The following is a 216,782-nucleotide window of genomic DNA, read 5'->3' on the forward strand; positions in this document are numbered from 1 at the left end:
AGTAACCCTATATGGTAGGAGCTGCCAAAATTTCTATTTTACAGATGTGGCAGCTGAAGCCCCTCTGGGGAGGCTGATGCCTTGCTAGTAGCTGGTATTTAAACCCAGACAGCTGAGCTCCATCCCTCAGTAACGGGCATTGCCTTCTACTGATTTAAGCAGAACAAAAAGCACGGACTTAAAGACTAACTATTAAGGAAACAAAGGACAATAGATATTTAACATGCTGTGAAAACCACAAAAGAATGGTACTAACTTAGGGCTAAAAGAGTAGACATACACACGGAAGTAGGTGAAGAGACATTAGAAGATGAAAGATAAACAACAAGCACGTGGAACCACTTATTAAAGTTCTGAAATAACCTCAGTTGTACATAGATCTGTGCATAACTTGAAATGTTTATTCTCAGTCTCCAACTTTTAGATATACTAGTGGTTATTTTCATTTTCTTTCAGATAAAGTGGTTGAGATTTGATGATGAGGTCTCATTATTCATGCTGTTATTATTATCTAGAGGATGATGACTACATGCCGGGCAACATGTTACATATTCCATTTTATTATTAAAACCACCTGATAGGAAAAGTTTATGATTTTCATTGTACAATGGGAAAACTGAGGCAGAAAGAAGTTACACAAATGACCTTTGTTCTCAGATGAACATAGTTGGCAGTGCTGGGATTCAAGTTAGGCAGGGGTTGTAGCTCAGGGGTAAAGCATTTTCCGGCTTATGAGAGGCCGAGTTCCCCAGCATCACATCACAACAAAACAAAACAAAAACCTGAGATCTGCTTGGCTTTCAAAGTCTCGGTGCACCTAACCTGGGCATCTGTCTGCTGAAGGAGCCATGGCCACATACACAGCCCAGGAATTCCATGCTATTGTAGGGCACCCCCATGCCTGGAGGTCATGACCTAAATTCTCTAAACCTACACGAAGCTCAATAGTCTCATGTGTGAAATGACAAGAATTGTATCACTTCCCTAGATTACTGTAGGAATGGATCAAAATCTGAAAAAGTCCTAGAGAATTCTTCAGTAGGGGTCTTGAAATAGCTAATATTATGGGTCAACTTGGCCTGGCTATGATGCCTAGTTGTTTCATCAAAGACCAGTCTAGTTATTGCTGGAAAGTTCTTTTATAGATGTAAATAACATGTAAATCCATTAACCACGAGTAAAGTAGATGACCCTCTATAATATGGAAGGCCTTGAGAATGAAGACTGAGCTTGCTCAAAGAGAAAGAATTGTAGCCTCAAGACTGAAATATCAACATTTACCTGAGTCTCCATTGTGTTGGCCAGGTTCAGACTTGACTTGCCAGCCCTTTATGATCTCTCCTCTCTCTCTCTCTCTCTCTCCCTCCCTCTCTCCTTCATCCCTCTCCCCCCATAAATTATAGTAGTTCCCCTTATCTGTGAGAAATATGTTCCATATGTTCCATGACCCCCAGTGGATGCCTGAAATCACAGATAGTACCAAACCCAATGTATACAATGTTTTTTCCATATGCCCTGAGGTGCTGCCACATAGTCCTAGGTACTTCTGCATTTTATGCTCTGAAGCCTCCTTTGCATCATTTCTTTGATTTATAAAATAAGGATCATTTGAACACTAGCACTATGATCCTGCAACTCTCTGATAATGGGGATTGGTTACTATATGACAGCATATAAATGTGGACCCACTGGAAGAAGAGATGATTTACATCCCCATACAGTGCAGGACGGCGAGAGACTTCATTGCCCTACTCAGAACAGTGCACAATTTAAAACCGATCAATTGTGCCTTTCTGCAACTCCCCATTTACTATTTTCTAACCGTGGTAACAAGCTGTGGAAAATGAAACCATGGGTGAGGGGGGACTACGTACTGTAAGTCCTATTGGTTCTGTTTTCCTGGGTGATGCGTCTGGAAAACCTCCCAAAAGAAGATCCTGCTGAACAGGCCTCCTCCCAAAGTACACGTGCACTGTCAGAGATATCTAACAGGATTTGAGCACCGATGATGCTAAGGATGCAATAAAATGTCATGAAGGCTGCAATCTTCTCTCTGGTGAGTGGCAGGAAGCAAGTTCTGCAGCCACATCAATTGAGTTGTGCTGGGATTGGCTGGGAGCCAGGGGTGTGCTGGTGTGCTGGTGCTGAGTGTGTGGGGAAATGTGGGGGTGTTTGGAGCAGCTGGAGCGGTGGTGGAAGACCCAGAAGGAAGCAGAGGCACGTTAGAGCTGAGGTGCCTTACCTAGGCAGGGCCTGGTTCCCTTCATCGTAGCCTGGACCTCTACTGGCCACCATACTCCAGTCCAGACATCTTCCCATTCACTTGCCAAAAAAAATCCCAACTTGGCTTTAGTCCCCTCGTCCCTCAGGCTATCATAATCTGTCAGATGCCCGTCCTCTCCAGAACACACCTATTCACACCCTACGTCCATGCTACCCTGCTGCCTTGGCCCTCTCCTTGGCCCTGATAATGCCAGTGCCTGGACGCGGACCTCTCTCACTCAGTGCTCCTCCTCTGAGTTTCCCCTGTTGCCTGGCAGTTCCTTCTGAAACTCACTCTTAGAGTGCCACCCCTCACCTCCTGCACAAGCCAGTTCAAGTTTCCTGGCCCATCCATTGAGGCCCATCACAACCTGGCCCTGCCCAGCTTTCATCTTACTCCGAACAACATGCCCTCCCATGGGACCTTTGCACGAACCACGCTGTCCCTCGGATTTCTCCTAAAATACACCAAGAACTTTCCCACACATGGGAAGCTACTTGCAGTGGGCTCTCTGCTTAGAAAGTCAGCCTTGCTCTTTTGTTCCAGGCTGTTCAAGGGTATTCCATCTTAAAGGCTCAGTCTACACATACATCTTGACCCATCCCCAGTGGAAATAGATATCTCTTCATCTTTCTTCCCTCTAGTCCTTAGGATAATGTGTTTATTTTCAGCACTTGTGAATGAGATTCTTGGGCTCCTGGTGCCTAGTATTGCACATAGTATTCAGGAGATACTTAATATATATTGGTTGTGTTAAACGGACCCGGAAAGGATTGGCTTAGGTTGCTGAGGTGTTTAATGAATCATAGCTGTGATTGTATCACTGTTAAGTGGCTGGCCTGAGACTCAAATTTAAGTTTTTAGCTCCCAATTCAAACTCTTCATACTACTGCATAGCTGATACATGTCCTAGGATTCTGAGGTGCCTGGAACAATCCCTAATTTCAGAGGAGGTGGTGGCAGAAATTTAACAGCTCTAGAGTCAGTGGGGACCATCTTCCTAGAGCCCACCCTTAACCAAAAGTTGAACACAGAATTCTCATTTGCTGAAAAGGAGGTTCAGGGACAGAAGACTGGTGAAATGAGGGTGACTGCACTCACAGTAAGGGACATATTTCACCTCAGGCCCACTTGCCTGTGAAGAGGAATTACTGATGATGCCAACCTTCACTGCCTCCACTGTATCCTGATGTCCCCTCTTCTGACTCGGGCTAGTTCATCTCATTCTGGTGAAACCTCACTAAATTTATTTCAGGTCAGCCTAATAGGATGAGTCTTATGGTCAGAAAACTACTAGTGGTGATGTGAAATGACACAGTGGGAAAATTCAAATGGGCACAAACAAGACGCCCCTTCTCTCTGTCCATAGCTTCCTCTTGCTCCTTTGCCATCCCACTCTCTTCCTCTTTTGGTGCCAAGGCCTTTGGTTTCAGCCTGTCCTCTTATGCGTGCCTTCCTGTCATATAAACACTTTCTCCCTTTCTCTCGTAAATGCTAATCATAATTTTAACCTACTAGAAATGTTACTTATACAATAAGCCTAACATTGTGTACTATTATATAATCAAAAAACCCAAAAGAAGCTCTATTTCCCTTCTGCTTTAATATTTTCAGAAAACAGAAAGTCCAGTGACTCAGTGTTGGCCATTATTCCGGCCTGACTAGCCTGAGGCCTAGCTGGGCGTCACCTTGGCTGGCCTGCAGGAGTGCACAGGTTAACTTAAATCCTAGCCATCCCTCTGGGTCTCTGAGCCCCTTGTATTCTCAGTCACGAATCATTTTACCCTTTTGTCCAGTATAACATTCAAATCCTCATTCTGTTGCTGAGTTCATAGATGGGGTTTACATTCCACCATGGCTAGTCACTATCCCTGATTCACAAAGTCCTCTCTTATGTGGCACACTGAGTAGAGCCTTTCCTGGTAGAGATACTCATGGAAACCATGAATAATAAACAAGCAGCTCTCATAAAATTAATAGTGACTCCTCTGCTGTACCACCCCCACGTCCCCTCCCTGCCTTCCCCAAGCTATCCAGATTTCTGTGTACACACACCCAGGGCTGGAACAGTAGGCTCTTGTTGATGTTCTTTCACTTCTTTGGTTGGTCCATGAAGCCTTATGTACCCAACCATCCTGTGTATGTAGGCACAAAACAAAAGTGAAGCCATTTGCTTTCAGACATTCTCATCTCTCTTGCCAACTTCTCCCTCTGACTTGAAGCCTCTACCTCATCATATTAGACGTCGCAGTATAACACACTTGTCATGTGTGCCGTGCTGCTTCTGGTCAGAAGCTTCCTCAGGAATCCTGGAAGCAGCGTAACTAGGCCACAGAGCTGTGGTTGATTGATTTCGTCTAAGGTTGTAAGATAGGTAGCGCAGGCACAAAGTTGTAGTGTGCGTGAAGGGCTGTGCCCTGGAGACTTGCTCTCTACTGTGGCAGAGTTGAGGTGGTGGAGCTGGCCTGGTGGAAGATGACCAGCTCACTGAGGGCACTGCCCTCTGGTTCTCATGGGACTCTGCTTACTTCTTGTGGAGAGGAGGAATAAAAACAGCAAGTCTGGAGCTGGGGATTTAGCTCAGTGGTTCTGCTGCCTGCCTCAAAAGCACAAGGTCCCAAGTTTGATCTCTTGTACTAAAAAAAAGAAGGCCTGGGGATTTAGCTCAATGGCACCATGCCTGCCTGTCAAGCACAAGGTCCTGAGTTCAATCCCCAGTACAAAAAACAACAACAACAACAAAACCCAGCAAGTCTGGCCCCCGAGTCTCTGGCTTGTGATCCTCCCCTCTCACCCACACTCCCACCACCATGCCATCTACCATAATGTGATCCAGGCAGAGGCCTCAGCAGAGCTAAATGGAGCTGCTGGACCTTGGAGCTTTACCTTCTCAAACTATGAATGAAATAAACTTTTCTTCTTTAAAAAGGATTCAGCCTCAGGTATTTTGATACAGCAACAGAAACCAGACTAATATATCCAGTCTATTTGTTTTCAGTTGTATGGACATTTCTAGTATATTGTGATATATGCATTTCTGAAAAACCAAAACCCAACTGAAAACAAACCAAATAAAATACCTTGTTCTGTACATTTGTGCACAAAAGATAACAGGGCTCTGGGGAGAAGCAGAACTCAGGCAGACTCCTCAGAGCCTCACAATTTTATTGCCAGAGCCCTAGTGTGATAGTAGTGATCCTAGTCAAAAGATTTACAGTTAGAAAGCATGTGTGATTCCTAGTTAAAAAACAAAACAAAACATGAAACAAAACATAGGACTTTATTTTTTAAAAGGTAGGTAGCCATATGATTCAGCCATTCTAGGTATATACCAAAAAGAATTGAAGGCAAAATCTTGAGCAGATATTTGTACATATGTGCTTGTAGCAGTATTATTCACAATAGCCAAAAACTGGAAGCAACCCAGTGTCCATCAATAGATGAATGAATAAAGAAAATGTGGTCTATGTATGGTGGAATATTACTCAACCTTAAAAAGGAAGAAAATCCAATATGTTCTTCAACATGGATGAACTTTGAGAATACTATGCTAATTGAAATAAGCCAGTCACAAAAGACAAACATTACATGATTCCACTGAGAGGAGCTATTTAGCAAACTCATAGAGAAAGAACAGGTAATAGTGGTTATGGGGGACTAGAGAGAGGGGGAAATGGGGAAATGAAAAAGTTCTGGAGAGGGGTGCTGATGATGGTTGTACAAAACGATGAATGTATTTATGTGCTTAAAAAGGATTAACATGCAAATTCCCTAGGATGAGTGTTATCATTATGTATGCCTGAAATGCACCAATAAATGTTTTACTATAAAAAAGAAAACCAACAAAGTAGAAAGGCAATCTAAAAAAAAAAAAAGGATTAAGAGGATCTGGGTGTGATGGCATACTCCTGTGTTCCTACCACTCTGGGAGGCTGAAGCAGGAGAATCACTAATTCAAGCTCAGTCCAGGCAATTTAGCAAGACTCTGCCTCAAAATATCAAAAGGATTGGGAATGTAGCTCAGTGAAGGATCTGGGTTCAATCCCCAGTACCACACACACACACACACACACACACACACACAAGGTTAAGATGGCAAATTTTGTTATGTGTAGTTTACCACAATTTTTAAAAGGTGGTATGGGTAATTTCACGGAAGAAGTTGGGCAGTCTCAGGGCAGACACTGCTGAGTTGTGTGGATAGGATAACGTATACATAACCAGAGAGCTGTGCAGTCCTCACTTCCGGTAAAGGCAGTGAGCACAGGAAGTCAGCGAAGGGGCGTTGCCACCAGAGGCGTGGCTTTCACTGGGCCCAGCACTCCTGCTGCTGCACCGGTGGGGCTCCTCTGGAACACATCACATTACATCCTCTCTATATGATAGTCATCATGAATTTAATCACTTCACAGAAACACACCATTAGCAAAGCAGACAGGTGCCAAGTTACTCAGTAGTCATCATTCTGTCTCCTGTCCAGCTTCATGCCAGTTAATCAGAGCAGTCTTCTTGAAGCATTGTTTTTGTCTTTGGCAAGTGGAAAAAAGATTCTCCTTTTTGTTTGTTTTGTGGTACTGGAGACTGAACGTAGGGCCTTTACACTGAGCTGTGCCCCTAGACCTTTTTACTTTTTATTTTGAGATAGGGTCTTGCTAGGTCACTAAGTTGCCCCTGCTGGGCTTGAACTTTTATTCCTCCTACTTCAGCCCCCCAGAGTGCTGGGATTACAGGCATGCAACATAATGCTGGGCTTGTCTTATTCATTTTTAATCTTACTAAGGATAGGTAGACAACAAATTACACTGCTTAGTTATGCATTGCCTTAGCAGTTTTAGTTATCATTTCCTATCCTTAAATTGAGATCAACCGTTTTTTGTAGGCCCACTGACAGGGAAGCAAGAGACTATCACAAGGGTGTTTGGTGGAGCACTTGTGTCACATCTGGGTTCAGTCGCCAGCATCGCAGAAAACATAAACCAGATCTGATGGTCCATTCCGCATGGGGAGGATCTTGCCAAGGGGATGGGGCGCATACACTCGGTAGGCTTTAGTCCCTTGCAGTCTTCTTTGAATTGGGGCTGGCTTTGCCAATGAAATCAAGATGCCCGGAGTGAGCCACTGAAGATGTTCCCTATCCCAAACCAAACACGGAGAGGTGCTGCCTAACCCACCTCTTCTCCCATGTGCCACCCTCCTCTTTAATCAACAGACCTTTCCACAGCCAAATTATTCTTCCTAGTTTTCAAGGCTTTCCGTAAAGCAGGTGAACAATTTGGTGCCCTGTAACTCATGCAAACCAGTGTCCCCTCACCACCCTTGCCTTTGCTTTCCGAGTACCTTCTTCCCCCTTTGAAGGGCCTCCTCTGCCCTCCCAGCCCCAGCCTACCTCCAGCTCCTCCTGAAAGCCTGGCTAGTACCATCCCTGAAGCTTCGACCTCCTTTGTCTTCTCCTGTCCTTCCAGCAACACCGTCAGTTTGGCATTTGGCTGTTCCCTTTTCTTCGGCCTGCATTGGCTTTCTACTTTCGCCAAGCTGCCCCTCCCCAAAGGCTAACAAATATCACCACCGTAGCTACTAATACCTTTACTTCCCAAACTGTAAATTGAGAATTATGAGAGAAAGAATTTCCCAGTCTGTCCTTTGTTCTAATCCAGCTACACAAAGGCTGTTGTTCAGGTCCCCATCTCCTCTCTGACTCTTCTTACCGAGGCTGGGGATTATATTCACATCTGTTAACAGTCTGCTGGGTTCTGTCCTTTCATACTCAAATGAACCGAGAATCACAGGAGGGACCTACCCGGAGGATGCTACTGTCCCTTGCTTTGAACACATTCCTTCTCTTCTGAAAGGACATAGTTTAAACCTTGTTTAAAGACCCTGCAAAGTCCCTGTTTGGCTGGAATCCCCTGGCTATTTCACAAGGTCACAAATGTTCAAAAACAACCCTGATTAATACCTTTATAGGAAAAAAGGAGTTAGATCACCACCAGTTATCCCTTAGCTGGTATTTTGTGGCCATGGTAAACAATCTGTTTTCCCCAAGGTGGCAGGATTTGTGTATCTTAATCAAGTAACCTATCTGTGTGTGGCTTTCTGTCTTCCTGATGTATAAAGTGATGGCAGTGAGCCCAGGAGTTGTGCAGACAGGGTTGGAAGGAGTTCTCCGTGATGTGCTTGCTTTTCAGAAATAGTGGGTCATTCTGATTAATTTCCTCTAACCTTGTACCCTAATTGTATTCTCAGTGTTCCTTTTCCTTTCCCCTTCCTACCATCTCATACCTGCCCCAGAGACTTCAGTTGTCTCATCTTCCCTGTGATACAAATTTAGGAAGGAACGAACGGTTTCTCAGAGCAGGTCAGCACCTTTCATCCAGAGAGGAGAGCTCTGAGGAAGAACTGGGAGCCCAAAGCAAAGAGGGCGACAGCTAGGCAGGTGCCCGGATCAGTGTAGCATCTGCATGCTGTGCACTCTGACGCCCCGCAAGCCAGCGCCCTGCTCTCTGCCTCAGACACAGAGCACCTGCTCAGACAGGCTGGTCAGGGCCTCTGCAGCCAACCAACGTGCTGCAGCCAGGACGGTGCTGAGGAAGGTGTGTGGCTGCAGAGACTGAAGAATGTGCTAAGGGTGGCATCAGTTGACCCAAAATATAGACGAGCATATTCTTTTTAATTTCACATAGTTTTATTGGTACATTTTAGGTATACAATATAATGACATTCATCATTGGAAATTTGCACCTTTACATAGTCTCTCTTGGTTCTTAATTTTCCCCCTTCCCAGCTCTCCCTTCAACCCCTCCATCCCTCCCTATTTGCAAAGACTTTGTTTCCATTTTTTCATTTTCTCATATTGATTCCATTCCCTTCTTTCCTTTCCCCTACCCCTCCCACTTCCCCCTCCCCTTTGCCCCTTTTCTTCCTATTTCACATTATCTATTTTACCATTTAATCCTTATTTACACTTTCAGTTTCTCACACCAGAGAAACTATTTGGTATTTACACATATGTGTCCAGTTTATTAGAAGAGCATATTAATAACATGAATAACAGTGTCTGAGGATTTTCACCAATGTAAAACCTTTTTTGTGACACACACACCCCCATCCCACTCCTACCCCTTGGGATTTTTTTTTAAGTAATGGAGACAATGGGAAGTGTAAAACAAGAAGAGGAAGGAAAGGCGGAAAGAACAACATTGGCACCCTTGCATGTCTCAGAGCATTTCTCTCCTCCCACCCCCCCGCCGGTACTGGGGCTCCAACTCAGGATCTTGCATTTGCAAGGCTGGCACGGTGCCACTGAGCTAAAGCCCTAGCCCTTGTGTGTCTCAGAGTACTTGCAGTCACTTTAAGCACCAATGGCATTTCAAACTTTCTCCTGGAACCTGTGGCTCCACCTGGAGGCACTGTCTGGTCTGGAACAGGCCAGGATGCCACAAAGTGAAGGTGCTGGGCAAGCCCTCACCCAGGACAGAGGACATGTTCTTATCCTCTTTGTGCTCATCCTCTTTCCTCTCCTGGCTGTCCCCTGCAGGTGAGTCCTGGGATCCCCTCCCAGATCCAGCACAGCCTCAAATCATTGTTTCAGGGTGCACAGCGACTCTACCTAGGAAGCCACTGGCAACCAAGCAAAGGCCAGGGCTTGGAAGGAGAGCTGCTCCAGCCCAGGAAGAGAAGGCCCCCAGTTGATGATGCCAGCTGTCTTCTCAGATTCACATGAGGAAGGGCAATGAATGTTCTTCCAAGGGAATCTTGAATCAGGATTTCAAATGCTAAGTCTTTGAAGTATTGTCTTAGTCTGTTTTCTGTTGCTAAACAAAGTGCTTGAGGCTGCAAAGTTTATAAGGAAAAGAGGTTCATTTAGCTTATCATTTGGAGGCTGCAAGTCCAGAATCAGCAGCCCTATCTGTTGCCTGTGGTCAGGTACATGGTGTGGGAAATGCTTTCGCAGTGGCACAGGCATGTGTGAGAGGGACAGAGCACACGGGAAGACAGGAAGCCACAGCAATTCAGGGACCAAGATTGCTCTTTTTTATAACCCACTCTTGTGGGAACTAACTGCGGTCTCAAGAGAACTACATTATTCCTTCCCAAGAACAGCAAATGACCCAATGACCAGCCACCAGTGACCTAATCAATGACCTTACTGCCACCCACCAGGCTCCATCTCTTAAAGGTCTCACCACCTCTTACTACCACCACATTGGGGAACCAAGCTTCCAGCACATGAGCCTTGGGGGGAAACTTCAACCCATATCCAAACCATAGCAGCAATCTACCAAATTCCTGAGAAATACAGAGAACAGAAAATGCCAAAAGAGGAAGATTATTTCTGATAAGGCAAGATTCAACACTCACACAAAAAGTAAAGAATTTCTGTGCACTGAGAAGGGAGGGATCTGTCTTGTGTGGTGTGTAATCCTCACACACATTGCCTCCATCCTCAATCTAAACAGGGAAACCACTGGACAAACAGAAATTGAGGAAGTAACTGGCACATGCTCTCTAGGAGTACTAAGGTCGTGAAAGACAAAGTAAAACGACTGTGTGGGGAAAGAGTTAGTTTGACAACTTTGTAAGTGTAACGTGAGGCCTTGGATTATATCATGAGCCAGAAAAGAGACAGTAGCGGGGTAATTGGTAAATTCTGAATAAGGCTTGTAGATTAGTAATATGTCTTGTGGACATTAATACCCTGGTTTTGATCACTGTGGTGTGGTATTTTCAGATGTTGATATTAAGGGGAGGATATACAGGAAACTTATGTCCATTTGTATATTTTCATAAATGTAAAATTTTAATTCATTAATTATTAATTTAATGGTCTGAGGATGGACCACGAAATAAATAAATAAGTTTTGTGCATGCTAGGGAAGTGCTATACTACTGAACTGAATCCTTATGCTGAAAAAGAGACTTTCACTAGACTTCCTCAGAGAACCAAATAATTATTAAGGTCTCCTCACCACTCTCTTTCAAGATTATATAACACAAGGAAGCTATACTAGTTTTAATGTTAAAAACATGGCCAACATTCACCAAAGAAATGAATCCTGGTGTTCATCACTAATGAAGTTAGAAAAGGAACCCAGAACTGTGCGCTCACCAAATTATTTTGTCATTCTCAGCTCTTTCATGTCAAGGAGCTCCAGAGGTTCACAAACAAGACCTGGCTTCATTTTGTTTCCATTCATTGAGTAAGCCATGGCCAGTTTCAGGACACACACAGAAACAGTAGTTCATGTGGAACCAAACTTGTAAACAGGAGCACTTGACCTCCGTAGGCAGTGTGGGCTCCTGATTCAGAGTTCTGCCCTTCCATCTGACCCTTGATTTTGGGCTCAGGACTGTCTTACCCAGGACCTCATAGATCCCTTGTTTCTAAAGGACTTTGAGGATCAAAACACTGTAGCCATCCCTAGCTCCACTGTAACTAACATCAATGGATCTTTTATACTTTGAAAATATCCTCTCATCCTGTAGGGAGAACAGGCTATGGATTGATATGCTGACTGCCAGCATCTGTCTGAGCTCTTGACCTTCTCTGAGGCCAACATGGTATTCATGGCTCACAATGGTATAAGTATAAATTAAGTTTAACCTACACTCCTAGGCTGTGTTTACTAAAAACACAATCGAAGAACAATTTACCCCTACAAACATACCCATGAAAATGGGAGCAAATAGGTTTTGCTTATCATGGTATATGTGGTCACTGGTGATTAGAACCAAAAGGAGCACACTAGGCATGTACCTGTAATCCCAGCTACTCAGAAGGCTGAGGCAGGAGGATCACAAGTATGAGGCCAGCCTGGACAACTTAGAGACCTGGTCTTGAAAAAAATGAAAAAGGCTGGAGATGTAGCTCCAAGGTGAACCCTTTTCCAGTAAAACACACACACACACACACGAAGAATAAAAAAGAGCCTTAGAGGTGTCTAGGCCCAGCATATCCCAAATTTTGAAATAAGAACAGATACTTATGTCATTAGGCAAATTGTTCTCGATCATGTAGCTACACATTGTTAGAACCAGAGAAAAACTCAGCAGCTGACCCAATGAAGATGAGCTTTCTATCTTTCCAGACTGTCAAAGGTTAGGTGGTCACTAACTAGTATTCTGAAATCTTAAGTAATTTATGTTTTAAAAACCCAAATAGCTGAGCATTTGGAGAGTATTGTTTTCTGCAGTACCTTTATGTGACACATGGTAATTAACCTACACAGATTTTCCTCTGATATTATGTCACTCACCTGTCAGTCACCTGTCAGTGGTCTGTTCCTTCCCTACAGAACCTCTGAATCCTATTTTCTGTGAGCTGAATGGTGGCCTCCCCCTAAAGTGTCAGTGGGAGTCCTAAACCTTGTGAATGGAATCTTATTTGGAAACAGAGTCATTGCGGATATAGTCAAGCTAAGATGAAGTCACACAATCCAACTGGTGTCTTTACAAGAAGAGGGAGATTTGGACACCCAGACAACTGCATGAGGACAGAGACAGAGAGTAGAAGGATGTGCCCACAGCACTGTGGGTGCCTGGCAACCACTGAAGCCAGAAGCAGGGAGGAAGGGTGCCCCCCAGAGCCTTCCAGGAGAGCACAGCTCTGACGCCTGGAGCCTTCCAGGAGAGCCAGGTCTGACACCTGGACTTCAGACTTCTTGTCTCCAAAACTTCGACGGAGTAAATATATGTTCTTTGAGTCCTCAGTTTATGATCACCTGTTACAGCAATCCTAGAACAAGTATGTTATTAAATGAGATGTTAAAATCCAATAATGCTCCAACAGATAAAGGATGTAAAAAAGATATTTTATTACCATCAAAAATTTATAATTATTAAACAACCAAAGGATAAATAGAGTCACCCTTGATAATTATTAAAGAAATGTACATTACAACACGAGTATTTTTTTTTAATTAAAGAAGTAAAAACTAATATCATGACAGTAGTCAGTGCAGGTTCTGTTGTAGGAAAACAGACTAACACCTCAATGAAGGAAGTAAAGAGTGGGTTCAAGCCCCCTGAGAGGCAATTTGCGAACACATATTCAGTATCACTTGCCTTGAACTTGTGATCCTCCTGCCCCAGCCTCTGAATAGTTGGGTGTACAGGCATGCACCACAGAGCCCTGTGCACAATACTTCTTAATAATGCTTTTTTCTTGATATCACTTCTTGATTATACTTAAGCTGAACTTAAAGAAGCTTGTATTATATATATTTAAAATTTTTCTGTGTATCATGATGTTTTAACATCTTCCAAAACCTTCCTGAGTGGGAAAGACTGCCTTTCCCTGAACTAGGAAATTCTTAGACAGAGCAGGTTTTTGATATTGCAAAGCTGAGTGATGCAGAGCTAGACCTCTTTTCTCTGGCCTGTGCACCCCAGGCAAAAATAATCCTCCAGCTCAACCATGCCAGGGCCCGGTGCCAGATAACCAGGAGCTACCCCTAAGGCTCAGAACCTACTGGAGTTATTCAAACCAGCCAGCCCTCCCCTCTATCCTGCTCTGCCTTGTCTTTCTCTCAGAAGCCCCACTAAAGGGCATGGCTTTCTCCACCTATGTCTTATGCCTCCTGGCCACCCCAATGTCTTTCCCATGTGGCTCTGTGCCACAGCTTGGATCGTGAATGTTCCCTAAAGGTCACCAGTGTGTGACACTATTGGGAGACAGTGGAACCTTCAAGGGGCGGAGCCTAGCGGGAGAAAGTGAGGTCCTTAGGGGCATACCCTTGAAGGGGATGTGGGGCACCACTCTCTTCAGCTCTCCTTCTTGGATGCCCCGAGATGAGCAGTTTCCTCTGCCAGGCACTTGTGCCACTCACCACAGGTCCAAAGCATCAGCACCAAACAGCCATGGACTGGAACCTCTGAGACTATGAGCCAAAATAAACATTTTCCTCCTAATATGTTGTTGCTCTCCAGGATTTTGTCACAGTGATGGAAAGCTGACCAATATAGCAAGTTCTATTTTCCCAGTTTTACAGAAGAGGAAGCTGGGGCTCAGAAAAGCAGCTTAAGCTAATTATTGGAAACCCTAGGCCTAGTATCCATGTCTTATTTCAGTTCAGTGTCCTTTCATTCTGGCTTTGTACTGACCTTTTCAAAGGTGGAGAAGGATTAAACCCAAGGAGATGGAATGATTTTACCAAGTTCACAAGTCAATCACCAGATTCCACACCTGTCTGACCCACGTGACCACATCTCTCCCTGTCTGACCCACGTGACCACATCTCTCTCACAAAAACAATGGGCATATTTAATTAATTTCCATCTGCTTCCTAAATTTGTTGCACCCAGATCCATTTATTTGTCACTCCTTAAATACTTCTTGTGTGCCTTGTACTAGATCCTATTTGTCGAAGCCTGGTAGGCTCAGAGAATCTATCACAATGGTGGACATGTGGCCCTGAAAGCTGAGCCCCTTGACTTAGCTTTGGGAAGTGTAGAATTAGAGCTTACTTAAAACTTTTTTCCGAAGTTTCCTAGTTGTTTTCATCAATTATTATTTACTTAAAAATAAGGAGTTTTGATGGCCTGGCAATGACAGACTTTTGAGAAACTCAGACAAATAATTTCCTTTTACTAATCTTCTTAGAAAAACTTGTCTCCCACATACCAGCCCCACTGACCTTAAAACTGTCTGAGCTACTTCTGAGGCAGGCTGCTGTCTAAGGAAAACAAGGACTTCTTAATTTGGTTCAGGAAAGTGAACACTTTGTTTTCCAGAGATCAAAAGACTGTTCTAACAAGAAGTATCCCAACCCCCTTCCCTTCTTTTTTTCTACCTCATGGTAGATCTGCAAACTTTTGTAAAACTAATATGCACGCTTCAAGTCTGCCAAATAAATCACTCCAGAGGATGTTAAGCTTGTGAGTATTTACTCTCAGCAAATACCATTAGCATTTCATTACAGTTCCCCTCATCCAGCAGTCATTCCAAGGATTAGCAGAAAGCTTATAGTTGGAGAAAACCAACTTTATCTAAAAATACTATTAAAGCGTAAAAGTGAAGCACATTGTATAATTTTCAATCTTTGAATGGTGTAGGGTTTTTTTAATGAATAGACCTTCTAATAGATTATTTTAATCTTGAGAAAATATGATTTTATAGGACATCATCAAATTTCCATTCAAATACATATATGTTTTAAATTGCTGTACTGTCCTTTATCTCATTATTGCAAATCTGGGGAGTTTTTTATAAGTATTTTTGCTTGTTAGTGCTGCCTTAACAAAGTATCACACATTGGCTGGCTTAAACAGCAGATATTTATTGTTGCACAGTTTCGGAGGTTGGAAGTCTGAGATCAAGGTGTTAGCAGGGTTGGGCTGTGAGGGAGAAGCTGTTCCACGTTTGTGTTTGGCTTGCAGATGGCTGTTTTCTCCCTGTGTTTCTTTACTTTATTCCCCCACCATTCATGTCTGTGTGTCCAAATGTGCCTTTTTTTTTTAATAAGGAAACCAGTCATATGGGACTAGGGTACCACTCTAACACAGCCCAACCTTATCTTAACTAATTGCATCTGCAATGACCCTCTTTTCAATAGGTCACATCTTGAGGGTTTGGGAATTAGTATTTCAACACGTAAGGTTGTAGAGGGGCACATTCAGCCCACACCAAGTGAAGCCATCCTCAGGCCCTAAAGTAACTAAATGGAGGCCTCCTATTTTATAGGATCAGGGAGTAGTATTGGCACATTAATGATTAGAACAGTGGGTTACAACTAGGAAATAGAGAATTTTCCCCCTCAGCCTTACAAAGGATCAAGCTGGGGACTGAGGGAAAGGCTACTGGGCTCAGAAAGACGAAGTCTTTTGTTTGTTTGTTTTCTGTGGTGCTGGAGATTGAACCCAGGGCCTTGTGAATGCCAGGCAAGAGCTCTACTACTGACTTATACCCCCAGCCCTCAAACGGAGAGAAGCAACTTAATCTCAGTGATCACTGCAATGGAGCATCAATTGATCCATTGTCAAATGGGCTGATTGACCTATGTTCCATAATCTTGTTGGTTTTATGTAGGAAATTCCAATTGCAGATTGCACAACTGTGGAGTCAATATATAATATAGAGTGTGCTAAGGAATTTGAAGTTAAAGAATATATATATATATTTTTCTTTTTTTTGGTGCTAGGGATTGAATATAGGGCCTTGTGCCTATGAGGCAAGCACTCAGCTGCTGAGCTGTATAAGATCGAGTCTTGTTCTTGCAGGCCAGGAGCTAGCAGAACACCTAGATGATAGAATTTATATTTCACACAGTACATCACATTTTACCAAGAGTGTGACTTTCACCCATGTCATCTCAGTGAAACCTTACAAGGACCTACTAGATGAGAGAGTAGCTCCCTTTTGGGGTGTGAAAATTGAGACCCACAGCAGTCAGATGACCTGCCAATGTCTCTGAGTGACCAAATCCCAGAGTTGACACCCTGATTGACCCCTGGCCTTCCATGGCTGACTTGTGTGGTTGGGTTTTCCACTCCAACTCACTGGCCCCAGTTTCCTAAACATTGCAAAGGCTTTCAAGCTCAAAATGTAATGTCACATCTAACTTCTCATTAACCTGGGATAAACCGAGCAATTGTTCTGGCCCTTTTGTTATACTGGCAATGGGAAAACGAGGCTGAAAAGTGTAGACTCACTGTCTTGCTGAACAACACTGCTCTTCGATCTAGCAAAGATCCTTCCCAGACTGCTCCTGGTCCCCTTGAAATGCATGCAGACGATGAGTATAGTAGTTATATGCTTTTCTTAAGGAAGATGGCTGCTGGGGTCTCATCATCTGCTCCTAAAAGTTGGTGGCCCTTAAGTTAGTAAGAGCCTCTGACTCTCAGAACGGCAGGTCCAGGGTCCCCATAGTGATCCTTTGCCCCATCCCTTTACAAATGATCCCTTCTCTTCTTGTCTATAAGTATTTCTTAAGGGTGCCTTCTTACAGACCCAGGCTACCCTAAAGGGCAACAGTGATGTCGAACCTTTTACAGACAAGCAAAACTGCAACCCACAGCCCACTTATTTAATCACAAAGTGCCAACACTGCAGTTAAACCTGAACACTGAGGTCCCATTTTAGAAAAAACAACGCACATGTTAACATCTTTTGTCTCGAAAAGAAAAACGAATAACACACGATGCGCCATAGGTTTGCCATGACTGTGCTAAGCGATGCGCTGCTCCGGGAATCCAGGCTACATCTACACAGACAGCACTTCTGCCCTGCCATCGGCCTCCAGGATATACAGGACCAAGAAGTTACCACAAGCTTTTCCAACCCCTGAGCAGTGTACCAGGCTCTCCAGGAGTTCCAGAACAGAACTATCCACTGGGAAGAGGACTGGGGCATGTGATTTCATGGTGGGTTTTAGGTAATTGGAAAGACCCCAGTGTCTAGCTTATCAACACCATCAGGTCTTGACTGTGGTTATAGCAGCCTCCCCTTATCTACAGTTTCACTTTCCATGGTTCACTTACTAGAGATCAACTGCAGTGCAAAAATATTAAATGGAAAATTCTAGAAATAGTGCATATATATATATCTATCTATCTTTCATTACAGTATATTTTTAGAAGTGTTCTACTTTATTAATAGTGGTTAATGTCTTACTGAGCCTAATATGTAAATTAAACTTCATGATAGATATGTGAGTATAGGGAAAATTGTTTATCAAGAGTCCAGCATTATCTGCAGTTCTGGGCTTCCACTGAGGGTGTTGCGATGCATTCCCCACCATCAGGATCGGGATACGCCCACACTCATTCTTTGCATAGACTCAGTAAGACCCTAATGTCAGGGAGGAAATTCACTAGGCCAAAACCCACAATGGATAACACAGCCTTTGATGTTTTCTTGGCTGATTTTGCCTGGCAGGGTCCTACGAAGGCACCACTCCAGCTCACTCCTTCATTTGGACCATGTGATATCTCTCCCCACCCCCTCCATCCACGTATATCACATGTCCCTGGAAACAGCCTCTTGCCAGGTACCAGAGTCAATTCTTCCCCAGGCCAGAATGCTTTAAGAAGTTCTTGTGAAATACCCACTCAACTGTCCAATAGTTTCATGCTGGGCTGTGACTTCAGGATCCCATCTCTGAAGACTAGCTCCTGTGCCTATGCCCCCTACTTGATCATTTGCTGTTCCCTTCCCCCTTTGGGCCCTAACTGGGTTCTTTTGCTCTTTTCCTTTGTGTGGGCCTGGTCTTGCTGTCTGCCCGTGTCTGAGCTCTGTGGGTGGGGCTGGTCTCCCCACCCAGGCATCTGCCCATCACTCCAGAGCCACCCACCCACCCGTTACACAATCAACTCTCCTACACAGTTTGGCCTACCTACCACATGTTACATGTCCCTGCCTATTGTATTTTACCTGCATGACCAGCTTTTCTTCCCTCACCTTTAGGGATCACTAGCACCTGCTCTGACTCAGATGGAATATTGAGTTCCACATTTGACTCCCTCTGTCTTCTCTGTGCTCACTGACATTAACCTTTCTGTAGCTATGGGTACATGTGTTGACATTTACACACAAAGTCGAGGCTATACAGATGCAGTCATCCCTCGGTATGCAAGGTAGATGGGTTCCAAGAGCACCATGGATGCCAAAACCTGTTGATGCTCAAGTTATAATATGGCATAGAATCTGCACACATCTTCCTGTATACTATGAATCATCTCCTGTAATGACAAGAAAAGGTCTATACTTGTTCAGTACCGATGTAGTTTTCTCCCTAAATGTTTTAGTGTGTTGTTGGTTGAGTTCATGGATGTGAAACCCATAGTGATGAATATATTTAACTTTGTTTTCTACAATTGATCTCATATATCCCAAGACTGCCTTTTCTTCTTGAAGGTTAAAAAAACGTAACATAGTTATTGTGGGTTTAATCAATCTTTAACAAGTTAATGTCATCTCTGGGGTAAACAGGCTTTCAAATCTTCACAGTCTTCTCCAGCTGAGTCTTTGTGGGATCAACATCTCTCGGTTTCCGCTGTTGGGCCATCTGCCACAAGGAATGGCAGAATCCATTGCTAATGATGGCTCCCTCTGAGTTTCAGCTGTGACATGCACATATGTGACATCCTTCTTGTCCCAATACCAAGTATGTTTAAGGTATGGTAGCTTTCTAAGCCCTCTGCATGCATTTTTTCTGCTTAAATGCTTTTATTGGTACATTTTAGGTATACAATACATTTATCATTGGGTGCTTGTACCTGTACATGATGTATCTTGGTTCTTATTTTTTCCCCATTACCTGTGAGCCCTCCCCCCCTTCCCTATTTACATAAAGTTTGTTTCCATTTTTTTCTTTTCTCATAATTTTTCCTTTCCCTTTTTTCCTTTCCCCTTCCCCTCCCATTTCCCTTACCCTGTTGGACATTTTCTTCCTATTTCAAATTATCAATTATTTGTTTTAATCTTTATTTACACTTTCAGTTTTTCATACTAGAGAAACTGTTCGGTATTTACACATATGTGTCCTATTTATTTCACTTAAAAGTATGGCCTCATGCTTTTATGTGGCAGGCAGACTTTCGACATCCCCTCCCTCCACCACTGTTTACAGAGCTTGGGAATCTGCACACAGCACAAGGGAAGCCATCAACTGCTGCCTCTGCCTTGAGACAACCATGCAAAGAACTGGACCAGAGCTCATTCTGCTTTGTAGATCCCCTTCCAAGCTATTCGATGTTCCTAAATATCATCTCCTCAAACCAAAGATAAACAGAGAATCTGGGGCTCAAAAAGGGGCAGGTAGGCCACAGGGGACTCCTGGAGTTGGAAATATTCTTAGATTTAGGAGTGTCAGCCATACTGTAAGGGTACCTGCCACCAGGCTGGGGACCAGGAGCAGGTTTCTGGCTAACAAGGACTGTCGTTCTTGGCTGATTGTCAACACAAGTGCATAGGTATGAGGATCTATTTCATAAAACTAGAGTTCATGTGAATGTTGGGTCTCACACTGAAGGCAGAAGCTCTGCCCCTCAAATGGAGGCCTAACAACAGGCCAGAGGAACAAAGAGCATGATGTGGTCCATCAGTGACTTTTTCTACATCTCAGCATCCAAACCAACCTATAGTCTGTCCTGACAAAAGATGATCATTCATATAATTCATATACTCTATCTTCTACCAAACACAGCACTATAAATGAATCCAGGTGCAAATGTTAATACATTATTTGCCTTCTGAGCTTTCTATACCTTCTCTAGTTTCTGGACACCCCTTTGTCAGGTTTGATTTCTGGAATGTCACTTTCTTTACACTCTGTCCTGGTCAGATCCAATCTATGCTCTTCAGCCGGCTTTCAGGTTTACAGTCGCTTCTTTCTCCCCCTCTATCCCTCTCATTGCCCCAGGATTTGCTGTCATGGTGACTCATTTCCATCAGGAAAGTACTGCTTACCTATTTATGTACCTGCTTTCAAGTGAAACAAATGTGATTTACACCTAGTTTGTGACAGGTACATAGCTACAATGCAGGGAATAAAAGTAAATGCAATTCTAGACCTGAATTCTAAGAAATTTCCTTTTTTGGAAATCTTTTGAATTTTCCTCTCCTTAACATTAAATTGTAAATACCACAGTTTCATAATGTTTCTCTGACATGTGGCCTTGCTCAGTTAATCCCTTCCTTTCTATATTAACTTTGAATACTTTCAAACAATATTTCAACCTAGCCTGTGAGATGGTCAAGACAATTACTCAACTCAAAATCTTACATATAAAGAAATGAGACTCAGGGGTCCTGGGCAATTTGCCTGAGATCATATACCAATAAATAAAGATGAGAGTCAGACTAGGACTCGGGTCTTTTGGCCTAGAATCCATTCTATCACAGTTAGGAGATTGAAGGTAAGCCATTTGTCTCAGTACATTTTGTGGTGCTATAATATAATACCTGTGGTTGGGTAATGTATAAAGTAAAGAAGTTTATTTAGCTCATGAGTCTGGAGGCTGTACATCAAAGACCAGGGAGACACATCTGGTGAGGGCATTATTCTATGCCATAAGATTGTGCAAAGGGGGTTAGGGTTAGGGTAGGGCAAGGGGATGGATGTGGAAGACAAACCATGAGGGGCAGCCTCAAATTCTAACAATCTGCTCTCATGGTAACTAGTCCAGTCCTGTGAGAAAGGCATTAACCTCTCATAATGACCTAATCACCTCTCAACACTGTTAGACTGGGGACTAAATTTCACCATGAGTTTCAGAGGGGCCAAACCGTTCAAGCATACCACCACCCAAGACTGACGTGGCAGCTCTATAGTGCAATAGGGTTCCAGGTTCTTTCTATGTCTCTGTTCTGTTACATTGAACATGTGGGTTTCATCCTTATGGCAAAAATGATGGCTCTCTAGGTACTGGCTTTGTGTCCAAGAAGAAGAGAGAAAGGTAAAGGAAAAAACCAAAATATGTCACATATTTTTTCTTTGAGAAGCTCTCCCAAAGCTCTGCCCAGTGACTATACCACACCTTATTGGCTGAACTATGTCATGTGGTCAACCCTACTCGTAAAGGAGTCAGGGAAGCTGGGTGTTTTAAGCTGGGCACATTGGAATTATGAGGGAAATGGGGAGAACGGATGATTGGTTATGTTTACCACAGCTATCCATCTTGCTAATCTGCTTTCCCTTATTTAATATTGCTGTAACACTCCAGTATTGTTATTTTCTCATCTTCTCTCCCCAATTCCCTCCCCCAAAATGTTACAATTTCCTGATATAGATGTAAAAGCAATAATCTAGTAATTTATATAATGCTATGAAAGCTGTGTTCATCCTGGATTTTCTGTTTTCACTTCACATACATGATTCTATTGTTCCATAAGCTACTGGATCATTTTATAAATCCCAACAATGCAGTGTCTAAATTTTACCTCCTGGACATATGGAAGTAACACTAAATCCTTTTACCTGACATGTCTTGATTTTTAGGTATTTCCAGAGCCTGAGGATACTGAGATGAATGAGTTGAGGCAGTCCAGTGACATATGAGGTCACAAAGCAAGGGGTACACTGCCTTCTGTGTAAGCCCAGCGTACATCGGGGGAAGAGGATTATTCCATAGGGTCAGGGTATGCACACTCACAATATAATAGGAATTCTCACCCATAACTTGATGGAATTCATTTTTTTCACTGTAAACAAATGCACAAGAACTTAAAAACCCAAATAAACCTTGATGTCTTCAAAACAGTAACTTAATAAGGGTTGATTTTAATAGTACAGCTTATGTTTAAAGAATTTTTACTATCCCTTTCCTGGATTACTTTCAATCTTATATGAAAAATCTTTTGAATTTTCTCACCAAAATATCCTTGTCTTTTAGGGTAGGTTTTATTTCTGAAAACTAGGGACGCAGATGGAGAGAGGTGAGTGAATGAAGGCGAAGCAAGACAGCTCTGTTGCTAAGCACTGTGTCTCATTCTTCCAGAGCTCACCAGAGCTTTCTTTTAAGCAGCTTTGCCTGTTGAGGTTCCCGGCTCCTTGGCTTACATATGTAAAGCTTATAGAGAGAAAAATAAAGACTTTAAAACAGCATTCAAGATTGAATGACGTTCATTTAAGTCCAAGATAATAGCGTGCTGATAGGTTCTGTTGATTTCTGTGTGTTCAGTCAGAGAATAAATAGTTACTTCTTCACATGTGGTCTGTAATTTATTCTGCCAAACTATTAAATCTTCAGCATGCTTCTAGCACAAGTTACTATTCACTTTTCCACTGAGGGTATGTGGATGTGGAATGATTCACTGTGTAAAGCTGGCTACCTTTAAACTTCTAATAGTGTCTGATAAACACCCTGTTCTTGTGACACTAAGTAAGGAGTAAAATGTAGTCAGTAAATTAGAATATTTACTATTCCTCCCATGTACTTTTAAAATTCTCAACTTCACTTTGGCTTTTGCCTCTGACTTCTCCCTATTTTTCCTCTTCTGTGGCTTGTTTTGTCTCCTACCAGCTGGATGCAGGGAATGTGGTTTGACTCATGTTGGCCTAGCAGCTTCCTTTTTACCCATTTAGAGGTAGGCACCCACACTGGCTCACACTGGCAACTGGAAGAAGTTCTTCAGCTCTAGGAAGTCAAAGCCCTGCTCCTTCGTCACACGGCCCTTAGCCTGTTTGTCCAAGGCTATCAGCCACTGCTACAGCTGTGTGATTTCCTTGGCCTGGTTTCTTTACGCACGGTGCTGGGCACACAAGAGGAACAGTACAAACCTGCCTCCAGCAAAGACAGGCCCTGAAACAGGGAAGGAGGTCAGCCTGGATGTGCTGTCAGCTCTGGTCAGAGAGAAAACATCCTGAAGAGAGGGGTGGGTTGGGGTAGCCTCCAGGCCACCTTACTCCTTCTCTGCACTTCTCTAAAATGCTGAGGCATTGGAGGTGCAAAGATGACAAGGATCAGGCAGCAGGACAGGTGGCCACGGGCCAGGAGCACTCAGGGACGGGACAAAAATTCTTTACTTAGGCAAACTTCAGTCAGGCTTCTAAACCTTCTCCTGGGTGCATCTGCGCACTTCTCTGTGAGAGTCACCTCCAGCAAAGGAACCGGGCTAGGTCAGCTCAACCGGAACCCTGTCCTCCATATCTGCTTGGCTCCTTCATCCTCCTCATCCTCACGCTCCTCACCCCCAAGTCTTCATCACGAATCCCGTTTGGTCAGCTTAGCCAGAAGCTCCCTGTACCCTCTCCACCCACTGACCTGCAGCCCTGTTCCTTGGCTATTCAAATCCCAGTTGCCTACACTGCATTCAGTGTTGAGCCTAAATCTCCCTCCACCCGCTGCCAGACCCTGTGGCACTGGTCCCTATTACCATTCTCAGTGGTCCCGAATAAAGTCCCCCTCCCTTTCTGGTGCTGAGAGTTAAACCCAGAGCCTCATAAACACTGGGCAAGCACCCTGCCACTGGGCCACACCCCACCCCAAACAAAGGAAACCAGCCCTAAGTCTTGCTTACTTGAACAAGTGTCTTTGAATAATTTTTCTTCTCCACAGGGGAAGGCCTGGTTCATATGGGCCTGGTTTAATTCCTAGAACTCCGGGCCAACTCTAGGACTTCTGCCCCACAAAACTGTGTTTGTCTTAAGTCCTGAATGGTAAATATGTATTCATCACACAGTCCTTGGGCAAACTAAGTAGATAAAGCCTAAACAGAGATCCTGGCCATGAATCAGAAGCCACCAGCTCTTCCTTCGATTCCATACACAGAGGGGCCCTCCTACTTAATCTTACTCCAGGCAAATATCAGGTAAGGCTGCTAAGTCTCAGAACAAATCCAGTTTCAGGCTTAGGTCTCCAGCAAGCTTCAGATCTGTAGTCTCCCCCACCTCAACCTTTCCTGTCACATCCTTAGCACTTCTGAGGACCAGCCACATCTGCGGCTGATAGAAAAAGTTCTATCCTAAAACACAAAGGTTAAATAGATTGACCATGGGAACGTAATGATTAAAGTTAAGAGTTGAGATTCCCATTGCTTCCCACCCACACACGACAGATTTCCCCCTCCTTTGATTGCTGAGTGTCCCTCTGACCTTGGCATTTTAGCTCGGGCTGTGGGAAGCAGACCTGCATCCTGGCACGGGTGTCCAGACAATTCCTCTTTTCAGCTGCAATGCCTGGACTCTGGATTTAAGGCCCATTATGCCAAAGTCACCTCTCTAACATGTATGCTTATTAGAAGCCTGTATATCAGAGGAGCTCAGTGCTGCTGAGTGACAACCAGAGAGAAAGGTCCCAGGTGCAAAGTTTGGCACAGAAATTGCAGTGATCAGATCAGATCAGATTGGTTGTTCTATTAAGACTTTAATGTGGGCCGGGATTTAGCTCAGTGGTGCCGAGCCTGCCTTGCAAGTGCAAGGTCCTGAGTTTGATCCCTGGTACTCCCTGCCCCCCACAAAAGAAAAAAAAAAGACTTTAATGTAAGCGACTATTATTTGATTTTGAATGGTAGGGAGGAAAAGCAAAAAAGTTTTTATTTTACTTGCTTTCTTACCGAGGTTTTAAAGATCAACTAGTAGAAGATGTCATTTTACAAAAAATGTTAAGAATGACCTTATTATTCCAGAAATAAGGTAAGTACAAGTAGCTCACCTGGAGTTCATATTTTAATGAGAAGTAAGCAGTTTCTTATAACATGAAGCAGGAAATAATATGAACATTTATGCTCACATTATTCTAAAATATATATCTTGGTTGCCTTGATCTCAGGAATCCTGTTTGTAAAACAAGGCTGGGTGTCCACATCAGTGGAAGCTTTACAATCCAGATTCCTGGGCCCTGGCACAGTGTGGTTTGGCAGCCTTAGTCTGAGGCGCTGAGGGCTGAGAATCTGTGCAGAAAGCTACCTACAGCCCGAGCAGCATGATTTAGCCCCGTGGATTTTACTGCTGGATCTGCCGCACCAGTTACTCATCTCTCAGTTTTAACCTTCTCTTCAAACAGCTAACCAGAAGCCAGGAAAATTTGATCTGCGTTGGGATCTGAACAATTTGATACTGCAGAATGTCTTGATGCCTTCACAGAGCAGGTCAGGCAAGTCCCAGAGCGTTTCTGGGGTGGCAGCCACTTTGTCATCTCTTCCTCAAGGCCTGACAGGTTCTCATGCGCAGGTTGCCCCTCAGTACCCAGGCAAACAGAACAGGCTACTACAGTGCTGCCTGTGAAAGGCGCTTTATTCTTCTAGATAAAGGCCAGGACCCTAGGATTTATGACCAATATGTTAGAGGTTGTATCCACCCAGCCCTTTCACCCCCACAAGCAAAAAGCTTGTGTACTCACTTCAAAGAAAGTTGCAGACATCAAGAGACCATTGCATGGCACTTGGGTGAGATTACAAAGCAATTTACTGTCATTTCCTTGTAAATGTCGTTAGCTCACAACCCTGCCGTTCTGTCAGTATAAGAATATGTAGATGCAAGCTCAGTTCAGAGGAAAAGCTAGAAATGAAGGTAGCTGTCACAGGCCTGATGCTTTCCCTGTCTAGTACAATTTCAATGGCTAACACCATGGTCTGAACATACGGGACCTTAAGTTTACAGTGGATTCAAATGTTCGGCTTGCTACCAAGTCAATATTTTGTGTCCTTTGCAGAATCCAGTTATTGTTCAGCAACCAGTGACTGGCATATACTATTTGCTTTGTGGGCAAAGAATCTTGTTCTCAAGAAGCATTCAAGTATGGGCCAGGAAGCTGCTGAACTGAACTTGAAGTGTCTTATCACAGTAGCTCTCATTTCCAGAGCCCTTCCTGTGATGCTATTCTCTTGTCTCCTACTTGGCTCACCTTCTATTCACCTTTTTCACCTGTGTCCCCAGAACTACCCTCAAAGGGCCATACCCAGGTGCCCTGTGCCCCATGACATTGGCAGAGGACTAGGAAGGAGGAGGGAAGGAAGGGAATGAGGTTCTGCTCTCAACCGTCCTGCTGACGCTGGTGCCGCTGCAGGCTGGCTGTGTTCCTTGACTAAAGGTCACAAGGCACCTGCTAGGCAGCCCTCTCTGTCTCCAGTTTCTGGCCATACCCTTTGTCAGCCCTTTCAGATTTAGAGAGACTGACCCTACTGTTAGCAGCCTGGGGCAGGAACAATCCCTGTGGCTTCCTACACCCTGGCCACTTTTGTAAATGTCGGGGCTCAGAAAACGATACTCAAAATATGGCAGTGTGGCACGTCAAGTGCTTTGAACTGAAATACTAAACTGGAAGGCCTTAGAAATAACCTCTGTTTCTGACTTTCAACTGCCCTTTTTTTCCCTCTTACTGCCCTTTCTCTCCTGAGGGAAGCCAAAGAAACTAGAATTCCTTTTCTCCAAGGTGGTCACAAAAAACAGAACAAAGCAAAGGCCAAAAGCCCCCCAAACAAGCCATAAAGCCTGAGAACTCTCTCCTGCCTTTGTGTCTTGCAGCTATCCTTAAAGAAATCCTCTGACCTTGTCTGACAGTAGATCATAAGACCTTCTTCATTCTGAAAGTGGTCCTGTCCTGTTCCCTGGGAGGAAGGAACACTACACACACAGGCCAGGAAGAATCTGAATGGGCAGCCTCCTGGGCTTTCTCCTCAGTCTGTTAGATTAGCTTAGACCACTTTGTCCAATCACATCTCCACGTAGCAACTCATTCTTCATTTAATCTAAGCATGAAAATGGACAGCTTTCCCTGGGACTTTGGGTCTTCATTTCTCAAGGCTCCCATATCATATAATACTAATTTAAAAGATTAAATATCTTTGTCATGTTTTTCTCTTGTTAACTTGTCTTTTGTTATGAGAGTGTCATCCATGACCCTTAGGATGGGGAGGAAAGATATGCTTTACATAAATCATTCTTGCACTGAACATTCTTCCAGTTGCTGTCCCCCTTCTTGCCAGGATTGGCAGGCCTTTCCCCCTATATTCTGGAAATATCTAATTAACTCCTCAATGGTTTAATGGGGTAAGTATCATTAACTTCATTTTACAGGCTGCTGAGTTGATCTCAGAGAGAGGTGAGGGGATTTTCCTAAGACCTCAAGTTAAATACCAAATATGCCAGGAATCCCACCAATTTCTCTTGGGCATCACAAACCTGTGATTTTACTATAATCTCTAGAGGGTAAAAAGTTTTGTGATACAGATTAGCAAAGGGTTGCTAGGTTAATAATTGTCATGTAGATTTCTCCCAAGAGCCTCATGAGGTCTTGAAACTTCTGAACTATGAGCCCAAACAAACCTCTCCTCCTTTAAGTTGTGAGTGTTGGATATTTTGTGCCAGTGACACGGAAGATGACTATCACAATAATAAAGATAGTGATGCCTATTTTTGGCACTTTCTCCTATTTCTATCCAGGGAAATTCCAGGATAAACACTACCATCATTGGTTTTAAGGAAATAACACAAGTCCAAACATGTACTGAGGAGTCATCGGTCCCGTCTGTCAGTCCCACTTGTTCTGATCTGACTCTAAGCCCTCTGTTTCTCATTAGTGCTATGAAAATCAATTTCATAGTCTGCAGGCTGTACACGGTATCTAGCTAGTAGGGCTCGCCTGCTCTATCCCCACCTCTCCAAGATGCACAGGGATAGGGTTGAAGCAGAGCTGAAGGCAGTAACTTTCAATTGAGGATTCATCTGTGGGAAAAGGGAACATTTGAAGTCTGCGTTGTAGAGTGGGCTCCCTTTACCCACCAGTCATTCTTTATTTACTCTTCTTGGTAAATGGCCATGGATATTTACTGAGTACCTGTTGTTTTTATGAACAGTGCTGGGCTTTGTGTGAAGTCTACTGGCTCCTTTCCTCCAAAGTGTCCCTTTCCTTTTGGTTACCTAAAGCCCTTCTGTGCTCCTCCTCATTCCTTACCTCTAGAATGAACTCTTGCCTCCTTCCTGTTCTCAAGCAAGGAAAACTTCCACCCCTCAATGTCTGAACATCTTAGCCCAGTATGAAGAAGAAATTCCCTGGTTATTCATTCACACCAGGGGGAACGGACCACTCTCCCCAACCCTCCCTTACTGCTTAAGCCAACTGGATCACTAATGGGTGGAGTTTGGGGAAGGGCATGAAGAAGCCTGCGTAGCTCTGTGTGTGCTCTCACCAACAGATCCCTTGCATTCTGTCTGTCCTATAGGAGACATGGAAAAGGAGAAACTTGCAGTATGCAGCCCCTCTTCCTTACCTTCACTGCTCACCTGCTTCTGCTAAGAGGCAAACAGGTGTTCCTTTCATTCCTGTCTCCTCTCTGCCCATTTCTTGGGTCTAGAGCAGTGGTGGAGAACCTATGGCATGTGTGCTGCAGCTGGCATTTTATCATTGAACACTCTAAAAGGTTCACCATCACTGGCCTAGAGGCTCAGAGTCTCTTCCAATTTTCTTTTCCCAATGCCAACAAAATGATGCTCATTAAGAATGGGAGGGTAGGGGATTTAGCTCAGTGGTGCCAGCCCCTGCCTCACAAGCCCAAGGTCCTGAGTTTGATCCCCAGTACCCCCAAAAAAGAAAGAAAGAAAGAAAGAAAGAAAGAAAGAAAGAAAGAAAGAAAGAGAGGGTACTTCCTTACTCTGAGTACGGAGGGTCTTCTTTCTCCACTTCTGGTAGAGAAAGCAGCTCTCAAGTGTTCTTCTGCTGAAGAATTCAGAAGAGTGGCCCTGAGCCACCAAACCCCAGTGCCACGACCTCGCCACTATAGCCACCTCTACAGGTAAGCTTCAGATATGGGGGAACTGAAATAAGGAGCCTCGCAGAAGATGTGGCTCAGGAGGGAGGAGTAAGGAGACAAGGACCAAAGAGAAGAGGGCAGTGGAGCTGTTGGGAGGAAGACAGGGAGAGCCCTGGTTGCCACTGCATTCCCTTAGACCGCCCATGGCCCTCTACCCTTCCGCACCATGGAAATGAGTTTCAGCTTCTTTTAAGCACACACCTGGGACTTGATCTCCCAAATCTAGACAGACAAGCTGTGCTGGAAACAAAAAATAAAACAGAAACTGACAATACTCTAGAAACATGTGATCCCACTGCAAACATTTGGACCAATGTATATGAAATGTAAAATGTTTACAAAATGGGCCAACCACTGATTATGTAAAAATACAAAATAAAAATAAGATGAAAAGTTGGAGTAATTATACTAATAGAAAAAGATGAAGCTTGGAGTAATTATACTCTGTTTTGTTTATTAAAGTAGCCAGAGGTAGGATCTACACAATACAAAACCACTAAATGAGACTTGAAAAATTCTACCAAATGAATAGTTAGCTTTGAAAAAAGTTGAGTGCCCACGTCCAGTTAGATTTGTGTAGCAGCTGATGACCACACTCATCTCCAGCTTCGTTTCCAGGCAAATCAGAAGAAAGCACAGTATCTGCAACAGACTCTGCCTTCCTTTGAGAAGATCTGACATTTTGCTGCCGTCTGGGGAAAGTGTGGCTGATGTTTTTCTCCCCACTTTGTCTTTATGTTGTTTCAGTTCACGTTTGGGGCTGCAGGTCAAGATTGTGTCCTGAAAGTCACAATCAGCCTGCTCCCTGGGAACAGTAATTTAAGGTAAAGGACTGTGGCTGTTACTCTCCTAATCTTATGGATAGGGAAAGAGAGACATTCTAAAGTGATATATTAGTCCATTTTTCTATTGCTTTCATGAAGTACATGAGGTTAGATACTTTATAAGGAAAAAGAGGTTTATTTCACTCATAGTTCTGCAGGCTAGAAGTGGCTCCATCACATCACGGCAGGTAGCATCATGGAAGGAGTGTGTGGGAGGAGGATGGATCACACGCAATATAGGAAGACAGAGAGACTCAGGGGACAGGCTTGTTCTGTGACAACCTCCTGGGGAGCTAACTGCAATCCTCTGAGAACAACATTAATCCCTTCAAGGACAGGACCTCAGTGACCTTACCCCTACAGTCAGGCCCTGCCTCTTAAAGGTCCCCTGGCCTCAACACCAGCACCTGGGGCCAAGCTTGGGGCGATGAACCATTGGAGGACAAACTCAAACTATTTCCAAACTAGAGCACAGAATGTGACAAAACAGCCAAATAAAACTAACATTTAAAAACTACAAACAAACAAAATTTTAACCCATTGACCATGGGGCTGTAATCCATGTGTTTCGCTCTGGGTAACTTGTACCACTGGTGATCTAAATGGATCCAATCACTTTTATCGGTCTTTTTACTAATGAAATTAATAAACAGCCACCTGATGGGACAGTCATGCTTGTACCACTGGTAGCTCAAGCCAGCGGGAAAGTGTTAAAAACATCAGATCAGTTTTTCATCAGCTGCTTTCTGTATAAACTCAAATAACTGCCTCTGTGTTGAATTGATGAGTTCTGTTGTGCTCATGAGATTTATCTCCAAACACTTGGACAAGGGCTAAAGCGGGCTGGTTACAACTCTGGCAAATCTCATCACTGTGTGTGCGCGTGCTGTGTGGACCAACAAGTCCCGAACCACAGGTCTACCCAGCAAACCCAGGGTCACGCTGGGACACACGTGGGGCTCCCGGGACCCTGGAGTCTTACTTTCCCATGGCCAGGGTCTGCCCAGGTTATCTCAAAGAGCTGAAGCAGGAAAGGCGTTAGGGAATTAACAATGGTTATCTCTGGGTGGAGGAACTTTAAATGACTTATTTTCTGTTTTAGATATTCTTGTATATTCCCTACTGGGCTTTTGTTGATTTTGTACTTCAAGAATTAGGGGGGAAAAAGTCAACAAGCAAGGGTCAAGTCCTTCTTCCTCTTTTTTTTTGTTCCTCTTCCTCTTTATCATTTGTTATCTTGTATTTTTCTTCTCCAGACTCACTACCCGGGAGCTTTTGGCAATCTGTGCCCCCTGCCATCTCATGATAGCAGGATGCCTAACTACATTCACCTTGGTAAGTAGAACCCAGTGAGCTTTTCTTATTAAGTTGCAAGGACCTACTGGTAGGCAAAGTTCCCGAGGTACTGCTAGCCCCCCTGGCTCCTAAATGCACACAAAGTCTTTTTGTCATAGCCTTGGAGCCTTTGTAATAACCACAAGCATTTGCGGAGTGCAGTTGTCCCTGGTATCTGGCATCTCTCTGGATATCAGAAAGCACGAAAGTTCAAGTCCTTTATATAAAATGGCACAGTATTTGTATAGAATCTACACATATCCTTCCATAGTTATAAAATCACCTCTAGATGACATATTCCTAGTGGAATGTAAATAGTTGTTATACTGTTTTGTTTAAAGATTAATGACAAGAAAAAAAGTCTGTGTATGTTGAATTCAGATACATTTGGGGGAGATATTTTCAATCCATTGTTGATGGAATCATGGATGTAGACCCCAGAGCTACCGAGAGCTGACTGTATTTTATGACAAAATCTGCCTAACACTTCATCATTATCCATATTTAATCTTTGTGGACATATGGAAACAGGGTACTACTATTATCCCCATTTTTCTGGTGAGCAAACTGAGGCCAAGGGTGCTGTAGAAATTTGCCTAAGGTCACACAGTGACCAGCAGGGCTAGAGTTTGAATCTGGACAATCTGAGCACAAAGACCATGTTCTTCCCATGGAAAATGTGGAGAAATGTATTTTTACTGTGGCTCCTCCTGCTGCTGTGCATGTTAGAGACAAAGGCAAGGAAAAGACAACTTGAGCCATAAATCTTCCTCAAAGCAAAACAACAATACTGCCGAAGCCAGAAACTCAGGCGCCCGAGCACAGTGGCTCATTTACACAGACAGGAATCTTTCCTGGTCTGCACCTTCCCTCCCTGCCTCACTCCAATTTCTCAACAATCATTAACTAGGAAATTAAGCAGGAGCATAAAATCCTGATTTTTCACAGAGGAAGAAACAAAATTCCAGGAGTTTGGGGTGGGGTGGGGGCAGGAGTTCGGGACTGCCTGAAAGCCAGACACTCGTTACAGAAGGGTGAGATCCCATCGATTTTCTCACTAAAGACAGTGGAAATAAACAATCAACAGAACTCTGGCCATTTGGTGATTGTTTCTCATTGCTGTGGTGTGTGTGTGGCAGGGTGGGGCGGGGGCTAGGGGGTGATGTGGTGGTGGTTGGGTAATAAGACCTGGAAGCTATCTGAAGAAAACTTCAGCATTTGATCGCTAATGGAAAAGTAACAGGAATTTATCTAAATCCCATGCTTTTTACTATTGGGCATTCTCTCTGAGCAGCCTCCTGTCCGTAGTTACCACACAGACTGGGTTAAATCAGCTGTATCCGCCCTGCCAGGAGATTGGAGTTGTTTTGGGCTCAGTGCAGCCCCTCCTGCCTCTGGGCTTTCCCCAGGTGGCTTTCGCTGCACACTTCAACTCTCCTACAACTGTTTACAGTGAAGAAAGCAAGTAAGCATCACTTCTCTACAAGTCTACATTCTTTGCAAATAAGCGGCTCTGATTTTCTGAGCAAGCCACCAGTTGCTTTTGAGGATCCATGTTGGGTGACAGCTGCTGATTCCACCCTTCTGGGGGCAAAAGGATGTTTTCAAAGCCCTAACTAATGGCCCTGAAGGTGATTTCCTAGATGCCAGGTCCATAGGGAAATGTCTAGCAGCTACAGAGAAGAGAGTATTTGCAAAGACAAGTTTGGCCAGTTTTTCCACCTGCAATACCAATTTGAAAACTTTTCGTTTAATTTATATAGAATTTTCCTTTTCTAAAGTGTTCCCAGCTTTATTTCTGGTGAGGATTTGATAAGAAATTGAAAACGATCACCAAAAACTGCTCACTGCCCAGGGATTGTATTTTTTCCATTCAATCCCCCCCCCCCCGCCCCCCGCCACAACACCTGGCCATGTGACTTTGGGCTAATCTTTGAAACTCCATGGCTCCATTTTCCCCTGTGTAAAACAGGAATATAGATCAGAATCTGGTAAGAGTTGCATGAATTAAATGAGGTAATTCTCACAAAGTTCTTAACACAGAGGGTAACACATGATAAATAGCCAATACAAGATATTATTAGTTATTGAGGGGTAAGTATGTGTTAGGCATTACATCACGGGCTAGAGATGGAGAGACTATAACTATAATGTGTTCCCTCTGCTCGGCAACAGTCACACAGAGTGGTTCTCAAAGTATGGCCGAAGTACCACATCAAGAACCACCCCATACCCACTGAATCAGAAACTGGGAGAGGGGGTCCAGCAGTCTGCTCCTACCAGCCCCTCCAGGAGCCTCTGATGCAGGCTGCAGGGGAAGAATCATAATGGATTGAGTGGGAAACATCTGCTTTGTATTCCTTGATGATTCTAAATTTCAGTGAATTGAGACTCGTGCTTACAAATTCCTTCATTTCTGAATATATCATGTGTGACTAATCCACATATGCCAAGGATTGTCCATGTACTGTAGAATTTTTGTTATGACCATAAATGCATGAGTAGTTTTGGGCCCATGGCACTTTGCTGATGTAAATCAGAAGCAATATATTAATTAATCAGGATGTATTTATCAGGCCACTGTTAGTAAGAGATAATGATGTGAGTACTCTCAAGCCCAGAATATCCTAAAGTAGAAGAGCACAGGGCTGCTCATTTCAGTACCTGGCTTTGCTCATAGCTTGTTGGCAGTTTTACCTGGGTCTGGCTTTAATCAGAATTTCCTCATGATAATGTGTCTTTGCTTTTATGTTCTAAAGTTTTAATCAACCAGTTCATAATTTGTAATTGGTTATAATAAAAGAAACTGATAGCTGGAGAATAGAGGATTATGAAAACCTCTTTTAGTAAAAGTAATGTTAAAGTCTTTCTAAAACCATTGTTTTGGAAGATGAAATCATTTTTATAATTTGAATTTGATGGTGCAAGGTTTTTTGAAGAACTCAGTTATGACACTGAAGCAGAATAAGATATATGCCAGTAGTGCTTTTAAGGAATATGAACAAAAACTGTTTTTTACATAATGGCTTTGAACTCTAAGCTGTATGTATGCAGCCCAACCATAAATGAACAAAATAAACAGCAAAACTCTGCAGCTGCAGTCTTGGGGAGGATGACATCTTGCAAAAAGGAGTGTAGTTGTGTGATTTCTTGTTCTGTTCTTTTCTTTAAAAAAAAATATTTAGGACTGGGGATTTAGCTCAGTGACACCGCGCCTGCCTTGCAAGTGCAAGTCCTGAGTTCAATCCCTGGTACCAAAAATAAAAAGTTTTTTTATATTTAAAAAATATTTAAAGACAATTTCAGGAAGCCTCCTTCTTGGGAAACAAAGCTCAGAGAAGAATGACGTAGACCTAGAGAACTGGGAGATGAACACACCTCCTACAGTTCCATAATTCACCCCATCTGTGTAGTAAACAGGAAGCCATGACAGATACAGAACTATGGCGCACAAGGCATTGTCTAAACTGTGAGAGTTTTAAGACCAAGACTGAGAAGTATAGGTTGTGGCATAATAGTCCTTGTGTGATGCAGTTTAGGATGTGCCAGCAAAGATGAATATAACTGTATTGTGGAGCTAGAAGAGAGAAGAAAACATAGACAAGGCCAAGGTAAGGACACTGAATCCACTGTGCAATAGGCTGGGGGTTTCAGCTGTGTATTTGGAGAGAATTAAAGATTACACCAGACCACACACTCTCACTCTGCCACTAAAACTATGTTTAGCTTTCCATTATTCAGCCCCCAATATAGGTAAACAAAGACCATGTGTTGTCTTTGTAAATGTAGAAGTGAAAAGTAGAGCATGATGGATGTCTCAGTCAGCTTGGGCCACTGTAACAAAATACCATAGAGTGGGTCCCTTAAATGATAGGGATTTATTTCTCACAGGTGCAGAGGTTCAGAAGCCGAAGGTCTCGGTACTACTGGCCCATATGATTCCTGGTGAAGGCTTTCTACCTGGCCTGTAGGCGGCCACATTCATGAGGCTAACATGCTGCACGTGGATGTGAGGCATGGTCTCCACCTGTGGCTGTTTGTGCCTGTCCCCATGGTCCAAGTGTTTGAGTCTCCCCCAAAATGTGTATGTTGAAATTTTCACTCCCAAGGTGATTAGGAGGTGGGCTGTGGGAGGTGACTAGGTGACAGGGCGGAGGCCTCATGAACGGAAGCAGTGTCTTTAAAAAGAGACCCCAGCACAAGGTTCAGCCCTTGTGCTATGTGAGGACACACTGTTTGTGAGGAGAACTCTCACTGGACCCCAACCTTCTGGTCCTTTATCTAGTACTTCCCAGCATCCTGCCCTGTGAAAAATAAGTTTCTCTAGGTGTTTATAAAGCACCTAGCCTGTATTATTGTGTCATAACAGGTGGAATAGAATAAGACCTTAGTATACTTGCTTTCCACAGTGAATAGGGCTGATCTGTGACAGCAGCAGGAGCAGCAGTGCATGACTTGTGAGGTCAGGTCATGACAGATGCTGTGGTTCTCACCTTGCTCTCTTGGATCCTTTGGTCTGGCAGAGAAGTGGCTGCCACATTGAGAGAACTCAAAGGCAGTCCTGTGGAGGCCCACATGGGAGGGCCCAAGGTGGCCTGTGACAGCCAGCAGTAACCTGCAGGCACTCGGCAAGCCACCTTTGACATTGACCTCCTGTCCCAGTGGAAGGCTTCAGATAGCATCCTGACCACATCTCTAGGCCCCTTTCCCCATTTTCATTCTTTTTTTTCAGTTCATGTTTGCAACATATGATGATTGCATTCATTGTGAACAACTGGTACATATCTGTGTCACATCTTAGATTTTTAATGTCCCCCACCCCTCTGTCCATAGCTCTTTGAGGAGCCAGCTAGCAGTGTCTCCAAAAGCAATTTCAGGAGAACCACTGCTTTGCTTTGCAGCACATCTGAACTATAAAATCTTACCAATGTCTCTATTTGTCAGTCAACACTAGGTCTGCACATGCTGTACTTTCCCACTAATAAGAAGTTAAATTACTTTTCCGCATTCAGACTTGTAGAAAACATTTTCATCACTCAGCTAATCTGTGTGAAAAGTCAAACCCATTCCCACAAAGAACACTTTGCAAACTTGTAGCACATCCTCGGCACTTGAGCTGCTGTTTCTGTAATTGGCTTTATTTTCTTGTTTTATTTAAAAAGATAACATAGATTCTTTGCTAAAGTAGCTCCCTTAAACATCAAATTCAAAAAGGAATTAATGTGTCACTAAAGATGTTTTGAACCAAAATAACTTCTGCCTAAGATATTAACTAAAAACATAATGTTTTATTTTGCATGTGCAGAAATAAGCACGTGCAAAATGGTTTACAAAACTCTGTCTCCACGTGGACATTGTCCAGACAGTCTTTGTAAGTCACATTTCAGGATCGTGTTAGGGAAGAGAGCCAGGAAGTTCCTCAGTGCCAGTGTTTGTTCTAGTTCCTGGGGGATGCTATTCCTGGGAACCCAACTTCTAGGAAGCCAGACTTTCTTGTCTGTGAACCATCACAGTAAGCAGCCTCCCCTGTGAAGGGAAGTCAGTCCACATGAGCTGTAACAGTAGGGTTCTAGAAAGCTCTAACTATGATTTGGATGTGGTTGGTCTCTCAAAGTTTCAAGTGCTGGGAGCTTAGTCTCCAGTGAGATACAGTGAAGGTGGTAGGAAGTGGAGCCTGCAGAAAGGTTAGGTTATTGTGCACTCCCATTAGAAAGAATTGATATAGTTCTATGGGACTCCAACTAGTTCGCAACAGAGTGGGTTGTTTTAAGGGAGCCTGGCACCTCCCCTGAATCTCTGGGGCTTCTTGTCTCTCTCTGTGATCTCTGCCTCTTAATCTAGCTGCCTCTACAATGGGGCTACCATGCTGTGATGTAGCCAGAAGATCCAGTACCATGAATAGATGCCAGCACCATTGCTCTTGGTCTCAAGAATTGAGAACTAAATAAACCTGCTTACAAATAGCCCAGCCTGAGCAACACCAAACACACCAGTCTAGCTCTCACAGATGTCTGAACCATAGACATGAGACCTTGGCCACTAAGCAGTGTAAGTAGCATAAGAGACTAAATGCAATGGTGAGAATTGGGAGCAATACTTGCAAAGACCAAACGTACAACAACTAGACCAGTGATGGTGAAGCTTTTGGAGACCGAGTGCCAAACTGCAACCCAAAACTCATTTATTTATTGCAAAGTGCCAACAATGCAATTAAACCTGAATGCTGAGGTTTGAGTTTAGAAAAACAATTCTATATTAATATCTTTTGTCTTAAAAGAAAAACACAATAACACAGGTGCCATAGGTTCGCCACCACTGAACTAGACAGCAGCTTCTGCTTAGAGACTGGTAGTATAACAAGCTGTTTATTAAATCTGTAATGAGCTGTTTGTGTTCAACTGATCAGAACATTTAGCTCATTCATTCAAATGTTGACTACTTTTGGTGCCAGCCACAAAAAATGAGATGCAAGAATGGAAATGCATCCTTCCTAGGCATAGGAATTCTAAGGAGGAATTATAAGGCACAGTGTATAAGTAGCTCATGGTCTGCTTGGAGAAAAAACACAGTGCGATTCATTGCAACTCAGTGTAGGAAGCGCTACCAATGTGTGTGACAAGTGCTGTGAGGGAACAAGAGAAGAGCATTCAATTGATCTGCTGAGTCCAGGGGAAGTTTTCATTAGAGGTAGAAAATTTAGGTCAAATCATACAGTTCTGCTGAGATGCCAGAAGACAGAGAAGTCTGTCTTCATTGTATCCCATTGCTAGCAAGGTTTGGATCTGCAAGGATGTTAGACCAGATAGAGAAGAACACTTGCACCCTAGAGACTGAGGAATTATAGAATATCCCACAGGCCAAGTAGAGAAAATAGAGTGTAAATGCTGCTGAGAAGGAATAGAAAATATGGCCAAGGAATGACCTTCTACCAACTCTCTTAGGACAATAATCCTTAAGTACAGATGGTCCTTGGGTTGAAATGATCTAATTTATGATTTTTAACTGTACAATGGTGTGAAAGTGATATGCATCAATGGTACACTGTACTTTGGATCCTTCCCTAAGCTAATAATACATTGTTTGATCCTTTCTTTTTTTTTAAATTTTTTTTGGTACTGGGGATCGAACTCAGGTCCTTGCACTTGCACAGCAGGAGTCAAAACCACTGAGCTAAATCCCCGGCCCAGTTTGATCCTTTCATAATGCTGGGCAATGGCAGTGACTGTACCTCTCAGTCAGCTCTTGTTCACATGGAGACACAACCAACATTGTACGGCAGACTAGTACTCCACTGCTGAGCTAGGAAGGTTGAAAGTTTCAGTGCATTAAACGCATGTTCAACTACAATACTTTCAATTATGATGTGTTTATCAAATGTAACCTCATTGCAACTTAAAGAGCATCTATCATTCAAACTATCTAGAGAATGGAAAAACAGAGAGTGTGCCTCAACTGATTTGTTAGACCTAGCATAATGTTCACGTATAACTTCCAGCAAGGATAACATAAATGGGGAAAATATGAGTAGGTATGGATTTCAAATACAGAGACAAAGTAGCCCACGTAAGATATTAGCAAATAAATTCCAAAAAACACTTTTTAAAGGAGTTATCATGATCAAAGAGGAAATACAAGGATGATTTCCCATAAGGAAATAAAGGGAAAAATAGTCAATTTGATTGCATAAAAAATACAAGTAATAAAAGGAATAAAGGTCCATGTGGGAAGATGGATTCCAGGCAGCAAGATCCACATCACAAAGAAAAGATGGTCTGAGTTTAAGAAACTAGCGATAGAAATACAGAGAATGGAAGATATTACAGTTTGTCTTGTTAGAATTAGAAACATTTTCCCATAGTCTCTTTTTATTACTTTTATTAGTAGTCAAGAATATGCTGTATTCAAAGCTAATGCAAACCTGTCTCAGTCTTTAGCAGCGATCCAAAAGCCTGAGGGTGAATTCTTTATTTCATTACCTGAAGTTGGTGATTGACTGATTTGCCCTTTGTGTGTGTGTGCAATCTCTTTTATGGATTATAAAAGTATTGCTGTACTATCATCATATGTTACATATGCATTTCCTAAATACCTTGCAAGCACCTCCTCAGTAGGGGTGTGTTTGTTTCATTATTGTGTCCTCTGCATCTAACACGGTGCCTGGCACACAGTAGGTGCTCAAGAAAGTGCTGAATGAATAATAAGTGGTCATTTACTCGCCAACCTTTCTTCTTCACCTCCTTCCCTTACGTGTCAGAAAAGTTTAAGCCAAAATCAGGGGGCTAATGCAGATTCAAGGGAAGCATTTTGTCTCTACAGTAGCCAGGAGGGTCAACGGCTTTGGAGTCGACTTTGGAGCATATTTCAATATTAAGTGAATTTGGATCTAATTTCATCGATCCTGGTCTTAAAATGCAGTCCCTTCCCCAGATGGGTCCTCATTTTGTCCTTATTCCCTGTGGAATCCCCGTAAGAGGGAAATGAGGGCTGATGTAGAACCATGCTCCTTTGTCCCTTCCCCCACGCCTTGACCGCGCTGTCCCTGCGCAGAGCTGAGAGGTCCCCGCAAGAGGCAGGCTGCTCACGCGCACTTGGCCGCAGCGCACCGATTGCAGGTGCAGCCGTTTTTCTCAGCTCCTCACTTCCGATGGCCAGTGAAGGCAAAATACAGAGTGCCATTATTCCCCTTATAGCAGAGATTACTGTATATTGTTACCACTGAAGTCAGCCAGAAATTGAAATAAGATGGCACTTTTCCCTGCCGCATTTGCAAGCTTAAAAGTATAACATCTGGGGTTGGAAGAAAATTAGTACTAGCATGGCATGAGAGTGAAGACTCGAGACACCAACTATCTGTAAGGTGATTGGCAATGAGTATCAGAGGCCTTAAAAAAATATGCAGACTCTCTGAGGAGATAGATATGTTTAACCTGATTTAAACATTACACAATGTGTAGGTGTCTCAAAAGATTAAGGGGGATCCTAGTACACTTTTTAATGTGTCAGCTAAAAAAGTTTTTTAAAAATGCGTAGTCCCAGAGTGGGGATTTAGCTCAGTGGTTCCACCGCCTGCCTCGGAAGTGCAAGGTCCCAAGTTTGATCCTCGGTACCCCCCCCCCCCAAAATTGTGTAGCCCCTTGACTAAACAATTTCATTTATAGCAATGTATTCTAAGAAAACAGCCAGTGATATACTGACAAAGACATTCATTATATTATACAGACAAAGATACTCAGTGCAGATTTATTTACTACAGTAAAATTTGTAAGCAATCTCAATGCCTAGTGAATAGAGGTTGCTGGTTATTAGTGAATTAGTGTATTTATATAATGAAAGATTTAGAAAAGAAGAGAGTTGTAAAAAACACTTCAAAACATATTGCTAAGTGGGAAAAAGACTAAAAACGTGTAGTATGAACTTTTTAAGAAAAGTTTTTATGGGTTCTGATTTCTTTTCTTTCTTTCTTTCTTTTTTTTTTTTTGGTACCCGGGATTGAATTTAGGACCTTCTGCTTTTGTGAGGCAGACAACACCACCACTGAGCTAAATCCCTGGCCCCTGATTTCTATTTAATATGGCTGATTCAGACAAGGGAAAAAGCTGCTTCTATATCTATATATTCACATCCATCTCTAGCACTAACTCTATTGCCACCTGTATTTATCCATCACTATATAATCTCTGCTATATCTCCTTTCCAAGATCTCAATAAAATGACAGTACAGAAACATGAAGAAGAATGGATTACAACAATGAAGAGAAGTGGAATGGGGGTAGATATTATAAACATCCTTTGAGACAAAGCAAATGCAGTGTGTTTCCAGGCGAAACTGAGCCTGCATAGGTGACTACAGCCCTCAATGCTCATAGAGAGGCTGGGGGAAGGCAGTGGGAGTCAATCTTACCAGCAAGACCTCAGCAATGCTCTGGGCTTGAAAGCAGCAGGCTGTAACAGTGAGAGTGAACTTCAGAAGGCACAGCCTCAACTTAAACTAAAGTGAATGAAAGGAAACTATCTTGGGAGAATCCCAGCCTGTGGGGGTGAATGACTCCCTATATGCTTCCTCCACAGTCCCTGGCTTCAGTAAATACAGGGTTCCTAGTCAGGCTTCCCATTCCAGGGAAGCAGCCCTCAAATCCCAAGCATCTAGAATGGTCAACCAAGGCCTTTATTCTGAAGTATAATAGACAACACTCACACTGGGCAAGTCAGTTCCAACAATGAAGGCATAAGAAATTGAAGTTTATATTGGTATAAAAGTGTAGAGACAACCAATAGAAGAAATGCTATGCTTTGAATCTCCCATCAGTGTGTTGAAACTCAGCCCCCACTGTGATAGTATTAAGAGGTAGGACCTTTGGGAGGTGATTAAATCATGAAGGCAGAGCCTCAAAGGATGGGATTAGTGATTTCCTACATCCCAGGCCCTCTTCAGACACCAAATCTTGATCTTGGACTTCCAGGCGTGAAACTGAGAAATACATTTTTAAATTTATAAATTATCCAGTCTATGGCATTTTGTCATAGCAGCACAGACTCAGTACTAAGCAAATAAATGCAACTTTGGAGAAGGGCACAGGAGAGGAAAATGAATATCTTCATGCCTAAAACTCAAAAGATGTCACTAAAGTTAATACATCCCTATAACAACACACATGTCTTCTTCAAAGGTATGTGAGAGTGGCCACCAAAAGCCCTAAAACAGAAATGGTTAGAAGAGATTGCCTCTGGGATAGGCATGATCCTTTATTCCTCATTTTTTTTTTTTTTTTTACCATATTCTCAGTAAAAATCTAAAGGGAAGAAAAGCTTATTGTAGAGACATCATTCCACTTTTCTCTTTCCAACATGGAATTCAGAGACATATAAATGTGAGAATGTAGGAGTTAGCATTGGCAAGAAGGTAATTTTTTTCTGTGAATTTCCATAAACTCAGAATTAACATCATTTGTTTATTTAATATTTTCTGAGGGAAACAGCTTATTTATATCCAGAGCCAAATTTGTTTTTTATTCCTTCTCCAGGCCTTGGGTTGTTTTTTTTTTAATGTTTGACAACAACTTTTTTCTAGCTCCTTGGGGGATTGTGATTATGAATCCTCCTCTTTTTGGGTACAGCCCTCTTTGTGCCTAAGAATTAGGGGAATTTCACCAGCATTACCCAGATAACTGTGACTGAAGCAAACCATAGCCTTACATTTTCTTCTTTTCTTTTCCTTTTCTTCTCCCTTCTTTTCTTTTTCCTTTTTGTTAAAGGAAGATTTCAAAAGGTCGCTTGAGTACCCAGCCATTTTGTAATCATCTTGCATTACACCCTCCTCCCTTACTTAATATATCTACTTCAATTTCTAGGATTTCCTTCCCCTGATATAGTTGCAAAGGCTTTATTTATTCCCTTCACTACCTGGCAAGCATAAATTTCTTCCCTTTCCCCCCCTACTTATCATCCTTTCATGTTTGTGTTTAATCAGAAGGTTCCCAGAAATATAGTTTTCAGAGAGGAAATGCAACTAGAATCCTATCAGTCAATTCTCTCTGACTGATCAGAGAAGTCCACAGACCTGGGAGCACGGTTACCTTTTGAATTTATGATCCCATATTTGTTGAGACTCACCTGATCTGCTTTATCCGGCATCTGTAATGAATTTAGGAACAAGATTTCTTCTTTTGTTGTCGCTTTCTCTACAAGATGACTGATTATTCCCATTTCTTTCAGCAGGTTCTTGGTTTTAGAGCTGCCATGTGGGATCTCTTTAAAGTGGGCATGACCCTCACCTTGAACTTGTTTGTTAAGTTTGCTCTGGATTGAGAGCCAACTCTGTCGGCCTGGCACCAGGGGATTGCACATGGGAACAATTACTGGATTGTTGGTACCGAGACACAGGGGAACACAATGTGAGTGTTGTTCTGAATGCGACACTGGCTGACCCGCTGCTAAACCAAGAGGCTTAGTCTCTGTTGCAGTCCCTCACTGGAGTGAGGACAGGCAGGAAGCTGGTAACTGCCATGGTGGAATCGTTCACATTTTCATACACAAAAACAAATTGAGTCTAGAAAGAAGTAACTTTTGGTCACAGCAGATGAGAAATGAAAGACAAGGAGCTTTCTAATTAAGAGGACTACAGTAACAAAGTGCCACAGCCTGTGTGGCTTAAGCAACAGAAATTTATTTCCCATTCCTGGAGGCGAGAAATCCAAGGTCCAGGTCTCAGCAGGGTTGGTTTCTCCCGAGGCATCCCTCCTGGGCTTGCAGGTGGCACCCTCTCCCTATGTCCTTGATGGGATCAGCACCCACCTATCCACTCCTCTTGACTTAATTACCTCTTTGCAAGCCCCCGTCTCTACCTACAGCCACATCTCGAGGTACTAAGGCTTAGGGATTCAACATAATTCAGCTGACAGAGACAGCTGTCATGTTCTTTACATTTATCTGTCTCTACCTTTCTAAAACACATTCACTGTACTAATTTTATGCTTCTTTCATATACTGCCCATTTCTTTTTATATACATCCAACATATATTGAGTTTCCATAGTACTCCTTCCCCTTTGCGTGGTACTGGAGATCTCAAGATTCTAGCCTGCCCTGGCTAGAAACGAACATGGAAAATACTTGTAAGAGCCCAATAAGGATTGTGACAGAAGTATGGATACAGTGTGTGGGAATTCAGAAGACCAAATTATCCCTTCTACCTGGAGTGTCCGAGAGGATGACAACTAAGAAGCACTTAAAATAACAGACATGGGTTCATCAGGCAGAGAAACATTATCAGGCAGATAACATTCTAGAAAGGAAAACAAAAAGTCTAAAGTATAGAAGCACAAAAGGGTAGGGTGTCATCATTGGTTGTGAAGACCTTTATCTAATATTTTATTTGCATTGCATATGTTCTTGTCATTGTCACTATGTATGAATAATCTAAGAGTCTCAGATCTTAATCACTGTTCACACTAGATAAGAAGACTTCCTATGCATAGTGTTAGTTTATTAATATAACACCTGAGCCCATGAACTACTGGTAGGATCAGATCCTTCACTCCACTTATCCAGCTGCTTTTGCTGCTACATGAACAAAGACAGCAAAGTACAGCTGCCCCAAAAAAGAAGTACATGAAACACACACACACACACACATATGTGTGTGTGTGTGTATATATATATATATACATATATATATATAAAGCAGGGTCTATGCCTGCTTTAAGAATTTTCACATTGAAACCTATTTAAAAATCTGGTGGGCTAATCAGAGAAATGCAAATCAAAACTACTTTTTAGACTCCATCTCATCCCAGTCAGAATGACTGTCATTAAGAAAACAGAAAACAATAACTGTTGACAAAGATACAGGGAAAAAGGAGCATTTATACATTGCTGGGAATGTAAATTAGTACAGCCATTGCAAAAAGCAGGTTCCTCAAAAAACTAAAACAGAGCTGCCATTTTATCCAGCTACACCACTCTTTGGTACATTCTCCCAAAGAATTTAAGGCAGCATGTTATAGAGATACATGGTACCATGTTTATTGCAGCATAATTCACAACAACTAAACTGTGGAAACAGCCTAGATGACCATCAACAGCTAGGGAATAAGGAAAACACCACATTTATACAATGAAGTATTATTCAGCCATAAAGGAGACTGCAATCATGTCATTCGCAGGAAAATGGATAAAGCTAGAGGTCATATTATCTGTCAAAATGAGCCAGACCCAGAAAGACAAATACCATGTTTTTTCTCTTATATGTGGAATCTAGGGGAAAAAAGTGAGAGATGAGATAAAAGTAGAAAGACTATTAGAGAAGAGGAAGGGAATGGGGGAGGGGAAGGTAAGGGAGGGGAAATGTGGGGTGACCACATGGGGGGATGTTCACAGTATGCTGTGTACATGTACAAGTATGACACAATTAAACCCATCATTCTAAGAAAAAATCTGGGTGCTCATTCATGTCTTCATTTCATAGACCAGATGGAACAGGGATCCATTTAAGTTAGCATGAAGTGAGATCAACTGATCCCAAACATTCTTTCCTTAAATAAATCTATTTTTATACTATTCAACAAAACCAAACCATTCACCTCAAGCGACCTTTCCTTGCTAGCATTTTCTTGGCACTTCCATATATGGTAGACAGCCTGACATGAACTTATGGAAGCATTTAAAGCACAACACTCCTGTCTACCCCTCACCTAGGGTGCCTTGTACACAGAAAATAATAACAACAAACACTTATGGTCCACAGTGCCAAACACTTGGCATATAAGTGACTCATGTGAGTCTTAAAATAATCTTTGAAGTAGGTACCACTATTATCTTCATTTTAGCAATATGAAACTGAAGGACAGGGAAGTCAAGCAACTCACTGAAAGAGCCATGCTTTGTGGGTGGAATGGAAGCCTAGAACCTAGCTTTATTTATCATCTTTCTCTCTCTCTCTTCCCTTCCTCCTCTCTAATAATTGTCTCCCTTCTGTTTTTTTTTTTTAGAGTCCACATATTAGGGAGAACACATCATACTTGTCTTTTTAAATTCTGGCTTATTTCACCTAACATGATGATTCTCAGTTCTGTCCATTTTCCTGCAAATGACAAAATTTCATTCTTCTTTACAGCTAAATAATACTCCTTTGTGTATGTCCATACATATCACATTTTCTTTCATCCATTCGTCTGCTGATGGGCATCTAGGCTGATTCTATACCTTGGCTATCATGAATCATGCTGCAATAAACACGCGGATGCAGGTCTCCCTGTGGTGAGCTTACTTTAATTGTTTTGGGTATATACTAAGGACTGCTATAGGTCATATGGTAGTTCTATTTTTAGTTTTTTGAGAAACCCCATACTGTTTTCCACAATGGCTGTACTAATTTACATTCCAAATAGCAGCACAGAAGGACTCTGTTTTCCCTGCCTACTTGCCACCATTTTTTTTTTTTTTTTGTATTTTTGATGACAGTCATTCTGACTGGGGTAACATGGAATTTCAATGTACTATAGCTTTTTTTTTTTTTTTTTTGGTACCAGAGGTTGAATTCAGGACCTTGTGCTTCCCAGGCAGGCACGACACCACTGAGCTAAATCCCCGGCCCTCAATGTACTATAGGTTTTTCTTGGTACTGGGGATCGAACTCTGGTCCTTGTGCTTGCGAGGCAAGCGGCAGAACCACTGAGCTAAATCCCCGGCCCCAATGTACTATAGTTTTGATTTACATTTCCCTAATGGCTAAAGCTGTTGAATATTTTTTCATATATTTATTGATCATTTGTACTTCTTTTGAGAATTGTCTGTTCATTTGCCCATGTATTGATTGGGTTTTTTAATTTTTGTAGTGTTACATTTATTGAATTCTTTATACATTCTAGATATTAATTCTGTCAGAATAGTAGCTGACAAAGATTTTTTTCCCATCCTGTAGGTTGTCTTTTCACTCTGTTAGTTTTATTTTCCTTACGGTGCAGAAACTTTAAAGTTTTATGTAGCGCCATTTGTTGATTTTTGCTATTATTTTCTGTTACTGGAATCCTATCAAGAAGTCTTTGCCTGTGTATATGGCTTTGAGTGTTTCCCTGTGTTTTATTTAGCAGTTGCAAAGTTTCAGTTCTTATATGTAGGTCTTTCATTCATTTTTAGTTGATCTTTGTGCAAGCTAAGAGGGTCCATTTTCAGTGTTCTACACATGGATATCCACCTTTCTGAGAACCATTTATTAAAGAGGCTGTCTTTTGTCCAATATATATTTTTGGCTCCTTCGTTCAAAATCAGATGGTTGTAGCTTGCTGGGTTTGTTTCGATGCTCTGTGTTCTGTTCCATTGGTTTACCTGTCTGCTTTTGTGCCAGTAGCAGCATGCTGCTTTTGTTACTATGGCTTTGTAGTATAATTTGAACTTGGGTATTGTAGTGGTGCTTCTGGCCCTTTTCTTTTTTGCTTACAATTGCTTTGGTCATTCAGACATGTTTCCACGTGAATTTTAAGATTTTTGTGTAGTTCTGTGAAGAATGGAATTGGAACTTTGATGGAGATTGCATTGAATCTGTAGGTCACTTTTGGTAGTATGGTTATTTGAACAGTATTAATTTTCCCAATCTATAAATAAAGGAGGTCTATCTATTTTCTAGTGTCTTCTTCAACAATTTCTTTCTTTAGTGTTCTGTAATTTTCATTGTAGAAGTCTTTCTTTCTTTTTTTTTTTTTTGGTTGGGTTGATCTTGAAGTATTTTTAAAGGTATCATAAATGGAATTATTTTTCTGTTTTCTTTCTCAGATAGCTTCTTATTGGTATATAGAAAAGCTACTGATTTTTTAAATGTTGACTTTGTTTCTTCTGCAACTCAGCTTTAGAGCCCTAGATCTTTCTGTTCACACTGGTTAAGAAGGCTTCCTATGCACAAATAGTTTGTTAATATGTACATCGCCTGAACCAATGAGCTAGCAGGAGGAACAGGTCACCTGTTCTACTTATCCAGCAGCTTTTGCTGCTACAAAGAAAGCAGCAAACCTCTGTCTGCCCAGGCAATGCAACCCACAGCCCCATCGTGGCCCAGACCCCCAGCTCTGGCCCCAGAGTCAGTGGTCTGTGCAGGGCTAGAGCGAGGTGTAGAAATGGATAAGGTCCTGCTTTCTTCGAGCAGATCAAGCACCAAAAGGCTTTTGTTTTTATAAATATGGCTCTAAGAAAAGACAAATTGAGAATGGTACTTACAATTAAGTTTAAATTTTTCTGAACTGTGAAGGATAAATTATAGTTAATAATAACAATAATGACCAGTTATTGATCCCTTAATGCACAGCAGGACCTGGGTCAACTGAGTTGTGGCCTAGTTTCTTAATTTCTGAACAGCCCTAAGCAGTTGGAACTTTCTCCCATCCAAAGGCAGAGACATGAGGCTCGGAGAGGCACCTGCCGTGCAGCTAGGATGTGGCTTGGCCACAGGGATGGACACATGTTTGTCACAGTTTCAGAGCCATCCCTCTCCTCCTCTTTCCTCCCTTTCCATAGCCATCCTTCTTCTCAGTCTGACCTCTGACTATCTGCTTTTCTGTCTGTCCCTATAAATTCAGGTATAAGTGGCACACAGTAAAAAAGACAGTTTTTCATTGTTAATTTTGTTTAGAACAAACTAGCATTGAAGTTACATATTTTCAAAAATCCTAACCCCTCCAAAAATAAAAAATCCTAACCTCTCAGAGATGTGCTCTAAAGGATTTACAGGAAAATAGTTAATGTCTGCCTTAAAAGACTCTAGGGGAAAAAAAAAACTTTAGAGGTAGGTGTGGTTCAGTGGGAGAGTGCTTGCCTACTATGCATGAGGGGCTGGGTTTCATCTTCAACAACACATTAACTAAATAATTAAAATAAAAGTAATTTTAAGAAATGAGTATCTAGAGAAAACGCTAACAGGATACATTTTAATAATATAGCTATATCCTCAGACGTAGACTGGAGTATTTCCAGCATCCAAGGAGCCCAGCAATTGGTGGCTACATTTACTGTCTCATGGAAAGGTCATCAAGTCTTGGTGAAAAGTTACACAAAAGCAAGATCTTCTAGGTTAGAGACAGGAGTAGATCAGATGCTACCAGCAAGGATGTCTGTGACTGAGATGCAACTGAAATCAGCAAATTTGTTGCCTCAACCAGTTCATATTTAGTTTGGATGCCAGAAGCTAATTTCAATTTTTATTCCTTTTCCCAGACATGATTCAGTTTGCCTGACATCCTTTACAGGAGACCATGCATTTTAGGAAACAAGCTGCCTGTGAGGCCTACTTGCTCTGCACTGTGATGGGACTCACCACACAGGCGAGACATTCTCCTTTGAACCCCTTCCTGCTTCAGTCTGTGTCTGGAAGGAGCCAGGACATCACAGGGCTGCTGATTGTCACCTTATCACTATTATTAGTGCTGTGGTTGTTTGTGCACAAAGACTATTTTGTGTTTTTGTTTTTTATTTTACATCTTGGAACTTTCTATAAATATTAAGTAAAGTGACAGATTGTTTAACAGTGTATAGATGCTCTTCTGGGGAAAACTGTACATTTAAATTCTATCCCATTAGTTCAATGTGTCAGTTGATCAGTTAGCTGTACCAGTAAGGATAAAGGATCTTTGTGAAAGTTCTTCGGTATGGAAAGTGGCAAGCTGCTGTCACAGAATGAAGACATCAGTGATAAGCAGTAGACCTGCTGATGCAGAATTTAGCCGAGCCGGAGGCCCACTTCTGGTGTTTTTTAATGTAGGAGGATGACTTAAGAGCATTAAAATGAGAACGGGCAGAAGGAAACAAAGTGAGTAATTACTGAAAACTGCTGCAGTCAACTATACTTGGAGCAACTCCTGCTCAGTTAATAACCCAGGAAAGTGACATCTGACCCTCAGCAGCTGGATGTGAAGACAAAACTTTTGTTATCCCCCAAGAATGAAATGGAAGCTCTGGACATTGTTGCAACTCTGAACAAACATGAGGATTTTCTGCACTTGATCTTAGCCAAAAGGCCAAGAAGTGATATGATGAGGATTTTCTGTAAAGAGACAGAATTAAGTGTGGGCTTCTCTACAGGTAAACCTTTTCTCATTCCTCCTCTTATCCTTCCTCCCTCTTTTCCCTGACACTGGCATATGTCACCTTTTTCCACTTTTGTTGGAGATAGATATACATATATACAACAAACATATATACATATATACAACAAATGGGCTAGCAATGGATTTATATCCTGTTGAACTCGTGGAAAATAGAAAAGAGCAGAAGTTGAAAATGCATTTAATGTACCTAACCTACTGATGATATTTGAAAATCACCTATCTGATAAAAAACTTCTACAACTCAACAACAAAAATCAGATTTATAAAATAAGGAAAGGACTTGAATAGACATCTTTCTAAAGAAGATGAAGAAATAATCAACAAAAATACGGCGAGATGTCCAACATCATTAATCATCAGAAAAATGCAAATCAAAACATGGGGATTCAACAAAACATTAAAACTAGAAATTCCATTTGTCCCAGATATTTTCCTTCTAGGTATCTTCCCCAAAGAGTTAAAGACATCATATTACAGTGATACATGCATATCCATGTTTATAGCAGCACAATTCATGATAGCTGAATCTTGGAAGCACCCCATATGCCAATATTCTTTAATGGATAAATGTAATATTTACACACAATGGAATACTACTTGGGCATAAAGAAAGGTAATTGTGAGTCACTTGTAGGAAAATAGATGCACCTTGAGACCATAATGTTCAGTGAAATAAATCAGACATGCAAGCTTAAATACCACATGGTTTCTTTTGTGGGAGAAACCCAAATTATAAATAAAGAGCAAAACAAAATATAGATGATAGAAGGTAGGCAGACAGATTTTTCTCAAATGGGCAGGGAATCGAGATGGAGGGAGGGAAGATGAGAGAAAGGGATGAAAACTGAAATTAAGATGTGTTATGCATGTGCACCGACTCCACATAAGAAATGTAAACATCTACTGCAAATATGTACTAATGAAAAAAAATTTGCTTGGACCACGAGGACTCTTAACTTCATCAGCGGCTTAACCCACTGATGAGGCTGTATTTTGATGGCATTATCGGGAAGTAATGGCAACAGGAGATGGGGCCTCGGTGAAGGGAGTGGATGACAAGGACATGAACTTGAGAACTAAATTTGGTCTCTGGCCCCTTTCTCCTGTGCTCTTTCCCTTCCTTTCTGCTTCCTGGTGTCCACAAGGTGAGCAGCTTTCCTGCTCCACACCCTTCTAGCATGATATTTCTGCTTTGCCACAAGCCTAAAGCAATGGAGCCAAATTGACACAAAACTGACTAACCCATCCACCAGACTGCAGAGTATTACCTGCATCCCAAGTGCTAGCAAAGTTCCCTCTGACCATATTTGGCAGGTTGCTGTTACCTACACTCTGTACTCATGCACTCTAGGGTGGGCATACATCTCATTAGTAACACTGCAGTACTGTCAGCCACATGGAAGGGATGGTTTTGGTTTTTCTCCTCAAAAGAAAATCCAGTATAAATCCACTATAAAATCCAGTAAAATTTATATCAAGAGAATGCCTGAACGCATCATTGAAATTACTATCCAAACACTCAAAGACAAGAAAGAATTCCTGGGAAGTAGGGTGGGACTCTGGATGAGATGTGCAGTGAGATGAATCTTATAATAAAGGTGATAATGATAGTCATAGGTAGCACAGGAGTAAGGTGCTCAGGGTAAAAAAATCTGTATTAGTATCTGTACGGGTTTTTGAAAAGGTACAGAACCGGGGAGTTACTGAAGTTCTTTCCCTAATTTTATTCTATGGTTTTTGGGAAGCCATCCCATCTGTGGGCCTCAGTTCTTGAAAGTGAATAGTAAAAGGGATGGATTTGAATTAATCATCTTCATGTGGCTTCCAAGGAGATGTTCTGTCATTACAAGACAAAGGTGAAAGGTGACATGTTTTACAGGAAATGTGGCTGAGGGAGAGAGAGATGCAGGGGGAGGAGACAGAGAGAGACAGAGAGAGACAGAGAGAGACAGAGAGAGAGACAGAGAGAGACAGAGAGAGAGAGAGAGCAAAACAGGGAGAGTTGAGACCAAGTTCTCCACAAACGCATTTTAAAACACGTGAGCCATCAAAAAGTTAACTCATCTGGAAACCAGATGCATAAATGCTGACAGCAGGAGAGAATGGAAAGCTATTTTCTCCCCTTTTTAAAGAGCTACTCTGAGCAGGTACAGTGTAATTTTCTTCAATGTGGATACAGTGGGGAATACAGATGCCACTTAGAGAAAAGGGTTGGCAAGGAGATTTAAAGATCATAAATCATACAAATTAGCTTGTCAGAGACATAATGCCCTGATGAGATACATCCAAATTCCTTTAAAACACACCTTACTCTTTAAATTATAAAACACTGACAAAGAAAGCCATGAAAAAGAAAAAATATGTTGTACATTATGTTAAGGTGAACACTTTGTAACCAGGATTCAGATCAACAAAAGAGAACTTTGCTGGCCACATCTGAAGCCCCTCCAGGGGCCCCAGCCCTGCCCCTGCTCCAAACCATCATCCACTTTCATAACAATTACATCTTTGCATTTCCTTCTAGCTTTTTCATCCACCTGTGTGTTTGCAGACATGATTGCTTCATCTTGACAGTTTAACATTTCTGAGTTTCTCTGAAGCTGGAGGTTCCTCCGTATCCCTTTCCTTTTCTTATAACTTATTTGTTTGAAAAGCTGGGGCATTTGACAGATAGAGTTTTCCAGAATCTGGATTTTTCTGACTGCATATTTGCAACAGTGGTCAGCACATCCCTCTGTCTTCTGACCTTCCTATGAGTTGACTCAGGACTCAAAGGCTGGATCTGAGACACACCCGTGTCCTGGCTCTCCTCGGGACACCTCCTTGTTCTCTGTGATGCCAGCTGCTATTGAGGTGCAGATCCCAAATGTTCTGTAACAAAGCTTTCTACTACCAAGCAGCTGTTGATGGCTGCACTTTCCAGCAGGTGGGCCTCTGGCGCACGTGAGTTTCTAACACGTGAAATGTGGAAACTGTGACCGAGGAAACAAAGTTTTGATTTTATTTAATTTTACCTAGTTAAAATTAAAAATTTTAATGGGCTGGAGACTTCCCTGCTAGACAGCACAGGAGTTCGTTGAGATATGCAAACTGATGATGTTTTAATTCTATCTTTTTTGTTCTACTTAGAATAACGTTTTTCCCCAGCACTAGGGATTGAACACAGAGCTACATCCACAGCACCTTTTATTTTTTATTCTGGGACAGGGTCTCACTAAGTCACTAAGCTGCCTAGGTCTCAGCCTCTTAGAGTGCTGGGATTACAGGTGGGCACTGCCATGCCCAGGTTAGAATGACCTTATAAAGAGCTACTTACTTCATCCATTGTACCAGCTTTTACCATATATAGAGATAAAAAAGGAGAAATGCTTGTTTTCCCTCCATTATTCACAGATTTTCAAGATAATGAATTGATTTTTCATCATTCTCTGACAATTATCACTTAGTTTTTAAAGTATTTTTAGTATTTTTAAATATTTAAAATATATTTTAAAAACTGACGGATTCAAATATAACAGATGAATTTTAGTCAATTGTTAGTAACATTTACCACAAGGAGCTGTGTAGGCTCAGGGATAGAGCACTTGCCTAGCATGTGTGAGGCCTGGGTTTGATCTCCAGCACTGAAAAAGAAAAAGCATTCAATATTCACTGTAAAACTCAAATTATCCCATCTTTGTTCAATAGGAGCCTCTTTATATGGGCTTGTGAATACTTTTGAGGTTACCCTAGTAACCCGTGCTGTCTGCAATGGCAAAATGTTCCAGGGTTAACTTTCACGTTTCTTACCCCACCTCTGGGGTACGCACCATATATCCAAGAAACTCTGGCTTCTTTTAGAGAAAAGAAATATTTAGAGAGAAGAGATATTTCAAGGTCACACTGTGAGCCCCAAAGATGATTACTGAGTTGACCATTATTTCTAGGCCACGTTAGTGACCAGGATAAATAAATACTTTGCTTTTTAAAAAGGTTATTATTATTTTGCTGCACTGGAGATTGAGCCCAGGGTCTTTGCACTGAGCTACATCTCCAACCTTTATTTTTAATTTTGAGATAGAATCTTGCTAAGTTGCTAAATTGCTTAGGCTCAAATTTTCGATCCTCCTGCCTCAGCCTTTTAGAGTGCTGGCACTGCAGGCGTGCCCAACCAAACCTGGCCAGAAATAGTTCACTCTTTTTTTTTTTTTTTTTTGGTACCTGGGATCGAACTTGAGAGGCAGGTGGTAGAACCACTGAGCTAAATCCCCGGCCCTAAAATAGTTTACTCTTCAAAAGATAAAAGATCTCAGGAATTTATACTAATATTTGTGACTCAAATTTGGCACAGCATAGTTCTTAATCACAGCTTTGTAGTCATTTTTTAAACTTATACATTATATTTATAATTCTTTTCCACTATACCAAGAATTCTGGGTTTCAAGGATCAAGGACATGATAAAGTTAGAACATCCCATGATCAGTAATTTATCTGATCTCATATTAAACATACAACAATCTTAGAATATAAACACGAACACTCCTACAAGGTTATGATCAGTTTTTAGGCAGTGATAAGGCAATTCCATGGAGGAAAGAATAGCCTTTCCCCCAGATGGTTCTAAGACAAATGGACGTTCACAATCCCTGTGATGGATGGGTCCTTACCTCAGACTAGATAAGAAATGAGAGGAGTATTTAGTATTTCGTTTAAGTTAGTTTTGCTTTTTAACTCTTGTACTGAGATAAGAGGTTACTTATATGTGGAAAATAGGAGTTAATGAGATTCTTAATTGGAAGTTCTCAAATTTTAAGAGTGCTTAAATTCTGGTAGGGAAAAAGTCTAACTCCAATCCTAAATTTGAGTTGATTAGGCCAGGAAAGGTCTAGGTGGGTCTATTTTCTATAAGCCTACTGGAGGTTTCTTCAGTCCTATGACCCAGGCTTTGAGAAGCAGTGCTCGAACTAGTATGACCACAACTTTGTTCCTTCCCCGTCTATCAGTCCTGTATATTAAGGTTAGGACTTTCCTTTTTATTGGGGTTGGGGGGTTTGAGATAGAGTCTCACTTTGTCATTCAGCCTGGCCCTGAACTCACTATATAACCCAGGCTGGCCTTGAACTTGTGGCGATTCTTGTGCCTCAGCCTCCTGAGTGCTGGTATTACAGTCCTGTGCCACCACACCCTGCAGGACTTTATTCCTTGATTCTCAAAGCAGCCAAGCATTTCTTAAAATTGTGATGTTAAAACAAACAGAAAATACATTAAAAATTAACTTGTTTAGCAATATCCCCATAGCCACCAAGCCAAAGCTTGTTTCCCTTACCTGCCAATACCTCTCCCCACAACCGCTCCATTTAGTGGAGAAGCAAGTTGGTCAGACCGCAGCGGGGAATTTGGGCCAGATCTTTCTAGCCAACTTTGGACTATATCTGAAAGATGCCTGAACTTTGTGTCTTTATTGGAACCATTTAATCAACTTTCTACATAAGGCCCAGCTCACTTAATTTAATTTTCAGGAAGTCATTTTATTTTAAGAAATCACCAGCAGGTCTCTTAAAATTGGCAAATGGCTGTAGAATATTTGCATCTCTGGAGGCACAGAGCTGTAGAGAACAGTGGACATTGGTGACCGGAAAGAGGATTTCAGTGTTTGATGACTTTTACTCAGTTCCGTAGGAATGGACAGCTTGAGTGAACCAAAGACTTTTGTTTTCACCCTTTAAAAAACATGCTTGAAACTAGGCCCAGTCACAAAGAAATACAGCAGATCCCCACTGATGTTTCCCAGTGATGCTGATCTTTTAACCCCATGAAATGTAGGGCCTGTTTATTAGGGTCAGGTGGGAAAATGGATGGATTGTTTATTGCTTTGGATAATAATTCAAGTGAAATGTGACTTTGCTAACAAAATGTGACCACTCTTACCATTTTACAGGATGTTCTGGAAAGTAAGATTGATGATCTCACTCTGCTGTGATGCTCTCAGACTCTAAGGAGATGGGCAGCTGGATTGTTAATGAACGGATAGCAAACATTCAGAAATTCAACTTCATGTTAGCATTCCAGGCAGACTCCAACAGTCTTTAGCTCTTTCTAGCTTTTCCTTAAGCCATACAGCATTGTCTGTGGAATATAAATCATCCCCTAAAAATGCTCAAATATGTTTTCCACAGTGACTGCCTTCTGTATAAGTGACAAGGTTAAAACACATGGAAATATTAAGCTGCTAAATGTGGCAGTTTGAAAAGGGATAAATAGTACATCAATACAACAATATGTTTCCAGGAGTCAGAAGCCAGCTGAAAACTCTCCTTGGTGTAGATTGCCATGTAGTGGTATGCATGTGCCACCTCTAACAGACCCCAAATGGGTTAACTACCATTGAATAATCTTAGGTTTTGATTATTCCCCTCATAAGCTTTCTTACCCCTAATTGCTTCCCGCCTTACTTCATTATCACTGTTTTTTACAATTCTGCCTCTCACTGGCCCATCTACTTCCAAAATGAAACCGTTATCTCTTCTTATCACGCGGGTAACACCAACATCTGCAGTCATTCAGTCACTATATGCAAGAGCAAGGAAGGGATAAAAGCTTAATGGGGATGTGATAAATAATTGAACTCTATATTGAAAGCTTTTATCTGATCCCAGAGAAACTAAGCATCCACTTCCCAAAATTACCTCCCTCAGAGAGCAGGCTGGATTCTTGAAAAACTTTGTATGACAATGGCTTCCTACTTGGATTAAGGGATAACTTCTCAAGAGCACTTTTGAAAGAGCACTACTGGAGATGTACTCCCGCAACAGCAGATCAGGTACCTCAGAAACCTATGCCTCCAAAAAGCAATTTAAAAAACTGCCAAAAATGGCTCAAGCAATTCTTTCAAACATCTATCAAACTCTGGTAAATTAACCAAAATTTTGCAACAATCCTAGGAGTAGTTATTTTAAGAAATACCGAATTGTAATAATAACAGCAAGTTTTGGAGTATTTCTTCCTGCCCTGTTCCCATCCTCCTCAGCTGGCTTGTAGGTAGCCTTATACTTGTGAAGGGGGAAAACCAGTTAGCATCCTGGCAGCCATGCAAGGGGACAGGATGAGCCTGAAGCTTCTTCAAAGCCACTTCCAGGAAGCTATCTGGCTGCTCCCTGAAAAGCTGTAGATTCAGGGTTTTGTCTTTATTGACCTTAGAAAATGCTCTGTGTGGAACATCTGGACCCATGGTATTTGTCAAATACAGCAAAACTTGTTCAACAGAGCAACCTCTTGAGGTGGTGATATTAGTTGAGGCTAATAAGGGATTAACCAAAAAACTCAAAGGAAATACTGACATACTACTGAGAATCTAGAAGGCTTCACACATGTCCAAAGCAGTGTGTGGCCAAGCAAGATCCTAGAAGGGCTAGCCTCCACCTTTGGCTGACCTTGAAGCCCTTTGCAAGCCAGGAGTTAAGGAAAGGCAAAGGTATGAACTGTCTCCTGATGTACTGAAGGAATGCTTTAGTGCAGCACAGGAAGCCCTCCAGGAAAGCCTAGGGGGCTTTAGTTCAGTGCATTTGAGGAAATCTTTCTCCAAACATCAAGTAACCACTAAGCTAGCCAAGCAGAGACTTCAGATACTATCAGTGACAGAGGATGCAAAAGCTATAGAGTTAATCCAGGGAAGTCACTAAGCAAGCAAATGACAGCAACAACAGTGAATTCTAGACAAGAATCTAGAATTTATAATCAAAATGTCTAATTTTTTTATTTCTCAAGGGATATTTAATAAATGAGGCAGAAAATATGCTTGTTTAACATGTAATTTTATATTAATGCAGCTAAAACAAAATCCACCTGTTCTCTAAGTAAAAAGGACCTGCTTTCTGGGTATACACTCAGTATGACTAAAAAATACCTCAATTAGAATTCTACAACATCATGTTTGAATAGATGCCAAATGTTCTCTCCTTTTTTCGTATGGGAAAAGAAGCTTCGTTTGAAAATCATTTGAAGCTTAAGACAAAATTCCACAACTGTATTCCTCAGCCTTTGGGATTAGGATGATACAAGGGAGGCTTCAGTTGAGCCTTTTGGAGAGGACATTCCAGCTTGCACGGTCTCAGTGACTAGGAAGAAGTTGTTGGCAATCACAGTGCAGGGTGAGGCAGCTGTTTCTTCACACAATAGTTCTCCCAAAAGCCTGCTTCTGCTGCTACCATCAGCTCCCATGTGTTCAAGTCCACACTCACAAGTTGACCTGACTTGGAAAGTTCTGCTTGGATTTTAAGTACTGTTTCCTGAAGGTCAAAGCGAGGGTTCTGTGGAAGGACCTTGGGAATAATGAGCAACACATCACCCAATGCTTGGACTCCAAGTTGGGCCCTGTCCTTGACAGTGGGCTTCTGTTTCACTGGGGCTTCTGCCATCGCCACCTCTCCTGCACCAGCACATGGAATCACACAGCCACCATCCACAGTATTTTTGACAGCTCTTAAGCCATCTCTTATTGCATCTTTGAGCGGTCCTTTGGCCAATAATGTGACAGAACAGAGATTGTTGCATTTCACAATAAAGGTGAACTTCCCTTCTCCCAACATATCCTCCTACACTTGATCTTAGCCAAAAGGCCGAGAAGCAATGCCCCAATATATCCTCCTAAAGCAGTTCTGCATGTCTCAGACAGTCAGGATTCAGGTCATCGAAAGAATTCAGAGCTACTCCACCATACACAAGCCAGCCTCTCCACATTCCTTCCTCTAGGTTGACACGGAGCTGCTGTGCCTTCCTTTGCAAGAGCATTGAGGAAAAAGGGCCAATTCTCTTTTGATTAATAACAACAAATCCTTTATCTGAACCATCATAGACCTTTGCTCTCCCAGTTCTATTATGTGTAACTCTATCTGCAAAGAATTTTCCTTCAGCTTTGACTTTTCAGCTTTTTTATCTTTCTTCTGCACTCTTGTACAAAGAGCCATAATTCACTTTTTTTTCTGTATTCCAAGGAAACACTGCATGTGAGGATGTACATGTTTTCCACTCTTTTTTTTTTTTTTAATTTTGAGATGCCTTCATATCCATGATCTCAATCACGAACAGGTCAGTAGGCTCATCTGTTTTTCTAATGACCAAAACAGAGTCCACTGCAACCTCAATTAAGACATCTGCAAGTTCAGTGTGAACTTTAGTATAGAGAGATGTTTGGGGCACATCTATCAGTGTTTCCCTATCCATCTCTTTGTTACTTTGACTTGTTCCAAACATTTCAGGGCTCTTTTTTTTTTTCAGCTTCAAAACTTTTGGTTTTGAATGGGATTAAGACTCTCGTGCAGAGATTTGCCTGTTTCAGCAGCTCACCAATAATGAAGACCTTGGAAGGAGTTCTATCACCAGTTATGTCATCCTGGACTGTTGCTACTTTTTCTATTAAGGAGGCTGTTGGGTGTGGGGTTTGCATTTCATGTACTACCACATTGTCACCTTTAGTAAGCTTGATGTCCCTATCACAAAAATCAAACATCTTCATGGTGCTCTTAGGCCCCAGGTTGGTCCTCAGTATGTGCTGCAGCCTCCATGGCACATTGATGTTGACTGCCAGAGCCACCTGAGTGCACATCACTGTGGCCTTGGAGTTTCAGAAGAGGTAGAGGGGGAGGCTGGTGTTCAGTGCCCAGACTCAGCTCAGCATAAAATGTTTAATTTTCTGCCTGGGGATTTAGCTCAGTGGTTCTGCTGCCTGCCTTGCAAGCACAAAGTCCTGAGTTCGATCCCCAGTGCCAAAACAAAACCAAAAAATGTCTAATTTTTAACAAAAAAATTATAGACACACGAAGAACAGGTTTCAGTATAGGAAATAAAGAAGTCAATAGAAAATATTCTTGAGGAAGCCCAGATGTTATATTTACTAAAAAGGACTTTAAGTCAGCTACTAGAAGTATGTGCAAAGTACTAAAAAATTGCATCTAAAATTAAATCAGTTCTAATTAAAATTAGGCATGCAAATGATGTCTCACCAAATAGAGAATATTAGTAATGAGATAGACTTTATAGAACAGTCAATCAGAAATTTGAAAATTTGAGTTGAAAAGTGTGTATAGAAATGAAAAATTTACTTGAGGGTCTTTACTTGAGGGTCTCAGCAGATTTGGGGTTTTTGTTGTTGTTGTTTACGTGCATGATATCATTTATTTTTAAAATTAACTTTATCGGTACATTTTAGATACACATACTGATAGTAATTCAACTGGAGATTTAAACTGGCAGTAAAGAGATCATTATTGAATTGATCAATTGATCTTATTCAGTCTGGTGAGTAAAAAGGAAAAAAAAAAAGACTGTGGTACCCCATCAAGTATACCAACATACATATAATGGCAGCCCCAGAAGGAGGAAGGAGAGAGAAAAGTCAAAGAACATTTGAAGCAATAATGGCTGGAATTTTTGAAATTTTATTTGAGAAATATTAATCAATACACCAAGCTTGATAAACTCCAAGTAGAATGAAGAAAAAAAGATCTATATCTAGACATATCATGGTTTAGCTGTTGAAGTACAAAGAAAAAAATCTTAAAAACAGCAAGCAAAAAAATCAACTCATCACATAAAAAAGGGGATATCTCATGAGAAATCACAGAAACCAGAAGGTAGTAAAATGAAAAATCAACCAGGAATTTTTAACCAGCAAAGTTATCCTTCAAAATTAAAGTACAAATTAATATATTCCCACATAAACAAAACCTGGGAGAATTTACTGCAAGCAGACATGCTATATAAGATACACTAAGTGGAATCATCAGGGTGAAATGGAAGCACACTAGATAGTGACTTGATCCTACAAAGAGAAAGAGGATGGTAAAAATAATTAGGGTTAAATATGACAGCATAAATATATTTTTGTTTGTAACTGTATTCTTCTGTTTTCTGAATAAAATGCAACTACATAAAACATTATAAAATTATGTCATGGGCTTTTAATGTACAAATATGAAAGTTGTGTGACAATGCAGGAAGGGAGGTGAATGAAGCTAAAATGGAGCAAAGTTTTTATATACTATTGAAACTAAGTTGCTAATAATCCAAAACAGAGTGTGCTAAGATGTTAATAGAAAGTAATAGGACAAATGCTAAGAAAATAGCTTTGTAAATAGTCAAGTAAAACAAAAAACTAAAGCTATTCCATTTGATCCAGTGTTCCCCTTCTAGGTATCAACCTGAGAGAGTTAAAAGCATCATATCACAGTTATATATGTATACCCATGTTCATAGCAGCACAATTTATAATAGCTAAATCTTAGAAACAGCCCATAGGCCCAACAACAGATGAATGAATAAAGAAAACGTGGTATTTATATACAATAGAGTAATACTCTGCCATAAAGAAGGATAAACTTGAGTCATTTTTAGATAAATGGATGCACCTTGAGCCCATATTGTTAAGTGAAATAAATCAGACCCACAAGTTTAAATATTGCATGTTTCTCTTGTGTATGAAACCCAAAGGGTAGATAAGGTGCAAAATGGAAAATAGATATTGGAGAGTAGGAAGAACAGGTTCAAATGGGAAGAGGAACAAGGGAAGGGGAAACGGTAAGGGAAAGAAAAAAAAAGGGATTTTAAAAAGAGAGAATGAAAGGGAAAAATGGAAACAAATCTTTGTAAATGGGAAGGGGAAGAAGGGCTGAAGTTAGGAGAGAGGACTGGGGAAAAAAAGAAGAATTAAGATATATTACTAGGGCTGGGGATTTAGCTCAGTGGTTCCACCACCTGCCTTGCAAGTGTAAGGACCCAAGTTTGATCCCTGGTACCGAAAAAAAAAAAAAAGTTAAGATATATTATGTACCAGTACAGATTCCCTATGATGAATCATTGTGTATGGCAAATACATACTAATAAAAAATAAATTAAAAAATAAAAAGTAATATAATTACAAATTAAATTAATAGTCAAATGAAACAACGCATGAATTAAAATGTTATGCTAGAGAATATCTGTTTAACACAAAAGAAGCAATAATGGAGGAATAGAAGAACAAAACAGAAAACAAAAAATGGAAGATAAAAATCCTACCTAGTTAGTGATTACATTAAATGTAAATGGACTATACCCTTTAATCAAAAGGCAGAGACTGGCAATATGTACATATTTTTTAAAAAATGGTACAACCCCATGCTGTTTACAAGAGCCACACTGTAAATTCCCAGAGGTCAGATGAGCTACCCAGATCCATTAAATCTCGGAAATGTGGGGATGGAACATAAAGACAGGTGAGTTGGATGAAATAAGTGTCTAAGTTGATCCATGCAGTCTACTCAGCCTGGGGAATGGACCATTCTAAGGCTCTGGCAGCACAATGCAGGCTCAGAAAGATGGGATTGGGATTTGAAGAAATAAATGCCATTTGTTTCATGATGTTGCAAGGGAATGGTCCTACTTGCTGCTCCTTCATATAAAGGCCTCATCTAAGAATCTAGAAATCTCTCTTAAATAATTATTTCAGGATAAGGTTCTATGATAGTAGTGCCTACATTACTTTCCTTCTAATATTCAGACACAAGCAGGCTTCCTCATAGCCTGGGTGGATGGCTGCATCTAAGGCCTTTGAGCAGGTCACAGATAAGAACATTGAGTGCTTTTTAGATATCAAGAATGAGTAGAATATTGCTCAAGGACATCTGCCTCATTAATTCGAAGTCTTTCAAAGTTGGATAAATAGAAGTGTCCATAGTGGGACACTTTCCAGTTGGAAAATGGAGTTGTCCTTACACAGCAGTGGGGTTTTAAGATTCTCAGTAAACTGCCAGAGAGTCTTGTACTGAAAAGTCTTTGAACCCACAAGCTCTGGTTTGCTCCTTCACCCTCCTTGCCTGCTCCCACCACTGCCTTTCCTGGTCCTCAGATCTGGAAGAGCAGGTAATGTCAGAGAAGACAAATTCACTGGCCAGATATCCAACTATCAAGGCATTGGTTGAAAGTGGAAAAGGTCACAAGAATGTAGGAAAGAGTTCATAACTTAAATCCACATTAAAGTGGATGATTTCTCTGAGTCAATGAAGCAGAGTTCCATTTATGGTCTGATTGGAGATCTCTAGAACCAGGGGGCATTACACAATCAGCCTCCCTGTATGTGAGTCCTTAGGTTCTGCATGTGAGTCCAGGTGCCTCTGGACAAGGCAGTTACTGCCTTGATTTAATTGTTGAATCAAATTGGAGCACTACACTGGAAATTAGGAGATTAGGTTTTGTCTTGGCTCTGTGAAGGTCACTTTACTTTTCAGACCCACAGACACCAACGTGACCCTTTATGCTGTCTTGTCTTGGTCTACCTCTGTTTCCTGGAATACTGTGGGGTGTCCTGGTAGACTCACTCCTGGCTCCTGCCTTGACAAGCCCTCTCCACTGGGCCCTGTGCTCTTCTGCAGATCATTCCACATAGGGTAAAACCCAAACGGCTCCCATGGTTTCTCCACCTTCCTAGGTCACCTGCTTCTCCCTGCTTTACCTATACTGGCTTTTCTATCTCTCAAATTGAACCCAGGTTCCAACCTCCATGTTTTTATACTTTCTTGAAAGCAGCCTGGAGCTAATTCCTTCTCATCCTCTAGGTCTAACAATAAGACCTGTCCTTCCCCCTCAAATGATGTCTTGTTGACTTCCTTCATAACATGAATCATAGTCTAATTATTCACATTGGTTCACTTGTTTGTTTTAGGGTTCCATCTCTTGGTCATAAGGCACACAACGGTGGGCTCTTGTGTTTGGATCATGAAAGCCTGGCACAGAGCTGTGTTAATCAAGGCCTTGTGGGCCATGGTAAGGATTTTGGACTTTAAGAGAAATGAAATTCATCATCTGGCAGGGATAAACTCAAATTTGGATTATGAAATGGTCTCCTATGTGGTTGCTGGGCAAAGTGACTTACAAGGGGAGAAGCAAAGAGACAGGAAAGTGGTTTGGAAGTTCAGGAAACAGGTGATGATGGCTGTAATGGAGGGTGGATGGAGAGCAATGGCAGGGAAGGAGCCACAGTCAGTGGAGCCTGCAGGAAGTGGCTGCTGCTTGGGCAGGGAGCAAGCTGGCAAGGTCAAGGCTCAGTGGTGAGGCCATTTGGTCAGAGAAGGCCAAGAACAGGAAGATACGTTCACTAGAGGAGTTCATGGGACATCCAGGAGGAGACGACAAGTATGTGGTTAGATAAGTGGCTCTGATGGACAGAGATGTGGACTGAGACTAAAACTGTGGAAGCTCTATCGATATCAAATACGGGTCACCAGAGGCATGCACCGCAAGACCTGGCAAGAGTAGAGAGAAGCCATCACCATGTATGAGTTTAAGTGGAAAATTGACATTGGTCCATAGAGGTGTATGATATGAATACACAGAACTGGGTGGAGATCTAAATTAGAGCTGTCAGATTTAAAAAGAAAAACATAGAACATTTAGTGATATGATCTCAATGTCCCCCAAAACTAATGTTTTGAAACTTAATCATTAATGTGACAGTATTTGGAGGTGGAGCCCTCTGGAGGTTAAGTCATGAGGCTAGTGGCCTCATGTATGGGTTTAAACTATAAAAGACTTGAGGGGGGTGAGTTGTCCCAGTCATTCTTTCCACCATGTAGGACACCCTATGGATCCCCTCTTGAGACTCTGAACCTGACAGCACCTTGACCTTGGACTTCTATTCCTCCAGAATGGCAAGATACAGGATTCCTGTGGCTTGTATATTGCCCCACATCTGTGGCAGTTTGTTGTAGCAGTGCAAATGAACAAAATATTCAGTTAAAGTTGAATTCCAGGTAACAACAAACACTTTCTTTAGTATGTCTTAAGTATTGTATGGGCCACGCTTATACTAAAAATTGTTTGGTTTTCTGATGACTTGTGGTTATGTCCTAAAAGGGACATTTGTATTATACAAATTCTACCACAATGCTAAAGTGACTGTCCTAGCCCTGAGGGGCTCTGTTATAACGCTTATTGTATAGAAAGCCCACCAAATTTAGAACTGGGATACCTGTCTTTGGGTCTGAACACTTCCACATGCTAAATATGTAACAACAGGTAAATCCTTTGCCTCTCTGGGTTTCAGAGTCTACAGCAGAGAAAATGAAAAAAACAATCAATGCTCTGGATCCTTGAGTTCTACATCCTCAGATTCAACCAGTGTGGATTGAAAATATTCAAAAGAAGAAAGTGTATCTGCACTGACATGTACAAACTTTTTCTTGCACTATTCTCAACTAGTTATATAGCATTTATATTATACTAAGTATTTTATGTCACCTGGAGATGATTTAGCCCACACAGGAGGACATGCATAGATTATATGCAAATACTACACATTTTATAGAAGAGATATGAGAATCCACCCAGTTTGGTACCTGAGGTGGGAGAGTCCTAGAACCAATTTCCCAAGGATACCAAGGGGTAACTATTTATCACTTGCTTTTCTTGCCATCATGAGTTGTGAGAATCAAGTCTAAGTAATGTATGTAGAAGTCCTGTGCCAATATAAATGCTACCACTCACTTAATAAGCCGTCACTATCTGTCTTAGTTACTTTTCTCTCATTGCTGAGACAAAATACCCGACATCCAAAATTAAAGGAAAGGTTTATTAGCTCACAATTTGTAGATGTTTCAGTCCATAATTGGCTGGCTCCAAGGCAGGGTGGTATTGCAGAGGAGAACAGTTCATGGCGGGCAGAAGGTAGCAAAGCAAAAAGGGACCTTAACAGTGTCTTTCTGCCCTTTTTAAAAAGAAATCTTATCCAGACTACTTAGGGTAGGTAGCACTCACTCCCTTAATCCTAGTGCCTTTGAGCCTAGCATTCTACCGTGAATCAATTCCAGTGTCACACACGTGAGATCCAGCCACTTCTGAAAAAGCCCCACCTCTGACTGCATGAGGCTTTGGAGGGACATCTAGACACTAGCTATAACACTATCAAAACAGCACTCTATTTCAGGGAACTAAGGGGTATTAACTCCATATTGGTCCAAGGTATTCAAAGCCAGACAAAATACAAAGTGAGAGAAACAAGGTGGGTGTTGGGAACACTTTATGAGAGTGCTTCAGCTGCTCCGGCCCTGTGGAAATGTCTAAGTTGGTGGAGAGGCTGTGACCACAATGTCACAGATGGCTGCATCTGTGAAAAGGCCTACTGGAGTCATCTGGAGGCATCTTCCAAAGTTAGCCAGGACTCTTTCCACCCTCGCCGGTGTTTGTGCAGGTTTCTGTTTGTCAAAAGCACAACCAGCAGCTCTGCCCAAATCCCTTCTTCAGACGCCTACCATTTCCTCTTCATCTCCTTTTGTGCTGCCATGCAGGGACCACAAACCCAAGCACTCTCTGATCTGCCTTTCCAGCCAGGGCAGAGAATCCGGCAGGAATCGTGACACACACTGTGGTGCTCAGTGAGGAGCAGCACTCAAGCATCATTGCATTTCCATAGTCATCTGGAAGCCAGAGATTCAGAGATTTGAGTTTTCATCTCACCTTGGGAAGGAACCATTTGAAGTTAAAAAGATAGGCTTAGTATGCATATCAAAATATCACACTGTACTCCATAAATACATACAGTTGTTATGTGTCAATTGTGTGTCTCTTGTATGTCAATAAATGAAATACACAAAGGTAGGTTTATATTATATAAAAAAATGAGCATACTTGCTACCTTCTGGGAATACTATGACTCTGTTGGTCCTCTGAGCTGTAGATCCAATAATCAACCTTTGTTACTTCTGTTTCTCTGAGAGAAAAGCAGTTAATGTCCAGCTATGTGCTCATTTTCATACATATTCAACTCAAGAGGAAGAAAAACTAAAACTGAAGATGAACATTGGAGCCTGAGGTAAAGAGAGAGTGCAGAACTTGAGGTCAGATGGGTTTAGGCCCTAATCCCAATTCTAACCCTTAACAGTCATGTGACCCTGGGTAAATTCTATAACAGTCAGAGCCTCAGTTTGCTTATCTGTAATGATCCCTACTCCAAAAGCTGCAGGATTCAGTGCATCAAAGGAGCATTTGACACAGAATAGCTCCCTGTTTCCAGGAAACATGCCTCACCCCAAGCCTCCACAGGACAGTCTGCAATCTTGTGAATTGAGATCACAGAAGCAGCTATGAGATCTCAGTGCTTTAGTCTCAGGTAGGCATTCAGCACATTACAAAGGGAGATATTATAAAGTGGCCAGCCACTAAATGTGGTTGGACAAAGGCAGCTGGAAGACAGGCTTGCAGAAAGCTTGAGTTGTAGGGGCTGGTCCCATGTGAGCAGCTGAGTGCCCAGCATGACAGTGGCCAGGAGCCAGCGGCCAGACCCTGGGGGCTGTTATGGGTGGTCTCCACCTCAGCTGTGTCGCCAAATCTAGAGGAAGGGAAGGGACCCCGTGGCCTCTCAGAATACCAGCCTTGTGGGACACTTACCAAGCCCTAGCTCAAAGAGCTCTGGGTGCCGGAGGCATCCCCACACCTCCCGCAACCTAGAATATAACGTGTGAGAAGAGAAAAAATGTCACAGCAAGAGCTTTCAACAGTTCCATCTTCACTCCTGGAATGCCTCCATGTGGCCCACCCTTCTCAGATTTTGCCAGTGGATACTTCCTTATCATCCACCAGGAATTCCCCAAGCCTAAAGCTTTTTACCTGCACTGAAGTCAGGAACCTTCAGGAGCTGATTGAGTTTGCATGAATCGAGTCCGCCATATTGTGCATATCTATGGAGCACAATATCTGTCTCCCGGAGTCCTCGAGGAAGGGAGAGCCGCATGTGATCGATCATGTGTGTGTCCCTGTACTCTCCCACAGGGGAGGGAGGGCGGTGAGCTGATCAGCAGCTGGCTTGCCAGAGATGCTGTGCAGAACGTGCTGGGGGCAGGGAGCCGGGCTGCAGTCAGGGCTCAGGCCAGGGCTGAGGGACCCTTTCCCTGCTTTTTACTGTCGATCCTGGGGTGACACACATCACAGCTGGATTTTCCTTGTGATCTCTGGGGAAGAAAGAGGGACAGCCTTTCTGGGCTTGCAAGAGATCTGAGTCCACTTCACCCCACTGTGACCTCGGAGGAGGGAGCCTGTGACAGGAGCTGCACGTAACTCTCCATGTTTACTCTTTTTCCTTACTAACACCTTAAAGCAAATATTTTTCATTACTTTGAGCCACCAGGAAATTGCTTCACATCTCCGCCCTGATTGGAGACTGGAATCCGTTTCTGTCAGGCAGTAGACTTCGATGTGTTCCTGCCTCAGGCTGCTCCTCTGTTTACCTAGCTTTGCCCTGGGAAGACTTGGCCACTCTCATTTGCTTTGGCTGTCTCCGGGATGCAGGGGCCACCGAACCAAGCGTTTCAAGCCATTCTGCTCTGGAATTTAGTTGGGTATCTCCTCCTAGCTGAACCTAGCTATCTCTCATGAAAAGGTCTTCAAGAGACTCAGAATCCCACCTGCTTTCCTCTTATGTCCACCTTTCCCTGGAACTGTTTCTTCTGGAACTGTTCCCAGCCACTGGTCCTAAATCCCAAACTCATGCTCACTGCCTCCATACTTCCCTTTTTACATCTCGGTACCATCTTCCAGATGGTCTCACCCCCTTCTGCTGACTGAGACACTGAACTTGTCTCTTAAATCTATGGAGCACAGAGAACGATACCCCAAAGTATGGCAAAGTGTCCGGCTTTCCACTTGTTAACTTGGCTTTTTTTGTAGAAATGTCAGCTATGAATCTTCGTGGGGAAGAAAGGGCCACGGCCGCTACAAGTCTATCTGTGTTAATCACTTTTCCATTACTGTGACAAAATACTTGAGAAAAATAACAGAGGAAAGATTTATTTTGGCTGATGGTTTCAGTCCATGGTTGCTGGACCCCATCACTTGTGGGCTTGTGGCAGAAACATCATGGTGGAAGAGTGTGAAAAAGGAAAACGTCTCACCTTGAGGCAGCTATGAAATAGAAGGGGAGGGCTAAGAACCAGATATAGTCCCCAAGGTCATCCCCCAAGACACTCTCTCCAGTCAGGCCCTCCTGTTTCCATGACCTCCCAATAATGCCATCAAATTATGGTAACATCAACAGGTGAATGCACAGATGAAGTTACAGCCCTCAGGGTTCAACCGCTTCCCAAAGGCTCCACCTCTGCTGAACTGGGGACCAACCCTTCACCTCATGCACCAGAGCAAACCCCTCTCCTGGCAAAGGGAGCCTCTTCACATAAGAACTCAGGCTTCGAGGGCAAATTCAACATTTACAAAAGGCCCATGACTGCAGTGGGGAGAGAGCCTCCTGCTGTACTCCAGGGCCCCCAGGATTCCTTCTCTGGGCTGAACACCCGGATTGCTGCAGCTGTGCCCACTGGCAGGGCTGGTAGCACTCACTGTTCCTCCAGGCATTCTCAGGCTGATCTACCCTGCTCCTGACAAGGCAGGCACAGAGCCAGACCCCATGTGCTGCGTAACAGTCCCAAGGACCACAACAAGAACAAAAGCACTGCTTCCCCTCTTCTTGCAACCCCAAGCTTCCTAGAAGCCACATGAGGCTGAGTTCGGGACTTGTCACCTTCTCTTCTCAGGGCCTATCATTGGGTATGAGTCATCAAAACCCATCCCCAAATCTTTGTCTCATAAATTTTAGGCTAGGTTTCTTCTGACCTATACTGTACTTGAATGTTTGCGAGGAGAATTTCTACTACATGTTGCCCCCCAGGATTTCAGGTCAGCACAAAGTATCATTTGAAACCTGCCTCTACCAACTGTTAATCTGCCACTTTGTACGCCCTGAAAATCTGACCCATATGTTCCCAAAGCCCTGGGCTATTTCGCTAGAAACCTCCCTAGATACATTCTGAGGGCAGCTGTCACAAGTTCATCTCCAGCTATAAAACTAGGTGGGGTGTTTCTTCCTTTAAAAAAAACAAAAAAGCAAAGTTCACCCTGGGAAAGGAAAACCAGGCAGTGCTCAAAGGCAGGGTAAATATATGGGTCAGGACCATAAAAATCACTGAGGACCTGGAAATTCGATGGCAGGCAAATTGCATACACTGGGAGCAGAGACCAGTTCCAAGTCCCTTCCCTGGGCATCCCATGGATCGATCTTGTAGCAGCCTCACAAGTCTCGTGCCCATCACTGCGGATGCAATTTCTCTTCTTTCCTTCCTTCCTCAGAAGTAGAACTGCAGGCACAGACGCCTCCTCGCATTGTACCTGGTGCACCAGGCATAGTTCCTTCTTTCCACCCACTTCTCACCAATGAATGCAAACCCTCCTCGTTGCTCCCCCAGCATGTTGCTAAGTTACAGAAGATAATAAGGACCACCTTTGGGGGCTCATTATAATTCTAGTCACAGGGCTTTCTTTCTCTCTTTTCTTTTTTCCCCTGAGGAGGCAGGAGGGAAAATGCTCGTTAAACTGTAAAACAGAAAAACCTTCCGTTTTCTGGATGGGTAACAGAGATGCCCACCAGGATGCTTTGGCTCTTGCAAAATACACAAATGAGCATCCACTGCAGAAATCCACAAAATCCTTACTTGGATCCCTCCTTTGCTTTAAGGAAAATGTTTGAAAAGCCCCTGGCCTGCAGACGGACTGAGGAGTTAAAACTCCTCTTTCTAAAGTAGCAAAGGGAATCACTGTTATTGCCCTTTAGCTGAATGTAGCATGGCAAGCCAGACAGTACAGGCTTTATGCCTGGAAAGTGCCTCCCTTTGATTTTTCAAGCAACCCTTGCAAGGCAGATTAGAAGAAAACAAGATTTTAATCCATTCCGATTCATGTTATAGAATGGGCTCCTAGCACCTGTGATATGATTCTCTTAGCAAGTGATGGAGGAGGACAGGCTCAGAAATGCAGGGAATGTTAGGCAATTTCCAACTGGGAGAGCCAACCATCCTCCCTCCTGGGGGGCCCCAGCCTTAAGGCCACTCAAGATCCTGGTCACTTCCCATCTAACAAGAGCCCCTGAGTTCAGACCAGCCTAGCTTTCCTGTGACTCCCCCAGCTTGTTTGGGACTCATGGCTCCAGTTTTCTCACACTGAGTGAGGAGGTAGATTAGACCTGACTCCTGAACAGGGAAAACTGCTGGGCCCTGCACCCCGTGGGTACCAGGAGCTGGTATCACACACTGGCAGGCAGAAGGGGCTGCATCTTCCCTTGGGAAGATGTATTCCACTTGTATTCTGTTACCTAGGAGACCTCTGTTTGCTAGTTCAGAACTCCCTTGGTCCCCAAATTGTTTATCCAGCAGTACATATCTGTGACCTCAGTGCTACAGAGGGGAGGAGGAACTGAGGCAGAAGGATCACAAGTTCTAGCCCAGCCAGAACAATTTAGTGGCTTAGTGAGATCCTGTTAAAAAGGCGGGGGGGAGTCTAGGGATGTAGCTAAGTGGAAGGCCCTGGGTTAAATCCCCAGTACTACAATAAATAACTACATAAAAATAAAAGTTGTTTATCCATGCTGTTTTCATGAGCTTGGAAGCATCTCCAGCTTGGAGAAACGGCATCATTTCTCTCAGCATCCATAAAGAAATTTTTAATCAAGCAAATGAATTTTTATCCTTGGGTAGAGGTTATGATTTCTAGTCCACCTTGGAAGGCTTGGGCAACTCTTACCAATAAGCATTTAGGCTCACAATCTAAAGTTCAGAGGGGAAAACAATAGAGAATACCTCTCTTTTCTCCTTTTCTTTTCTCTTTCTTTTTCTTCCTTCCTTCCTTCCTTCCTTCCTTTCTTTCTTTCTTTCTTTCTTTCTCCTCCCTTTCTTTCTCTTTAAGATTGGATCTTGCTATGTAGTTCAAGCTGGCCTCTAACACTGTGTTTCCCAGACTGAGTTAGAACTTATGATCCCATTGCTTCAGCCTCCTGAGTACTAGGATTCTATAGGTATGCACCACCACACCAAGCTTCTATTCTTGTAAAATTATAAAATATAGAGTTCGTCTTTATATGGAATAATGCAAAAAGCTCTCATTAATTTCAGCTGTAGTTGAGCATAAGAATTTCCATGGTTGTCTGATCTCTCCTGTCCACTCTGGTGGACCAAACTTTCCCATGGCCCAGTCATCTACAGATGAGTTCTCTGCCAGTGACACTGCCCCTCACTGTGCATTACAGCCATGTGTGCTATTTTAATAAGGCAAAACTAGTCATTGCCAATACATGCCTTTCAGATCCCACTGAGTCCAGCACTATGACAGGGCAAATCTGACCTTTGTCATGGGATAGCTGTGTAGTTCTGAGTGAATAGCTCACTCTTTCTGAATCTCAGAATCTTCACTTGTTGAAGAGAAGTTGAGTTGTGACTTTTTTTAGATCCTACATGTAAAGTAACGCATATTGAGCTTCATAGACAGTAGATGCTCAGTAAATGCAGATGCCATGTTCATATCATTGTTAGTCTAGATTCCCACTGATACGTATGGAGAAAAGTAGGGCTGCTGAAGGAACCTATGTCCCATCAGCCCTTCCTGCTATTTACCTGCAGAGAATAACAGTGCCAGGGAACAAGGCCCAGGCAGCTTACTGTAGCATCATTTGTGGGCTGGAAGGGGGAAGGCAACCTGGGGAACATATGAAGAAATGGTGGCTGCACCTGGTGGGAACCGAAGCAGATAGAAGAATGAGCTAGTGGCTGTCAGCAGCATCCAGTCGTCTTAAAAACGTAGTGTGTAATTTTTTAAGCAGTGAGAAAGCAGAACAAAATCAATAGCATCATGCTGTGGATGTGCACTAGGAGTACTGGTACACATGTAACGACTCTATTTTCACAAGTGTACACATATCCAAGGACATATGCCATGTGTCCTAGATTAAACACTTTGGCGTTGAGGAGAAGGGCCAATGGGTGTGTAGATGATGTGGGACAAAAGAGAACGAATTAAAGTAAAACAAGACAAAGGCCTTATATTGACTACTGGTGAACTTTGTATAATTATGCCAAAACTTTACTTTATGTGAAAAAAGTGGTTTCTATTATGTATCTTGCTAATTTACTTAAAGGAATCTAATCATGGTTAGCTGGGCATGGTGGTGCATGCCTGTGATTCCGGCACTCAGGAGGCTGAGGCAAGAGGATCACTAGGAGTTTGAGGCCAGACTGGCATACATAGAGAGTTCAAGGCCAGGCTGGACTACATAATGAGACCCTGTTTCAAAAAACCAAAAAAAAAAAAGGATATAATTATGACTTTTTCAGTCCAATGACAAGGACAAGATGGAATTCCCGAAAATAATAAGTAGTGTTTTAACTTACTGTTATATCCCTAATACCTAGTAAAGCATCTAAGCATACAACAGAGAGGAGATCAATGTTGGCGTGAATGGGTAAAGCAAAACATATTTATATAAATGCAGAACTTCTCTTCCTTCACTTACTCAAGGTTGACAGAACCCTGGGAAGGACAGCAAAGTGCTGAGCACTTACTAGGAGGCAAATGTTAATGCCTCCTAATGCCTATGGTAAAATGCAAAATTAACAAGTGCCTTGGGGTTTCTGAACTCTATAGAACTAGAAAGAAGGTGACTCCTCCTCTGCTTTGTGATTTCCAGGGTAAGGTACACAGTGTGTCATGCAATAAAATTGATACTCTATGACATCAAGGTCACAGACCGAATCCCAGACCTAATTGCAAATTGAAGGGGAAATTACCTTCCGAAGTGACAGACGGCATGTCAGCGCTAATGGATTCCAGAGTCCAGCTGGGCTGGACTCAATTCCCAACTGCAAATGTGTGCATAAAGATCACGATTCGCCACTACTCTGCTCTGTATTCATAGGTGAGAATGTATCATTGGCATGTTACTCATTGTCTTTCAACTTTCATCCCTTTGTTTATTCCATCTGAGATGATCCTCCACATTTAATTAGTAAATGTTTGCTATGCATAGAAAAGAGATTCATGGCTGGTACATATGTAGTGTATTTCATTCATTTTGAAGCAATGGGGAATGTGTCAGAGGCGATTGATTTGGTTCAAGCAGCACATCAACACCCTCATTTTTAATTTCCAATAAGTAGTAGGTATCTACTTATTCTCTTCACAGTCTATTCATTCTCTGACAGGGGACTTTCTAATTAGCTGTGATATCCCCAGTTGTTTATATAGCAATAAAACTTCTTGGGGTAACCTTTAAGAATGTTTTTAGGCACTTCTGTTTTAATGTACGATCAGTTGAAGGAAACAGATGGCAGAGATGAACTGTCGGGCTAAAATGGCTTGAGATTTAGATTTGTCTGTTTTAGATAAGGAACCCAAGAAGTGAATGGTTTAGAATTCTTGATTCAGTTTCTCAAATTCTCCTTTAGTTTGGTGGTACTGACTTTTTAATATGGAATTCCTCATTTCTGCTATTACTTACTCTTTGAGATACTGGTGTTTAAAAACAACTACGAATCAATTCCTAAGTGAGACAAGCTGTTAGATCTTTCCTTGAAAGCCTTAGGACCTCTGGGGAGACACTACTTGGGGAGACAGATTGACTTTGTGACTTATTGTAAACAGCATGTGAAAGTCTCAGAGGAGCAGGATCCTCAACCAAAATCAGAAGCAGGTCCAGGGGGCAGCAGGAAGTAGGGCGCTAGGAATCAAAAGGTGAAGAGTCACATTTAAGTAAGGTGAATACATCTAAGGACATCATGGAAACCAGTCTGTGAGGACTACAATTAATAATTTACCAAGAGAGTAGATTTCAGGTACTCTTACCGCAAAACAACCAATAAATAAAAAACGAAAGAAAGAAAAAAGGAAGAAGGAAGGAAAGAAAGAAATGAGGATGACGATACCAAAAGCAAGGATGCCCAAATGTGTTACACATATAAAATGGCACAGTATTTGCACAGAATTTGCACAATCCTCCCATGTACTTTAAGTCATCTCTAAGTAAATTATAATGCCAAATAATATGTAAATGCTATGTAAATAGTTGTTAATCTGTATTATCTAGGGAATAATGATGAGAAAAAAAGTCTGTATTCAGTACAGACCTAGATTTCCCCAATTGGGGAATCTACGGTTGGGTTGGTTAAATTGAGATGACAGGTATGTTAATTTGCTTAACTGTAACACTCACTTCCCTATATATATGTGAAGTGATAAGGATATCAAAGTATCACGTTGGACACCTTAAATATATACAATTAAACAAAGAAGTAGGGCCCAGAAAAGAACTGAACACCATGGTTGAAGAACTCTCCCTAATTCACAGGAGCCCCAGCAGCAGAAATAGTAGCAGGTGGCACATCTTACCTGGTCTCATGTCAGGATTATCAGCTGAAGCTTCCAGAGAGGCTCTCTTAGAGCAACCAGCAACTATATCTACAAAGAAAGTCCAGCCAAAGTGTTTTGAATGGAAAAGTCCAGATCAGCAGTCTCTTCCTTCTCTCTGTCCCTGGCTTCTCTCCAAGGCATTGTGCAAGTCACAGTGACCGTTTTCAAAGTGTAACGTGGATCATGCCACCCCTTCCTCCACCTCACCTGGTTTATTCCTCAATAGTTTCTCAGAGTTCTTGGAATACAGATAAAGCCCCAAAAGTGATTTACATGGCGACAGGTAGGATGGGGCAGTTCCTGTTTACCTCTCCAGTCTTGTTTCATACTCAGGTAATCTGATAAACTCATTTAAAGCCCACCAGCTTTAAGTGGCTGGATCAGAACTCAAACCAAGGCATGTTTGGCTCCCACATCTTGTTTCTCTTGATCCTGTGTGGTTCAGGACTCAGGCAGCACTCAGCCACTAGTCTGAAGGGCTTTGGTGTCTGCAGAGGAGCTAGACTGGGACAGCTGGGCACCGAGAGCAGGTCAAAGCAGCAGGTGGCAGGAAGGCACAGCTCTGACACAGATGCCCAGGCAGAGATCAAGTTTTAGGAACCACAACAGAGCAGATACTGAGTGTTGGGACCAGGGAAACTCCACGGAAACTCATGGTGGAATAGTACACTAAAACTTATTTCTCCAATGTAACCTAACCAATCCTTCTCTGCCCTTTACTCTCTTCAGCCACTGGTAACCACCATTCTACTCTTAACTTCTATGCATCAACATTTTTAGATGCCACACATAAATGAGATCTTTCTGTCTAGCTTATTTCACTAATTACTTCCAGTCCTATTCATGTTGTTGCAAATGACAGGGTTTCAACTTTTTATGGCTGAATAGTATTTTGTTGTGTATCTACATGTTATGGTTTAGATCTAGAATGTCCATGAAAAGACCCATGAGCTCAGAGGTGAGGCTTTTGGAAGATGATTAGATCACTGGAACGCTATAGCAGGGCCTCATTGGAGGTGGGTCATGGAGTTTGTGGCTCCAAAGGGTGTATCTCTCTCCCCAGTCCCTCAGTTCTTACTCGGCCTCATAGATAACATGATGTGAGCAGTTTTCCTCCTCCAGACTTTTCCACTGTCCCTTTTCTGCCTTGTAGCCTGCTGACCATCATCTGAAAATGTGAGCCAAAATAAAATTCTCCTCCTTTAAGTTGTAGTTGTCAGAGACAAGAAACTGACTAAGGTATTCTACACTACGATTTTTTTAATCCATTCATCTGTTGGCGGGCACATAGGTTGATTCTATATCTTGGCTATGTTGAATAGTGCCGTAGTAAACCTGGGAGTTCATGTGCCTCTTCAGTGTGCCAACTTCATTCACTCCCTTTGGATATGTACCAAGTTCTGTTATTTTATTGTACAGTAGCATGATTATAGTGTATTGTTTATTTGAAACAAGAAAAAAGAAAGGATTTTGAATATTTTCACCACAAGGAAATCACAAATGTTTGAGATGGATATGCTTACCCTGATTTAAACATTATGCAATATACAAGGTGTGATCAAAATATACAGTGAATATATATTTTTTTGTACTGGGGATCGAACTCAGGACCTTGCACTTTTGAGGCAGGCGTGGTGCCACTGAGCTAAATCCCCAGCCCTACAGTGAACGTTTAAATTTAAAAATTTATCACAGTAACAGACACATTGCCATTAAACTTCCTCAGAATTCTCCCCTTTGCTTCAAATACACTTACCTACCATTCTTGCCACTTTCTGAAGCAGTTCTAGAGGTTCTCTTTCATGTCTTTACAGAGTACGATAAAAATACAGTGAGTGCTGCTGCTGAGTGCCTTCCAATGGAAAAGTGGTCTTGTAAAAACATTATCCTGTGCTCTCATCCACCTTATTCACCAATCTGGCACCATTCAATTTCTGGTTCCTTCCCCAAATCAAAATGACCATAAAAGATAAATGTATAAATGTTTTAAATCAATTCAGGACATCAAGGCAGCCACAACAGTGCAACTAAAGACTCTCACAAGAGAGGACTTCCAGAACTGCTTCAGAAAATGGCAAGAAAAATAGGATAAGTGTGTTCAAAGTAAGGGGGAGTATTTTGAGGGGCATTAAGGGCAATGTGTCTTTTAATGAATAAATTTAAACATTTCCCATATTTTTCAAGCATACCTTCTATACATGTATCAAAACATCACATGGTACCCAATAAATGTGTATAATTTTGTGTCAATTTAAAAAACTCAAAGTCCCAGTCTCCAGAACCAGTGCGCAGTGTTGGTGATAAAGCAACAAGCATTAATGATCTTCAGATAAAGATCAGGGTTATTCCCAAAGCCTGCAAGGTTGGAGCCTGCAGGGAGAAACAGAGAAGGAGCCATGGGGCCAGGAGCAGACAGGACCTCACCACAGTGGTGAGGCCACCCCCAGAGGCTCCAAGCCAGGGATGTCCTCCAGCAGTAGAAGAAATGTAATCCTGACCCCCAGTAATGGAGCTGGGCATGCATCTTCCTATAGAAATATGACCCTACATAGTGTTGGGGTCTACCCTAGTGTTCAAAGTACTACATTACAGTACACCCTGAATCTCTCAGGAAAAAGTCAACTTTTACTGCCTTTTTCTTTTTCCCAGTAAGAATACCTGTCTCTTCAATTCATAGATTCTTATTTTGGATTCAGAGAATGTGGCCCCTATAACTATACTTCACCTCTACTGTGAATTAAACCAGATCTTGTGGAGTGGAAGTGAGATTCTAATTCCTATGCATTTCCTGTGGGAAAATTAGCTCCAAGTTCCAAAGAAACACAGTTTGACATGGTGCTCTTTGTTGATGAAATTATACTTTCTCTTAATCCATAAGAAATGATATTCTAACAAAAACTAGTAATAGTGAGAACTGTGGCTTGACAAGGAACCAGGGTCCTTTCAATAATATGTGCATCAAAGGGAAGGAGCTAGACGCCTTCTACCTGAAAGCTCGTCTCAGCATAGCAAGGTCACAGGGCCATTTTGCCATCATGACATGTGCAAGCCCATCCGGCCAGCACATCTGGTCATCTGGGAGAACCAGAGACATCTCATCTGCACTAGCAGAAGGACCTCTCATGAACCCTGCTCTGGGGCCTGCCTGTTGCTTTGCTTCTGCTTTCTTTTTAAAATGGGGTAATTTCCTTTTGATTAAGTGTGACATTCTTATGTCTCTAGGATTTTGTCTTCAGGCAAACAGCATCCTTCCCTCTCTCCCTCTCCCCTCCCTCTCACTGTGTTACCCACTGCCTTAGCTTTTGCATTTTGCACCCACACAGCACCCCCAAACCATGGGTAACCAGAGCCACAAGGACCTCAATGCCTGTTTTCTGTCCCAGATTCTGCTGGTTTCTTGATGTCATTTTTCTTAGCTTTGTGTCACTTTTTGCATAAATGTTATCAAAACAAGAATATAGAAACAAAACGTTAAAATCTATAAATCGTTCTGTCCTTTGGAACATCTGTTTTCTTTTTCTGCTTCCTTTGGCCCTGTGCAGATGCAAACATGCCTCACTTTTGATCACAGACTGGTCCCCCTGGCCTGCTGTCACTCACTGACAGAGTACCAGGCTCAAGGCTGCAGCCCGGCACACAGTGCGACCCGCTTCCCCCAAAAAGAGTTCAGGTGGCAGAGTTTGTAATCAGCAGGGACATTATATTTTCCTCACCTCTAATGAGGATAATTAAAAGAGATCATTTCTCAGTGGGTCGTATTCCCTGTCCATGAATTAAGCAAGTTAGGTAGTTAGTTCGCTGTTTCCCTGCTTTTTAAGGACCTGAGAAACAGAATATTTCTACCCAGCGTATGATGGAAATGGATTTTGATGAACATTTCCACACTGAATTCTTAGCCCAAAGAGCCACAAAGTAAAAACCCTTATTTCTAGCATACTTGGGTCCTAATTTTCAACCTTAGTTGTGTACACACTAGTTATACACACATTCGTGGCAGTTCTTAAGTGAAGAAAACATGTAAAATGCTTTTATGATGTTTTACTTGAGGATCTCTGAGAATTTTCCTGTCAAGAATATACATCAGTGGTAGGCATTTTAATGAACTTTATAGTCAACCTTTTTTCTGTTTTATAAGTGAGAAAATGTGTTTTTGCATGGGAGGAAAAATACATGTTCAGCTTACTTTGGCCAGCTCATTTTTAAGATACTGACAAGTACAGAAGCTCTTACAGAAAAATAAATATTTCCCACCACATAGTTCCTGGTTTTAAGCATTTTTTCCCTTTCTAAACTATACTAAGTCTTCCACAGAAATTCTTTCTTTCATAGCAATTTCTCTTCTACAGAGAAAGAAATATGAAAAAGATGAGACAGCAAAGTACTAAGTGGTTTTGAAAGCTTTGTTCTCGCCTCCACCCAGATTCAACCCTGGGGGGGGCTGATGTCCAGGGCCTGGCACAGAGGGAAAAGCGCCTCCTGCCTATGTCCCCTCTGACACTCGATTTGGAAGTCAAGGTCAAAATTTTTCATTCATTTGAATTCCAGTTGAAATGGTAGACAACCTCCATATTTCTTTGAACTAAATACTTGACTTTCACAAAGCGGGATGAGCAACATCACCGTAGCCTTCCCAATTCTATACTGGAGAAACAATGCCAACGTCACAGCCAATCTAATCAGGGAGCACAGCTAGAGGGCACCAGGCTACCAGGTGGTCATTAGAGGTAAGAGACATTTAAGCCATTTTAATTAACTCTTGAGTTTATTTAAAGCCTTGGCTCTATGGAAAGATTTTCCCCACCTTATTAACACTTGTTTTATTTTTATTATTGCAAGATTCAGAGTCACCTAGACTTATTCATTATGAATTCATTCATTATTTTAGGCAAGAAATATTACTTATTCTTTGCTAAGCAGAGACCCAGGCACTGGCAATAGAGTATAAAATAACCATGATGTCTGTGCTTTCATGAAGCTTACATTTTAGTGGGAAGCTGGTTACAAACATGAGGTAAATTATACAGAAAATGTTAGGTAGTAGTGAGGGCTATGTTAAAATTTAAAATAGGTTCTATGGTTGTGAGTAACTGGACGGTCAGTAAGGCCTTTCTGAGGAAAGACAGTGACATGCAGATATAAATGGGAAGAATGAACACAATTTCTGTCAACAGGAACAGCACATTAAACAATAAAGACCAACATCTAAAGGCTTAATATTCAGACAATGTAGTGGAAAATTCACACTCAATAGCCAGACTTGGGTATTTAAACCCCAGTTCTACCATCAGGATTTAAGTTACCAGGAACAAGTTCCCCAACTTCTATAAGGGTTTTGTAATCATTTTCTCCCCATTGGTATATTAGGGATAATAATAGTTCATAATTCACAGAGATGATTAAAGGTTTGGAGAAGTTAGAATATGTTAGATAAGTGTCTGATACAAAGCAAGTGCTACTTAGGAGACAGTTATTATTAAAATTAATATTGCTGAGTATAAACACTCATATTCACAGATGATTTAGTCACAATAACCAAAAAGATAGAAACATTCTAAATGTCAATCAATGGATGAATAGATAAAGAAATACCATGGAATATTACTCTGCCTTTAAGAAGGAAAATCCTGCACATGCCACAGCATGGATGAACCTTACTGACACTATGCTGTTTGAAATAAGCCAGTTTTAAAAAGACAAATACTGTATGATTCTACTTATATGAGGTGTGCACAGTAATCAAAACTCATAGAAACAGAGAGTAGAATGCTGTTTGCTAGGGGCTAGAGAAGGGGGAACGGAGGGTTAATAAGTAAAAAGTTTTAGTTATGTAAGATGAGTCTTAGGTATTCATAGCATATCATTGTAAATGTACTTAATACTACTGAATGCATACTTAAAATGGTTAGGATATTAAATTTTATGTGTATTTGAGCATTTTGTTTTTTTGAAAGTGCTAAGGATAAAGTGACATGAGATAAGGATCAGAGGTGAACCAGAGCATCCCCTACACAGTAAGAAATGTTACTGGGGCATGTGAGGCTGCATACCCCAAATCTTTCCATTCACATTTGAGTCTGTATAATGGGCGCCCTGGAGCTGTTCAGTTCACAGCCCACCTGCATAGCCATGGTTATCCTGGATGTAATTCTTGTGCAAGGCAACTTTTCCCTCCCACACTTCTTTGATGTGTTACTCCAGTTTCTCACTGCAAGCAACAGAAACTAGCAGGAGAGAAGTTTATTTAAGGGCTGCTAGATAAGTTTGTGTGCAAGACTCAAGGCCAAACTTCCAGGAAACTGTCACTACTGTGTCATGGCACGGGCCAGCTGAGGAAACTAAGCTACCGATGTCACCAAGTGTTAAATGCTACCATGTAGGACCCAAATGAAGCACTGGTTGCTCTGGCCATCAGCACCAAAGTCATGTGTGAGGACACATTGCCACCCACAAAAGCTGCCTGCTAGTTGCCACTTAAACATGCAAAGATAAGTTCCAGGTGGCATTTCCTGTTTCAATTTTCCAGTATATATGGAAATTTCACAAAGGTGAATGTGACTGATAGTGTTAAGTTTACCCGCATGAACCCTAGCTGATAAACACATGGGTAGAATAAAGTTTTCTGGATTCATATCTTGGGGGAATAGAATTCATAAATCCAGAAATTTTTAAAAAGCAAGATCAAAATTGCAGAGCAGCCAGAACCTTGACAAAAGCCCACTCCCCTCCAACATACAGTAGTCCCTCTGTATCCATGGGGAAAACACCCTGAGACTCCTAGTGGATGTTGAAACCACAGAAAGTACCAAAACCCTATGTTTTCCTATATATCTATACCTGCGATGAGGTTTAATTTATAAATTAGGTACCATAAGAGATTAACAATAATAAAATATCACAATTATAACAATATACTGTAATAAAATTGAATGTAGCCTCTCAAAACATACAGTGTTCATCGCTTCTCGGCCTTTTGGCTAAGATTAAGTGTAGTACAGTGTTCAATCTTCTGATGATGTGAGATGAAGTGAAGTGATTGACTAGGCATAGGGACACAGCGTTTAGGCCACTTTGTGTCACTTCAACACAAGCACTCTGATACTGCAGTAGTCCATCTGATAGACAGCTCCTCCTAACCAACCAAGCAGTGGGTAGCATAGACAGATTCATCCATTAGGTGTGTTGGAGTGAGATGATGTGACATTTTATTATACTGCTGAGAATGATGTGCAATTTGAAACTTAAGGATTATTTCTTTCTGCAATTTTTAAATGAGTATTTTCAGCGGTCACTTGGCTAAAGTAACTGAAACCATGAATAGTAAAACCTTGGACATACATACACTTCTACAAGTAAACCTAACAACTATGACCACATTTAGAAAAATGACAAAAAGCTTTCACCACTGTCTTCAATGAAAAACTTGAGATAAAAATATCAACAATCCTTAAATAAATCTATAAATTCATGGAAATATGATCTAATGGGTTCAAATTTAGACAGGTTCAGTTTGAAAGCTAAAGGGAAATTCATACCCAGAGTGCAGGAGTTGATCTGGTTTGGACACAAGGGTTGACAAGTCACTTGCATGTTAGATTTAGGGTTACTTGTACAAGTCAAGGATTCAACCCTGGATGACACTGAAGACAGTGTAAAAGAAAAGGAGCCAAAAACAAATAGATGAGGAGCCACCAAAAATAAGAAGAACCAGAACAGTGATATCTATAGAGGAGAGTTTCCAAGAGCATCACAGGGGCAGAACACCAAGATGGAGAAGAAAAGCGTCTCGAATTTGGCAGACAGGTCACGGGCCATGTTCAGAACATAGCTTCAGCTGAATCATGAGAGTGGCAGCAAAATTCAGAAAACAGCTGTGCAGATCCAGGTCGGTAAGATAGGAGGCAGCAAGTCTATGCAACCATGGCCTGAAGTTCATCTCTAAAGAAAGGAGGAGAGGGCATCTTAGTCTGTTCTTCGTTGCTAATACACAATGCCATAGATTGGGTAAGCTGTGTCGAGAAGGAGCTTACTTTGTCTCATGGGTCTGGCCCATGGCTGAGGGGCTGCATCTGGTGATGACCTTGTTGGCAGAGTCTTGATGCTGCACAAGGCATCACACGGCCGGAACTGTGAAACCTACCCAAACTGGCTTTTAGAGCAGACTCACTCTGGAGATAACCCGCAAACCCATTAATCTGTTCATTACATGACTGAGTTCATCCATCCATGAAGGCAGAGCCCTAATCACTAATCACCTATTAAAAGTCCCATCTCTTAATATCTCATACCAGAGCTTAAATTTCAACATGAGTTTCAGCTGTCAACCATAACAGTGTGTGTGTGTGTGTGTGTGTGTGTGTGTGCGCGTGCATAAGCTCTGGTAAAACAAGACAACTGATGTCCAGCCCCAACATGTGCACACACTTGGAGAGCAACCCACCGTGAGTCCCACATGAAAGTTTACCACTGAGGTTCTCAGTTCATATATATGCTTAGTTTTCCATTAATCTTTCTGCAAAGTCTTCATTGGGTTTACCTGGGCATGAAAATTATAAAACCAGTTTCAATTAAGAGTTTTGTAAATGGGTACTTAAGCCCAGATGACAGGGCAAGCAATGCAAACAAATGAAAATAAATTTGCATCAGTCATTATGGATGTTTTTGTTCTGTTTTTCCGGGATTAGTTACAAGCAATTTTCTATGATTCTGAAAAAACAGTTACCCTGTGGCAGAGAACAACTTTTTTTACTCACATATTATGTGTCCAATTAAGTATTCCAAGTATTCTTGATTGGACACGTGCACCTCTTCTGTTTTCTATGAGCAAGGAGAAGAGGCCATGTGGATTGAATTGTTGATATATATTTAACAATGCCAACAAAACCAGCAATACCTTGATACGACCAGCTGCCAATCCTCGTTTAATTCTTACAGCTACTATAGCCCCCAGGGTTGGCTGTCTTAAGATGGATATAGAAAGATTTCCCTTGCTAAAAAATTCTTTAAAGCTCTGCAATGTTAAAACTTTTATTAACATAAAAAGAGAGCTTTTAAGCATCCAGACAGACAACAAAGTGGTCAACAATGTTGATCTTCTGCACTAAATGCTATCACATATAGAATGATGAAATATGTTTGCAGCATCAATACCAACAGTGAGTATGAAATGTGAGCAGACACAGGACAGGGCAGCCTGGTGCACGCATAGCTAGACACCACCAACCACTTGAACAAGTGGCACATCCCAAGGGCTGAGTCAGACCCGGCTGTACCTCCTGAGTGCTTATTTTCCTTAGTTCACCTTAGAGAAGTGATTGAAGATGTGGGGCAACATACTGAATTTCTAAGCCTCTGCATCCGCCTCTGGACACATAGACAATCAGGTACACGTCATAAGTTGTTATAAGGGTTAAAATCAATGACACAGACCCTAGATTTCTTCAATGCTTTGCACTAATAATGGTGGTGTTGTTATTCTCTTCTGTGTGTGTTCCATTCGCTGAAGTTCACAGTTGCAGGCTGGATTCCAGCTGACTCCGGCATCAGTCCAGTATGTGACTTCCTACCCTGTGCTCTTCCTGTTCTCCGTTCCAATGCATCTAATAGGAGTTCTAAGCTCCTGGGAATCTACTGACATATAGGCTTCTCTTCCAGAAGGGAACAATTTCAAGTTCAAGTCATTTAGGACTGGACTTAAGTAGTAGTTTGCTGAGCATCTCTTGTTCCCTTCATATTCTTCCTTAAACAATAAATGTGTTAGTCAGTGTCCTCCAGAGAAACAGAACCAATAGGATAGGGGTGGGTAGATAGATAGATGTAAGGAATTGGTTCCTGCAATTATGAAGGCTGGCAAGTCCCAAGATCAGCAGATGAGCTGGCAAGCTGGAGACCCAGGAGAGCTGATGGTTTAGTTCCAGGCTGAGTATGAAGACCTCAGAACCAAGAATGCAGATAATTCTGGCAAGTTCAAGACCCAGGAACAGCAGGCGTTTCAGGGTCCCTGAAGGGAAAACCCAGATATCCTAGTTTGAAGTCATTAGACAAGAATGTTTCTCTTCTTTGGGAGGATTGGGGGGTAGGGTGTCAGCTATTTTTGTTTTATTCATGTCTTCCATGGATTGGACAAGGCTTACCCAAGGTAGGGAGGAAAATCTGCTTTACTCATCTACTGATTCAAAAAATTCATGTCATCTAAAAACACCTTCACAGAAACACAGAAAATATCTGGGAGCCTTATGGCCCAGTCAAGTTGACACTTAGGTTTAACCATCACCATAAGCACAAAGTCCCCAGGCTCAAGGCCAAGCTAACCAGTAAATTTCCACTGGTTCAGAGTATAAGTGACCAACTTCTAGTGAAACAGACCAGAGAAATCCTCTGCTGTGAACCTCTGGGAAAGGACATTTCTCCTCTCCCCTCCCCTCCCCTCTTCTCTTCTTCCACATCCTCAGAAGCCTGGAAGGGCTGTCATTCTCTGTCTCTACAGATGCCAGTGTAAGGCAGGTGGGGAAGGGAGTAAGGAGAATCCCAAAGAAACAGTGTAGCCCCGAATCAAGCCAAGTGTAAGGTGTGAGAACTTCAGGATATTCTGATACCTGGACACACACACCCATCATCTTTTCTGTGCAAACCAATTTGTTTGGGTTTTCTGTAACTTGTAACATGAAGTATATCCGGCCTGCTGTGACAACAAGACCACACTTCTCAATAACTTACCCCTCGCTTCTGAATGCTGCTCCCTATAAAACATTCGGTATTTGAGACACTGTCTGAGCTCAGTGATATTCTTGGGGCTTGGTGGTATCACTCAAATATCACCTCTGACTAGTTTTACCCTTGGTCAATGAGTTAGGAGAGTCCCTCCTCCCTGCCCTCCAAATCCCAAGGAGTCAGGAGAGCCATTCCAGAGTGAATTGACCTTTGGAACAGACCTCTGGGTGCTGAGGTTGGGCAGCTGGTCACCTCTGGGGCTCAGCCTCTCACCTTTTCCATGTCCCACCTTTTTTTATTGTCACAATAGTTAGAATTATTGAATTGGTAATATTATGAGATTAACGAATGAATGAATAGAGAGTATTTGTTGACAAGTATAATTAATATCACATTGAAACAATAATAGTGTGTGTTAGGTCACATCAATACCTTATTCTATTCCAAGATTCTGTCCTCAATAGTGAAATTAGGGACAGTTGGTGAAAGAGTACAGAGCTTGCCTTCCATGTGGTTAATTCCAAAAGAAATACTAGCATCACTGCACGAGGTAATGAGTTCTTATTATCATATTGACTGTAGAGCCATGTTCTGTGAATTTATTTATATAACTTTCCTCAATCTATGTGTATTTTCACTAAACAAAGATTCAGGCTTGGTCATCAGTAGAAAAGTAGATCATGATGCTTTGCTTTGTACTGAGCCCCCAGTCTTGATACTAAGTTTAATACAAAAATTTCTCTTTCAATTAATCATAACCCTGCTCCATTTACCATCCGTGGCTGTGGTTTGTTGTAGCCCACATTTCTGAATCTGGTTGCTGCACAGGTACAGTGTCTCTTAGAGTTTGAGGGCCGGTACTGCAGTTTACACTGTCAACCTGGTCTTGGAGAAGTGGGTCTCCTTGAGCTGCTCCCTGATTTTAAACTGTGCTGAGCCAGATTCGAGGTTCTGCTCGAAAGAATGAGAAAGAGATGAGAGGAAGGGATGGAGCATGAAGGGTTAAAACAGCCCTCCCAGGCCTGCAGTAGTGATGTCAGTGGCCACTGCAGGTACAGCCAGAACTGCAGTCATGCTCTGTGTGGGAGGCACTGCTGCCTTTGAGAAATGTCTCTGCTTTGATCAGAGTTTAAAGGCCAAAGTGGCAGCCTATGTTTGGCAGCTGGCCCATTATAGCATGAGTCCTGGGGTTGAAATGGGGAAATCAAAGATTCAGCTCTGGCTGCATGATTTTGGGAAAATCACTTTAAACTCCAATTTTTGGATCTTCAAAACTGGGGAAAGAATGCTCATTCCTGAGGAACCAAGCACCAAAGATTTGAGATAAGAACTGAATGAGACCATGCACAGGCAAGACTCACATATATAATATGCCTGAACACGAATGAGCCCAGTTTAAGCCACTGTCTGTGGGTGGGGCTGGGGTGGGGGTGGACAAATGAACTTTCCAACCTGGTCCTATCCCTTCTGGTCAGACCAACTAACTCAACTATTATCCAGCTCCACTTGTAAACATTACAGGTACCTACCCTTAATAATACACCATTAATTCTAACAGACCAACCGCATTTGTTTCTTCCATACTACATACCAAGCATCATACAAAATGCTTCACATATTCTATCCCATTAAACTTTATAACAACCCTGTAAAAATCACACTGATCTCAGGTTTACCTACGACAACATGTAGGCTCAGATTGCTTAAATGGCCTGGCTTTGGTTGCAAGTGGCAGAGCTGAGATTTGAACTCAAGTATTTTGAGACCAGAGCCCACACTTTAAAACATAGAAATATATTTATAAAAAATTGGTTGAGAACGACAGAACGCACAATAATGTTGAAAGAATCATATATGGTTGACTAAACTATTAGCTTTACCATAAATATGTATAAAAAATACCCTATGGTTCTAGTGTTAATTCTATTTGCTCATCTCTAAGAAATTGTTGATATTTTCGGCCAGGCGTGGCTTAGGGTATGTATCTGCTGTGGTTTGAATTTGTTCACCAAAAGTTGATGTATTGGAAACTTAATCCTCAAAGTCACGTGTTAACAGTATTTGGGGGTGGGGCCTTTGATTAGGGTTAGATGAGCTCCTGAGGGTGGGGTGCCTGTGTGGGCATCAGTGGCTTCATATGAAGAGGAAGAGAGGACTAAGTGAACGAGCTAGGTCTGACTATCTCACTGTGATGCTCTCTGCCATGCTATAGTGCAGCAGGAAGGCCTCATCAGACATGGGGTAGATGCTGCTGCTGTGCTCATGGATATCCCAGCCCGTGGGATCAAGAACAAAGTCAACTTCTAATCTGTATAAATTACCCACTTGTCAGTATTTCATTACAATCGTATATTATTAAGTATATTCTCAAGCTAACAGAGGCGTGCCAGTTATTCATTCCACCAGTGTCTAATTAGCAGATAAGAACAGTGGGCTCCAGGGAGGTGGGGACAGGTGACCAAGGATCGTAGAGCTCCAGGAGCAGCTGAGCCCAGTGGTGCTCCCCAGCCCCTCTGCCTCAATGCCAGCAGAGCGAGCATCCCACCTGGATTTGCTGCCCTCCATTCTCTCTCCAGCCTTATCAACCTTGGCCCACACCCCTCAGCCTTTCCCTAAAAGATCCCAACCTCCTCAGATGCACACATACAGTCTGCAGTCCTGCTCAGTCCACAGAGCTTTGAGACTGGGAGAAGTGGGCATGCGACTAAGAAGCCTACAGCTCTTCACAGCATAGCATCTATGTGAAGAAACTGGAATTTGCCGAAGGTCGTGGGAAGCAATCAACATGTAACCTGTTAGGATTTTTACCTAAAAGTGAGTAAGTTTGCCTTCAGCGTGCTCTTTTGGTGGGTCATGTTGGGATCCGGTGACATTTCCATTGCTCAGAGCATCGCCAGGACTCTTCAAGATGGCAACAGCAGGGGAGATCTGGCTCTTTTCTACCTTATTTTATCTTTTATTTTTCTGGTGCTGGGGATGGAACCCAAGGCTTCATGCCTGCTGAGCACATATTCTATCACTGAGCTATATCCCCAGCCACTGAAAGGTTTTGAGTCAAAGGCACCTAAATTAAATCTTAGTTCAGAAACATGCCAGCTAGCTGTGTGACTTTGGGCAAGTTTTTCCCCTTTCTGACCCTCAGTTTCTTCAACTACATAATGGAAATAGTGATACTTAATTTACATAATAGTGGAAGGAGTGAATGAGATAATGAAAATGAAAGTTCCTATCCTGGCATATAACAGACTCAAAAACGTTTCCTGTCTTCTTCCTTGGGGATTCCTCATCAGAAATCAAAGCATTAGTTTGACTAACTTGGCAGTGACAAATCATTGTCTTTGGAAGATGAATTATACTTTTGAAAACAGCCAAAACCTACTGGATTCAAGTGTGAAAAATAAGTCAAGTGATCAAGTGGACAAGATAGGACACAGCTAAGTGTGTTAAGGAGGATGATTTTCTGAAAAGATCAGAGACACCCACCATGTCCCGAGGGCCACCCTGGGTGGCGGATACAACAGCACCCTGACCAGGCCCTTGTCCTGGGCATCTCACAGGTCAGCGTGAGCTGCAACCACATCATGACTGGAGTAGATACATGCACAGGTGTCCAAGATGAGTGATTTTCAAAGCAAGGTATGGAAAGTTTGTTTGAAAATAATTTCTGCTGTACTATAAGCTAACCAATAAACATCCAGCCCTTCAACATAAAACATACCAAAGAATAATGAGAAAATTCTTCCAAATAATTAGCTGTTCTTCACTGATCTGTTTTATCAAATTTAAAAATAAGCAATTAATAAGTTATGCAAATTTCCTAATTATTCAAGCCTTTTTCAAGCCCTGTGTTTCAAACTAAGAAAGTTAAGTTTGTGATTTTTCCCTGCTAGAATTTCTAATCAAGGGATCAGTTATTACTTTAAGTAACATGTCGCTCTTGTGATGCAAAGACAAAGCCTTACACTGTGAGCTTTCTTCTAATAGCCCCTCAAAGTAGGAAGTTCAGAGTGCTTCTGTTTTGCCTCCATTTTATCAGTTGTTAAATAGACACATCAGAATTACCTACTCAAGCCTGTGATGAGAATTAAATGAGTTGACATAAAGATGTTCTCCCATCTGAGATGCAGTCATGTCCTGATAATTCCACTATAAGCTGACAATATTATAATCGTGTTATGGTTTAGATCTGAAATGACTCTCACAGACCACACACTATAGGCTTGGTGCCCAACATGTGGCATATTGGGAGCTCACAGGAGGTAAGGACTTGAGGAAGGAAGTTAGGCCACTTGAAGGGGCCATGGGGACCCTGACCCTTCGTCTCTCTGTTTTCTGTTTGGCATGAAGTTAGCTTTTCTCCACCACATGGTTTCACCAGTGTTCTGTCTCACCACAGGTACAAAAGCAACCAAGCCATCAACCATAAATTGAAACCTCTGATACAATGAACCAAAACAAACTTTTCCTCCTTTTAAGTTGATTATCTCAGGTATTTTGTCATGGTAAATGTATTGAATACAACTAACCTATGGACAATGCTAGCTTAATCACCTGCCTTAAACTTGCTCAGAATTCTTTTCTTTGGACTTAGAGTACGTGAATTTAATTAATATTACATCAGCTTCTTGAGAACATTACAGTTGCACACACTGTATCAAAGCATATATTAATACAATTTCAATAATAAGAAGAGTGAATATGAGATGAATTGTTTCACTTAAAATGGCCACAAATTTAAATGGTTTTTTAAAATTAATTTTATTGGTACATTTTAGGTATACAATATAATGACATTCATCATTGGAAATTTGCACCTTTACATAATCACTCTTGGTTCAGAATTCTGTTATTAGCCTACAGTCAGTTAAAATCACCACAAAGCCTATTTATACCAAAGTACTGATTATCTCATGTAATTTATGAATACTTGTATCTAAAAAACACCTCTAGAAGCTGGGCACAGTTGAGCATGGCTGTAATTCCAGAACCCGGGAAGGCTAATGCAGGAGAATTTCAAGTTCATCCCCAATCTGGGCAATTTAGTGACTTAGTGAGACCCTGTCTTGAAATAAAAAATAAAAGGGCTGGGGATGTAGCTCAGTGTAAAGGCCCTGGGTTCAATTCCCAGTACTCCAACAAGCACTCCTTGGCAACACAGCACACTGGAGAGCCTCAGGGGCTGCCCTCATTTGTATGGCTGACTGTGAGCTGTCGTCCCTACCAGTATGCAGGGACGTGAGCGGATAGGTCAGCCACCCAGTGCCAGTCCAGGAAGAGATCCAAATTCAAAATTCCATCTGATTTCTCCTGACTGTGAATTGTTTTTGCACTATCATCAAGTTAAAATATGTAGCTTGCACCAGGTTAAGTTGGGGACCATCTGTAATTAAGGTGTTTAAACAGTGCTGCCATTGTGACTGTGCTATTACTATTGTTATTCTAATCTGATACCCAAACAACAATCTTAGTAGTGAGTTGATGACTGATTCCCATATTGAATCCTGCCTTCCCCTTATGGTTAAAAGGCATCACCTAAGTCAGCCTCCTGGGTTTGGCTTCACAGCCAGCAATAACTAATTTCATGTTATATCATAGTCATGTAAAGAGAAATAAATACAAAGACCACTCTGCAAAGTGGAATTAGGTGTGGAGGTCACAGAAGGGACAGATGGGAGCTCATCTTGGGAGAGGTGTATGAGGCATTAATGTCACAGTGCTGGTGATGGGGCAGTAATGCACAATAGGGGCAGTCTTTGTCCCCACTCCATGTTTTTTCTTTCCACAAAAATGTTCTGTTCCAGAAATGTAACCGTTTATGCCTCATGATGTTCCTGCCCAATGTATCAAAGTGTTCTGTAACTATTTAAGCTGCATGATGTTCCTACCAGGTGTGTGCCAGATTTTAGTAATGTTCTGTTAGTGCCACTTCCCGATGTGCGAATGCTCACCCAGCATGTGGGCCCACCCTCCTACCCTGTAGATCTCTGTATAAGGCTGCTTCCATTTCTACTCAGCACTCAGAATTTGGAGTGGACAAACTCCTCTGAGCCAGTCGGCTAATTTTCTCCATCTCTTCAAGTAACTTTTGTATTCTTAAGTCTTCAGATTGCTGTAGCTGTAAGCACTTGAGCTGTAGCACTTGGCTGTAATGGTGAGCTGTTTCATTTTGCCACAACAGTGGCGGTAGTTTGCCAAGTTTGAATTTGGCTTTGAACATTTCTTTTCTTCATTCTAAGCTCTTTGCCACAGTGTCCACGGAGTGAAGATTTCACATATGAGACTTAGGGTCATACCAAGTGCTGGGATCAAGAGGAAACCAAGGAGGCACATCTGGAGTGATCTCAGTCTGACTTCCTCTTATAGTTCTCCCTGGATCTCCCAGGGCTCTGAACCTTCTCCAAAACTCAGCTGCAGTCTTGGTTTAGAGCCACAATAATCAGAGAGGAGGGGAGAAAGTAGTGGCATAGATTAGGTGTGGAAATTCCAAAAGGCCAGGTATGCCATTTGAAGTGGTGGTTGGAGGTTAGAGATGAGAGAACAAACAAGTAGAGTTTATGCCCCAACAGGATAAATCAAATTCCCTGCTCAGGACTCGAACTCACAGTGTCCTAGTTCACAAGACACTCACGGAGAACCTCCACCAAGCACACAATCTGGGTTCTATACAAGCTGTCATCACAAAATACAGTGAATAGTTACTTAAATTTGACATGGACATCCCATTGAGGCTGTTCTGGGTACTTTTTTCTCCTCTTTACTTCTAGTTTTAACTGTCCTACTCATTCAACAAAATGACTAATTTCCTTTATTCAATTGTTTCAATATTCAAGAAATGCTGAAGGGCTCCCTCTGTCCCAACTTCCTATGACAAGAGATCAGCTAACCTCTTAGAGGGTTTTCAATAGAGAAATGTACTGCTCTGCATTATTAATAAAATTTGTTTTCCAAATCATTCAAACCATGAAATGTTAATATGTAATGTCCTTAGGTCTCCTTTCACCCCAAACATCCTCAAACTACTTTCCATAGTAGGACTCAACCCTGCAAAGGTCATTTATCTGACGTGCCACAGTCACTTAACTGAGTCAGTGTAGTAGGGAGACTAAACTCCTCAGGCAACTGAAACAAATTCCCACAGAGGCTACTTGACTTAGAATTGCAACATCCAAGAGCACAGTTGAAAAATAATTAGAGATGGTCTGCTCTGTCTTTACTATTGGACAAAAAAGGAAACTAAGGCCTGAGGAAATGGGTGACTAGTCAAAGGCACCTGGCTGATAATGCTTAGTAGCACACAAGGACTGGTATTGGGACCTAAGCCTCCAATGTTTTTCTTTCTGTTACCATCCTGGAGTCCCCACTGTGCCTGGTACACAGCAGCCATGCATTAAATAATTTTTAAATGGATGAAAGACTGACAAAGGTGTGTGCCAGGCTCTGTTCTAAGGCCTTTACATGCATTAACTCATTTGCTGCCCATAACAATCCAGTGAGGTAGGCACTTATCACCAGCTTCCCTTTACTGACATGCATGGAAATTAAGACATTTGCTTAATATAACATGGATAGAAATGGACAGGGCCTGGATTTGGACCCAGGCCTTGCCTTCTTACTGAGGCTGTGATCTCTACACAATGTTGTATTGACAACGGAAGCATGATGTTATGCTAGATGTCCCCACAAAGCCTCATACAGTCATAGGTGGGGCTTTTTCAGAGGTGGCTGGATCTAGAGTGTGTGGAGCTGGGATTGATTCATGGTGCAATGTTGAACTCAAGGGCACTAGGATTAAGGGTGTGAGTGCTACCTACTCTAAGTACCCTGAATAAGATATAAGGGATAGAGAGAGCTGTGGTCATCCCTTGTTGCTTTGCTACCTTCTGCCTACCATGAACTGTTTCTCCTCTGTGATGCCTTGTCTGCCATGCCACCCTGCCTTGAATCACCCAGCTGATCATGGACTGGAACCTCTACAAACTGTGAGCTAAATAAACCTTTCTTCTTTTAACTCTAGGTGTTGAGTATTTTGCCTCAGCAATGAGAAAAGTAAATAAGACAAGTGGGTGCACAGTAACATTTTAACACTCTGTGTATGTGGGGGGCAGGGTCTGGAGAAACAATTTGGGAACAATGACAAGATATAAACAAAAAATTATATAAATGAATAGTATTGCCACAAACAGGTGCTTTGTGATAGATACACAGAAGGCAATTTGATAACTGTGTACCTTACATAAAACATATCCCCTTCAGACAGCCAGAGACTCTAGGTTTGTGGGTCTAACCCTCAAACACTATGTAACATATGGCAAGACAAAACATTTGCTTTCTTAGCACATAAATTTAAGTAATCAGCATTATGTTGTTTATAAAAATTTGAACTATGCAGGGCTGGGGATTTATCACAGTGGTGGCATGCCTGCCTCGTAAGTGCAAGGTCCTGAGTTTGATCCCCAGTACTGGAAAAAACAGAAAAGCAAAAAAAAATGAACTATTGGTGTCAAATGATAGTCATCATAATGACCTTATGAGAGGTAGTTAGCTGAACTTGCTTTTTTTTTTTAATGCTAGCTGGTGTATTGTCACAGAAATTAGCACCATTATTACATGTTCTGTCATTGTTCTGACCTTTATGCTATCATACAACTTTCCCTAACCCTAAATTGGAAAGTTATCTTCAGGACATCTGCTATTTTTAATATCACCACCATAGCCACTTCCCATAGCGGCACAGCCACTGTTCTGGGGAAATCTCCCTTTTAAAAACTTGCTTGGACAGAATCAGTTTTGTTAAATTTGACATTCATCTATCCAAGATGATTGCAAAATGAATTTGAAGTTCTTCTTGAATCCATCCTAAACAGTTTCTTCTCTTTTCCTGGCTGGTGGTCTAGACCAATGGGTTGACCAAGATCTAACCGCATGGCTGGTGTGGGGCGTGACAGGAACACTGGGGCTTCCTGGTATTGGAATGGGGTAGCAGCCATCTTTCATGGTGTCCTTGAAGTAAACCCTTGCTGTAACTACTGGAATGTTCCCCAAAAACTCACGTGTTAAAAACAGTCCATAACCTGTCGTTATTGGAAGGTGGTAAAACCCTTAAAAAGCAGGTGTTATGAGAGATTTAGGTCATGAGGGTGTGTCCACAAAAGGGATTATAGGACCCTGGTCTCTTCCTCTTTTTTTTTTCACTTTTATCAGTGATGTGAGCAGCTTCCACACGTTCCCTCTATGATGCCCCTCAATGATGTTCTTTCTTACCTCAGGCCCAAAAGCACTGGGATCGACCAACCATGGACTGAAACCCCTGAAACTGTGAACCAAAACAGACCTTCTGTCCTTATGGGCAGATTGTTGCAGCTATATTTTTACAAGAATAGAGAGCTAGTATAGTTCTCTTCATGGACTCTTTCACCTCCTCCCCTCTGCATACTTTGAGGTGTCCCCCAGAGCACAGCGTACCTATTCAGAGTCTACATGGGCAAAGCCACACAGGAGCCTTTGCCAGACCATGGACACTGAGGGAAGCTGTGTCTGCTATTTCATTTTTAAAATGTTCACACCTTAAGTATATATGTGCACCATAATAACTCTTCCTTTGTGAGTTTACTGATGTTTGAAAAATGACACAAGAATCTATTCTTGAAAATGCAAGCAGTTTCCAAATAGGCTTCAGTCATAAAAATAACCCAAAGGGATTGTTTTGCTATTTCTTAAAATTCTTTTCTGAATCTCCATGGCTGAATCTCTAGTCCCTCATAGAACACAAACACGTAGTGGACACGATTGCATCAGCAAGTCTTAGGCGTTCCTGGGAGGACAGAAAGTAGGCCTCAGGTGTGTGCTCCAGGGACATCTAGTGGCCACAGAGAGAAGTGCCCTTCTGAACTCCCCACCCGGGGTACATCTGGCCCCTGGGGCAAGGTAGGTCTTGGAGGGGACTCAGGTATCAAGCTGCTTCACCGGCCTCATTTCCAGATAAGACAGCTGAAATCCAGGGTAAGAACGACTTCCCCAATATCAAATCTCCAGTAGGTGGTGTTGGTACTTGTTTCCCATAAATCATTTCCTCTAGACTATTAACGTACAGAACTCTTGGCAAATTACCCACCTAATGATGAGTGGTTGATAGGAAGTTCCAGTGGACTGTGGTTCACTAGTATTTGCACTTAAGGGCGGCGATTTTCCAAATGCTATTATTCATCTTTTATCAATCATGGCACTGAGGCAGTACATGTGATTTGAAATTCTGTGCTAATGTATCTCTCATTAGCCCTTTGCTGAATTTCATGACTATAAAATGCAATTAAAAATCCCATAAAATATTCTTGCTGCTTAGACACTTGATGTTTATATCTAAAATAAAAATATCAGAGAGGTAAATAACTGTTGTAGGTACTGATACAACTCTTAAAACTAAAATAAAATGCTAAAACTATTTTTTTCACCTCATAGAGCAGCAGGAAAGGAGAGAGAATTCAAGGGAATTTGGAATCAGAGTGTTAGGCAAGGTACGGGGGAAAAAATAAAAAGCCAAGGTTCTTAGTCCCAAAATATCCCTAGAGAAAGCTCAGTGGAACAATCTTCCACGGAAAACAGGAGACATGTCTTATAAATAGTGAGGTGGGCAGGGCTGGAGGTGGGACAAGAGGCCCATGGAGGAAGGCAGGGTCACTTAAATGGCCAGGCCCTTGTGCTGCCAGCAGTCATGGGGTTCAAGGCCAAGGAATTGAATATTTATACTCTGCTCATGAAATGGCTTTTATAGAGAAATGAGTGCATTCCACGGTATCCAGAGAGTTCCTTAGGGTAACATTTTTTAACATTTTCCTTCTCTCCTTGTCATCAGGCAGTGTCCACGAAGACTGATTTTTATTTGGAAATAGGGAGGAAAGAAGAGATGAAAATTCTTGGCAACCTGACTGGACCACTATAGGATGGGATAGAAAGATGGAAGGAAAGAAGGAAGGAAGGGAAGGAAGAGAGGGAGGGAGGGAGGAAGAGAAAGAAAGCAAGAATAAAGAAAAAGAAAAAAGAAAGGAATGAAGAAAGAAAGAGACACACAAAGACTGCCTTATGTCAATAGCATGGACCCTGAATGTAAGGGCTATTTTTCTTTCAATCTCTCTCTCTCTCTGTCTCTCTCTCTCTGTCTCTCTCTCTCTTTCTCTCTCTCTCTTATTTGGTACTGGGACAAACCCACGGCCACATTCATACTAGGCAAACACTCTACCACTGAGCTGTATCCCTAGCCAAAATTAGATGGATTCTTAGTGAAAACCTAGAAGTAAAGACTACACACCGAACTGTATCCCTGAGGTCCCAAGATCCTTCAGAACCACGCTTCATCCCCCATTCGTCCATTTGGAATTGCATCAAGAACAGAGCTCCAAGGCTCCCGAGTGCCCAGGATGGATGAGGTGAGGTGGTAGAAAAGAGCCAAGCGCTATGTTACAGACACCCCAACTGCTCAATAACTCAGAGGGTTCCAGTTCACACAGAGGACGAGAAGGCTGACAGGGAGCGCGGGTAGGACGGGCAAGTTGGAGACAGGCTGTTAGCACCTAGGTGAGAAGGCAGAAGCATCAAGTGCTTAGGGTAGGCCAGGAGATGAGGCGGAGGGATGGGCACTGGGAGCCCCTAGGCCCCCAGGCCGGCCACCTCTGCTTCTGTCCCCTTGCCATCCTCCCTTTTTCCTCCTGCTCCTGACAGGTTCTTCTACCCCAGGGTAAGGGTAGTGCTGCTTTTGGCCCCTGACAGCCTGTCACCTGCCTGTCCCCACACCATCATCTCTCAAGATTCAGTCATGATCTCCTCTCTGGAATCTCCTCTGAGCCCCACCTCTGCCCACCAACAAGGAGCATCCTCTCGCCTGGCTCCCTGGGGCTGGACCAGTGGGGAAATGAGAGAAAACATCCGCTTATCAGCTTCCTTCCATCCCATCCCATTGGGCACCACCTCCTCCCCAACTCCAGGTTGTACATGTGGTGCCCGAGTGCCTTTGCCGAGGCTGCCATCCTGGCAACAACCAAGGGCAGGAAGTGGGGAGCTTATGCACCTCAGGCAAAACATGGGCGATTACACCTGGTGAAACTGGTCAGAGCCTGAGCAGGTAAGTCGAGGCAGTGTGGCTGCAGTGAGATGGGCAGGGGAACTCTGAGGCAGTCTATAGGAACTGAGGAAGCTTTAGCTCCAGCCCCAGCATGATGTCATTCACCTAAATCATCAAGGCAGAGCTGGGCAGTCCTGAAGGCTGCAGGTACAGCCCATACACCAAGACTGGAAATCATTTCCTGTGGTTTATATCAGGCAGGTCGGGCAGACCCTGGGAAAGGGGCATGTGGCATGGAGCAGAGGAAAGGGAAACAGGGTCTCTGAAAGGAGTTTGGCACCACAGGATTTGTTTAGAGTTCTCATACTCGGTCCATTCTGGAGGCAGCTGGGGAAATCGAGACAAGAATAGGCTTTCCTAAGTTACACAGGACACCTGACTCATGGCCTATGGCACTCTAGAACCCAGCTTAACTGTTTTGTTCCAGCATGTTCTTACAGCTGAGTATACCAAGGTGCATTAGTACAAGTGCTGGAAAATAGCACACTTTGGGAAAATAGGTAGACCACTTATGACAGGAAAACAGCATCAAACTAGGAAACCCACTCCCCTTCACTTTAGTACGAGTTTGTAGCAACTGATGCACTTCCCTAACATGGCAGTGCATGGCTCTTGGTCCAGGGAGTCCTGCTAGGGTCCACACAGGTTAACAATACACAGATCACCATCACCAACACTATGCATAAATCCTGGATTTGAAGCCAAATAGGCAATCTGTATGTAACATCCAGGAAGTGCATGAGCACCCTTGCATTGAAACCGTTTGCTGAGACACAGCATGATGACTTCCATTCTTTTGGAGTTTTGCCCAAGGTTGAGCCCTGGCAGCTGCCACCTATGTCCTGGGAGCTGCCCTGGCTGGACACCAACTGGGAGCCCTCCTCCTCTGCTGGCTGTTGGCCTCACTCAGGGACAGTAGCCCCTGAGCAACAGTTCTTGGACGAAGCCAGCTTCCAACCCTAATGGCATAAGGCACCCAACTGGTGGGCCTGTTTTCTGTGTTCTTTTGACATCTTCTCTTTTAGGAGGATCTTGGCTTTCTTGGGAGGACTAGTCAGGCAGATAGACTTGGCTCTAGGAAGCCACCACATCAACATTATTAGATTCCAAGGAAGCAGAGTGCCCTGAAGATTTTAGCCTCTAACAGCCAACTTTTCATCTTCTAGTATCTTCTATATTTAACATTAACAGTTCCTCAAAAATTTATGGTTAATATCAATCCTACAGTTTCCACAGATGGTTCAGAAAGAGTCTTGAAATGTAAATGAAAATAATCAGATTGGCCTCTTTTGGCTTGTTTTAAAAGCTCCTGCTGATACTGAGGTAAGGGGATTTTAGGTACTTTCTCCAGAATATTTACAGTCATGGTGTAAAGGTTGCAATGATAAACAGATCCTACATCCTTTCCTCATGCATTTCATGTCTTTCGTATTCTGAAATTAGCATACTATAATACACACACACACACACACACACACACATATACATATCTAGTACAGCTGGCCCTCTGAATTCTTAGATTCTACATCCTTGGGTTAAACCAATCACGGATCAGATATATTTGAAAAAATTTCTCAGCTGGCACTCTAGCACTCTAGCTGGTACCTAGTACTCTCAGAGACTGAGGCAGGAAGGTCAGAAGTTGGAGCCCAGCCTGGGCAACTTAATGACTTAGTTGAGAGCCTGTCTTAAAATTTTAAAAAAATTTAAAAGGCGGGGGGGAGGTAGTAGAGGCTGTAGCTCAGTGCAAAGGCCCTGAGTTCGATTCCCCCTCATACTACAGTAAATAAATAAATAGATTTTAAAAAATGAAATAAATTGTACTGAATATGTACATAGACTTTTCCTTTATCATTATTTCCTGAACAATGCAACTGAAAAGGTATTAGGTATTATAAGTCACATATAGATGATTTAAAGCATATAGAAGGATGTGTGAGTTCTACACAAATAATGTGCTATTTTATGCCAGGGACTTGAGTGGCATCCAAGGGATTTTATATCTCTAGGGATCTTGAGACCAATTCTTAGAGAACACTGTATATACATACATGCAAGAGATTTCCTATATAGACTGTTTATATATAATACAACATTGCTGAAATCACACTACAACACTGTTCATTTGTAAAGCTTACACAATCATTTACACTGTCTTTTTTTCCCCCATTAACTTTATTGGTACATTCTGGTATAAAATACGGTTATATTCATCATTGGGATCTTGTACCATTACATGAGTGTCTTGGTTATTATTTTTTTCCCCATTCCCCTGCCCTCCCTTCACCCCCTCTACCCTTCCCTATTTGCAAAGACCTTGTTCCCATTTTTTTCCTTTTCTCATATTTTTTCTTTTCCCTTCTTTCCTTTCCCCTACATCTCCCACTTCCCCTGCACGTTTAGACCTTCTTCCTATTACACAATATCAATTATACATTTTTAAAATTATGATATCAATATCTAGGAGACATTACCACAGATTTTACAGAATTTAAAAAGATATGGAAAGCATATTACAAAAATCTGTTTTGAAATAAATTTGACAACTTCTAAGAAGTACTTTGGAAGACAAATTAATGAAACTAACTCCGGAGGAAATATAAAATTTGAATAGCACCTATTAAAGTAAGTATATTCCTAGCTTGAAAACCTACCTATATGATAACAGCAGGCTCATAAACATTTTAACTGATAAATTATATCAATTAAAGCAGAAAAAAGAAGGAACACTTCTCTCCTCATTTTAGGAAATCAACATTGTGCTAATATTAAAACTGGATAAAGATAATAGAAGAAAAAAGTATGAACATAGATAGAAATTTGTTTAACAAAACAAACTATTAGAAGTCAGATCTGGCAGGATGTAGAAAGTGGTTTTGTTATAGGGATGGCAGTGTTGGTTCAGCACTGGAAGATCCACCCCCAAAAGTCATCATTTTAACAGAGGAAAGGAAAAAGCCATATGATCCTGTCACTAGTTGGAGAAAAAGTATTGGACTAAATTCCACAGCTGTTCATGGTAAAAGCTATAAGGAGACTAGAAGTAGAACAGAACCTTCTCAACAGATTAAAGACATGTACTCCATACTTCCAGTGAGAATGCCTTATATGAATGGAGAAGATATAATGTTTTCTCCTTAAGGTGGGGAACAAGGGCAGATATGCTTACTCTTTATCTGTCCATTAAACTTTGAAACCTAGGCCCCACAAAAATAGTCTGGCAATAAAATGACACAATTAGGATAGGACTGGCAAGGTAGAAGCAAAATCTTTATACGTAGATGAAATGATCATCTACAGAGAAAATACTAAGAAATCTCTAGGAGCCCCTAGAACTTGTACTTGAATTTAGCAGGATTAGAAAACACAAGGTATATATAAAAATTCAGGTCTGTGTATACTTGCTATAAATGAAGAATTAGATATTGAAATTTAAAAGTTATGTAGGAGTACAAGGGATCTAGAAAAGTTAAAACAAAAAAAAGGACAAAAAACAGTGTTGGAAGACGTTTAGTACCTAATCTTAAGACTTCTAAAGGTAAAGTAATCAAGGCAGTGTGGGTGTAAGGAAAGACATATAGATCATCTGAATAAAACAGAGAATCTAGAAATAGAACTACACATATATGGTCCACTGAGTTTTGAAAGATTATTTAACATTAGCATTTTATAGAAAATAAACTCAATTCAAGAGCCGAGGAAGAGATAGTGTTTTCAGCAAATGGCACTAGAACACCTGGTATCCGTCTATAAAAAAATTAACCTCAACCCTTTATTTCCATACATGAAAATAACTTGAAGGGATCTATGAACCTAAATATGAAAGCCTAAAAGTATAAAACTTTAAGAAGAAATTATAAGGGAAAATTTGTGAATTTAGGGTAGGCAAGAACTTCCTAGGATACAAAAAACATGATGTATAAAAGAAAAAAATTGATAAATGAGATTCCATCAAAATTTAGAACTTTAAATGACATCATTAAAATGAAAAGTAGTCTTTAAACAGACCATATTTACAATGCATATAACCTATGACCAGAATATATAAAGAATTCTTAGAGCTCATTAATAGACAACCCAATTAAAATGTAGACATAAGAAGATGATAAATAGCCAGTATAGCACAAGGAAAGATGTGCAGCTCTAGAATCAGAAAAATACTAATCAGTACAATAACAAGATTGAATTATACACTCATTAGGGAGATGAAATTAAAAGTTTTAAAAGTCTTGTCATGACTTTTTCTTTTTGTTGGATTCTCCCTCTTTGCGTTTAATTTGTCACACCCAATGGATTCATTCTGCTGGGTTTCCCGGAGTTGTGATCCTCATTATCTTTTGCTAGGGTATTGTCTAAAATTTTTTGGAGTGGCGGTTTGGTATTCATGAAGTTCCTGAGGTGCTCTTTATCATGAAAGTATCTTATTTCTCCATCAATTTTGAAAGATAATTTTGCAGGGTACATCAGTCTGGGTTGGAGGCTGTTTTCCTTTAGGGTTTGAAATACATCACTCCAAGCTCTTCTTGCCTTGAGGGTTTGCGTTGAGAAGTCTGCTGTGATTCTGATGGGCTTTCCTTTGTGTGTGATTTGTTTCTTTTCTCTCACTGCTTGTAGAATTTTGTTCTTCTGTTGGATTTCTGGAATCCTAACTATTATATGCCTATTTGTAGATGTTTTCTTTTATCAAGGCTAGCTGGAGTCCTATATGCCTCACTTATCTGTATGTCAAGTTCTTTTCCCTTCCTTGGGAAGTTTTCTGTTATCACTTCTGTGAACAGTTTTTTATGTCATCTGCACTCTCTCCTCTTTCTTCATTGACTCCAATCAGTCTTATGTTATTCTTCTTTGCATTGTCTAGCAGCTGCTGGATTGATTTCTTGTGTTCCTTTACAATTTTAAAGCAATTTTTCTTTTCCTGGTCACTAATTGCAATCTTTTCTTCTGTATCTGAAATTCTATCCTCACATTGGTTCATTCTGCTGCACAGACTTTTGATGGAGTTTTTAATCTCCTGGAAATCTGTTTGCATCTGTTTTATGGATTCCATTTGTTTCCTATGTTGGGATTCCATCATGTTCCTCAGATCCTCTATTTTTTTTTATCTGTGTTCTCTCTAGATTTATTAATCATGTCTTGCACCATGAGCACAATGTGTGCTGTTATCTGAGTAATTATTTCTGATTTCATTTTTCCCAGATCCTCTTTTGTTGCCAGTTCAGAGAGTCCAGGTGGTTGAGAATCAGATTGTTCCATCTCGTTTCCCTTTGGGGTTGCTGTAGGTGATCTGGAAGTCTGTTTTTGAGGCTTGTTTACGTGTCTTCTCATTTCCACGGCTCAGGGGGGGTGTTGGTGCTTCTGGCACCTGTGTGGCTCAGCTTCTCTTCCCTAGAAGCGTGGGATGGCAGCGGGAGAGCTTCCTTCCGGGTGCTCCATTTACACTGTCTTAGCTGTTACTATTATCGTTGCTGTTTTTCGGTCCCTCATCATGGCCAGGGTTAAAATTCAGACATTTCTTAACTTTAATCCTAAATTTATCTAACCAAGGATTTAATAGCCTCTGTATCTACCTCATTAATATCAGCTTCTATCTTAATTAATTTTCTTTCTTAAGTTCTTTTGGTTATTCCAGTTTCTTGAGATAAATTCGAACTTGATTTTTAAAAATTTATTCTATAATAGATATTATATTTAAAGCTCTTTCCTCTAAATACAACATTTCCTGGATGCTATAGGTTTGCAACAAGGTCTCCTGGTTTTAATAGCTTTCTTAATAATTTATAATTTCAGTTTCAACTTCCTCTTTGTTGTAGGGAGATTTTGAAAGTCCCCTATTTTCCAAGTATTTCACCTGATCTTTATACAATCTATGTATTTGGGGGGACTTTACTGATGACTTTAAAATCTTTTTAAAGATTTTACTTTTTAAAAATAATCTGAGATGACTTCATCATCAAGAACTTAATTAAATTTTATAAATTTTGTGAATTTCAAAGGACAAAAACATAAAGAAAAATCATATATTCTCTACACGGTGCAAGTAACATATGAGCTATTGCATAAAATGAAGGATATGTTAAGATTCTACTTATCTTTGATTATTTAAAACTTACTAATTTTAACTCTTAAATAAAACTATTTAGAACTATTCATTTTATTCATGTTCTATCAAGTTCCATTTACGTTTCTGCCACTTTTTGCTTTTTATGTTTGGGTCTAGTAGTCTTGTGCATATAATGTCTTATTTTATCTAAACAATATGTTACATTAAAAATGCAACAGACCCATTAGTTATCTAGGATATGCAAATTAAAAGCATAATAGCCAAGTGATAGTGTGACAGTCAATTTACTTATCAATATGACTGGGCTAAGGGATGCCCAGGGACAGGTAGAGCACTGTTTCTGGTTGTGTTTATGAAGGTGTTTCTATAAGAGACCAGCCCTTGAATTGGTGGACTAAATAAAGATCTGCCCTCCCCAGTGTGGGTGGGTACCTCAGTCACTCTCTCATTGCTGGGACACAGTACCACTCAACAACCATAACTTAAAGGAGAGGAGGCTTAGTTTGGCTTATGGTTTTAGAGGGTCCGGTCCATGGTCAATTGGCTCTCAGGCAGGAAGGGCATGGTAGAAGGGTCTAGCAGAGGAAAGCTGCTCATGGTGACCATGAAGCAGAGAGAGAGGCACTAGGGAGGAAGATGCAGCCTTCAAGGTCACATTTCTGAGACCCACCTCTTCTGACCATGCCCCACCTCCTAACAGTACATTCAGCTATGGATTCATCAATGGTCTAACCCACTGATGAGTATAGTGACCCCATGATTCGCTTACTGTTCAAAATCCCTACTTCTCAACACATGAAGCTTTTGGTCTAAACCATAACAGGGTTATCATCTAATCCTTTGAAGGTCACATAAAACAAAAAGGGCACCAGAGCAACCTTGTGGGCAAAAACAAAACAAGAGGAGAGTAGAAGAAAAGTAATCATTGAGCTGGAACATTCATTTCCTCTTGCCCTTGGACATTGGTGCTCTTGGCTCTTGGGCCTTGGGCCTTGGACCAAGATTTATACTATCAGTTCCTCTGGCTCTCAGGCCTTTAATTTCAGACTGTAGTTATACTACCAGCCTTCCTGGTTTTCTGGCTTGTAGATGGCAGATCTAGGACGTTTCAGTCTTCACAGGGGTGTGCGCCAATCCTGCACAACAAATCTTTTTCTACATGTCTATATACATCCTGCTGGTCTTGTTTCTCTGGAGAGCCCTTATATACAAATGAGAATGCCAAAGTAAAAAAGATCATACCAAGGGTTGAAGAGGATGATGAGGAACTCCCACACTGCTTTGGGAGTATAAATTTGCACAACTACTTTTAGAAACTGTCAGGATTTCCTAATGCTGACCAATATGCATACCTTCAAATCAGCAATTATATCCTCAGTGTATATTCTATATCCCTGACCAGTAGTAATGCTTACATACATTTACTTAAAAGGCATGTGGAAGAATGTTCATAGGAGCTTGATCTATAATATTGAAATTTCAATCAGTGTGGAAAATAATAAATTTTGGTATCATAAAATGGACATCTACATGGCTCTAAGAATGAATAAACTATTGATACACAAAGATTAATCTTGCAAACATGATGTTGAATGAAAGAAGCCAGGCACACAAGGGTACACATTTAGGGCTCTACTTATGTAAAATGCAAAAGCAGGCAAAAATCATGTACAGTATTAGATGTTAGGACAGTGGGACCTTCACTGGTAGAGGAGTGAGTAAGAAGGCATAGGCGGAGGGTGTCTGGGAGATGTTTCTTAGTGTTTACTTTGAGAAAATCCAAGCAACATTAATGACTTTTCATGCACATTTCTATGCATGTGATATTCTCTGGAAAATGTTTTCTTTTTAAAAACATCTAATACAGGACTCTTTCCAGGATTCATTATGAGGTAGAAAATGCAATACTTGCCATTTATTATAAGGTAGATTCAAATTCCAGAGACAACTTATTCAGGTACCATGCAAATTCCTTCTGATCACCATAGTTAACTGTCCACCCTGCATATTCAACTGGATATTATGATCTCATTTACCACATAAGAAAATGAGGCTCCAAATGGAGGCATTTTCTCCACACATCTGCTAAGTTGCAGATAGCTTTCGCTTGAGGTCAGTGATCTTCAGTTCTGCAGGTCTTAATAAGGTTTAACAAGGTGAGGACTGCAGCCTAGCGCCCAGGACTCGAATCCAGGCTTCCATCTCACAACCTGGCTCGCTAGTAGGGCCCAGAGTCTGGAGTTACAACAAATCACAGGGACCCTGTGACCTGGCTTTTTTTCCCCATGAAGTGAAAGGTGACCTATACTTTAAAACTAATATTAGGCTGTAACATTCTTCCCTCAAACTCCTGACCTCCCCTTACATATTGATTTTATTTCACTGCCCTTTGTCATAAGCTTGGTATTGTTCATAGCGTCATTTGAGACACTAAATTTCTGCCATTACCATATTTACACTGTAGCATTTGAAATGATTAAAAAAATGTGATCCAGCTAATTCAATTTAATAATCTTATAGCTTTCCTTGGGGCATCTGATGTTTTACTTCCTAGCTGATTAAAGTAAGATACAAAAGTTTATTCAAAATGCCTATTTCCAAAAAGCTTTGGCTCATAATAAAAGGTGCAGATATGATAAAGCTGAAATCTCAATTTAAAACCTCATAGAAAGAGAAGAAATTTGTTTAGGATAATACAAAGCCCACAATTGAATATTCAAGGTAGCTCTAAGTTTTTAGAAGACAAGAAGTACATAAATCTCCTTATCTGATAAAAGGAAATAGGTCAGCTATTCAAAGAAGACAATTTTCCATATACAAATTTCCAAGGATCATGCCAAAGAAACTTACACAGTTTTGTCCAGAGGTTTGACAGTGAGTGATACATTTGATGTGTAGAGTGAAATCAGGAGTTACTCTCAAAGGAAAATCTTACAAACTCAATATCCTTGGGTTTTGTTTTTAGAGAATGAGCTCAAGGAAAAAATAAAGGAATAAAGAAAAAAGAGAGATAAGGGATTTAAAAAGAGGACTGGGTGGCAAAGCTTGGGCAGCAGGCCAGCTCTCAGGGCCTGACTCAGCTCTCAAGTCATGGCACCAGATGGGCCCTCCAGCTCCGGGCCTCAGTTTTCTTACCAGGGAAACAAAGTAATAACAATTTCCTCTGTCTGCCTCCCAATAAAGTACCCTGTGAAATGAACAATGCTGTACCAATGTAAATCCATCATTTTCTCTCTAGTAGTGCAACACGATAGAAAAATTTAAAAAAAAAAAAAAGAAAGAAAAAATTCCATGTTTCCCAAGGTTGTGATGCAGTTAAAATTTTGCCATTCACCATTCTCCTGGAAGCCCTGTCTTGAGGGTGACTTCACTTCTTCCATTTACTGTTCTTTCTAATTTTGTCAGGAAGGGTATTTATTAGAAAACTCTTCAATGTGTGGTGAATCAGCACAGAATTACAAAACATGTGCTGCAAAAATGTGACCTTTCACTATGAGCTGAGATTGTCCAATATTCTGTCCTTTCCATGTGGCGAAAGGCTACTTAAAAATCCCCGATTATGAGGCTATGAGAGATATAAAATTTGGAGACAAAGTCAACGACCACTTTATCCCCAAGCAGACAGTCATAGATTCCAACCTGGAAACTACCAGTGAATTTAAGACTCCCCCACATCCCCTCTCTCTGTGTGTGACCTGAATGTGTTTTCATGTATCTACAAATATGCAGAACTATTGAACAATCAAGGCCCCAGAATCTGGGAGATGGAGGGTTCTCTTTTCCCTGAATAGCTATGAAGTTGCCAAAACATGATTTCCTGAATCTGCCAAGCTGCAGAGAACATTGCTCCTGAGATGAGAGATGTCTGTGCAGAGTTTGATCACAAAAGCATTCATGTTAGTTTTCTGTTACCATAACGAGATCAACTTATAAAGAGAAGATGGTTATTTAGGTTCACAGTGTGGGAGATTTCAGTATGTCACCAATTTTCCCCTCTGCTTTGGGCCTGTGGTAGTACATGATGGCAGTAGCACATGGTGAAGCAATGTGTTCATCTCATGGAAAGGGATGAAAGGAAAGAGAAAGAGATCAGCTTCCTACAACTCCCCTCGAGTGCCTGTCTCTGGTGACCCGAATCTTCCCACCAGCTTCCACTCCTAGAGACTACCACCTTCCGGCAGGGCCAAACTGAGAACCAAGCCCTGACACATGCTCCACTGGCAGATGTTCCAGATCCAAATGATGGCACCTTCATCATGCAAGCACCTGCCCTCCTCTGCCCTACCTCATCCTTGGCTGCATAATCCCCGGTACAGTCGTCATTGCTGAAGCTAGCGTCTTCGGGGAAGCAGCTAAGGCAGAGGAGTAACATGCTACTAAGAGGGAACACGGAGGAAGTGCAGATAGGCCACTGACATTGCTCTGTGACACCTAACCTGAAGAAGAGAAAGTCCCTGCCAACACCAGAACCACACCCTGGAAACGAATGGACTTATGTATGTGCCATTCAAATGAGGTGGTATTGGCACTTCTTTTTTTTAACCAAAACATACCTCACCAAAGGCTTTATTACCAACTCAAACCAGTTGAGGATATATTCATACAGACCTCTGCATACATGTGCATCATGCTCTCACCTGTCAAACCATGGTGAATGTTGTTAATGCTTTGAACATATAATCTGAAAAACTTTTCTTTTGTGGGCTCCCACCCTTAGAGTGAATCTGGTAAGGTTTCCTTCTTGGTAAGGCACCAGATGACCAACTACCCATGGGCCAATTCTGAGAGGGCGAGTTCATGTACGTGTTACTTTTCCCTTTGTCTCTCATTTGGTTAGATTTTAAAATTCTCATTGAAATCAAGAGAGCTTATCCATAAGCCTTTGGGACAACTAATGGGTCCCTAATCTGCATCATCTCTCATTATTGATGCTAAGCAATTACAGCCTATGGTCCTGTAGCACACAGAACACCATGGAATTCCAGAAAATCTGCCCTGTTCCTAGAATTTGCTCCCTACCTCACATATGACACACACAGCTGTCCCTGGATCCCACACAGTCCAAGAGCAAGGGATCCCCCACTGCATTTTCTAAACAGGTTCTGTCAAGCAACATTTTCAAATAGGATGATGGAAAGGGTCAGACTGTGTCAAATACATCAAGACAGACCTTTCTGATGTGTTCTGATTCCAGTTGGCCTTTGTGATGCTGCTGGTGGTTACTGAGGCCTCTCAGTCCTTTCCTGGCCCACAAACAACCTTCCTGGCTTTCTTCCTCTTTCTCTCCTCCCTTACAGATACAGAATGAATGTGAGAAGGAGCAGGACTCCTGTCTGCACCAGGTGCCCTAACGCCAGCCCTTGCCCCACTTCCCTTGTTCTCTACACACTGATAGATGCTTTCCCTCTAGATATGGTGGTGTGAAAATAGAAGCTATGGGAACAGGAAGAATAAAAACAATAAAGAAAAGATTTTTTCAACCCCATCATGATTCCTAGACCGACTCCTCATTCATTTGCATTCCTGCCATCTTGAAACCCTTGACTGACAAGCTGTTTGACAAAATTATTAGTGACTTTTTTGGTTTGGCTTTATGTAAGATCTAGTGACACTTTGTATACCAGGGATATTTACATTGAGAGTCTGACTCAAAGCATTTAACTTGGCCATAGGCAACATCGATTATGCTACTCTGACCCTGATTAAAATTTGTCAATTGGGAAAAATGAAGGAGAGGGGAGAAATAGGAGGGAGGGAGGAAGAGAGAAAACGTTCTCCAAAATTTAGGTTGCAAACTCCTTTATTAAAAAAACCCCAAGTAATTTGCATAACATTGATTTGCCAGAAGACTCTACAGAAAGAACATGCCACTCCTATTAAAAGAAATAAGCTTCTGGGGCCGGGGATTTAGCTTAGTGGTTCTAGCACCTTCCTCGAAAGTGCAAGGTCCCGAGTTCGATCCCCCGTACCAAAAAAAAAAAGAAAAGAAAGAAAGAAAGAAAGGAATAAGGTTCTGAATTTTCTGGTATAGTTTTTGGGTTGAAACATGCTAGGTGGATAGACTGGAGACATTTCAGTCTCATTCTATGACGCTTTTCTGGGTAAGAGCTGAGGTTGGTGTTTGTATTTGGCGGTATTTGCTGTTCCAAGTAAAGCTGCTTTTGTTGCTCATGCCTGTGTGTGGCTTTACCGGTAAGATCTGCTAGCACCTTATACCTGGCCACCAGATGTTTGTGTGCTCCCCATAGGCATGCTGCTCTGCCTTTGAGGTTTCCTGGGGAACCACAACCGTAGCACCTTCGTTCCTGGTGTGGTCTCATCTAGCAAGAGCTGCTTGTGATTGGCTATTGTGGTTTGGATCTAGATGTCTTCCCAAAGCCCTGGCACTCAGAAGCAGGGCTTTTGGTAGATCATGGATTATGGGTGCTATAGCGGACTTGCAGTTAAGAGGTGGGGCCTGGTTAGAGGCAGGTTATTGGGGGCCTGAGCTAGAAGAGCACTGTACACCTCCATCCTTGGCTCTTCCCTTCTGTCTCACTTCCTGGCCACCATGGCCTAAGCAGCTTTCCTCCTCCAAGGCAGGCCCTTTTGCCAAACTCTTTCTCCATTGCAGACAATCAGCTATGGACAGGAAACCATCGAAACTGTGAGGCCAAATAAACAAGCCTCTCCTTCTTTAAGTTGTGGGTGTCAGGTATTGTGTCCCAGCAAGGAGAAAAGAAGACATTGGCTATCTATAACCCAACCTCAAAAAACAGAGAAGCATTTCATAAAGCAAGTACACCAGTGACCCCGAGGAAAGAGATTTCAAATACTAAAGGATTTAAAGGTGAAATGCCTTGGAGCCTTCTTGTTCCCTTTCTGTCGGTACAGTTTGTATTCATAACAAAGAAGTATAGTTGGATTTTCTTCAGGTAGTTTGTCTTCATTAAAACTGAGCTTTACAAACTTGGTGTTTGGCTGGCTTTGTGGTTTACCCCATCTCTTGCTGGAACAGATGGCTCTATCCATTTTTATCTTCTAGCATCATCAGGTCATGATGTTACCTTCCTCTGCAATCCTATCGTGCCTTAGGATACAAAGGTGGGGTTATACCTGGCTTTTCTTCTGGGCAGTAATATTGGTTATTGCACCAATAATCTATTACTTGGTATACTGTTAAAAAGAATATGGACAGACAGTTTGGGACTTGGTTCCAAGTCTTGATTCATCCACTTAACCACTGGGGAGGGCTTAGGACTTAACTTCTCAAAACTCTACTGGTTTGAAAAATAAGGTCTATGATATATACAGTACCTTGTTATATTAATCCTTTTTCTGTTGCTATAACAAAATTCCAAAGCTGGCTGCTTTATTTTTTTTAAAAAAGGTTCATTTCACTTACAGTTTGGGAGGCTGAGAGACTAAGATAATTCGGCCTCTACATGGTAGGTGACATCAGAGAGATAGTGCATAAGAGGTAAAATAGGAAGGCAGAGATACTCAGGAGCTAGGCTTTCTCTTTTCACAACTTACTCTTTTGGGAACCAGCTGGTCTCTACTACACTAATCTCTTCTAAGGGTGGCACCCCAATAACCCAACCAGCTTCCCCCAGGCCCTGATTCCCAGAGCCTCACCACTTCAACATTACCACAGTGGGCACCAAGCTTCCAGAATTAACCTTTGGGGAACACTTCAAATTACATCCAAACCGTAGAACTTATTCAGAGCCTGGCACATAGTGAGAATTCAGCAAAGGGTGTTTCCCTCCTCCTTGCTCCCATCAAGGACTACAGCCCTAGCATACACTCACCCAGTTTAGCTACAGTCCTGGGCACTAGCCATCTGGTTTGGCCACTTGGCATCTCAACCTTGTTTACGTGTGGGGACTTTCTGCTGAAACGGTTTTAACAAAATTATGGGAATTACTGCTGAAAATGCTAATCTGACCCAAGATGCTTGGGTCTTCGGTCTTCCATGCTTTAGGCTCCATCAGTGAAAAAGACCCTCCTCACTGTGACTTAGGAGCTGGTGACCCAAGAGGGAAATGTCAGGGCTCAGCCACTCTTGTTAAGGACAGGGCTACAGGTGACTAGAAAGATGCTTTCATAAGGCTGGCATCAAAGAGGACAGCATCAATATTTGTCCTAAAGTTAAGTTCTGGTACACAAGACACAGGATGAAAGCCAACAGTAGAATTTTTGTCCAGTCCCAATCATATGCCTGATCAGGAGAACAGATAGTGACTTAGGATAAAAACAAAAAGAAGAAATGCCGAACTTCCCAACCCCTCTAATAGAACAGCAAGAAGCTAAAGGTAGAAAGTCCAAAGCAATGACAAAGAACCAGATCACTGAGGCTCAAGGCTTCCTACTGAGAACAAAGAAGAAAAGTGCCCTTTGATAAAACCTGATAATACAAGGAAACTTAGTAAGTCAGAGCACTTGCCAAGTCCTAAATTCTGATTTATAAACTGAACTATCTAAACTCCTTCGTCTTTAGATGATCAAACTTGTGCGAGTAGTGAATCAGCTTCCTGTGGTGGTCCCCTAGGAATGACACCACTGAGTTTCTGCCTCCCACCAGGGCCTCTGATCCCACCAGGCCTCCTGCAGGACAGTCTGCTGGGAGGAGCTGCCAACATCATTTGCCAAATGAGCAGTGGTTGTGAAGGGATGACTAGCAGCTGCAGTGTCTTCTGGCTTAAAGTAAACAATCTAGAGCTTGTTTCGAGAACTCTGGAGACATCACACACCACAAACTTTTATTCACTGTCTACAGGGAACAGAGAGAGAAAGGCTCCCTAATTACCGAGAGGCAGATTATGGGCCTCAACAAGTTAACCCACAAACCCAGATTAAGGAACTTTGATTTTGTGTGTGGATGGGTTTTCTTTTTCTTTTTTTTTCTTCCTGTGGAAAAAACAAACTAAAAAAAAACAAAACTAGTTGAAGAATCTGCTTTCAATTATCTTAGTGAACAATTACCAAGCACCTACTTGGCAATTAATTGAAAAGTAACAGCATCTACTAAGTGTCAAAAAGCAGTACAGATAATAACATTATTAGAATTGAGACAGGAAGGTGGCAACGGCTTACGGAGAAGAAATGTGATTTATCTGTGATTTCAAAGAATGGCAAAATTTTGAACAAGTAGAAGGCAACAGGCAGGGATGGGCTACAGAGGACTCAGTTCTCAATCTGGTCCCTTAGCAGATGGCCTAGGAGGGGTAAACGTGAAACATCCCTAAAAGCCTGTCACCTAAAAAAGTCCAGACATTTGCTTCACATTCCACATTACAAGTAAGAAACTCTACTTGTCAAAACACAAACAAATCTACCATTACCTAAAGGCTTTTTAAGTATTTCTCTTTTTCCACTTGCACCTATCTATGTGAGGCCAGATTTTCTTCATCTATGTTAACCATGACAATCCACTGCAACAAATTCCGATTAAATGCAAGCAAAGATAGGGGAATCCCGCTGTCTTCCATTAAGCCTGACACCAGAGAGATTTGCAAAATTCCCAAAATGGTCCCATTCTTTTATTCAATGTTTTTGGCTTTGGAAAAGCTATTTTTATAAAAAGTAGAGAATTTATGTAATGGGATTATTGTGCTTTTAAACTTCTTTATTGTGCTCTTTAACCTTCTCAATTTTAATCTCTAATATCATAAGTATTAGATTTATAAACAAAGTTCTTTGGCTCCTCAATTTTTAAGAACATAAAGGAGTCCTGAGACCACTGCCTTCTATAAACTAAACACCACCCAAGAATGTGCCTCCCACTTATCCTGCTCTCTGGCTTGGTTTCTCCAAGTTTCTCATCTTTTCTAATCTCATTCAGGCTGTGTGCCAGGAACTGATAAAACCAGCCTGTCTTTGTGGCCTTTAAGGTTCTTACCATTCTGTTCCAAGTTTCCACAGTCAAAGCTAAACCAGGTGGTTTAAAAATACCTTCTAGGCCTGAGTCGCGCAGAAGACGCCGAATCAGCCCGCTGCAGACAGGCAGGTCTGCCCACACCCTCCCGACTTCCCCGGTCGCGCAGAACACACGCCGAATCAGCCCTCTGCAGACAGGGAGGTCTGTGCACGCCCAACCAAGGTCCTGAGTCACGCGGAAGACACCGAATCACCCCACTGCAGACAGGCAGCCACCTGATTCCACATTACCAAGGTGCAGAGGACACCAGACCACCAGACCAAGGGACTGAGTCCCACTGTTCCCAGCCCAGAGGTAGGGGCTTCTGAGCCGTCGTCCCACTGCTCCTGGTCCAGAGGAAGGGGCTTCCTGGCCACCATCCCTCCCGATGCTCCCAGCCCACAGGAAAGGGCTTTTGGGTGACCATCCCTACCGCTGCTCCCAGCCCCTGTCCCACCTCTCCCAGCTCAGAGGAGGTAATCTGTGCAGGCGCTAACAGCCCCCGCCCCAGTCGAAATGAGAAAACAAGTAAATAAGTCTCAAAACCAGACTTTCAGATCACCTACAGCAACCCCAAAGGGAAATGAGATGGAACACTCTGATACTCAACCACCTGGACCCACTGAACTGGCAACAAAAGGGGATCTGGAAAAAATGAAATCAGAAATAATTTCTCACATAACAGGAGAAATTGTGCCCCTAGTGGAAGACATGATTAATAAATCTAGAGAGGAACTGAGGAACATGATGGAATCCCAACATGGGAAACAAATGGAATCCATAAAACAGATGCAAATACATTTCCAGGACATGAAAAACTCCATTGAAAGTCTACACAGCAGAATGAGCCAATGTGAGGACAGAATTTCAGATATAGAAGATAAGATTGCAATTAGTGACCAGGAAAAGAAAAAATGCTTCAAAATTATAAGGGAACATGAGAAATCAATCCAGCAGCTGCTAGATGATGCAAAGAAGAATAACATAAGACTGATTGGCCTCAATGAAGAAACAGGAGAGAGTGGAGATGACATAAAAAAATCTCTTCACAGAAATAATGGCAGAAAACTTCCCAAGCAGGGGAAAAGAGCTTGACATACAGATAAGTGAGGCATATAGGACTCCAAATAGCCTTGATCAAAAAAAATCTACACATAGGCATATAATTGTTAAGATTCCAGAAACACAACAGAAGAACAAAGTTCTCCAAGCAGTCAGAAAAAAGAAACAAATCACATACAAAGGAAAGCCCATCAGAATCACAGCAGACTTCTCAACACAAACCATCAAGGCAAGAAGAGCTTGGAGTGACATATTCCAAGCCCTAAAAGAAAACAGCCTCCAACCCAGATTGATGTACCCTGCAAAACTATCTTTCAAAATTGATGGAGAAATAAGACACTTTCATGACAAAGAGCACCTTAGGAACTTTGTGAATACCAAACCAGCACTCCAAAGAATTTTACACAATATCCTAGGAACAGACATTGAGGATCACAACCCCAGGAAGCAAAGCAGAATGAACCCATATGGCATGACAAGAAATTAAATGTAAAGGGGGAGAACCCAAGAAAAAGAAAAAGTCATGGCAATGACAAGTCAATAAGTTTCAGTTATAACCATCAACATTAATGCTCTCAATTCACCAATCAAAAGAAATAGACTGGAAGAATGGGTCAAGAAGGAAAATCCAACAATATGCTGCATACAAGAAACACACTTAATTCAAAAGGAAACTCACAGATTGAAAGTTAAAGGGTGGAAAACAATACTCCATGTGACGGGAACTCCCAAAAAAAGCAGGAGTAGCTATCCTCTCTACAGATCAAGTATATTTCAAACCAACACTGATTAAGAGAGACAAAGAAGGACACTACATTCTTGTAAAGGGAAGAATCCAAGAGGAAGAGATGACAAGCATAAACATCTATGCACCAAATACTAGTGCACCCAACTATATAAAACAAATATTAACGGACATGAAAAGTCATATATGCACTAATACAGTTGTAGTGGGGGACCTCAACACCCCACTGTCACAAATAGATAGATCAACTAGACAAAAAATAAGTAATGAAATACTAGAACTCAATCGAACTCCTGACCAAATGAACTTAACAGGTGTTTACAGAGTCTTCCACTCCACAAAATCAGAATACACATTCTTCTCAGCTGCACATGGGTCATTCTCCAAAATAGAGCACATACTCACACATAGAACATGTTTAAGTAAGTGCAAAGGAATTGAAGTTATCCCCTGTATATTATCAGACCATAGTGCTATGAAATTGGAGATCCATAGCAAAAGAAACTCAAAAAATTTCATAAACACGTGGAAATTGAACAACACACTTCTGAATAACCAATGGGTCACAGAGGAAATTAAAGAAGAAATCAGACAGTTCCTTCAATTAAATGACAATGACAGTACAGCATATCAGAATCTATGGGACACAATGAAAGTAGTCTTACGAGGGATATTCATAGCAGTGAATATGCATATTAGGAAAACAGAACGAGCCCAATTAAACAACCTGATGCTGAACCTCAAGTTTCTAGAAAAAGAAGAGGAGGACAACCCGAAAGTTCATACAAGGGAGGAAATTATGCAGATCAGAGGAGAAATCAATGCAATGGAGACTAAGAGAATGATACAAAAAATCAATGAAGCCAAGAGTTAGTTCTTTGAAAGAATCAACAAAATTGACCAACCTTTAGCCAACCTTGTCAGAAAAAGGAAAGGAAAGGCCCAAATCCATGCAATTAGGAATGAAAAGGGTGAAATTACAACAGACCCAGCAGAAATCCAGAGGATCATCAATACCTACTTCCAGAACCTATACACCAATAAGATGGACAACACAGAAGAAATGGACAGATTCCTAGATACATATGAATTACCAAAGTTGAATGAAGAAGACCTACAAATTCTGAACAACCCAATATCAACAAATGAAATTGAAAAGGTAATTAAAAACTTATCAACTAAGAAAAGCCCGGACCCTGATGGCTTCACTGCTGAATTCTACAAGACATTTAGAGAGGAACTGCTGCTATTACTGTTTAAACTCTTCAGTGAAATTGAAAGGGAAGCAATACTCCCAAATTCATTCCTGGAAGCAAGCATCACCTTGATCCCCAAAGCAGAGAAAGACCCAACCGAAAAGGAGAACTATAGGCCAATCTCACTAATGAACATAGATGCAAAAATCCTTAATAAGAGAATGGCAAACAGAATGCAGAAGATCATCAAGAAGATCATACACCCTGATCAAGTGGGATTCATCCCAGGGATGCAGGGATGGTTCAATACATGAAAATCAATCAATATAATACACCATATCAATAGAGCCAAGGACAAAAACCATATGATTATCTCCATAGATGCAGAAAAAGCATTTGACAAAATCCAACATGCATTTATGATAAAAACCCTACAAAAAATTGGAATAGATGGTCTCTACCTCAAACTGATAAAAGCCATCTATGAAAAACCAACAGCCAATATCATACTAAAGGGTCAAAAACTGAAATCCTTCACACTAAAATCAGGAACAAGACAAGGATGTCCACTATCACCACTCTTGTTCAGTATAGTTGTGGAAACATTATCCACGGCAATTAGACAAGAGAAAGAAATAAAAGGAATAAAGATAGGTAATGAAGAAGTCAAATTGTCATTATTTGCAGATGACATGATACTCTATATAGAAGACCCCAAGAACTCCACCAAAAGTCTTCTAGACTTAATAACCAAATTCAGTCAAGTAGCTGGTTACAAGGTCAGCACACAAAAATCAATAGCTTTCCTCTACACCAATGACAGACTCACTGAGAGAGAAATAGGGCAAATAATTCCTTTCACAATAGCATCCAAAAAACTGAAATACCTAGGAATCAACCTCAGGAAAGAAATCAAAGACCTCTTCTCTGAAAACTATAGCACTCTGAAAAGAGAGATTGAAGATGATATCAGAAAATGGACAGATATCCCCTGCTCCTGGGTAGGATTAATATAGTGAAAATGTCCATACTTCCAAAACTGCTATATAGATTTAATGCAATTTCAATTGAGATCCAAGCATCATACTTCATAGACCTCAAGAAAACAATCCAAAAATTCATTTGGAGCAAGAAGAGGCCCAGAATAGCAAAAGCAATTCTAAGTAACAGAGACATGGCAGGGGGTATCCCAATCCCCAACCTGCAACTCTACTACAAAGCTACTGTGATAAAAACAGCATGGTACTGGCAAAGAAACAGGCTTGAGGACCAGCAGAACAGATTAGAAGATGCAGAAAGAACACCAGACACACTCAGCCATCTCATCTTCGATAAAGGAGCCAAACACCCTCACTGGAGGAAAGATAGCCTCTTTAATAAATGGTGCTGGAAAAATTGGGCTTCAACTTGCCAAAGATTAAAACTAGACCTGTATCTCTCACCATGCACTAAACTAAAATCAAAATGGATTAAAGATCTAAATATTAAAATAGAAACGCTGAACCAGTTGGAACAGAGGTTAGGTAGAACCCTTGAAGACACTGGTGTAGGAAAAGATTTTATGAACAAAACCTCAGTTGCCCGTGAACTAGCACAAACAATCAACAAGTGAGATCTCTTCTTATTAAAAGGCTTCTGCACAGCAAGAGAAACCACCAGCAGTGTGAAGAGACAACCCACAATGTGGGAAAAAATCTTCACCTGCTCTTCCTCAGACAAAGGTCTACTATCTCGAATCTATAAAGAACTTAAAAAGATCAGACCTCCCAAATTTAAAGACCCAATCCAAAAATGGGCATCTGAAATGAACAGACATTTCTCAGACAAAGAAGTAAAAATAGCAAATAAATACATGAAAAAATGTTCAACATCACCGGTCATTCGAGAGATGCAAATGAAAACAATGCTGAGATTCCACTTCACTCCAGAAAGAATGGCTGCCTTCATGAAATCCACCAATAAGAAATGCTGGCGGGGCTGTGGGGAAAGAGGAACCCTGCTCCACTGCTGGTGGGAGTGTAGACTGGTGCAAGCACTATGGAAATCAGTATGGAGATACCTCAAAGAGCTAGGACTGGAAGTCCCATTTGACCCCACTATTCCACTGCTGGGGATCTTCCCCAAAGAATTAAAAGAATCATATCACAGTGATATATGTGCGCCCATGTTCATAGCAGCGCAGTTTCTAATAGTTAAAACTTGGAAACAGCCCAAATGCCCATCAACTGGAGACTGGATAAAGAAAATGTGGTTTTTTTTATAAAATGGAGTACTACTCAGTCATAAAAAATGAGAAATTAGAGACATTTATAGCTAAGTGGATGCACATTGAGGCAATACTCTTAAGTGAAATAAATAGGACACACATGTGTAAATACCAAATAGTTTCTCTGGTGTGAGAAACTGAAAGTGTAAATAAGGACTAAATGTATAATAGGTAATGTGAAATAGGAAGACAAGGGGCAAAGGGGAAGGAAGTGGGAGGGCTAGGGGAAAGGATAGAAGGGAATGGGATTAATATGAGAAAATGGAAAAATAGGAACAAAATCTTTGTAAATAGGGAGGACTGGAGTGGTTGAAGAGAGGGCTGGGCAAGGGTGAAAAATAAGAACCAAGAGAGAATATGTAAAGGTGCAAATTTCCAATGCTGAATGTCATTATATTGTGTACCTAAAATGTACCAATGATTAGAATGAATAATTGATAATGTAAAATAGGAAGAAAAGGTCCAAAGGGGTAGGGGTAGTGGGAGGGGCAGGGGAAAGGAAAGAAGGGAAAGGAAAAATGATGAGAAATGGAAAAAATGGAAATGAAGTCTTTGGAAATAGGGAAGGGTGGAGGGCATGAAGGGAGGGCTAAGAATGGGGAAAAAATAAGAACCAAGATGCATTATGTAAAGGTACAATTCCCAATGAGAAACGTAATTGTGTTGTATACCTACAATGTACCAATAAAAGAATTTAATACAAAAAAAATATCTTTTAGGAAGTAAATAATTTGCAATAAAGAAAAGCATAGATGGTGGTGGTTCTCTTAATATTTGATTATGAATGTGGCATTATTTGCCATATAACTGCTATCTACTGAAATACACATTTAGGAAATGAAAGACATAGGAAGTTTCTTTTCCTTCCCAAATAGCCTTATAATGTGACCTAACTTTTATTTATTAACAAGAGATTGGATGGATAAAAAGATAGGCAGGATTTCTTATAACTCTCCCCATTGAGAAGAATTTATTTTCACACATCCTGAATGTAGCCTGGCCCATGACTGCTTAAGCAATAGGTTATGGCACCAGCAATACTAGGCTAGTACTTCATCCTAGGACTTTGCCTCTCAGATCCACCTGCCACACTGGGAAAGTCCTGGGCCAGGAACTGCACACAGGTGTTGTGGTCAGCGCCCAGCTGACAGGCATGTGCATGGCCATATTGGCACTCAGCCCAACAAAACCTTCAGATGACTGTGTCCCCAGGTGACAACACAGGTCTAGAGCTGCTCAAGAGCCCACGGGCAATACACAGAACTTTCAGGAATAATGAAACAGTTGCTTTAAACTATTAAGTGTTGTCTGACTTGTCATGCAGCAATATATACATATATACATATATATTCGATAATATTATTGGGGAGATATTGCTTAAATTTATGAAGAAGTGGGATAGTTCTCTGAATGACTTTATCAAGAGCTGTCAGTAGAACATAAAACATCAATTTAAGTTTTCAGTGATATTTAACTCAGAGACCTGCACCAAGTCCTTCCATGTCAGGTGAGAGAGTCAAGTCCCTGTTGGATATTAACCAACAATGACTGCTACAGACACTAAAATAAAGTAAGGATTTAGCATTCAGTGACTAAACTCAACCAATTTGATGGGGAATCTGGTCTCCTACACCACAATCGGCTTACATCACAATATCTCCTGTGTCCTTGGATTCAACCAACAAAGGACTGAATATGTTAGAAAATCACATCTGTACTGAACATGTACAGACCTTCTTTGTCATTCCCTAAACAATACAGTATGGTGATCATGTCTACAGCACTTACATTGTGTTAGTTACTATAGGCCATCTATAGATTAAAGTATGTAGGAGGATCAGGTAGGCTCTGTGTGAGTACAACAGCATTTTATAGAAGAGGCTTGAGAGTCCGTGGATATTGCTGTCACTGGGGGTCCTACAACCAAGGTTGCTGGAGGACCACTGTATAGTTAATCCTGAGCAGAAGGTACAGTAACTTTCTTCTACTCTCTTCCTCTGCCTGGCAATAACTGTCCAGGAACAGATTAGTAGGTTATGTAAGGAAGGCTCCCCTGGGTTTGAAATTTAGGTTGTTCATTTTCCTTCCCTTCAATTCCCTTCTTATCCAACACCAGAATTTCAATAATTCTCCAGCATCATTCTGGGAATCTAAATGGTCTTTTCAACAGCTGTTGAATGTTGATGAACTCATGATTCATTACAGGAATTTTTCTGTGGGTGGGGGAAGGCACAGCCCATGGATGTTAATCAAATATTGGAAATGTACTCACCACAATAAAAGGAGTAGTATAGAATCTTCACAAACTCAATGTAGATAATGGTCTTATCTTCCATAAATAAGTTGAGAGAGCAAACTTCCAATTTCTTCTTCCTTTCTGTTTAGTGAAGATTTTCATGGATAAATGCAAAAAGCAAATGGGGCATCTCTTATAATATACTATAGAGTCTCCTGATTTTCCTTTCACTGGTTTCTCCTGGCAGTTCCTACTCTGTCACACAGGCCAATCTGTGGGACTCACCCACCGCATGATCCATGGAAACTGAGCCAGGGCAGAGGTAACTTTCTTCATCATCACCATAAGCAATACCCTAAATACAGGTTCCTTTTGCTTGATGTGAGACTGGGGGAACACAGCTCCTCAGCAGAGTGTCAGGACCTCACTGCAGCTAGGCCAGCAAACCAGAGCCTTCATGAGCCTCAAGAAGCCAAAGCCTGAAACAGCCGCTGTGTGTTGATTGCCTTCTGCACATCAGGGCTGCTGGGAGTGGGCAATGTACCCATGAGTTGAAACCAGGAGGTCAGCAGAACACTTTGGTTGGGGCAGGAGCTCTGGCTTCTGGCTGCAGATCACATTAGCATAATTGTTAAGGGAAGTGAAGAATCCATCTCTGATACCATGAGGCTCTGGCCATCAGTAATACGAAGGACCTGCAGGATTCTTCTGGCCTTATCAAAAAACAAACGTGAAGGAATTGGGTGCTATATACCTTTGGTTGTTTTCTCTCTCTCTTTTTCTTTTAACAGGGCTACTTTTGGCTTCCATTTTTATTAGACTTTTGAAATTCTGTGTTCTGAGGGGTTTTGTCGAATTTGATGGCTTCTCACCAAGTATGGAGGTTATGTGAGCGGTCTTGCTCTCAAATGATACAATCAAACCCTGCAGGTCTGAGAGACATCCAGCTGTTACCTAAAGACTTGGTGCAGGTCCCTGTGTCAAATATCTTTTAAAAGTTTTCTTTCTCTCCATTAAAAATATTGCATTATGTAACCTTATTGCATTATGTAAACCTTTCCAATTTACCCAAATTGAGTAAAATAAATAAATGAGTCAAACACTCCCTAGCCAGGATTATATTAAATGCCCAGTATTCTCAGTTTGGGTGACCTAGAAAACAAAAAACTAAGTCTTAGGACTTCTCACTAACTAAACTGAATTGTCAGAATGAAAACTAGACACTCAATAAGGCTGGGCCACCCTCATGCAGTGATTACTGTTAGGTTTATGTATATTTAAAAGTTTAAATACATTTGGGGGCAAATTTAACACTGAAGTATAAAGTTATTTTGAAGTTATTCTACTGTTTTTCTCTTTAAATCAGGTAACTAAAGAGTCAAAGTATCTGAATCATGTTGTCTCCAGAGAAATGAATTCACTCAGCTTTTGTTATGGCTTGTATCTAAATGCCACCCCGCCCGAAGTCTCATGCACTCATAGGTGGGGCTTTTTGGAGGTGGGTGGATCTAGTTTGTGGGAATAAACAGATCAGTCCACTGATTAGTTTAGCATAGAGTGGTTGAATGGGTTTACTGAACACAGAAGCCTTACCCTGGGCATGGGTGGCACCAAGCAATAGGCTTGTATCCTGGATGGAATATAAAAGGAAAGGAAGGTTCACTGCTTTCTGCCTCCTGGCTGCCATGCCATGGACTGCTTCTCCTCTGTGATGCCCCTCTGCCTTGCCACCCTGCCTTGGAGCCAGCTGACTATGGACTGAAACTTCTACAAACTATGAGATAAAATAAACTTTTCTTCCTTTAACATGAGGGTGTTGTGTATCTTGTCCCAGCAATAAGAAAGTAACCAAGACAGCTTTGCCATAACATTTGTGGCCTTCATAAAGGGTCCAAGTGTATGTGAACAGTTTCTATGTGTTTTTCTTAACACAGAAAGTGAAGCTATTGTCTAGATATTGTCCTTTTCTAAAGGAGCCAACATTGTAAATTCTGGGAAATTCTAAGAAATTCTGGAAAATTCTGAAACTCAAGTTTGGTTGTAAGTCAATACAGCTGAGATTTATAACAAGAGGCAGATGAATCTTCCCTTAACGTAATTAACCCAAGTTGTTCGTATGTCAGGCCAGTCATAACTTTAGGGTCCACCATGTACTCATCAGTGCAAACACCACGGCCCACAGAATGTGCCCTTTCCCCCAACCTGAGTTGCAGAAAACATAACAGCTAAGTTCATTCCACAACACAGAGATGGTTATTTTAGCTTGAAAAAAAATATTTCTTAATTTTTAAAATTGTGGTGAAAAAAACATAACCTAAAACTTACCTTCTTAACCATTTTCAAATGTACGTTCAGTAGTGCTAAGTATACTCCTTTTGTTGTGCAAACAATCTCCAGAGCTTTCTCATCTTGGATAACTGAAACTATGTATCCATGGAACATTATTTAAAATTTTCAAAGCTACCTGTAGTACTCCAAGTAGTAGTGATTTCTATCGGAATAATTAAAAAGAAGATGGTTTTCAATAATCTTTTAAAATTTCACAAAGGCTTTATCAAGTTCAGGACAGTATAACAAATATTAAGATTTCCTAAGACCCTGCATATACTGTGATTTCAATAGATACGTGGTGAACAATGCCAAAAAATGTCAATCACCTTAAGTCAACCAGGGAAGGAAGGGGGGGTGTGTGAGAGAGAGAGAAACAGAGAGAGAGAGAGGTATCGAACTGTCTCCTCTGAGAGCTCCTTGCCCCGATTGATTGTCTATGACTTCCCACGAGGCTCCACCTCCTAACATCTCCCTCACCTCCCAGTCGCCCTCAGCTGAGGCCCAGGCCTTTCACACATGGGCCTTGGGCACATTCCAGGTCCCATCTATAGCCAGATGGGTTTGAGGCCCAAATGTATCAGAGGTCACAGAGGAAACCTCAGGTAGGAGAGGATTTGTTTCCCAGCCCTACTTCTGCATTGTGAGTTACTTATTCATTTGGCCTGATTTTGATACTTACCATAATTAGAGTAAGTCACAATCATTTTTATCCAAACTTTGCTTCCAGCAAACCACATTATTTGAAGTCCTCACACTTTAAAAATATTTATTCTGTACTCTACACTCAGCATATTTTTTGTCTTTGTCAGGCTCCCAAATTCAGCCTTCTTCAAGGCTACCTGCTCCTTGCTGTGTTTCCCTGTGCCTTTCTCTCTTTGGAGACATATTTTGTCTCTTCTTTAATGTTTCTTGTATATTATGTTCTATTTTTAATGCACATGTGCATAGATGCAGACACACATGTTTAGGAGTCACTCAAATTATTTCTTTGTATTCCTTTTAGCATAGTATCTTCCAAATACTATGCCCTCACAAGTATTCATGGAATTTAACACAGTATCTCCTTATGATCTGCATACATTTTGCACTAATGGGAATAAAAACAATACCACTGCATATTATAATGCAAGTTAAATTTTACAGGCCAGATTATTTGAACAGTTTACCCCAAGATTTAGGGTTTAAAGTCTACTAAATTTAGTTTGAGGTTCAACAGCTCCCTCTTGCGGTCTCTAAGGGAAACTGGATTTGTGAGACTCAAGTGTTAACAATCAAATCAGAATATCAATTTCTTTTAGAACCTAAATTTGAAGGGGTTCTCAATTAACTTCAGTCTTAAAGTTTTAAATCAATTACCAGTATCTGGAAAATTTTTACTTATCATAAAGATCTTATTTTCATGGTGAGCATACATATAAGCAGTTATTTGAAAATTTAGGTCAATAGTTTCTATCTCAGATGTCTGTAAACTTACTTTAAAACTATTAAATATATTCGTATGTATGTTAATAAAATATTTGGTTAGAGATAAAAAACAAGTTTCCATAAAGTCACAGGTGCCTCTCAGTGCACAGGAGCGAATGCATCTGAGAACTTGGTGCCGATAGAGAACCCTAGTGTGTTTTTTTGCTTCTTTTACCAACAGTGTTCACAACTGATGAGTTTAAAGTTCCAACATTATAATTAGAGAATCACATCCTCCTAAGTTTGAAGTGGGACAGTTTAAACAAGAAGCTAAGTAAATGCCAAAACATGAAAGCCTCAAAGCACAGATCTCTGCAGGCCTTGAAGTCACCGCACCGGCGGTTGGTAGGTCTCATGTCAGCGGGGAAAAGCTGCCGGCAGAAGCCCAGGTGCCGGCTGCAAGTGCGTCTCTTTGCCGTCAGGTGGCTTCCTAGGGTAGAAGCTCGGGTCTGCACATCACATACTGAGGGCTTAAGCGTCAATGACGAAGAAATGTCTGGATTTCAATGTGGGAACCCAGAAGTCCTCTGGCAAGAGAATCCCAGGGATGGACCACAGAAGAAAGGGATGGGCCATTCTCTCAGTGCTCGTGTGCCCCTAAAGTCGATGCCTGTGGTTGCTGATGTGGCCTTATTAATCCTGGAAGCTCTCCTTGCACATGGAATATTTCTTTCCCTTGGGTTCCTAGTGCCAAATGGAACCTCCAAGCTGCCTGGGATTCCAGAATCATTTCCAAGCAACATAATTTTTAGACAAGTTCTACAGGGTTTTTCCACTATAGTTTTACTTTAAAAATAAAATCTGACCTCGGAGAAGGACTTTCATTAATGACATTTATTTTAATTATAAAGTATGCAGGAAAGAGAGAGGGAGAGAGAGAGAGAGGGAGAGAGAGAGGGAGAGGGAGAGAGAGAGAGAGAGAATACACTGGTAACTAGCTCCTAAAGGAAAGGTGATAACCATTTAATTTATGACATTAAAAATGTTTTATAATATACAGAAACATACGGTAAGGTAATAGTTTTTAAGTAATGAGTTTATAAACAAAACCAAACCACAAAAACATACAGAAATTTTAACTAGTTCCACGGCTATCAAATTTGCAGTGATGTTAAAAAAACTCACACTGTGCTTCTCTTTTATAAATAAAAATCAGGTGACATAGCAGAACCTTCTTTGGAAACACATTCACCTTCCCAGACAATCACTCAAATTCTGATAATATTGAAATCCACCCAGCTAGGTATGCCTTAATATTTTCTTTCATTCTAAATTACACAAATATTTTTTTAAAAAGAACAACTAAGTTTCTTATACCTCATCATAATTTCTTTTTATCTAATTTAATGCTAAATGATTCTAAGATATACACATATCTGATTGATAATTCATTTGCAATGTATATAAAACTTTGACACCACATTCCATAATTTAAGTTTTTCACAGACAAATGCAAATAGTTATTTTTAAATGTGTCAATTAAGCAAAATATAAGAGATATAGCCTCCTTATTGCAGGTCAAAGAAAAATAGCAAGTGAATGTCATGTCACATAAGGCAATGGTTCACTGAATTAATGAGTAACCATCTGAATTTCATACAAGCAAGTGATTGCATCACAGTAAACCATACCTGTGTCATGGCCATTCATAGATAGACTGGATTTCTGAGCCTAAATGTAATCTCACATTGCATTTCCTAAATAATGTATTGTCTAACTCAGTTAAAGCTCTTCTTAAGCTGCTGTCCATGTTGACCAAAAAAAAAAAATGGAATAGAAAAAGATATTTCATTCATTACCTAAATGGCCTTCCTTAGATTCTTAAGCCCAACAGGTAAATCATGGCTAAAAATAATGCTAAGATGGAAACCATGGTCTTTTGCAACACTTCTCTAGGTCCATTAGAAAGAACATTTTGACCTTGAAACTGTGAAGGGATTGGTAACACAATTCAGTCTACAAGAAGACATGGATACAGTCATTCCTCAGTGTCTGTGAGAGATTGATTTCAGAACCCTAGAGGGCACCAATATTAGCAAACAATCAACTCCTAATAAAAAGAATTTAATGGTGTAGTATTTGCATAGAAATCACACATACCCTCCTGTAGACTATCATCTCTGGGTGACTTATAATACCTAATATGTCAATGCTAAGCGAATAGGTGCTGTGGTATATTTATAAAGGAATAATGACAAAATTCTGTATATGTTTTGCATAGGCACAACTTTTAAAAAACTTTTTTAGTCTTTGGTTTATTCAATCTGTGGATTTAAAATCCACCTGTACATGGCTGGCTGCAGGTCATACTTAAGTACATACATGTTAAATCATGAGCTTATGCCTGTACAATAAAACAAATCAAAACACCAATACATTCCCAGTTTTTTTAATCACTAAAAACTACTTTACAATATAAGGCTCTATGTCTGGTTTTCTATCAGTGTGAAGTGAATACATTTTACTTTTTCTAAAATATATTTGCCTACAAATGGACTGACCAAAATAGCAAAACACTTGGTGCTCGCAGTATAGATGAGTAAGATTCACATATAGCATAAAATTATGGCAAGAGACGACATAATTTCAAAACAAAAAGAAGCCAAAGAAGCCAAAGACCCAAAGAAATCCTGACAGAAAGTGCATTTTGAAATTTGAGAAAAACACAAAGCTGTCAGACTGATCATCTAGGTAGGATGTAATAAAGAGAAGGAAGAGGGAGAGAAGAGAAGCTGCTCTTACCAGGTCTGGGGCACTGGCTATTCTGCAAGACAAATCCTGGAAAGAAAGAAAAAGGTACAGCATTAGTGCACAATGTGTGGAAACTTTAGGTTACCTGAAGTTAAATCAGAAAGTCAGGCAGAGCTCTGACTCAGAAAATATGTCAAGCAAGGCCGGGGATGTAGCTCAGTGGCGCCGCACCTGCCCGGCAAGTGCAAGGTCAAGTTCAATCCCTGGTACTGGAAAAAAAATGTCAAGCAAAATATATACATTATGCATCTGTCACACACACCTCACATGGCCTTAATAGCAGGTTTTTACAGCACAGAGAATGCCTGCCATATTTGGATTTTGCATCAGCGCCACAGTTTAGGCAGTGCATTTCAGAATTACAAGCCCAGCGTTTCAAATCCATTGAATCTGGCTAAGCACAGTTTACTTGCATCCAAATTCTAGCCCACCACTTACTTGCTGTGTGACCCAGAGTAAGTGATTTAATTTCTCTGGCAGGGACAACAGAAAATTGTGAGAATTAAATGAATGAATATATTGCTGTGTTACGAGTGTGCTCCCCAAAAAGTTCATGTATTGAAAACTTAATCCTCAAAATCCTGTGTCAATGGCATGTAGAAAGAGAAGGTGACTAGGCCATGGAAGTGGACCCATGAGGGCATTCAATGCCCTCTGCCATGTTAGGATGCAGCAGGAAGGCCTCACCATATTCCAGGCAGATGCTGGTGCCAGGCTCTGAGGCTTCAAAGTCTCCAGAACCGTGAGCCAAATGAACTTCAGTTCTTCACACTGGTCTCAGATACTGTGGTATAGCAACAGAAAACAGACTACAACATGTATGTATAGAGCTAAGAAGAGTGCCTGGAACCTTGTTCATGTATATAAATGAATATTATTATTTTTGAGGTTTGTGCTCTGTGGATACAATAGGACAATTTCTCGAGAATCCTCAATCTTTTAAAGACATTTATTTGACTCTATCCCTGATTCATGGCTTGGCCCCTACCTGGGAAAGATTTCTCTTTCCTAGTACTTACTGCTTTACTTCACCCTTGGGTGCTCACTGCCATCTTTCTGTGTCCCAGAGCACACCTCCACTGAAGCTGCCTGTCTCACCTTTGCTGAGATGTGTTTCAGTGACCCTCCAGATGGCATCCATCATTCATTCTCTCATTTACCACTTTAGTATGATTTACTGAACACCAGTTATGGGCCTAAGTAGAAGCAACACTCAGAGCCAGATCCAAATTCTCTGCATCTCTGGAATTGATGGTCTGTTCTACCATGCTGTGGTCCAGGTCTGGGTGAGGGCGAACTATCTCCTCGTGGCTGGACCCAGGGCATACAGTACATCCTGGAGGATCCTCCAGGGCTTATCTCAGAACAAATACTGTCTGGGTAATTTTCTGATGTGATAACCAATTAACACATATTGAGTAATTTATAAAGAATAGAGATTTAGTTAGCATGGGTTGTGGATGCCGGAAAGTTCAAGGTCAAGATTGAGTCCTGGCAAGAGCCTTCTTGCTGGTGGAGACTCTCAGCAGTCCTGAGATGGGACAGGGCATCCAATATCAAAAGGGCTCATGAGAGATGGCTTTTATCACAGACCCACTCTTGTGACAACTAACTCATTCTATCAATTAGTTTTTAATCCATTCATAAGGCTGAACTCCCATGACCCATTCACTTCCCAAATTCCCACCTCTAAATACCATTAACATGATTTGGTATTAAGTTCCCAACACATGAATTCTTGGGAACAGATATCCAATTCATATTAAGGACGCAATAAAATTTATGGAAGAGAGAATACACAAAAGTAACAGCTCATGAAGGTGAGGAGGGAGGGCAGTGGGTAGAGGGTAACCTAGACTCATAGGCTTGCCTGAGGCTCTGAAAAACTGAGCCTCCTTGTGAAGAGTCAGCGGTATTTGAGGTCAAAGAAAATGACCTTGCTTGATTGTGAGCAGAGAGGGCAAATATAAACCCAATATCATGGGTGTAGTTTGTACTACTGTACAGCTGATGGTCTAAGTTCTTCTAGAAAGAACTCAAGAAAGTGGGAAGCCAGTTAAATACAATTGGTGTGACATCCAGGGTAATGTCTGAAATGGGAAGTTTGTATTTGGGTCCTGATAAAAACTCTAACTGCTGAGAAACAGGGAGAGCAGCAGAGTGATGAGGGACACATCCCAGAAAGAAAAGAGAGGTGCAACTATGACAGAAACTAACCCACTTCACCCTGGCTCCCACCGAACTAATGAGGAGGAACCACTCAAGAGCAGAGAAAAAGAGTAAATCGCAGATACAAGACCAAGGGCAAGGGCAAGGGACCGTAAAAGTCTGAGGAAGATGCATTGAGCTCCTGGAATCCTGCTGAGGCATCAGAGCTGAGACACAGTCCCTGTGGCTGACACCACATCACCCTTGTCCAATGCTCACACCATGTTTCCTCCAAATCTGTGGAGCTGAGGGGTAAAGGTGACATTGGAAGGACACTGACTGCTTTCAGAAGTGAAGAATAAAGGAGAACAAAACTGTGTCATTGGCTTTAATGGTAAAATCTCACTCAATGAAGAAAATATCACCAGATTTTTAATTGTGTCTACAAACTACTGACTGGTTTGATTATTTAGATTTTGTCATGATGGATACTAGGGATATTTACCAAAATGAAGTTTCCAGTCCAGGTGGAGGTGCTGGGACCAGATACCTTTGTCTGCCAAGGGGTGGGGACCAGCCCAAGGTGGGTAGGAGGAAGGGCAAGGTATGTAGGCATGGGAAGCGGTATTGTAGCTGTTTCGTAGATGCTCTTTTGGGTACAGCTGGTAGAACGATTCACTAAGACCAAGAGAAAACAACAGGCAGAGATGAGCAATAAAGCCAAGAGTAGACAGCTATTAGGAGACTTAGTTTAGAATCCATTTTCAAGGCATGACATGGATTGTGACATAGTCAGGTGTGTGCTTCTGATAAATCACCTGCTCATAGAGATTTCAGAGAAAGACATGACCTCAGAGCCAGGATTATCTCTTAGATTTTTTTTCCCATTAAGTTTACTGGTACATTTTTGGTATAAAATACAGTTACATTCATCATTGGGATCTTGTACCATTACATGAGTGTCTTGGTTCTTTTTTTTCTCCTTCCCTTGCCCTCCCTTCACCCCCTCCACCCTTCCCTATTTGCAAAGATCTTGTTTCCATTTTTTCCCTTTTCTCATATTTTTTCTTTTCCCTTTTTTTCCCTTGCCCTACCCCTCCCACTTCCCCTGCACCTTTAGACCTTTTCTTCCTGTTACACAATATCAATTATACATTTTTTAAATTATAATATCAAGATTTAGGAACCATTACCACAGATTTTACAGAATTTAAAAGAATACAGAAAGCATATTTCAAAAATCTGTTTTGAAATAAATTTGACAACTTCTAAGAAGTACCTTGGAAGACAAATTAATGAAACTAACTCTGGAGGAAATATAAAATTTGAATAGCACCTATTAAAGAAAGTATATTCCTAGCTTGAAAACCTACCTATATGACAACAGCAGGCTCATATACATTTTAACTGATAAATTATATCAAACAACTAAAGCAGAAAAAAGAAGGAACACTTCTCCCCTCATTTTAGGAACTCAACACTGTGCTAATATTAAAACTGGATAAAGATAATAGAAGAAAAAGGTATGAACATAGATAGAAATTTGTTTAACAAAACAAACTATTAGAAGTCAGATCTGGCAGGATGTAGAAAGTGGTTTTGTTATAGGGATGGCAGTGTTGGTTCAGCATTGGAAGATCCACCCCCAAAAGTCATCATTTTAACAGAGGAAAGGAAAAAGCCATACGATCCTGTCACTAGTTGGAGAAAAAGTATTGGACTAAATTCTACAGCTGTTCATGGTAAAAGCTATCAGGAGCCTAGAAGTAGAACAGAACCTTCTCAACAGATTAAAGACATGTACTCCATACTTCCAGTGAGAAAGCCTTATATGAATGGAGAAGATACAATGCTTTCTCCTTAAGGTGGGGAATAAGGGCAGATATGCTTACTCTTTATCTGTCCATTAAACTTTGAAACCTAGGCCCCACCAAAATAGTCTGGCAATAATGCAACACAATTAGAATAGAATTGGCAAGGTGGAAGCAAAATCTTTATATGTAGATGAAATGATCATCTACAGAGAAAATACTAAGAAATCTCTAGGAGTCCCTAGAACTTGTATTTGAATTTAGCAGGATTAGAAAACACAAGGTATATATAAAAATTCAGGTCTGTGTATACTTGCTATAAATGAAGAATTGGATATTGAAATTTAAAAGTTATGTAGGAGTACAAAGGACCTAGAAAAGTTAAAAAAAACAAAAAACAAAAACAGTGTTGGAAGACATTTAGTACCTAATTTTAAGACTTCTTCTAAAGCTACAGTAATCAAGGCAGTGTTGGTGTAAGGAAAGACATTTAGATCATTTGAATAAAACAGAGAATCGAGAAATAGAACCACACATATATGGTCCACTGAGTTTTGAAAGATTATTTAACATTAGCATTTTATAGAATATAAACTCAATTCAAGAGCCGAGGAAGAGATAGTGTTTTCAGCAAACGGCACTAGAACACCTGGTATCCGTATATAAAAAATTAACCTCAACCCTTTATTTCCATATATGAAAATAACTTGAAGGGATCTATGAACCTAAATATGAAAGCCTAAAAGTATAAAACTTTAAGAAGAAATTATAAGGGAAAAAGTTTATGAATTCAGGGTAGGCAAGAACTACCTAGGATACAAAAGACATGATGTATAAAAGAAAAAAATTGATAAATGAGAGTCCATCAAAATTTAGAACTTTAAATGACATCATTAAAATGAAAAGTAGTCCTTAAACAGACCATATTTACAATGCATATAACCTATGACCAGAATATATAAAGAACTCTTACAGCTCATTAATAGACAACCCAATTAAAATGTAGACATAAGAAGATGATAAATAGCCAGTATAGCACAAGGAATGGTGTGCAACTCTAGAATAAGAAAAATAGTATCAGTACAATAACAAGATTGAATTATACACTCATTAGAGAGATGAAGTTAAAAGTTTTAAAAGCCTTGTCATGACTTTCTTTTTGTTGGAGTCTCCCCCTTTGCATTTAATTTGTCACGTCTAATGGATTCATTCTGCTGCGTTTCCTGGGATTGTGATCCTCATTGTCTTTTCCTAGGGTATTGTCTAAAATTTTTTGGAGTGCCGGTTTGGTATTCATGAAGTTCCTGAGGTGCTCTTTATCATGAAAGTATCTTATTTTTCCATCAATTTTGAAAGATAGTTTTGGGTACATCAATCTGGGTTGGAGGCTGTTTTCCTTTAGGGCTTGAAATACATCACTCCAAGCTCTTCTTGCCTTGAGGGTTTGCATTGAGAAGTCTGCTGTGATTCTGATGGGCTTTCCTTTGCATGTGATTTGTTTCTTTTCTCTCACTGCTTGTAGAATTTTGTTCTTCTGTTGGGTTTCTGGAATCCCAACTATTATATGCCTATGTGTAGATTTTTTTTGATCAAGGCTAGTCGGAGCCCTATATGCCTCACTTATCTGTATGTCAAGTTCTTTTCCCCTCCTTGGGAAATTTTCTGCCATCACTTCTGTGAAGAGTTTTTTTATGTCATCTGCACTCTCTCTTCTTTCTTCATTGACTTAGATTTTGTTTTTATTGCTATATGGTTTGAAGCAAGGGTTTTCCTAAAATATACAGTCCAGCTAGTACTTCTCAGTGGAAGTAAACTGACAAGGCTTATGGACTCTGAAAGTTTTAAAACAAAGATATGTCTCTTTTAGAGTAAGCTCTTCCTTTGCTTTCAGGGCCTGTTTTGGTAAGATTTATAGACATCACTGTTTAGAAATGACAGCTTTGCTCTGCCAAGAAAACATGGCTATTACCCTAAATTTTAGAAAGTTCCTGAAATGAACCCTATGCCAGAGCTACAGAAGTCCTATGGAAACCTGAACCTGAGATGACATGAACCCTAAATACTATGTGTGAACAGGGACCCTAAATAAACATTAAAGGAAGAATTTCTTCTCACCAGTACCAGTGACCCATTTGGCTTCCTTTGTAGGTCACTAAAGAACAACAGTACATGTAGGGGAAGATATACCCAATTGTATTACTGTACAAACTAAGAAAACAGCTAAATAGAATTTTAAAATATTCTTTGATCAAAATATTGGCAAGGAGACACATTCATCATCATGAGAACACCTGAAAGAGAATTAATTTGTAAATATTTTGTATGATTGGATTTTAAACTTTGGATAGTTGGAAAAACCATAATCACAAGTAGAATCCAAGAAGACTCTATGAAACCATCATCTAGCTTCAACAATCATCACATTTTGCTACTCATTTCACTCATTCACATTTTTTGTTATCTGCATTTTTAAGCAGCAATACCAGTCATCATGATATTTCACACCTCAATCCTTAAATATCCTCTCAGAAAAGGAGGTAATTCCTTCTTTCCTCCCTCCTCTTCTTCCTTTCTTCCTCCCTCACTCCTTCCTTTCTTTTCTTTCTTTCTTGTACTGGGGACTGTACCCAGGCAGTGGGAATGCTAGGCAAGCACTGTAGAGCTAGCTACATCCCCAGCCCTTTTTATTTTTTACTTTGAGACAGGTCTCACTAAGTTGCCCAGGCTGGATTAGAACACTGATCCCCCGGCTTCCTGAGTCACTGGGATTACAGATGTGGGCCACCAGACTTGGTGATGTTTTCATACATCATTGCCACACAATTATTGCAGCACGCATTATTACAATCATTCCTAAAATCATTCTTTATTCCCATGATGTGTTTGCTACAATTCCCAAATTTACCAAAATATGTTGTTCCAGAAATCTGTGTTTAACTCTGTTTAAGCTCAGAGGTCATTCCTCAAAAACATCTATAACTGGGCCAGGGATTTAGCTCAGTGGTTTCGCTGCCTGGTGCACAAGTGCAAGGACCCGAGTTTGATCCCTGGTACCAAAAAAAAAAAAATCTGTAACTCTGTAACACCTGAAAGAGAGCAAAGTTCCACGCTAAATGGTAGGAAGTAATGCTTAATGCATGGAAGTGTTTTATAACAAGGAATAACCTGGAATAAATATCTCTGTTTGCATTGTTTTTGTCTATACTTTAAATGATTTCTTAGGATATATTTAATCTTAAGTGAAACTCAAGAATTACGATTGACTTAAGAATCTTGATTCATGCTGCTACCACAGTCTTTTCCAGAAAGTGCTGAGGATGAGGGCTTCTCTCAGCTTCCTACGCAGTGAAGTCACCTCAGCATCTTGCTAAAATGCAAATTCTGGTTCAGAACAACCATGGAGCGTCTCCCAGGTGACATCTACAAGGCCCACTTAGAGTGTATCCATGGAGGACCTGTTATGCGTTAAGCTGTGTTCCCCAAATTCATGTGTTGAAGTCCCAACCCTTAGCAATTTAGGACACAACTTCAGTAATTTAGAGTGTTGTTCCAGATGTAATCAGTTAAGATGAGGACATTAGGGTGGGCTGTGAATCTAATACGACTGTATCCTTATAGAAAGGGGAAATCCAGACGCAGACGTGAACACAGGGACATAGCTATGTGATCCTTAGGCTTGATGGGGAGTAGGGTCAGTTCTTTCCGCCCCTACAAAATCATTTGATACACTTTGCAGCCTGTAGGGGCCCTTTCTTGCTACAGCTACTGCCTAAGAGCCTCCGGCTGAGTCTTCAATGAAGTAGAAGTACATTATGGGAGTCACATGTATCCATAGATAATGATACTAAAAATAATGTTTAACAAGTCTTCCTATATATCAAGCACATATAAAATTTCATTTTACCTTCACAATGAACACATGAGGCATGCAGTGCTCCTCTTCCGAAAATCTGTTGCATATGTATGTGGTTTTTATGTATGTTTGGTGCTAGAGATGGAACCTACGCCACACTGGGTAAGTGCTCTACCACTGAGCTACATCCCAGCCCTTTCCTCCTAAGTTTAAAGAGCTTTGAGCTTTAATAACTTCTCCCAAGGTCACACAGCAAGGCATAGTTGGAATAGGATTTTGAATCCAGCCATCAGTCAGGTTACCCCCAGTGCCTCAGCCACTATCCACAGACATGGTCACCAAGCACTCTCCATGGGCAAGTACGCTCAGGAAGACACAGACCAGTAGGACCGGAGCAGGTGCTCAGCCTCCCTTTCTCTTTCATCAGGAGGGGCCTGGACAGGGCCATTTGACAAAAATGTGTTAAAAACTTGACTCTGCACAGGACACTAGGCTCAGTGCTCAGTGTCACTAGGGTACCAGAGATGGATCCTGAAAAGGCTTGATAATTGGGTAAGGCATGAACAGAAAGGACCACAACATGAGAGGGGCAGCCCAGACCCTGTAGGAAAACTCCTCAGCCAAGAGAATGTGGGGAAGGCTATACACAAGAGGTACACATAAATGAAATGTTAGAAGAAAGGTTGCCTTTGGGTTACAAAGGTGGAGGAGGGGTGTGTAAGTCAGATTCCTAACACCTGCGATATATCTGGCATCTGCAAATTAAGAGAGGAGAGATTTATTTTAGCCTATGGTTTCAGAGGGTTCAGTCCATGGTTGGTTACCTCCAAGGCACAAACATATGGCTGAAGGACTTGGTGGAGCAAAGATGCTCACCTCAAGTTGGCCAAAAGCAAAGACAGAGAGAAGGGAAGAGCCAGGGACAGGAATACACTCTTCTAGGTCACACCACCAGTGACCCAACATGAGACTTTTGGGGACATTTAGATCTAAATTATAACTGAGAAGCTAGTCCAAATGGCAATAGGAAGAGAGGTCAGGCCAGTGGTAGGCCCCTTCCACATCAAGTTTTCAAGTGTAGTGTGTGTGTGTGTGTGTGTGTGTGTGTGTGTGTGTGTGTTACTGGGGACTGAATCCAGGGCCTTTCCACTGAGCTACATCTCCAGACCTTTTTTTTTCTTTTTTGAGACAACGTCTCAGTAGTCACTACATTCTTGGGTTGGGTTCCATCTAGCAATCCTCCTCCCTCAGCCTCCTAGAATGCTGGGATTTCAGGCATGCACCACTATGACTGGCTGCTCAAGAGATTCTTTATAACAGTCACAAAGCAAGAGCACTCCTCCTTTCTCACCTTTTACTAGCTCTTGGAATGACATCCTAGCACAGCCCTCCCTCAGCGCTGGTAAGGCAGATACAACAGTGTTAGGGTTTGGGACTCTGGGTCCCCATTGCTCTCGTCACCTCCCTACTTGTAAGCCATATGACTAGAGTGTGACTCAACTCCTCAGCTGTGAAATGGGATCATGACCGTGCAGACTCCATTGACTATGGTGATGATTAAGCACACTGGTACATATATTATTGATCTCAGTGTCTCCCATGGTTATTCCTCAATAAATTGAAGCTACTGTTATAATTAATTATTACAAGGGTCTCCTAGTCTGCTTCTGCCTGGCTCTTCTGCTCCACATTGCTTCTCCCAGCCCTCTTCAGTTTGGTGAGCTACTTTCTGGCCTTTGCATTTGTCCATATACAAAAGTATGTGGCAGGAGCAAGGAGACGTTATCGTGTGACATCTGAAACTATTGTCCTCAGACATTGTTTACAGAATTTATATAATCATATTTGAAATTGAAGGAAGCTTAATGTTCTGAAATGAAGGTTCTAAATATTTTCTGTCTCAGTCACTGTTCTTGTTGCTGAGACACAATACTCAGTACTCACAACATAAAGGAGGAGAGGCTTATTTTGGTTCACGTTTTCAGTCCATAACTAGCTGGTTCTAAGGCAGAGAGGCTTGGTGGAAGGGTCTGGCAGGAAAAGGCTCCTCATGTCTTTGTGGGTAGGAAGCAAAGAGAGTGAAGGGAGGAGCTGGGAGGGGAGATACACCATTCAGGCCACTTAACGCCCAGTGGCCACTTCTTCCACCAGGACCCCACCTTCTAACAGCAAGTCTGCTGTAAGCCCCATGATCCACTCACCTTCCAAAAGCCCAGCCTATAAGCCCATGAGACTCTTGGGCGAAATCTAGATATAAGCCATGACATAACCTAAAAATAAAATTATGGATAGATACTCACAAAATTGCTGTCTTTTCTCTGCAGTTCACACTGAAAACTGAAGGAATGTCACAGGAACCTCTGGCCATGTCCAACTGCTCTGTTCCTATTCTTCTTAGGAGAAAGTCTTCGATCCAGAACAATGAGCCAAGCAGGGTAATCATGTAGCTGAACAGGTAATAATTATCCAAGAAACAGTGTACTGTCTTTAAGAAGATCAGCTTTAAAGGTCAAGGGAGTGGAAGTCTTCATAAAGGAGGGAACAATGTTAGCTATGTTGCTGTCTGCAGGAAAAGGAATCTACTCCTCCACTGGCAAAAATGCCTAGACTGCTTTTTTTTGAGGCTTGGAACTGATTTGTAAGGCGTGTTGGAAGATCTGAAAGAATGTGCATTCTTTGAGAAATGGCCCTCTCTATATTTTGTGTGACCTCAGACTCCCTTATAAGATATTTGTGAGCTATTCTTCATCACATTGAATATTTGACAAAAATTAAAATTCTTTCTGTCTCTTTCCTACCCTCTATCCCCACATCAAGAATGGTGAAAACACGTGAATTCACTCCTTCAGCAGATACAAAAGCTACATGGCTTCAGGTCTTATCAGCTATTCTATACTCCCCAAACCATTCTGGAAATTATTGTTTTTGTTTCACATCTGTAAATACACTCTCAATCCTAACTATGAGCTTGGCCTGGACCCACCCAGCCAGGTACCAGCAGAATCCACTTTTTGTGAATTGCTTTTGTGGTTTAAGGCACTGGGTAATTCCCTAGTCTACCAAAGATCTCAGATTCTTGCCTATAAACATCCATATATTTTAGGAACATGGTTCCATCCATCTGTCTGTCCATCTGTCCATCCATCCGTCCATTCATCATCCATCTATCCATCCAAATTCAGTAAATATTATAAGAATTTGTGAATTACAATCATTGCAAAATGTGAACAGTATGTGAACCGCCAAAGAACAGAATTTATTTGCAATTAAATGCCAATGTTGTTGTCCAACATTTATTTACTCCTCCCCTCACAAGTCAGAGAAGCAGAGTTCTTTCAAATAAGGACATTCAGAAAATTATTAACTTTGAGAAACTTTGAGCTTTAAAATTGAAAGTGATCCAGGTGTGGTGGCACAGGCCTGTAATCCCAGCACTCATGTGAGGCTGAGGGAGGAAAATTATTGTAGTTCAAGGCCAGCCTGAAACAGACAGCAAGACCCTTTCTCAAAGAAAACAAAAAAGTAAGTAAATAAATTGAATGTTGGCAAAATAACTTATATGTCATGAAAAAGTAGTGATATAAAAAAGAAAATAGATGCATTTTCAAATGCATATTAATTAATGTATTTGTTTTATTCTCACATCTAGTAATAATAACAGAAAACCCAAAGTCAAGAGAGGAGCTCAGTTTTTTCTGCAAATGTGATGGTGTGAAGGGGTTCTTAGTCTAATTTGGGGCTGTACAGATGATTGGCATTTTGTTATTTGTTTATGACACTTAAAAAGTTTTGGATTTTCGAACATTTCAGATTTCAGATTTTTGGATTAAGGATGCTCAACCTGTGATGAACAATGGCCCATGTATTGTGTAAAAAAAATTTTTGCACTACCAAAAAAAAGCACTGCATTTTTCACAAATTACTAATATTACTACTAATCAATATTCTATCAGTAAAATTGCTGGAAATACATTAAATATAATTCACCCTGTGTTAGATAACTACCAATCCATCATGTAAAAATCTGATTATATGAGTCTAACCCTAGGTTTTCTCAGATGCTAGTTATCATCAAAGCCCTTACATACTTCTCAAGAAAATTATGTATCACTTGATATGTAGTACAGCAGCCTACTTAATTCAGAATCCCCATGAAGATACACAGAGCTCTGTCATTCCTGTGTTCACACCATTCATTATTTAAGCTGTCAGTGTTCTTTAAAGTTCAATTGCATGGTGGAGTGAGGCCCAGTGGGAAGCCAGTGGGTAGCTGGGGATGTGCCCTTGGAGGGTAGCTCTTGGTGACCCACTGAGTTCTCCTGAAAGGGTCACCTATGCCACCTGCCAGCCCTTCCTGTTCTCTCCGCGCCTGCTTGGAGGTACATCTCTTGCTGGCTTTTGCCCCATGTGCTGCCACTGCCATCTGCACCTGCAGGAGGCAGCCAAGGGGTGGCCCTCACCAAAGAGCCTTGCTATGACACTGACACTTTGAACTCCAAACTATGAGCTAAATAACCCTCCCTTCCTCAAAAGCCTGTATTTCATTATAGTGAGTCAGAGTTAATACAGAGCTCAGCTCCAGAGCAGATGGCCAATGACTAATGAGTAAGAATACTGCATATAATGGCTCTTTGGGAACACAGATCTGTGTGGATTCCCAAGTCAATAGTGAAGCATACTTGACTGCTGGTACCAGGTAGGGGACTTGAGACCCTCAGAGAGCACAGTCATGGCCCCATGTGGAATAGTCCAGGAGTGCTGCCTATACTTCCCTTCTGTGAGGATTCCTCTTCCCCTTGGGGAGCACACAAGGCTTGTGCAGCCTTCCTCCAGGGAGACTGGGGAACTGGAAAACTGGTGGACCCCTTTACTACACCAGCCCAATGGGGAAGGTTTGGGGGATCCCAAAGAGCAGTACAACCACACCTAAGCCACTTAGGTCTGTCTTGTGCTTTCCCCGGCCTAGAATTCTTTCCTACAGAACTCATCACCAGCACCCCATGACTCCCTCCCAAGTGTGTTACTCTCTCCTCTCTTTATGGGGTACGGTGCCACTGGGACATTCAGCTCCTACTAGAATCCGCTTGCTAATATGTCAGTCTGTCACTACTCTGAATACTGTGAGAAGAGAGGAATGTTTACCTACACCTGTGTCTGCAAGCTTCAGGGAGGATTTGACAGCCACTCATCATTCAGTGGAGTCACTGCCGTATTTCTGAAGCCTCTTCAGTCACAAGCACAGTGTGAGGATGAGTTCCTGAGTGAATGGATGGGTAAATAAGTAATAAACTGTAGACCTCCCTGGTACAATGACTTCGTGAGACAGAGGGAAAAGCTGTAATTGCCTGCTTGACCTTCAGGCCTCTACCATGCCCTGATCCCTACTTTTGCCACTGCACATTGCTGACCCCCTGGTCATTCCCTCTCCGCACAAAGCATTTGTCCACCCCTGCTCCCACCATCACCTCAGATGACTTCAGGGACTCCAAGAATGATTATTCGGGCCACAAAGTGTCCTTACGTCCTTACCTCCCGCAGTCTTTTCCTTGAGTCCCATGTCACACCCTGGGCCTCAGCTTTTCCCAACTCCCTGGAGCAAGCATTGGCTGCTTTTCCACCCCTCTTGCTTGCTCAGTTGCCACCACTGCTATGTGGCCACCCTGTTACTGCTACTCTTATTGCCTCAGCCTACCCATCCCCTCCATTCTCCATTTCTCATTACGCATGGGTATCATACCAATAATACCTCAACCCACTTCCCTGCTACCTTCCCCTCACTGGGATAATTCCACACCCTGCTTTACCTACTCCTGGGACCTCTCTGAAGACACATTCATTGGGATCGAAGCGACATCATGATTCTCATCGTCAAAGAGGATATCATCTTAGTCTGTTTTCTGTTGCTCTAACAGAACACCACAGTTGGCGTGACTTATGAAGAGAATGTGTTCATTTGGCTCATGGTTCTGCAGGCTCAGAAGCCCAAAGGCCTGGCAAGAACATCTATTGAGGGCTTCATGCTGCATTGTCTCATAGCAGAAAAGCAGATGGCCAAACAACCTCCTCTGGACATGAGGGGTGGACTTGCTTTATAGCAACCTGCTCTCATGGTAACTAAGCTGCTGCCAAAGTAATGACAATCTATGCACGAGGTCTCCACCCCCATAACCCAAATATCTCTCGGGACTTGCAGCACAAGGGATCAAGCACCTGACGAGTGAACGTGGGGGACACATCCAAACCCACAGCAGACGCCAAGCTGCCCCCCAATCCCGCTGCATTCCTAGGGTGACTCACTCTCCCTGATACCCCAGCTTCCCTTCGCATCACTTGCCTCCTACTTCCCAGAGAAAATGAAAGTCATCAGACAGAAACTCCATGGATCCCTCGCTATGGGCTGCAGCTGTGCACCTACTCATGCACATATGCAAGCCCTTGGCCCGCCTGCTGCCAAAGCTGTCCCTGTCCACGTCAAAGCTCCCCCTTCCCCATGTCCTCCTCTCCCCTCAGCGACCTTACAGTTACGCTTCCCTCTCCGCCTTGGCATATCGAGTGACTTTCTCTCAACCTCACCATCCCGTCAGCAGAGACGCAGATGGAAATCCCTTCCCTCTTCCCTCATGACGTGCCTCTCTGGCTACTTGTAGGCCCCATGCCTCCCCTAAACAGCTAACACGACATTAGGTATGCCTCCATTTCTTCCCTTCTTCCTCCTCCTTCAGCTGGGTGCCTCTATCATTCCGAAACAGCCCCTGCAAAGGACATCGATGCTGGCTGTCCCGTGACTCTCAGGGGTATGTTTTTAGCCTTCCCATTGCTAGAAACGACTTGACTCGCCAGCAACCTTCACAGCTCCTGGCCTCCCCTGCTGCAGAGCACTTTCCCTCCTTGAATCCTGGGATATGACACTCGTGTGTTCTCCTCCTTGGCTACACTCTTTCTCCTTCTGGGCTCCTCTCCTCTACATGGCCTCTCCTGCTATCAGCTGACACCATTCTTCAAAGTCCTTGTGGCTCTTTCCTTCCCACTGTCATCTTCTCCCACACTGATTTCATCCAGACTCATGCTTTCATCATCATTTACAACAGGATGAGTTGTGCCCCCGAAAGATGTTGGAGTTCTAGCCCCCAGGACCTGTCTGTCTTTGGAAACAAGGGCTTTGGAGATGATAAAGTTAAGGGTTACAGTTTGTGTCTAGATGTCCCCTGAAGCCTCACGTGGTCATAGGGCTTTTTCAGAGGTAGCTGACTCTAGAGTATGTGATTCTGGGATTAAGGGCGTGTGATTACTAAATCAGTCCACTGATTGGTTTGTCACTGCCCTAATCCTGGTAGTCTGGTTAAGATAGAAGGGGCAGAAAGGGCTATAAAGGCCCCTTGTTGCTTTGCTCCTTTCAGTGCACCATGAACTGTTGCCCCTCTGCCATGTGCTACCCTGCCTTGGAGCCAGCCAATGATGGACTGAATCCTCTACAAACTGTGAGGTACATAAACCTTTCCCCCTTTGACTTTGGGTGTCAGGTATTTTGTCTCAGCAACAAGAAAAGTAACTAAAAAATTAAGATTAGATTATTCAGACATAAATAGGTAATAAGGAACTAAAAGGTGTAGTAGATAATGTGAAATAGGAAGAAAAAGTATAAAGGGGAAGGGGAAGTGGGAGGGGTAGGGGAAAAGAAAGGAGGGAATGGAATTAATATGAGAAACAGAAAAAATGGAAACAAAGTTTTTGTAGATAGGGAGGGGCAGAGGAAGGGGGAAAAAAATAAGAACCAAGATGAATCATGTAATGGTGCAAATTTCCAGTGGTGAATGTCATTCTATTGTACACCTTAAATGCACCAATAAAATTAACTTTAAAAAAGGTTAGATTATTCAAGTGGGCTCTAATCCAGTATGACTACATCCTTATAAAATGGGAAAATTTGGACAGAGACAGCCATACAGAGTGAAGGTGATGTGAAGATACAGGGAGAAGAAAGCAAGAAGATATGCAAAAAATTCTTCTCCATGATGCAAAAAGACTTTGTATGGTAAAGGAAATAAAAGATCAGTGGGGCTGAGCCACGGTGAGGGGCAGAGCGAATGCAAGGGGGCTGGAGAGAGGCATGCCTGGGCCATGGTGTTATTGATATAGCACCTCTCACATGATCTCCCTCACTTCCTCTTCTGGGCACAGAATGATGGCCTCTCCTCGCATGGAGTTGTCAGTGAGTAGGGAAATGGCCAATTATCCAAGAGGAATTTCCAAGAATGTGAGTTAGGCTAGGGTATGGGGTGATGGTAGGCACAGTCAGAAGTTTTAAAAATTACCTGTTCAAGACCGAATGAAATGAGAACCATACTGTATTGTGTTTGATGAAGTGGAATACCTAATATTGTCAATACTATATGTCAAATCTTCCCAAACTGATTTACAGATGCTATACAATAGCAATAAAAATCCACAGGAGTCATTTTTGGGGGTAGAAAATAAGAATCTGTTTCTAAAATTCATGGTACCTAAAATAGCCGAAACAACCCTGAAAAAAATCATATACGTGATTTTGAGACTTATAAAACTATAGTTACCAAGAAAGTCAGCTATGCATTGAAAGATGAATAATGGATTATTGAACAAAACAGAGTCTATAAATAGACTTATAAATATATGGTCAAGTGATTTTCAACAAAAGTGAAAAGACATCCACTGGAAAAGTGTATTTTTTCAGCAAATGGTTCTGAAACAGACGGACATTCATATGCAAAAACATGAACCACCATCTATGTCTCACATTATATGTAAAAATTAACTCAAATTGGATCATAGACCTAAATGTAAAACCTATATATGTATCAAACTGTACCTAGAAAAAAAATCATTATGATCTTGGGTTAGGCAAAGATTTCATAGACACAACCACAAAACACACACACACACACACACACACACACACAATATGTAAAAGATAATAATTGGCACATTGTATTTCACCATAATTAAGAACTTCTGTTCTTTGAAAGACATTGTTAAGAAAATGAAAATATAAGCCATAAGCTAGGGGAACATGTTTGCAAATCACAGATCTGATAAAGTTCTTTTATCTAGATTATGTTTAGAGAAAACTCTCATTTGCAATAATATGAAAATAACCATATTAAAATGAGCAAAAGATTGGATAGACATTTTATGAAGGAAGATGTACAGATGGCAAAATAAGAACATGATCAACATTATTAATAATTCAGGAAATGCAAATTAAAACCACTCCAAGATACTACCACATATCTATAGATTGACTAAAATTTTAAAAATTGGTGACAGCAAGTGTGGTTGAAAATGTAGTCACCGGAACACTCACTGTTGGTGGGAAAATGAAATGGTACAAAGATTGGGACAATATTTCACCAATTTCTAAGAAAGATAAACATCTCCCATCACATGAGCCAGTCGTTCCATAAGTTGGCATTATCCCAGGAAAAGAGAAAGCAGGTGTCCACACAAAGGCTTGTACATGACAGCTGATTAAACCAGCTTCAGTTGTATCAGCCCCAGCTGGACACAACTTAAACGCTCATGCATACAAGGACTGGATGAACAGTGGAGTACAACTAACATGAACTAGTGATGCACAGGACAGCGCAGATGAATCTCAAAGTAATGATGTTGAGCAAAAGAAGTCAGAATGACAACAGCAAAAGAGCGTGGGATTCTTCTTATGTGAAATTCTGGGAAACGTCAATTGGTTTACAGTGATAGGAAACAGACTAGCGTTTGCTCTGGAGGAATGGCCAAGAGGACTGAAGTGCTCTACTTCTAGTCATGATGGATATGATCATTATTTTAACTATGATGGTCATTACACGGATGTATACGTATGTAAAAATTTATCAAATTTTACACTCTAAATGTGGGCAGTTATGGCCTGTCTATGATACCTCAACAGACACAGAAAAGCAAAAAGAAAACAAAAATGGACCCCATCTCAGCTCACAACATTTTTAGTTTAAATTAAATAGTTTAATGGGGAAAAAGTAACATTTTTTAAAGCTGGGTTTTCCCAGGCTTGTGACTGATCCTTACAAGGGGAAGGGGAAGTAAAAAGAATTAAGCTATTTTATGTACATGTACCAACTTCCCACGATGAATGTAATCATTATTCACTGCAAACATGTACGAATAAAAACAAACATTTAAATTTTTAAAAAAAGAATGATCAAAACTCCAGCATTAATATGGGCTATTCTGTTAGTCACTGTTCCCTAGAGGAATGAGGTACAGTGCGGCTCTCTGAGTGGCATTTTCCTACCTATAAAATGGAAATGACAGTACCTACTTACAAGGGTATCAAGGTGGGCCCAAGATGATCACAAGCATCCTTACAAGGCAAAAAGGGGAGACGGGAGCGTCAGAGGCGATGTGATAAAAGGACACAGAGATGGAAGTGATGTGATCGCTGGCTTGGAGGATGGAGGAAGGACCAAAAACCCAGGTTTGTGGGCAGCCTTAGAAGGTGGAAAAGGAAGTGAAATGGATTCTCCCCTAGAGCCCCAGAAGGAAGGCATCCTGCCAACCTCAAGGAATGTAGCCCAGAACCCAGAACTATAAGATAATAAACTTGTGTTGCTGTAGGCCATGAAGTCCATGATAATTTGTTACAGCAACAAGAGGAAATGAATATATAACTACTCCTAATCTCTTCCTTTCCTCAAAAACCATTAGAGTTTGTTCTCTTCTAGAACAAACATCCTGATTCCTGTGTGCCTCATAGACACCAAATCAATCTGCTAAGTTGTCTTTGTAGCGCACCTCATACTTCAAATCCTTCCTTTAAACTGTAGCTCAGACCAGGACTGGTGATACACACCTGTAATCCCAGTTACTTGGGAGGCTGAGGCGGAAGGATCACAACTTTGAGAGCAACCTGAGCAACTTAGCAAGACTTTGCCTCAAAATGAAATTTTTAAAAGGGATAGGAATCCAGCTCAGTGGGAGAGTTCTTGCCTCCCATGTGAACTGGGGTTTAAGCCCCAGTACCTCCAAAAATGAAGAAGAAGAAGCTCATAAATAATGCCTTGCATTTAGGGACCCAACCAGCACTAGGAATAATAGGTCAGCTCTTCCTCCATTCAGTTTCAGTTTAAGCAGCCTCACCCTCTAGAAATTCTTCCTACCAGAGTTTTTCCCTCGCTTGCACTTCAATGCCTTTCTCACTATCCTCTGCAATTATTGAACACTTAAATCCTTTGCTCTCAGTTTAAATTAGTACAAAGATACCACTTCCTCCATTTTTCTGCCTTTTGCCACCTTGTGAGTTTTTCAGTAGTTTAGGGGAAGAATCAAAACTGTTTAGATCACAAAATCTGATTTTAAATATAAAAAATTCTTATCAGAAAAAGATGAAAATATGTGACCCCATATTTTTATCTCAAAGGGAAGAGCTCACCTGGTCTCAAGATTGCATCTGTTTTGAGTTGAAAACTGGCCTTTTAGGGCCACTTACCAAAGTTCATCCCTCTCAGTGGCTTCCCATCTGGTCACAATTCATTTCAAGTTGTCAGCATAATCAATGGTCTAAAAATAGACCAGAAATAATAAGTTTAAAATCCTAGGCCTGGCAGTGTTGATGTTAATGGAATGCATCACAGGACAAAGCTGAAACTTGCTTGTATCTAAGTAAACCAAACTGGAAAAATAATATAACAATCTGTTATTTATATGTATTCAAAGACATCTTTGTCTTTCTAGGGATAATAATTAGAAGATCTGCTATGTCTGATAAAAATTTTTTTAACATGATGCTTTGTAGTTTAGCAAAAACAAAAGAAAGATTGCTACGTATCTTCAAGGCCTTAAGACTACCAAGGTTTCTCAATATGGCATTGCTGACAGCTTAGACAACACGAGTGCTGATTTGGGGGCTACCCGGGGGTACTCAGCAGCATTCCTGCCCTCTCCACTGGATGCCAGGAGCCCTCCCTCCTGGGAGGAAAACCCATCCCTAGTTGAAAATGCTGAGCTAACCTAACTCACCTGTTTAATAAAAATTAAAGCAAATGCTTTGTAGCAGTATTATGTTGAGGTTTTAACATTAATCTTCCTTTAGCCTAACATTTAGGCTTGAATTACAAGCTATTTTCTCCATACATGCAAAGATCTGTGGGGGAAAAGAAGTAGTTGCCTTCTGGCTATTAAAATTTTACTCTCCTATTTCCAATGATTAGTGCCATTTATTCCTTTATACTCAGAAACTCAAATTTTGTAAAGCTAGTAACAAAAACATTCCATATTCATTTTATCCTTTTCTCGCTATTATTACTTCCTGAAGACCAGAAGACGTCAACATCTCCCACCTGCTCTCATCAGTATGGGCGGGCGGAACCCATTCCCAGCTCACCACAGCACAGAAGGCAGAGCTGAAAGGTGCCTCCCCAGTGGTGCTGGCCAACCCCACCGCTGAATCTTCTCCACGACGTCTCTGTCTTCCCTCTAATAGAATGTTCTGCTTTTATAAAGGAAGATTGCATCAACCTTAGATTCTGCTCCCATTCTGCTCTCTGGAGCCAGAGCAGGAGATACCCAATTCTTCCTCCACACAGGGCTCCTGAAGACCCTGACATTCCATTCTGGCTACCCTAAGATATTTTTCAACTGACAGGAGCCCCCAGAGGGCTTTTGTGGTGGTCATTTTGTCAAAGACTTGCTCAAAAATATTTTTATGGACTAGTATAAGTCCCTAATATTTTCAGAACACTGTTTCTGTTCAAAAATTTTTCCAAGTTGGATATGTGTGTGTGTGTATGTGTTTATACAACACTGGGGACTGAACTTGGGGGCTTCTGAGCTACATCCTCAGCCCTTTTTAAATTTTATTGGAAGACAGGGTCTCCTTAAATTGCCCAGATTGGCCTCAAACTTGCAATCCTGCTTCAGCCTCCCAAGTAGCTGGGATTACAGAGGTGTACCACCAGGCCTGTTCTGAGTTGGAATTTAAAGTCTTGAGAATGCATCTCCTTTACCCCCAAACCGCAACAATGACAACAATAGCCCTCAATGGCAAGAAAAGGCTCTGACTCCAAAGCATGGGGTGGTCAGATCATAATCGGAAAGAAGGATATTTCATCTTAACTCCTGTTACTTGTCCAAAAAACAAAACAAGGAAAGAGTAAAGGAGCTTTAAACTCATCTACCACTTCCCAGACGTCAAGGGGTGGGGGGGATCACTCACCTCCAGGTGTCTGCAGCTTCACATTGTGTCTTGAATCTAATAAGAAAGTCTAACTTCTTAGCTAAATCTGCTGGCCAAATACTTGACTTTAGCTGAATGCTACATAAATCCTGACTGACCCAAGTCAGGGTGGTTTGTGGCTGGATAAGGAGTTCTGTGGGGAAACACTTTCAGAAACACCCTTGGAAAGTCAACCCTTGCTTTCTCCCTCCTTCTGGCCAAAGGGTGGGCTTTTCTGGGTTAACTCTGATTTAGCTGCACCCTGTGGGTTTGGACTGATGGGCCAATGAGAATCCAATGTGGGTGGTCTGTGGGGGTTGGACCTAAGCAGGCTAAATGCATGTGGTATCAGTTCCCTGGCTGAGAGTGACAGTCACAGAATTGGGCATCAAGCACTTGACACTGGTGAAATGATGTCAGAGGGTCTGTGAGAGGTGTATATTTTCTCATATTTACAGACAGGCCTTATTCTCATAAACGTACGACAGGGGCAATGCGAGTGATTGTCTGCATATTACATTTTAACAATAACAATTTAGGACCAGGGATTTAGCTCAGTGGTTCCGCCGCCTGCATCACAAGCGCAAGGACTGGGGTTCGATCCCCAGCACCAAAAAAAAAAAAAAAAAATTTTAATACCACTTATGGCCATCGCAGACTCTTTAGTAGTGGATCAACTAAAAAAAATTTAATGAAATGTAGGCAACCATGTCAAAGACACAGTTGGAAACTACAGCCTTGGAGAGCAAATGCAATAGAACAGACCATGCCTTGCTCCGCATTTTGATGTGAGGGAACAAGCTTGGAACCCAAGCTTCCTGGGAGGGCCAAGCATGAGGACACTTTATTCAGATCCCTTTGTCATAGCTGGGTCTTTGTTTTCTGAGGTGCCACTCAGATCGTTGACTCCTGAAGCCTGATCTTTTCCAATGCTTTTGTTTTTTCTAGAAGCTCAGGGGCCCTTTCCTGGCCCTGACCCTGTCACTGGAACATACTAAGGTACCCAGGGCATAGTGGTGAAAATGGTAACAAGTCACTTTCAGAGCACAGCTGCTTTAAGTGTGAATTCTTGCACATAGTTGTAAACAAAGCAATAGCAACTGCCACCTTTCTGGCTCTTGCCATGTGCAGGAGAGTGCCAGATGCACTCTATATAGTGTGGCTGTGACAGCTGGCAGTCATGTGACATGGGGAATCTAGACAGTGATTCCTAGTGCCCTATAACCAAATGTGACTGCATCCAGCCAGTAGAACATGGATCACAGAGGTGAGTTTGCAATGGAGCTACAGAACCTTGGGCTGCTTTGAAGCCCTAGGAGGGGCAGTAGGATCTCTACATAAGATGTTCTATAAATTCTGATGGGATGATTTTTTTTAATAAGTTAAAAACATCATAAATCAAAAGTGCATTACCATAAATCAAAAATACATGTGACCCACTAAACATCACTACTTAGCCCAGCCTACATAAAGTGATGCTCCGAACATCTACATTTGCCTAACAGTTGGGCAAAAGCATCTAACACAAAGTCTCCTTTATAATACAGCATTGAATGTCTCATGTAATATACTGAATGCCCGTATTTACAGAACACTGGAAACATAGCACACTATGGAGTGTTCATTGTTTCCTCTTCATGATTGCGGAGCTGACTACCTGGGAAAAATCCAAATTCAAAATTCCATGTATTCTATCTATTAAATACGTACTGCCTTTGCACCATTGTGAATTCAAGAGATCACAAGTCGAAATATTGTAAATCAGGGATCTGTATCCTTTTGTTCCATCTGTATCCTTAAAGAGTGACCCTCAAGATACATCGTCACAGGCATCCTCACGTCTGAAGCCCTCCTGCACTCTTCCCTGGCCTATGGGTGGGATGTCAAAGCCCAAGTGGTCTGGAAGATGCAAAGCCATCCTTAGCCTAGATCCCTCAGCCTTCATGGAACAGAGCCATCTGCCACCAGCAGCACCTGACACCTGCCAGGCACATCTTCAATGGGCTATTATCTAACGTGCCAATTATTTCACTCAATCATCACATGTCTCATGCTCCTCTGAAATATAAGGTCCCACAGCTGCTAAGAGCAGCACTAGACTCTACCTTCTGGATGCCGCTGGAGGCAGCAGACCACCTTGAGTTAAGGGGCCACAGCTGAGACCAGCTCTCCACCTGCTACCAAGAACCCAGATTTGAGGAGTGTCAGGGAGTGTTCTGGGCTTCAGTCACCTCACTGAAAGTGGGTCCAATGATTCTCCAACTTTATAGATTTCTCTAGGCTTAAATAAAATAAGCCAAGTGCAATAGCTAGCAGAGCAATTGATATAATCACTCAGTGACTGTTTGGATCTCTACATATTTCACTATACTAAAGACCAAATAATGAGTTTTACTCACCACTGAACCTCACAGAAGATTCTTCTTCTCAAAAACCAAACTCCACCTCTTTTGCAACCCTACTTGGTACCCACTGTCTTCCCAATCTGATTATCTTACAGGCAGAGGTCACTGTGGGGTGAGTATTTCATTCCTCTGGTGCTATGGACTAAAAGTTTACTTACTTCTTGAATATTTTTTTCTGAAAGAACATTGTCTTTGGTCATACAGCCTGTATTAGTTAGCCTCCCTGTTGCTGGACACAATACCAGACACCCACAACTTAAAGGCAAGAAGGTTTAATTGGCTTGCATTTTCAGTCTATAATTGGCTGACTCCAAGGCAGAAACATCATGGGAAAACTGCTCATGGCAGCCAGGAAGCAGAGCAAGGAAACAGCATCACAGAAGAAGGGTCAGGAGAACAAACACAGATCCCAAGGCAACATTTCCACGACCACCCAGACACAGCCAGAAGTGTGCTCCACCAATCCCCAGGGCAGATCCCAAAGCCTACTAAAGTTGACTCCCATCCTATCACACAAGCACTCTGTATCGGCTGGCACCTCTGATCCTTGCTCTTCCTTACTGGCCTCACCATGGAGACTCACTGCAGCAACAAATGGAGGAAATGGTTGAAGTGATGCCACCAAGACAGCAGGTGGTGGGAAGACCTGATCTCCCTGACTTTGCAGTGTGAGGTCCATGAAAGGAGAAGTTTCTTGAGATCACATGGACCATAAATTTTCAAGGAGAATAAAGGTTCACAGGGACAGATTATCTGAGAGTGTCTTAAAGTCAAAGTTCACTGGCTCACTGCAAACAGAGCCCACTAAACTATGGTTCTGTGGTTGGAATGTGCTTTGTCCCCTTCACAACTCTTGGTGAAACTCGCTTTTCTTTGTGGCAGTGTGGGGAGATGGGGCCTTTAAGGAGTACAGTGCTTGGGTCCTGAATGGGTCAATCCATTCATGGGTTAACGGGTTCTTGCAAGAGAGGCTTTGTTATCGAAGTAAGCTATGCTTGATATCTTTGCTCTGTCTTACCAAATTAGAGCCCTTCACCATGTTATGATGCCACTCCAGGCCCTCACAGATGCTGAGCAGATACCAGTGCCATGCTCTTGGACTTCCCACCCTCCAGAACTGAGGGTTAAGCAAACCTCTATTCTTTATAAATTATAAGGCTTCAGGTATTTTGTTATAGTAACAGAAAAATGGACTAAAATATAGAGTTTTTATTATTTTTACTGTACCATATACTAATGAGACCCTAAGTCCCAAATCAATTTCTACATTTTGCAAACAGAAGTTCTTGCCCTGGATCAGCCCCAAACCAACTTACATGTGAAAGAGAGGGATATGAATACATTAATAGAAAGGATGGCAGAGGTTCTTGGAGAGACTGACCTTGAAGGCACTGTGAGCACTATTGCATTCAAAAACTAGCCCTCATACCAAGCCCAGGTGGGATCTCTGCCCCAAGTTTGTGTGCCACACTGTCCTTAGAGATCTCCTGCCCTGTCTGGGTCTTTACCAAGATGCTCAGCAGGTTGCTGACATTTCTTCCTGCCTGGTCTTTACCTTCAGCAAGCCTTACCTTCAATGTTTCTCATGAGACCAGTGGGACTTCAGGCTAATAACACTAGTCAATTTGGCCTTATCTTTTTGACCCACAGCTTGAAGAATTTTCAGGGAAGATATTTAGTGTCCCATTCTGGAACTCTCAATATATGATTTCTCACAATTTATTCCTACATAGCAGTGTAGACAAAAGTCATTCTCCTTCTGTTTCCAGCCATGTTTCAACAGTCATTCACTAATAGATGTTTTATTAGTAATGAAATTTACTAGGCACTGGATGATTGTGGGAAAAAGGTAGATGTGGTTCTGCACCTTGGGTCTCATGCGGGCATCTGTTTATACAAGGAAACAGGGGGTTATGGTACTGGCGGTGTCATGTAAGAAGAGGGACATGTGCATTCCTAAGAGAAGCCATTAACCCAGGCTTGAGGAGTGTCAGGCAAGACTTGTTGGAGGGAGAGTGAGTAGGAGCTGTCTTGGTGATGGGGTTTGGGGAGTGGAACAGGCAAGAACACACTAGAAAGAAAGGCCGATTTTCATAGGTCCTGAAACGAGCATGTATACCCTGAGTTTAAGGAACGGATCAATCACTGTGGGAAAAGCAGAGGAAGGAGAGGGCACTGAGTCAGGAGGCTGAGACACAGGCAGGCCAGGGCTTGCTGGCCTCAGAAACTATATTGAGGAGTTTGAGTTTTATCTTAAGGTCAATTAGGGGCCATCAAAGGATTTCAACCAGAGATGCCATGACCTGATTTGGATTTTATAAACTACTCTTGGTGATGGATCAGAGAACTATTGAATAGAGACAAATTTGGAGGCAAAGGATCCATTGGGGGCAGTTGCACAGGTCTCTGATGGGGTAGTGGATACATTAGGGGATATTAGCAGATAAAATCAGTTGGTAATTAACTTAGTCTGTGTGTACTGCTATGACAAAATACCACAAACTTGTTGGCTTATAAGCCACTGAAACTTATTTTCCACAGTTCTAGAGGCTGGAAGTCCAAGATTAAGGTATTCAATGTAAGGGCCTTCTCACTATGTCTTTCTCTGGTGGAAGGAGAAAGGGAGCTCCCTGGGGACTCTTTTTTAGGGCTCTAATATCATCATCTCTTCTAATTTAATCATTACCCAAAGGTTCCAGCTCCTAATACCATCATGGCGGAGCCTGGGTTTCAAATTTGAATTTGGGAGACACAAGCACTCAGATAGTCACAGTGATGTATGGTAGGGGAGTGGCCTGGGGAAGTATCTTGGAAAACTGAAGCAGCAAACTCAGGACCTGTGGAATTGTTCTGTGGGTCAAAGGAATGACTTCAGATGAAGGCATATTGATTCTGAGGTTTCAGTACATAGTTAGCTACACGAGTCTAGCAAAATGGCATTTAACAGTATGCTGTTTTTTGGTTGACTTTTCAGTTTATACCAAGTTATTTATTATCCTGGGTTCATACATTGAACTTGTAAAAGGTAACTTAAGTAAATCTTAAGTGTATTAAAATATGTTGTGATAATGGGGATTTTAATAATATTCTCACACAGATACTCCTACTTTTGAATATCACCACTTCAGTAAAGCCTCCTACTGTGTCAGACAATTCCCTTAATAAAATGTACTGTCACTGAGACAGTATTTGATCAATGGTGCTGAAAAGCGGGTTTTACTTTTCTCAGACAAAGCTTCTGTTTCACTGCATAGCTCCAAAAGACTCCCACAGGTGGTATTAAGTATGCCAAACAAAAGCAAGCTTCTCAATGGCAGCCAATATAAAAAAGATGGAGGAAAAAAATCCAATAGCTCACTTGAAAAGTGAACAAAGGAAATGAATAGACAGGCACAGTAAAAGAAATGCAATGGCTCTGAAACACTCAGAGAGCACTCAAAATAAGAGAAATAGAAGTTAAAATTATACTGAGACACATTTTATGCCATGTGATGAACAAAGATGAAGAATATGTTAACACACTGTGTTGGTGAGAGATTAGGGAAACAGATTTTTTCCCCAAGAAAGGTAAACAGGTACAGTCTCTAGAAAGGGCAATTTGGCAACATCCCCAAATTTCATATACCAAAATATTTTTCTAGCAAATTTGTATAGACAAGTTTGACTAACAAATATCTTTGAACATGCATGAAATGCTTTAAGTTCCCAATTATTCAGGGAGGTATGGAAAAAAAACTAAAACCCATCAGCAGGGAAATGGTTTATATAGTATGTTATAATCACAGAACAAAAGTATGTGCTGCCATTAGAGATGGAAGCAACTCAGATGTCCATCAACAGATGAATGGATTTACGAAACGTGGTATATGCACACAATGGAATATCACTTGGCCATAAAAAGGAAATGAAATTCAGACAGATACTGAAACATGAATGAACCATGAGGACATTCTGATAAGTGAGATAATCCAGGCATAAAAAGAACTCTACGAGTTCTATACCCAGTCCCTAGAGTAGCCACACTCACAGAGATGGAAAGCAGAAAGGCGGTTGTCAGGGCTTGGGAGATGTAAGTAGAAACTCTTGTCTGATGGATACAGAGTTCCAGTTTACAGGATGAATGGGGTTTCTGGAAATGGACCCTAATGACATGTTGTAGAACAGTGTGATTGTGCTTAATGCCCTGGGATTGCACACTTAGAAATGGTAAATAAGACAACAAGCTTTCCAAATTCAGGGGTTTTATCTCTTTACTGGTCAACATACAATTGCATAATCAAATTCTTACTTGCCAAATCATGTTTTTTAGAGGGAGAAATGCCTAACTCAGGGGCCAGCTTTTCACTTTGGCTGAATATAACTGCTGGAGGAATGATTTGTTTAGGTGGATTCCCAGGGCTTGCAATAATGAAGACAGCTTTTAACTTTAGAAGTGTTTAAGCTTTTCTCCAAAGAATATATTCCCACCATCAGGGGAAGAGATGATTTGTACATTAACCCAGCATATTTCACTTCACTAAAAATGTAAGTAGCTACAAATAAAGAGGTTCCTTATTCAGACCTATTCTAATAGACAGACATGACAATATTTTCTAATACACCACACCTATCTAAATAGAGACAAACCACTCACAGGAAACCTCATAAAGAAGAATCCAAGATTATACATTCTCTAAACTAAGAGATATGCATTTGTTGTAAATGAATGTTTACTTTCACTAAGTTCAGTGTGAGTTTTGTTTAGTTTGATCCCTTAGCTCTCCTGTAACATAAATCCAAAATACCAAAATCAAAAACCTTTTTTTAGGATTTTACAGGAACAAGATATGGGTGTTCTCTCTCAAGGTTTCTGTTCAATATATACATGAAACTTTAGTATATGTGGTGCTGAAGCGAGCACTATACATGAAACTTTAGCCAGAGCAGCCAGGAAAGAGAAAAAAATGAAAGGGGGCCTGAATAGGAAAATAATAAGTCAAACTATCTTTATTTGTAGATGACATGATCCTTTACATAGAAGACCCAACAGAACAAAAAAAAGAAAGAAAGAAAAAGAAAAAATCAGAAGACTTTTCCTGATCAACAGCGAATCTACTGAGAAGGAAGCAAGGAAAACAAATCCATTCACAATAGCTTAAAAACTAAATACCTAGGAATTAACCTAACCACGGAAGTGAAAAAGTTCTAACTCAAAAACTATAGTACTGTGAAAAAAGAGATTGAAGAAGACATTAGAAAATGGAAAGATGTCCGCTGTTCCTGAATAGGTGGAACCATATTATCAAAATGGCCATCTAACCAAAAATAATATAGGTAGATAGATTGATTAATTTAATAAATTCCCAATCAAGCTTTCTTCACAGAACTAGAAAACACAGTCCCAAAATTTATATGGAACCAAAAGGGACCCAGAATAGCCAAAGCAAACCTGTGAAACAAGAACAAAGCAGGTGGCATCAGAATTCCAGATTTCAAGTTTATATTACAAAGCAAGAATAATAGAAACGACATGGTACTTGCACAGAAAAAGACATGTTGACCACTGGAATAGAACTAAGAACACAAAAATAATCCCATGCACTTCATCCATTGAATTTTTTTAACCTCCTAATAATTTCATTGCACCTTACTCTTATTTATGTTCTGGAGGTTATATACATCTCTTGTCCCTATGTGCTATTGTGTATATCTTCTCATTTTTGCATTCAGACCCCTCACATTGGTAATTTAACATCAGCCCTAATGGGAGAATTCTGACCACAAAACATAGCAGATATGAAAAACCAAGACTCTTTCCAGAAGGTAGCACTAACCAGTGCTTAAATTATACCAATTTGATAGTTTATTTATTTTTTAGTGTAGGTATATACAATTTTTTTATTTTTCATTATTTTTAATTGAGTTTATTGGTACATTTTAGGTATACATTATGATCACATTCATCCTTGGCAATATGTACCTGTACATGATATATCTTTGTTCTTAATTTTTTCCTATTCCCCTGCCCTCCCTTCAACCCATCCACCCCTCCCTATTTACATAAGTTTTGTTTCCATTTTTTCCTTTTTCATTTTTTTCTTTCCCTTCTTTCCTCCCCCTCCCCCAAGTTCCTCTTCTCCTTTGAACATTTTGTTCCTTTTTCACAATATCTATTATGCATTATGATCCTCATTTACACTTTCAGTTTCTCACACCAGAGAAACTATTTGGTATTTACACATGTGTCTCCTATTTATTTCACTTAAGAATATGGCCTCAAGGTGCATCCATTTAGCTATAAATGTACCTAGTTTGTCTCTCTTTATGGCTAAGTAGTACTCCATTTTATGAAAAAAAAAACCCCACATCTTTCAAAAGAATAAATAAAATTGACAAACCCTTAGCCAATCTTATCTAAAAAGGAAAGAAAGGCAGAGAAGCTCAGCCAGTCCCAGCACCCAGAAGGAATCTCCCCACCTCCATCCCAGGCTCCTAGGGCAGAGAAGCTCAGCCAGTCCCAGCACCCGGAAGGAAGCTCCCCTGCTGCCATCCCAGGCTCCTAGGGCCAAGAAGGTGAGCTGGTCCCAGCACCCGAAAGGAAGCTCCCCACCTCCATCCCAGGCTCCTGGGGCAGAGAAGCTCAGCCGGTCCCAGCACCCAGGAGGAAGTTCCCCGCCACCATCCCAAGCTCCTCAGGCAGAGAAGGTGAGCTGCGTGGGCAACAGAAGCACCCCCCCCACCCGTGGAAATGAGAAAACACATAAAGAACCCTCAAAAACAGAGTTCCAGATCACCTACAGCAACCCCAAAGGGAAACAAGATGGAACACTCTGATACTCAACCACCTGGACTCTCTGAACTCCCAACAAAAGAGGATCTGGGAAAAATGAAATCAGAAATAATTACTCAGATAACAGCACACATTGCGCTCATGGTGCAAGACATGATTAATAAACCTAGAGAGGACACAGACAAAAAAATAGAGGATCTGAGGAACATGATGGAATCCCAACATAGGAAACAAATGGAATCCATAAAACAGATACAAACAGATTTCCAAGAGATTAAAAACTCCATCGAAAGTCTGCACAGCAGAATGAACCAATGTAAGGATAGAATTTTACATATAGAAGATAAGATTGCAATCAGTGAGGAGGAAAAGAAAAATTGCTTTAAAATTGTAAGGGACCATGAGAAATCAATCCAGCAGCTGCTAGATGATGCAAAGAAGAATAACATAAGACTGATTGGAGTCAATGAAGAAAGAGGAGAGAGTGCAGAAGACATAAAAAAATTCTTCACAGAAGTGATGGCAAAGGGGGAGAATCCAACAAAAAGAAAAAGTCATGACAAGGCTTTTAAAACTTTTGACTTCATCTCTCTAATGAGTGTATAATTCAATCTTGTTATTGTACTGATTAGTATTTTTCTGATTCTAGTGTTGCACATCATTCCTTATGCTATATTGGCTATTTATCATCTTCTTATGTCTACTTTTTAATTGGGTTGTCTATTAATGAGCTGTAAGAGTTCTTTATATATTCTGGTCATAGGTTATATGCATTGTAAATATGGTCTGTTTAAAGACTACTTCTCATTTTAATGATGTCATTTAAAGTTCTAAATTTTGATGGGATCTCATTTATCAATTTTTTTTCTTTTATACATCATGGTTTTTGTATCCTAGGTAGTTCTTGCCTACCCTGAATTCATAAACTTTTTCCCTTATAATTTCTTAAAGTTTTATACTTTTAGGCTTTCTTATTTAGGTTCATAGATCCCTTCAAGTTATTTTCATGTATGGAAAAAAAGGGCTGAGGTTAATTTTTTATATACGGGTACCAGGTGTTCTAGTGCTGTTTGCTGAAGACACTATCTCTTCCTTGGGTCTTGAATCGAGTTTATATTCTATAAAATGCTAATGTTAAATAATCTTTCAAAACTCAGTGGACCATATATGTGTGGTTCTATTTCTAGATTCTCTGTTTTATTCCAATGATCTATATGTCTTTCCTTACACCAACACTGCCTTGATTACTGTAGCTTTAGAAGAAGTCCTAAAATTGGGTGCTAAATGTCTCCCAACACTGTTTTTGTTTTTGTTTTTGGCTTTTCTAGGTCCTTTGTACTCCTACATAACTTTTAAATTTCAATATCCAGTTCTTCATTTATAGCAAGTGTACACAGATCTGAATTTTTATATAAACCTTGTGTTTTCTAATCCTGCCAAATTCAAGTACAAGTTCTAGGGGCACCTAGAGATTTCTTAGTATTTTCTCTGTAGATGATCATTTCATTTTCATCTATATATAAAGATTTTGCTTCTGTTGTGCCAATCCTATCCTAGTTGTGTCATTTTATTGCCAGACTATTTGGGTTTAGATCTATGTTTCAAAGTCTAATGGACAGATGAAGAGTAGGCATATTTGCCCTTGTTCCCCACCTTAATGAGAAAGCATTGCATCGTCTCCATTCATAGAAGGAGTTTTTGTGGGAAGCATGGAGTACATGTCTTTCATCTGTTGAGAAGGTTCTGTTCTACTTCTAGTCTCCTGATAGCTTTTACCATGAACAGCTGTAGAATTTAGTCCAATACTCTTTCTCCAACTAGTGACAGGATCATATGGCTTTCTCCTTTCCTCTGTTAAAATGATGACTTTTGGGAGTGGATCTTCCAATGCTGAACCAACACTGCCATCCCTAAAATAAAACCACTTTCTACATCCTGCCAGATCTGACTTCTAAGAGTTTGTTTTGTTAAACAAATTTCTATCTATGTTCACACTTTTTTCTTCTATTATCTTTATCCAGTTTTAATATTAGCACAATATTGATTTCCTAAAATGAGGGGAGAAGTGTTCCTTTTTTCTGCTTTAAATGTTTGATATAATTTATCAGTTAAAATGTATATGAGCCTGCTGTTGTCATATAGGTAGGTTTTCAAGCTAGGAATATACTTTCTTTAATAGGTGCTATTCAAATTTTATATTTCCTCCAGAGTTAGTTTCATTAATTTGTCTTCTAAGTTACTTCTTAGAAGTTGTCAAATTTATTTCAAAAAAGATTTTTGTAATATGCTTTCTATATCATTTTAAATTCTGTAAAATCTGTGGTAATGTCTCCTAGATCTTAATATTATAATTTAAAAAATGTATAACTGATATTGTGTAACAGGAAGAAAAGGTCTAAAAGAGCAGGGGAATTGTGAGGGGTAGGGGAAGGGAAAAAAGGGAAAGGAAAAAATATGAGAAGAGGAAAAAATGGAAACAAGGCCTTTGCAAATAGGGAAGGGTGGATGGGGTGAAGGGAGGGCAAGGGAAGGGGGAAAAAATAATAACCAAGAGACTCATGTAATGGTACAAGATCCGAATGATGAATGTAACTGCATTTTATACCTAAAATGTACCAATGAAGTTAATGGGGGAAAAAAAAGTAGGAAAGAAAAGGCTCAAATCCATGCAATTAGGAATTAAAAAGTTGAAATTACAACAGATCCAGCAGATATCCAGAGGATTATCAGTACCTACTTTGAGAATCTATACTCCAATGATGGAAAACACAGAAGAAATAGATATCTAGATAACAAGAAATAGATTTCTAGTATGAATTACAAAGTTGAATGAAGAAGATACAAAAATTCTAAACAACCCAATATCAATCAATGAAATTGAAAATGTAATTAAAAATTTACCAACAAAGAAAACCCCAGGTCCTGATGGCTTCACTGCTGAATTCTACTAGAAATTTAGGAAACAGCTAATGCCACTACTGCTCAAACTCTTTAATGAAATTGAAAAGGAAACAATACTCCCAAATTCATTCCTGGAAGCAAGCATTACCTTGATTCTGAAAGCAGAAAAAGATCCAACCGAAAAAGAGAACTACAGGTCAATCTCCATAATAAACATAGATGCAAATATCCTCAATAAGATACTGGCAAACAGAATACAGAGGATTAGGAAGATCATACACCCCGACCAAGTAGGATTCATCCTAAGGATGCAAGGATGGTTTAACAGACACAAACAAATAAATGGAATACACTATATTAACAGAGTCAAGGACAAAAACCATATGTTCATCTCAATAGATGCAGAAAAAGCATTTGACAAAATCTAACACCCATTCATGGCAATAAAAAAAAAAAAAAGCCCTACAGAAAATTGGAATAGATGGTCTCTATCTCAATCTGATAAAAGCCATCTATGAAAAGCCAACAACCAACATCATACTAAATGGTTAAAAATTGAAAGCTTTCACACTGAAATCAGGAACAAGACAAGGATGACCACTATCACCACTCCTGTTCAATATAGTTCTGGAATTTTTTTTTCTTATTTTTTTAATTTTTATTTTTTTGCATTTTATTAAATTCTTTTATTGGTACATTGTAGGTATACGACACAATTACATTTCTCATTGGGAATTGTACCTTTACATAATGCACCTTGGTTCTAACTTTTCCCCCTTTCCTAACCCTCCCTTCACCCCCTCCACCCTTCCCTATTTACAAAGACTTCATTTCCATTTTTTCCATTGCTCAGCATTTTTCCTTTCCCTTCTTGACTTTCCCCTGCCCCTCCCACTACCCCTACCCCTTTGGACCTTTTCTTCCTATTTTGCATTATCAATTATTCATTCAAATCATTTGTACATTTTAGGTATACAATATAATGACATTCATCATTGGAAATTTGCACCTTTACATAGTCTCTCTTGGTTCTTATTTTCCACCCTTGCCCAGCCCTCCCTTCAACCCCTCCAGTCCTCCCTATTTACAAAGATTTTGTTCCTATTTTTCCATTTTCTCATATTAATCCCATTCCCTTCTATCTTTTCCCCTAGCCTCCCACTTCCTTCTCCTTTGCCGCTTTTCTTCCTATTTCACATTACCTATTATACATTTAAGTCCTTATTTACATTTTCAGTTTCTCACACCAGAGAAATTATTCTGTATTTATACATGTGAGTCCTATTTATTTCACTTAAGAGTATTGCCTCAATGTGCATCCACTTAGCTATAAATGTCTCTAATTTCTCATTTTTTATGGCTGAGTAGTATTCCATTTTATTTAGAAAATGCATTTTCTTTAACCAGTCTCCAGTTGATGGGCATTTGGGCTGTTTCCAAGTTTTAGCTATCACAAACTGTGCTGCTATGAACATGGGCATACATATATCATTGTGGTGTGGTTCTTTTAATTCTTTGGGGAAGATCCCCAGCAGGGGAATAGCAGGGTCAAATGGGACTTCCACTCCCACTTCTTTGAGGTATCTCCATACTGATTTCCACAGTCCTTGCACCAGTCTACACTCCCACCAGCAGTGGAGCAGGGTTCCTCTTTCCCCACAGCCCCACCACCATTTGTCATTGGTTGATTTCATGATAGCAGCCATTCTTTCTGGAGTGAAGCGGAATCTCAGTGTTGTTTTCATTTGCATCTCTTGAATGACCAGTGATGTTGAACATTTTTTCATGTATTTATTTGTTATTTCTACTTCTTTGTCTGAGAAATGTCTGTTCATTTCAGATGCCCATTTTCAGAATGGGTCTTTAAATTTGGGAGGTCTGATCTTTTTAAGTTCTTTATAGATTCGAGATAGTAGACTTTTGTCTGAAGAAGAGCAGGTGAAGATTTTTTCCCACATTGTGGGTTGTCTCTTCACACTGCTGGTGGTTTCTCTTGCTGTGCAGAAGCCTTTTAACAAGAAGAGATCCCACTTGTTGATTGTTTGTGCTAGTTCACGGGAAACTGAGGTTTTGTTCATAAATCTTTTCCTACACTGATGTCTTCAAGGGTTCTACCTAACCTCTGTTCCAACTGGTTCAGAGTTTCTATTTTAATATTTAGATCTTTAATCCATTTTGATTTTAGTTTAGTGCATGGTGAGAGATACAGGTCTAGTTTTAATCTTTGACAGGTTGAAGCCCAATTTTTCCAGCATCATTTATTAAAGAGGCTATCTTTCCTCCAGTGAGGGTGTTTGACTCCTTTGTCAAAGATGAGATGGCTGAGTGTGTCTGGTGTTCTTTCTGCATCTTCTAATCTGTTCTGCTGGTCCTCAAGTCTGTTTGTCAGTACCATGCTGTTTTTATCACAGTAGCTTTGTAGTAGAGTTGTAGGTTGGGGATTGTGATACCCCCTGCCATGTCTCTGTTACCTAGAATTGCTTTTGCTATTCTGGGTCTCTTCTTGTTCCAAAGGAATTTTTGGATTGTTTTCTCAAGGTCCATGAAGTATGCTGCTGGGATCGCAATTGAAATTGCATTAAATCTATATAGCAGTTTTTGAAGCATGGCCATTTTCACTATATTAATCCTTCCTACCAAGGAGCAGGGGATGTCTGTCCATTTTCTGATATCATCTTCAATCTCTCTTTTCAGAGTGCCATCGTTTTCAGAGAAGAGGTCTTTGATTTCTTTTGTTAGGTTGATTCCTAGGTATTTCAGTTTTTTGGATGCTATTGTGAAAGGAATTATTTGCCCTATTTCTCTCTCAGTGAGTCTGTCATTCATGTAGAGGAAAGCTATTGATTTTTGTGTGCTGACCTTGTAACCAGCTACTTGACTGAATTTGGTTATTAAGTCTAGAAGACTTTTGGTGGAGTTCTTAGGGTCTTCTATATAGAGTATCATGTCATCTGCAAATAATGACAATTTGACTTCTTCATTACCTATCTTTATTCCTTTTATTTCTTTCTCTTGTCTAATTCCCATGGCTAATGTTTCCACAACTATATTGAACAAGAGTGGTGATAGTGGACATCCTTGTCTCTTTCCTGATTTTAGTGTGAAGGATTTCAATTTTTGACCATTTATTATGACATTGGCTGTTGGTTTTTCATAGATGGCTTTTATCAGTTTGAGGTAGAGACCATCTATTCCAATTTTTTGGAGGGTTTTTATCATAAATGCATGTTGGATTTTGTCAAATGCTTTTTCTGTGTCTATGGAGATAATCATATGGTTTTTGTCCTTGGCTCTATTGATATAGTGTGTTACATTGATTGATTTTCATGTATTGAACCATCCCTGCATCCCTGGGATTAATCCCACTTGATCAGGGTGTATGATCTTCTTGATGATCTTCTGCATTCTGTTTGCCATTCTCTTATTAAGGATTTTTGCATCTATGTTCATTAGTGAGATTGGCCTATAGTTCTCCTTTTCGGTTGGGTCTTTCTCTGCTTTGGGGATCAAGGTGATGCTTGCTTCCAGGAATGAATCTGGGAGTATTGCTTTCCTTTCAATTTCACTGAAGAGTTTAAACAGTAGTGGCAGTAATTCCTCTCTAAATGTCTTGTAGAATTCAGCAGTGAAGCCATCAGGGCCTGGGCTTTTCTTAGGTGATAAGTTTTTAATTACCTTTTCAATTTCATTGGTTGATACTGGGTTGTTCAGAATTTTTAGGTCTTCTTAGTTCAACTTTGGTAATTCATATGTATCTAGGAATCTGTCCATTTCTTCTGTGTTGTCCATCTTGTTGGGTATAGGTTCTGGAAGTAGGTATTGATGATCTTCTGGATTTCTGCTGGGTCTGTTGTAATTTCACCCTTTTCATTCCTAATTGCATGGATTTGGGCCTTTTCTTTCCTTTTTCTGACAAGGTTGGCTAAGGGTTTGTCAATTTTGTTGATTCTTTGGAAGAACCAACTCTTGGCTGCATTGATTTTTTGTATCGTTCTCTTAGTCTCCATTGCATTGATTTCTCCTCTGATCTTTAGAATTTCCTCCCTTGTATGAGCTTTGGGGTTGTCCTCCTCTTCTTTTTCTAGAAGCTTGAATTTCAGCATCAGGTTGTTAAATTTGGCTTGTTCTGTTTTCCTAATATGCGTATTCACTGTTATGAATTTCCCTCATAAGACTGCTTTCATTGTGTCCCATAGATTCCGATATGTTGTATTGTCATTGTCATTTAATTGAAGGAACTGTCTGATTTCTTCTTTAATTTCCTCTGTGACCCATTGGTTATTCAGAAGTGTGTTGTTCAATTTCCACGTGTTTATGAAATTTTTTGAGTTTCTTTTGCTATGGATCTCCAATTTCATCACACTATGGTCTGATAATATACAGGGGATAACTTCAATTCCTTTGCACTGACTTAAACATGTTCTATGTGTGAGTATGTGGTCTATTTTGGAGAATGACCCATGTGCAGCTGAAAAGAATGTGTATTCTGATTTTGTGGGGTGGAAGACTCTGTAAACATCTGTTAAGTTCATTTGTTCAAGAGTTCGATTGAGTTCTAGTATTTCATTACTTATTTTTTGTCTAGTTGATCTATCTATTTTTGACAGTGGGGTGTTGAGGTCCCCCACTACAACTGTATTAGTGCATATATGACTTTTCATGTCTGTTAGTATTTGTTTTATATAGTTGGGTGCACTAGTATTTGGTGCATAGATGTTTATGCTTGTCATCTCTTCCTCTTGGATTCTTCCCTTTACAAGAATGTAGTGTCCTTCTTTGTCTCTCTTAATCAGTGTTGGTTTGAAATATACTTGATCTGTAGAGAGGATAGCTACTCCTGCTTTTTTTGGGAGTTCCCGTCACATGGAGTATTGTTTTCCACCCTTTAACTTTCAGTCTGTGAGTTTCCTTTTGAATTAAGTGTGTTTCTTGTATGCAGCATATTGTTGGATTTTCCTTCTTGACCCATTCTTCCAGTCTATTTCTTTTGATTGGTGAATTGAGACCATTAACGTTGATGGTTATTACTGAAACTTATTGACTTGTCATTGCCATGACTTTTTCTTTTTGTTGGGTTCTCCCCCTCTACATTTAATTTCTTGTCATGCCAGATGGGTTCCTTCTGCTTTGCTTCCTGGGGTTGTGATCCTCAATGTCTGTTCCTAGGATATTGTGTAAAATTCTTTGGAGTGCTGGTTTGGTATTCATGAAGTTCCTAAGGTGCTCTTTGCTATGAATGTATCTTATTTCTCCATCAATTTTGAAAGATAGTTTTGCAGGGTACATCAATCTGGGTTGGAGGCTGTTTTCTTTTAGGGCTTGGAATACGTCACTCCAAGCTCTTCTTGCCTTGATGGCTTGTGTTGAGAAGTCTGCTGTGATTCTGATGGGCTTTCCTTTGTATGTGATTTGAGTCTTTTCTCTAACTGCTTGCAGAACTTTGTTCTTCTGTTGAGTTTCTGGAATCTTAACAATTATATGCTTATGTGTAGATTTTCTATTTTGAGTCCTATATGCCTCACTTATCTGTATGTCAAGCTCTTTTCCCCTGCTTTGGAAGTTTTCTGCCATTATTTCTGTGAAGAGATTTTTTTATGTCATCTCCATTCTCTCCTGTTTCTTCATTGAGCCAATCAGTCTTATGTTATTCTTCTTTGCATCATCTAGCAGCTGTTGGATTGATTTCTCATGTTCCCTTATAATTTTGAAGCAATTTTTCTTTTCCTGGTCATTAATTGCAATCTTATCTTCTATATCTGAAGTTCTGTCCTCACATTGGCTTGTTCTGCTGTGTAGACTTTCAACGGAGCTTTTCATCTCCTGGAAATCTATTTGCACCTGTTTTATGGATTCCATTTTTTTCCTTTGTTGGGATTCCATCATGTTCCTCAGTTCCTCTCTAGATTTATTAATCATGTCTTGCACTAGGAGCACAATTTCTCCTGTTATCTGAGAAATTATTTCTGATTTCATTTTTTTCCAGATCCCCTTTTGTTGCTAGTTCAGTGGGTCCAGGTGGTTGAGTATCAGAGTGTTCCATCTCATTTCCCTTTGGGGTTGCTGTAGGTGGTCTGGAAGTGTGGTTTTGAGACTTATTTACTTGTTTTCTCATTTCAACTGGGGGAGGCTGTTGGCGCCTGCACGGATTACCTCCTCTGAGCTGGGACAGGTGGGACAGGGGCCAGGAGCAGCAGTAGGGATGGTGGCCCAAATGCTGTTTCCTGTGGGCTGGGAGCATCGGGAGGGATGGTGGCTAGGAAGCCCCTTCCTCTGGACCAGGAGCAGTGGGAAGGTGGCTCAGAAGCCCCTACCTCCGGGCCGGGAGCAGTGGGACTCAGTACCATGGTCTGGTGGTCTGTTGTCCTCTGCTTCTTTGTAGTGTGAAACCAGGTGGCTGCCTGTCTGCACTGGGCTGATTTGGCGTGTTCCATGTGACTCGCGACCTCAGTAGGGTGTGCGCAGACCTGCCAGTCTTAGTTCTGGAAATATTAGCCATGACAATTTGATAAGAGAAAGAAATAAAAGGAATAAAGATAGGAAAGGAAGAAATTAAACTGTCATTATTTGCTGATGATACTCTACATAGAAGACCCCCAAAATTCCACCAAAAGACTTCTAGACTTAATAACCAAATTCAGTAGAGTAGCTGGATACAAGGTCAACACTCAAAAATCAATAGCCTACTTGTACATGAATAACAGACTCACTGAGAGAGAAATTGCGAAAACAATTCCTTTCATAATAGCATCCAAAAAATGAAATATCTAGGAATCAATCTAATAAAGAAGATAAAAGACCTCAACTTTGAAAATTACAGCACTCTGAAAAAAGTGATCAAAGAGGATATCAGAAAGTGGAAAGACATCCCTTGTTCTTGGGTAAGAAGAACCAACATAGTGAAAATGGCCATACTTTCAAAACTGCTATATAGATTCAATGCAATCCTGATTGAAATTCAAATAGAATATTTCACAGAATTAGCAAAAATCATCCAAAAATTCATTTGGAAGCAGAAGAGACCTAGAATAGCACAACCAATTCCAGGCAACAAAGACAAGATAGGAGGTATCACAACCCCCAATTTGAAACTATACTACAAAGCTACTGTGATAAAAACAGCATGGTACTGGCAAAGAAACAGACCCGAGGATCAATGAAACAGATTAGAACAACCATCTGATTTTTGACAAATGGACCAAAAACATACACTGGACAGAGGTAGCTTCTTTAACAAATGGTGTTGGGAAAACTGGTTATCCATGTGCAGAAGACTAAATCTAGACCCATAACTCTCTGTGTACTAAAATCAAATTTAAATGGATCAGAGTCCTAGATATAAAAACAGCAATACTGAATCTGTTGCAAGATAAAATAGGTACAAACCTTGAAGATATGGGTACAGGTAAGGACTTTCTGAACAGAACTCCAATTACACAAAAAATAATAGTAAAGATCAAATGAGATTATATTAAATTAAAATTTTTCTGCACAGCAAAGGAAATAAAGTGAAAATACAACCTGCACAAAGGGAAAATTTTTTTTTTCAGCTAACCCTCAGACAGTGGACTAATATTTGGAACACAGTGGTACCTCAGTTCATGAACTTAGTTCTTTCCATGATTCTGGTGGCAAACTAAAGTGGTCATGAACCAATTCAAACTTCCCCTACTGTCAACATTGAACCTAACTGTTGAATTTGATTTGGTTCACGACCACTTTAGTTTGCCACCAGAATCATGGAAAGAATTAAGTTCGTTAACCGAGGTACCACTGTACATAAATCACTGAAGAAGAGTCCCCCAAATAAAAGGCCCAATCAAAAATGGGCAATTGAAATGAGTAGACAATGAGCAAATGGCCAATAAGTACATGAAAAAAAATGTTCAACATCTTTGGTCAATAGAAAAATGCAAATCAAAATAATACTGAGATTCCATCTTACCTGAATAAGAATAGCTCTCAGGGCGGCGGGGGAGCGGTGCAGGGACCTCGAGGCTCAGGAGAGGCATGGAGGACGCCAACCCGGATGTGAGCGCCTGCCAAGCCAGGACTGGCTCGGAGGCTGCCTGTGCGCGTGGTGGGCGGGGCCATGACTGGATAAAATTGCTGATTACAATTGCCCTCTATAAATTCCTGTCAGGTCCTTGGGATTTGGAAAGAAAATGCTCAGTGTCGTACCTAGTGAAAGTAATATGCTTTCATGAGGTAGTCCATCTAAGAAAAACAGACTTTCCTTGAAGTTTTTTCAGAAAAAGGAAACTAAGAGAGCCTTAGATTTTACAGACTCCGAGAAAATGAGGGAAAAGCTTCTGAATATAGAGGATCAGAAATTGACCAAGTTGTTCCTGCAGCACAGTCCTCACCTATAAACTGTGAGAAGAGAGAAAATTTGCTGCCGTTTGTGGGACTGAATAATCTTGGCAATACTTGTGATCTTAGTAGTATACTTCAGGTATTATATTTTTGTTCTGGTTTTAAATCTGGAGTGAAGCACTTATTTAATATTATTTCAAAGAAGAAAGAGGCACTAAAGGATGAAGCCAATCAAAAAGACAAGATAAATTCCAAAGAAGATTCTTTGGCAAGTTATGAACTTATATGCAGTTTACAGTCCTTAACCATTTCAGTGGAACTGCTTCAGGCTAGTTTCCTTCTAAATCCAGAGAAATACACTGATGAGCTTGCTACTCAGCCAAGACAATTGCTTAACACACTCAGGGAACCCAACCCTCTGTACGAAGGATATCTACAGCATGATGCACAGGAAGTATTACAGTGTATTTTGGGAAATATTCAAGAAACATGCCAACTCCTAAAAAAAGAAGTAAAAAATGTGACAGAATTATCTACAAAGGTAGGAGAAAAACATCATCAGAAAGAGGAAGTGAGTGTAATTAACAGCATGGAAATGGATAATATGAAGAATTCTGAGGACTATAAAGAAAAACCTCCAAAAGGGAATGGGAAAAGAAAAAGTGACACTCAATTTGGTAACACGAAAGTTTGGAAACATCAGTTTCCAAGGAACACCAGTCATTGGATGAGAACCGGAGACAAACGAGATCAAAAAGAAAAGCTACTGGGGATACACTGGAGAGTCCTCCTAAAGTAATCCCCAAGTTTGTTTCTGAAAGTGAGAGCATAAGACCCTCACAAAGGAAGTCAAGAGTTAAAATAAATTGGTTAGTCTGCAATGAAGCAACCCAGCATTCTTTCTAAATTCTGTAGTCTGGGAAAATTAATAGGAAATCAAGGATCCAAAGGACAGTCTAAAGAAAGTGAGTCTGATCTTGAAGAGGACTTCGAGAAGTACGAATGTGACACTACAACTCATGGTTGTGGTCTTGAATCTCCAGAAGACATCAAACCTATAGATGTTAATGAAGTTAAGCCCATATACAAAGCTGCAGAGCAAATTGATTTTCAACTAGTAGAAAAATTATTTTAAGGTCAGCTGGTATTAAGGACTCATTGCTTGGAATGTGAAAGTCTGACAAAAAGAAGAGATTTCCAGGACATCAGTGTACCAATACAAGAAGATGAGCTTTCCAAAATAGAGGAGAGTTATGAAATTTCTCCAGAGCCCAAAACAGAAATGAAGACCTTTATTGGCAATTTCACAGTTTGCTTCGGTGGAGAGGATTGTAGGAGAAGATAAATATTTTTGTGAAAATTGCCATCATTACACTGAAGCTGAATGAAGTCTTCTGTTTAACAAAATGCCTGAAGCTATTACCATTAATTTGAGGTGCTTTGCTGCTAGTGGCTTGGAGTTTGATTGTTAAGGTGGAGGACTTTAGAATATCAACACTCCCATAATGGCACCTCTTAAGTTGTCTCTAGAAGAATGGTGCACAAGGCCAACCAATGACAGCTATAGATTATTTGCAGTTGTAATGCACAGTGGCATTATAATTAGCAGTGGGCATTACACTGCTTCTGTCAAAGTCATTGACCTCAACAGTTTAGACCTGGACAAGGAGAATTTTGTGGTTGACCAGATGTGTGAAGTGAGTAGCCAGAGCCACTGAATGAGGAGGAAGCAAGGGGCACAGTTGAAAATTATGATGATGAAGAAGTGTCTATGAGAGTTGGTGGAAATACACAGCCAAGTGAAGTTTTGAACAAAAAAAATGTAGAAGCTATTGGACTTCTTGGAAGACAAAAGAGCAAAGCAGATTATGAGCTCTGCAACAAAGCCTTTAATCCTGATAAGGCTGCCAGTGCAACATTTGCTGAAGGTAGAAGTTCTGAGACTAATGGTACTAATGGGACCCATGAAATGCACAGAAACAAGGAATCCAGTGACCAAACAGGCATTTACATGAGTGGATTTGGGAACAAAATTTCCTGTGTAGTGCAAAGTTTAAAGGAATATGAGGGGCAGTGGCTGAGTTTTGATGATTCTGAAGTAAAAATTACCGAAGAGAAGGACTTTTTAAATTCTCTTTCCCCTTCTACATCTCCTATATCTACTCCTTACTTGTTATTTTATTAAAAAATCATAGAATGTATGTATTTTCCCTGTGTATATATTAAACAGGCCTGTCCAACATTGGTAATGTTGATTACAGCGTCTTTAGCTTATCTTTTAAAGCTATTGGATATAATGGGTCCCTTTAGGTTTTTATATAATACTGAGATTTGAAATACTGAAAAGCCATGTTAATTTTTAGAATTCATTTTCCTTTATAGAGACAAGTGATATGTTAGTTTCTGGGAACAAACATATAGATTCTGAATTGAATTACTCAAAATGGAAGCATTTAAACCTTTTGGATTTATACCAATCTTTTGTGTTTGCTTTTTAAAATAAAGCTTCTATTCTCCATGTTTTGGAGAAATTATTTTTTTTTAAAAAGAATGGCTATCATAAAGAATTCAAAAACCAATAAACACTGGTGAAGTTGTGGCAAAAAATGAACATTCTACATTGTTGGTGGAAATGCAAACTAATAAAATCACCATGGAAATCACTATGGAGATTCCTCAAGAAACTGAAAATAGAAAGTTCATTTAACCCAAAAGGATATCTTCCCAAAGAGGGAATATCTGCTCAAATATCTGGATATCTTCCCAAAAGAGTTAAAGTCATCATATTACAGTAAAACATGCTTATCCATGTTTATAGCAGCACAATTCACAATAAGTAAATTATGAAAGCAACTTATATGCCCATCAACAGATGAAGGAATAAAGAAAATGTGATTTATATGAGTTGTACTACTCATCCAAAAAATATAAATTCTAGTATTTATTGGACAATAGATGGATCTTGAGATAATAATGCTAAGTGAAATAAAGCAGACACAGAAGGATAAATATTGCATAGTTTCTCTTAGATGAGAAACCCAAAATATAAACAATTTAAAGAGCAAAATAAAAGAGAAATGGTAGGAAACAGGGAGGTAGACTCTACGGAGTCTAGGGATCTGAGGGAGGCAGGGAGAGGAAAAATTGAGAGGGGAGCAAAACCGATCAGGAGGCACATGTACATGTACCAACTCCTTAAGCAAATGTTGTTATGATATATCACAAGTACATACCAAAATAATAAAAATTATTCATGGCTGGATTGGAATAAGACTCTCAGTCACTTTTCTTATTCTGGGACAAAATACCTCACACTTGCAATTTGAAGGAGGAGAAGTTTACTTTGGCTCACATTTCAGAAAGGATGGCATGGCATAGGGGCATAGTAGAGCTATAGCTGCTCACAGGATGGTGGACAGAAAGCAGAGAGTGCAGGGAGGAGCCAGGAAGGAGATAAATCCCACTACTAAGTCTTGTCCGTACTCACCTGCTTCTTCCTATCAGATCCCACCTTTTAACATCCATTTGCTTATAAAGCCCCCTAACCCAATCACCTCCCCAAACCTCACGTCTGAGTGTGTAAGACTTTGGGGGGATATCTAGATATAAACCATAACATTCTGCCCCTGGCCCCTCAAGGCTCATCCATATCTTTTTATGAAAAATGCATTTAGTCCATCTCTAAGTGTCATCAATATTTTAATAATTCCAACATTGTTGAAAAGACTAAATCCAAAGTCTGCTCTGAGACTTAAGGCAAACTCTTAACTGTGAGCTCCTGAAAATATAAAAAAGAATTAAACATTGCTGATGCACAATGACACAGGATGAACATTCCCATTCCAAAAAGGAGAAAGAATGGGATAGAAAGGAATGAGACTAAAGCAAGACCAAAACCTAGTAGGGCAAACATTAAATCCTGTAGTTCCATGTCTACCACCCAGAGCAAGCAGTGGCAAGATGTGAACTTCAAATGGCTTGGACAACCCTGCCTCTGTGGAATTATCAATGGCTATAGCCCTCATGACCTCTCTCTTGGGCTGGCTTTGCTCAGTCCTTGTGGTTTTCCTGAGGTGTTCTATGTTCCTGGCTTCTCTAACTTTCTGGGGTCTCCACAGTAATTTCAGCTTCACTCTCATAGCTTCACACACTGTTCTCTCAGGGGCACATCGCCTGTCCTCCCAGGTCTTCTTCTGAAATCTTGGTGGAAGCCTCCCTGAAACTACAACTCTTGCATTCTTCATTTTTGCTTGTGAAACCAGCACTATATGGGTGATGGCAAGGTGAGCTGCCAGCTTGAATAGTTGCCAGGCCCTTTTGCATCATGGCTGTAGAGGTCTCTAGTGCCTAAATGGTTGAGCACTGTGAACTAAATCCCAGGTAATGTCCTAGGCAGCTGTTCTTATTCTCATTCTGGAGCAGTGTGCCCTGGGTCTCCTCAAAGCAAAGCCTTTCACTTTTGCAAATTTGAGACTACAAAGGGAGGGGTCTTTCTGATTCCTGACTTGCCCTTGAGTCATTTTAGCTGTTCTCCTGATCCATAGTGCCAAAGCCAAGTGCTTGGCTTTTTTAAAAATGCTAATCTTTTCAGCAATCATGCTCTCCGCTACTATATCTTTTCAGGTGCTTTCTTTCTGGTAAAACTGAAAACTTTTCAAATGGCCTTTTTGCTCCTGTTTCTCACAGTGGATCTCACTAAAAGCCCCCAACAGTATTCATGCCACAGCCCCACTGTTGGGCTGCCTTAAAATTTCCTCCTCCAGATTAATCTACCACTCTTAATCTCAGTCTCCTGAAAAGTCTCAGGACATGAGCAAAATATTAACAATTTTCATGGCCTGGAGTCTAACTACCAACAGAGTCTTTCTTCTCAGCTAAAAACCTCCTGAGACTTGTTTTTACCATTTGTTTTAATTAACATTCTGCTGTTCTGAGCTCCAACCTTGATCTTCCACCAAGCTTGGCTTACAGCATTCCAGCACTACTCCAGCCTGCATCTCCAAACGTTTCCAAACTCCTCCCACAAACCATTTTCAAAGGCTTCTGAACTACATGGTCAGGTAACAGTCACAGCAATGACTCTGCTTCTCTGGTACCAAAATCTATGGTAGTCACTTTTTTCTTTGCTGAGACACAATACCTGACACCCACAATTTAAAGGAGAAAAGATTTACTTTGGCTCACATCTACAGTCCATGGCTGGCTGGCTCCAAGAAAGGACAGCATGGCAGAGAGACTTAGTGGAGGAGAAGCTGCTCAGAGAGCAGAGGACAGGAAACAGAGAGTGATGGGGGGGGCAGAGAGGGAGATAAACCCTATCAAATCACATACCCACTGACCTGCTTCTTTCAATCACACCTTACCCTCCAACATCTAATCAATTATAAAGTGCCATAATCCAATTGTCTTCCAAAAAGTCCCACCTTTGAGTGCATGAGACTTTTAGGGAACACAGAGGTATAAATAATAGCACACTCTGATAGTAAGGAGCCCTGGGTTCCATCTCCAGCACCACCAAAAAAAAAAAAAAGAAAGAAAGAAAGAAAATAAAAAGAAGAAGCAAAAAAATAGCCTGGTTTGGAGATTAGGTGAAGGGAAATTGTAAGAGATTAGCATCTGGAGAAAAGTCCTGAGCCAGGTGGAATAGTTCTCAGCTGTGGAGCCCACTATGAGCCACTGTTCCTGGCAGTTTGTGCACATCTAGAATATGCACATAAACCAGCATATCTGCTTTCTTGGGTTCTTGTCTCTACCATGAACTACTTGAGGAGAAAGTCCTTGATCCATCCTCTGGTGCCTCTGGCAGCACAGATTATATACTAATGATTGATAAATACTTGTTGAGTGCTTGTTAATGTCTAAGCCAACTTGATGTCACTACCTCCTTCAGCAGCACAGGGGAATGAAAAGCAGTTATGTCACTTTGCCAAAATATGAGGAAGCTATCAACAGCCAGGGATGACTTACTCTTTGCTTCTTCTGTTCCTTCATTTGAGGTGACTATTTAATTAGGAGGTGCTTTAGAAATAGCACTTGCATAGATTGACCTACTCCTGAAAAGGTGCCAGCTGCTTTGCACAACTGACCAGCTTGGCAAATGTCTGGCTCAAAGTAGGAGAAATATGATTCTGCCCTTCAGGGACTGTGCCAACTTTAACACTGGCTTTTCAAACTTCAGGTATTGGCACTGATCCCATACTAATTAAGTATGCATTGCTCTGAGAAACAGGCATTCTCTTTTGGCTTGATTAACAATAGCTATTCCACACAAGAACATGTTTCTGAAGCCACCCATTAAAGAAAACTACTGGATTGTGTCCAAAGAACACATTTTGAAAGCTTGTGGTATTCCTTGAAAAAAATCCCATCAAGCACGTGAGACCAATACTCTTCAGCATAGATGTTCCAGAAGAGTTTGGGGCCTCTCACTAAGAAGTAAATAGAGTGATTCTCAAAGGGGAACAACTTGGAGAACTGCAATGAAGACATAAATCACAACTGCACAATTCAAGAGCCAAAGGGCAGTCTTGAAGGACTATAGTAAAACAAATTCCAAGAACAATGGACATAGTTTTGATTCTACTTGCAAAAAAGGGCAAGAAGTGACCTATTAAAACACACTTTACAAATGACAAAATATTAAATGAAGAAGAGTATGGTGGGCAAGTACACTCCATATTTTCAGAAAGCAGAGTATGAAGTAATAAATGAAGCTAAGGAGAAAAGCATACTTGTATTTTGAGTCTCCCATGAGTGATGGATGGTCACACTTTTATTGCAGAAAACTCTGAAACCATTTTTGGCCATGTTGAAATCTAGTCCTTATTCTTTTTCTTAAAAAACAGTTCCTGTGAAGTTCAGAGAAGGGCACAGCACCAGATACAAGATATGCAGGCTTCTCACTAGATCCTGTTATTTCATAATCACATATTTTCATGACTTGAGTCTTCACAAGACATTCTAATTATAACATTGTTAGTTATTCAGTGCATCAGAGAAAACTTTTAGATTCTTTTGGTTACCTTTCACAAACAGTCTGAAAGATTATGTCAACACACCTCATTGGCAATGTAGAAGATGCTATCTAGTAGAGGTTTATCCTAGTTTATCTCCATGGCAATGAAGCTTTAAATTGTGTTTCAATGTCCACGTGAGATTTGTTTCATTCTTATCAGACTGATGCTGCAAGCCAGTGAAAATGACTCGGATCACCAGCTCAAGATAGACAGAGATGGGTCATCTTGAGTTGAAAATGAAATTGTCATCAACTTCATCTACATTTGTTTATAATTTCCAAGGTTTAAAGCTGTCCTGTAGAAGAGAGAGTGAAAATCAAGTACAAAGGAGGCTAAATGTAGAACTCATTTCTGGATATCTTTTTTTTTAAACAAACACATCCAGTAGAATACACCATTATTTTTAAATGGCGACAATTTGCTCAGCTATTTATTTGTGCTAGGAGAGAATCTAAAGGAAATAACAATCAAGTGTCTTCAAAGTGATGGGACTGTATCATCTTCCTTATTCTTTACATTTATGTGCTGGAGCCCCAACCTCCAGGACCTGGGATATGTCTGTATTTAGAGTCAGGCTAATTAAGGTAAAATCAAGTCATTAGGGTGATGTTATACTTTGAGTCTAGATGTCGCCCCCAAAGCCATGGGGTCAGAGGTGTGGGGCCTTTTCAGAGGCGGCTGAATCTAGAGTGTGTGATGCTGAGATTAAGAGTGTGTGATTACTCAACCAATACACTGACTAGTTTGGTACCTCCCTAATCCCAGTAATCTGGGTAAGATAAATACGGGCAGGCAGGAAATTGCTGTTAAGGTTCTCTTGTTGCTTTTGCTGCTTCCACCACCATGAACTGTTGCATCTTTGCCACCCTGCCTTGGAGCCAGCTGATTATGGTCTGAAATCTCTATGAACTGAAAGCCAAATAAACCTTTCCCCCTTTAACTTTGGATGCTGGGTATTTTGTTTCAGCAAGAGAAAACTAACTAAGACAGGTGGGCCCTAATCCAATAGCACTGTTGTCCTTATAAGAAGATATTAGGGTGCAGACAATACAGACACAGAAAAGATCATGTAAGGACACAGGGAGAAGGCAGCCATTTGTGAGCCAAGTAGAGAGCCTGCAGAAGGAACCAACATCGCTGACACCTTGACCTTGGACTTCCAACACCCAGGACCGTGAGACAATAACTGCCTGTTGTTTAAGCGCCCTGGTCTGTGATACTTCAGTGCAGCAGCTGGAGCTGAGTACTAAACCAAAGTCACTCTGGATACTCTACATGGTTCCCTCTTCCTTCACTCTCATTTTTCAGCATCAGTCCCTTCTGTAATCAACTTCCTCACTCCTTTTCCTCTCACTTTTTGTTTTTTTTGCTTCAACCCTTCCTTTCTTCTGCCCTGCCTCTTTCATTACTTGCCTTTCAAAAGAGTTTCCCTCACCTTCTTCTCAGAAAGAGATAGAGCCTTGGGAAGGGGAGAGGAAGGAAAGCCACCTGGCACTCCATTCCCTTGGGTTTGGTGAGAAACAGACCCAGTCTGTGGAAACTCATTTGGTCTGTGCAGTCTGATGCTAAGCCACTTAACATCATCAGATGTGCCTCTCTCTTTCTGGGCGACCCTGACCAAGTCACTCAGTTTTACTCAGCTTCTGTTTCTCACATATTGAAAAAAAAAAAAAAAGCAGTACCTAGCATTTTGTAGTATGATATTGTGAAACACAAAAACCAATCAACAAATACAGGAAATGTCTGTGGCTGTGAATATCGTATACTAAAGGGTTACTTCTACTCTAGGGTTCACTGATCTGGTAAAGGTTACTTTGGGTTCTCCTCCCCGTTAATATTTATGAAGAGTGTTGTGCTTGGTTCCAAGAAGACAATTCTAAACACATGAAAAGCCTTGGCTTCAGGGATCTTGCAATCTATTTGAAAACCTTAAGTTTTCACAATGCAAACACTTAAAAAATTAGTTTAAAGAAATTTTTCAGGCTGGATGGGTATACATATCCATACATCAGTGTAGGTTAGTCCAGGTACACACTTGAACTTTCTAGGACAACTTTCCAGATAGCAATTTCTGGACTTCAAGTGTAGCTCTGTGGTAGTGCTCTTGCCTAGCATGTATGAGGTCCCTGGTTTGATTTCCAACAACAACAACAAAATCCAAATAGCAATTTCCATTCTTATCTCACCAAAATCACTGCAAGTGGAAATTAACAAATATGACTAAAAACCAAGAAAGTTAATAAAACGAATAGTAACTAAGTAGTATATTTGTTTTAAACAAATCAAATGGTATAGTATTTTATAAATAAAATACTTCAAAACACAAGTACCTCCAAAAAAACCACATGCCCTTTATGTCCTTAAAACATAATTTGAGTGATGACATTTTAATTTTCTCATTAATTTCTCAGTAAACCCTAGAAACAAAAAGAATATTGACATAGGAAAAACATACATTCTTTAGAAATGCAATCAATATCTCACTTTAGAAATATCTGACTTCAGAAACATTTCAACCACAAAAGAATAACTGCATGATTTTTTAATTTTAGAAATTCACACTCCCTAGTAAGAGTGATCAAAATATAGTCCTTTTGTTAGTGGAGACATGGGGATCAAAAGGTTTAATGCTTCAGCAGCACACATCACAGCAGTGGCATGTGGTTACAGTTTCTTTGTTTTGTTTCTCATGGTGGTTGGGGTTGAACTCAGGGCCTCACACATGCTAGGCAGGGTACGCACCACTTTGCCCCCAGCCTAACAGTGATGTCTAGATTTAGATTCCAGTGTTGCCACTTACTAAGTCCTGAGACAAATAAGTACAATTCTCTAGGTGTCACTTTCCTCTGTTTTAAATGGAGGGTCCAATGATGCCTGCCTTGGCAACACGAATCACCATCAGTGCACCTCCCCAGGCCAAGAGCAAGGTCCGTTCCATGGACATCTCCAACCAAGAACGTCTGTGCATTATAATGTAACTGTTTCCTAGCCTTTCCCTCCCCTTAAACTGTGAATTTTCCTAATTCAACTTTCTATGTCCCTCTCACCAGTTACTCCTCTCAAATCTGACCCTGTACACAGCTGAAATGAATGAATGAATGTTTGACAGATGAATACATGAACACATGAATAACAACACATAGAAACTAAAAAATAGAGGCAGAAAAAATCAAATACTGTGAAGGAAAACACCTTAAGAACTGATAACATAACACTGCCTTTGGCAAACACAATTAAACTCTGCAAAAACAAAAATTACCTATAGTTATAGGAAGAAAACAAGAAAAGGGGGAAAAAAGCAGCTGCCAATCACTGCTCTGGAAAAGATACAGTAATTCGACTCCTTACATTTTTTCCCTGTAGTGTATAGCTAAAACAACCTTTGAGAAAATAAGCCAACATTATCTGGCATTTTTACATGGAAGAAAATTCCCGGCAAAATAAAATGAAATTCTCTCTGACACTGAAAGTTTTATCTGAAACATTGTAAAACATAACAATGCTTGCTGCCTGTTGTATGTGATTTTCTTTTGTGTAGATTTTGTAACTACATTGGAAAAGCTGAAGGCCGGTTTGTTTTCATGGATACAAACTGGATTATGTATTTGATATTTGATTTAAAAAAATAATAAAGCAGTGTTTCTCAGGAGATGCTACCTTGAAAATGAGGAAGCAAAATACCTTAAAAAAAAAAAAACTGGAAAGGATTGGCTTCTAACTTGTTCATGTCTCCCAAGAGACCACATCCAAGTACTGTCACGTGTACAGTATTACCGTGTTAAGTAGGTAGCATCCTAGACACTTGATTCCCGGCTACCGGACAAGTGGCCCCCCGCAGACTGCGAATTAGCCTCCAAAGAGACCAGCTTCTAAAGAAATCTCAGACTTGTTGGCTGCGGTAGAAGCCGCCAGAGACTCCAGGTTCCCAGAGGCCTCCAGCCATCCCACCCCCACCCCCGCCCCCACCCCCGCCTCTCTATTGCCAGGCAACCAGGGTACGCTGCGACTCGGCTCCGCCCCCCGCTGCCAGGGCAACGCTGCGCGCGGGCTTTGTGCTCCAGGCCTTCTCGCCGCTCGGCGCCGCCCCTGCACCTGCCGGGGCCGCGGCAACTTTTCAAACCTTCACGGCACCTACTGTTCTGCAGGTGTCTTACTGAGAGCCGCCGAGCGTAGACTCGTCTCACGCTCCTTTCAGAAAAAATGCGGCAGGACACAAGATTGTAGGCACGGGCTGCTTGGTTCCCCTTCTCCAAGAGTGAGGAGGGGAGACCGTCGGCACAGAAGCACCCCTCACCTGCCTCGGCATCCCTCCTGCACTCGCAGGGGTGTTTGGAGGGTGCAGACCGCCCCGAGCAGGGCTCCAGGTGCGGGGCAGTCACGCAGCAGCAGAGGAGGAGAAACGTGGTCCCGGGCGCGTGCCCCGACCGCCCTGAGCCCGTCGGGTGAACCGCGGAGCGGGGATCCCGGGCCTCCCTGGCCCGGAACGGTTCATCCGCCCAGAGGCTGCCTTTGCCGGCCCGAGTTCGGGTCGGCTCTGGAGGGCTGTTCGGTCGGGGCACGTTCCGCGGCTCGGCTTGCAGACACGGCTGGGCTATAGTGCTTCGGAGGAAGCGCTCAGGGCGGGGCGGGCCGACCCAGGTTGAATTTCTTGGGAGGTTTTTCTCTCATACTTCCTTCCAGCCCCTTGCTGTTGAATATTCATGAGAAGGTGGGGTCGCTTGCTATTGAATTTTCCGGGCTTGAGCAAGCAAAAGGAAAATCTGAGTCAGAAGGAAACATTAACAAGAGAATAGGGTGAGGGACACATTAGTGACAAACAATTACAGGATTCCTATTCAGTTTTTTCTCCCACCCCCAGGAGGCAAGGACACGCGCGCGTGCGCACACACATACAAGCCTTACATGCTTGAATTAAGCAGAGACCAAAGGAAATTTCAGGACTAAAACCTTCATCCTATATGCTATTACTATACTTAAACTGGAAGATTTTTTGGTTTTTGCTGAAAATCTTACAATTATCTGAACGATAAGCTCTTCATACATAAAGTAGTTTAAAATGTATATATGCAGACTTAATTAAAAATTGATTCTCATGCATTTCATCATTAGTCGCTGCTTTTTAATAATGTGGTGTAGCCCTCTACTGTCCCCCAAATAACCTAGGCCAGTGGTGGCAAACCTATGGCGTGCATGTTGTTTTTCTTTAAAGACAAAAGATGCTAATGTATGAGGGTTTTTTTCTCCGTACTAAAATCTCATTATTCAAGTTTAATTGAAGAGTTGGCACTTTTTGATAAATAAGTGTTTTGAGTTGTAGTCAAAAGGTTCACCATCACTGACTAGGCTTTCTAATGTTTAAACAATGAAGTTAAAAACTGATTTTCAGAACATGAAAGGAAACCATGTCAGAAAGTGACAGGCCTAGGGAAGTTCATTTGGGGGCCAGGGCAGTGACTGAGAAGCATTAAAAGTTGTTGGTGATAAACTCTCTTCTAAGTTGTGCCAGGTGGCCCTCCAGGACAGTTCCTGTGTCCCCTTTGGAACTGCCACCACAGAAAGCATCGCTAAATCACATCAAGGGATGCAGGGTAGCCTGCCTCTCCATGCTCATATGGAGGGACCTGAGAAGGATGGTTTGAAGGATGCAAAGATCTCATTACCCAACACTCTACAAACAACTTGCTACCATGGTTTCCCTACCAGATATTAAAATTCTACAGAAAAGTCCCTGACCGGATACAAATTTGTTTGTTGAAGTTGGTGAGCTGTACTCATTACTCCCACTACTTCCAGATTGTTAGACTAAAAGACTATATGGAAATCCACTAATTCCACAATCCTTGAAGATGCCCATCTTGTGGATGCCAGGATCTATAGGTGCTTTTGAGACAACTGGCAACCAAACAGCCCAGGTCCCTGCCCCAGGGAAGCTATCCTCTAGTGAGAGAGAGACTGCAAACAAATTTGAAAGCCTATAATCCCAGCACTTTGGGAGTCTGAGGCTGGAGGATCACAAGTTCAAACTCAGCCTGGACAATTTAGAAACTTAGTAAGACCCTGTCTTAAAGTTTTAAAGGGAAGGGGGTCACTGGGGATGCAGTTCAGTGGGAAAGCCCTGGGTTCAATTCCCAGTACCTGAAAAAACAAATAAACAAATAATCAAATAATGATCAAACAAAGAAAAACAGCCATTTAGAACATTGAGAGCATCCTTGGTGTAACCAGGACCAGGGTGTCTGACTGGGTTTTAGGTCCAAATCTGTGGTCATCAGCTGTGTCAACTTAGGTGTCAGGATGCCCTTCTGGGTTTCTTTTCCATATCAAACCAAGAAAAGAACTCAGCTACATATTATAGTTTTTGCAATGGGCAAGGAATGCAGTCCAATGACAAGCATCTGGGTGCTGTTGTCAGCTTGGGTTCTAAACACATTAGTTGGTGTCTCTGTCCATTTTCTGTTGCTTATAACACAGTGTAACAGACCAGATACATTATAAAGAAAAGTGGTTTATGCTGACTTTGATTCTGGTACAAGGCTGAGGGGCGGGATCTGGTAACGGCTCCTTGCTGGCAGTCTTGAGGTGACAATTTGATGAGAGACAGGGAGTGTGAGGGACTGGCCCAAACAGACTTTTATGGTAGACTCACCCTTGAGATCACCATCAATCCATTACTCACACAAACGGATTGATCTGTGACCTCTTAATAGGTCACAATGGGTATTAAACTTCAATGTGAGCTTGGGAAGGGATAAACCTGTAGAAGGAGCCGCTAAAAGTGTTGGTTGCTGGATTATGGGGACACACTTTGCTTTCTAAATCATACTGCCCACCCATAATTCTTCCTTCCTCTGCCAACAGAAGGAGGGTGCAAGGGGAGGTTAATGTACACTCAGGCACCAGGCTGGCCCTCCACATACGTTATCATTATCTCATTGTCAGAACTACTGCTGGTGCCATTTACAGCTTCAAAATGCATCCGGGAGGCTGACTTCCTGGCCAACAACACAACGCATTACACAGTGGAGCCAAAGATCCTAACGCCTCCCTCCCAATGCCTGTTATTTCCTACAGCGCCTCCTTTGGGCCATGTGCTGCTTTTGGCAGCAAGAAGTCACTTTGCAACAAACGGAAAAGATCTCTGTTGTTTGCTGACTCTTTAATATAGGACAGTTGTAAGCACATTATCCTCTCACACAAAAGCAAGGCAGAAGTCCAGGATCCTGGGCTCCAGCCCTTGGTCTCCTGGGTCATTTCAGGGTCACAGCAGTGAGTGACAGGGCAGAGCCACACAGAGCTGCCTGCCCCCTTTCCCACAGTCCCTACAGGGCTGTCTGGGGGAGAGACGTTCCCTTGGCTAAGCCCAGGGGCTGAGCCTGGTTGCCCGGTGTACACTGAGTGTTAGAGCTGAGGACGAACTGCCTTCCCACCTCCCTCGAAAACTGCTTCCCAGAGGGTCTGGCCAGGCTTTCAGCAGGGCGCCCCCTGGAGGTTTCATTCCCACACGCAGCTGCATTCATTTGCCCACTTCCTTAGCACAAGAAGATGGAAGACAGCCAGGTGTCTTTGCACCTGACATGACCACGTTCCAACACCTGGAAATAGGCTTTTGTGAATACAAACCCAGAAGAAGCAATTATCAAAACACCCCAAGGTTCCAAGGGAAGCTTATAGAACAATCCTTATAATGTGTGATAATAATAATAGGATCAGATACATGGGGGTAGGAAAAATGAAATGACAGAGCAATGAAAAGAAAGGCAAAGAACAGTTTGGTGGATGGAATTGCCCATAGTGGGGGTTGAGCTTAAATAAATTTGTGCAGACCTAAGTACAAACTTCTTTAAGATTCCCCTTAGATTGAGGGAGAATTTAATTTGCTGCCTTCTTTTCTAGATTTGATGTCAACTCTGTGGCTTAATTCTCAAAGGAGCCATACTAAATTCTATAAGAAGATGTTGTTTAAGGTGTATTATTTTCTCCTACAAATATTGGAATTCACTTTTACTTAAAATTTTTGGAAATGCTAATGCTAATTGTCAGTACATCCATATAAATATGTTTATTGCCACATTTAAATCATACTTTGGTCTGGAAAGAATTTTAGATGGCATATTTAATATGCAATATATGGAATCCAGTAACCAAAAAGAGAATTATAAATAGGCAGATGAGGAAAATAAGACACAAGGGAAATGAGAATAGAAAAGATAAGCAGGCATTTATATATTCACATCTATGTAAATTCATATATTTGTATCTGTTTACATTCAGACTCTTGAAGAGTTAACTCTGAAAGTAATTTTATAGATTTATATATGTATTAAAAGATAGTTATTTACATCTTTTTGTATTTGCTATAATACTTATACATTTTATTAATTTTCATGAAATGCTCACTTCCACCAGGTATTCTTTTGCCTCAAGAACCTCATTAACAATTCTTTTTTTCCCCCATTAACTTTATTGGTACATTTTAGGTATAAAAGAGAGTTAACATTCATCATTGGGATCTTGTACCATTACATAAGTATCTTGGTTCTTATTTTTTTCCCTTTCCCTTGCCCTCCCTTCACACCCTCCACCCCTCCCTATTTGCAAAGACTTTGTTTCCATTTTTTTCCTTTTCTCATATTTTTCCTTTTCCCTTTTTTCCTTTCCCCTACCCTTCCCACTTCCCCTGCTCCTTTAGACCTTTTCTTCCTGTTACACAATATCAATTATACATTTTTTAAATTACAATATCAAGATCTAGGGATATTACCACATATTTTACAGAATTTAAAAGGATGTACAAGGCATATCACAAAAATCTTTTTTGAAATAAATTTGACAACTTCTAAGAAGTACCTTGGAAGACAAATTAATGAAACTAACTCTGGAGGAAATATAAACTTTGAATAGCACCTATTAAAGAAAGTATATTCCTAGCTTGAAAACCTACCCATATAACAACAGCAGGCTCATATACATTTTAACTGACAAATTATATCAAACATTTAAAGCAGAAAAATAAAAGGAACACTTCTCCCTTCATTTTAGGAAATCAGTATTGTGCTAATATTAAAACTGGATAAAGATAATAGAAGAAAAAAGTATGAACTTAGATAGAAATTTGTTTAACAAAACAAACTCTTAGAAGTCAGATCTGGCAGGATGTAGAAAGTGGTTTTGTTATAGGGATGGCAGTGTTGGTTCAGCATTGGAAGATCCACCCCCAAAAGTCATCATTTTAACAGAGGAAAGGAAAAAGCCATATGATCCTGCCACTAGTTGGGGGAAAAGTATTGGGCTAAATTCTACAGCTGTTCATGGTAAAAGCTATCAGGAGACTAGAAGTAGAACAGAACCTTCTCAACAGATTAAAGACATGTACTCCATACTTCCAGTGAGAACGCCTTATATGAATGGAGAAGATACAATGCTTTCTCCTTAAGGTGGGGAACAAGGGCAGATATGCTTACTCTTTATCTGTCCATTAAACTTTGAAACCTAGGCCCCACCAAAATAGTCTAGCAATAAAATGACACAATTAGGATAGGATTGGCAAGGTAGAAGCAAAATCTTTATATGTAGATGAAATGATCATCTACAGAGAAAATACTAAGAAATCTCTAGGAGCCCCTAGAACTTGTATTTGAATTTAGCAGGATTAGAAAACACAAGGTATATATAAAAATTCAGGTCTGTGTATACTTGCTATAAAAGAACATTTGGATATTGAAATTTAAAAGTTGTATAGAAGTACAAAGGACCTAGAAAAGTTAAAATTAAAAAAAACAACAGTGTTGGAAGATGTTTAGTACCTAATTTTAAGACTTCTTCTAAAGCTACAGTAATCAAGGCAGTGTTGGGCGGGGAATTTAGCTCAGTGGTTCTGCCCCCTGCCTCACAAGCACAAGGACCCGAGTTTGATCCCGGGTACCAAAAAATAAAAATAAAAAATCAAGGCAGTGTTGATGTAAGGAAAGACATATAGATCATTTGAATTAAACAGAGAATCCAGAAATAGAACCACACATATATGGTCCACTGAGTTTTGAAAGATTATTTAACATTAGCATTTTGTAGAATATAAACTCAATTCAAGAGCTGAGGAAGAGATAGTGTTTTCAGCAAATGGCACTAGAACACCTGGTATCTGTCTATAAAAAAATTAACCTCAACCCTTTATTTCCATATATGAAAATAACTTGAAGGGATCTATGAACCTAAATATGAAAGCCTAAAAGTATAAAACTTTAAGAAGAAATTATAAGGGAAAATTTATGAATTTAGGGTAGGCAAGAACTTCCTAGGATACAAAAAACATGATGTATAAAAGAAAAAAATTGATAAATGAGATTCCATCAAAATTTAGAACTTTAAATGACATCATTAAAATGAAAAATAGTCCTTAAACAGACCATATTTACAATGCATATAACCTATGACCAGAATATATAAAGAACTCTTACAGCTCATTAATAGACAACCCAATTAAAATGTAGACATAAGAAGATGATAAATAGCCAGTATAGCACAAGGAAAGATGTGCAACTCTAGAATCAGAAAAATAGTAATCAGTACAATAACAAGATTGAATTATACACTCATTAGGGAGATGAAGTTAAAAGTTTTAAAAGCCTTGTCATGACTTTTTCTTTTTCTTGGATTCTCCCCCTTTGCATTTAATTTGTCATGCCCAGTGGATTCATTCTGCTGGGTTTCCTGGGGTTGTGATCCTCATTGTCTTTTCCTAGGGTATTGTCTAAAATTTTTTGGAGTGCTGGTTTGATATGCATGAAGTTCCTGAGGTGCTCTTTATCATGAAAGTATCTTATTTCTCCATCAATTTTGAAAGATAGTTTTGTAGGGTACATCAATCTGGGTTGGAGGCTGTTTTCTTTTAGTGCTTGAAGTACATCACTCCAAGCTCTTGTTGCCTTGAGGGATTGCAATTGAGAAATCTGCTGTGATTCTGATGGGCTTTCCTTTGTATGTGATTTGTTTCTTTTCTCTCACTGCTTGTAGAATTTTATTCTTCTGTTGGATTTCTGGAATCCTAACTATTATATGCCTATGTGTAGATTTTTTTTTGATCAAGGCTATTTGGAGTCCTATATGCCTCATTTATCTGTATGTCAAGTTCTTTCCAATTTTAATATATGTGCTGCCGAAGCGAGCACTGTATGTCAAGTTCTTTCCCCCTCCTTAGGAAGTTTTCTGCCATCACTTCTGTGAATAGTTTTTTTATGTCATCTACACTCTCTCCTGTTTCTTCATTGACTCCAGTCAGTCTTATGTTATTCTTCTTTGCATTGTCTAGCAGATGCTGGATTGATTTCTAGTGTTCCTTTAGAATTTTAAAGCAATCTTTCTTTTCCTGGTCACTAATTGCAATCTTATCTTCTATATCTGAAATTCTATCCTCATATTGGTTCATTGTGCTGCACAGACTTTCGATGGAGTTTTTAGTCTTCTGGAAATCTGTTTGCATCTGTTTTATGGATTCCATTTGTTTCTTATGTTGGGATTCCATCATGTTCCTCAGATCCTCTATTTTTTTAATCTGTGTCCTCTCTAGATTTATTAATCATGTCTTGCACTGTGAGCACAATCTTTGCTGTTATCTGAGTAATTATTTCTGATTTCATTTTTCCCAGATCCTCTTTTGTTGTGAGTTCAGAGAGTCCAGGTGTTTGAGTATCAGATTGTTCCATCTCATTTCCCTTTGGGGTTGCTGTAGGTGAACCAGGAGTATGTTTTTGAGGCTTGTTTATGTGTCTTCTCATTTCCACTGGGGGCGATGCTTCTGGCACCTGTGTGGCTCACCTTCTCTGCCCTAGGAGTGTGGGATGGTGGTGGGGGAGCTTCCTTCCAGGTGCTGGGACCAGCTCACCTTCTCTCAGTTATTTACATCTTTAAAAGGAGATTTGAGGGACTGGGGATGTACCTCAATGGTTTTGCCCCCTGCTATGCAAGCTCAAGAACCCAAGTTTCATCCCCAGCACCAAAAAAAAAAAAGGAGATTTGAGAAATATGAAAACATGACAGAACACTTCATAGACCACTTTACACAGTAGATAGGTAGTAATATAGGCAGTAATAAGATGTACATATTTGCAAACATAATTACTAATGGCTGGACTACCTAAATGTTTAACAAGATGGATATAAAACCTGCAGCAGCCACCACTGCATACACAATTACCCAAAGAGCCAAGATTACCAGAAACTTCGTCTTTTATAAATGCAGATGTAGAGAAAGAACATCTCTTCATTTATTGAGGAAATTTAAACACTTTTACATACATGTACAATGCCTCAAAGTCAGCATTGCGATAATGCATTTTTCTGGAGTCAAATTTGCAAAACATGCATACTATAAATTTAAAACTCTAAAATTCTTTACAAAATATATTCTTTCAGTATTGAAGATGATGCAAAGATGAAATACATAGCACAGAGAATTGTAAAATATAATGCTGACATGTTAATAGTGTGGTACATCACATATTTTCAAAAGATGATTCAAGTTCACTTACAAAATTTATTGGACACTCTATTAGAGAATCAAGCATTATTGTTAGAAATAATGAAGCAAAGAGTAGAGGATACCCATCTATCTTTCATGGAGAGTGCAATCCAGAGGGAAGAGGATCAGACTTAGTCATAAAATTATATTGTTACAATGTGTGATGTACACCATAAAGAAGAATTTCAGGTTGTAAAAGGATTGTAAAGCAAAAGAACTAAACTGCACATTAATGCTACAACCACAAAATATTTTCATAAATTGTTATGTATTTAATTTTCCTCAGTTTTTTATTCCAACAAATTGGCAATTGTGTACATATAGATTAAAAATAGCTACTTAGATCTATAATGGCATGTAAGAAATATGCTTTGGCTGACTTCTTTTGTCAAGGTTTTGTCTTGATGATAATGTAAAATGTAAAAAATAAATTATTTTGCTCCCAATTATAAATCTAAAAGACAATCTCAAATATAGCCTTTTCTTTCTCCACTGGATTTGCAGTTTTCTGGATTTTAGCTTTCAGGTTTTCAACATTTGGAATTTTAATCTTTCAGGATTGTGGTTTTTGGGATTTTAGATCTCAAGGACTTTGATCTTTCAGGATTTCAACACTCAGGATTATTGCATCAGGATGTTTTGTGTCTTCTAGGGCTGTGATTGACACTGGATTTTTAAATTTTAATTAATGTATTGATTTATTCATTTGCTTTGTGGTACTGGACCTTCACAGTGAGCTACATATCCAGCCTATTTATTTATTTATTCATTCATTCATTCATTCATGCTTTCATTCAGTTATTTATTCATTCATTCTGAGACAATATCTTGCTAAGTCACTAAATTGCCTAGGCTAGGTTTGAACTTGTGGTCCTCCTACCTCAGCCTCCCAGAGTGCTGCTGTGAGCCACCTTGCTGAGCTGATACTGGACTTTCAAAAGTATTTTCTGCATGCTTGTTTCCCCCTTTCCACTCAGGACTCACTTTGAAACACTGGAAACATTTCCGACTTTGGCCATAAATTTGTCTGTGCACATGTTTATCCAGCACCCCTGCATTGGACACTGACATTTACACAAAGAGGAAGAGACTGAGTAGCAGAAGGGGTGAGGGTGGTACAGGCCTGGCCCAGATGAATCAGCTGTGTTGAGATACATCTCCTTGACTCAGGGATGACTGAGACTCCCAGAACCATGACCATCACTCTGTCGTGCCTGAGGTGACAACCAGCAACTGGTCACAAAAGCTGCTGAACACTAAGGCTACCTTTTACCACCAGGCAGCAAATGTGGCTGAACCTGCAGAGGAGTGTATTCAGCACCTGCCATGGATATCAATATCTGCAGATGCTCAAATCTTTTTTTTTTTTTTTGGTATTGGGGATTGAACTCAGATCCTTCTGCATGCAAGGCAGGTGGTGGAACCACTGAGCTAAATCCCTGGCCCTCAAATCTTGTCTATAAAATAGAGTAGTGTTTGCTTAGAACCTATGCACATCTCCCTATATGCATTCAATCATCTCTAGATTGCTTATAGTACTTAATACAATGCAAATGCCACATAAATACTTGTTATACTATATTGCTTAGGGAATAGTGACCAAAAGAAAAGTCTGTACATGTTCAATACAGACCCATTTTTTAAAACCATACTTTTAATCTGTAGTTGGTTGAACCTACAGTTGTGGATCCCACAGCTATAGAGTAAAATATTTGCTCACTGATCTGGAGATTCAAGAACCCTATATGGATGCTTATTAGACATTGTTGTCCTTTAGTTTTAACTCAGTTGTCACTCTAGTTAACTCTTTCCTGAGCTTCAGGGCTTATTTATGGCTAACCAATTGAATCAAAATTTCTTTTATGTTTGAAATACATATGCAGAAATTCTTTGTTTCCTTCCTGTGCCCCAAGTTAATACACAAAGAAAATTAAACTAATTATGTGGGAAGATCTTTTCTTTCTAAACTGTACAGACACAAAATCTCTCCATATTTCCAAGAGCAATATCATTCCCATGAGTTGCCCTTGTGCATTACTAGGCCTTGAATTAAATGAAAGAAAATTGAGGGCATTGTAATAAAGGCTCACTCATGGCTGCTGCACTGAATTCTTCTAAGCATCAAACATGCATTTCACCTTGGGATCCCAGTTGAAGTCATTTTCTTTCATTTTCATTTACATGCCTCAGAGAAATAGGTACATAAACAAAACTGACAAGATCTGACAGTGTTATTAACGATCAATGTCAAACTTGATAATCGCTTCTAGAGAATCCTTTCATGATATGCTGCTACACACAGGACCTCTGGCTCCAATTGGCCAGGTGGACACTCGGGTGCAGGAATGAAATTGAACTGAGATTTTCAGTAAATTTACCCTTTAGTAAACTTTAAAAAGTGTTAATCAGGTTTTCCTCAAAACCACTGATTGTGGCCAGATGTACACAGTGTAGCTACTGAAGAAATGGTGTTTTTCCTCATTTTGACTTGTTCATCCCATCCATTCTACATCTATTTATTGAGTAATTATGTATAAGGGATGCTAGGTACCTGGAGAGTTTAAAAGGAGGGGGGGGGGGTTGTCAACTGGGCATGGTGGCTTATGTCTGTAATCCCAGAATTCTGGAAGGCTGAGACAGGAGGATTGCAAGTTGCTCACCCTGGGCAACAAGACCCTTTTGCAAAAAAGAAAATAAAAGGCAGGAGTGGCTCAGTGTGAAAGGCCTGGGTTCAATCCCCAGTCCTGAAGTAAAAGGGAAAAGAAGTCATCCAAAAGAATTAAACTATAATGGGAAGATAGCAGTAAGTGTTCCTGTAAGTTAAATTGTTGCTTAGATGTAGCTTCAAAAGACAGCTAGAAGCACCCCCCCACACACACACACATTGGGAATTCAATCCAGGGCCTTCACATTGAGCCTCATCCCTAGCCCCTTCTTCACCCTCTTTTTAAAAATGTTTGAGACAAGATCTCACCAGGTCACTAAGTCACCCATGCTGAGCCCAAACTAGTGCTGGGATTACAGACATGCATCACCACACTCAGCTGTGATAGAGCCTTCTATAAAGCAAAGAATCCAATCATACTGCAATAGTCTTCACTTAATTTGTAAACTGGAATTTTGGTTTAAGGAAATGTGTCCCAGGATTGAGAGTTCACTAAGTGATGGTGGATTGCTCCATGAGACTCTCTAGACATTATATGTGGTAGGAAGAATGTTGAAGATGGTGAGGGACTTGGATAGGATTTGGGAAGAAGCTTGTAGAGCGAAAAACAGTGACCCTCAGAAGGATGGGGAGAGGTAATGGCACCATTTTAGGGAGAATCTCTAATTTGAGGCAGAGAAGTTTAGATTAAACATGATTTATTGACCAAGGGAGCAATGAATGGCATCCATTTTGCAATCATTGTACACACAGCACTGTTTTTCTTACTCTGCTAATATATTCACATGTCACAGGGTGTATCTTTGTTTTGTGCTTTTTGCTCTCATTCATTCATTCATTCATTCACACACACCAGGCACTAGGGTCTGCTTCAGCCTCAGGAGATACAAAACACTGTGTTTTCTGCTGTCAAGGAATTCATGGTCTAATGGTGGAGACTACCTGGAAAAAAGCAATCCTACAGCTGAAACCCAGGGAAACACCTGAGGAAGGTGTTATGAAATATCAAAGAGAAATATTACCAACAAATACCACAAAGCTTTGAGGGCTGGCTTGTTGCTGCCATTTTGTAGAGTTTTACAGATTTTGTATAATTTGCTAGTACTCCTTTTAGTTTCACATTTGTTGTAGTCAGAAAGATTTGGCAAGGGAATACATTAAATACAGGACACATAACATAAAGTTATTTTATGATAATTATTCAAACAGTCAAATGCAAAGGAGTGCAAGAGATTAACTGTACAGTAGAGGCCCAAAGGATTCAACTGAGGGCCTAGATCCCAGCAGTTCCTCACACAAGTCCAGCTGAAGGCCTAGAGTCCAAGCCAATGTCCTCCTCAAGTCCAGCCAGTGGCCTAGAGCCCATGGTAATGTATCATGCTTGTCCGCATTGAGAATCTGCACCTGGAAGGCCCAAAGGCCAGCGGTGGAAGCCAGAAAATCTACGCTGGTGAGATGGGGGATTTCTGCCACCAATCTGAGGGATCCACATCGGAGCCAGGAAGTGATGCTCATGGAGAAGATCAGAGCTCCCCTGATGAAAACAGCAGCCATTCCCAGTGATAGCAAGGTCTCAAGCTCCTCCTCCGATGAGAACAGCCGAGTTTGCATTGGGAAAACCATCCACAGCAAGCTTCTCCTACAAATCAACAGGTCAAGATCTTCCCCCACAGTTCTCTTTTCATGGCTATGGGTAACAATCTTCAGGTGGATCCCCCATGCCCAGACCACGCTGATTCAGTCCAGCTGGGCGTTGCAAGTTGATCATTAGTCAATCCACCACAACATTCCAAATTAAACAATCCTTTTTCCGCAATAATTTATAGAAGCCTCCTGAGAATTGACTTTTTAAATTTAAAATTGGTTTTCATTGACATTTAACCTGAACTTGAGTCTTTCAATTGTGGACATAATATTATGAAAAGTGAATATCATGCCTGTGGCTACTTTGCTGTTAGAGGTTAATCTGGTATACAATTATATTTATAATTCAGCAAAATGTACTGTAGAATGAATCCTTTTTTTCTTTCAAAATTCATTTTAATCATAAATGTTGACAGCCTCTCATTCTGGAAGAGAGAGGTCTGCTTTCCTCATGAACTGACTTGTGTGTGTATATGTGTGTGTGTGTGTGTGTGTGTGCGTGTGTGCACACACACATGCGTGTCTCATTTGCTGAAGTGGAAGTCATCTAGATTCTTCTATAAATTCTAATCATCTTGGCCTGAATATGTAATGTGAGGACACAGCCCTTAACATCTAGCAGGTTCTAAAAGGACACAGTGTTTTCTTGTAAGACTGTCAAGTGGCCATAAAGGACATTAGAGACAGTAATTGGGAGAAAAATTGCTGCTCTACCTACAGACACAGTCTAGTGTCCATAAATGGTTATTATGATTTATATCTAGATATCCTCCCAAAGCCTCATGAGCTTATAGGTGTGGCTTTTGGGAGTGATTTAATCATGGGTGTGTGATACTAGATTAGTCCAATTGGTTTAGCATAATTTTGGGTATAAACAATGGATTTACTGAAGAGGGAAGACCCATCCTGGGTGTGGGTGGCATCAACCAATAGGCTTGCAGCTTGGAAAGAAGAAGTAAGTCCTGCTGTTTCCTGCTTGCTGTGCTGTGAGCTGTTTCTCTTCTGCCATGCTGCCCTGCCTTGGAGCCCACTGACTATGGACCTTCCTGTGTCAGAACAAAGGACACATTGAGATTGCTCACTGTCTTAGGACTGGGTTAATGATTGGTGTGGCTCAATGGCAGGTCTCGATTCCAGTGTGCAGTTGTGTCTTTAGCTGAGATGTTTTTGAGAAAGTTGCATTTGATAATGGATTCAGGAGCTATGATCAGAAAGCAGTGATGTCCCAGAGCACTGGTGGGAGAAGAGATGAGATAGAGCAAATTTCTAAAGCTTTAGTTAGTTATTTTTATATTTCATTTTATTTGTAATTTTATAACTTTACTTGACAATCATTGGACAGTCCTCATCCACACTGAGTTTCTATAAATTTTTGAATATGGTAATAGGAACAGAGGTTATCAAAGTGATGCTTCATTCCATTGCATTTTCTGGACAACTGTACATGGATGTGATATAGAACATTCCTTGTTCCTTGTGGCCAGATTGCTTTGTTAAGCCATCTGGAGCCCTCGTGCCCTTCCTGGCAAATCTCCCACTCTCCCTTAGCACCTGAGGGTGTGGTTCTGGAAGCACATTCCTTAGATGTACTTAAAAATCTTGATGGTTCCATCTTGTTGATGTAGCCCTTCTTCTCTCAGCTTTCTCTGCAGGACCCAAGTTGGAAAGAAAGGTTGTGAGGGACTGTGCTACTTACATTGACAGATTGGAAGTTGTTCTAGGTTTCCCTAAGATTTGACCTGAGTTCTGACATAAGCATGGGTATTGCTGGGCTCTGCTGCCACAGCTTTCACCACTGCTTCTATTTCCTTGCCAAGAGCTGCAGTTCTGAAGTACCCTGACTCTGGGAGTTTGAGGGAGACATCCCACTGCACCCCAGCCAAGATGGGAGGAGTCACCCCTTGGAAGGGGTGGGATGAAGGAGGAGAGAAGCTGAGGGGAAGCCAGAAAAGTAGCAAAGTCTGCTATTTTTTGGGAACTCAACATGCCTCAACAGCCTTGGAGCCATACTTGTGTCCCAGAAAGTGGAATAAAACAAGAAGAGCACAAGCCTAGTTGTCAGACTTTGGTGGGACTTGAGGAACAATGCATACCAGTCAGGCCTTCCCTTCACTCACTGAGAAATTTCTAAATCAGTGGTATTACCCTAAACTGCTTTCTGAAGCAGTGACCCCTCCTCCAATTTCTTTTGCTGTCACACAGAGAACCAGGGAGACTTGACTTCTTGCTCTTTGGAGACCATCCTCATCCTGAGTAAGGTTCTATGAGGTCATAAAGCCAAAGGGCCCACTGTATAAAGAACACCCCAGCCGGCTCATCTCCACACCTGCCACACATTAGAATTTGCAGAATACACAAAGAACTGAGAGCCTCACCTTGAACTTTCAAAATACTTGGAGGTTGCAAACCTTTTGCCAGGAAGACCATCCAGTTCCCAAGCCCTTGGGTTGGCTGAGCGTAGGGCTGAGCTAAAGCAGCAGCACTTCTGAGAAGTTCCCTTGAGCTCCCCAGCCCTGGCTCCTATGCACCCAGAGCATCAGTGCAGAACTCCCGAAGCCCCCTGCTCCTGGGTATGGCTCACCTGTTCACATTCCCACATCGTCAGCCACTCTCAGGCAGGGATCACAGGACTAAAGTGCATGAGGAGCCTTGAAAGGCTGAGAAGGGAAACAGACATGCAGGCAAGCATCAAGACAAGGCAAAGGGAAGAAGCTCTTATTTCCACTGAAGTTTCTCAGGGCAGTTATACTTGGACTACTCCATGGAAACCCAAACTGCATCAGAGTAGGTGAGAACTGGGAGGAAGGAGGGGTTCCCCAAAGGAAGGAACAGCATGAGAACAAATTTGGGGGCGGGAATGTGGAAAACACCTGTGGGCCCCCCCAGCTCTGCCTGCTGCCACCTGCCAGCCCTGTGTGGCCTTGAACAAGCTTCCTGACCCCCGTGTGAAGCGAGAATATGAGTGGAAATGCTGAGGCCTTAGGACAGGGCACGGAAGGGTACATTCTACAAACACCCACTATCGTCAAAACTATTGTTATTACAAGAGCAAATAAGGGTAGCAGAAATTCAGAGAGGGAGGAATGGAAAGTGATCTGGAATAGCCAGATCTTATTTCTGCACCTCCTTCCCATCTGCCCCACCTCCTTTATGAAATCCGTTCTCAAACAGCATTTCAATATTTCCTCTGTCCCAAGGGTCTCTTAAGAAAGAAGGTCATTAAAATTTTACTAAAAAGTCATTGGATCTTTTAAGTATTGAAAATTATGTGTATTTTGACACTGGGTAAGATTTTTCTCATTTCATTCCTGACAGGAGAAAGACAAGAGTACAGATCAATTATGCAAGCAGTAAAAACAAACTTCCTGTGAGCGTGTGTACACATGCACACATGCACACCGGCACAGATGTTCAGTAGAGGATCCTGAGTTATATTTCTGAAGCTTATGGCTAGAGGAGATATGTAAACTGGCCAATTAAATAGTTCCAAATCTCATTTGTCTGTTAATATTTTTTTCTCTAAACTTCCTGGTTGAGTCCCCTTTGAGTTTACGTTATCATAAAAATTACAAGAGAAAAAATACTAATATGGATGACATAAAGATATAAGATAATAATATACAGTAGAATATTTATGTTTTAATTATTTGCCATTAAGCATTAGTCCATCTCCTTTGGTTTTTAGACATTTATATATCAAAGTCTTGTCTCTTTTGGTTTTTATTTTTAAAAATATAAGAAAGTCACACATAAGTAGCATTGCCCTTGTACCCTTCCTATGCCCATAAAAATAACAGAGCTGAAGGACTGCAAAAGAGAAAAAAGGCAATGCCACTGGCTGTCTCAAAGCCAGAAGCTAAAGATGTCATCTGCACATTCAGACCTGACCAAGTTAAATCCCAGAAGTGAAAGAAGATTCCACTATGAACCTCTTCTCCAAGCCACCTGCTCTTTCCCCAGGTCCAGACTACTGATCCTGCCCTTCCCCTGGCACCTAGGCCTCCCACCCCACCGCACCTGGGTAGGGGCCAGTGTTCTCTGTCCTCACTGAAGAGATCACCAGACACTACGCCCCTCCAAGACCATGCCAGAGGGTGCTATGGGAAGAGGAAGGGACACACGGGGGCATGAGGATCTGGTTGGGCAGGCTGTGCCCAAGAAGGTTCTGAGGAAAAGGCTTCCCTATAAGTGACTCCAGCACTGAGAACTGAAGGGTGATCAATGGCTTCTCTTCAGTGGAAGGAGGAAAAACCACTCATGCTAAGACCTGTGGTGTGCTGGGGTCTGAGGTAAACTGATGCTTTACCATTTCCCCTTGGGTAAGGTGTAGTGAAGCCAGATGTGTCTCAGGAAGGGGACCAGGGGGAGTTATGATTGTACTCACAGCTCCTTGAAAGAACACAGTACTGTACCTACATAGACCCATGTGGGGAGAGGTACCAGGATGTTATGGTTTGGGTCTAGATGTCCCCTGAAGCCTCATGTGATCATCATAGGTGGGGCTTTTTCAGAGGTGGCTGGATCTAGAGTGTGTGCTGCTGGGATTAAGAGTGTGTGCTGCTGGGATTAAGAGTGTGTGATTACTAAATCAGTACACTGACTGGTTTGACACTGCTCTAATCCTGGTAGCTTGGATACAATAGAAGGACAAAGAAAGCTTGCCTGCTTTGCTACCTTTGCTTACCATGTACTGTTTCTCCTTTGTGATGCCCCTCTGCTATGGCACCCTGCCTGAGCCAGCTGATTATGAACTGCAACCTCTACAAACTGGGAGCTAAATAAACCTTTCCTCCTTTAACTTGGGGTGTCAGATATTTTGTCTCAGCAATGAGAAAAGTAACTAAGACACAGGAGCAGTCACAAAGCAGAGGGAAGAGTCAGAATTTGGGGCAAGAGACTTGGTTGTGTCTCCATGGAAAAGAACAGACAAAAATGGCAAGCAGGGTTAGGATTGCACAGCTGTGTCTGAAAGTGACCCCCCTCATGTTCACTGTGACTGTTAGAGCAAATGGTTTGGGCCTGTGAGAAGCCTCCAGGTGTGTAGGGATGGGACAGCATCACTTGGGAACAGCTAGCAGCCATTTTGTACAGTCAAAGCTTCAGTTGACAGAATTTAAAAGTATGGATGACAGAGCTGGCAGTGGGGTGAACCAGGAGAGGCAGGTAGGCTCAGAACATGGTAGTGTAGATCATGCTCTAGAAGAAGAGTTTAATGAAGAAAATGGCAGCAGGGGGAGGTGGCTGAGGGCTTTATGTTTTGAAAGGACAGCCTGGGAGCCTGTGGAAAGGGCTCAGGGCAGTTGTGAACAGATCCCCAAGGAGCTTTTCAAAATAATCCAGGAGAAAGAAAACTCTATCCCCACCTTTTGCCAAACCCTGCACAAGGAGGGGTCACTGTGTTCTAAGAGGACTTCACAAGAAGTTAGTGTATCAGTATCTGTGTGAGAAAAGCATTCAGATATACACCAGAATTCTTCAGAGCCAAGCCTTGATAAGGTTAAAAATAAAAGTGTGTGTCATCTCTTTCTCCACTTGGGACTAACTACATTTATTTATCACCAGCTATGTGCTCCTAAGCCCTTAACATGTATAAAAGTTTCAGTCCACACAGTGGCCCAACCAGGACTTGTTTGCTATTTGTGGTTTACATATAAGAAAACCATATCTCATGAAGTTAAATTAGGTTGGTCACCCTCACATAGCTGGTTGAAATCTGTTTGTCTTCCTCTGAATTTATTCATTTTCCATGACCTGCCCATGTGTTTGTAGTGATGATACATTAAGCAGAAATGTCTTTCAGAGGAAAAGTTTGCTTTTACTAAAGCATTTCCTAGCACACTTGAAATTCCATCATAAAGCCAAAAGGGAACTGAATTAATCACTTTTTTAAAAATGTGGTATATTTTGATAAGCTTTGAAAAATGTATACACCCATGTAATTACCACATTAATTCAGAACATTTCTCTCATCTTAAAAAGATCCCTCATATCCATTTCTGGTCTCTCCTCCTCTCTCCCCAGAGGCAGCTAATATTTTAGCTTCTATCCCCAAAGATTAGTATTGGCTGTTGTTGAAAGTAGAATCCTACTTCCTTTGTGTCTGGATTCTTCTGCCCAGGTTAGTGTTTTAGAGATTCCTTCATGCTGTGTGTGTGTATAAGGAGTTGGCTACATTTTATTACTGCATAGTAATCATCTTCAAATGGACGATTGGTTTATTTTAGCAGGCTTTGCTATAACATTGTTCTATCTTCTCATTTGAAAGAACAGCCATATCTTAAAATGTACAATTCTCTTCTTTGCTGTGATCATATTTCTTTTATAAAATCAGGGCCATAGAATTAATTTAGGAAAGAGCTTCTTTCTCCCAGCTGCACATTAATTTTCTGGCAACACCCTTGGCCAGAATTGTTTGCATTAATTGATGAGTTCAGTCCCCCATTGTCAAGAATTAAGACCATCTGCTTCAAATTTTCATCTTAGAGGGCAATCAAGTCCCAGTGACAAGGTAGAACTTCCATAGGCTTACCTGATGTTAACAGATTGTGGAAGGGATGGGTGTTTATGTGAGTGAATTCAAAATGGAGACAGCTACACCTTAAGGAAAAGTGAAGTGTTTTGCTCTGAAAGAAAGAAGAAAGAAAGAAAGAAAGAAAGAGAGGGCTACCCACTCGGGACCCCTCCTGCCCCTCAGGACCTTTCTTATCAATAAAAATCTTTCTACTTTTAACCTCTGCGAGAACAAGAACTCAGCATATCATATAGTTAACAGGTTGGGAGATATAACATTTAATAGTTCATATTTCTCATGACATTATTGGACGTTCCACTGAGATAAGAATTAATAGGAGGTAAGAATTTACTTTTTTTGATTGTTAAATTATATTAAGTAACCAAAATTGTCGTTGTTTGTCACTGCTTGTGCCTCTTGTAAATGCCTTGTACTTTGAGTTCTTATACATTGTTGTTTTGTTAAAATGATGAAGTTTCTTTGAAAGGATATTTTACTTTTGTTGACAAGGTTTTATGTTTCTGTTCTATATTGATTGCTTGATTGACTCATTAGACAATGCTGAGGAAAAAATAATGTTAGATTGTCATCTAACAGCCTTTGCCAATAATTACTAGTAATTAGAAAATGTAGTAAAAATAAATCTTCTCTGTAAAATCTAATTTATAGTTGAAAACTATACATGCCTATTGATAACATGCAGGGACCCAGCTATCAATTAGTAAGGCGCTAGGCCTGCAGCCGCCCTTAAGACTTGGGAGACAGGTTTCGCTGAGCAGTCTGGCCCAATCCTGCTCTATACTCTAGAGAAAATGTTGAGCCAGCTCTGCCTCAGTCTCCTTTCTGGTCTGATCTTCCACTGGTGGGGAGGCAGTCTTAGCTCTTGAGATTCCCCACTCTTAAACCTTTCCAGGCTGAGAGTGATGACTCAGGGGAAGTTGTCTCAGTAACTCACCAAGAGCATGAGAAGAAAAGACCTCCTTTCCGGGTCGCATTTCCAATCTCTCCTGCCAATCTTATATTCTCCTGTACAGAGGCGTGTAAAGTCAGAAAGGATCTCTGAAGTACTCAGTGTCTTTCTCCTAAGAACCTTTAAGTTAACTCCTTAGAAAATGCACATTCTTCCCAATGCCGAAGATAGGGAAGTCATTTTAGATCAGGAAACATTGCCTGTCTCTGAGTTAGATGAGACACAGAGATTATGTCCATCCAGGAGGGCACATGAACCCAATGCCCCCGCTTAGTGCTCTGGGCAACAGCCTTCCTCGGGAGACTGCACCTGAGACCCTGTGGAAAGAACTGACTTCTGGGTGAAACCAGAAGGAGCTACTTCTGTAAGCACAATACTTAAGGGACCAAAACACATTTAGTTTAAGGGAGAATCTTCTCTCTCTCTTCATAGGCCTGGTTCTTATCATTTATGTATGAGAAAATACTTTGGCTAATAAATTGTAAACTAAATGCTGGCAAGACAGGCAGCTAGATTCCCTTCAAGAGACAGATCTCTGGTGGAACTAGTGAAAACTGGAGTGACGACTGAGAGGTCATGGCCAGGGCTACTCTCTGGCAGATGCTCAAAGGTCTCCAGTGGAAACTGGCTCCCAACAGCCTGAATGGGTAATCAGTAGAAAAATCTCTGCATAACCATTGTGCCCTAACTGGACTCCTCAGTGAGGTGAAAGGTAACCCTTCCAGTGCTCATCAGATATCCTCTGTCTCAGAGTGACCTGAAATGATGCTGGTAGGGCCCTTTCTCAAGCCTCCATTAAGAGTTCAGCTACAGGACAGGATTGTTCTCTCTCTGCTAGTAAGATAGACACAAATAGAAAACAGCAACTCAGTAGAGGTTGTTTAACAAATCTTTAATAGGCTAGAAACACTGAAGCTCTTGGGAATTAACTTTAGAACTCCTTGGCTGCTTCACTACTAGACCAAACCTCTCTAGGAGGCCTTACATGGAACAGCTAACAGAGAAATTGTTTGCATTTGTGCTTTGCTAACTAGGAATAAAAGGGATCTCAGCCAGCTTTTCTCTTCTTCTATGTGCTTGTGGAAACCTGATGAATGTGCCTTGTGAACTTTGAAAAATGTGTAGTCTTTGTCTTGCTGCTGGAAGTTATCTAGGTGATCAGATAACACAGCTGCCTTGGTGGTTTTCTTTGCAGGTGAAGATCTCCTAGGCTTTGGTCTGTTTCTGTCTCTAAAAGTGATCTCTTTTGCAGGAAAAAGGCATAGCCCTTTAATCTATCTGCCTCATTCTCTCTCAAAGATTTAGAAAATGGTGACTTAGATACTTTTGATTATTGGGTTGGCTAATGATGTTTCCTTCAAAAAGACATGATTTTACATCTAAAATCAATTGTATCTTGGGCTTTTGAAATTCATATGGGAGTAAGAACACAAGTTCCCTGGGGAAGGTAAGATTTTGTGCTGGTAAAGGGTGGGTACTCCAGTCCAATTTATCTTCTGGACTCTCTCCAGATGGAAGCCACCTGCCATGGAGCTGTGATCCTAGAGGATGCTCTAGCAGCATAAGGAATCAATCAGAATCATAGGGATGCCTTGTTTCTGTTTGTTTTTTCCAGAATGTGGGAATGCCAAGTCAAAGTCTCTTACTCATTTGGAATATATTCTTAAAGTTTGATCCTCACATACTGAGAAAGAACAGCCTAACATTCTTCTGCACCCATGCATGGCCTGCCTATCCTCTAGAGCTAGGATGAAATGCAAAAGGAAGTGTTAATTATGACACCATTTCACAACTAGAATTATACTGTAAAAAAAAAGGGAAGATGATCAGAATTGCCTTATGTCCAGATCTTTTTTTGCATTAAGAGATAATCCTGATTTGTGTTCAAAGTATAAATATAAGCTGCAGGAAGACCAGACTCCTCCAGTCCTTATCACTAAACCTGAGGTTTTCTGCCTTCACCTTTGGACTCTGAGGACAAAGTTTCCGAGGCAATCCCAGTGAAAGATCTACCTACCACCAAACTTGAAGTTTTTCCCACTTGCCCTTTAGAGCCTGAGATCCCTCCCCCTTATCCTTTAGAATCTAAGGGTGAAATTCCCAAGCCAGCTGTAATTAAAACTTCTACAGAACCATATCCACCCATAGATAATTTTGTTCAAACCCCTCAAAGACAATATCCCTTCCAGGAAGAAATGGCAAATATGGGACTGCCTATGTTCATGTGCCTTTTTCACTCAGTGATGTAAGATGGTCAAATTAGATCTAAAAGTTTTTAGATGATCCTGATATGTACATTGAGGTCTTTGAAGAACTTACTCGGACCTATGGACTAGATTAGAAAGATGTAATGTTGCTCTTAAATCAAACATTGAGAGATAAGTAGTATTACAAGCTATACTACATATAGAGACAAATATTATCTTAGTTTTGGAAGCTCAGAAGACAGGCAGCCAAGGGAACAACTGTTTCCTTTTAGAACACAAGTGGTTTCTATACAAGTCCCTACTGGCCTGTCAATCAGATAGATTAAAACAGAAGACATTTTCAGGCATGTAATCTGAAAGTTCTAAGAAAGATGAGAACTAAGCCCTTTGATTATTTAAATTGTTAACTATTTATCAGGAAAAAGATGAGGACATTCCCAGATCCTGATTTGATAAAAGAAAATACTAGTTTTTTCCAAAGTCACAGTCTTATAATATGTAGGTAGTATAACGTTATGTGTCCCCTCAGAAGAGCTTTCTAGCCAAGACTTTGGCTCTGCTGAATTTTCTAAACAGACAGGGATTATAATGTTTCTAGATCTAAGGCACAACTTTGCAGCCTTGAGGTAAAATATTTAGGCCTTATTATATCTAAGGGAACACAAAGACTAGGGGAAGAAAGAATTAAATGGATTCTTTCCTTTCCACACCCCAAGATTCTAAAACAGCTAAGGACATTCCTAGAAATTACAGGCTTTTGTGGCCTTCATATAAAAGGACATAATGAGATTGCTTGACCCCTCTATTAGCTTATAAAAAACCCCAAAAGACAGCCATATTTTAACTTTGGAACCTAGTTTCCAGACCACATTTCAGAAGCTCAAACAAACTAAGTGCCTACCTACAGGACACTGTTTCAGTTTGTATGTTAATAAAATGTGAGACATGGCTTTGGGAGTGTTTCTACAATATAAGAGAGCTGCTCAACAGCCCGTAGGGTATTTAAGTCATAAATTAAATATTATAGATTCAAAATAATTTACTTAAAAAAAGCCCTATACAATATAGTTAGGACACCTTTATTCTCTTTCAAGAGGCAAAAAGCAGCCATTTGGGTTCGTTGATTATTGGTTTGATTTTCCTGCTTGATAATTCAGTTGGTCAATCATAGCTTTTGTCTCTAGAGACATGTTGTGCTAAGGATTGCAGATCCACTCTGGAAAAGCTCCTGATGTTAAATGTCCTTCTACACCTGAGATGGTTAAGATTTTGTTCTTGTGCCATACTTAAAGGCACTCTTCTGTCCCTTCTCCACTGCCCTGCCCCTGAGAAATAACACAGTTCTCAAAAGTGTTTGGTTTGAGGCACTTCCCTCTTCTGTGGGTGCTGGATTTCAAGACAAAGCTTCCAGAATGGTGAGTCTCCTCTCCCTGGAATCCTTCCAGAGTAAAGCTGACCTTTATTTATCTCTGGGCCATATAGAAAATTGGTCTAGGTTTAATCCTGAAACTCTCAAAAAAGAAATGTAAAAGTTTTAGTCCAGATTTATCTCCCTTTCAGCCCTTAGACAAAATTAGAGAATGGTAAGAACAGGTAACCTGGCTCTGGCCACTTCCACACCTCTAGTCAGCTGCCACTGGCACTGGATGAGATAAAGTCTAAGGGACACCTTAGATTGGGCACAGAAAAAGAGGGATAGACAGGGATGCCTTTTCCTTTTTCTTCAAAATGGAAAAAAACTGTCATTGCTAGACATCTGCACCACAGCATGTTGGAGCCTTGACAGGCCTTTTCCCCTCACTGTTTAGAATTCATACTTAGCTCCAAAGAGTGTCACCTAGTCTCTTCTATACCCAAACCTGGCCTGAGTGCACTGCCTGGAGATATTTAAGTTTGTCCCTTTAGAGGAAATAATTACATGTGACTATTGAACAACTATAGCTATAAAAACAACAATAAGAAGCATGTGTAGCTGGGTATTCCAGTTGGATAAGTTGCCAGCATAAGGCTTGTCTTAAAACCATCTTTGCTTTCATAGGTTTAGAAGATTTTTATTCCTTTTAATTCTTATTGCAAGAGATCTCTGTTAGTCTACAAAGTTCTGACTAGTCTTATTCATAGTTATAAACCTAAAAATTATAAAAGTTATTATAATTCAACTTGGCCAAATACATCTGAGTGCACTCTTGTTTATAAACAAGTTGTCTTATGTATGTGTCTGTCTGTCTGTTCAATTTGTTACAATACATGCATCTGTTATGTTTGAGCTTTTTTCTTTTGGCATTTTGGATGTCTGCCTGTAACTCAAGTTGGCTTATAGATAAATATAATTAAAGAGATGCTTCCCCCATGTTGCCAGATGATCCAAATAATGTCAACTGGTTTTACAAATACAGTACATATTGTTGCCTACGTATAATTTAGGAATCTTTCATTGATAAAAATAATGTGTTGATTGTTATGATCTGGCTCTCACAGATCATCTAAAAATTTTTAAGATAATTAAATAAAGACTCTTGGCCTTAGGAAAACTACCAGACAGAACTCCCCTTGGTAAATAAAGGAGCAGCTGCCTGGAAAAATTTATTCCAGCCTTTGTTCACAAAGGGGACCCTAATAATTTCCATAGCCTCATGGGAAATACATTGCTAAACATATTACTGTGATATGTATACACTGGTCATGGTCTAAGTTTTCTGTGGGAAAACAAGGTTTTATTTAAAATGTTCTTGGTACAAAATAAAATTAAGGGACAAAAGGTTCCATGTAACATACTCATGCTATTTCATGGTATATACATCCATGCCTTCTGGGTGTACAGGTCTTCTAAGATACTGTTTATGGTAATGATCTTTCTTGACTCAGGTATCTGCCTTTCCCTAGCACTCCAGCTACTTTTGATAAGAGGTACATGTCAAGCCAAACTTATGTGATGTATGTTGTATGTGTCACCACACTTAGGGATGTTCAAACAGTTGAAACATCACACACTAAAATTAGAGGCTAGTTCTCTTTAGATGGCATCCTACTAAAGGATAACAAATAAGAGTTTTCTTTATGTCATTTAATGTCTTGTGATCAGATGGAGGTGTTTGACTAAAAGACTATTCCATACTAAAATGAATATGTAAATGTTACAAAGAAAATGTCATCATGATTGTCATGCTGAAATACTATGCGTAGCTCTTGATCTTAACTTTCTCTATAATATATAACTTGTCTGTTAACATTCTGCAGGGATTCAACTACTAAAACAACCGTGGTTGGTAAGAAATAATGCCCTCTAATGCTTTATACTTCAAAAGTGCTTGATGTTTTAACTATTATAATAGTTAAGCTCACTGCACCTACTGAAATACTTGTGTCACTGATCTTCTCTTCTGCATGTTCAACAACTGAAGTCTGGAGACCAAAATGAAAAAGGTAACTGGGGTAAGAGGACAGCCAATATTTTGGCCCTGGCCCCTCAAGGTCAGCAAAGATTCAGGACACAAAAGAACATTTCCTACAGGATCCTACATCTTTGGTAAGTCCCTCAACCTCCTGAGCAGGGAGATTGTTGGGCACCAGAGGACAAATGTACCATGTCCCAAAGGAGGGTCACAAAGAGGGAAAAGTCTCCCATGCTTTCACTGAAAGCAACATGGTCAAGCAAGGCTGTGACCCATCCTGACAGCTGACACTGACAGAGGAGCTGAGAAGTTCTTTGCATGGTTCCAAAATAATGCATGAGGAGACTTAACTGACCTTGATAGATAGCAAGAAGTTCATACAGATTTGACACAGGTCTCACTTTAACTAGGTCTTAAACACACAGCCGAAAAGAATAACCAAAAGAGGTATAAAATAATGCCATGGTAATAAAGGTAGATATAAAAAGGGGCTCCAGGCACTGCTTCCTTCTGGCAGTTTCTAGATACACCAGTAGCTGACCACAGTTATGGATCATTAGTAAAAATCTATGGTAGAATCTATAAGAGCCAGCTGGTTACAGTCACTATTTCTAAGTGTGACTTTATTACCAACCTGCCCTTCCATTCTAGTGTGCTCATGTTTAGATTATATAAGCTATAATTTCTTAAAACTTTGTTTATTCTTGCCTAGAGGCAGTCATACTCCAGTCATACAAATGGAGCCAATGACAAAAGCACTAGAAATCTTTTTTTTGTATATCCTTTTATTGGTACATTTTAGGTATACAATATAATGACATTCATCATTGGAAATATGCACCTTTACATACTCTCTTGGTTCTTATTTTTCCCCCTTCCCCTGCCCTCCCTTCAACCCCTCCATCCTTCCCTATTTACAAAGACTTTGTTTCCATTTTTCCATTTTCTCATATTAATTCCATTCCCTTCTTTCCTTTCCCCACCCCTCCCACTTCCCCTTCCCCTTTGCCCCTTTTCTTCCTATTTCACATTATCTATTGTACCTTTTAGTCCTTATTTACACTTTCAGTTTCTCACACTAGAGAAACTACTTGGTATTTACACGTGTGTCCTATTTATTTCACTTAAGAGTATCACCTCAATGTGCATCCATTTAGCAATAAATGTCTCTAATTTCTCATTTTTGATGGCTGAGTACTAATCCATTTTATTTAAAAACCACATTATTAAGATGGGCATTTGGGCTGATTCCAAGTTTTAGCTATTACAAACCATGCTGCTATGAGCATGGGTGCACATATATCACTGTGGTATGATTCATTTGATTCTTTGGGGAAGATACCCAGCAGAGGAGTAGCTGGATCAAATGGGACTTCCAGTCCTAGTTCCTTGAGATATGTCAATACTGATTTCCACAGTGGTTGCACCAGTCGACACTCCCACCAGCAGTAGAGCAGTGTTCCTCTTTCCAGACAGCCCCACAAGCATTTGTTATTGGTTGATTTCATGATAGCAACCATTCTTTCTGGAATGAGGTGGAATCTCAGTGTTGTTTCATTTGCATCTCTGGAATGACCAGTGATGTTAAACATTTTTTCATATGTTTATTTGCCATTTATATTTGTTTCTGTGAGAAAGGTCTGTTCATTTCAGATGCCCATTTTTGGACTGGGTCTTTACATTTGGGAGGTCTGATCTTTTTAAGTTCTTTATAGATTCGAGATAGTAGACCTTTGTCTGAGGAAGAGCAGGTGAAGATTTTTTCCCACATTGTGGGTTGTCTCTTCACACTGCTGGTGGTTTCTCTTGCTGTGCAGAAGCTTTTAATAAGAAGAGATCCCACTTGTTGATTGTTTGTGCTAGTTCAAGGGCAACTGAGGTTTTGTTCATAAAGTCTTTTCCTACACCAATGTCTTCAAGAGTTCTACCTAACCTCTCTTTAAGCCAGTTCAGCATTTCTGTTTTAATATTTGGATCTTTAATCCATTTTGATTTTAGTTTAGTGCATGGTGCAAGATACAGGTCTATTTTTAGTCTTTGGCAAGTTGAAGCCCAATTTTTCCAGCACCATTTATTAAAGAGGCAATTTTCCTCCAGTGAGGGTGTTTGGCTCCTTTGTCAAAGAAGAGGTGGCTGAGTGTGTCTGGAGTTGTTTCTGCATCTTCTAATCAATTCCACTGGTCCTCAGATCTGTTTGTTTGCCAGTACCATGCTGTTTTATCACAGTACTTTGTAGTATAGTTTCAAGTTGGGGATTGTGATACCCCCTATGTCTCTGTAACCTAGAATTTCTTTTGCTATTCTAGGTCTCTTCTTGTTCCAAATGCATTTTTGGATTGTTTTCTCAAGGTCCATGAAGTATGCTCCTGGGATTTCAATTGGGATTACATTGAATCTATATAGCAATTTTGGAAGTATGGCCATTTTCACTATGTTGATCCTTCCCACCCAGGAGCAAGGGATGTCTTTCCATTTTCTGATATTGTCTTCAATTTCTCTTTTCAAAGTGTTATACTTTTCAGAGAAGAGGTCTTTGATTTCTTTTGTTAGGTTGATTCCTAGGTATTTCAGTTTTTTGGTTGCTATTGTGAAAGGAATTATTTGCCCTATTTCTCTCAGTGAGTCTGTGTTCTTGTAGAGAAAAGGTATTGATTTTTGTGTGCTGACCTTGTATCCTGCTATTTTACTGAACTTGGTTTTTTTTGTATTAAATTCTTTTATTGGTACATTGTAGGTATACAACACAATTACATTTCTCATTGGGAATTGTACCTTTACATAATGCATCTTGGTTCTTATTTTTTCCCCATTCCTAGCCCTCCCTTCATGCCCTCCACCCTTCCCTATTTACAAAGACTTCATTTCCAATTTTTCCATTTCTCAGCATTTTTCCTTTCCCTTCTTTCCTTTCCCCTGCCCCTCCCACTACCCCTACCACTTTGCACCTTTTCTTCCTATTTTACATTATCGATTATTCATTCTAATCATTGGTACATTTTAGGTATACAATATAATGACATTCATCATTGGAAATTTGCACCTTTACATAGTCTCTCTTGGTTCTTATTTTTCACCCTTGCCCAGCCCGCTCTTCAACCCCTCCAGTCCTCCCTATTTACAAAGATTTTGTTCCTATTTTTCCATTTTCTCATATTAATCCCATTCTCTTCTATCCTTTCCCCTAGCCCTCCCACTTCCTTCCCCTTTGCCCCTTTTCTTCTTATTTCACATTACCTATTATACGTTTAGTCCTTATTTACACTTTCAGTTTCTCACACCAGAGAAACTATTCAGTATTTATTCATGTGTGTCCTATTTATTTCACTTAAGAGTATTCCCTCAATGTGCATCCACTTAGCTATAAATGTCTCTAATTTCTCATTTTTTATGACTGAGTAGTACTCCATTTTACAAAAAACCCACATTTTCTTTATCCAGTCTCCAGTTGATGGGCATTTGGGCTGTTTCCAACTTTTAGCTATTACGAACTGTGCTGCTATGAGCATGAGTGCACATATATCACTGGGGTATGATTCTTTTAATTCTTTGGCGGAAGACCCCCAGCAGTGGAATAGCAGGGTCAAGTGGGACTTCCAGTCCTAGTTCTTTGAGGTATCTCCATACTGATTTCCACAGTGCTTGCATCAGTCTACACTCCCACCAGCAGTGGAGCAGGGTTCTTCTTTCCCCACAGCCCCACCAGCATTTCTTATTGGTTGATTTCATGATAGCAGCCATTCTTTCTGGAGTGAAGTGGAATCTCAGTGTTGTTTTCATTTGCATCTCTCCAATGACCAGTGATGTTGAACATTTTTTCATGTATTTATTTGCTATTTCTACTTCTTTGTCTAAGAAATGTGTGTTCATTTCAGATGCCTATTTTTGGATTGGGTCTTTAAATTTGGGAGGTCTGATCTTTTTAAGTTCTTTATAGATTCGAGATAGTAGACCTTTGTCTGAGGAAGAGCAGGTGAAGATTTTTTCCCACATTGTGGGTTGTCTCTTCACACTGCTGGTGGTTTCTCTTGCTGTGCAGAAGCCTTTTAATAAGAAGAGATCCCGTTTGTTGATTGTTTGTGCTAGTTCATGGGCAACTGAGGTTTTGTTCATAAAATCTTTTCCTACACCAATGTCTTCAAGGGTTCTACCTAACCTCTGTTCCAACTGGTTCAGAGTTTCTATTTTAATATTTAGATCTTTAATCCATTTTGATTTTAGTTTAGTGCATGGTGAGAGATACAGGTCTAGTTTTAATCTTTGGTAAGTTGAAGCCCAATTTTTCCAGCACCATTTATTAAAGAGGCTATCTTTCCTCCAGTGAGGGTGTTTGGCTCCTTTATCGAAGATGAGATGGCTGAGTGTGTCTGGTGTTCTTTCTGCATCTTCCAATCTGTTCCACTGGTCCTCAAGTCTGTTTCTTTGCCAGTACCATGCTGTTTTATCACAGTAGCTTTGTAGTATAGTTGCAGGTTGGGGATTGTGATACCCCCTGCCATGTCTCTGTTACCTAGAATTGCTTTTGCTATTCTGGGTCTCTTCTTGTTCCAAATGAATTTTTGGATTGTTTTCTCAAGGTCTATGAAGTATGCTGCTGGGATCTCAGTTGGAATTGCATTAAATCTATATAGCAGTTTTGGAAGTATGGACATTTTCACTATATTAATCCTTCCTACCAAGGAGCAGGGGATGTCTGTCCATTTTCTGATATCATCTTCAATCTCTCTTTTCAGAGTGCTATAGTTTTCAGAGAAGAGGTCTTTGATTTCTTTTGTTAGGTTGATTCCTAGGTATTTCAGTTTTTTGGATGCTATTGTGAAAGGAATTATTTGCCCTATTTCTCTCTCAGTGAGTCTGTCATTGGTGTAGAGGAAAGCTATTGATTTTTTGTGTGTTGACCTTGTAACCAGCTACTTGACTGAATTTGGTTATTAAGTCTAGAAGACTTTTGGTGAAGTTCTTGGGATCTTTGATATAAAATATCATATCATCTACAAATAATGACAATTTGACTTGTTCATTTCCTATCTTTATCCTTTTATTTCTTTCTCTTGTCTAATTGATGTGGCTACTGTTTCCAGAACTATATTGAACAGGAGTGGTGATAGTGGACATCCTTGTCTTGTTCCTGATTTTAGTGTGAAGGATTTCAGTTTTTGACCATTTGGTATGATTTTGGCTGTTGGTTTTTCATATCAGGTTGAGGTAGAGACCATCTATTCCAATTTTTGTAGGGTTTTATCATAAATGGGTGTTGGATTTTGTCAAATGCTTTTTCTGCATCTATTGAGATGATCATATGGTTATTGTCCTTGGCTCTATGATACAGTGTATTACATTTATTTATTTGCAAATGTTGAACTATCCCTGCATCCCTGGGATGAATCCCACTTGATCAGGGTGTATGATCTTCTGCATTCTATTTGCCAGTATCTTATTAAGAATTTTTGCATCTATGTTCATGAGTGAGATTGGCCTATAGTTCTCTTTTCTGGTTGTGTCTTTCTCTGCTTTGGGGATCAAGCTGATGCTTGCTTCCAGGAATGAATTTGTGTGTATTGCTTCCCTTTCAATTTCATTGAAGTGTTTAAACAGTAGTGGCAGTAGTTCCTTCTAAATGTCTTGTAGAATTCAGCAGTGAAGCCATCAGGACCCAGGCTTTTCTTAGTAAGTTTTTAATTACATTTTCAATTTCATTGATTCATATTGGATTGTTTAGAATTTTTAGGTCTTCTTTTTTCAACTTTGGTAATTCATACATGTCTAGGAATCTATCCATTTCTTCTGTGTTGTCCATCTTACTGGCGTATAGGTTCTGGAAGTAGGTATTGATGATCCTCTGGATTTCTGCTGGGTCTGTTGTAATTTCACCCTTTTCATTCCTCATTGCATGGATTTGGGCCTTTTCTTACCTTTTTCTGATAAGGTTGGCTAAAGGTTTGTCAATTTTGTTGATTCTTTCAAAGAACCAACTCTTGGCTGCATTGATTTTTTTGTGTCATTCTCTTAGCCTCCATTGCATTGTTTTCTGCCCTGATCTTTATAATTTCCTCCTTTCTATGGGATTTGGGTTTGTCCTGCTCTTCTTTTTCTAGAAGCTTGAGGTTCACCATCAGGTTGTTCAATTGGACTCACTCTGTTTTCCTAATATGAGTATTCACTGCTATGAATTTCCCTCATAAGACTGCTTTCATTGTGTCCCATAGATTCCGATATGTTGTACTGTCATTGTCATTTTATTGAAGGAACTGTCTGATTTCTTCTTGAATTTCTTCTGTGGCCCATTGGTTATTCAGACATGTGTTGTTCAATTTCCATGTGTTTATGAATTTTTTGTGATTTCTTTTGCTATGGATCTCCAATTTCATCCCACTATGGTCTGATAATATACAGGGGATAACTTCAATTCCTTTGCACTTACCTAAATATGTTCTGTGAGTGAGTATGTGGTCTGTTTTGGAGAATGACCCATGTGCGGCTGAAACGAATGAGTATTCCAATTTTGTGTGGTGAAACACTCTGTAAACAGCTGTTAAGTTCACTTTTTCAAGTTTGATTGAGTTCTAGTATTTCATTGCTTGTTTTTTGTCTAGTTGATCTATTTGTATGTGACAGTGGGGTATTGAGGTCCCCCACTACTACTGTATTAGTGCTTATATGATTTTTCATGTCCGTTAGTATTTGTTTTATATAGTTGGGTGCACTAGTGTTTGGTGCATGGATACTTATGATTATTACCTCTTCCTCTTGGATTGTTCCTTTTACAAGGATATAGTGTCCTTCTTTTTCTGTCTTAATCAGTGTGGTTTTGAAATTCACTTGGTCTGCAAAGAGGATAGCTGGTTCTGCTTTTTCTCGGGTTCCTGTTGCATGCCATATTGTTTTCCACCCTTTAACCTTGAATCTATGAGTTTCTTTTTGAATTAAGTGTGTTTCTTTATTTGTTTGTTTGTTTTTTGGTGCCGGGGATTGATCTCAGGACCTTGCGCTTGCGAGGCAGGTGGCAGAACCACTGAGCTAAATCCCCGGCTCCATAAGTGTGTTTCTTGTATGCAGCATATTGTTGGATCTTGCTTCTTGACACATTCTGCCAGTCTATTTCTTTTGATTGGTGAGTTGAGACCATTAACATTGATGGTTATAATTGATATGTATTGAGTTATCATAGTCATGACTTTTTCTTTTTGTTTCACCCTCTCCTTTTGCTTTTAATTTCTTGTCATGCCCAATGGATTCATTCTGCTGGGCTTCCTGGGGTTGTGATCCTTGTTGTCATTTTGTAGGATTTTGTCTAAAATTTTTTGGAGTGCTGGTTTGGTATTCATGAAGTTCCTAAGGTGCTCTTTCTCAGGAAAGTATCTATTTCACCATCAATTTTGAAAGATAGTTTTGCAGAGTACATCAATCTGGGTTGGAGGTTGTTTTCCTTTAGGGCTTGAAATACATCACTCTAAACTGTTCTTGCCTTGAGGGTTTGCGTTGAGAAGTCTGCTGTGATTCTGATGGGTTTTCCTTTGTATGTGATTTGTTTCTTTTCTCTCACTGCTTGTAGAATTTTGTTCTTCTGTTGGGTTTCTGGAATCTTAACAATTATATGCCTATGTGTAGATGTTTTTTGATCAAGGCTAGTTGGATTGCTATATGCCTCACTTATCTGTATGTCAAGTTCTTTTCCCCTCCTTGAGAAGTTTTCTGCCATCACTTCTGTGAAGAGTTTTTTATGTCATCTGCACTCTCTCCTTTTTCTTCATTGACTCCAATCAGTCTTATGTTATTCTTCTTTGCATCATCTAGCAGCTGCTGGATTGATTTCTCATGATCCCTTACAATTTAAAAAAAAAATTTCTTTTCCTGTTCACTAATTGCAATCTTATCTTCTATATCTGAAATTCTTTCTTCACATTGGCTCATTCTGCTGCATAGACTTTCAATGGAGTTTTTAATCTCCTGGAAATCTGATTGCATCTGTTTTATGGATTCAATTTGTTTTCTATGTTGGGATTCCATCATGTTCCTCAGCTCCTCTATTTTTTTATCTGTGTCATCTCTAGATTTATTAATCATGTCTTGCATTATGGGCCCAATCTCTGCTGTTATGTGAGAAATTATTCTGATTTCATTTTTTCCATATCCTCTTTTGTTGCTAGTTCAGAGAGTCCAGGTAGTTGAGTATCATAGTATTCCATCTTGTTTCCCTTTGGGGTTGCTGTAGGTCACCTGGAAGTCTGGTTGTGAGGCTTGTTTATGTGTCTTTTCATTTTGAAGGGTGGGGGGTGCTACTGGCACCTGTGTGGCTCACCTCCTCTGTGCAAGGAGCCTCCTCTAGCCTGGGAGCCACAGCATGCTGACCCCCCCACTCCAGGAGCCATGGCATGCCCACCCGGAAGTCTCCTCCATGATGGATGCCACATCCCCCAGCATAGGGGAGGCTCCCCGACCAATGCCTCACCACCCCCAGCACAGAGGAGGCCCCCAGGCCAACACACTGCAGCTCCCAGTGCAGTGCTAGAATTCTTTTATGAGGATCCACCAGATAGACCTTGTAAACAACTCATAACTGATGATGGATTTTGAAGTTCTCTGAGACTCCTCCTTATCCTCCCTGTGGAAGGCTATTACTAGCTCTTCCTGGTGGAAACATCTGTTGACTATACTCATAATATTTCTGTTGATCTTATTATTTGGCCCATGTATACTTAACTATCTTTCTGGCTTTGTCACCTCCATACTTAAAGCTATACACCTACCCATGATGGAAACATGTGATGCCTATTGAGGACCTCTAGATAGACTTTGGAGGGATATCCCTGACTGCCACCCACAACTACAACCCCCTTCAGCCTGTAGCTGGAGCAGTCATCCCCCCTTGTTCCCTCATGGCAGTTCAGGATACTTCTTCAGAGGGGGGAATATTACAGATAGATGAGCTAGGTAGAAATATTATAGGCAGTCATATAGGGCTAAGTCCTAGATAAGGCCAGGACAAAGGTGAAACAAACCACAGCACCACATCAATTAGAGTTCCTGGCTGTATGCACAGAAAGGGACAGACCAACCTAAGCCAAGGGGATTTGCTGGAAGGTTACTGGGGGCTCTTGGTATTATAGACAGCTAAGTTAGTTATAAATATTACAGCTGTTTATACAGGGCTGGGCCTTCTGCATGGAGGACAATTGTGGCCCAAGGCACATTCACTGAAGGCCAGAATTGTAAAATGAGAGAAACTACACACCCTTATGCTTCCCCTGGGGATAAATAGCAGTGATTGATATTCTAAATAGGTATCAATCACCTGGGGGGTGGGACTCAAGGTCTTAACCCAGTCTCTCCAGGAAATATCCCTGACCCCCTTGTATGCTTACTATGTGGCTTGCTTCCCAATTGGACCACCATTACTTAAGTGACTGTACTTGTAACCTTATTAGATATTCATGGCTGTGGCCTATGTTGTACCCATGTGGGTTTCACCCTATAAATCTCTGTAAAGTGGGGTCTTTGGCTACCTACTCGGGACCCTTCCTGCCCCTCAGGAGCTTTCCCATCAATAAATATGTTCCTACTACATCCTACAGGGATGATAAAGGTGGATATCACCTCTCTCTCTCTCTCCCATTTTGTAAATGTAGGTGGAAATGAACATTCCTATTTTTTCTGTGCCACATTGATTTCATAAATAAGATGAATGTGCTCTGAGGAAATCAGGGAGAAATTCACTAAATTTGCTGAAAATGTATAGGAATAAGGGAAGATAATTAGGATACAAATAATAAGGACTGTAGTGGCTGACTGGTTTCCTTCAAAAATTATGGCCAAGATGAGCCTTCCTGCATAATTTAGTACAATTGTCTTTTCCTGGAAATTATACTAAAGAAATTAAGAGTGTCCAAAAAAAAGTAAGTTTAAATTTAAATTAAGATTAAAATAATAAAAATTTTTAAACACCCAACATCCATTTTCAGCAAAATTAGTGGTAAATATTTTCTGTGGGTTCCAAAGCATGCATATTAGAGTTATCACAACCAGGTGATATTAGACAAAAGCGTCCTGGGAGGGAGGGACAGGGAGAAGAGTCAGAGATAGTGAAGGAACTCACAGCCAAAGAGTGCAGGGAATTCCAGCAAAAAGCACTTCCTGAAGTACATAGTTTTCTCTCTCTTTGCAGCCATTTTTGCAATGGCTGGTAACAGAAGCCTGTCCTGGAAGTAGTCTGATTTGC

At 40.9% G+C, this 216,782-nt stretch overlaps 1 protein-coding gene, 1 long non-coding RNA gene and 3 pseudogenes across 14 annotated transcripts; 2 read left to right on the forward strand and 3 right to left on the reverse strand.

Annotated features, from left to right (window-relative positions):
* Positions 1-55,023: 55,023 nt before the first annotated feature.
* LOC147821738 (T-complex protein 1 subunit zeta pseudogene) lies at positions 55,024-58,767 on the reverse strand (annotated as a pseudogene).
* Positions 58,768-58,815: 48 nt separating this feature from the next.
* LOC101704946 (T-complex protein 1 subunit zeta pseudogene) lies at positions 58,816-59,801 on the reverse strand (annotated as a pseudogene).
* Positions 59,802-65,751: 5,950 nt separating this feature from the next.
* On the reverse strand, positions 65,752-181,500 carry LOC101724694 (uncharacterized). 13 transcript variants are annotated; one of them, XR_002386172.2, is made up of 9 exons: positions 138,356-139,028; positions 128,235-128,270; positions 124,023-124,188; positions 121,734-121,838; positions 86,892-87,069; positions 84,162-84,225; positions 75,391-75,459; positions 67,804-68,144; positions 65,752-66,614 (listed from the first exon to the last, which is right to left on the reverse strand). XR_002386172.2 is itself a non-coding variant. In XM_087199475.1 (5 exons), the coding sequence occupies exons 1-5, from the start codon at positions 131,005-131,007 to the stop codon at positions 68,119-68,121; spliced, it is 306 nt and encodes a 101-aa protein (XP_087055601.1). In that variant the 5' UTR covers positions 131,008-131,593; the 3' UTR covers positions 65,752-68,118. The 13 variants fall into 13 exon arrangements, 1 of the variants encoding a protein (XP_087055601.1); XR_015446628.1 differs by having other exon boundaries at positions 65,752-68,144; positions 138,356-139,030; XR_015446629.1 differs by lacking the exon at positions 86,892-87,069 and having other exon boundaries at positions 65,752-68,144; positions 138,356-139,029.
* On the forward strand, positions 170,098-180,823 carry LOC101704591 (ubiquitin carboxyl-terminal hydrolase 1 pseudogene; annotated as a pseudogene).
* A 14,284-nt stretch (positions 181,501-195,784) lies between the features above and the next one.
* Positions 195,785-196,985, forward strand: LOC147821739 (uncharacterized). The gene is made up of 2 exons (XR_015446607.1): positions 195,785-196,277; positions 196,805-196,985. It is a non-coding gene; the product is annotated as an uncharacterized LOC147821739 (long non-coding RNA).
* Positions 196,986-216,782: the final 19,797 nt, after the last annotated feature.

The sequence above is a fragment of the Heterocephalus glaber genome, unplaced genomic scaffold (assembly GCF_053883595.1).
Source record: "Heterocephalus glaber isolate CG9 unplaced genomic scaffold, H.glaber_assembly_v1.0 deba00001719, whole genome shotgun sequence".
Taxonomy (NCBI): domain Eukaryota; kingdom Metazoa; phylum Chordata; class Mammalia; order Rodentia; family Bathyergidae; genus Heterocephalus; species Heterocephalus glaber.

Coding starts and splice junctions, on each gene's coding strand:
- LOC101724694 (XM_087199475.1), bottom strand. CDS start 131,007: ATGCCTACATACCTTGCCCTTCCTCCTACCCACCTTGGGCTGGTCCCC. Junction 128,271..130,896: donor GGACTGGAAACTTCATTTTG/GTAAATATCCCT, acceptor CTTTCTTTCCAG/GATTTGTCTTGCAGAATAGC. Junction 68,145..75,390: donor TAATCCTGACATGAGACCAG/GTAAGATGTGCC, acceptor TTTCTTCCCCAG/AGATCACAAGGAAAATCCAG.